General features: G+C 31.6%; 1 protein-coding gene and 1 long non-coding RNA gene across 2 annotated transcripts in view; one reads left to right on the plus strand and one right to left on the minus strand.

The window, feature by feature from the left end:
• Nucleotides 1-4,704, minus strand: part of LOC129218025 (uncharacterized) — a 9,669-nt gene extending 4,965 nt beyond the window's left edge. The window contains exon 1 of the long non-coding RNA XR_008580277.1: nucleotides 4,599-4,704. This is a non-coding gene — a long non-coding RNA (uncharacterized LOC129218025). The remainder of the gene's footprint in view (nucleotides 1-4,598) is intronic.
• Nucleotides 4,705-35,482: 30,778 nt separating this feature from the next.
• Nucleotides 35,483-164,017, plus strand: LOC129218948 (carbonic anhydrase-related protein 10-like). Its single transcript, XM_054853268.1, has 10 exons — nucleotides 35,483-35,528; nucleotides 35,878-36,014; nucleotides 64,217-64,405; nucleotides 69,163-69,258; nucleotides 81,008-81,074; nucleotides 87,057-87,211; nucleotides 124,217-124,348; nucleotides 152,921-152,994; nucleotides 154,140-154,261; nucleotides 163,932-164,017. Exons 1-10 carry the CDS (start codon nucleotides 35,483-35,485, stop codon nucleotides 164,015-164,017), a joined length of 1,104 nt encoding a protein of 367 aa, XP_054709243.1.
• Nucleotides 164,018-288,358: the final 124,341 nt, after the last annotated feature.

Raw genomic sequence — 288,358 nt, forward strand, 5'->3', positions numbered from 1 at the left:
ATGAAATTGTTTAAAAAATAACTCATTTTTTCAAGAAAATTATGAGTTTTTAATAGAGATGTACAAAGTACTTGGTCAATTCGCCAAATACTCATACTTGGGACAAATTTTGATGAGGTACTCAGCTCAGTATAATACATAGATTTCTTTGCTCCCCCCCCCCACGCTTCCGTATGTATTTTTAAAAATTTTAACATAGTGTTATTTTATTTTAGAGCGTGCACCCTCCCTTCGCGAGGATGCTATGTATGCTACTGACTCGGCCAATACCAAGAAGTTGTAAAAAATTAAATATTGTTCAATACACATTTTTCAATTAATAAAGAAGTACAAGTATTTGTAATGACAAAAAAGAAAAGGATGTCTACATCCATAAGCTTGCATTTTATGAATTGAAAAAGCATTCTTTGTAACGCCAAAACATGTGTCAGGAGTGCTCCTGAACATCTGTGTTTTTAACATTGTTTTATTGCTTAAAAACATTATTCATGTTTGGCGGATGATTAGAACTATAATAGATTCATATAATTCATATTAATTCCAACTTGATTAATCATATTTTTTATTTATTTATTTATTTTTAATTAAAAAAGAATTTTTTTGTTACGTTTTTGACATAAACATAATATTTTAAATAAAATTGAATTTTAGCTGGAACTTGTTTTGAAAACTATTACATGGAGATCTATATAGCTATTCAATATGAGTTCAAAATTTATCACATGTATGTCAATAGTTCATTTAAAGCATAATTAGTACTTGGCGGAGTACTTTGTACTCTACCAAAACGATATTTGGTACATCTTTATTTAATATTTCCTATGACTGTAAAACTTCAAAAATTAAAAATGCTGCAAAATTTAATTCATACTAAGTGTTTCCTTCCATATATTATTGATCACCTTTTCTATTATTTACGAAATGAAGATATGTTTTCGGGAGCATATTTTATAGACAAAATGAGCAGTTAAATCGACTTTTGAACACTTGATAGGATAATATGAACTTATATTTTTCTGGTTAATGTTTCATACTTAAATGAATTAGTTACAGTAGGGTTAATATATCAATGTGTTGTAAGACTAAAATCGAGTATTCAGTGCGTCCCTGGTTAAAAATCTATAATGATGCTAAAATTATATATATTCAGTTGATGTTGTTTCAACATTACATTACATGGCTTTTTCATAAATTTGAATATTAAAAAAAGCTAGCAAAGAACTTCAATGCAAAAAGGAATAATCAACACATGGCCTAATGGGGCTGGATATTAACCCCATAAAAATGTTTCCTTAACATTCTGAAAAAATATCACTGACAAATAGTAAATATTTTATAACAGTGGAATTGTTGGCTGAAATGGATCTTTTCTTAGTGTTTTAGCTACATTTTGATTTTTATTTAAAATGCTATATAACTTTATAATTAGTATTTCTATTCCAATTATCACTTCATTCGTTTACATAAACAATTATCGTTAATTTGAGCTTTCACCTACATATATGCATTATTCGTTTTACACGCAAATTTCTGAAACCAAGTTTTGAAACCAAAAATAATGCTAAATGAAATTTAATTCATTTGAACTGAATTCATTTCAGATTAATATCCTGTTTGATTTCCAACTGCAATTTTACTATGACAAGAAAAATCTTTAGTTGTTATTGAGGAAAAGATATTAAGTGTTGATGGCTTCTAGCTGCGAAAGCGCACCGAAACAAGAACTATATTAATTCTATCTTCCATGAAAAATTTAAAAAACAGAAAGTTTCTCTTGTTAAAGCCTTAATCACAAAACGGTAAAAAGACATTTGTATCAGCTATTCATTTTCAGCAAGTCTAGAAATATTATAGTTAAACACCCTCCCTTGAATTACCTTGCCTACCCTCGCTTGTTAAGGGAGGGGGGGGGGCAAATAAATAAATACAAAATAAATTATTAAAAACTGTGATCAAGTCTTTTAACAGTTCAATATATTTTTGCAATATTTTGGTACAAATGTGAGAAAAATTTAAAATCATCACATATTACTAAAGCACATAAGCAAGGAATGGGGTGGGGGCGGACTCAATGTAAAGTTATGAGACACAGGGCCGTAGATAGGGTGGGGACCGTCGGGACAAATCCTCCCGCGAAATTCTTGGATACATATTTTTTAGATTCTGAATTCCAACTATGCTGCCGTTTAAAAATTAGTCACTAAAACTTTCCTTTGCTTAAGTTTATTTTCCCCATTATGTTTTCGTCCTATACTTTTTATTATGTCTATACGTTTTTATCCTCACTTAAACATTTTCATCTATTCAAATACTCTCTTACTCAGCCTGAAAATAATTTTTAATTAGCCGCCTGTAAGGCGGCTGGAGCATCAAAGAAGTGGGAGATCAAAGCAGCTATTTTGTCTTTTTTTTTAAATCAAAGCATTCGACCTAAATAAAAGATGTCTATATCTGAACTATTTATTTATTTATTTATTTTTTGGATCATTTTTTAATTTTTTTTTTCAAAGAAGTCTTCATTTTTTTTACACCTTGGTCCATCACAGAATGTTAATGACTCTTATTACGAATAAGACTTAAAAGAGGGGAAAAGAAGGACATTTTTAAAACATCAACAAGAAACTTAACAAATTTACATGATCAAAACTCATTTTTAACCCAATAATACTTTTGATTAAATGCTTGATTTTAGTCGATTTTAATAAATTAACAAGTAAAGGATTTACGTTTTTTGATGCAAAAAATTTTACCTTCTAGTTGACGCATTTGTATCCTTTAAGTTTTTTTTTTTTTTGAGGTGTCAATTTTAGATTACTTTTTAATTGTGACTTCTTATTTTTTTTTGCCTGAAAGTTATTCTAAGAGGCCCCTTGCAAGCATTTGTAATAGCGAACATGTAATAAACACTGTATGATACATTATAGACCGTATATGTTTACATCCGTATAAGTCTTATTTTGTTGAGTTGGGCAGTCATCAGATAGTGGCCTGGCAGTGACAGAGATCTTATACAAAAATATCATTTTTATCTGATGAATAATTCTGGTGTAATATAAATTAATTATTAGACATTAATCAACTAAGTTGTTAATTAAAATAATTATTTGATAATATTTTTTTATTGAGCAATCAAAATTGCTAATTATTTTCATTTCACCGTCCGTGATGTTGTGGTTCCTTTTTCAACCCCACCGTCCTCTGCAGACGTAACTGGCCCCCGGTAAATGCTTCTCCTGATTGGTGGCGTCCATGTCCTAGACACACGCACGCTCATACACACACGCAAACATGCATACACACAGGTCTATACACACACACACAAGCCTACACATATTATACACACGTAACCGTCCAAGAGGAGGGACAGGCTTGGGGGGTCAGGAACCGTATCTAGAAGCAAGTGAGTGGGGTAGTAACCAATGAGTAGGGTCCTATCGCAACTCGTGATTGCGAAAAACATAATTTGAATTTAAAATTTCAGAATTCAAATTAATTTTATTTTAGTTTAATTTTTGCAAACAACATAATAAACATATTTTTTTAAAAGCTATTTTTCTCCTGTATTACATGTCTCGAACCAAATTTGCCCCCGACCATGTCCCTCCCCGAAAATATATCCTGGCTACGGCCTTGAGACTTGTTTCATTGCTGATATAACTTATTAGTAAAATGAGTTTCTAAAAATCAGGATAAAAACTCCACACAGCTACCCAGAAGCGTTTAAACACAAGTTAAAAACTTTTAAACAATAATAATAAATAAATAAAACATTGAAATAAATGAATTCAAAATTTAAGTAGAAACATTGAAGCAGTTAAAAACATAAAACAATCACTCTTTTAGGGGCGGGCAGAGCAACTTAGTGGGCGTTAAGGGGCCCGACTGATTTTTAGCAGGGGGACCCAAAATTTATAGAGCTGGAGCTGTGAATTTAAAATGAAAATAAGAATCAAATTCTATGATAACAGAATATTTTAAATTTCATAACACAAGCAAAATATTTTACATCGATAGAGAAATTTAAAAGGTTCGTTCAAATTACTTATTTATTAATTATTTCAAGTAATATAAACGAAGATTTATTCTTTCATACAGTTAAAGTTTCATAGTCCAGGTTAAAAAGAACATCACTCGACTAGCATACGAATTTGTATTATCATTTTCAACAAAAGCAACTTTGTATTAAAACGAAATTACACTGCTTAATTGAAATTTTTCAACAAAAACCTTTCTCAAGGCTTAATGGAAAGTTTACAAAATGAACATTGTCTCGCTACTGTAAAATCAATTTACGTAAATACTATAATATTAAAATATCGTTCTCTCAACCACAATTTGACATTCAAACAAGTCCCAAGGTTTATTTCTAACCTTTTTCAGTAAACTCAAATAAAAGTACATTTGTTGGCTTTGCATAAGCCCTGTTATGTTCCTGCTCAATATAAATGGAAGCCTTGTTTTGTATACAAATTTAAATATGGCGGCGTTTACTCATCTGCGAAATTAACTTTTTTTCTTTCAAGCTATATTACGTACTGCTTTCCAGTAAAAAGGAACAATACATATTTTTGGAATCAAACTCTAAAATAAGTACTCACCCAATAACTTATTCATATTGAAGGTACTTCTTGAGGTCACAGGCATTCACTTTCACACATGGCCGTTGTCAGGTCTTGGTTTTGGCGGGCAGTCGTCACGGCAAGCACAGCGGAAAGGTGTAGAATAGAATGGTAAAAATGTCTACTACGCAGGCGCGCGCCCATTTGACAGAAAGTTTTCGTTTCACTTGAAAACGATAATTTTTCGTCGAAAAATGAAGGAAAATGTAGCGTAAAAAGAAGGATTTTTTTGACAGTGTATGATTCTGCTGTATGAAAAACAAACCTTTTCGAGAATACTTTACGGTCTTGCTGTTATCTTTCGCTACAAGTTTCTAAAGACCATTAATGAAGGATCTTTCACAACAACAAATTGCCTCCTCCAAGCTTTGGGGGTGTTGATTTGGAAACTTTTCTGTGTGTGTAATAGATGTGGCAAATAGGGTCGCTAGTTTTCAATGCTATTAATATAAGTAATGGCAATTATATTTTACATCGCTGTTCTTTAGTTATAAATATGCTTAAATGTTTATGCATTCTTAAAATATAAATTTTAAAAAATCCTCGATTACTCTACAAAAAAATATACTCTAAAATATAAATTAAAAAAAAAAATATAGATCGGAATAATGTAAAAATCTATACTTTAAATTGTCTTCTTTTTCAGTACATAGTCCTGTATTATCATCAAATTCTTCTTGCAATTCACAAGATTTAGGAACCGAAATGTGTATCTATCCTAACCTATTGAACCTTATTCCTATATCTGGTATATCACAACGCAAAAAAGCTTGAAAACTGTTAATATCTGCTCGCATTTCATCAATGTTAGACAAATGCCATATTAGGGACAAAGATGATGTTCATGTATTAACAGCCTATGTAGATGCAGTAAATTTTAATCCAAATGATCTTATGAGCAATCGTACATTCCTTGAGAGAGCAAGAGAAAATCTTCGAGAGGAAAAATCAGACTTCATGAATTTAAATTTAGATTTTTTAGTTATTCACTGGGATACAAAGCTACATCCAGATGTAACTGGAAAAAAAAACGCTGATAGGCTTACCATGATAGCTTCAGGTCCCAATGTTGAAAAGCTACTCAGAATTTCTGAGATATTTCTGAGTTGTATATGGTATCATAGATGATTGCTCTTTATTGCTAACTGTTCAAGCTGTACTGTCTGATACAGCAGTTTACAATACCGGCCGCATAAATTGTGCATGTAATTTTTTAGAGCAAAAGCTGAACGGTGATATATTACATTTGGATTGCCGTCATCATGCACTTGAAATCGTACTGCAGAGTGTCTTTAAAGAAATTCTTGCCTTTTTCTAGTTCTATTCTCGATATTCCATTATTTAAGCGCTTCAAAATTTTGTGGTAAGATCTCTATCATTCAGAACGTATAACATTTTAATCAAGTACACATACCACTTAAATTCCAGAAGACGAAGTTGAAGACATATTATTGTTTGTGGAAAACGGAATTGAGAAATATTACAGAGAATTCTCATAATTTTTAATAATATTTCTTGGTGAAGTCGTCCCTCATACAAGGAATGTTTTCGGCAACCTGGAGCTTATGCCTGAGCCAGATGGGTGGTCAAAGGAATTTATTGTTTGAATATTTATACATTTAGGAAACACTTTTAATTAACCTTACATGAAGACAATGTCCATAAATGCTGTTTTACATATAATGTTATATGAAGATATAGTTTTTCGCAGTAACTCAATCTAGGCTCTTTAAAATAATGTGTCTAAAAAAGTAGCAGTGTACAAAATAATGACAAACATGCAACAAAAGCAGTGATTGGAAAATTCATAAATCGCTTGTGGTATTTAGGGGATGAACTAGTAGCTTTGTCCGCATTGGATGAAGGAATTAACTTTGAAGATAGGAAAAGACTACTCCAAAACAATGCTTGCTGAAAAGGAAGATGCGGCTGATGACTGTATCAAAAATTTCAGATAATAGTAGATGAATTCGAATACTTTCTTACTAAATATCTTTCTCTGAAAAAATCAATTACAAGTTGATAAGTTACAAACACCAAAAGATGTTTTCCTATTTGATGCTGATTCATGTCAAAATGAAGGAAGCTATTTAAAGGGAAGAGATAACGTTAAAATGGTGAAAGTTGTGAATGATACAACTGAAAGAGGAGCACAATTAATCGTACAGTTTTCCAATCAATTTAACAAATATGAATCACAAAAGCAATTGAGTATTTTACATACAGTCCAAGGCTATCGGGAAAAAATGCACACGATTGAGATACATTGAGAAAAAAAGACTAATTTTAGTGCTACCCGCGCTGTAAAAATATTTTGCAAACCTAGGAGAAACGATTTACGGGGTCAGAAGTAAAAATTCGAAGATTTGTGGGAAAATTATGTTAAAGTTATAAAAAAAATTATGTTACGTTAAAGTTTTATGTTAAAGTTCAACGTCCTAGGGGTACGTGTTATTATTAACCGATCGAGTTCAAATTTTGCTCCTATAACTTTTTATTATAGTGTCACAGAACTAGGGGGCGTCACTTGTTGAATTCCGAAAAAAAAATGCATACAAATAAGGACCACCCTATATATATATATATATATATATATATATATATATATATATATATATATATATATAGATGTAAACTAAAAAATACTTTTTATACTGGGAAAACCGATAATAGGACTTTTATAGATTGCTTATGAATATCAATCAGTTCATCTGTATAGTACGAGGCCCACACCCATAATCGAATTAGGCTATCTGAAGCAATTTTCGCTTTCAACGCCGCCTGCGCCGTGTAGTAAGAGATCAGGATTCCATCGCTGCTATATTGTTAAAGGTTTACTATTCGGTAATATTTCAAAGTGTGCTGGGATTTAAGATATAGGTTATTATTTTATCTAACTTACACATACCAGTAATTTGCTAGTTTAATTTGATTGTGCGTTTATGATTAAATTTCAACGAACAAACTCACTAAGAAAATATATGTACTATGTAATAATTAATAAATTTTTTTTCTTGCAAAGCAAATTAACAATATTCCTTTGTAATTATATCAAACACTATATTTTCTTCGGCTTCACTAGCTCAATGACTTTTTTACATGCTAAACTTTATAAAACAAAACAGTATTCAAAAAAATTTTTTTTTATCTCTGGCGTTTTTAACCGCCAATACGAAGTAGGTTTTCTTTATCATGTAACTTTCCATTGCGGTGCCAAATTTTAACTAATTATCATAATTAACTCGTTTTTAACGAACTACGGTTTCTTTGACTCAAGTAGACATACTAAGTAAATAATATAATGAATAACTGCTATTCGATTATCACGCCAAAATGCTTTATATCTCAGTCATACGACGTTGAAACAAAGTCATTTTCTTTGCAGAGCTTTTTAAACGATTCCAAGACGGAATTACTATCTGTATTTTAAACTCCAACTAGAACAGTAGAATTAGTAAACAGTAGATGTATGTTAAATAGAAATTCCTGTCTTTTTTTTTTTTGAGTAATATGGTTTTAACTGAACATTGCTATGAATTGAAATAAAATTCTATAGATAAATCAAAATGACACTATTTTTCTTCTAAGGTATAAACACAATGGTAATTTCGTTAAACAAATTTCTAGTCTTACTAATAAAACTGTTATAGACAAATATATACGGTATACAATATTCTTTAATGAATTGATTGTTTGAAATAAAATGCGCTTCCCCATATACATTGGCTCCCAAAAGAGTTCGTACACTTACGATTTTCTATGAAATAAGCCATTATCCATTCGTAAAAATTAATATTTTGGAATGGGTATTTAATTATAAGATCTATGATCTTTTTTCAACAAAACTACATGACAATTTTTAATAGCATAATTAAACTTGATTTTTAAAAAATCAATAATTAAAAAAGTGGCAGAAACTTCATCTCACAAAAGTCTTCGTACACTTTGAATAAATGTCAAAAAATTAGTAAATAATCTAACTTTTTACTAAGTTATTATTTAGTAGAATATTACGCAGTATCAACAGCTTTTAAAAATCTGGGAATAGATTTCATTGTTTTTTCTTTCTTTTTTTCTTGTGCAATGTCTGAGTAAGTGTTCAGCCGCGCTTCGAGTCTTACTGTTTCTAGTTCACTTTTCGTTTCAATGGTGTATTTTCGTAATCTGGCCACCAGATATCTCCAAATATGTTCCATTAAGTTTAAATCTAACGTTTGAAGAGGTATTTCTAAGCTTAAGGACAGTTTTTGAGGCACCAAACGCAAACGTGTGCTTCTTATCGTTATCTTGATTTAAAAAAAAAAAAAAAGGTGTTTCCGGTTACCAATTTTTGGGCTAATAGTTAAAATCGTTTTTTTTTTTTTTTTAATATTTAAATAAACAGCATGATTCATTAGTTCATCAATAAATTCCAAACTTTCAAGTCCTGATGCTGATATGCACCCTCACACAAGAACACCTTCACGGTCCTGATTAACTGATCCAACTAAGTTCTTAAGATAAAATTCCTCATGTTATCTTCTATTTACAATTATATAAAAATTTAACCAAAAATGTTGAATTTATTTTCATCTGTAAGTAAGACGTTATTCCAAAATGTTTTGAGCTTATTTATCATTGATTTTACGACGGAAAGCGTGAGCTTTCTGTTCAGCTAATCAGAGAACTTGGCGAAGACTTTTAGGTGAAAAAATTAAACGTAAAATGTTTCATTCAATTCTGTAGAAACTTTTTCAGCATCCAAATGTGCCTTTTTCAAAATTATTGTAACTATAAATCTCCGATCATTCTATGTTAACTTTGCCAGTTGACCTTTTCTTACCTTGTTTTCGATCCGATTCTTGTCTTCAAAGCATTTTATCAAGCACTTCACTATAGAATGGTATAAATTAACTAATTTAGAGACATTTCAAACCAATTTACGGCTACTATAAGAGGGGAAAAATTCAAATTTCGAATCGTGTTAGTTGTTTCTTACGCATACCTGATATTTTAAAATAATAAGCTGAATAGGGTAGACCGACCAGTGAGTAAACACCACCCAGTGAATGAACAGCGCGTCATTAAAAAAATAATAATAAATAAGCTTCCAATTTTTTTCTAAATAATTTCACTACAAAGGTGTTCTTTATTGATATTTTAAGCTATTTGACACCTGATTGGCTAATTTGGATGCGCATTTTTTTCCTTAAAAAATATGAAATTTTTACTGCCGTGAATCGTTCTTTTTCTCTTTCAAAATAATAAGGCTGGTTTCGTGCTATTAATCATTTTCATAAGTATTATTTTTATTAATGCATTTTATTTTTCAACTATGCAAAAGAAAAATTAGGTACACATATTTAGGCTAAGGATTTAAATTGTTTCAGTCAATGCAGAATGCGTAGATTTTCACGCAGAGGGGTGTTTAATCACTGGGTACGAAAAATTGCGAAAACCCAGTGAATGAACACTGGCAAAATTTCTTTTGATTTAAAAATAATTTTGAAGTTTCTTTGAGATATTTTCATTTTTGTGTCCTTTTTTGTAATGCAGATAGTTTTATGTGCTTATTTATTTCTGTATTTCATTATATATTTTATAATTTCTTTATTTTTGTCTTCGCAAACAATGCATTTTTTACTGAGTTTTATCTTTTATCTATCTATACTTCAATCTGTATATTACCCTACCTACCTACATATCTATCTATCTATCTACTTATAGTACAGTAAAAATAGGGGTCGGACCCAAACATCCAAAAAAAAAAAAAAGCTAAACCTGGTGCAAATTGTTTCTTACCCTCCCAATAAGAACAGGTAAAAAGTCCCACCCCATTGTGCGTCGGGTTTTGGAATGGGGGGCATCTAAAAATTGCTGTTTTGGGTATTTTTCAAGAATTTTTAGAGTAAATTTCAAGTGAGAATATTATGTTTTACTAAATTTAAAAGCATGAAATTAAAGGTGTTTGACCCCCAAGAGGGATGACATAACATACCAATGCTACAAAGCCCCCCTATCCCCGTAAAACGAAGCAGTACTCCCGAACCCCTCTCCATACATTTCATATGGAAACATTATTTTATGCTAAGTTAAAGTTAGAAATCGAGTGTGTCCATTTTCCAAGATCGATGATGCACCTCCTCTCAAAGCGACAGCACCCCCCCCCCCTTCCGCCAAATAAATGAAAACCTCACCCCCCCCCCCCTTTATTTCAAGTAGAAGTATTATTTCATGCAAATCAAATATGCATTAAATCAGGATTGTCCACCCCATAAGAACAGTAGCTCAGCTCCCAAAACGAAATTATATACTAAAATACTATCCTCCCCCCCACCACCTCTAATGGTGCACATTTGATTAAATGGCCAGAAAAATTACGCAGAACTGTTTTTTGCTTTCAAATGATTTCTCCTAAGCTTGTAACAAAAAGTCTTCGTTATCAAGATGTTTTTTGGAATCTAGATCCTCAGCAAAATCGTTATTGTTGCAGCTATGTCTAACACAGTTTGTGCATATAATTGAGCACTTCAGTCCACTTTCAGACTTTTCAAACATTCACTATATCCAATGAACTCCTCAGAGCAAGCACAAGATTTGAGACGCAGAAAGTCTTCTAGAACAGAAGGCTTGACTGTTGTAATAGGACGCAGATTATATTTCTGTGGTGCTTTCTTTGCACCCATCAAAAATGACACTAGCTTTCCTATACTTACAAATTACCTATACACTGCATTGCTGGCATATTTCCTTGAAGCTTACAGATCATTACCAAAAATATGATCAAGCAGGTATTTTCCATCTATTACATATGAGGCAGTGAGAAGCAAAGGGATGCAAGTGGCAAAATTAAAAATTTGGAGAGAACCAGTACAAATGGTTGGTGTACCTCTCCTCTATCTTGAGGCAAGAGATGGTACTAGTAGACCTGGTAGTTGCTTCTATACAGCATGATTTAGAAAAGAAAATCAATGAAAGCCTACCTAGGATCTTATCTTTAAACGCGTTTTATTCAAAACTTGAAAATGTCCACTTACATCCCTTCGCTTCTCACTGCCTTATATATGACGACAGCTGTTCGTTCTCTGATGGTGGATGAAACTTTTGCTTCAGATAATAGCACTTTAACGATACAAGATTTTTTTCCTTCTGAAACCAGATTCATTGAATACTGATGGAGGATCAGCGCATAACTCGTACCAGAAGTTTTTAGCAATTTGTTATTCCATTTTTACTGTTCATACCATCCGGTGTAAAAGATGGTTTGCGCTTACCCATCTTTACAGATAGTAACTACTCTCGTAACAGAAGCAAAGACATAACTGTTTACCTCCTTTACAAAGAAATGCCACAAAATTGTTTGCCTTCAATATCCTTTGAGCTACTACCCGAACATTAAAGGTCTCATCACAACTCACCTTATCATCAGCGAGCAATACCACTACCAACTTAAGAGGGAAGAAACTTTTGGGGGCTTTAGAAACGGATTGTGATTTCCAAACTGAGAGACAAAAAAGTGTAAATATTTAGCATTCTATTGTTGTGTTGCTCATTTCTCTCATCAAGACTTGTTCTATCGTTGAATCACTACAGGTTCTAGACCACCTGAATTTGTCACTGAGTTAGATCGTTGAATAGCTGATGTTTTAGCTGATGTTTGATGTGATCAAATTTTTTTTATCGCGCAATGTACTCAAAAGTTTGAGATAGTGTTGAAAGTATATGTCCGCATATTTAACATAATTCACATAACCAGCTACGTAAAAGAGAGGTAGCTCGGTGTTTGCAAATGAGAACCCCCACCGACTTTGAGGGTGCAGAATTGCAGCATTGCCCGTCTCACTATTGGCAATTTCGGTTTGTCCCCTTACGGTGATGGCAAAAGATTGTAGAATAGTTGAAGTTTGTTAATCAAGAAGAAGTAGGGAAACTTTGGTCAATTTGGACTTTTTTTATGCTGCACAGGAATATTGTTTTCCAGCGCTCTAAACAGTTGAATAACTCCAGTCACAAATAATTTGGTTACTGAGCTCGCTTAGATCTTTTAGAATTATCATTCTGACATTACTATATCATTGTGTGGCATTTTGTACTTCGGAAAAGTTTAAATCGGGGAACTTTTTTCGCGAACTTCACTGCAATAGTTAATTTTAGAATGTAAGTTCAGGGTCCCCCCCCCCAAAAAAAAGCGATGGCGCACCCCTTAAGTGTGACAAAGTATCCATCCAGAATAAAAGCCCTCAAAAAAGAAAGAAATACCCCTTGAAAAAAGTGCCTTAAAAATTCCAATGACGCAAAGCTGCTCCATGAATTCCCCCCCATTCTCCCCCCCCCCCCCGCCTGTGCACCCCTGTTAATTAGAATTTTTTTTTCTGTGAGAGTTCATTATTTTACTATTATAGAGTGGTTTCTGCGAGGTTTGAGAATTTTTTTTAAGTAATAGAAATTATTTTTATTTAAATAGAGGATTCTTTCGTCCCCCCCCCCTTTCCCCCAAAACCCGACGCGCAAAGTGCTGGGACTTTTTACCCCTTCTTGCTGGAAGGGTAAGAAGTAATTTGCAACAGGTTTCACCTTTTTTTTTGGATGTTTGGGTTTGGCCATTTTTTGGCCTAATTTTACTGTACTATTATCTATTTTATCGCTCTCGCTATCTATCTACCTATATATCTATCTGTCTGTCTGTCTAGATTTCTACCTATCTGCATGTACCTATCTACTTATCTATCAATCTAACTATATATCTACCTATCTACATCTATCTATCTATATCTTTATCTCCATTGATAGATAGGCAGGTAGATAGAGAGATAGAGAAATATAAATTTATATACAAAGAGAGAGAATAGATATGTAGATATGTATGTATGCTTGTATCTAGATATATAGATAAAAGATACAGAAAGATATAGAGATAGATATATTAAAAGTAAGAAGTAAATAGATATATATGTAGATAAATATAGAGATAGAATAGGTAGGTAGATAGATATATCGATAGATTTATTGATAGATAAATTGATAGGTAGTGGTTAATAGATAGATAGGTGGATCGGCATGTAGATAAGCAACTAGATAGATAGATAGGTAGATAGAGAGATAAATAGGTAGATAGATAGATAGGTAGATAGAAAGGTAAATAGATTGACAGGTAGATAATCAGGTAGATAGTTAGGTAGCTAGACAGATATATAAGTAGATAGATAAGTAGATAAGTGGAGAGATAAGTAGATAGATAGATATATAAGTACATAAATGGATAGAGAAATGGATATATAGATAATTAGATAGATACATAGATAAGTAGATAGATAAGTAGATATATAGATAGACCGATAAGTAGATATATAGATAGATAGATAAGTAGATAGATAGATGTATAGATGGATAGATGGATAGATAAATATATAGTGGCTAGATATAGATAAGTAGATAGATAGATAGAAAAATATGTTCTTAGATTAGCCGATAGATATGTCGATAGACAGATGGATAGAGATATAAAAAGATAGATATAGATAGATAGATATAGATAGTTATATAAATAAATAGATAGATAAATAGATATAGATAGTTAGATAGATAGATAGATTTCAAAGAAACTTAGTTTCTTTTTGAATCAAAATTTATCATATTCATTCACTGGACCAATTTGTGTTCATTTACTGGTTGGAGGTGTTCATTCACTGGGTCATTGTGCCATTTTTTCTTTAAACACATAAAAAAGTCGGAAGCGTTACCATTTAGGTTCCCGGAATTTTTTTGAGATATTTACACAGATCAATTAAAATGTTTTAACTATCACGATCTGAATAGTATAGAATTTAAAAATACTAGGATCTTTTAAAAATGAAATTGTGCTTAGCTGTTCATTCACTGGTCGGTCTACCCTATTAGGGAATAAAAAACAAAAAAAATAAAGCCAAATGACTTTAATGTGTCAACACAATGCAAAAATAATAATAAAAAAAAAACGACAAATGATAATTTTAATCACGAATTTATTCGAAAATATTTCAGTGTACAATGACTTTTTTGCGTATTTTTTCTCTGTCTCTTCGTTTTTTGACAAATTTCAAAAATAGAACCTGGCAATATTTTGAAAAAAACTACTGGGTTTTATTCAGAATGGCATAGGAATTCTGTGAAAAAAAATGAACTTCATATTTGAATTCGATTTTACATTATTTTGGTTTTACTACAAAATTTCAAGGTGTACGAACACTTTTGGGTGCCACTGTACGTACATCACACATTCAAAAATGTCGAGAACTGAAACATTTGCTGCAATATATTAGATACAAGATGACAGAGATCTGTTCGACGGAATCAGCAAAAAAAGAAATACTAATTATCTAAACACTCCTGACTTTGACAAAGCTTTGGCTCTAAGACATTTGTTGCTAATATTCCGAATAGGTATACAATATTTGATATATTATTGTGAGGTTTTTGCAGTAGTGTTCTATTTTACAACTCACATCTGGATCTCAAAAGAAAGTTTAAACGTCTTTAATGTCGTATTGTCTTTTAAAATTTAATAAAGACGACGTAAATATTCCGTGATAAAATATGTTTCGAACGGAAACGTCACTCTGTTGTTCTATTATGTGTTCATGTAGTATGAGCTGTTATTACACTATGAATTCTTACTGGCTGTTTGAAAGGAAAATAAATATATTTTTGTTAGATAAACAGCGTCACACATTATAAAGTTTTTACCTACAAGACCATGAATAAGTTTTATGTAACTAGACATCAAACACACTTGTATCACTGAATAATTTAAAAAAAAAAAACGTTCTAATACTTTGAAAATCATTTTTTTTACATGTATTCTATCGAACTCTCAAAAAATGCATTGATTCACCCTTTTGGCCTAAATATTCAAGTTCAAAGTGCAGTACTATAGCATAAGTAATATCAAAGTGTTAACTAAATTCTGCTTTTTATCAAATACAATACCTATATTGTGGATCCATATTATATAGATTTTGATTTCATTATCTAAATATTAGTTATAAACCCGGTTTTAAAGAGTTTTGGGTTTTTGGCCCACTATTACATATGCTTATTACAAAAGTTAATGCTACATTGAGAAGTCTAAAATAAAAAGAAGAAAAGCGCAAAATATATGTGAATTTAAGATTTGGGTATTGGCCAAGCAAAAATATAAATGAAGTTTTTTTCTGAGCTTACTTTTTTTGTAAGATATGTTTTTAAAGTAAAGACCAAACATTTTTTTTTTGTCCTTTCTAATAGTTTCTGGTAATTAAGGTTACTTTGCATTACATAGTGTGAAACAGTTTTATTGTTTTTAGTAACGAAAACTATACAGCGGCTCCCAAAAGTGTGTGAAATTTTTTAGTAAAACCAAAATAACGCGAAACTGAATTTGAATATGAAGTCCAATATTTTTTCACATCATTCCTATGTCATTCTAAATAAAACCCTGTAGTTTTTTTTCAAAATATTAACGGATCTCCTTTTTTAAATGGGTCAAAAACTGAAGAAACAGAGAAATAATACGCCACAATAGTCATCGTACACTCAAATATTTTCGAATAAATACATGATTAAAATTATCATATGTCGTTTTTTTATTAATTTTGCATTGTGTTGAAACTTAAAAGTCATTTGGCTTTAGTTTTTTTGTTTATTTATTCATTAATTTTGGGCTTATTACTTTAAAATGGCTGGTATTCGTAAAAAACCACAAACACCATTCGAAGGTTGAATTTTTTCCTCACAGTGGCGGTAAATTGGTTTGAAATATCTCTAAACTAGTTAATTTATTCTATTCTATAGTAAAGTGCTTGATAAAATGATTTAAAGAAAGGAATCGGATCGAAAACAAGGCAAGAAAAGGTCAACCGGCAAAGTTAACAAAGCGTGACCGGAGATTTACAGTAAAAAAAAATGAAAAATACACATTTGAGTGCCGTAAGAGTTGAATGAAAATTTTTACATTTAATTTTTACCTAAAATTGTTCGTTTAGTTCTCTGATTAGCTGGATTACACGAGACCTCTTCCCGCAGAAATTTTCTTGGCCGTGCGAAAAACAGAAAGTTTACGCTTTTCGTCGCAAAATCAATGATAAATAAACTCAAAACGTTTGGTCTTACTTACAAATAAAAATGAATTTAACATTTTTGGTTCAATGTTTGCATAATTATAAATAGAAGAAAAAATGAGGAACTTAAACTTAAGAACTTTAGTTGGACCAGTTAATCAGGGCGGTGAAGGTGTTCTTGTGTGAGGGTGCATATTAGTATCAGGACTTGATAGTTTGGAATTTTTTTGATGAAATAATGAATCATGCTGTTTATTTAAATATTTAAAAACCAATTTTAAACTCTTAACCAAAAATTTGGTTATCGGAAACAACTTTGTTTTTTATCAAGATAACGATAAGAAGCACACGGTTTTCAACGCTTGCGTCTAGTGTCTCAAAAATTGTACTAAAGTTTAGAAAATACCCCTTCAATCTCCAGGTTTGAACTTAATGAATACATTTAGAGTTATCTGGAGGCTAGATTACGAAAATAGAGCTAGAAACAGTAAGACTCGAAGTGTGGTTGAACACTTGCTCAGAAATTACGCAAAAAAAATAAAGAAAAAAGAATGAAATCTATTCCCAGACGTTAAAAGGTGTTGTTGATACTGCATGATATTTTACTAAATAATAACTTCATAAAAATTTAGATTATTCAATAATATATTGATATTTTTTAAAGCGTACGAAGACTTTTGTGAGATAAAATTTCCGGCACTTTAGTTTTTGATTTTTAAAAAATTGAATTTTATTATTTAAAAAAAAGAATCATGTAGTTTTTTTGAAAATTGATCATAGGTCTTATAATTAAATACTTTTTACGAAATATTAATTCTAACCATTGGATTAGGACGTATTTCATTACATTTTGAAAGTCGTATTTTTGACAATACGTATATAAATACGTATTTTTGAAAGTCGTAGGTATACGAACACTTTTGGGAGCCACTGTATATGCATGCATATTATTTTCTGAATACCGATTCTTTGGTAAAAACTAAATAGGCTTTAAACTATATTGGTATGAGATGCATGACTATTTATGGGCACTCAACCAGTAATGTTCAGGTTTGTCTTGTATTGTCAACATCAAGTAAGTAATTAATATTTCAAGAATACTATTAGTGGTTTCTTAAAATACTATTTTTCAAGAGCAACCCTCCAGATTTTTTTTTAAACATAAGCCTTAGCTATGTTTAAAAAAAAAATTCTTTGCATTAAGATTTTTTAAGAATTTCTTTCTTAAGAAAATTGCATTGCTGATTCTTATCAGATTGCAGTTTTATTGATACGTACTTTTACCATTAATTAAGGTATTTAAAATCCTTTCATGTTAATGCGCTCATAACTGAATCCTTAATTTTACTTGACTAGTTATGTACATAATTGACCATAAATGTTTTTTTCCGCCAATCTTTCTCAACATTATAATATTGAATTGATGATAAAACACAAACTTAGTTTTAGCAAACAATGAAAAAAAAAAAAAAAATGCAGCAGTAGAATAGTTCAAATTATTTTTGTATTTGTTAATCAGACACCTCTTTAAAAAGCGCTTTGTGATTTTTAAATTTTAATATAGCTGAATTGATTAGATGAAACTCAATTATATTTAAAAAATAGGTGTTTTAATATGGTTAAATAATTTCTGTGTATTTTCTTTTTTTTTTAAGATTGAATTCAGCTATTACGAACCTTTACTGGATTTTAGTATGATGCGAGTGTGACCATAACTGTTCAAACCAGTGCATTTCAAGTTATGTCAGAAAAAATAAATAAATCATAGCTGCGACTTAATGAAAATTTTCCAGATATAAAAGTGAAACTTCCAAGTTTTAACACCGTTAGAATTAGTTTTTTTCATGAACTAGAACACCATCATCACAGTTAAATAATAGGGTAGACTGGGGACACGTTAACGAAGATTTTTTTCAGTGAATTTTCTAAATTTTACGTTTGAACCTAGGAAATTTTAAACATTGTGGTTTTATAAAGCAGCTAATGAAGTCGAAATTTGTATTTTTAGTTCTTGCTCAGTTTGTACCCTTAACCGTAAAAAAAATGTTTTTGGAGTCCAAGTCGGTTGCGTAAACTTGCTTCGACCACGAGTCAAGTTTACGCTTCGAGTGGGGCACTTTTATGCATAATAAAAATGATACCAAGTAGTAAGTGAATCGATTTTTGCCGAAAAAGCATAAGTCCTTTTTTTTTTTTTTCAAAATTGAGTTAGCTGTGGTTTCCCGTATTTGTATGTACAGACATCGACTAGCGTAGCAGGGAAGTTAATCCTTGTACAACAAAGCACTTTTTTAGCGTCACATTTTTCGTTTAGTGCAGAAAGGGCATAAGTCCCGGACTTATGCCCTTTCTGCATTAAACGCGAAGGAGAAAAAAGTAAGACGCAATAGCAAGGTCATAGAAGAACTAGATTTTTTGACTTAATGAAGTAAAAGCAAATAACAACTCTGATCTAGCATAATTTCGGTAATGGTAGGTTCGTCAGTTCGGGGGGTTAGGAATAGGGGATGGATTCGAAATCACGGAATCAGAATGAAATTCTCTTCTCAAGGGTTTTATTAACATCACTCTAGGAACTGCGAAAAAACTGTATGCTTTCAGTGAGATAGATACGCTGGTCAAAATAAGAACAACACTGCAAGAGACTTTTTCTAGAAATACCTCTTAAGACATTTACTAAGATTGATGTCGACTTTTATCTGAGAGGACGTTTGTTTGTCCTTTGCAACCGCGATTTTGGGACAGTAAATCTTATGTTAAGCAAATATGACAGATTATTACCATGTGTAATCCAATCTCTTATAAGTGAAATTCTGAAATTACTTCAAGATTCACAGTCACATCTGTTAAAAACAATGAAATCTGTAACTGCTAAAACAGGTGCCCTTTATTTTTTAAGAGGACTTATCTCCCAAATTGAGATTTTGGAAAACGATTCAACAGGGCGACAAATGTTTTCAATTATCAACATTCATGATGTTTAAATATTCAACAGAACATTGAAGGAACGGTTTCAGGCTAACTATTTTATAGACGGTTTACAAGAGAATATTGCAAGGTAACGCTTGTCAGCTGATTTACCTTTGCCAATATTGAGTATGAAGGGAACATTTTCATGTTGTTGGAAGAAATAACAAATATCAAGATGATTATTCAGTGCAATTTTGAACATAGTCATACTAATATGTACATCGAACTTAGTACACAAAACTAGACAAGAGAAGTATTGAAAAAATGTATTTTCATGGAGGATGTATCTGGTGAATATAAATATAAATATAGTTTTTTACACATTGGGGAGGGGGACACTTCTGCTTTTTATCTCAGTTTGTTAGTTTTTGCGTTTTTTTTATATATTTATTTTATTTTTTTACACCTGACTTTATTTCACTATAACAAGACGAGAGAAAGAGGAAAATACACGATGTATTTTCTTAAGATAATGAATTTATGAATTTGGACTAATTTAATTATTTTTGTCACTTTGTTAAGTTATTTTTTATCATCATAAATTGGAAAAAAAAACATTAACACCAATTTAGCCTATCATATATGAAATTAATTTTTGGAAGATAAATATGACTTGGTTAATTATGTCCTTTCACGAGCATATATAAATATCGTGTCCACATATATTTTCATTAATATAGCATGCCATGTTTAAAATTGCTATGTATTACTCATAAGAAATTCTTAGACAGTGTCATTGTTTTTATTTGTGCTTCGCTAAGCGCAAAATTGTCTATTATCTTTGCATTGCACTAGTTAACATACCATAGCTTTCAGCTGCCAAACATAAATGAAGTTCTTCAGCAATGGAAGGAAAGAAATTGTCTTATGAGATAGTATCTAAAGAATCTCGTTCTATCTTAGTCACAGATCGTGCTTTTTTCGGTAATACCAAGTATATGAACGCTTGAAATACGCATTATATTGTTTATTTACTTCAAAGAGAATAATCTCTTTTGTCGTTTCCATGAAAATAAGCTGAACCAGAAATAAAGAGTTAACATACAGTTAGTAGGATACAATTTGTTTCATAAGAAATTGTTTACATGCTTCAGTTGTCAAAAAAAAAAAAAAAAAAAACTAAATAAATAAGTGACGTTGATAAAACCAGCACTGACACAATTGCAAAAAATGTCGGAGGGAAAAAAACGCAAATACCATTAACGCAATGAAAACTTATGCGCCTAAACACACACACACACACAAAAATAAAAAAAATAAAAAAAAAATGCTTAAAACTTTTAAAACATAAACGGTAACTATTTGTTCTGAAAAATATAAATTCACTTAACTCTACACAAACGAAAACTATTTTCATACCTTAATCGAAAAATTTGCTTACATTTGAATGTGCTTACATTTTAAATGTAGATGTGATGTTTATTTAAAAGGTTGTGCACAGCGAAAAAATCTTTCATCTTATATAATTTAATTTTTTTGAATAATAATTGCTTTCTCGCAAACAGAGTTTAATTGCAATATTGTAAAGCAGTAAGGCAAAAAACTATTTTTCATACTAAATGATGAAAAAAATCGTCATTATTGGTCATGAAACTAAATTTTACTCAGGGTCACCGTTTGTTTACTCAACATTATTAGTTAAAAGATTAATTTACGTTTTACAAGATTACTCAATTAAGTTGAATATGTGAGCTACTTTTATTTTTTGAGGGAAGTCGTACTTTTTGTTTTTGTTATATCATATTTTCTATTTTTCTCTGATTCAAATTATATATTGAGGGGAATGTTTGTTGAAATTAAGTTGAATGACATGTTTAAGGCCAATTGGCGTTTGAGAGAGTTAATGTATGATCGATTCTCTGTTAGGATTTTCATATTACCTAACAGTGTTATCTCTTATAAAACATACTTATTTTGTAATTGCAAAATTGTAAAACATGTTAACGATGAGCATTTTAAATATCTTACAGTCCAATCCATTAGTGAGAAAACTCCAGCTGGTGTTAGAAAAATAATTTGGTATTGATTGAAAAAAAAAAAACTTACAAATTAGATTTACGTAGTACGAGAAGAATTTCTCTGTTTCTTGAAAATTTGAGAATACCTATGCAGAGGAGATGGTAAAGCCAGCAGTAAAAATTACAACATATGTATTTATCAAGCTATATCTTGAACATTTTTCACATACAAACGTTGCCCAAAAGAGTAATAAAATTTAAAATATATTTTTCTGACGCAACAGTTCAGTTATCTGTAAAACTGAAGGCGGAAGTAAATTAAAGAATTATCTTTAAAAATACTTTTGTCACAACTGTCTTAGATTAAATAAGTACTGTTTTTCCTAAGAGTAAAATTAGAAACTCTAAATTTATACTTTTTTGAAAAGGATTCGAAATAGGTCAGCAAGTATGCTATCATTTGCATCCAAAAAGTATCGAATGGGCAATTGACAAAGGAATAAGTGATTGTAAAAAATGCTTGAACTTCAACTCCAACTACCATGTTAAACTTCTACCATTACAATATTATTTTATCGAACTACCATAAAACCTCTTGCAAAATCCCAGGGGTTTCGCAAACCACCAGTTGGAAGCCAATGTCTTAGAATATTCTTTTTGTTTAGGTAAGATAAAATATCAAGCATTCTAAAAAATTTAAATCAGAATAGTATGCTGTTTTCTGTCTTTGCCATCTTTCATTACATTCCTTAAAGTTAAGATTTCTCTGCGGAATTGATCACAACTATGGTATCTTCGCTTTTTCGTGCAGTTGACTATTCTAAAATATATCTTTACTCTAAATATATCAAATAATTTTTTACACCCTTGAAAAACAGCCTTAACTATATACTTAAACTAAGAATAAATTTCTCACAGCTCAAATACATTGCTTTTTTACAGTCAAAAGTTAAAATTATCTTTACTCAGCATCACATTTTTTGTCATATATATATATATATATATATATATATATATATATATATATATATATATATATATATATATATATATATATATATATATATATATATATATATATATTGTTACAATAAGCAAGAGATAATCATTAAATAAGGTTGTAATATATATATTGTAATTTAGGGACATATCAATATCTTAAGGGGAAAGGGTGAATAACTACACATTATCTGTGGACTTAATCTCTTGCTCGTCCAGAAATTATTTCTTCCTGCATTCTTGTACACATTGTAAAAAATTGGTTTCACGTAATAATATTGTAAGTTACATAAATACAAAAAAATAGTCAAATGTACAATTATCTCCTGCGAGAGACCTCGTCAGGTATATGCGGTGCAGAAAAAACGTTAGAGCACTATATTTTGTAAAAGCTATATGAACAATCCACTAGGATAAACCAAATAATGACGCGGAGTAAAAATACTTAAAATAAAAATAACTTACCGTAAAAATACTTACCCTTTCTTGATCTCAAAATATTCAAGAGTTTCGATTAACATCGATGCACATTATTCTTTGGTAACTCCAATACACTGGTTTGTATACTCTAAACTAAAGCGGGAATCCTTTTAAGTGGTTTTATTGAAAGTGTCGAGATGTACCTTACTTACAATGAGTTACTCAAAAAATCAGATGATATTGCCTAAAAGCTAGTTGATTCGGTTATATATATATATACTCAAAATATCAGATGATATTGTATAAAAGCTAGTTGATTTGGTTTATATATTTATTTCTACGATAAAGTAATTTTGATAAAAGAAACATTTTGAAAATATTTTTACTGCAAATGAAGACACTACAATAGGTGAGAAGAAAACGAGCAATGTTTTTCCAAAGAAAAAACAAATAAACAGTTTTTTGCTTCCCTTCCTCTCTCTCAAGAAAGAAAAAAAAAAAAAAAAAAAAAAAAAAACCACCACTCTCAGAAATTTTTGTTACATAGTCCATAAAATGAAATGAGTACCGGCTGAACGGGTGCACGGGCTCTCTGACACCATCAGAACTCCAAACCCCAACGCTATTTGCTCCATTTTCTGAACGGTGAATATACTTTTTCCATCGAATAATAATTCGCCTTATATACTTCAACATCTTGATGGACCCCCCCACCCCTTCTTGAGTTCAGTAGCTCCTTTCGTAACAAATATTTTTTATAAGGTGACATTGATAAGTTAGTTGTTTTAACCAAAATGAACAGTACTGATAAAATCACTGTTTTAGTTATGTAATATAATAATTACTGTAATAGCATATAATCAGTGTTAATACCGTAAAATGGTCCAACTATGGGCCAGTTTTTGATGTTTTCAATGAAAATTCGGTGTATCTCTTTGGTTTAGAAATTTAAGGATTTTAAGCAATGGTAGCTATACATCTTATCTTTCGAATGAAATGTTTTTTAAGAAAATCTAAGTTGGAAAGAAGAGGAAGAGGAATTTTTCCCCGTGGTCCATAGTTGTAACCCTACTGGGTACAACTATGTGCCACCTCATTTTAACCTAGAAAACACCGGGAAAACTTGATCTGGCCTATTGTTGTCTGTGACTACATGTTGTCCTCTGCTTGAAACTGTATAAAGATTTTTTAACTCCATTATTTACCTTGTATTTTTCATTTATTGAGACTTAATCATCACTTGTCGTTTTGAGTGATTAATCTTCATTATGGTAAACGTAGATAACGTTCTTTATTATCTACCTAGGTTTTGACATAGAAACATTTGAAAACTAGAAAAATCTCACCAGCTAAAGGCTAGGTACCTATACATAGGTCTCAGAAAATACGTAGGTCTGACAAATTTTAAACGAGATCAAAAAAAGAAAAAAAAATGAAATTCAAAACGTGAAATCACATTTCTTAATCCAAATCTCATCAAAATAAATATTTTTTAAAATTATCTCAGTTTGTATTTGGTCCGGCGTTGAGTCAACACCTTCTTCAAAAATTCCTAGTACGGACGATACGGCGATCCCCAAGCCTTCTTTCTTTTCTTGCCATTATTTACTATAAATAACACAATATATGACGAAAACATCCATACAGAGAATAAAATAAAGCTTTAAGCCACTAAAAAACCGTTAAAAATAGGTGGCCTATTGTTGTTCCCCAACATTCCCATTTTCGATAAATGTTGAGAGCTTGTGAGGGCTACGAAACATTTTTAAATCAACAAACGGCTTAATTCATAACTGACAAATTAGTAAAGCAAATCTGAACTTACCAGATCTTGGAAAACAGTTTTAGTGGTCTGCCCGAAGGAGGATTTTTGGCTCTTCTACAAGTGAGTCGAATCACGCACTAAGAACGACTAAATTATATGAGGCATATTAAAACAATGGCAATCTCTGATGAAACGTCTTTAACTACTTAAATGGTTACACTACCTGATATATTTTTTTTGGTAGCTCGTAAGTTCGAAAAGTAGGCCACTAGAGAGCAAAATCATCGCCATGGCCACATTGGCCCATTGTTGCCCCCCCCCTTGGCACAAAGTTGTACCGTTTTACAGTACGTCTTTTTAATAATAGGTTCTTTTTTTTTTTGCTCAGAAAATGAAAATTTGCTTGGGTTTTTATTTACAATATTTTTGGTTGATAAGACAAAACAACGCGTGAAATTATTTGTTTTCTTAAAACTGAAAGCATTTCTAATTTTTTCATCAATATCCTTCAGTAGTTTCATTTATTTCTTCAAATATGCAAAATAAATATACCAGTTGTTTAACAAGTTCCTTTTATGAATATTTATTAGCTTGAGACACGACTAGTTAAGCAAAATACAGTATTCTTTCACACCCTTTAATATGAATGTGAAACGTGAATAGGTTTAAAGTTCTGAAACAGTTCTTTGCTTATGAAAAAGTTACTTCAAAAACTATTACTAAAATTACGGTTAGAAATTATAATTTTATTACTTTTCCCCAAACAGTTTGCTTTTGATCTAGACAGAGCACAGCTTACAAGTAAGAAGAAATTGAATATTAAATTTATGCAAATACTGCACATTGGATTGTGTAAACTGTGGTAGAGAATAAACTCTTAGCTTGGAATAAATCGTTCAGATCTGATAATCTTCGGCTCTTGAGAAGATAATTGATGAATGCATCGTTTTCGGCCGGAATAGCTGTTTTGAATATTTTGTTGATTCAGCTCGACGAAAAATCAGGAAGCGAGAGTGATTTGCTCGGAAGAAGTTTTGTTGATTGTAGAAAGAGCTAATTTAACGCGCACAGTTTTAAAAATGATATTTCTGGCGACGGCTACTGGTTTCGCTTTTCTGAAGAATTGAATTATATGGAATTTGGAAATTAAAGGGTATGAAGCAAGTCTTTTGAAAATAAAATAATATAAGTTTCTGATTTTTGAGCTTTTTAAAGAAATTGCATACTAGCTAACGTGTAAGCACTTTTTACCAAAGCAAAAGGCATAAATATCTAATAAACTCAACATAATTACAAGCAAAACGTATTTAATGCATTAACATGATAAAAGTCGTTCATCCGATTTGATGGTGTTTTTGCTTTGTTTAAAGCAAAAACACCATTAAGAACATGTATAGGGGAAAATGCTGTTTTAATGTTTTTGTGAGCTGAACTGAGAATCATGGAATACCTTTTTATTGAAACTCGGTGTATTAGTAAAAAATAGCAAAGACTCTGAAGATTATTTTTAGTAAATTAATTTTATGTAAGCAAATGATAAAACGGGTGCACTTTTTTTCTTTAACTACTACTATTGAAATATGTACGCACACATGTTTTACAAAATGATATTTAAATGTTTTTTGTTACTTTCTTTCTGGTTTCATTTACACAGCAATATCGGGACATTTTTGTTGGTACTCCAAATGCATTGACACGATTACCTATTGTGATCATTACGAATACTTGAATAATGTATAGTTGACTCAAACACAATGGTTTGTCGTATCATGTAGTTTACCATGCTGAATTAGAAATATAACTGTCACAATAATCCAATCAAAATATATTTGTGTTGAATCAAATTTTTAGAAAAATCTAATGTAGAATATATAAAATAATTTCAACATCTTAAGAATTTTGAAATATATCGACAATCTTAAGAGACGAATTTCAATAATTCTCGGATAGGCGACAGATCGTACGGAATCGATCGCAAAACTGCAGCACTTGCCTGAAATTGTTCAGTGTGGTTGGTGAAAAAAAGCAGATAATTAGTGAACAAACCCTCATGGTTCATAGTGTTTCCCATGACCATTAAAAAATGTTAATTAAATAGCTGATATATTTTTAAACTTTTATGATATTTAACTGGACTTTTGATATAAATTGCTACTTTTACCTCTATCTTTTGCGCATGCACGGTGAAAAAAATTGATTTTAAATCATTATTTAATTTTCACTAGTCTTATTTGAAATTTTTATGTCATGTTTCTTTTGCTTTTATGTCACATTTTCTGAACATTCGATGAGGAGTAACTGAAAACCATGCATACTATGAGTCAAAACATTCAAATAAAACTAGCGGTTTTTTTTTTTTTTTTTAAAGAAATGATAATATCTTCTTGAACAAAATGATAATTTCACAAAAATATAAAAATTAATTTTCCATGACAAGTCAACTTATTTTAGAAATTTATATCTTAATAATAAATTTGTACGATGAAGGATAATAAAAAATATTTTTCTTATTTCATCCATTTGTTGCTGATTCCTAAAAGCATGGGTGATTAAATTTTTATTGGAAAATTGGAGATGAGGGATATCATTTATGTTACAAACTTGACAATACAATTAATCGCTTATTTCTCAAAAAATCCGTAAAAATGAATTTTTAAAAGTGTCCCAATACTTACGGGGCAATTTTAAATCAATACGAAAATAACGAAAGTTATGAATGTATTTAAAAATATTATATAGGTGGAAAAAAAGCGGTTTTTTTTATAAATTACCAAAGCTTTTTCTTTAATTAAAAAAAATTGATAAAATGCTTTAGATGATCTTTGCAATTCAACATAGCATGTTTTTCTTCAGACATTTATAGTTTCTTTATATATATATATATATATATATATATAATATATATATATATATATATATATATATATATACCCTTTTATTTCAACCAAAATTCCTGTAAGATTTTTTCAAATTAATATCGCCTAGCATATATATATATATATATATATATATAATGAATGGGTTGGGATTGGAAAGCCTTTCGGCTGTATTGCCTCTGTTTATATTTTGTTCTTTAGTTCTATTTTTCTTTCCTATCGAACTGACTTATCTTGTAAGTTCTATCCTTACATGTGTAAGAGATCCTTGGCCATGCGTGTAGAAGCAATTTCCCAAGAAGGAAAAAATATCTTTTGTTGGATAAAGTTAATCCCTGCGCTTGCTTATAATTAAGTTTATCAATGGCCCTTCCTTGAAACTTCTTAAGCCTTTCGGATGCATTAATAAAAAAGAGGCCAGTTCGGTAGAGAACAAAAACATAAAATGTGCTCTCGACGTTATTTTTACCAAAATTTTATTAAAATCTTTAATATATATATATATATATATATATATATTATATGTATATATATATATATATATATATATATATATATATATATATATATATATATATATATATATATATATATTAGGGTGGTCCTTATTTTTGAAGTTTTAGATATTTTACGCGACGCCCCCTCAATTTGTTCCATTATACAAATAAATGATCGTTTCAAAATTTTAAGTCAATCCATGAATATTAACCCGTGCTCCTAGGGAACCCTTTTTTGAGTTTCGAAGAAAAAATTGCGGATTTTCTCACTTTTATGTAAAAGTATTCTTACGTTTCCTATTTAAACAATTATAAACTTCAATAGATGCTACTACTTCCAGATCAACCACTCTCTCACTTTTATTCTGTTAAATTTCACAAAAAGGGTACATGTACATCAATGGCCTTCTGTCAGGCATACCGCTATTCTACGCTCGATTCAAACCAAGCGGCAAAAGGAACATTTCTTTCCACCAAGATTAACACAAGGGATTCTCAAGGTCATTAATGAATGATCTTTGACAACAATAAATTGCCTTCTCCAGGCTTTGGGGGTGTGGATTTACAAAATTTCATGTGTATATAATAGGAGTGACAAATAGGGTCGCTAGGTTTCATTACTATAAATATAAGTAATGCTAATTATATTTTAATTCGCTGTTCTTTAGTTATAAATATACTTAAGTATTTATTTAATTTTAGATTCTTAAAAAATAAATTTTTAAATATCCTCGATTACTCTAACATAAGAAACATACTGTATTTTCCATATCTAAAATATAAATTAAAAAAAAAAATCCAGATCGAAATAAAGTAAAAATCTATACTTTCAATTAATTTTCTTCTATTTCAGTACATAGTCCTTTATTATCATCAAATTTTTGTTGCAATTCACAAGATTTAGAAACCGAAATGGTTATCTATCCTAACCTATTGAACCTTTTTTCTATACCTGGTCTACCACATTGCAAAAAAGCTTGACAAATTTTGTTATCTGCTCGCTTTTCATCACCGTTAGACAAATGCCATATTAGGGACAAAGATGCTGTTCATGTATTAACAGCCTATGAAGATGCAGTAAATTTAAATCCAAATGATCTTATGAGCAATCGTACATCCCTTAAGAGAGCAAGAGAAAATCTTCGAGAGGAAAAATCAGACTTCATGCATTTAAATTTAGGTTTTTTAGTTATTCACTGGGATACAAAGCTACATCCAGATGTAACTAAAAAAAACGCTGATAGGCTTAGCATGATAGCTTCAGGTCCCAATGTTGAAAAGCTACTCAGAATTTCTGAGATATTTCTAAGTTGTATATGGTATCATAGATGATTGCTCTTTATTGCTAACTGTTCAAGCTGTACTGTTTGATACAACAGTTTACAATACCGGCCGCATAAATTGTGCATGTAATTTTTTAGAGCAAAAGCTGAACGGTGATATATTACATTTGGGTTGCCGTCATCATGCATTTGAAATCGTACTGCAGAGTATCTTTAAAGAAATTCTTGCCTTTATCAGTTCTAGACCCAATATTCCATTATTTAAGCGCTTCAAAATTTTTTGGAAAGATCTCCATTGTTCAAAACTTATAACATTTCAATCAAGTAAGCATACCACTTAAATTCTAAAAGACGAAGTTGATGACATATTATTGTTCGTTTGTTTGTTTCACGGTTAAGTACTGTATGAAGGTATGGTTTTTCGCAGCCACCCAATCTAGGCTCTTTTACTTAATAATACAGGGTGTCCCAAAAGTCCTTGACACATTTAAAAAATTCATAGAAAACCAACAAACTGTCGTATGAATTTGCGGTTAGCACCATAATACTTCACAGGTTGAAGAGTTTTTATGACATCGGAAAAAAAAAAATGAAAAAGGGAAAAAAATGGAGAAGAAAAAAGGCATTTTGCAGCCAGGGTGTCAGTATATGCTATGCTTGTAATTCTTCGTTTAGTAATTTTCATTCCTTTTTGCGTTTTCCCATGTCAACAGAAACGATTTAAAAGTTACTTTTAAATCGTTTTTGCTGATGTCTAGAATCATTTAAGAAGAAAAATCATAAAAAATAATAATAAATAATGGGCTGAATTTATGGATATTACACACAAAATTGTAATTCATATTGACCTGCAAAAATTATTTATATTATCATTTACCATTGAGTACAGTATTTTGGAGTTAATGAAAACACCTTTAATTAACTATCATAAACAGCAGGGCAGTTCTTAAGTTAAAGCATTTGGTCAACTTCCACATGACGAACAAGCTGAGACCAGTTACTTCTCCTTTGGTGACTTGTTGAGGAGGAAAATGTAAAAACGCTAAACTCATTAACAAGCAAATTTTCCTTCATCTTCAAATAAAGATGACGCCTATACTGTTATTTAGAAACACGCGTTATCTCAGAGTATCTTCTTTATGTTGCAAAGTCTTTACTCACTAACGATTAGTTTCAAAACTCTCTAAACGAGTGGTAATAGTTTGTTTCCATTTAACCCATGTTTCCTTTTCCCAGAACTGTGACCCTACTTTTCTCTTACAACTTTAATATACCGATTAAGGGGAAAAGGCGCTTTCAAAAAAGAAAAAAATGGTCAAACAATATATTTCTGAAAACTAGACCGTTAGCTGAACTGTTTAAAAAAAATGAATCGGTGAAAAACTGGTGAAATTATGACACTTTTTTCGGGAGCCACGCCCCTTTTCTTGCTAAAAAATGTATATAAAAATGCATATAAAATTCATGAGTAAAAAATGCATATAATGTTCTAATTTTTAATACTAATACCATTTCAAATGAATCATAAGACCTTATTTAAGGTGAATTTGTATAAAAAATTAAATTGTTTATTCAATGATGAAATTTGCAGTAGTAAAACAGGAAAAATTGATTTTCTCAAAACCTAATTTTCGGCATAATTAAAATATTCAAACTGTTCCTTGGAAACGAATTATTATTTAATTTGCAGAAAATTTTATGCCAAATATTTAAGTGGTTTGTTAACATTTTGTTGAGAACAAAATTTTTCTGTTAGGTTAGTTTTGTGGAGTATATTTGCTATATTTTATTAAAAAATGAACATATTTTACCGAAAACGTCTAGTTTTTGGCTTTTTTTCCTATTATTTATCTTTACCACAAAATTTTGAAAAAGTAATTCCAGCATTTTATTTTCGATTGTTTTATGTATTATATTTAGCTGGTATTTTATAATTTTGATGAAATTTCATTTGCTAGGAGTATTATGAAAAAAGCATTATGAAATCTAAATTTAAAAAGAAATTAATTTTAAAATAACTCAATGACATTTTATATTTGAGTTGGTATTAGTATCACGTAACTATGCTGAAAATTTCAAAGAAATTCACTGAAAATAACTTTTAAACGAGCTGATGTGTGCATCACATGACTTCCTTTTACTCCAATTTAATGATAACAGTGCCTCGGAGTAAGCAAAGAAACACTTTAAATGTTTTCACCCGAAGTTTGTTGCGATTTGAAGCAAAGAAAACGTTTTATACAGATAAATTTTCCCAATATTGGCTGTTTTAATGTGATTTAATGGATAACTCTCTAATCATGGCCAAATTGAATCCAGATGTTAAAAAAACCCGACAAATTTGTCTTCCAGTTGGCATCAAAACTTGGCGACTAAAAGCTTGGCGATATATTGCCAAGTGTTTGCCAAATTATATTAGCGCTTGAGTTGCATTGAAATTAACAATGTGTTTACCCCAAAAAGGTGTAAAAGACTCCCTTGGAAATATCTGAATGCAACTAAAAGGGGAGGTGCACAACTAGACCCCACTAGGAGTCTACGTACCAAGTTTCAACTTTCTAGGACATACCTTTTTTGAGCTATACGAGATACATACACACATTTACGTATATACACACATTCACACATATGCACATACATACGTACATACGGACGTCACGCGAAATCTCGTTGTAATCAACTCGGGGATCGTCAAAATTGTTACTTCGGGTGTCTAGGGGAAGGTCGTTTAGTATCGGACAGCGGGTAGTATCGGACAAGGGCTGTTTCTTAATTCCGCCGCCAGGGGCAGCACGTACTGGGTCAACATAGTGTGCCGTATTGGGGAAGAAAGCCACAGACGCCAATTGGTTCAAATCAACCGTTCATTCTAATGTGCAAAGCTAGTTGTTTGTTTGTTGAGAGAATTGTAGTGCACGAACTTAGCTTCTGGGACATATATTTACACATAGAGTAAGTTATATTGTTTCATTGTTATACCTTTAGACTGATAGTACATTAATCAAAGTATTATGAGCTATAAAAGTGTCTAGCATAAGTAATAACCTAGTTGTGGTTAAACAACTGTAGCTTTACAGTCGGGTTTTATCGGACAAACCAATTTCGGGTTGTATCGGACAAAGTTACTGGCACCAAAATAAAATACTGACGGTGTTTTTCTTTGTCCAACAGGTTGAAATGAAAAAATCATGACATAAATGGGATGAAATAATTATGAAAGAAGCCATTGAATGAGTTGGACTTAATAAAATGACAATTAGAGAAACTAGTGAAAGATATTTAGTCCCTATTTTGGGTGATCGAATCAAATCTTTTCATTTTTAGACTTGTATACTATTCTAAGTAACCAATTACTTTGTTCGTTTCATTTTTTTGCACATTAAAATGCTATTTCTGAACTATTTGTTTTTATTTCAACAATTTAATGTTTTGTCCGATACAACCCTCCAAAATTTAAAATTGGCCAAAAATAGAGTTTGACAAAAATTTGTTTAAAAAATACGACTCCGTGTTCTTTTAACCAAAGTTTACAATTTATGTTAGGTAACTTAGTACAGCATAATTTAGTGTAAAACCTGATTCTTTACAAATAAAACAAAAAGTGTTATGATTGAAATGGCTTAGGTGTCCGATACTACCCGACCTCCCCCTATACGTTCTTAGGCACATATATGCACGTGTGGTCGGGTTGAAAAAAAAAAACTCAATATTCATTCGGGGGTGAGCAAAATGGAAATTAAGACAGATTTTTGAGTGAAATTTTTCTTGCGAATACAATACTTCCTTTTTTGTAAAATGAAGTAAAAAATTAAAACCCCCGTATCGCCTTAAATCTTCCTTTTTTCACTTTTTGTTTTTTTTCCCACTCTTCTCTTAAAACTTGAATATACTGTTTTAATTCTTAACTTTTCCCATTCAATTCCTTTTTAAACTTCAAAGTGGGAAAACACTTCTTAACGAAGTCGTGTTTCAAAACAGAATAAAAATAAAACTAGGTGCTCCGATACTTCTATATTCAGAAATTCGCCTCTCGAACGCATATAAAATTATACAGGATAATTTGAGCATAGAAGAACCTCATAAATAATCCTTCCGTTGAAAAAAAATCTAAGTGGTTGGTTTTCCCGTATTTTCTCTTTTTATATACATAGGTATATATGTATTTAGACGCACACTGGTTGGTCAACTACTACAACAAGAAAGGTCTACGGAACTATTTTCATTGACTTTTTATTTTTTAACTCACGTGGGTATTTGAGTCGAAACCCTACTATTTAAAATAAATTATTTTGTATGAAATTCCAAAAAAAAATCTATAATAATAAATAAAAGAATATATATATATATATATATATATATATATATATATATATATATATATATATATATATATATATATATATATATATATATATATATATATATATATATATATATATATACAAATAAAAATTTATATATATTTGTTTTTAAATTTTTTAGAGTTGCTGCAAATTTGAGGCATATCAATCGCTTTGTTTACCACTTATTTATTATTTCGTTTTTAATAGTCGATTCTACGCAAAAATAATGCATAAATAATTTGTTTCCCGAGTAATATAATATACCTCTTTTATGACAAAATGTAATTATTTTATTTTGATGATTTATTTGCAGGAACTATAAAAAAAAGCATTACCTCAAAATGGTTAATTAAGGATCAAAATAGATGTTCATTAGTTTTTGCTATGCAAATTTTTCCTTTAATTACGAGGGCATAAGACTAATTAATCACTTTAGTTAGCTCGTCATTTTTCCATCGATGCAAATAACAACAAAACATAGTTTTAATATATATTGTCAAGATCATTAGATATGTTTGTACTATAGTGTAAATAAGTACGTACTTGCTACTATGTAAGATGTACGTAACTGTTTTAATGTTTATAAATCCGCTGTCTTTAAAAGAAAAATTTCAAAGTATCAATTAAAATGCAGCATTAGCATTGCATTCATTTTGAAGTAACGATGCTTTAAATTCCTAATTTATCTTAATTACAATGTAGAAAGTAAAGTAATCTTTGCTGTTAATTTTACTTAAGAAATGAAAGCCTCTGAGGTTAAAATTACGGAAAAGTGACTCGGTTCTGCATTGCTGGTCGGTACCCACTTTAGCTCGAAGTCTAAAAAAAGCCACTATTAGAAGAGTAATTTAGTTATTAACTCTGTTTAACCTGTTTTTCCCTTGTCTGCTTATCCAAACTAAAATAGTATGTATATCGGCATTGTATGAGATTCTTAAAATGTAATTTTGATGGCCAAAATATTTAGTAAGAACTTGAACTCTTTATTTCGAGTCTGACAAATTAACCTAGAAGTAGTGATGATACTTTGCTTAGTGTCTGCTGTAATTGAGAAATGAAATATGCAAATAAATACTGTAATCATGCTTTAGTAATCTATTTTAATAATTGTACATTAAGTAACACATTATTCCGTTTAAAATACCTAATATGTAACTGTTAAGTTAGTTGTATATATAACTGTAAAGTTCATTGTACATTACTAGTTAATTTACATCTTTCGTCTCATTTTGTACTTTAAGAAAAACGTTTCTCGAAGGAAAGACTTTCATATGGTTATTTTTTTTTTCAACAGAATGTAAGTAACAGGTAAAAGTTTAGGTACTACTGAAAATTATGTTCACCAGAACATGAGGTTTTTTTTTGGCTTTACCGGACTGTTAACTCCCATTCAATGATAACAAAATATTTAATTGTCTATGTATGATATGTCTTAAATATAATTAGAATATTGTTTGACTTTGGATGGTAAGAACTTGTTTGGAAAACGTGTGAGGAATTGCGATTTATGTACAGAAACACACATACACAAACGTGTGTGTATATACAATGTTATTAGTGTTAAATTGACCTGACTTTAACAAAAAATCATAAATTTATAACAACAAACCTATACACTGTCTTTTATATAATTACATTACGCTAATCCCTACACATTTTTCCAAAAATATTTCTGTTGAATATTAAACACTTTTTCAACATGAGTTGCTTAGGAGGAAGAGTTGACGTTATTAAACTGTCTGTCAGTTAGTTCCAATAAAATAAGTAGTTACAATTCAGTTTTTTAACTATAGGAGAATAGTGTACAGTATAATTTTTTTATACTATTTCCACTGAAATGCATGCCACTTACAACTAAAAAAAAGAAATTATGATTCAGAATTGTTTTTCTGCCCTTACCGCATTGAAATTAATTCAACTCATGCAATTCTTATGTATTTGTTTTGATGCTTTAAAAATACTTCTTGATTAAACGAAACTTGCTTAAGAAACAAAACCGTTTTCTTCAGGAGTATACTTCCCTTTTTTCACAAAATATGATTCACTTATGTTTTTGTCACATCTAAAATCCAAATGCCTGTTCTATTTTTCCAGGCCCGGACTACTGGGGTTTGCTGAACCCCGAATGGAAGCTCTGTAATAGAGGTCGCAGACAATCTCCAGTGGACATAGCTCCGACCATCTTGCTCTACGATCCAGGAATGGGAAGAGTGGAGGTGGACAAACAGAAGGTACGGTCTATTGCGCCCATGTGCGGATTCGATTCAGGCAGGGTCTTCTCGCTGTTTGTTCTCGTCTGCCGGCAAACTTTTCCCTCTGTAATGAGATGAAGACTTGTTCAAATAGTTTTCTCAGACAGGACATTTTATGTGCGGGGAACATTAAGGAGGAGTTTTACCAGAGGATATGTGTGAGGGGTTAAGAAAATGTGGGATTATTCAAGATAATTAAAGTTTTTTTTTATACTTTCTTTAGATTTACAGAGCATTTTTGTTTTAGCAATGCTAATGCAGAACAAAAGTCTTTATCTCGTGGGAAAAATGAAATACTTTTACTTTTTATAGCTTTCCTAAGAAGAGTTGGTACCGTATAATTTTTTAAAAAATGATTACTTTTTATTCCTTTCTTTTTAACCAGAAGCGTCTATTTCAGTTTTGTCAAATCAAGTTTCCTATTATTATTTTTTTTTATTTAACTGAAATTTGGGCTCGTTAACCCTTTTTTTTAGCTGATTTGTTTATTGATTACAATCTACGTTAATTTCTATCATTCTTGGTTTTAGAAAAAAAGGGGGAAATGTGGTTCTTAGGCAGGAAAAATAATGGAAAGAGTCTTAGCTGTTTGTATGAATGATGATATAGTGCTATGCTATAAACTTGGCTTACGATAACGGTGTAATAATGCTTCCTCTTCCAACACACACTAAGCATTTTTACAGTCCTTAGACGTAGCCTATTCGATGCCTCTGTCCACATATTTCAATCAAACCTGTGAAACGTAGATGCGAAAACATCTATAATGAAGTCCATTACCCAATATAAAATTAGAGAATTGTTAAGTGACTCTTATGAACAAATTGCAAGCTTGGCCAGTATTCTGTGAATGGATTCTCTAGAAAAGCACTTAGACCTGTTAGTACAATTGTGTTTAATGACAACGACTTTGCAGCAACCGAGTCAGAAGTTTGTAGTCCAGATGAGACTACCGAAGTAAACATGCTACATGTTCGGTGTCAGCTGTTCAAGATGAACAAGAACAATGTGCGGATAAAATTATACAAGTTGCGAGGAACCAGTGGTTAGTTCTCATCAAGTTATGATCGTCGGTTCTACTGATGATTTTGTTAAGGTAGCACACATATTAATTTTGCATGAAAAAATGGAAGGCGGAAGAAGGAAACCTACTTCGGCAAACGTTCTAACTTCATCGCCACAGAAAAAAGACACAGAGCAGAAAAAGTCGCAGCGGGTTCATCAACACTGCCCCAAGTTAGCCCAAAGGAAAAAAAAACTATGAAATCCTGTAAAAAGACTGTACAGTTCAAATGTAAGTTATTATATCATTTACTGTTACGGTCCAATTTAGGAAGCGTATGGTTCAATATAGGCGCGTGTATTCCGAAATTGGACTTTTGCAACTTTGTCAAAAATAATGTTTTTAAAAATTATCGTCATATTTACAGAAAACGTAAGTACCTATGGCGGTTTCTAATTAAATTTGGCTTCAGATGCCCTGTTTTTTATTTTTGTTTTACTTCCCATCTAGCGACACGGGACTCTTGTTCTTAGGGGTTCCAATATAAGCGTTCTTCCCTTAATTGTAATAAAACATATACGCATAGGTACCAGACAAGCGCAATAGCAGCTATCACCTAAACTGCACATAGTCTTTCTAGTTTCATCTACAATGATTGGCTTAAAAAATGAATGTAGAAGAGTTGAAAAAAACCTTCGGAGGGCTTAAAATATCAATTTGTATGCAATGATATGCTTATTTTGCAGTGTTATATTTTAAGCAATATCATGGATCTCACACATTCATGATGAAATTACATTTTATTCATGTCTCAAATGCAAAATATCTGATGTTTCGTGATTCATGACGACATGCACCTAAAATTGATATTTACGCTAAACTGATTCTTTGCATAGCTGTATGGACAGTTACACTATTTAAAAAAAATAATATTTCAAGCAAACGCTAATATTTTCGTAATAATTGTTTCAACTTTTTTTTGCCTGATAACTCTTGTGATGTAACTTTGACATACCTTTTCACTAGATATATTCCTACAACAAGAATTTGAGTTGAACCTTATTTATCGTTATGATAATAAATAAATAAAAAATTAAAAAAAGAAAAGCTTTTATATAAAAATAAATTATTTTTAAAGCAATAGAAAAGACAGAGTTATCCCATGTTACTAAATTTATTCAGTGTTTACACTAGCAATTTACAACTTACTAACAATTAACAAAGCTAGTGCACCCCCTCCCCCAACGACCAGTAACAATTCTTTCATGTGACACTACAATCTTCGGATGTCTCTATTAAGTGAAATATGACTCTCAGTTTTACCTCCAGGTGGAGGTAGCGGTGCTCTTGTCCATGCGAAACAGCACTATTTACTTAGTTTTGCCAAGAATATTCAAAGAAAAAGAAAAAAAATCTTTTACATGACTTATACTCACTCGACATGGGCGTTATCGATGTTTTGCATTTTGAAAATCTAACGTCTGGAGTCAGGTTGAAGCCTGTTTCTTTGACAAAGGAGATCAATGCCTAACCACTGCACCAACCTGTAAGCATTCAGTATTCTTAATACGTTTTAAATGACGCAAAAAGTGCATATTTTGGTGACGAACCGCGTTTCTGTCCTGCTCTAAGTTCTCTTTCTTCTAAGAATTGCATTAGACAAAACATTTAATCTACGTTGATTTTTTTTTTTAATTTAAAAATACATGGCAGTCGAATACGAATTTTGTTACGAATAATCCGCTGACTCTGCCAGTTATCATAATAGCAGTTCCAGTGTACTTTCCATATTACTTCATATTCTGAGACATTTTCAGCAAAGTATAACGAAAATATATATATATTTTTTTTAAATCACAGCCACAATAAATTTCAAAATTGAGTTTTCTGTTTCCTACAAACCATCCACAGGTTCGTCAATAAATATATATTTGGTGATTTTCATAGCAGAACATCTTATTTGCAGAACATGCATTTGCACACAGTCCAACTACAATATTTCCAAATCTATAAAGTTAAAATGAAAATTCAATGTATACCATTCAGTAACCGGGAAATTATGTCCCACATTAACTAATCTTTTGGACATTCTTACGCTAAGATACATTTAGCAATGCTAAAATCAAATCAAACCAGAATTTTATCTATCCAAAGAATCAATATATTTTACAAACAAAAGTGTCTAAAGATTGTTTTGTCAACGAACAAAGGTGCTAACATTTCATGTCGTAGGTGTTATGTGCATTATAAAGAAAAAAAAAAAGCTTTTATACATCAATTATAAAAACCAAGACAATATTTTTGTTCAAAAATCCAAACAAAAAAGAATGCTTGCAGCTTACAAAGTTTTATTCAAGCAATCAAATTTTCCGGAAAAAAAATTCAATTTGTGAACTCCATGTAACACAAACTCAAATTATACCGTTTTGCCCATAAACTCTCTCTAGCTGAAGGGTTAATAAAGATTACTTTGAATTCACGAAGTATTTTCTCCCGAAACCTCTGTAATAAACTTTTTAGATGATTTTTTTCAAGAAAACATATTTAGAAAAACGAAAGATAAAAAAAAGAAGCATTATGGTTTCAGAAAGACTGCTAAAGTAATTTTGCAAGTAAAGGAAAATAATTTGAGCAGCTTTTCAATGATAAATGTACTTTTTTCTCCTCTTTTCGTTAATCACTAAGTTTCCATGTATTTTGTTTCGCTTTTTGAAAAATATTTGGAAATAATTTCTAAACGCAGAATTTCATTGTTTTTACAAAAAAGTTTTTTTCTGGAAAAAAAAAAACATGAACTAGTTTGGGCTATTTTTTAATACTTATGTGTACATAAATGCATTTAAATTTGAGCATAGTGCTCCAAAGAAGCTTATGTGATGAAATCCCCTTTAAAATATCAAACTAGGTATCGGTAAACTATTTTTACTTATGAAGAAATAATAAAACGTTTAATTAAGCGAAAAAAAATACAAGAACATTAGGCAGTAAAAACTAAAGTAAATAGGGTCTGGTGGGGTAAAGTGGTCATAAAATCGTAGGTTTTCAACTTAGGTGGATAATAAATGCAACAAATTCTTTAAACACTTAAACTTTTTTTATTGTTATTTTACATTGCATTACTAAAGAACACGGTACATTGAATTTTAGGAAGAAAAATATTGATTTTAGTAGTTTTATAAAGCTTTCTTTTCCCTATGTTTTTATGACCACTTTACCCCATGGGGTGGGGGAAAGTGGTCATAGCATGGGGGAAAGTGGTCATACTTAAAAATAGATGCAAAACCATTATAAAGAACTCTAATACTTGTATATTTCAGTTATTTTTATAGTTACAAGTATATTTACGAGTACATGCTTGTATACACGAATATATACGTGTCGTGTTATACACGAGTAAACACGTTCCTATTGGAGTAGATACATGTATACATCAGATACATGCATGCACGTGCCTACTCAAGTATATACGTGTATATACGAGTATATAAGCATGTATACGTGATTACCTACAGGAGTGTATACGTGTCTACATGAGTACATACGTGTCACATGTATATATGTGTCACGTATATGTACGTGTCACATGTATATAAGAGTATATACGCTTATAAACGAATATCATATGCGCGTATGCACTTGTATCTCGAGAAAATACGTGCATACTTGAGTATATATGTGTATAGTAGACGTATATACGCATATATAAGTGTACATACATACATATACGAGTATACACGAGTTAATTCGTGGATACATCCAGTGCATCTTTGTACGTGTCTACTCATGTATATATAATATGGAAGCACGAGTATATACGTATGTACACGTGTAAACACGATTGTATACCTGTATAGACATGTACACGTACATTTATGCGTATACATCAGTACATGTATGTATACACGAGAAGGAATCATAGAATAAGGAATCATAAGGAAGTTATAATCACTGACGCGCTACATGCACAAAAACACAGAAACTGATGGATGCAAAGCAGGGCACAAATTTGTTGCACAAAGATGATTTTATCTAACATTTTAGTTTTTAAGAAATATTTAGAGCAGTTGTTGAAAGTTACGGTCTGTAGTAGCTCTAATACACGCATCGCAATAAAGGCGCAGCGACTGATGAAATTTTTTCAAAAGTTTCGTTATTGCAACAGAGAGGGATCTGTGAATGCGCCGCATGTATTACAGCTGAAGGCCACAAATTTCATTAATCGCTTTAAAACTTTCATGTTGTGTAATGTAATATATATATATATATATATATATATATATATATATATATATATAAATTTGTGATTTTTTTAGCATCCATCAATTTCTCACTTTGCGTGCATGTAGCGCGTCAGCATTGTGTTTGTGACCATATGTTCCTTATTGATTATTGCTTCTTATCCTCTCCTTAAACTCCTTTTAATAATTTGCTCAATAATGTAAACTCACCCTGTATACTTTTATATCATATGTTTGTATGTAAGTGTCTACTCGAGTTCGTACGCGTATATACGTGTCTACCTGAGTATATAAGTGTTCTTATATATTAGGACTCGACCGATGCATCGGCGCCGATGGTTCATTAATTTAGCCATCAGCATCGGCATCGGCGGCCGATGCTAACTTGCGGGAAACATCGGCCCATCGGTCTTAAAAAACATCGAAAACCGATGGAATTGGCCGATGTTTTTGAAAAAAAAAAGGACTTCTGCTCTATTACTTTTTAATACAAAGTAAATGGAGTTGTTGTTTTCATATCAAATTATTTACTTAAGTTTCTGTATGAATTTCTATTTTTAGTCATCCCTAGAAGAGTTTTTAATGCTACATTCAGGTACCAAACAAGTTAATTATTGCGTTGTTTCTTGCAGCAGGACGTACGTATGTATCTGTCATAAGTCATAACTCAAAAATAATAATCTGTAGAAGGTTAAAGTTTTTTATGTTGGGTCTGCGGACGTTCCAGTTGTGCACTTCCCTTTTTGTTTTCGACCGGGTGTTCTGAAAAGCCTGTTTACACATTTTTTGTGGCTATTAATTACTTATTTCAATGCAAAACTAATATAGCGTCTCAGACTGACGATCATTTGGTGATATATTGCCGAATTGGAGACTATGCAAACAAATATGAGATGGCTAAACATATTTTTGTGTCATTTTATTAGATTCCAGTTGAACCGACGGTAATTTTTAATTTTTCGATATTTGTAGTATGAATCACAGTAATGCAGTCTTTTCTATATCGCTTCGGCGGAGTTAGAAGTTTGAGACCCGTCGAAATACATTTTTGGGATCACAGAAGTTGTAAAACATTTATCATTCGCATTTTTGTAACTCCTTCGGTGGCCCTATGGTTATGGGCCTCTCGCGCAATTGCAACATTTGCTATATTTTAAATCCGCCATTGCACGTCAAAACAAACTCGGGTGCAAGTTTTGAAAGGGTTTCCTGCTCAATGTTTATGATTATTTTGAACTCTATTTTTACGACTATTTTTTTGAATTTCCGAGAACACTTGCGTGACCCTCCTCCCACTCCCTCAATTTCTGAAATAAACTCTAGTTGTACTTCTGAGTTGTTTAAAACTAACACCATTCATAAAATTGGAGATTTTTTTTTTCAAACTTTATCTATTGTTTAGAAACAATTTAGGGCATTAATGTAAGAAATTGATTGAAGACGTTTTGAATGGTGACATAATTCGGAAATCAAAGGGACTTTTGATTTATTTTTTTTTTTTCGGAAGTGCTGAAGTAGATTCAGAAACTCTCCCGAGGCGTTGGTGGTAGCTGTTCTGTACTAAAAAAATGAGGCAGAGGTTGGGGCCGAAGTGTGATCTACTCCAAAATCAGAGGGTGACCCCCCTAACCCTACCTCGTCGTTTCAAGCATTTCTTAAATATTTAGCGATTATTTATTTTAGTCAAGAAGTGTCATTTTGCGTATTTCTCATACTTGTTTCACCTATATTTCGTAAATTGCCATCTTTTTTGCATCATTAATAGCGATTGACTTTTTTTCTGTTGTAAGTAACTATTTTTATGTATTTATATAAAATCAATGAATAAGTTATTTTCGTTTTTTATAGAAAAATTTCAAGGATTTTCTATTATGCATTTTTTTAAATTTCAGAAAATTATTGTTACATTGAAAAATTTAATTTGAACTTGTTCGTAAAGCTTCATAAAAGATGAAACAATCAAATAGTTCAATACTATGTGTGCAAACATCAGATCAAGTAGTATATGTATTCAGTTATTAACTTGGTGTAAATATTGAGTTTGTTTATTGTACCTGCGTTTCAAGAACCTTGCTCTTTTCGTGGTTATTTTATTTATTTTTTTTTCAGAAAAATGTATGTCACTGTTATAGCTTTTATGAAAAATTCAAACTTTTCTATTTATAAATTTTAAATAAGTATAAAAATATTACTATTTTGATTTAATATTGTAATTTATCTGTTACCTTTTTTGTTTAATTTGATGACTAAAAAATGTCTACGTGCAATCTTTCACTTTAATTGCATAATTTGTTGATGGTTTCATAGTTCGATTCTTAATTTTTTTTTAATGATTAAACTACGTAATTTAATTTTTTTAAACTATGTTTAGTGTACTTAAATCCATGCATTATTGCAACATTGCTGAAATGTTAGTTATATGCTCAATTCCAAAAAAAAAAAAAATCAATTGGTTATTAAACAGTCTCTTTGTTTTTCTTCCTTCTTTTTTGGCTTTTGTTCTTTCTCTTTCATCATACAGCAGTCAAAAAAGGAGAAGCATAACTACACCCTATACAGATTGTACGTAGTACGATGCAAAAGTTCAGGGACAAGCTGTATAAAATCTTACCCAGAATAGTCCACATTACCGAAGCACATCCACCTTCAAAAGGTCGCCTTAAGGGAGTATTTACTTCTGCCAGTGTTCATATAACTTTTGGAAACACTCCTGGAAGCCATTTTTCGCTACCTTCTATGATGCCGCTTCATCTTCTCCTGACGGAAAAAAGCGGCGTCTATGCAATTTTTTTTTTGCTGGGAACAGGTAAAAGTCACACGGAGCTAAGTCCGACGAAACGTTATGTTATTTGTTTGTCATATCAGAGTATTGACCAATCGACCCGTGCATCTTCAACATGAAAGTCGCCTTCTTTCCCACGATGAAGTTAAAGCAGCAGCGCAAGAGGCCTTACAGGAATTTGCGAAAAATGTCTTCCAGGAGTGCTTCTAAAAGCTATACGAACGTTGACAGAAGTGCATAATCGTTCAAGGTGACTATTTTGCAGATAGATATATGTTTCGGTAATGTGAACTATTCAGGGTATTATCAGGGCGATAATTAACTGAGGAGGCGTTCGAAATGGATATTTGGTTATCTATATATTCTTAGGTACATATGTATGTACAGATGGGCCAAAAAAACTTATGAAGTATAAATTTGGTGATAGTAAAATAAAAATTTAGGTCGAAATCTGATTTTTTTTTTGGGGGGGGGATTACAATTCTTTATTCGTAGAAAGGAAGTAAAGTGAAATGAATCAATGATCCTTTAAATCCCTGACAATCTTATCAATTTATTTCTGTTTGATTTTTTTTTGCCATCGGCCAACGGCATCGGCCATCGGCCATCGGCAATCGGCCATTTGGAGAAAAACAATCGGCCATCGGCCATATTTGAACAATCGGCCAACAATCGGCATTGGCCCATCGGCCAAAAAATGCCATCGGTCGAGCCCTATTATATATACGAGTATAAGCGAGCATATACGTGTATAGTAGAATGTATAGCTGTATGGATAAAAAATACTTGCAGTTACCCATATACGTATTTATTGGCGCATTTATGTGAATACGTCTATGTAAATGTCTGCACGAGTATATATGCGTATATATACGCATATACTCGTATATTTAACCCCTTTTACTGTAAAAACAATACATATTAAGTAAAATTTATATTTAATTTGTATCTGCCTTATACCTAAAGATTAAGTGACATTAGAAGAACAATATTCGTTAAGCCTAATATTATGACCACTTTACCCCATCTTACTTAAATTGTTCTAAAAAATTATCTAAAATAGATTCAGCTAACTGCTAATGAGTAAGAGTTCTTGAGACATGTAGGAAGCTTCCTGTACAGTCAATCTGTTCGTAATTCTTACAAACAAAATTTTCCAAGAATGTTAAGATCGGTGTTTAGATTTTAAAACTTTTCATATTCACACAAAATATTTTTTTACCGAATAAAATTTTGCCAGTTATAAACTTTTATATTTAAAATGTAGTTTCAAACTGCCTTACTCTAAAATAAAATTTTCACATTCATTCGATCATTTATTTCCAAGCTATAGCCATTTATTTGACGTATGACCACTTTACACCCCCATTGACCAGTCCCCCCCCCCACCACCAGAACCTATATATTTTTTTAAAGCCTAAACTGTCGAGATGACTTCATGAGAAAAAACAGTTTAAATAATGATAGCAAAACAACGTGCAGTGTTAAAAACAATATAAAACAATGGAGCACTGAAAATAAATTTGTCACATTTGTGAAGATATTGTTTTCTCAACGTGGCAATTAGGTATTAGGCTATGGTGTTGTCAAACTTTTCACGGCGTAAAATTGTTAATGTGTTAGTTTTATCAGACTTAGAGTAAATGTACTTAAAAAGAAAACGAAGTAATCTTCTATAAAGCGTATCTTAACTCAAAGCTCTAAGAATTTAAGCTTTAATATTATTTTGACTTAAAGTTAGAGCTATTCCTCCTCAAAAGTGAAAAAACCGCATGCAATGGCGACCAATAAACTCAGTTATTTTCACTCAGCTATTGACAATGCAGTTACATATTTTACAATGCTGAACTACCTTTTTAGGAGAAAACAAATACCTAATTTTATCTTTTGCGATTGGTCTACCTTAAAAACACTGGTCACCTTTGGCTCACCTATCTTACATAGTTTTGAATGTGAAGCTTTTTTTCATTGAATTTAGATGCATAATTGCACTACTGTAATCAAGGTTGACGTCAGAAATGGTAGAGTTTATTTTGATTCATACCGTTAAACAAATTTTGGTGATTAAATACAAACTTCTAAGGTTTTGGTTCAAGTAAAAGCTTTACGGTTAAAATTGAACTACCTTTAATTTTCTAATAAACAAAAGCATACTACAAGTTTTTACAAATTTATTTATTTATTTATGTTTTATTTATGTTAGTAGTCACTATTTGCAGCAAAGACACAAATAACATAAATTGAGGAAGAAGTTTAAACATCGTAAAAACTGCATGTATCCCTTTTTGCACCACATGTGCTACTAATGATCGTTAGTTAGTGTACTACTATCCATTTGAGATCTACGGTTTTTTTTTCTCAAATAATTTGATCATATTGTCTACATAGGGGAGTACAAAGGGCAAAGTGAAGTGGTGAAATATGTACTATACTTTTAGTGCCACCTATCTGGTAATATTTTTGCTGCATATGCAGTCTATTCTAGCCAGAAAAAAAATACCGTGAAAGATTAAAGCAAAGGATAATGCAGGTAATTTTTAAAAAAATGATACTCAGATTGTAATATTTTATTAAAATTCAAAGATTATTTTTGTTATCATAAAATGATAAAGATATTGCTATTAAAACTTTAAATACTAATTGAGACCGTCTAGTATTCGGTGCAGTTATTTATTTAGTTAATATTAAGCTTACTTGTATTTTAAATATTTTGTACATTCGATCAAGTACATTGCGGGTAAAGTAGATAGGGCAAAGAAAAATGGTCTATTTTCGTTAATCACTCAGTCATATTCATTTATTAATTCATTTACATCTCTTCATTTAGTAATTCCGTTTTTCATTCATTCATTCGCTAATTTTCTCATTTATTTACTTTTACTCACTCATTTATTTTTCCTCATACATAAAATTATTTTTCTTAATTATTCATTTATTGTTTCAGTATATCTGCATTTATTCATTCAACCTTTTATTTACTAATTCATTTGTGTGCTACTTTTGTGCACTTATTTATGTACTAAATAATTTTCATAATCGAAGAGAAAATATTTCATTAGATAATGTTTTATTTTTCACTTCACCCCATGAAAAAAAACGGTAAAAAATTCCACTTCGTTTTTGAAGGTGCAAATTTACTGCCAAAAATATAAAATAGTATTTTAACAGAAATTCTTTTGTTAAATTAAACGTTCTATTTTATGAACCGTAATTTTCAAAACAAATTCCCAATTTGTTCCTTTTGAAAAAGCTTACTCATCTTAACTATTTCACTTTACCTCCACATTCCCCTACATATTAGCGCGTTTCCTGAAGTATATTTTTTTTTAGTTTTCTGCGGATCTCTCAATCGTAAGAGAGTTACGTGTGCTATGACTAGCTATTTTGCCTTTTTTCTTCTACCGCAATGGATCAATTAAGACGATTCAAAGGCATAAATGATCCTTTTCAGGGAATTTTCCCTTGACGCGAACACAAAAACATAACATAAAAATAAAAACGTAAAATTAACGTAACATAAAAAATACAAAAGTAAACACAAAACACTAGACCCTATTGGAAAAAAATCCTAAAACCAGTATCCAAATGATACCGGACCCAGTATGATTTGTACCGGAAAAAAGAAAATCATACCGGAAATTTAAATTCCGGTATGAAATCTTACTGGAAATTTTGAAACCGGTATCAATTTATACTGGAAATTTCAAAACCAGTATGAATTTAATCTGGATTTTTTTATACCGGTTTTCAAACATACTGGAAATTTTGAAACCGGTATCAATTTATACTGGAAATTTCGAAACCAGTATCAATTTAATCTGGATTTTTTATACCGGTTTTTAAGCATACTGGAAATTTTGAAACCGGTATCAATTTATACTGGAAATTTTGAAACCAGTATCAATTTAATCTGGATTTTTTAATACTGGTTTTTAACATACTGGAAATTTTGAAACCAGTATCAATTTAATCTGGATTTTTTAGTACCGGTTTTTAACATACTGGAAATTTTGAAACCAGTATCAATTTATTCTGGATTTTTTAATACCGGTTTTTAAACATACTGGAAATTTTGAAACCAGAATCAATTTAATCTGGATTTTTAATAGTGGTTTTTAAACGTACTAGAAATTTTGAAACCTGTAACTAACCACACTGGAAATTTAAATGCCAGTATGAAATCTTACGGGGGAATTTTGAAACGAGTATCAATTTAATCTAGATTTTTTAATACCATATTACCCCGAAAAGCGTGGTTGACCAGCATGCCGGAAATTTGAATTTTTCGGCATGCCAGATAATTTAAGGTTTATTTTGCAACAAAACTAAAGTTAATTTCCCCATACAGTTCCTATCAAAAAGCATACCATTGTTACGCTCGCTCACAGGTCACTAATACATTAGTCTAGTTTTATTAGTATTACAAAAAGGTTAGTGTTTTTTTATACGAATCTCATAACACTTATGATTTTCATACATTTAAAGGGGACAATTAATTTGACATGCAACTCCTGCATTAGATTATTATAAGCATAAGTTTGCAATTTCATTATCTTTTGAGAAAAGTATGTAAGGGAACATTTTTGTACTAAAATTACAATCATAATATAATCTTTGTTTCCTACATTTACTGAATGCAAAAGGAATAGTGAAAAAAACCATACAATGTTTACATACTGCAAAGACTAAGGCAGCTTAAAAACATTTCATGGTCATTAATTATACTATGTTCAGTGTCAAAATGTGTGTATATATTTTCTAAAATGCCTAACAGTTGCAAAGAGCAAGCAACTTCTGACATTCTCTAAAAGCAGTGATTTAGTAAAAAATGTTAGGATGAGTGTTTTAAGAGTCAAAAAACCAAACCCAGTGGCATGACATCTTATGAGGGCCAAGGCCTACTGTACCCATTTCACTCCTCCTAACCAAGGGCTCTGGGGAGCTAGCCAGATGTTCCTGTTAAGAGGTCAGCCTAATGCAAAACTCCCAGGGTTTAGTTCCCAAGCATGCTTCGTACTCATTTTATTGACGCACTGAAGGGATGAATGGCTATATATCAATTCGGATATATATCAATGTATCGGATATTTTCGAAAATATGATGATTTTTTTTTTTTTGAACCCTGATTAGGGGCCTCCACTCTTTCATTCCCCCGGGGCCTCCACATTTCCAAATATGGCCCTGGATGAAAAAACTAAAGTCAGATCGGTCAGAAATGCTGCTGATAGGCTAAGGTGCACAAATGCACAATGTGTACTTCAAATCGAGAGAATTCCACAAGTGTTTCCGAACACATTTACAGATTAATCATGCACTTTACTGGAGAAAAAGGGTTGACCTAAGACTGATAATTATAAAACTGAAGAAAAATATTATTGTAGCAAAAAAATTAATGATCATTATATAACACTAATTTTTATGTCATACCTCAGATACCACTTATTTCATTCCATAGTAATATGCCTTTTAAATTCAAACGTAAACAATTTCATGTTAGATTCGTCTTCCTAATGACTATAAATAAAGCAGGGTCAAAATGATTTTATGAAAACATATTAGCAGTAAAATCAGGTTTCATGATTCAATTTGTCGCTTTACTCTGTCACTGTGGTTCAGTTCTTAACATCAATGACATTGCAAAAGTATGTGAAATGTTTCGCTTTTCAGGTCTTCGTGATTCAATTTGTTTCTTTACTTTGTCATTGTTGTTCAGTTCTTAACTTCAATGCTTTGCAAAACTAAGTGACATGTTTTGCAATGAGAATTGTCCAATAAATTCATGGGTTTTCAGATACAAGACTTTGAATGACCTACAATGACATGTATATGACTGAAAAGTGGTTTTTTAAAATCTAAACAAATTTTATAAAAAGTTTGACTCTGTGCATTATTTATAGTTATTGGGAAGGCTAATCTAACAGGAAATTGTTCACGTTTGAATTAAAAGGCACGTTACTATCGGATAAAAAAAATGGCATTTCGAGGATAAGTATCAATGTTATTATTAGCATTTTTTTATACATTAATATTTTTCTCCAGTTTTATTACTGTCAGTGTTAGTTCAACTCTTTTCTCCAGTAAAGTGCATGATTACACCGGAAATATGTTTGGAAACACTTACAGAACTCACTCGGTTTGCAATTCACGGTTCACGGCGTGCGTTTGCGCGCCTAATCCTATTGGCAGCATTTCTGACCGATCTGCGTTTAAATCGTTCATCTAAAGACTCCCAAGTCCACTGCTCTCTTTTAAAATTATATTCAAGTGATTAAAAACACTCATTCTAAAATCAAATTCTAACGCTAGACATCTAACGCTAGAAGCGAGTCTGCAGAACGTAAACAAAGATCGTACGTAAATAAAGCGGGTTGTTGCCATCGGAGAGAGAGAAATAACCATTTGAAATTACTTTTGTATGAATCAAACCGTGGAATGGAATGTTTTACCTTTTTCTTTAGTATTGCTAATCACCGCAAGGTAGCGTACTCGAGCATTGGAGCTGCGAATAACTTTTGATTGCGCAATAGCTTTTCGGGTCAAGTAATCTACTGAAAAATCAACTCAACGTATGATGATGAAAATTGGCACAAAATTGATTTACATCCCAGCGGTTTGCCTAACGAAGTTTTTTTTAAATTTGTATTCGTCCTAGATTTTCTAATATTTAATAATTTATGAATCATTTTTCATATTTCTTTCACTCCTAACGAATCAGTTTCCGACTTAAAATGAAGTCAACTCAACCTAACACAGAGCCATGCGGTCGATTTGTTTACATTGTTGCTTCATGCTTTGCACGTTTTCCGTTTTCGCTAATTGATTCTTTTTTCTTTTTTTTTTTTTTTTTTTTAGTTCATTCAATTCAGTATGTCTCTTTCGAAAAATTATTATTATTTTTTTTCTTACTATTATTTCTAGCAATTTTTTTGTCGTGTAATTTCTTTACTAGTGTTGCGCTGTCCTTGTTTTATTCTTTAAGGTGCTAATATAAAGTTAATTTTTTTTAAATATTTGTTAATTTTAAGCTTTGTCCTTTTTAATTTTTGTCTGAGTTAATTCTAGCATATTAAATAAGTCCCCGAGAACTTAACCATATTAATTTTCGTCACTAGAAAACGGGAAAAAAAAATCTTACATTTCGCTCACAAGCAATTTTTGTTACGTTCCTTTTATATTTTTTAGGTAAAGCACCTTTTCTTTTATTTGTTTCATTCGGGTTTTTTTTTTTCACATTTATTTATTTTTGGGGGATATTTCTACGGTGTTTTTTGTATACAGTCAAGTAAAATTTATCACCAAACATTTTTGCATGATTTGCACAAAAATAAAACCACAGTTGAGTAGCAGTAACTTTTGTACAGAAGTAACTGTACCTAAAAGAAACAAGTTAAGCAGAATAAGGCTAAAAATTCAAATGTATAGAAATAAGAAAAATTACAAATTGGTCAATGTTCAACTACAGTAGACTCGGACAAATGAATTTCTTCCGAAAAGAAATGCTATTTTAATAAATTTTTGTATTTGAAATGGGGAAAAACTATTTTTAAATTCTTTATCAAATGAAAGTAGAGTGTTTTTACATGCTAAGTGTAGTAACATGTGCTGAACATTATGTCGGTAAGGATGTACTGTACTCTAAATGAAAATCATTGCTTGCTAAATATCTCTGTCAAAGTGACTAGTGTGAGCTAGTGTTTAACTAACTCACAGAGGGAAAAGCGCTTAGACAGATTATTTATTTTGCGAATCACTTCTACAAATATTTTGCATTAGTTTCTGTCTTAATTTTCTTTTTCTGGAAAAAATTTGGATAATAGTAGTTCTACTTACTGTACACATCAGTAAGGAAAATGAGATGTGTGTTACAAAAACAAATAGAAAATATCCATGACTTAATTTATAAGTAACTGGAAATAGGACATGTTAACAAATCAGAGAACTAGCTAAAACGTGCAAAGTAAATAGACAATTACACCATAGGTTGCGCAGTTTTCAGGCCACTGTTAGATTGTTGTGTGGACTCTGATTTTCGTCAATTCATTTTTTAAAAAAAGGTTTATTTTACTTATTTATTTTTTGTCTTGGGTTCTTCTCCCCATATAAGCAGAAAATTCTCTCAAGAATACTCTGGACTCTGCGGAATTCATACAGTTTTTCCATTCCAGAATCTTGGAATTCTGTTAAATGATTGTTCTGAATTATTGGTCATGATTTTTTAACGGGCATCCAAAGATAAATTTTTTGTCGATGCAGTATAAATGTATTGTTAATGGGTATTTATCAATAAGTCTGCTAGTAGAGGTTTTTTTGCCCTACTGAGCATGCATGAACGGATACAAGGGAAGCACTCTATAGGCAATTTTTCGACATTAAAGTTTCAAAAGTATTTTTTAGTTAATCTGCCAAAAATTTTATGGAACTTTTAATCAGAAGATTTTTGGAATAATTTCAAACTTGGTCTTAAAAATGCGATTTTAAATCATCTTTGGTAATGTTTAGGAGGAGGCTTTGGTGAGGGAATGAAGTTCAAGCTCTTTCCTCTGTTAATTTTTCAAAACTGCAGTCCCAAAAGGACTATTTTAAACGATACTGGATTATGGTGGTGGAGAGGAATCATAGGTTTGCCATTTTTCCAAAATTGAAGTTCTAAAGCGCAATTTTGTCCCTCGAAGGATTCCTGAATCCGTCCTCGCTGCTGAGGGTGTTTCTTAGATTCAGCCAGAATATCATTCAAGTGCCGGAACTCTACTGTCTGCGTTAGACAAAATGAATGCCTCCAAATGCACGCATATTGATTTTAAAAATTTGTTTTTGTCAATATATGTTTCTATAAAGATAATAATCGGAAACTGAGGCATGCGTCCTCAGAAGAATTATCATGACAATTTAAAAATTTAGATACAGTCAACTGAAATTTGATGACTTAAGTCCCAAGGCACCAGCTAAAACGTTCAAGTTACATGAAGTTTCCACAACAGTCTCAAAAGCTCGGGACCTGATGAAAACTTTGAGATAAAGAAATATTGGAGTTATGGAGGTTCGACTATGTCACTTAAAAATATAAATTTTCATTCCAATTTCCTTTCATCTTATTTATCCACTCTTGTTCCGTGTACGACAAGTTCTTAAAAAATTTCCCATTAGCAGAGAACTTTTACATTACAGGGTCAAGGTTTCAAATTTCTTAATGAAAATACACAATATTTTCCTTACAGGTATATTATGTTTTTATTAAGAGCACTCAGGCCTGTAGTGCTTTTGTGACTTCATTTTTTACGACCCCCGCAACTATCAATTTAATTGCTCTATCACGTAATCAGAAGAATTGTCATAATAATTAAAAAATTGAAATAAAATTTTTAATTTTCAACCTAATTAACTTTCATCTCATTTATCCACTCTATGTCAATAAACAAAGTTATTCAAAGATTTCCTATAAGAAGATATGACTTATATATTACAGGATCAAGAATTCAAATTAAATATACAAAACCCTGTATTTTCACTAAAGGTGTTACTGTATACTAAGTTCACATAGGCCTGTAGCATTTTTTAACTTCATTTTGTTATGGGTCTTTGCACTTAGCCCCAAATGATGCCAGCATCTACCAATTTAATAACTTTGTCAGACCATGTCAAGTGAGTTGCTGATATCCTTACAATTACAATATGCTGCTGAAGGAGAGAGAGGGTCTCCAATTCCCCTCACCCAAGGTAAGTGCTGGCAAGGGACTTATTGCATGACTTTCGGACCCACAAATTATTTTCTATTTCTGTGTACAGAGTAAGAAATATTAAACCTTTTCATAAGATAATGAAAATACTGTACATCCTATTCTGTTTTCTGTCTGACCGTTTGTAATGCCTGTTATCTTCTAAAAAATATACCTTGTTTATTCGAGATTTGTGATGTGTTGGTTTGCAGAAAATAATTCAAATGAAAGAGCCTTTTAGCTAGAGTAGTTTCCTCTGTAGAAACTACAAATATTGAGAAAATCAGATGTGACAGGGCTTAGTCAAGACAATTTGAGTTATTTATTGACCAGTTAAAGAAAAAAGTTAAATATATTTATTTAAAATCTTTGAAGTATTTTTTAATGCTATAAAGAGTTAAGAAATACCACTGAAGTTCAAAATTAGTTTTTTATGTACACTGTCTGTGATGAAGAACAAATAAAAAAAGTTTAAATTGTGAAAATATTTAATTTTTTTAAAAAAAACTTCTCAGAAAATTTTAAAAAACCGAAAAGTGGGCTAAATAATGGGTTTTTTAAATGGGTTATTTAAAAAAAAACTCATTGGGTCCAATCGGCCAACCCTGACTGGTATTGCTTTTTTTTTTTCCAGTTTCTAAAATTTATAATTTTGTAAAATTTGTTTACTGTTGTTGCGAAACCAACTCAATTAAATTTAATAAAATTTATTGTAAAACATTAATTTTAAATTACATATAAGCATTAAAACACATGTAAGCAATAATCAATAAAACTAAGCTAATATAACCTATGATTTTAAATCAGCTTTTCATGTATTAATATTACATAAAACATTATATTTGTGTATATGATACTGTGATTCTTTACAAGGCTTGTGTGTATATTTGTAATCAGTTTCATAGAGTATATAAATATTATAGTCAATAACCAAAATATAGTCAATATGAACTGTAGTTATGCTATATTTTATTCTTATATTAAATTATATTTCAAAATTGTAGATATCAGCTAGATTTAATACCATTTAAAGTGAATAAATTTTTACATTAAATACATGTTTATTTATATGCAAACCTGTTTTTGTGCAGTGTATGAAAATTATTTGTAAAACGAGTGTGAGGTAATATCTTCAAGTGAGGACATGGGCATCCTGATGGGAAGTCACTGACCTCCCAAAAATTTCCTTATTCAAGAAATTTTTCAGGAGTCTGCAAAATTATCTTCACTTGGTTTATTTTGATTTTGTTTAATTTTGGGGTTATTTTCTTTGTGAGACTTTTTTTATGCGTTCCCTATCCACCACATTTTTTTTTAACTGTGTTGCAAAAACAACCTTTTATAGCTACTTGTGAAGTTTCGAACAATATTTTTTTTAATGGGATTTTTTTTTTATGCGGTCCCCATCCACCACATAAAAACAGGTTTGGGTGTATAAGTAATGAAAGAAACATTAATTTTAAATCTATATACTATAAGAATAATGTAGGAAAATAAACAGCAACAATTTGACAATACATTTAATTATTTAAATTTGGAAATATCTGATAGATATCAAAATATATTTTCAAACCATGGAAACCAGTAACACGCTGTGAGTTATATAGATAACACACTATGTTTTTCTATGCCATACAGCAACAAAACTGACACGAACAGCTGAAAAATATTGGAGAATAAACATCTACACAATAGTAGTTTTAAGTGGTTTGAACTCGAATGTTACAATATTTGGAAAAAATTATAATGTGGCGCTTATTATTTACTTTTTGTTGTCTAAATTAATAATGCATACTGAATGTGAGAAATTTTTGCTTCTAAATTATGAAATTTTAATGCATCACCAGTGATTATATAGTTTTATATCGTAAGCATGCATAAGAAAACCTTTTGTGGCAAGAAAGAGCATTAAATTTGGGTTATAACACAGTGATCCAGATTTATTAATCCAGATTATGCCATAGACATTTTAAAGGGTTTATTGACCTCAACTTTGGGGTCTTGTTTGCTTGGGGGAGGGGGTTCATCATCATTCCTGGTAGGAAGGAAATTCTTGCCATACATGTTAGTAAGTTAAAATCTATATTTTGTTCAACTTTAACTTATTAATGTATTCAATAAAAAGTTATAACTGCAGTAACAGTTGTAACAACTGCTGCTGAATTTCAGGAGTAATAAACAGATTTTTGGTAACAAATATGATTTCCACTCCACGACAGGCTTTATTTTAGAATTTCTTATATTTCATCAAAAACTGAACAATACTTTTGATATGTTCTCCTAAATAAATTTATTGTTAATAAACATGCTAAAATTAAGAAATTTTAATTTTCAGTTTCTTTTTTTTCATTTTAAATATTGCGGACAAAAAGTAGTCTCTACACAATGAAAACATTATGTAAAAAGTGCACTAAGTCTGAGCATTGTGATGGCATATGAAAAGTATTGTACAATTTAGCTGTACAGAGTGTGCTGTTTGTACAGTGCACTTTTTGTGCACAAAACAGAGGTGCCAAACATGCTCAGATTTTGCGTATCATGCTCAGATTTATGCTTTGTTTTTGCATAATGTGGTGTAAATACGTGTGTGACCATTGAGTTTACGGTGTTAATGGAATTTGCCTAATTGCTATGGTTAATTTAGCAGTTGCTAACGATATTTCTTGTCGTAAATGAATCTCTATTTTCTCAAGAACTATTGTCATTTAAAGAATTTCTTGAAGTGACTGGACTCATAACAATATATTGCAATTAAACATTTTTGTTCTGACTAAATATATTTACTTTTTAATCATTTACTCGATAATGCACTACATATAGCTTTGATTAATATTGTAATTTTGCATCCCTTCTTTTAAGTTTTGGATATTGATAAGTCGCATTTTTAGTTGATTTAATTATGTTACATTAAAATATTGTGCTTCGTAACTATACCTAATGCAATGCTGGTATTCTAGTGACTTCAGTATGCTACTGGCACCATGCACCGTACCAGCTTATGCAATGCCAGTACACTTTAACATCAAAATGGACTGCACTAGTGTCTATTCCCGCATCATAAGTCAGTACAGACCATTCTGGAGAATCACCAGAATATACTACCGTGATAGGAAGTAACAAAATGTGCTGTACCAGTACCAGAAAGAAATATCGGTATACAACTGAAGTTGGAACAACAACTCTGGCTAAAACTACCGGGATTTGAAGAACCAAATAAATTCCAAAGTAGAACAACCGTTCGGAAATGGAGTGCCGGGATCTGAAGTACCAGCTTATGGAACACCGGTTCCAGTAGGAACTACCGAGATCTGAAGTATACCGGAACACAGGTTCCGGTATGGACTACTGGGATCTGAAGTATACTGGCTAATGGGACACCGGTTCTGGTATTGAGCCCCGGTCCCGGTATGGAATACCAGGATATGAAGTATACCGGTTTATGGAACACCGGTTCCAGTATGTAATACCGGTTCCGATATTGAGCCCCGGTCCCGGTATGGAATACCGGGATATGAAGTATACCGGCTTATGGAACACCGGTTCCAGTATGGAATACCGGTTCTGGTATGGAGTACTGGTTCCGGCATGGAATACCAGTTCCGGTATGGAAAACCGGTATTATTGGAATACCGGTTCCGGTATGGGATACTGGGATCTGAATTATACCGGCTTATGGAACACCGGTTCCGGTATGGAATACCGGTTCCGGTATGGGATACCGGGATCTGAATTATACCGGCTTTTGGAACACCGGTTCCGGTATGGAATACCGGTTCCGGTATGGGATACCGGGATCTGAATTATACCGGCTTATGGAACACCGGTTCCGGTATAAATACTGACATACCGGAAGTATGATACCGGTTCCGGTGTTTCATAAGCTGGTATATTTTTTTCCGGTATCATTTTTTTTTCCAATAGGGGACCAGCGTTTCCCAAAGTGTGTTCCGCGAAAACCTTGGGTTCCGCCGAAGCATAACAAGGGCTCCGCCACGTTTTAGCCGTTGCGTAATTTTTTTACCCATTAATTTTAAGAAAAATGAAATAATCAATATCAAGGATCAAGAATGTCGCTCCAGATTGAAAATGCAGTAGTCACAGTGTTTTGCATAGATATAATCAAGTAACTACGATATGACTTGAAGAAAGTTCTTGATGAAGCTTCAGAAATAGTTTATTTTGTTTAAATCTCGTTTTCTCCAGGAAAAACCATTTAGCAAAACTTATGAAGACATGGGTAGGCAGGACAAATCACTATTTTTTCATGTGAATTATGCTGGATATCCAAAACAAAAGTTTTTAGAATGTTGTATAAATTTCCAGATGAAATGAGGGTTTTTCAAGTGGAGCCGTTTTCAATGTTTTACCTGAAGAACGATGACTGATAAATAGTTGTTGACATTTTTGGTGAACTAAATGAAGTGGTTATTTTCACTCAATGGAAAACATAACCACATTTATTGTGAGCGACAAAATAACATAGTGGAAAAGCTGAATTTTTGTGTACCCTGCCTAAAAAGAACAGTTTTGAACAGAACATAATGTTTTGCTCTCTTAAGGGAATTTGTGCCAGAAACAATCTCTATGAAGAAAACGCTGCGAAACTATTTCGGGATAGTAAAACCATTACTATTCATTTGATTGCACTTTATAGTTCATCTGCTTGAAACCAATTTTCTGTTTCAGTTTCACTCAAAAAAGTTTGGTTTCATGTTGAAAAGGAATACTCGTCAACAAAGATGTATCTTAGAACGTCTTCCGCTCGTAACAGCTTTTCAATGCAAATCGAGCTTTCTAACCTATGCGTACCCCCCCCCCCCCCCAAAAAAAAAAAAAAAAAAAAACTCTTGGATTCTGCTTCAGCTGTACGAACTCAACATTCTGACATAAAACAAATATTTGCAGGGACAATTATAATTGTATCTGTTGCAAAATTTCATGAGAAGATTATATTTTCATAAACAGGTTTTATTGTTTCAAATTGAGGATAATATTTTTTATACTGCCTCACAATTTTTAAAAGATTTTTTTCGATACATAGTTGAATAGTACAGTAGCTGCTATACTTTGGGCCGAGGTAGCCCAATCAGTCAACCACTGATTTCGTGGGCTCGACACTGGCCGAAGGTTAAAGATCCACCCAAAGTGCACCTACAATCACTTGTGGTCGAAGTCTTCCAGGGTTCCAAGAACCTTTGCGATATGCGACATGATAAATCCGCCATTGCAAAGGACCTTGGACCCTGAATTGTGCAGTGACTACTAGATCGTTATTAGTGACTCCTAGATTCGAACATTTTGCCTTTTAGTCATAAACCAAAATATAGTTCCTTGAAGTAAAAAAAATCGCAAGCGTTCTGTGGCCTAAAAAAGTTTGGGAACTGCTGCACTAGACAAATCAAGACGCTATCCATATGAATGGTTGTTATTTTAATATTAACTGATGCAGTAAGACGAACTTTTCTTCCCGCTATCAAGATCACATTTTGAAATACCTATGCACTAAATTCCAGTATCATTTGTCTATATTGGTGCCAGCTAGAAATTTTCATACCCAGAATATTATTCTTCGTATTATTACGAAACAAATTAGTAACCCTTAAATACATAGTCTTCAGGCCACGATGCTTCACTAATAGTATTTTCATATTTACTACAGCGTTTTTTAGCCATCGAAATACGTTGACGCAGTCAATATACTTGTGGACAGTGGTGGTTGGAAACGAGAAAATTATTATAAATGGAAGAGCTTACAACATAAAACCATAAACTAAATCATAATCTAGAGCAGTGCCATAGGATATTTTCGCTTGTGTAAGCATGAAATACACAAATAGTTTCCTTTGAAATTCCTGTGGGATGTCTTCATGACTCATTTAGATGGAAACATAAATAGCGAGATAGAAATAGAAAGTCTTCCTCTTGATTAAGCAGAGCAGTTACACATCTAATCTAAGATGCTTTATTCAACTCGTTCACCAAACTGTACTAGAAAATTAAACCATTATGAAAGTTAAAATACCAGGAACAAACTTTTACATTTTAAGTGCTACCTTTTTATTTTTTACGTATATGTTTTTATTGTTTTGTTTTGGTTTTTAATTAAGAATCACTTTAGGAGTGTTTATCTAAAGACTGTTTCTGGTTCTTAATGTTGTGGAAATATTTTGCTGTTTAAGTTAATAGTTAAGAGGTGTTTTGACCTACTGCAGTAGAAAATATATATTCATATTTCAAAACTCATTTTATGCCATTAAATTTGAAAACTAAATCGTACTTCAAGAGACTTTTCTAGAGAATTTACCAAAAACTTCGTAAAACCAAGTGTTTTTGGGTAATTACGGGAGAGTTGGACTACGTTTTTTCTTCGTTCTCTAAAAGCTGTACATTTAGTACATATATTTTACTTTTCATTGTATATACAAATAGTGTATGATATTTCTTACAAAAATCCAAATGTAGAAAGTCATATCTTTAAAGGAATTTCTGTTATGATGTTTTAAAACTTTTGCTGTAAGGTCCATCTCACCCGAAGTAGCCCGGGTTAGATGGACCATTTGAATGGGAGAGACGGACCACAGTGAAATTATGAAATATCTGCGCATGTATTAAATTTATTAGTGTTTATTTTTATTACATTTTTTGACCAATCCAAAAATGTGTCAGAATTTACGTAAGCAGACTGTGGCAACATTTGAGTTTTTGCTCCAGGTGGCATTTCATCTAACTACTCATATTTTATCTTGTTTCCTTTCAAACTACAAAAGGAGGAAAAAAAGGTTCCTCGCCATTACAACATGCTCTGTTTTTAACCCAGATATAACTGATGCCACATTTTTAGATTCTTTAATGACCACTACTTCGCCGGGCTTATGATTCAACTGTGAAACAGTTTCATCCATATTAAAGATACGAAAGGGCTTTCCAAAATATTATATTCTTTAAGCAGGCCTTTGAGCATCTATATTCTTTTCTTTAACGACTTTATCGGCATTTTTCAAAGTAGCTACTGTCCATTCAACACGTGTTTACGAAACTTTTCTAATATAGGTAGTTGACACACTCTAAAAACAGAAAAATACTATTCTTTAGTATTTTAAATTCAGTACTTTGAAAATCAATATTTAAAAAAACATCAAGGTTGTATAGGGCCCATCTCTCCCAATTGTCTGAGTGCAAAGTACAATACCCCCTACCCTTTCACTGAGGATTTCACGTCGCCATTTTAGGTTATTAGGAAGCCGATATGTAACCAGACATTACAGCATCAAAAGCAGTTAGATTAAAATTCATAGAAATGCTTAGATTGTATTTTTATAACTACGTAAAAAACAATATTCGACTTACCAGAAGAAACAATGAATTTTAGGTAAAACAATATGTAGTTTTCTGAGAAGCAAACAGTCGCATGTCATACAAAATGTCTTTCCGCATTTGTCTGAGGTAGTTGTTTTATATATTGAGAGGCGTATTAAAGAAATTTATGACTGGTCCATCTCATACGATTGTCTATTTCCTCCAGAATCACTCTATACCTTTTGAAACGTTTGGGTATAATTATGCACAATTGTTTCACTTGGAAATGTTTAATGGATGCTCCACTTGCCAAATCGATTAACTCCATAAAACAAAAAGTCAAAAAAATTTTTGAAGAAGATACTGTTATCCTTAGGAGTGAATGTGTCCTCGTGTTACATTTTCTGCCATAGCAGGATCAAAAATGCGCTGAACCAAACGTTTAATATAAATCCACATTCTAAGCATTGATTAAGCACTATTAAAGCAAAAATGAGTTTTTTTTTTTCTTTTTTTAAGTGGAGTTAATCGATTTAGCAACTGAGGCATCCATGTAATGATTCTGAAATGAGGTCAGTTTTACAAAATTAACATGTATTTGATTTTTTGCTCTTTCTGCTTTATTATCAAATACATTTTTTTCTGAATTTACAGTCAAATATTGACAAAAACTGCAGAAATACGTCATTAGCTCCTTATAGTGATTATTTAACTAGCAGAACAATCTTAATAAAAACAAAAGCCATTTAAAATTTTTAAAAAATATCTTAATCTCTAACAAGCTCAATAATTACATGGCCTTATTTGTGACTCTGCATGAATCATGCAAATCCTAAATAAATATGTCATTTCTCAATATACTGCATATTGGGTGCTTCTTTTACATATTTTATTTGTAAAACGCTTACCTTTTTTCAGTATTTATCATTTAAGTATGGGACATTCATTCAAACCGCATCAAATCATAGAAGGATTACAAAATGGGACACATCTAGAACTTTGGGTTTGAAGAGAATAATAGAAACGATTTAAGTTACTTGTGTGGTAGCTAATGATCGACAATTGAATAGATGCCTGCTTTTGTACAAAAAAAAAAGCATGATAATAGAGGAGTTAAAAGAATGAAAAGCCCCGAAGAGAGCAGCAACAAATGTATTTTCCAAATGAAATGGGAAATTATTTACGGGGTGAGCTTAAAAGTATTTTTTTAATGCTGCATTTCTACATTTGCGAATGTGAATGAGTTCAGAAGTTCCAACATTGGTCTTGATGGAAATTTCTTATGTCCGAAACATTCTGCAGATGGCAGAATAAATTTATGTTCAAAGTTTTTTTTTTTAATTTTAGTTTATGTTGTTGTACTACGATTTAGGCAAAATGAAATACGTCTTCTCACTGTTTTGCATCTTGCAAGTATTTTGTTTCGTTTTACTCTTTGAGGTACAGAAAATAAAAATACTGAGCTGATACAGGCAAAGAACTGGTGCCCAACTCCATTTGACGCCACTGTGCCAATCTACTAAAAGTATTCAAATATCTGAAATCAAATCTACTATGCCTCCAAGAGAATTAAAAACCATCATTATACATCTATTAGAATCTGCAGCATGCCACAGCGTTGCGATACGTATACTTATAATACTCTGTGGTAACTGTAAGCGAATTAGACTTACTAAGGAGTCTAAGGTCCAAATCCTTTAACAACCGTAAAATTATACCTATACTTGTAGACAAAATTTTCTTAGGCACGGTTTTACTAAAGACAATTTTTAAGGCCGATACTTTTTTTTTCATATTATGAATACTTACTTGTCATGCACCTTAAGAAATATCTAGTTTCACCATACAATTTTTAAAACGACTTTTTTTGAGACGTTAAGTCTGTTAAATATGATTTTCTTTATATTTCATGTGCTATGCTTTACGATACTTTAGAAATCATCGAAAGTATGCGTCCAACACTAATACAGGGCGCGAAAATAGGGTTATTTCGGGTTAAACGGGGACGCGCTGTAAATGTGAGTGCGTATGTGGATCTGTGTGTGGTGACACGAGCACGAGAAATGGGTTTTAGTTGGAAACACCCAGACTTAACATCTATTTGATCCTCATTCTTTAAGTGTTAGAGTTAAAATGAATGAAACAATATTGCATACAATTTGAGGCAATTTTTAATCAAATAGCTCGATGTTTAATGATCCTTTGAAATGAGTTTTTTTTTTTTCCGCCAGTCTTATCTAGTGGTCAGAGGAGTCCGACTACGATGAGGTGTCCCAGGTTCGAATCCCGGATTGAGCAAGGATGTGCTTTCTCTCTCCTGTCCTTGTCATTTCTGTGTGTGAATGTGTTGCTGTGTTGTGAATGGTTGCCTACCCTATAAACGGGCCCATATGGAATGTGTGTACTGTGGAAGTCGGATTTCACACCAAATTACGGTAGAGTTGCAAAAGTGTAGCAGCGCACCACAAATTACCAGCCCAACTGGCGGAAGACAACAACAACATTTTTTTTGTCACATTGTATTTGCAAGGTTTATTTCTTAAGATCTTCAGCATAACAACTCTCTCCATTTTTAAAACTGAGGTATAAAGTATTTTAAATTAATCTCCTAGGATATTCTCTAACATGATCCTTTACTGATGGTCACACTTATGAAATATGGCAAATAGTGTGCAAAGCATCTGTTCTTTTGATAAGAGGCGAGATGCAGCGCCAGGAAAAAATCATGCTACTATTCTCTAGAGTAGCTGAGTGTTACTAACAGTTAAGTTTTAAGCTTTTAATTATAAAATTTTTTAGAATGCTATAAAATCAGTAACATTTTGCAAATGTTTTATATTGTAGTCGACATTTTTTAAAGTTATGAACATAAACCTTCAATTATGTCCCCCTAATGCCTTAAATAATTGTCCACTGCTTTCTTCCTTTTAGGGAAAGCACATTAAGACATAAAGCTTTACGGCTAAAATTACAAAACAATTACAGTAACTCTGACATTATTCTCGTGTAACCATCAATAAAACATTCATCTATACATGCCACGAAAATCGAACAAAGCGGGAGCTTAATGCGTTTCTTTTACATCAGAAGCTAATAAATCAAAATAGTTTTCTCCAGCACTACATAATGTTATTTTCTCCTATTCTAGGTGAACGGCACCCTCAAAAACACAGGACACAGCGTCAGGTTTCGTGTGGACACGGACAGCCCTATAGTATCTGTGAGCGGTGGTCCGTTATCATATAAGTATCGAGTCCATGAAATACTGCTACATTACGGAAGAACGGATGATAAGGGATCGGAACACACAATTTCCGGTCACGCATTTCCGGCTGAGGTAAGTGCTCTTTCGGATATTTTAGGATAGAGTGATTATGCTCTCGAGGTATTGAATTACGCTAAAAGCTTCATTTTTCCTTTTTATAAACTGGATGTTTTCTGAAAGAAGGCGTCTAATGGTGGCATTCTATTTTGTGGAAGGAAAATAGAAAATTAAGTAATGAGCTTTAAAAGCGTCAGAGATATAGACATAAACCAAAAATTCTTTCTAATGTAGGAAACACAAGTTCGATGATTGAAAAGATATGACACAGTGATGAAGTCGAGAAATAAACTCGAGTAGTTTTTATTTTCAAGTTAACTTTAAGTGCAGGAAATAATGCACTCTTTCAGTAATCGATTTTTTTTATTATTAAGAAACATTAAAAACGATACCGAAAATAACGATGACGTCACTGCAGAGCAGCTTTTAAAATGAACAGGAAAGTTTAATTTACTTTTTTATTTAGATAATTCACAATGTCTTTACAATGCAGCAATCAAACAATTTGTCTAATCATTATTTTCTTTCTTGAAAATGAAGGAAAATAATTGTTTAAATTACGCTAATATACATTTACGTTCTACGCTGATCCAGAAAGTTTAACCTAACCTTAAGTGAAAAGTTTCTTTTTACACATAATTTATGCGAAAATTGCATAATGGGGCGATTAATGGCTTTTTGGTGAATTGTTTACCTTTTAATAACGCAACATTACGTACACCCTTTTTCAGTTTAAATATGCTTGAAATAGACCCTTAGCGTCATTTCTACTACCCAGCATTGACTTCGATGCATTTGGTTTCATTTACCTTTTGTAATATATTTTATGCCGACAAGTGTAAATAATTTTTATTTAAGACTTCAAACATTATGCTAATATTAGTACTATACTACTTCGTTTATGGTTTTCAGCAATTGGAAAATAGTTAGTTAAAATGTTTTTTTTTTTTCTGTGTCATCAAAATACATAACGATTAAATACATAGTTTATACGAGTAAAAAAAAAGCTGATGGAATTGTGCACTAAAAATGCTTATAAATATAGACGAAATGAAACGCCTGCACAAATTGTACACAGATACTTTCATTATAAGTTATTATTTGCTAAAATATAGTTTAATGATTTTTTATTTGGATATACTTGTAGTTAACGATAAATGACTTTTAAAAGGCCACGTAAGTAGTGCTAGTTTTTTCCATAGTTTTAAAGTAATAGAAAACAAAAACATAAAGAAGTATAACATTTCAAAGCGTACTACTTCATTGAGTCGCTTAATTTAACCTCGTATTATCAAATATATCAGTCACTTTAGATAGTGCGCATCATTAATTCTTAATATACCTTTAAGCATTTTATTACACTTGAAAATATGATTACTTAATGAGTTTGAAAAATAGGACAGTAGTTTAATGAACATTTTTTTCCCATTTCAAATGAAAATTTTCCCCCTTTAAAAATCAACATTGTTGTCGTACACGTTTGATTATGTTCTAAATTACCAGAATTATTCTTCTTATTGAATACTCAAAATTAACCTATGCGAAAATAAACGACACCAATGTGATTTCAATGCAAATCTAAACAAAAAGGTAGATCCTTTCTATGTTAAAAAAAAAAAAAAAAAAAAAAAAAAAAAAAAAAAAACAGATAGTTATTTAATTTTCTGGATTACTCCTGCATTTTCATGCAAATTTTTCTTTACGCAACTAATGACGATGACCTAATTCGCATATTGGGTGAATAAGTTAATTTTAGTAATTAACTTTCTATTTGCTTAGTTTCGCACCCCACAAACCTTCTGTTTACTCTTCGAGTTAAAACTGCAACCCACCATCTGCCGATTTGAAGCGAAATGGTCTTTCTTAGGAAGCTATTGTAGGAAGTAGCAAAAGTGATTGTAGTTACAATTCTATGCGTAATTCAATGCCTTAATTTTAATGCGTATGGTACAATGCATTAAATGTTAGTTTAAAGTGGAAAATTAGTCTTTAACGTTTTTAATTTAGTCGGTAGAGAAATTAAGTGTTTTCTAGAATATCATGCTTGTTAGTAAGAAGTTTATCCAAAAAAAAAAAAAAAAAACGCAAAAGGTTTGAGCTAAGAAATTAAAAACAAAAAATCAGTTACGAACACAAATTAGAAAAAAAATCTAAACTCTAAAAATCAAAAGTGAATTAACAATATCGTAAAAAATCTCACAGATTTACCAAAAAAAAAACCTTAAAACAACCAGGCTTTTTTTTTTTTCTTGCAAATAAATTGTTGCATTTTATAGCGTTGTTTACTATGTTTTTAAAAAGCACATATTTTCAAGGAAATAATTTAATCATATATTTAAAGGCTACAGTGGAGACTTTTCCAACAATATAGAATATTGTTTACCACACAAGATTGTCGTCACTGAACAAGCGGTTGTGGAATTTAATATCTATTCAAAACGTTTTCTTGACAATTTGTGTTTTATTCGCATTGATTTTTCATTTTACGCATCATTAATCTTATTGTTTTGCTTAGCTCTACTATTTTTTCTTCTTGATTTGTAGAAGGAAGTTTTCGTACATTATGTATTTTACATCTCTTAATTTCCTTCCTATGTCAACAGCCAATTAATATTATACAATTCGGGTATCGCGTCTTTTTATTGAATTTATTTGGGAAGAAAATATAAAATGTGTTTGAATACTTTATCTGTGAAAAGAGTTCGGTCGGTCTAAGATCTCTATTTCTTAGAAACTTTTGCGAAATGTGTTTTTCCTCTAAGTTCTTTAATTTAAAAATTCAATTGAGGCATTTAGTATCAAAATAAGCTACATAAATTTTAAAAAAAATCACAGGAGGGACGAGAAACATTTCATAATCTGCTCACTTAATTTTTAAGCATTGTTGTCAAATTATTTACTTGTAATAATTAATTATATTACATGTTGTGCAAAAACCGATTTAATTGATGTGTTATCTCGATTTTAAGTCATGCCTGTTAAAATCAAAATTATGTGTTCAAAAAAAAGTGTGTATAATGTTGTTCACGCTTTCCGTGCTTTTTTATTTATTTATTTATTTTTTTTTATGGCTGTTCAGTACAAGCACGGACTGAACTGGTTTTGAGATAAAAGTGTTTTTGTCATCTATTTTTGTTCTGATTGATCGAGATTTGTTCCTAGTTGCTTTGCTGCTTAATAATGACCAAAAAGTAACAAATTAAGAAAGAAAAAACTTTTAAAATGCATGGACTCAGCCGGTACTGATTATAAAGTATCAACTAATTTATGCATTCCTGTTAGATGCTAATGGTGTAATAGAAATTAAACTAGAACTCTAAATGAACAATTTTAGTAAAATATGTTAAATAAATAAACTTGGGAAGTTTAGTGTGCAGTTTTATTACCAATTTTGTAGACTAGTATGTACTAGTGTGCAGACTTGTGAGAACAAGAGATTAAAATATTTAAACAAATATTATTATTTGTTAAACTAGTTTATGTATATCAGATTAGTTGTTAATGATGTTAAACATAATGTACTATTACCGATTCTGTAAAATATATGCAGACTTGTAACCAAAGGAGAATGAAATATTTGAACTAATATTATTATTTGAAATTTCAGTCAATTTAGCATATAAACAGAAGTTGAGAAACTGCAGTGCAACTTGCACTTTTGTGCAATGCAAAACAAATGCATAGTAGAATTATGATTTTTTATTAGACTAATTTAATATTCAGCATTTTCAGATGTTAAGTTGTGTTAGAGTAAGATAGCAAAAGTGTAAGATATATTATACATTTTCTTTAGTTTTAATTTAACTGCTTAAATAACAAAGATATGCAGTGACTTTTTCAGTTGAACAATTGGAAGTAAAAAATAACTGCTCAAAAATCATTCGTCAATAAACACAACATGAAAGTAAGTACACTTTTAAATTCGCTTTTACTAATTTAAAGGCGGAAGATTTTCCCATACCATGACATTAAATAAAGGTAAGTAAATAAAGTTAAAACTAAACACAAAAAATAATTACATACAGTGTAGTGGTTTAGCGCAATTAAAACATAATTCATTAATTTGAATTGCTTCATTCACATACATTACACCAAACTGAAAAAAAATAGTTAAATAAATGGTCAAAACTATTGCCACTGTAGGCGAAAGCGGAATATCTGAGCATAAAATCTAAAAATATTTATTCAAAAAAATACACATTGATTTTGTGTGAAGAGAGTAACTTAAGATCATTTTTGTGTTTTAGTATAGTAAGGATAAATAACGAGAAACGCGTTTATTTGTTAAAGCATATTACTAAATGTAAACACCAAAACTGTATAATGAGTGAATTAACTGGAACTAATTTGAAATTGAGCACTTTTATTAAAATAATAAAATAAATAGTACATGCATAACATTTGATATTTATTCAAGGCTAATTAAAACGCGGCTGGGAAGTTTCAATTAATTTTACGTGTTAAAACGAAAATTCAGTTTATGAGCTTTTAAAACGTAAGTTCCAAAGAAATCCGTGATATAATATATAGCTTCTAAAATCATAAGTCTGCATATTATTTTCAGGTTCGAATTTTAAAAAAAAAGGTAATGCTCGCTTTCTGGGGCATTTGTTTTCCTCTGTGAAACATGTTTTTTATCTTCATTCTAAACTTTACAGCCAAATAATTGTAAATTCATTATGTAATGTCATAAGTTTCAAAAATTTTAGGAATTAAACAAAATAAAATATTTAAAAAGCTCGTGATTTTAATGGCGATTATTTCTATTACAGTTGCAAGTTTTAAGTTACAATAATCAATTATACGACAACATGAGCGAAGCAATGCCCAAAACTCAAGGATTAGTGGGAGTAGCTGTGATGATTCAGGTTGGTAACATTTATTTTCATAATGACAAATGACCCTATATACTTTCTATTTTTGTAGTTTTGAGTATTCTTCCACCCCATAATTTTAGTAATTATACAAGGAAAATAATTCGAAATGTCTATATCTTCTGATGCCTTAAAAATGAAAAAATAAAAATTCAAAATATAATTGATCTAATTGTGCGCAAATACAAACTGTAAAAGAAAGTAAATAAAATCCAAAAATTAAAAGAGAAAACATCATCAACGTCACTTATATGAATAAAATTTTATTTTATATTTTTTTTCAAATATCATTTTTTTGTATGAAGATGATATTCTAGTAGTACATATAGTTTGAAATGCGATTTTCTTGATCCATATTTTTAGGCTTCACGAAAAAATAGTTTGAATTTCTTTACGTACAACAAAGTCTCCATTTGTAACTCTAAAAATACTACATAAGTTTTTCACAACTCAATAACACACAATACTGTTTGATATTGGACTTTACCGTTAGAGCATTCCCAGGCCTACTTTCAAGCCAAGCTTGCTTTTTTTTAGTCTTGCCTGATCGACCCATCTACTCTGTTCTTGTCTTGATACTTCTAATAGTTTTTACTATCAGTTTTTATCAATTGGCACAAAGAAATGATTTTTTTTTATAATTTAAAGTTTCAACTAATAAATGTACTACGTATTTATCTCTAAAAAAACCTTTAAAGTTAGTTTCATCTTGAAATTTAAAAGCGGTTTTAGTAACAATGCAAAACTAGGATAATAAACAATTCGCGGAATGGGTGAAACAAAAGTTACTTCTTTTGGGCGCAACAGCAAACATATTATTGAGTATTCCGCTGTGGGACAGTAGAGCGCAGTATGTGCAAACATTTTTTTTCGATTTTCTTGATCCGTATTTTTAGGCTTCACGAAAAAATAGTTTGAATTTCTTTACTTACAACAAAGTCCCCATTTGTAACTCTAAAAATACTACATAAGTTTTTCACAACTCAATAACACGCAATACTGTTTGGTATTGGACTTTACCGTTAGAGCACTCCCAGGCCTACTTTTAAGCCAAGCTTGCTTTTTTTTTAGTCTTGCCTGATCGACCCATCTACTCTGTTCTTGTCTTGATATTTCTAATAGGTTTTTACTATCAGTTTTTATTAAATGGCACAAAGAAATTATTTTTTTTTATAATTTAAAGTTTCAACTAGTAAATGTACTACGTATTTATCTCTAAAAAACCTTTAAAGTTAGTTTCATCTTGAAATTTAAAAGCGGTTTTAGTAACTATGCAAAACTAGGATACTAAACAATTCGCGGAATGGGTGAAACAAAAGTTACTTCTTTTGGGCGCAACAGCAAACATATTATTGATTATTCCGCTGTGGGACAGTAGAGCGCAGTATGTGCAAACATTTTTTTTTTCGATTTGATTTCCGCTCAAAAAAAGGGGGGGGGGGCAAAAGGGAAAATTCCAACTTTCCCTTGTTGGCTAGTACGGAATCCAAAACCTAATTTCTTAAATATCTCAGAAAATAATTTCTGCAGATGCTGCACTTTTCTTTCTCAGTGCAGTGTTATATCGCGAACGTATTTTGATAATATGGAGAAAAATCACCAATGTTTCAAAATATTAATATTTTATTGAAATAATGACATAACGTTTTTTTCACAAATATAGACCAGAGATAGGAGATGAATCGGATTATGTTTCACAAATAATTAAGTGAAATCTACAGCTTAGACCGTTTAAATGTTAAAACAAATTACAGTTATTTGTAAGAGGATGTATGGCGTAAATTATCTTTTAAAAATCATCAAAATATTATCTGAATTAAAGAGCATAAGTTCAAAAATTTAAATTTTCAAATTATTACTGCTTTGTATGCATAATCTTATTCCGCATCGAGTAACCATAAGGTAAATCTATAAAACAAATCCTTTGTAATTATTTACTAGCGTAAAAGAGTGCGGTCCTCATTCTTTGTATGCACCAAACGAAAGTTCTTTCGCTCTCTTGCAAAGTAGGAAAAAAATGGCTTAAGTTAGTCTGGTTCTGCGGTACAGATATTAACTAAATAGGAAATGCATCCCATCGTCTTACTCAGTATTAACAAATAGTCCAATATTTTATTAAGTATGAGCATAACAATGTGCATTTTTAGTTGTTCTAGAAATCCAGTTACTGAGGTTTGTTCATCAATCTGCATTAAAATGTGTTAGATTATGCAAATGATGAACATTTACAGCAATAAAATACTCCTAAGGAAGAAATTGTTAGGGCGCCCAAGGTCCAACAACCTAAATCCACTAGAAAAAAAGTTATAAGCGTTTTTAAGTTAGCGAAAATCAAAAATTTTAATTTTATCTCTTTTCCATTGTTAAAATTCATTGTTGGAAGCGTGAAACATTAAGTTTTAATTCATTTTTTAAATCGCTTTTTCTACACGAAAAATGCATTTTAATGCTTCGAGCTTGGTATGGTTGGAAAGCTCGTGCAAAATAATTTGAAACACGTTCTATCCGGTTTACCGAGCGAAAAGGCCAACCCGCTAGAAGCCCTAGAAAAAGCGCTAGAAGAAATTAAAAGTTGGTGACAATTCATTTTTATTTGCTTTTTCACGCGACATAGTTAACGTGAAGAAATTGCTGGATAATATCGTGGTGTTGCCATTTCTCGCTTGAGCATAAAGAAATGAAATACTTGCATTTGTTTTTATTTTTGAGGGTTTTTGGTTTACTACGGGCATTTTAAATATTTTCATTTTGATTATGTTTTCTCGATTTTAAGATTTAAATAAATCATTTTCCGGAATGAGGGAGGACTCTCAGTTTCAATAAAATCACCTTCAGGGGAAAAACACACACACACACACACACAAACACACAGCTCCCAATAATACCTGCAGTTGCTCTCACTACAAACAGATCTCAAGGTGAAACTTTTGATAAAATTGGCGTATTATTACTACTTCCAGTGCTTTTGCATGGACAATTATATATTGCTGCAAGTAGAATTCGTTTATTTCACTGTTGGAAATTTTATATTTCTAACGGCAACGGTCACACCTACTTTTACAAAAAATGTTGTTTGTAAAAAAGTTTTACGTATTAAAGGAGTTTCGCGGTATCATTTCATTCAGGAAGATTCCAAACTTGTTCGATTGGCAAACTTTATCTAGTGTTGTCACCAATGCCACGGCGAGAAATATATTTATTTTGCATTCGTAAAAAAATAGTAGAGAAATGTATATTTCAAGGAGCTGACTACGAATGAATTCCCCCCCCCTCCACTGTGACAAGGGGGAAGAAATAAATGACAAGAGGGACATCAAGCAATTTTTTTGATAAGATTGTTTATGAAAACAGTGTGACATGTGGTAATGAAAAGAGGGGGTAAGGTGAAGTGTGAAACTTTGTGACAAAGGGGAGAGGGATAAAAAATTTTGAAAAGTGCATTAGTCAGTTATCCCCTAAACCGTAAACAAATCACAAACACGATTTTTTTAAATAAAATTGCACTATTATTGCAACGTCCAGTGTTTTTGAATAGACAATTTTTAATGTAGCAAGTAGGATTCGTTCTCTTTATTGTTTGAAATTTTATTTTTTTAACGGCAGAGGTCAAGGCAACTTACTCAATAATATTAAACATTTAAAAATAAATATTGTTTTTCGTATAATCTGAGTTTTGCAGCATCATTTCATTCGGGAAGATTTTGGTAATTGGGAAATTGGCGCTCTTCAACTATAGGCGTCAATTTTTTGGCACCAATTGCAGCGCGAAGAATGTTTTTTCTTTGCATACGAAAACAAATGGTAAGGAAATGTATATTTGCTTACGGTTACCACAAAATAGGGGCAGTCCACGAATGAAGTCTTGCTTTAAGGTGCAGTTCACGAAATTATAATAGTTTGTGACAAGGGAGAGGAAAGAAATGACATGAGGAACATACAGTGGGGAGAATGTGACAACAAGCCTTTTTTTAATAGGAACGTTATGAAGAACAGCATGACATGTGAAAAAAGGAAGATGGGGTAGGGTGAAGTGCGAAACTTTGTGTCAAAAGGGGGAGAGTGTTGAAAATGTTGAAAAGTCTGACATCAATTTTGCACCGCCCTGAACCATAAACAAATCACAAAGACGACCTTTTTTAAAAAATGAACTATTATTGCGACGTCCAGTGTTTTCGAATGGACAGTTGCCACGAGTAGAGTTCGTTCATTTGTTACTTGGAAATTTATATTTCTAATGACAAAGAAGCAACTTACTCAATAATAGTGGACGTTTTATAAGTAATATTGTTCATACAGAAGTTTTACGTATAAACTGAGTTTTGATGCTTCATTTCATACGAGAAGATTTCGAAAATTGGATAATTGGCGATTTTTATCCATTGGCGTCAAATTTGTTGTTTCCAATGCCAGGGCGAAAATGTTTTTCCTTTGCATACGTAAACAAAGAGTAGAAAAATATGTATTTGAATAGGGTTAGCACAAGGCAACATGGTATCTAAAATAAAATTGTTCAAGCCAAGAATTTGACGACCACACAAATTTCTCAATGGGGTTGGTTCCTACAGTCAAAAATACTACTTTTAGTCACTTAAATTGATAGAATAAGCAAAAAAAAAAAAAAAAAAAAAAAAAACGTGGAGCCAGAAAAAACTTTTCACAACAGTTATTTTTTTATTAATTTTTCTTAAAAGTCCGATTCTGGAAATAAGGCGCTGTCTTTATGACGTTGCAAGTGATGTACTTTGGTGTGCTGCTCCATTGCCACTCTAAATGTTTACGCTTTGCTGTCAACCGCGTTTCCAGGTTATGATAATTTGCGATGTGCGCTAATGGCATCAGTGAATGGCATTTCATCGCTTTTAATGCAATATGCAGAAGCGTAAAAAATGAAGTTCAATCTGCGCACCAGTTAAAATATTAGTTAAAAAATATTTATTTTTTTTCAACCTATTTAAAAAATGGCTAAAACCAATGTGTTTAAGCATGCTCTTTCAAATAAAATACTTTTAAAATTTCAGAAATGACCCCATTACCGAAATATCCCCTTTCATCCATTTATTTTGAGATTAACAGACAAAAAGTAAAATTGGAATGAATTACTACAGTTTGGTATTGTATGTACATATAAAAATTGTACGTATCCCCCGTGATGCAGTAAACATGAGTAAGAGTAGAAATTAAAATGTTGGAAATAGTTAAATTCATTCAAGTTTTCTCAAATATTCATTTATGAATATGGTCGAGTTTCGACCACTGGGCGAACACTAGTCCATATAAGTTCACGTAGCAAAAGGAATTTCTTGCTCAAAAGTTTTCTATTATAACATACTATAATCCTTATACAGATCACATATATCCTTAAAATGTTTGTTCTGTATTTCTAGAAGCATGTTAAATCTATTATTCAAAAATATTGAAATGTTTTCTACAATATCACAAGCTAAAGCATTTTTTTTTTTTTTTTTTTGCAAAATAATTTTCAGTTTACTGCACATTCTAGCAGCAATTCATGTATGTTATTTTTCTCTAGTAACTAATAACAGGGTTTTCTGAGTTTGGGTTTTCAATGCAGATCTTCTGTTCCTGAGGTTGGACATTTTTTTAATTTTGTGCTTCAGTCATGAGAAAAACATATTTCTTGAATATTTTAACGATTAAATATAACATTTTCCCTAAAATTTAATTTTTTGGCAAGTAATTTAGAATGGAGGTGAAATGGTTTTTCATGCATAAGCTGTGACTACGTACAAATATTACGAAAAAGTCAACGTATAAAGATTATGATCTACTTCACAGTCATGTATTTTTACTCTTTGTACAATTGTGTGAAAATATTGACAAAATGTATTAATTCTTTTCAGCAGACGACTTTTACACACTGTTTTTAAAAACTACTCTAAAGAAATGTTTGTTGAGAAGTCAATTTTAACATTTAGAGTTGTTCATATTCGGTTAATTCATCGTTTATAAGATTAATAATCAACTAGCTGCAATACTAGTAGCGATTAATAAAAGAATATTTTAAGAGTATATTAGAGTTACGTGACCTTAGGTTTCTTACCTGAATCTTCATGCTATTATTCAACCAATCTTTTTTTTTTTCAAAAAATTCTAATGGCCGACATAAGTATAAAAGAAAACATCGTCGAGACATTCAGTGTATACAGCTCAACATCAAAATTCAATATTTCGTTTCTATACTAACCAAAAACACTAATATAAAAGTATATCTGTGTAATAGAGTTTTAGTAAATCTAACACTTTTGTAAGGCTATTCTATTTTCAGTGAATTTGTGTGAATGTTTATGTATCAAAACTAACTAGATGGTATATATATATAGAGATAGATAGATAGATAGATAGATAAATCAAAAATTTCGATTTCCACGAAGAACTTTCACCACCAAATGTAAAAAATATTGAGACAAATATTTCACAAACATAATTCCATTTTCAGCTAAAAAAGGTACTTTACAAGTTAGATAAGATTTCTTGTGTCTTTCTTCAAATATTTTAAAGACTTCTTCCTGATAATATGCAAATTGACTGCCTTGGCAAAATAAACTTTTTTGAAACTTAATCGAGGTCTTACGTATCTTTGTAAAAATTGCATCTCTCTCCTTCCTGCAGGAACAAAAAAATATTTCGTGCAAGTTCGAAAATATTTGTTTTTTTTTTTTTTACATCTATACAGATATAGAGCAAAAAAAAAAAAAAACTCATGGAACATCGCTTTAGTAATAATGAAAGTAAGTACATAAGTGATTTTACAATTACGCTTAGAACAATTTGCATACATAAGTAGTACGGAAATTTGCAATTACTAGGCAGAACATTTTTAATGTCTAACAAACAATTTTTTACGTCCTGCGTGAAATACTTGATTCGGAAAATCCAAAATGCCGAGAGATTCTTTTTTTTTTTTTTTTTTTTTGTAGTAAGAATCGTTAGTGTTAAAATATGTGATGTCACCGTCTCTTTTAGTTTATTTTCTTGTTTATAAAGCTTTTGCAAAATTATTTAAAATTGTACAAACTTTTTGAGTTTTTCTTACAGTTTATTGGTATTGAATATTTTTTTTCTTTATGTAATAAAGAGTCTTTTATGCAATCTTAAGACTGATAAGTACTTCTTACTTGAAATAACATATTAAATTAGCTACTGATATCTATAAAAAGAAAGGAGTTTCTACCCTCTAAGAGTAAGGGTCGTTCCATGTCAAGTGATCCAAAGTTTTGACCCTCCCTTTTTTGGATTTCTTTGAAATTTGGCTCATCAATTGTGCCCTTCAAGGTTATCAAAAGTGCAAATTTTGAGATTTTTATCTCTTTTATTTTTTTATTTATGAGATTGATTTTTAGAAAAACACTCTTTTTTTCATGGATGCTTGAACATAAAAGTGACGATAGCTCAGCACAAAATATAGATAGAAAGTATTGCTGCAAAGCATTTTAAAGTACATTAGTTGCTGTTTAAGATTATATGCAACATGACTAATTTTATAAAAGTTTTTATTTTTGAAAAATGAAATTTAAATTTAAAATTCTCAGAAAACGTATAACTCTTTTTAAAAAAAAAATCTCAAAAGTTTTGTGTGTTTGTCTTTGTTTTTGCAAAATTTCAATTTGGGATATCAATAGGATTATATTTATTTGAATTTTTGAATAAAATTTGACTGAAGAAATAATGAAATTTTTCAGATTCTATTTAGTTAAACATGGGGTTCTCTTTCGGGGGATTGTCTGGTGTAGCAGTAATGAATCATGGCCATGCTTGAAATCAGCTGACATGAATTTGTAGATTGGTAACCCTCCTCCCCCCGCCCCCCGCCACACCACCACTTTTTATCTTTCTTTTTCAAAACTGTATTGAAAAAAAAAAAAAAAAAAGCTGATACACAAGACTTAGCCTTCTAAATGGGAGGGGGTGGGGAGGGGCTTTTTACTTTAACAGAGATTTAACAGACAAAAAGAACCACGCTCATTTGCAGCTTTTTTTTTGGAAAGTGGGACGGTAGGGTGAGGAGAGAGGTCAATCTGGAATGAAGCTTAGCAACATGAGAGATTATGCTCAAACTAGCAAAATTTGTTTGATCTATAACTGCTTTGATAATATAAACAAATAGATATTTGCATTACTCTCCTTTACAACGTAAATTAAAATTAAAATAAGCAATAAAGAAAAAAAGAAAACAAAACAGTTTCACTCCAGATGTTAAAGAAAGAAAGTTTTATGTGGACATACATATGATCTGATATTTTGATATCTTTTTAGTTCAGTGTGAAAAGAATGAAAAAACACTGAAACAACACGGGGGGGAATGATTACTACTTTGCTATGATCTTGGGGCAAACTATTTCTGTATTCCCTCCAAAGTTGAAGGTGGGTGCAGGGTAGGGGATGAAATGAATCCTAACTTTTCTTATCAGATATAGAATTAATCAAGTACACTTTGTGAAGTTAGGTGCGAAAAAAAACACTTGGTCTTATAAAAAAAAAACATATGGGGTAAAAATAATCCTCAATTCAATCTCCAGGTGAGGCGTGATACTAATATAGTGTTAATCGTATGTTTAGGTGGGCGGAAGGGGGGGGGAGGAATGTACTTCGTCTTGCTGTAAAGAAGAACATTTACCATTTTTTAATAAGTTTACTATTCATGTTTTATTTTATTTATGTTTTTATCCACTTTTTATATTTTAAAATTAGTTGAACAGAAAAAAAGAAGCTTAAAAGTGGTGTTGCGGAGTGAGGGGGGGGGGCTTCGTCTTGCTTTAAAGAAGAACATTTACCAACTTTTAATAAGTTTACTATTCATTTTGTTTCATTTAATTTATTTATTTATTTATTTATTTTACATTTTAAAAACAGTTTTGAAAAAAAATAAATAAAAATGGTGGTGCGGGTGGTGGGGGGAGGGGAGGCCTTACGAATCTACAAGCTCACGCCAGCTAATTTCAAGCTCAGCCGTCTTTACTTACAACTCACTAGACCATCACTAGTAAGAAAACCACATATTTAACTAATTAGAAACTGAAAAATATTAGTATTTCTTAAGTCAAACTTTATTCAAAAAATCATAAAAATATGATTCCATTGAGATCCCAACTTGAACTTTTGCACAAACGAAGATAAAATACACACAAACTTTTAGGATTTTTTAAAAAAATTATTATACGTTTTCTGAGAAATTTAATTTTTAAATTTCACTTTTATAAAATCAGTCATGTTGCATATCATATTCAACAGCAACTAATGTACTTAAAACTTGCTTTTTTGTTGTGTTTTTCGGCTGTAAGGACGAAAGCAGTTTTAAACACTACTGTTTCGGGAGTGCAAGAAGCATAGCTATCAGCCTACATACAAACTAAGTAACACACTTTAACCTCACAATGATGTGGCAACAAAGGTACCCATTGCAGTAGCCCTCTTCTTCTTCGACCACTAATTTGCGTTACCTTTGCAGTAACCCTGGTGAACTTTAGGTCTGATGTCCCCCTCCCTTTGAATCATTTCAGAAGAAATTAAAGTGATTAGTTTTTGAATCAAAGACTTAGTACATTTTTTAGTTCGATTAATAACTGCATTTGTTTTTCAAAAAGGTACTAATTTTGGATAATTGTTAGTTAAGGGGACACTGGACCTTGAAAACAAACTTTTTTAATTATTGATGGATTTGCGTGAAATTTTAGCCATATACTTTAAACACTAATACAAGCTTAATTATAAAATTTCATTAAACAATTTCAATAAGAAGACCAATTATTTAAAAAAATGTAAATAACCTTAACGATAATTAACAAAACTTTGAAAAGTCCCTTGCGTAATTAATTTGATTTCACAAGACTGAAACTTATTTTAAGTCATTCTCTAAACTATAATAAATAAAACAAAACTCACAAAATTGTCCTCATATTCAAATAAATTCAAAAAATAAAAATTTCAAAAATTTGACAAAGATTTCTTCTTTTTGAACGTCCAGTGTCCCCCTAAAAGAATATGTACAATCAACATTATATTCACATTTACTAAACGAAAAAAATAATTATGAGTTTGATGGCCCGTTTATTTTTTTCAAGCACATGTATACGTACCGAGTGAGTGAGTGAATTCTCATTCTGGTTCAGGAGGGAGTTATAACTACATCTAAGTAAATATAAACTTAATATCAATATGAACCCAATCGGAAGGGTTACTTTCCCTCAAAAACACTCCAGACATCAACATTCTCCGGAGGTTCCAGCAACGAAATTTGAGATTATCCTCGAGCATATTTGGGAGAGAGAAATTCGGGGGTTCTTCCCGGATTTTTTCGAATTCGTATTTCTAGAAACGCAGTTTGAGACGGTGATGTTAGTGCTTATTGATGATGTTTGGAGAAGTCTTAACTTGGAAAAAAAATTTTAAATCAAAGTTTTAAAAACACAATTGTAGGCCATCTTTAGTAATGCTAAGGCGCTGGTAATTTTTCAAAAATCAAGATCTAAAAATGTTGTTGTGTCATCATTGATCATGTTAGGGTTGAGGAGTTTTGGTAGCTGACAATCAGTGTTTTCGTCACTGAAGCCGACATTTAAGATTATCTTTAATAATTTTAGTGAAAGAAGGAGCACGGACGCTCACCCGTCATTTTTTCGAAGTTGTAGTTTTAAAAACTCAGTTTCAGATGGTCTTTATCAAGGTTAATGAGGGGAATATTCTTTGCTTTCTAATCGCAATAGGAACTTTATTGTATATATTTATCGAATTTGAATGTTTTTCCCTTTGAGAATAAAAATGGTAACTTCTTCCTGAAAAAAAAAGGAATTATTTGGAGCGAAAGCTTTCCACTACTAGTATCGGATACACCACTGGTGTAAAGCATTAGACTGACGAAGAAAATCCACCATACATTCGAATTTCTTTATTTTTAAAAGAGGGATTGTTTTATTCTCCCTTCTAACAAAACTCTTACCTATTTTTCTACGAAAAGTCATAAAGCACTTTACTTAAGAATATTTTTTTATCAAAACAATATTGTAAAATTGTCTCCCCTCTTCATGTTGTACCCCCGGACGGAGTCACTCTCACCTTCCCCTAGGAACGCCACTGTTTTCTCCCCATATGAAAATAGACAGTTTCTATCTTATTATAAAGAAAACCGTACTGCCATGGGAAGGTAAAGAGCAGTATGAGGAGAAATATGTTTTTAATGCTTGAAGAAACTTGTTTTAAAATCAACGGAAATAGGAAAATGTTGAAATTTGGCGTTTCTTTCTTTCTTTCTTTTTTTTTTTTTTTTTTTTTTTGGTGCTTTAATTTCAGCGGAACGCAAGTAAGTAAGATTGTACAAAAGCTTTACAGCAAAAGTAAAAAATATGCCAAAAACAGGGAAAAAACGGAAACATTTACAGATAATGTCCTTTACTTTTCCACGGCAGTCTTTTTCTTTTGTTTTTCAAAACTTTTAATCGTGCAGTCAGATGAAAAGACCGCTTTTGTCCTTCCATACGAAAATATTTAAACTAAGTTTAATTTACAAAATATGCATAAAATAATACATATCCTTTATTTATTATGTCTGCTTTATTTCTTAATGTGATAAATTATTTTGCATACATACTTTTAACGATGCTTCTACTTATTCTGATACAGTAAGTTTAGTTTTTTGTTAACTATTTCATTTATGTGGAACCCAAAGATAAAGCACCTGAAACAAATCAATTTAACGAGCTTTATATGTGAAATTATTTCACTTTTCTAGATATCAAATGTGTCTAGTCCAGATCTCCGTTTGCTTACGTCACACTTGGACAAAATTATTCATAAAGGTAAGACTTAAAAATCAAGTATTATAAACTGTTTTGCGTCAATAAATCCATGTAGTAGAGAAAAGCATTTTGCATTGCATTTTCTCAACTTTTGTTGTAACAATCACGAACTGAAAAGAAGAAAAAAAATGGAGTTAATGCTATGAGAGGATCATAACTGTTAACAGCTTATGGCCTTTAGAAAATGTAGTGCCAAATAACAATGCGGCGAGGCATTTTTAAGTTGTTGAAAGGTAATCTGAATTGCAATCAAACCGAAAGTTATAACAACTGTTGAAGAACTGTTCTTTATATACATCTGCTGGATGCGCAGTTTTAATGCGCTGGAGATCCAACTATTCATTCATTGGACACCAAATTTTAATCATTTGCATATCTGGTCAAAACACTCATGCATACAAAATTCCAAAGCAATCGGATGATTGCTTTTTGGTGCGTCGATTTTTTTTTTTTTTTTTTGTTATAGAGTGTAAATAAAGCAATGCAAGATCCAATGTGTTATCTGTACCTGAATTTTATTTTTTCATCCTTTGGTCATACATAAAGTGACTCCCAAAAGTGTTCGTACACCTACGACTTTCAATGAATTAGGCCCCTATTCACTGGTTAGAATTAATATTTCGGAATAGGTATTTAATAATAAGATCTATGATCTATTTTTAACAAAACTACAAGAAACCTTTTTATAAAATATTAAAACTTATTTTTTTAAAAATCAAAAACCAAAAAGTGCCGGAAATTTTCTCTCACAAAAGTCTTCGTACACTTTGAAAAAATGTCAAAAATTAGTAAATAATCTAACTTTTTTCAAAATTATTATTTAGTAGAATATCATACAGTATCAACAATAGCTTTTAAACGTCTGGGAATAGATTTCATTGTTTTTTCTTTCTTTTTTTATGCGATTTCTGAATAAATGTTCAACCGCACTTCGAGTCTTACTGTTTCTAGTTCGCTTTTCGTTTCAATGGTGTATTCTCGTAATCTAGTCAAAAGATATCTCTAAATACGTTCCATTAAGTTTAAATCTTGCGATTGAGGAGATATTTCTAAGTTTAAGGACAATTTTTGAGACACCAAACGCAAACGTGTACTTCTTATCGTTATGTTGATAAAAAACAAAGTTGTTTCGGATTGCCAAATTTTGGGATAGTTTAAAATTAGTTTTAAAAATATTTAAATGAACAGCGTGATTCATTATTTCACCGAAAAATTCCAAATTCCGAAGTCCTGATGCTGTTACGCACCCTCACACAAGAACACTTTCACCGTCCTGATTAACTGATCCAGCTAAGTTCTTAAGACTAAATTCCTCATTTCTTCTTCTATTGACAATTATACAACAATTTAACCACAAAATATTAAATTTATTTTCATCTATAAGTAAGACGTTGTTTAAAAACGTTTTGATCTTATTTATCATTGATTTCATGCCAGAAAGCGTAAGTTTACTGTTTCTCGCACGAATAAGAAAATTTCTGCGGGAAGAGGTCCCCTTTAATCCAGCTAATCAGAGAACTTGGCGAACAATTTTAGCTGAAAAGTAAACGTTAAATGTTTCATTCAATTCTGCAGAAACTTTTTCAGCTCTCAAATGTGTATTTTCCATATTTTTTTTTTTTTAACTATAAACCTCCGACCACGCTTTGTTAACTTTGCCAGTTGACCTTTTCTTACTTTAATTTCGATCCTATTCTTGTCTTCTCAAACCAATTTATGACTACTGTGAGGGAAAAAAATCAAATTTCGAATCGTGTTTGTTGTTTTCTACGCATACCTGCCATTTTAAAATAATAAGCAGAATATTAGGGAATAAATAAACAAAAAACTGAAGGCAAATGACTTTACAGTGTCATTACAATGCAAAAAAAAAACCGCATATGAAAAATTTAATAATGAATTTATTCGAAAATATTTCAGTGTACGATAACTTTTGTGGCGTATTTTTTCTCTGTATCATCGTTTTTTGACAAATTTAAAAAATAAAATGTGGCAATATTTTGAAAAATACTAATGGGTTTTATTCAGAATGGCATAGGAATAGTGTGAAAAAAAATTGGACTTCATATTCGAATTAAGTTTTGTGTTATTTTGGTTTTACTAGAAAATTTCAAGGTGTACGAACACTTTTGGGAGCCACTGTATATACCTCCAGACACAGAAATGTCTCCAATTAAATATTAGTGCGCGTTATAAAAAATTGGATCTAGTTTCTAAAAAAATACAAAATTTTAACTGTGCAGATGCAATTAGGATACACTTTTTACTCGGCTGTATTAATAAATATAATAAATCGAAAACAAGCATAGTAAAAATTCACAAAAATATTTACTTTTTAAGTTTTATTCAAGTTTTGCTTTGGTTTCCAGGAAGATAATAGTCACACATAAAATAAAAAGCATATATTGAAATCAAAATTTTGCTTGTAATCCTTAAAAGTTCCAAGTAAAGTATTACGTTTAATATTTCGATCTAGTAAAATAGACAGAAAAATAAAACGTGTAGTATTCTAGTTTTTTTTTTTTTTTTTTTGAGCTGTAATTATTCTAGTTGTAAGAATTAGTTTTTCAGCATACCATAGCATAATAAGAACTGATTTATTTTTTATTTAATTTTATATTTTTATTAAAAAAATCAAAAAAGAAAAAAAAAATCATTATTGTTTATCATTTAGCACGAAGCTATGTAAAACGGTATACCAAAATAATGAATATTAGTTTTCTTCTACAAAAAATATTCAAGCAAACCAAATCTAAAATGCTTTTTTTTTTTTTTTCAATTTTACATTGCATTTGATTTAGAAATCTATTATAAAAATATTACATTAAAATACAGCGTTAATTGCTGAAATAGCAATATGAATTGAAAACATGGAGTAACAAGGAACCAATTTCACAGTGAAAACTGTTTCGCTATTTATAAATGTTTTTTGTGAGAAAGGTGTTTTATGGAAATTTGGTTTTACTTTTTAAATACAGTTTTGAAAAAATAACTGCAGTTAATGCGAAAAGTGTTTGAAGTCAAAAAGCAGGAGGACGCTGGTGGCTCGTTCTCTTTTACCTCATGACTATTTATTTCTACTTTTTATTTACGCCTCTAACTTTTATTTTAAATTTATATGTTTATCTGTTTCGTATGACATTAACATATGAAATATAATAACCAAATGAAATTTATAAATATTTACTGGAGATAAACATGTTACACTATGAGTCTAAATGAAAACCTGCTACAGTAGAAATGCTTTTGATTAAAATAAAAAATGTAACTGCTATTTAGGGGGGACGTTTTAATAAACGTGTGGACAAAATACATTTTCACTGTTGTTTCCAGATATAGCCTTCTTTTTAAAAATTGTTTTTACTTAAAAAAATATATAAAAAAAACACTTTAAGTTGACAATTCAAAGATTTTTTCCCATCTGTAACTTCTTCTGTTCCCATCAACAAAGCAAAATACAATATAAAGGTTTTTTAATCATATGAAAATACATTTTTTGATTGAATATTTTCATTAAAGAAAAAAATAGAATTTTGTGGTTAAAGACCTACTTAGCATTTTTACTTAACATTTAATTTAATTTTCTTCTAGCTGCATTTTGTTTTCATGCATGAAAATGTTGATTTATTGAACGTTAAAGGCTACATAGAGAAGTGTGTAATTCTTTTTATCCGTGGAGAATTTTCCGCTATTTAATGTTGCGTCTTAAAGCAAAATAAACTAAGCGTGCCGAAAACTTCATTTAAAGCAAAACAGAGCACAAAAGAAGAAAAAAAAAAAGATAAAAAAGACTGTTTATTTTTCAACTCTACCGATGTTGTTTCATAAAGTGTGAAAAGCAAAACACGCAAGTTTTCAAGTTTCCTTCCAGGAGAAGAAAAAGAAGCCGGCAAACAATGCCTTCCAAAAAACATAAGTGTGATTGAAGCTGCAATAATGATAAGAAAAGGGGGAAGCTGCAGCATAGCATGAACAGCTTCTTCCCATCCTCTTTTTCGGTTTTTTTTTTTCCGCATGGCATATTCTTCTTTTCATTTGCAGTTCTCTCAGAGAAAATCGCATTAAATCCAGCTCGATAAGCAAGTGCATTTAATTAAAAAGATTTCAGTTTATTTTTCAATATGCTATTTTTTATCTCAGATTTCATAAATGCTCAACTGTGTAAGGTTTGTGAAAAAACTAATTTCACTTCTTTCATTTACGTTTCCGAAGGAAAATCAGTGATAATTTGAATGTTGTCTGTATCGTTGTTTTGCTTTTTCGAAATTCGTCGCCGTATCTGATATGTATTAATAAAAAGAAAACACGAAACAAAGACATGAAACTATTTTGTCAAACAAATTGAATGTAAACTTACTTCCAAGAAAAAAACGTGCATTAATAATATATAAATTGAGTTTTTGCATTGAAAAATAATGATATTCTGAAATTTTTAAACGGAAAGTGAATATGTTTTTTTTTAAGCAAGTAACGAAATAGTAAATATTTGCAATTTAAGTTACTGATAAAAATGTATTTCGAATACATTCGAAAGAACAAAATAAAGTAGCAGAATAAGAAGTAAAAATTGCATCAGTAATAAGTTTTAAGTGATTTTAATTAAACATTAAACGTAAAAGTGTTAATTCGTAATTTATGAAAGCATAAAATGTAACTTCTGAGGGTATCAACAAAAATATCAAAGAGAAGCAAAAAGGAAATATAAAAACTGCATTTGATTTATTGCTCTTTTGTTCTTTCTTAAAAGATGCGATTGTTCTGATGACGCAACTAGCTATCATTCGTTCTTGGGAATATCACACATATAATACTTTTGAAAAAATCTCCATTGATTTCACACTACAATATGAAATACAACCTGATACGGAGTAAGTGTAGGAAATTACAAATATGACATAAATAGAGTTAAATTCTGCAAATAGCAGTGTGAAATCCAATGAAGCAAGCCTCTTAAGTGTACAATATGAAATGAGTTAACAACAGCTCGAAAACGAACAAGTGATCACAAAATGCAGGGGAAATGATTATACTACTTATAATCATTGGTAGCTGGAAACATGAGCAGTGACATCACTCGAAAAGCGGAAGCGACGCTATGCCAACTACACAGTTGACTGACCGTATTTCTTCAAGTTCAACATTGGGTAATTCTCAATTTAAAAAAAGGAACATCGAATAACATTACGAGCATACTATTTAAAAAGAAAAAAATAATAAGTAAAAACATTTATCTGTAGAGAACGTAACTCGCGTGGATTGCACTTGACCACACGTAATATGACTTCTAGGTGTAGGTAACACGTGTCCTTGCTTAAGGCTGTCAATTTTAGGATGTTCAAATTTTTGTTAAGTCATCAAAAAAAAAAAAAAAAAAATAGGGTAAGCTTACTACCTTCAGCAACATTATAGACACAACATCAAACAAAAAAGAGAGGAGCAAAAAATAAATAAATAACTCATCTTTTCCGACGAATTTAATGTTATACTACAGTGTTATGCTACACTCGTGGTATACTACATGTTAACAATTATTGATTAGTTAAATGAGAATGGGTGTGCGCTGATTGCTGTTTCAATCAGCGCTTGTTCCAAAGTCTGATTATGATGTATGACTACAAAAGATGATTTAAAACATAATGATCAATATATAGTTCCAAATATTTTAGCAACACTCAAGTCAATAAAAAAACCATAAATTAATGTGTACATTACCCGGAAAAGCATTAAAGTCCAGGATTTTTTATTTTTTTTTTTTGCCTAATCCGGCACGCAAGGTAAACCTAGAAAGAAGAGAAAAGTACTCACTTTTTAATTTGTATTCCTTAAATCTGTTGTTTACTTCAGTTAAGATTTTCTTTTAAGTGGTATTGTCAATACTTTGCAAGATATTATTATACATTTTTACTAAAGACTGTGTACTTTGAAGCAGTGCATTTCAAATAAATGCTTGTTTTTACATCTAATTAACTATTTTTTTTACAGGGCAGTCTACAAACATAACGCATATATCAGTTCAAGGTCTACTACCAGACACGAGCCAATTTATGACATATGAAGGTTCCATTACAATGCCAGGTTGTCACGAGACGGTGACATGGATTATACTAAATAAACCTATTTATATCACAAAAGCAGAGGTAAGTTTTGTGGGCAAAAATGTGCTGTTGGCAGAACGAAGTGTTCATAAAAATTGTGAGGTTTGTAGGATTTCTTGATTTGCCGCGATTGCGTGGAAGTTTCAACAAATGCTGTTGCTTGTCTTTGTAACAAATTACTTATTTTATTATATTTCCTATTTTCAATATTGCGAATGTACGTGAAAGGTTTTCCTTTGGTGGCCCTATATTTTTCAAAAAAAAAAAAAAAAAAAAAACAAGTCTACTAACGTAGCGCATTTACCACTACAGGTTTGACTGAATTTCAAAGACTGATAAAATACATCGCATTAGACTTTCTGGCCCATTCAAAGCGAAATTAATTGAATTCAAAAACCTAGTTTTGCTATCATTCAAGTATTTTCCTGTAACGTTGCATGGACATCTGAGATAGAAAATACTGAAAAGTCGAGAGCAGAACAAAAATATGTTGCGCAGCTGTTACGACTAAGACTTTTCCCTGTAATACTTCAAGATGGAAAATCAGGGTCTGTTATACAGTTAAGGTAGCTTTTAGACACAGTTGAGGTGTTTCGAACTTACGAATCAGCAATTTTTATTATGTTTAAATTTCAATCAAGTTAAAAAAAAAAAAAAACTAATGCGACAAATTAACTCAACGTTACATTTTCTTCTGTTAAGTAACAAATTTTTCTTAATTTTAGTTAAAATTTAATTACGGCAAGTAATAAAATATAATAAAACTATTTAACTTTACTAACTTATTCTAAAAGTTAATAAAACAATCATTTTATTCTATGACAATTGGATTCAATCACTGAAAGAAGTGAAGCAATTAATACTAAATTTTGGAAACGTATGAGCATTTTATAAACTAGTGTTATTTGTTGTTGGTATTTTAGACTTAAATTAGCATTCTTAACAGAATCAAATCGTCGTTTTTTTTAAAAAATAAATGTGTGTGCTTAACTTCTAAAACCTTAAATACTATAAAATTAAGGAAAATAACCTTAATTACTATAACACGATTTTTATACTCCAGTATTGATTTCACCGAAAGCATCTTTCGGTTATATCTTAAGAATAGGAAATGCTCGCATCACTTGTAGTAAATAAGATTACTAAATGATCAGTGATTTTTAGGCTTAAATAATTTTATGCTTATATTTGTTCTACGCTTCAAGTTAAAAAAGGGAATAGTTTCAGTACTAAATCTTTATCAGGTTCAAAAGGCATAAATTAAAACTACGTTTCAAATAAAAGTACTTTAATCATTAATTCCATTACATGATAGAAGCATATTTATTATTGAATGAAACTTATACGATTGGTAATACGAATTGGACAAAGTGAAATAGTTGAGATAATTTACCTTATCCAAGCCTTTTCCAACTATACAAATAGAAAATTTGTTGTGAAAATTAACGTTCATAAATAACAATGAAATTTATGTTAAATTTTGAACTATTTTTTTTCTTTTGCAAAAAAAAACCGTTTATTTTTTTTTGGGGAAAAATGAAAAAAAAAAGAAATATTTTCTATTGTATAACATAAATTATTATTCATTAAATTAAGAAATGAATAAACAAAAAAAGCGTTAAAAAGAATATAATAAAACAATTGACTAACAAATAAATAAATAAATTATTAATGAGAAAAAATAAATGAGGAAATAAAATAGCAAGTGAATACGAAAATAAGTAACTAATATAAAAATAAGTAAATGAATAAATATATGAGGGAATATACCTCATTGAGGAATGTACCTAAATGCATAAATTATTTGATGAATAAGTAAATCAATAAATAATTTGATCTATAAGTAAATGACTTCATAAATGAATAAGTAACTATTTCCCTTGTCCCACCTGGCAAACTATTTATAATATCAAAGCAAAACATTCCTAATATTAACTAAATACTTACAGCACTGGACCTCAGTAGATATCAATTATTATTTGAAATGTTAATTGCAATAACTTAATAATTTTATGATAGCAAAAATTGTGTTTCATAAACCAAGAAATATTACAATATAATTATTAAATTTTAAAAATAATTTGTAATATTATTTTAATTAATATGAGTTTTATTTTTTGACTCAAATCAACTTTATGTTTAGAAAATTAGTTAAATATTTTAAGATAGGTGACGCTGCAAGCAGAAAATATTTTATCATTTCACTTTGCCTCTCACATTTTCCTAAGTATCTTATTTTTATCATTTATAACATGCTTAATTAGAAGATTCTGTGCTTTAAAAGTTCATTAATTTTTAGTTTTGAGAAAAGGACAACTTTTTTTGTTTAAAACTTTACAAGATTTTATTATATGTAGGGAAATGCAAGACAAAATAAAATAGAAAGGGAAATTGAAGTGGTGAAATATTTTCTCTACTTTTAGTGTTAACTATGTAAAAGCATATGTACTCTATTCCCGTCAGAAAAAAATACCGTTGAAGATTTAAGCATATGATAATGCAGGGAATTTTCAAAAATCGATACTCATATTGCAATATTTTTTTGTAAGTGAAAAGTTATTTTTATTATTAGTATATGATAAAGATCTTGATATTTCAGTTTAAATATTAATTGAAACATTTTAATACTCACTTCAGTAATTATTTGGTTCATATTAAGTGTATTTGCATTTAAATATTTTACAGTAGTCAAGTACACTGTAAAAACGATTCAGAAACGTACCTGGAAAATAATGGGCAGCTGATGTGCCCAATACCTGCCAGTAACATATCTTGCAAATTCCAGGAACTTTTTCCGCTAAAATTCAGTAACCTTCCTGATATTATCCTGGAAGTCTCCTGAAAAATTCAGAAATCTTCCCGTTAAATACCAGTCGTGTCCGTGGAAATAATATCTTAGCATCATTCTGATTTATCAAGGAAGTTAAAAGAGCATTATTGCAAACATGGCCAAAGCTATGCCAGAATTGCAAGTAAGTAACGATAATTTTACTTGCTTGCAAATCTTGCAAAGCAATGCAGTCCACACTTTTTCGCTCCCTTTGGGAGTTTAATTAGCATGGACAGGCCGTACTTGAAGTACAGCCGATACAATTTATAAATACGCTCAATTAATCTTTAAACTGGGAGCTAAAAATATTTTTCACAAGAGTGAAAAGTCTGCATTCTTGCGACTTGTAGCAATTCAGGAAACTTTTTGTTAAAAATACTTTATTTTTCCAGGAAGTGGATAAAAACCATTAAAATCCCGAAACGTGACACGGAAATACACAGTAACGTTTCGGAATTTTTTTACAGTGTACATGCAGGGAAAAATGAGTTGGACAAAGTGAAATATTTTATTTTGTTTGCTCACTCAATCATTTACTAAATCAGTTAGGTATTTATTTATTAGTTAATTCATTTACAATTCCTCATTTAGTAATTCCCTTATTTAATCACTTTTTTTCTAAATCATTCACTCTGTTATTTTCCTTTACACAACAATTAATAAATTAAGTTAATTACTCATTTATTGTTTCATTATTTTTTCATTTACTTATTCAGCCTTTTATTTACTGATTTACTTGATCAAAAATTTTTTTATAATCGAATAGAAAACATTTCATTTCAAAAAAATTTTATTTTCCACTTTGCCCTGTGAAAAAAAAATAAAAATAAAATAAAATAAATTTGCCCCTTCAAACAAAATCCACTTTTTTTTTGGAATACGCAAAATCTATTAATACAAAAACTATAAAATATTATTTCAATATTTTATAGTTATTCTTTATGTACTGTAATTTTACAAAAATAAATCCAATTTGCTCATTTTTAAAAAAATCAGTCATTTTAACTATTTCGCTTTGCCTCACGTTTCCCTACTTCAATAGGTTATAAGCTAAACATAGCAAAGCAGTTTTTTAACACATACTTTCCCGCAGAATGGTGAAATATAGCAAGGTCAGTAAATTATACATTATATAGATACAATATATAATTAATACAATACATTGATGCTCAATTATACAAGAGTTGAGACTTAGTATTACATTGTTCGTCAACCAGCTAAAAGAACCATGATACATAAGGAGGGGCAATAGCATGCACTGAATATGCTTACTGAACCAATTTGAGGAATATACGTTGGCAGATTGCGCGCATTCCTGTCTACCCCTTTCGTGTAAGTCTCGTACTGTGTTTAATTGAGGTCTGATCAGTGCGGTGGGCAGAGAAGGAAAGTGAGGCGATTTCGCTGTTCTAAGAGCAACTTTGTACAATATATAACAACTTATTTGGTAAGTGATCGGTGAACTATCTGGGAGCATGATGTCGAGGCATTAAGGTAAGTTGCTGTGTTTAATGCGGCCAGTTACATGAAACTAATTAGATCGGGTCTACATAATGTTGAAATGTATTATCTTAAATTAACCAAAGGTGTGGCATGTCTTAGATCCTTGCAAATAAATGCACTGGAAATTGGAGGTTGTTGAAATTCAATGAACTAAATACATTGTTATTCTTCAGTTTATTTTTTTAAACGAGAGATAATAAAACGCAAAAAAACTTTTTTAAATAAATATACATGTGTGGGAATGTGCATACGTGTGTAAGTACATATACAGATGTGCGAATGTGCATACATATGTGTAAATAAATATACATGTGTGCGAACGTGTATACTTTTGTGTTAATAAATACACATGTGTGCGAAAGTGTATACATTACATATGTGTTAATAAATACACATGTGTGTGAATATTTATACGTATGTGTAAATAAAAAGGCATTCTATAGCGACAACAGTTTATATTAACTGCATTTATCATAATTAATTATATTATTTAACATATAAGTTTACTTAATATATAAAACACTAGTGTATAATAACAACGAACAAACTAAACATTTCAAACTATACGAAACTTTATACATTGTCAAAACCAATGAGCCATTTGCTCAAAAGTCCAACACTTAATGTCATTAAATCTACAAATTCGTTAACGAAATTGACCTTGGAGGGGATTGCATAGTAATTAAACGCATAGAGAAGTTATGAAAGTTGAATTAACTGAACACTGAAAGTTGTCTTTAATCAAAGGCAAATTACTGCAATACGCTTGTGCTTCCGAAATTAATTTCAAACTTATGATGCCGTTGAAAACTGTAATTAACACTGTACCAGAAACCTACGAAAGTTCACTCTTTCACCTGCATAATCTCGAATTGAATCGAGCTGAGCTTAATCTTTAGCTGCTTATCAGTTTGCTGGCTGTTCTCTTGGTCTGCAATCAGGAGCCTTAAGGGAAGTAACAGTGCACAAACGCATTTTCATTTGCCACATGCAGGTGATATCGACAGCATTCCTGTGGAGGCAATTATGCATAGGTACAAAATGTGAAATTGTTAGGAGAGAGGGTAAATGGTCCTACTAACAGTAGTGTTAATTTCATTAGTTTACTTGTTACACTCAAGACGATCTTACATCATTACCGAAATTAGAAACTTTGCCATTTAGGTACGACATTATTATCAAAATATGCAAATTCTTGTGTTTTCATTCATTAGCATGATGAATGTATTTCGTAATGTTTCATGATGGAATAAAAATGATATTTCTGCAGTGGAATGAATATAAAGTTCATCAACTTTGGAAAATGCGCTTTTATTTTATAAATATAGTTAGATGATCTAATTATTATTATTACTATAACTATTTTCAAAATTATTTTGTTTCTTGATAATACTATTTTCAGAAAATTAAAAAAAAAAAGTATCGAATAAGTAATGCTTCAGAAATATTAATAGAATCACACTTAAGAGAAGGATATGAGTGAAAAGAATAGTTTCTCAAAAATAACGCGAATAGTAATATTAATAATAAAAAAATTTTAGTAACAAGCTCCTCGAAAAGTCATTGTATACACATTATTTCCCTAGATGTTTCTTCGTGTAAAGTTTTTTTTAAAGGAAATTGGCCTATTGAATATTAGTTCCCCTAGTCCCCTCGCAGCCATTTTTTTTCATTAGTGTTGCTAATGTCACTGAAAAAAATTGAAGTCTCATTCACGAACTAAATGGAGTCTCCAAGACAAATTGAAGAAATAGAGGATTTGCGGCAGAAGAGATAGGCTGCTGAGAGAGTGAGGCCCTCACATTGGCCTGAAAATTTGACTCCAAACTCAATAGATCGCAGCATTGCTTCCACTATTTAAACATAGTTCTTAGTTAACGCTGGTAGTCTTTAACGACTCTGCAACCATAGTAACTGCTAGTAACTAACCACAGGACTTTCTCACCCACGGATTTAACGAGTACGTGTCCGCATGTAGGGGAAGGATGCCCATAGCGGGTAGGCATTCGTATGCCGCCGCATGGTGTGTAAGTATGCGTATGGCGTATTTATCCGAACAAACCTGAGTTTCAATCAGTCACAGCGAAGCAGCAGTGAAGTGGCATGGTGAACCCAGGCTTAAAATAAGAAAAATGATACATATCTATAAAAAGGTTTTTAACTTGTGATTAGTCGAAGACCAGTTTTATTTCTTAAATATCAATAATATTACGTTATTCGGACGCCATCCACCTACAAACTACAATGGTCATTTCGTTTGATTCTTTTTTAAGTTTAAGGTTATAATTACTGAAATAAAAATCGTGTCTTCGTGTACACCGGGTTGAAGATTAGATCATATATTTATTTATAATTTCTGACTTAGATTTTCTATTTTAATAGGATAAGTATAACTCGAAAAAGATATTTTTCTTAAGATAAAAGTTATTAAACGGAAGACATCTTTACCAAAATTTTCAAAACTATAATCTTAATGAAATTACGTTTATTATATTTTCAAAAATATTTTTTTTCTATATTACAACTGACGTATTTGAAAGCTACATGTTGTGTAATGTTTCATTTCTAACGTTTAACATATTAATTTATTTCAATAATACAACATTATAAAAATATTTTAAAATTCTCCAAAAAATATTTAATAAAATTTAAAAAAACCTATAACATGCAAAACAACTACATTCAAAACTAATTGAAATTGCTCGTTTTTCCTTTAACATGCTTTTCAAAGACATTTTAGGCCATTAATCTCAGATTACAGCTAAAGGGTTAATGAATTACTTAGCATTAATCTACGGTGTCAATGTATTAAACCTAAGGTTAATCGCACACGTCTTAAAATCACTTTATCAGAAATGTCCTCAAACTCAGGATTTCAATAATGTAAGCAATCAGATACAAGTCAGCCTCGATCAGAGTATATATCTCAAATAAGCACTGTAAACTAGACGCTGTATTATGAAGTTAAATTCAAACAAGTCAACATTTCAATTATTCGAGTGAAATACTCGACTGTAAACATAGCATCCAATGGTAAATAAATGTGTCGGTTCATGTACGACAAAACCAAATATAATCTTTGGTTTTAATTATTAGTTTTCAACACAAAATTATGTCTTTGTTTATGTTGCTATAATGGGAAATCTATATTATATTGAGTCAAGAGAGTGTAACTGAAAGATAAAATATATGAAAATCACAATACATGTTACACTGTCAAAAAATACTGGTTATGAAGTAAATAATAACGTGTGAGACTATAAAGATTATTAAGATTTAGTGCGCAAGTTTAAAAAAAAAGACTCTCGCTACTGTTTTTTAAATGCCAGCAGTTGGACAGTAAGTGCTTCCTGTCTTTAGTTAATTTTTGCTTTTAATTGGATTAATGTTGAATGCAAGCCTTGAATTTTCTGTTCCACTGTATAATGATTGCAGAAAAAATAGTTTATATCTTAAACCCTGTATGCGCGCGCGCAATTTATATTATAAGAGGATAAGGAGAAATGTTTTAAATGTAATGAATTTCAAGTTTTAATGAATTCTTATTTTGCCGCATTCGAATCAGTTTTCTCAAGCTTGTTAAAATAGTGAATTGATTCCTGGTCATCAAAAAAAAAAAAAAAAAAAAACATACGGTGCAGGTCTAAAAAAGTTTTTTTTTTGCAAGTATCATATGAAGGTGAAGTGAGAAATATCGGGCACAGTTATCTGTATTTGGAGTATTAGTTAAATAATGTGTTTTTTGTTTCTTTGTCAGACTTTGGGGTTTCAAATGGAGTTTGATAACTTATTCAAGTTTGTTGTACTGAGTTATAAAATAACATCCTAATCCCTAAAAAATGTAATATTGCACACTTTTTTTTTAATGCACCCAAGCTTTCGCACTCAACATATATTTCAAAATCCCAATTTTTAAGTAATGTTTTGAATTGTAGCAAAATGGGATTCTTTCTCTGATAGCAGTGAACAAATCGTAAAAATGGTCCCTTACTTTTAAAAACTGATGAAATGTTAAGGAAGTTATCGCGTACATACAATTATCAGGCTTGATAATAATATAATATGATACTATTTTTTACCATGTCAATATGCGTTCCCACAAAAAACAATTTTGAGACATAATACATAATATTTATTTATTTATGAAATGATACGGAGGCATTAATATTCTCAGGCATTCAAATAAAAAGGGGAAAACAAATGCTGCCGTGAGCAGGTTAATGGCAGTAGCTGCAATTTTTTTTATTTTTCATTTCCTCGCATTTTTTTCATCTATTATACGTTAGCTTTATTGAACAAGCTCGCTTATTTGGTATCCGCTGAAAAAAAAAAGTCAAATTCCAACATTTCCCTACGGTTAATATGAAATCCAAAACATGTTTCTTCAAAAGTCCCGAGACTCATTTTTGCAGATACTGCCGTTTACCTGCTCGCGACAGAATTCTTCTTTCATTTTAAATAGCATTTTTTATTAAAAAAAAATATATGTAATACAACTCAATTTGTGTCTTTTTTTGGAGGTAGCTGCATAGTTAATAGGGTGGGTCGAAAAATTTTTTTTTTTCTTTTTCGAAACGCTATACCGCGAAAAACTTGCCCCTAGGGTAGGTAAGTAAAATGCAGATTAAACAGAGAAAAAAAATGAGTCCCCAGCTAGCGCATGGTACTTGAAATTTCGATTTTTTTCGAAAATCAAGTCATTTTACAATTTTTTTTGTAGTACTTATCCGATAATATTTTTTAGTGCTATAGTGAAAATCTTTTACTAAAATGGTTGAAAAACACATAAAAAATGTTTTCTGGTCAATATCTTTCAATTTGAGGTATCGTAAAAGACTCCAAAATCTGTAAATTATTGCATTTCATACGCGCGGTAATTCTGGTCTGGCGCGTCGCCCTGCGTATAACAGCTATTACTGTTTCATTGTTCTGTTCACCTCTCCCCCTTTTAAGATATCAAGCTTTTCGCCACACTTCCCACAATGCATTGTGTGCACGCTGGCTGTACCATTCTGTGACCTCTCCGGCCGGGGGTCAGGTCAGTTTGAACTTTGACCCAGATAGTGACTGGTGTTTTAATGCGCTGTGGGTTTACTGTGCTTTCTTATTGCATTGTATGATGAATGTTTCAAAGAAGTTAACTCGAAGTGAGTTTGAGTGTCCTGTATTTGGTCCTCCGGAAGACTTGCCTTTGAATAAGTTTCCTTCGTATGAAGACGTTCTTCGGTGCTGTTTCAATGAACAATATAATATCGCCTTAGAGACTAATAAGACTGTTAGTTTTTCCAAAGTTGCGAATATTGTAGCTCCTAAAGTGAAAGCTTTATATAATAAAGCTTCAATACCGACTGTGACAACTTACAGAATTGTTCAATTAATAAATTCCTATCATGACAGTTACCGCAAATTAATGAAATCATTTAAACGAGATAAAGAGAAAGAATCCTTTAAAAAGCATGTTGATGAGTTCAAGAAAAAAGCACTGTTTCTCTTTGACATGGCCTCATGTAAGTGCGCAATGAAATACTCTTGCAACTGTCAAAAAGTTCCTGAGGTATGTAAATGTCCCACATTAATTTCCTGTGCATGTGAAAAAGCTAAAAAAATACCCACACTTTAGCTGAGGTTCATGTATTTTCAAAGAAATATTGGAAAAGGTAAAATCGGAGGTGTTGATGTTACAGAAACAAAGAAAATAACTAAAAGACATAAAAGAAAATTAACTGAACAAAGAAAATCCCAAATTCAGTTAACATTCCAGCCAGCATGCTCGTAGAGTGTTGATATTGAAATTAGTTCGTCCGAAGAAGCTGAATATGAAGTGGATAAAAACTATGAAGTATCTGAGTCGCATGCTGGAACTAAGAAACCTTGGCAGATGCGTATACAACTAAAAAATACTGCATTGACCTGTGATCGCTTCGGAATTTTGGACAGAGCAGCGGTTGCTGTTGCCTCAAGCGTGCTGAAAGGTGTTGGTATTGTTACTGATGAAGACCACTCCCACGTTGTTGACAAAAGTAAAATTAGAAGAGAAAAAAGAACAAAACGTAGCGAACTTCAAAACCAGAGCATGGAAGAACACAGTTCCCTCCAAGGACTTTATTTCGATGGAAGAAAAGATAACACCCTTGCAATTGAGAATGTCAACCAAAAACATTTTCGAAGAACTCTAAAAGAGGAACATTATTCCTTAATACAAGAACCTGGATCTATTTATGTTGGACACGTTGCACCCTCAAGTGGAACTGCTCAGAACATAGTTAATAGTATCATATCTTATTTGACTGACAGTGGTTTTTCTTTGGACGAACTAGATGTTTTAGGATGTGACGGGACAGTTACTAACACGGGTTGGAGAACAGGCGTTATACGTTTTTTTGAACATCAAGTTAAAAGGCCGCTACAGTGGGGGATTTGCCTTTTGCACTTCAACAAGTTGCCGTTCCGGCATTTGTTCCAAGCCTTAGATGGAGAAACGACTGGGCCAAAATCATTTAGTGGCCCAATTGGTATCCAGCTCAATAAGTGCAAGAAACTTCCTATAGTGGTTTTTGAAAGTATTGATTTCGAGCTTCCAGTCATTGATTTAAATACTTTAAGCAAAGATCAGCAATACCTACTGGACATAAGTTATGTTATAAAGTCAGGCAGCTGCCCTTTGGACTTATCTGTTCGTGAACCAGGCCCTCTTTACCACTCACGATGGCTGACAACAGCTAACAGAGTTTTAAGACTATATATAAGCGTAGACAATCCTTCAGATGAGCTCAAACTGTTAGTACATTTCATTCTTAAGTCATACATGCCTGTATGGTTTAAAATAAAGAAAAGTAAGTACATAACAGATGTTCCTGAACATATTTTTGAAGTAATAAAGTCCACAAGATTTCTACCAGAGAATTTGATTTGTATAATTGATCCCGTGATAGAAATAAATGCATTTTTTGCCCATCCAGAGCATTTGCTCCTTAGGATGATAGTAGATGAAAGAAAACATATCAGAGAGTTAGGCTTCAGAAGAATTATAAAAGCCAGAAAATTAGCCTCCGAAAGAGAATCAATAAGATGTTTTCAACCTCCCAAAAATTAACTTCCAGGCAACAGACTACACTGAAATAATTGATTGGAATACCACAACACTAACACCCCCTCCATTGTTACGAAGAGTATCTGATGATGAATGAATGATGATGAAGTTTGGGTAAAAATCACTGCTGGTGAAACTGCTGACGAATGGAACTTCGGTAAGTTTCCATGCCACACTCAAGCTGTAGAGCGCTGCGTGAAGTTACTAACTGAAACAGCTAAAAAAGTCGTCGGCACAAAGAATCGTGATGGTTTTATAAGATCCACTATAGTATACAGAGCATCGATGCCCAAGTTTTCTAGTAAGTGCAACTTCAACTTACCCACCCAAAAATTGTGAGACTTTTGGCAATGCAATACTTTCTTGTTCGTTTTTTTTTTTGTCTTTTTTTTGTATTTTTTAGTAAGTATGAAACTATAATAGAAATTAAAGATTAATATGATCTTTTAATATCCTTTCTATGGTCATTCTTTTACAATTAGATGTGTAAAGTTAAAAAAAAAAAAAGTAGCGGCCTTTTAACGCATAGAGCTCAAGATACCTGACTACACCTTCCTTTAACATGCTATTAAATGCAATAATTTACCGTTTTTTAAATTTTTTGCGCTGAAGTAATTTGAAAAAATTTGGCCAGTTAACATGTTTTTTTTGTTTTTCAACCTTTTTATCAAAGGATTTTCACTATAGCTGAATAAAATATTATTGGGTGAGTATAGCAAAAAAATTTGTAAAATGCCTTGATTTTCGAAAAAAATCGAAATTTCTAGTACCATGCGCTAGCTGGGGACTCGATTTTTTTTCTCTGTTTAATCTGCATCTTACTTACCTACCGTAGGGGCAAGTTTTCCACGGTATAGCGTTTTGAAACAGAAAGAAAATTTTTTTTCGACCCACCCTAATAGTTAAGCTCAAGCAATTATGTTTGCCTTAATATGCCGATTGTTCTTAGTATAAAACTAGCAGCGTATACTTAAATACTGCGTTGTGCCAAGACAAAAAAGAATAAAAAATATGTGAGGTCATTTGACAAAATATATCTAAAGTAATGAATAGAAATTTAGTTACAATTATTTTTACAATAAGGACAGCAAATACAAAAATCTTTTAATGAATTTGTACGTGTGGCATTTGACTTTTACGTGACATTTTTTATCTTGCTTTAATATAAAAGTCGAAAGAAAAGAAGACATCAAAAGCATCAATTGAGTATTTATGAACTATTGTTAAGCAACATTTACTTACAAGAGTAATTTTATTTCAATCATATGAAAAAAAAATACTCATAAGGATTTATTTGTCAAATTGACCTACGTATTTTGAAATAATAATTTAACCCTCACCATTCCCAGAATTTTGTCTCGAAATGTTTTCCATAGTTTGTCTACGTCAGGCCTGTAAATCAATTCTTAGGAAGACAGTGCACATGTCATATTTTATCTATTCGAAAAACTGGAGGTTACGGACTAAAACTTTAAGCATTCAGATAGCATACGTTTCTTTTGATAAGTTTGAAAGACTAAAATTGTATGTGCTCGATTTTTCAGTATATTTTTGAAATTAAAGTCAACTTGTCAATAATGTCAGCATTAGGTTTTATTTTCAGAGAATCACTACAAAACAAGTATTAATCTTAAAGCTTTTTCCACAATCGTATCAAACTTCTAGTTGCCGCTTTTAGTAAGCTTGTAGCTGACAGAAACCTAAGGAAGCTACCAGAATTAAAATCTTTGTTTCAAACAAATATTTTAATTTAATATTAAAATACTTGGTGCAGAATGATTCTATTTAGAATCTAAATTACAAGTTTCTATCATGTTGCTATTTAATCTTATCATTTTTGTGGAAATTAGTTGAGATAAATATTTATTTGTTGAGCATGTAAGCAGTTCGGTTTTAAATACTAGTAATAATTGATGTAAAGAATATGCATGAGAGGAATACAAGGACCAATTGAAAGTATATAAGATACCTGAATATGGATTCTTGTCTATATGAGAAACAACACTTGTTAAGTATTTCACAGACGTTTTTGCTTATTATTTGCGTTTAAAAACATTCTTCATTTTCTGAAAATTATGTTGTGTTTGTGTTTTTTTTTTTTTTTTCTGGTAAAGTTTAGCAGTTCAACTTTCAGAATTATAGTTACTCGTCTCCTTAGCTCTTAATTTTCATCATCAGAAGATCATTCAAGACATCATCTTATCCTATGTCAGCTTTCAAAAAACTTGCTCTTTCACGAGTTTTTTATAATACTAATAGGAAACCAAAATTATTTGTAAGTAAAAATAAATTTACTAGTGACTAACCCTAAATAAACGTAATATTGTTTCCATACTTTTAACTGAAGTATGTAATTGTATCTGAAACTAAGTAAGACTCCTAAATAAGGGAGAAATGTGCAAACTGTCAAAAGGCCGAAAATTTTCTGTGAATCACCGATGAACGTCCAGATTCTCCAATTTTGGTCTCTTCATGCAACACATATATAAAAGCTGTAGCAATTACTTTTACTTACATTATTATTTGAGCTATTCCAACACAAAATGCTATAAAATATCGTTAAATGTGCAAAAATCCCTTACAAGGAAACAAAAAATAAAGATGGTCAGTCTCAGCTCTTTTTCTCTAGCATTAAAAGAAAAAGGTTCTTGCATATATATGAGCATGTGCTGTGCATGAAATGTTTCCTGAGAGTGTGTTTGAGTGATAGTCTTGAGTGATATAATTGCACTTTTGCATAAGCAGAATTATTTTTGGTGGTTTTGTTTTGACCAAAAGTATAAAAGTGCGTCGTTTTTCTTTACGTAAAAATTAGTAATATTAAATAAAAATAATTTAGCAAAATAAATAAATTATAAAATTTTTTGTCAGGAAACATAAAATGAGAAATAATATTTTTCTGCGAAAAAATAATATTTGCAAATTATAAATCCAAATTGCTTAGCAAAAATAATGATAAAGTTAAATTGAATTTTAAAAATATGTATACCCTTGAATCTGACACCTGAAAAGATTATGTCAAACAATAAACAGTTCATGGCAGGGACAAACAGTTTACCCCAGGGAATGAGCATGTGCCACAGAGGGAAATCCGGAAAACGTCTCACACACACACACACACACACCTGTCAATCATTCCCCAAGCAAAAGAAGTAACTTACAAAGAACTGTAAAATTCTATACCCACTAGGTAACTTTGCAGATTTCTTCTCTTTGAGATACATTTCTACTAATTGACCATTCACCGTCTAATCTTCCTCTCATCGCCAAGCAGCATTGTTTCCAAAATGTCTCTAAAAACTCCTATAGAGCTTATCAGTTTCTCTCACCCATATCTTCATTGTGACATTTCACTGCTACACTATATTTTGCCATTGTACACAAGTAAGCAGTCTTCAGTGAACAATTTTTATCAGAATTCTATGAGAACTATATGTACATGAATCTAAAACAAGCCGCAAGCGTGCAGTTTGATGATAACCATTTTCTCGAAAATCTGGGAAAAAAGAATCTAAAGCAACCGCTGGAGACCCTGAAGGAAAAAAATGGTATTTAATAGAAAAAACATTGCATAACTCATTTACCATTATTGCTCAATGCTCATTGGAAAATTAAAACACATGCTTTCAATTATATTTTCATAAAGGCATGTATTTATGAAGGATTGGTTAAACTTTGTAAACCGCCACCCTCGACTTTTGCGCTTTCCATATGCATATAAATTAAAATAATTGCGGGATTCTGAATTACAGTTCTCTTGTTATTAAAATCAGGAAACAAAGCGTTAAGCTTAACATGGTAAATCTATGTACATTTTTGAAAAGAATTTCAACAAAATAAATACATTGATTTCGATTTATTTTGTCGCTTATTACGCATTGTTTGATTGTAGCAATCTGAGTGGAGGCCTAAGAATTCATTTGGTATATTTGTGCTAATAACTTGACATCATGAGATCGATAATACAGTTGACCAGATAATGTGCTTTCTAAATGACTAATTTTCCTTAACTGAATTCTGATTCTAATACCCATGAGTACTTTATAATATTCCCTCATGGAGGGCAGGATTACAAACCACAGTTGTGTTGTAACTTTAAAATCAGAAATTAAAACGTTTGTTTTAAATGGTAGCACACAGTATCTCAGCTACCTTTTCTCAAGGGTATTTTTTGTGCGTAAGCCGCAAGCACCGTTCTATTTCATTAAACTTAATGAGTGGGGCATCATTTTAAAGAATATCTCACCATATCAAAAAAAATAATAATAAATAAATAAATCATCAACTAAATATAATCATATATTTAAAAAAAAAGTTATAAGTTGTCCATGTTTAAAAAAAATACCAGGAAAATATATATTTGAACTCCTGCTGTCGAGTGTGAACGCTTTCCACGGATCTAGCAAGTTGTAATCACGATTAGTTTCTTCATAGACTCTTTTCGTGAACAACAATATGTTTAGCGCATTATTTGTGGTGAAAAATTCATAAGTTACAAAATAGAAATGCAGTTTTAGTCACACTTTCCTCTATGGTTTCCGTTTGACTATCAAGCATTATATGGTGAAGTTATATCCATAACTTTTCGTTAGAAAATATAATTATTGGCATGTTATCGATAATGTCTGCATGCATGTTCAAGATAAAAAAAAAAAAAACTTGTTTATATTTTTTCATTCACCTAATTCATGCTTATCTTTGTCGCTCTTAAAATAATTTCACTTTATTTGCGTGAACGACTTGAAATTTAATACAACCTCTAAAAGTATTGAAAAGAAAAACTCTTATTTTCTTGCTCATACAAATACACTCTCACGATTAAACTGAGCAGCGAAAAATCAGAATCATTCCTTTAAATAAACATACAAATTCTTTAAACCGTATCAAATTGGAGAAATTAATCTCCAATTGCATACAAGAGCTGTTCAAGTGCGCTCTTAAATTTCAATGAAATACCTTTTCACAAAGAATTTGAAATTGGAATGCAAATATATTCAACGAGAATTGTTTCTTTACCCTTAAGATTTTTCGCTCTAATAGTAAGAATGTGTAATCTTAACAATCGGAGAAATAAGCGCAAATTCCAAACACACTTATTCCTCCAGGCAATTGGAATCAATCATACAACTTATGGTCCATTTACAATAGTAAGAGAGAAAATTTTATATTGTGGTATTTTGTCATTCCAAGAAGGGCTTTTATTGAAGTCTGAAGGATATATTTTGCCCATTTCTCAGAGCTCCAGCAGGTCGGAATGAGTCTTCTCAAGTCGCAAATATTTTATTTCATGCTGTTTTCTCAGACAACTCTCTACCAGTTTTGTTTATTGAAGCAAACGTCAAAAAATCGGAACATTAGGTCTTGTGTGTTTTCAGAAGTAGTATGTTGTTTGCTATGAACACAAGAATATATAACTGCTTTACATAATCTCAACATAAAGTCTAAAGTAATCTAGAATTTAATTTAAAAAGCATTTAACTTTGGATAACTGAAAGAAATGTACATATATTTTTTAATATGCAATCGAAGCCGAAATACTCAGAAGATCTTCAAAATGAATTTTAAATAATCTCGTTTAGTTTTTCTTACGCGTTTTTATTTTATGTCCGATTGTTAGTTTAATAATTCATAATAGTAGAAACTTATAATTATACATAAATTGCAGATTTGGCTCAAACATTTTACGTTCTGAAAATAAATATTCAAAAAAAATTATAATTAAATAATATTCATATATAAAGAAAATGTAGACTCTCTTGATTGTATGATGGTAGTTTTTAAATTGGTAAAAAAACAATTTGTGTAAAAGTTCATGAGCACATATACATATATATCTTAAAAATTAATTATACTAAATACATACGTTTTAAAAATGTTAATGAAAATCTATAAGCAAATTATAATAAAAAATAATGATGATACTATATCATAACATACATATTTTGTCTATCCGTTTATTTTTATTGAAAATAGATTTTTTTTCCTTTATGAATCTCGTTATGTCTAAAAAAAAGCTAAAAGTTTAATTTTGTCTCAGGAAAGTTGAATATTAATGTTTAATTTTTTAATTTAACGTATGCTAAGATATAAATAAACTATTCAGACATCAAAAGAGGAGGAGGAAATAAATTTCATTAATCAAACTTACCCAAAAATATTACATTTTAGAACTAGAGACACCGCTGCTTTAAAAATATTGCTATTTCAAGTAGTTATTTGCAAAAATGAAAAAAAAAAACATTCATTTACTTCAATTTCTTCAGAAAGCCGCAAAGACGAAAAACAGCGTGAATGCAAATACTTTATAAATATATTTTATTGAAAAACTGGAGTATTTTAATGAGCTTTCATATCTTGTAATTTAGAAAGAGATTCGTTCATAATCAGGATGAAATTTAAGATTTTGTTTTTACGGAAAAAGTATATTCTCTTTTACAATAGCATGCTCTTCTTAATTCATTTTTACGGTCTAGTTCCACCGTTTATATTTTGAAATTTACGACGGTTTCTGTTAAAGGCACATAACTTTATTACCCTCCAATTTACGGAGCACCATCTCTCTTCATGTATGCCGCCACCGGCTGTTCCCAAATTTAGACTTTTTTTTTTCAAAACCCTACCTGCATTAACGACAGCTTTTATTAAGGATCCAGTGAATGAGTAGTTAGAGTTCAGTGAACGGTGGCTTTATATGGCTATAAAATATGAACTGCTCAGTAATCTAGCATCTTAACGTGATGAAATCTTATGATGAAGACTGACTCGCTCTCGAAAAAATATCAACTTATTCTCGCCGGAGTTTTGCCTATAAATGTTGAAAGGAATTTGCCATTGAAATAATTAACTCAGTTTTCTTTCTTCGCTTAAAATTCTATGAGGATCATATAACGAAGAAAAAATGATTGATCGAAAAATTCCACATCAGAGGAAGATGGAAGTTTTTCTTTTCATTGATTTATATTAATGATGCTTACGAGGGAAGTTGAAGCTAAATTACGGATTTAATGCGCAGATCCATATAGAGTATCATCTTGTGCTGTTATCATGATAACCATTATAAATCTTTTTTTTTTTTTTTCATTTTGTTGTACGGTATTTGCTGACTGCGCTTGATAATGATTTATGTGGTTTTCGGCGTGATTAACGGCAATGTGAAATGAAATAATGTATCGGTAAAAAAATGGCCAAACAAGTCAATGTTTTATATCTTGTTATCATTAGACAAGCTTGATTGGTCATGCTTTTCTTTTAGAATGTGAATGAATGAGCTGGGTAAATAAATTATGTTGGGATATGACGTGGAAGGAATTTCGAGTAACTTAAGGAATTTAGTTTCGTGTTATTTATCTCAGGTAAACGATCTTAATTTACAACTCAGTATAGGTATTTTAAGGAAGATAATTGAAAAATGTGTAATTTCAATAAAATCTGAAGATCGTTATATGTGTAGTGAATTTTCATTTGGTATGTACATGGCTACTTACTCTTGCATACTCAATTATATATATATATATATATATATATATATATATATATATATATATATATATATATATATATATATATATATATATATATATATATATAATATTTCTTTGGTAATTTTTAAACATATTTAATTCGTTTGATTGAATGTATTTCTTGCGTGAGGCTTACCTCTAATGCCATTGGAATTTTCTTTATTTTTAGCATCATGTATTTGTCGTGCAACAATAATTCACAAAAATGTGTTATATTGTTTGTCAGGCATATATATATATTAATTTTGTATTAAATACAATAATTTTCCAAAATACATGTTTTTAACTGTTTTTGTTATAACAAATAAAACTAGGGATAAATTAGTAAAGCCTTGCTAAATTTCAGTTCTAGTAAATCCGGTAAACGATAGGTCTAGAGCTTCCGCATAGGACATGAAATTACTTATCCGCAATATGTTTAACAAAGGGTTAGAAATAATATTTGCTTTGTTATTTATTGCCTTTTGTAACTATGTAGAAACATATAAAGATCTTTAGTATAACTTTGATGATATGCTTTATTTTAATGTATTACTTTATTTATTTATTTATTTATTTATTTATTTTTGAAATTAAATATTTATTTTAAAAAAATTTAAAAAAAAACCTTACTGTTAAAGAATCAGACTTTAACATTTTTATTTTTTGGGATTTTTACAATATTGGTATTTTGTACTGATAGAGGGCAGCACCAACACGAGCCAAAATTGTTCACCTAAATTTGAAAAAATAAGGGTGGAGTCTTATGCTGTCATTTTTTAAATGCAACAATGTGATTGGATATTGAGACACAGCGTCCTTGTGCCATTTCGTTTTTGTGATTCTGATTTATCTTCAAAAAAGTCCAGTGCAGTACTCCTCGTGAAGCAGCATCATGTGGGTGCGAAATCTGTGTGTATTGTTCCAGCCGCAGAAAAGGAAAAAAATACAAGTTTCTTCGATATCTGAAAACATCATGAGTAAGATATGGACTATAAGTATTTTAATGAATGTTCAATTATATTAATCAAGAAACTGTTTATTTAGAAGTAAAATTTTTGATCTTCGTCGCAAATCAACAAGTCAATACCCACTTGATGTTGCTGCAGAAATCATGGAACTTGCCAATTCTTTAATAGTCCAAGGAATTTATTAATTGCAAAACATCTTCAAGTTTTTTTTCAAGACGCCAATTACTACTTATAGTCGCAAAAATTAACAAGTTCAATATCACTTGATGTTGTTCCAGAAATAATGATCTTGCCGATTCATCAACATTCCAAGAAATTTATCGAGCACTCAACTATATATAGCCTATGAACGGTTCTACTTAATCCTGTCATCATCTTCAGTGGACCAACAATAGTTCTTCAAAAATGTGATCTTCAAACGTATTAATAGTGATAAAGCAGTACATAGCCAATTCATTCGATAAAAAAAACAAAGGAAATAGCCGTTAAAATATTGAATGCATTCAAATGAGCAAAGAAATCGTCGCATTTCGATGCTATCCAAAATATCAACTAAGTACATAGTGAATTATCCAATTTCAAGTATTGTTTAAGCATAGATCAAATTGAATATATATATATATATATATAGAATATTGATTGATATGGTTTTTTTTATTGTTGGTGATTTGGTTTAATATTTTTGATAAAAACATGATATCAAAATTCATAAAAAACAACAATTCAATTTTTGTGAAAACTTACCATCATTCTTTATAAAATGTTAAATTGGTTATAAAAATGATCATAGTAGACTGAATATAAAGGATCATTTTTTTTTATATTAATGATGAAACTAATATTTTAAAGCGTTGTGTAAGAATAAATGCAAAAATCCCATATATTTACGTATAGTGGAAAATTATAAATCAACAATAAATTCATAAAAAACAACAATTCAATTTTTGTGAAAACTTACCATCATTCTTTTTATTTTATTTTGATATCATGTTTTTATCAAAAATATTAAACCAAATCACCAACAATAAAAAAAACCATATCAATCAATATTCTATATATATATATATATATATATATTCAATTTGATCTATGCTTAAACAATACTTGAAATTGGATAATTCACTATGTACTTATTTGATATGTTGGATAGCATCGAAATGCGACGATTTCTTTGCTCATTTGAATGCATTCAATATTTTAACGGCTATTTCCTTTGTTTTTTTTATCGAATGAATTGGCTATGTACTGCTTTATCACTATTAATACGTTTGAAGATCACATTTTTGAAGAACTATTGTTGGTCCACTGAAGATGATGACAGGATTAAGTAGAACCGTTCATAGGCTATATATAGTTGAGTGCTCGATAAATTTCTTGGAATGTTGATGAATCGGCAAGATCATTATTTCTGGAACAACATCAAGTGATATTGAACTTGTTAATTTTTGCGACTATAAGTAGTAATTGGCGTCTTGAAAAAAAACTTGAAGATGTTTTGCAATTAATAAATTCCTTGGACTATTAAAGAATTGGCAAGTTCCATGATTTCTGCAGCAACATCAAGTGGGTATTGACTTGTTGATTTGCGACGAAGATCAAAAATTTTACTTCTAAATAAACAGTTTCTTGATTAATATAATTGAACATTCATTAAAATACTTATAGTCCATATTTTACTCATGATGTTTTCAGATATCGAAGAAACTTGTATTTTTTCCTTTTCTGCGGCTGGAACAATACACACAGATTTCGCACCCACATGATGCTGCTTCACGAGGAGTACTGCACTGGACTTTTTTGAAGATAAATCAGAATCACAAAAACGAAATGGCACAAGGACGCTGTGTCTCAATATCCAATCACATTGTTGCATTTAAAAAATGACAGCATAAGACTCCACCCTTATTTTTTCAAATTTAGGTGAACAATTTTGGCTCGTGTTGGTGCTGCCCTCTATCAGTACAAAATACCAATATTGTAAAAATCCCAAAAAATAAAAATGTTAAAGTCTGATTCTTTAACATTACTCCCCCCCAAAGGAAAAAAAAACATATGATATCACAATGAAATAGTTTCAAAAAAAATTTTGAAATGGTAAGTTCACAATGGTTTCAATGGAATTGAAAACAACTCTGGATTAGCATGAAAGAGTTATCAAGGGAAAAAAAAATTTTTGTGGTTCCTAATGCATATGAAAACATATTAAAACTGAAAAACTGTTCAACATTCAAATTGCAACAATTGTACATTTTCTGAAAATTTCCATGATAATTCACAATAAATATTGCTGTGTTAGTTACAACATTCTCCAAAGTAGCTAATTTTAGACAATGATCAACCATTATTGCAATCATATATCAGGTAGCTAATCTGATATTAATCATTAAAGTGATTACATAGATCTTATGACGAAACAATACAAATGCATACTACAATATATAAATGCCGAAACAAAAAAAAAATCATTTAAGTTGCAGGAAAAATTTTACTACAATGCAATTTAATGCTTTTATCATTTGTCTCCTGCGGCTTTAATAAATAATTGTCATTTCTAAAAATTCTTTCAATGGTAAATGGCCCTTTATATTTAGGCATCAAGGCACCAGGCTTGTTTAAAATTTTAATGAATACTTTATCATTAATTTGGAATTTGTGTATTTTTCTACCCTTGAGTTGATTTTCGTGTTGTTTAAAATATTTGTCTTCGTTCTGTGCCACGGCTTTTTTATTTTCATCAGCACATTTAGCCATTTCCTTAGCATATGCATCATAATGAGACACTAAATCAATATCAGAAAAAATTTGCATTGGAACATTGATGTTTCTACCCAAAAATAGTTCAGCAGGAGAAAAACCAGTAACACCATGTTTACTGGCGTTATAATGAAGTTTAAAAATTTGAAGTTTCTGAGACCATTCACATGTATTCTCAGATAAGGATGCGACGGATTCTTTTAAAATTCGATGGGTTCTTTCAATTGTTGAGTTCCCACGAGGATAGTATATTGAAGATTTTCTATGCTCAATGTTTAATCCCTTAAAAAATTGTTCAATCTCATCAGAAATTAAATTAGGACCATTATCAGTCAAAATTACCCTAGGAACTCCGTAAGATGAAAAATAAGTGTTCAAGCATTTAATTATACTAGTAGAAGAAGTATTTGATAAACTAAAAGTTTCCAAAAATCTGGAATAATGATCAACGATTGTAAGAATAAAAAACTTATTATCAACCGATCTACATAATTTACCTACCAAATCACAAGATAAAAATGAACCAGGGCTTAAGTCCTTTTTAGGAATGAATTCTGGTACAGTGTTATTGCGCTTGGTCTTATTGGCCAGACATTTTGCACAGGCTCGACAAAATTTTTTAACAGCAGTAAACATGGATGGAAAAAAATATAATTTTTGCAAAAAATTATACGTCTTTTGAGCAGCAAAATGTGGAGTATGGGCATTTTCAATAGCAGCATTTCTTAAAGTAGAAGGAACATAAATCCTTTTAAATTTTTGAATTTTATTCCTCTTCTTTACCTCAACAATCTTAAGTAAAATTTTATCATCTAAACAAAACGTTTCCAAAGTATTTTTATCATTGTTTTGCAATCTTTCAATAATTTCTAAAATTTCCCTATCCTTCTGCTGTTCCTGGAAAATAATGTCCTTCGACAAGTTATGTTTTGGTTGGAAAAGATTAATGTTATTAACTGTCATTTGATTTTCCTCATATACGCGGCTTAAGAAATCGCTTGGATTTTTTGCCCCAGGGATAAATTGTGGGTCGTATGAAAAGTCACTTAAAAATAAAATCCATCTGCATACCACGTCAGGTTGTTTTTCCATGTGTAGGAATTCCGTCAAAGCTTTTGCATCACAAAAAAGAGTAAATTTGACTCCATATAAAATTTCCCTAAAATGTTTAATAGAAGAATAAATAGCGAAAAATTCCCGCCTCACAGAAGAATACTTTGATTCAGAAGGTGACAATTGCTTAGAAAAAAATTCAATTGGAAAAAATTGGTTGTTGATTTTTTGCATAAGTATAGCTGAAATGGCAATTTTGCTAGCATCAGTAACCAAAAATAAAGGAGCATCCTTTACAAAATTTTTTAGTGTTGGCTTGTTTAAAATGGCATCCTGTAATTTTTCAAAGGCATCCTGACATTCGTTTGACCAAAAGAATGGTGTGTTTTTCTTAGTCAAATTAACTATAGGAGCGACAATTTCAGCATACTCAAAAACAAGATGTCTAAAGTAATTAGTCATACCCAAAAATGATTGAACCTGCTTGGTGTCCCTCGGGATAGGAAATTTATTTACTTTATTTATGTTATTCTCAGAAGGAGAATATCCATTATGGTCAATGTTGAAACCTAAGTATGTTATGGAGGGTTTACACAGTTGAAGTTTAGCTGGGTCGAGAGTCAAGTTAAAGAGTTTCAGTCGATCAAATACCTGCTGGAGAAGATTTGATAACTGGGCTATATCATCAGCAGCCAGAATTATATCATCAAGTAAAAATTGCAAGTTAGGACCCTTTAATCCCTTTAAACAATGAGTAATCAGAGAACAGAAGTAGCTCCCACTATTCCTTGCGCCAAAAGGAAGACGCTTGGGTTGAAAATTTCCCAATTCGGAGCAAAATGCTAACTTTTCCCTATCTTCGGGTTTTAATAAAATTTGGAAAAAGGCTGATTTTAAATCGAGTACACAATATATCTTTCTACCCGCAATATTTTGCACTATCTCTGAAATCTTTGGTAGACAGATTTTGAATGGCTCAGTAATAGCGTTTAAAAGGCGATAATCAACTACCATTCTAAAATTTGGTTTTGCATTGGGATCATTTGATTTTGATGGCTTTCTGACAAAAATGCAAGGGAATGAATAACTACTAGTGGAATGTTCAATAATTTCTGCCTCTAAAAGCTTATTAATCTCCTTTTCAGCAAATTGCTTAGCTATTCGAGGTAATGGATATGGTTTAGTTGACAGAGGAAAGTCATGAAAAAGTTTAAATTCAGGTACAATAAAATCCGTAGAGTCAAGTGTTAAATAATTTTTTGAAAAAACTTCATAGTTGTCCATTAATAATTTTGTCATTTTATTTTTGTCATCCTCATTAAGGTGATCTAAGCAAAAATCATCAGGTGAAAGTTCTTTCTTTCTCAATTCCTTAATTTCCTGAATTGTCAAATTGTTTACTTGAGCGGTCAGAGAATCAGAAGGTTGTTCGAAGTCATTTTCAGAAATTTCCTGAACAGTACCTAAACCTTGATTCTTTTGAATGATAAAATCGGTGTCAGAATTGTTGTCAACAATGATGTACATTCCCTCAGCATTTTTGGCAGAATGCAGAGAAAAATTAATGCTACATTTATCCTGAATTTTACCTGGTGAAAAAAGCAATAAATTGGAATTTTTAAGTTCTTTAGGAATACACATTTTTACAATTTCAAAAGAATTTGGAGGAATTTTAACATTAAGAGCAGATTTCACTTTGAAATAATTAGTTGAAAATTCCTGAACATCATTAACAATGGTATCATTGGTTGCAGAAATAGCATTAGCCTGCTTGATTTGCTCATTACGTGAAATAGTAATGAAGTCTAATTTAGTTTTGTCAGTTATTATTCTCTTATTTACAGTGTCGAGAATAATTTTGTTACGTTGAAAAAAATCATACCCCAAAATGAATTGATAATTAGCATTCCAAGAAAAATTTGTGGTGAAAAAAAGATTTGAAAACCACTTCCCCTGAATTTTGAATTTTAAATCCACAGCTGACCTACAATTTATGCTTTCATTATTTACGGTCTTAATTTTCACTCCCCTTGACACATAATTTAATTTTGAAACCTCCTTGATTTGTTCTAAAACAGAAAATTGACAAATTGAAATATTCGCACCAGTATCCATAAGTGCATAGCATTTAAAATCCCTAAAAGTAATTTCGATGATGGGTAAGGAATTTTCAGAATTAGTGCAGGACATTAGCACCCTATTATTTAAACTTTGTAATTCATTATCTTTTTGATGGTGATTATCAAAATTTTGTAAGGTTCCCATCTTCTGCACATTTTTCACATCATCCCTTGAAAAAATATCATTGATCTCATTTGACAAAAATTTATCTTGAAAAAAATTTGGATCCTGCCATCCTACAGTCTCATTGACATGATTATGGGGTTCCGAATTCTGATGGCTAGCATAACCTCGAATACCCCCTACTAGTTTAAATTACCCTGGTTGGAGGAGTTGGGGTGGTACGGTTTGAAATTTCTTCCCCTTTGCCTATTGTGGTAACCCCTATGACCTGAGCGGTTCCTCTGGGAAAAATTGTTTTGATTGTGACCCCTGGAATTACCTGGAAAGTACCAACATTTAGTGGTCCAGTGATTACGGCCACAAATATGACATTGAATATTTTCAAAATTGGTTTGATTTTGTGAAGTTGATGGACCCTGATTAAAATTTTTATCTTGAAAATTATTTGTTCTATTCACCTGAAGAGAATTTACATCATAATTAAAAGTTGCAGCATTCTCATTTATTCCCTTTGAACTTTTTAAATTGTTAACAGACTCTGTCAAAATGGAAATTTTTCGATTAGTTTCCTCCTGGCTTTGTAACAAAACATTAATTTCCAGTTGGGGGTTACAGAAATTCCCAGAACTGTTAAGGGCATTTTCAACATGCTTCGCAATTTTAAGTGCCTGTTTGAAAGTGTTGGGACCCTGCTTCTGAACCTCAATTCTGATGTCGGGCCTTAGAGCATCAATAAATTTGGAAAATTTTGATTTATCCACTAAATCCAAAAGATCCTTCTCTGCGTTGTTATTTGGGTTTAAAAATCTATCAGCGGCTTTAACAACACATTCACTTAAATCCGTTACGGATTGCCCCTGCTTTTGTGATATACCCCAGAAATCCTTTTGGGCAGATTCAAAAGAAATTGTGTAAGAATATTTTCTCTTTAACTCTTGAGAAAGCTCGGAAAATGTAGCATCGGCATTTCTTTTTAAGATTTCGGAAATAAATTCCTGTGCTTTGTCTCGTAATCTCAATTTTAAGATTATTATTTTCTTTGCAGCTGACCATTTTTCGAGTTCAGCAATTTCACAAATGTTATCCAGAAATGCATGCACATTCTCGGAGTTTTCTCCAGAAAATGTTGGGATGAGGGGTAACAATGAATTTGCCATGATACAAATTTTAGTACTTATTCAAAATATATATGCAACTCAAAAAAAAAATATATATATGCATTCATGAAAAAAATGACACAAATATTCAACCATAATAATATAAAATCATTTTGGCATTAAATTATCATATATAATCCAGAGTGGTTTTCAATCATTGATTAAAATAAGTAAAATAACCCCAGTTCGCTCACACGGCACCATAAAATGTTAAATTGGTTATAAAAATGATCATAGTAGACTGAATATAAAGGATCATTTTTTTTATATTAATGATGAAACTAATATTTTAAAGCGTTGTGTAAGAATAAATGCAAAAATCCCATATAATTACGTATAGTGGAAAATTATAAATCAACAATAAATTCATAAAAAACAACAATTCAATTTTTGTAAAAACTTACCATCATTCTTTTTATTTTATTTTGATATCATGTTTTTATCAAAAATATTAAACCAAATCACCAACAATAAAAAAAACCATATCAATCAATATTCTATATATATATATATATATTCAATTTGATCTATGCTTAAACAATACTTGAAATTGGATAATTCACTATGTAGGGTCTGGTGGGGTAAAGTGGTCATAAAATCGTAGGTTTTCAACTTAGGTGGATAATAAAAACAATAAAGTCTTTAAACACTTCATTTTTTTGTTGTTATTTTACATTACATTATTAAAGAACACGGCACATTGCATTTCAGGAAAAAAATATTAAATTTAAGTAGTTTTATAACACTTTCATTTCCCTTTGTATTTATGACCACTTTACCCCATGGGATGGGGGAAAGTGGTCATAGCATGGGGTAAAGTGGTCATAGTTTTAAAAAACTGCAAAACCGTTACAAATAACCATAATTTTTGTACATTTCGGTTATTTTTATAATTACAAGTATATGTACGAGTATATACGGGTATACACGAGTCTACTATACGTGTCGTGTAGACATGTTCATGTATGAATAGATACACGTATGCATCAGATGCATGCACATGCCTACTCAAGTATATACGTGTATACACGAGTGTATACACGTATATACTCACGCACGTATACGTGATTACCTATAGGAGTGTATACGTGTCTACACGAGTATATACGTATCACGTGTATATGCGAGTAAAGCGTAGAAAAGAACATCATATGCGTGTTTTGCGCTTGTATCTCGAGTATATGCGTGCATACCTGAGTATATACGTGTACAGTCGACGTATATACGCATATATAAGTGTACATACATACTTATACGAGTATACACGAGTTAATTTGTGGATATATCCAGTGCGTGTTTGTACGTGTCTACTCACGTAAATATATATGAAAGCAAGAGTATATTCGTATGTATACGTGTAAACACGATTATATACCTGTTAGACATACAGTGGCTCCCAAAAGTCTTCGTACACCTACGACTTTCAACGAAATAGGCCCTAAATCATTGGTTAGAATTAATATTTCGGAATAGGTATTTAATTATAAGATTTATGATCAATTTTTAACAAAACTGCATGAAAAGTTTTTAAAAAATATTAAAACTTAATTTAAAAAAAATCAAAACCCGAAAAGTGCCGGAAATTTTATCTCACAAAAGTCTTCGTACACTTTATTAAATGTCTATATATTATTAAATAATCCAACTTTTGATTAAGTTATTAATCAGTAGAATATCATACAGTATTAATAACACCTTTTAAACGTCTGGGAATAGATTTCATTCTTTTTCTTTCTTTTTTTAGCGTAATTTCTGAGTAAGTGTTCTACCACACTTCGAGTATTACTATTTCTAGCTCTATTTTCGTTTTAATGCCCTATTTTCGTAATCTGGCCTCCAGATATCTCTAAATACGTTACATTAAGTTACAATCTGGAGATTGAGGGGGTATTTTCTAAACTTTAGGACAATTTCCGAGTCACTAGACGCAAACGTTGAAAACCGTGAGCTTCTTATCGTTATCTTGATAAGAAAACAAAGTTGTTTCCAATAACCAAATTTTTGGCTAAGAGTTCAAAATTGGTTTTTAAAATATTTAAAGGAACAGCATGATTCATTATTTCATCAAAAAAATACAAACTACCAAGTCCTGATGCTGATATGCACCCTCACACTAAAACACCTTCACCGACCTGATTAACTGATCCAACTAAGTTCTTAAGATTAAGTTCCTAATTTTTTCTTCTACTTACAGTTATACAACAATTTAACCAAAAATGTTGAATTAATTTTTTTTTGTAAGTAAGACATGATTCTAAACTGTTTTTAGCTTATTTATTATTGATTTTGGGCCGAATAGCGTAAGCTTTCTGTTTTTCGCACGACCAAGAAAATTTCTGCAGGAAGAGGTCCCATTTAATCCAGCTAATCAAAGAACTTGGCGAACAATTTCAGGTGAAAATTAAATGTAAAATGTTTCATTTAACTCTGCAGAAACTTTTACAGTGCTCAAATGTGTATTTTTCATTAATTTTTTAACTTTAAATCTACGATCACGTTTTGTCAACTTTGCCGGTTGACCTTTTCTTACCTTGTTTTCGGTCCGATTTCTTTCTTTAAAGCATTTTATCAAGCAATTTACTATACAAACAAATAAATTAACTAATTTAGAGACATTTTAAATCAATTTACCACTACTATGGGAAAAAATTCAAATTTTGAATGGCGTTTGCGGTTTTTTACGAATACCAGCCATTTTACAGTAATAAGCAATATATTAAGGAATAAATAAACAAAAAATTAAAGCCAAATGACTTATAAGAGTCAACATAATGCAAAAATATTAATAAAACGGCATATGATAATTTTAATCATGAATTTATTCGAAAATATTTGAGTGTACGATGACTTTTGTGGCGTGTTATTTCTGTCTCTTCGTTTTCTGACCCATTTCAAAAAAAATATCCGCCAATATTTTGAAAAAAACCAATGGGTTATATTTAGAATGACATAGGAAGAATGTGAAAAAATATTGGACTTCATATTCGAATTCAGTTTTGAGTTATTTTGGTTTTACTAAAAAATTTCAAAGTGTACGAACACTTTTGGGAGCCACTGTATATACGTGCATTTACGTGTATACATCACCAGTACATGTATCCACGTATATCCACGAGTATATCCGCTAATATACATGTATGCTTACAGAATGAATCCAAGATTTTTTGCAAAATCTAAGTGGTGTGAATGGGGAGGATAAGAAGCAAAGAATCATAAGGAACTTATGGTCGCTGACGCGCTACATGCACAAAAGGTCAGAAACTGACGTTAGAAAAACAGGTCACAAATTTGTTACACAAAGATAATTTTACCCGATATTTTAGTTTTTAAGACATATTTAGAGCAGTTGTTAAAAGTTACAGCCTGTAGTAGTTCTAATACACGCATCGCGACGAAGATGCAGCGACTGATGAAAGTTTTTCAAAAGTCTCGTAATTGCAACAGAGTGATTGCGATGCATGTATTACAGCTGCCGGCCGCATATTTTATCAATAACTTTAAAATTTTCTTGAAACCTAAAATGTTGTGTAAAATTGTCTTTGTGTAATACATTTGTGACATGTTTTGCATCCATCAGTTTCTCGCTTTGCGTGAATGTAGCGAGTCAGCCTTGAGTTTGATTCTGGATGTTTCTTATGATTCTTGCTTCGTATCCTCCCGTCTAACACTTTTTAATAATTTGACCAAGAGTTTAGACTCACCCTGTATACATGTATATCATATGCTTGTATGCAAGTGTATACTCGAGTACGTACGCGTATATACGTGTCTCCCTGAGTATATAATTGTTCGTATATACACAAGCATATAAGCGGGAATATACGTGTATAGTCGAATGTATATCTGTATAGATAAAAAATACTTGCAGGTACCCAAAGACGTGTTTATTGGTGCATTTATGTGAATACGTATATATACGTGCCTACACGTGTATATGCGTATACATACGCATATATTCGTATATTTAACCCTGTTTATTGTAAAAACAATACATATTAAGTGAAATTAATATTTAATTTATATCTGCCTTATACTTAAAGATTTAGTGACTTTAGACGAACAATATTCGTTAAGCCTAATATTATGACCACTTTACCCCATCTTGCTTAAATTGTTCTAACAAATTATTCAAAATAGATTCAGCTAACTGCTAATGCGTAAGAGTTCTTGAGACATGTAGGAAGGTTCCTGTGCAGTCAATCCGTTCATAATTCTAACAAACAAAATTTCCCAAGGAAGTTAAAAAAGGTGTTCAGATTTTAAGAATTTTCATATTTACACAAAATATTTTTTTTTACCAAATAAAATTTTTCTAGTTGTAAAATTTTGTATTCAAAATATAGTTCATAAATGCACTACCCTAAAATAAAATTTTCACATTTATTCGAACATTAATTTCCCAGCTATAGCCATTTATTTGAATTATGACCACTTTACCCCATTGACCACTTTCCCCCACCAGACCCTACTTAGTTGATATTTTGGATAGCATCGAAATGCGACGATTTCTTTGCTCATTTGAATGCATTCAATATTTTAACGGCTATTTCCTTTGTTTTTTTTATCGAATGAATTGGCTATGTACTGCTTTATCACTATTAATACGTTTGAAGATCACATTTTTGAAGAACTATTGTTGGTCCACTGAAGATGATGACAGGATTAAGTAGAACCGTTCATAGGCTATATATAGTTGAGTGCTCGATAAATTTCTTGGAATGTTGATGAATCGGCAAGATCATTATTTCTGGAACAACATCAAGTGATATTGAACTTGTTAATTTTTGCGACTATAAGTAGTAATTGGCGTCTTGAAAAAAAACTTGAAGATGTTTTGCAATTAATAAATTCCTTGGACTATTAAAGAATTGGCAAGTTCCATGATTTCTGCAGCAACATCAAGTGGGTATTGACTTGTTGATTTGCGACGAAGATCAAAAATTTTACTTCTAAATAAACAGTTTCTTGATTAATATAATTGAACATTCATTAAAATACTTATAGTCCATATCTTACTCATGATGTTTTCAGATATCGAAGAAACTTGTATTTTTTCCTTTTCTGCGGCTGGAACAATACACACAGATTTCGCACCCACATGATGCTGCTTCACGAGGAGTACTGCACTGGACTTTTTTGAAGATAAATCAGAATCACAAAAACGAAATGGCACAAGGACGCTGTGTCTCAATATCCAATCACATTGCTGCATTTAAAAAATGACAGCATAAGACTCCACCCTTATTTTTTCAAATTTAGGTGAACAATTTTGGCTCGTGTTGGTGCTGCCCTCTATCAGTACAAAATACCAATATTGTAAAAATCCCAAAAAATAAAAATGTTAAAGTCTGATTCTTTAACACTTACGATTGACAATATTACTAGAACTTTGATATTAATTTCTTACTTGCACTGTTTTGCATCTTACCATTTGTACTTTTCAGCAAAGGAAGGAGAAGAGACAATATTGCTCTTAAAGTTATGCATTTTAGGTGGGTTACTAACTGAAAAAGAAAAGACGAAACCTCAGTTATAAACAATACACTTAGTTTAGACTTGGTAATACCTTATTGCACACATTTCAGCATTTAGCTACGTATTTATAATAATATTTTAAAAGAACACAAACTTGTCTGAGTTTTTGAAACAGATATCCAAACACGTTTGGAGCAACATTTCAGAAACTTGTCTAATTGTAAACTAAAGTATATCTTCAGATTTATATTTATTAAATATTGACGCTAGAGCAATATTTTTGGGCGTAGTTAAATATGAATTTTTAAAAAATTTAAACTCTTTCTTAGATGATATTTTTTACAAACTTCAAACGTATTAAATATCAAAATTTCCTGATAACTCCAAATTCACTAGTGTTAAAAAATTTTTGACGTAAAAAATTTACTAAAATCTACGCCTTTCACGAATTATTGAAGATTTTAATGGTAATCGAGAAGTTATATTACATGTACTTTAACTTATTTTACAAGCAAAAGTATTATTTTTTTGCGTTACATACTTAAGAAACACGTTAACATTGCACATACATAACAATGAATACATTACAACTTGTTACATTAGATATTCTATAACCCTGTTTTTTATGAACGACAAAAATAACTATTCTGGGGCATTTCAAGAATTGTTCTTATGTTTTACTGCTTATTATTAATACATACCACATCGAAATTGCACATAGTATATCTTCTTACTTTAAAAAACAATCCAATTAAAATAAAGAGTTTTATTGTTTCTCTTAAAACAATACGATTTATTGTGTAACTAAACCCTATCATTCAGAGAAACCCACTGAAATTTTACTACAATTTTACTATTATGTTTTAAGAACACGTGTTTATCGACAGTAAAAAAAAAAATCAAATTTGCATAAAGAAACATAGCAATAATTTCTAACAGACGTGAATAGCCATCTGGAAATGCATACATATAGAAAAATTATTCTCATGGGGGCAATAAAACTTCTACGAAACTGCTATTACAACTGAGTGAGAGGGTAGAATCGCTATTAAACGAAATGATTCAAACAACCTCAGTAGCTGCACGAAGAACTTCTTCCATGCGCCGTCTCAAAATTTAGAAAGAAAATAAAATTAAGTTAGTTATATATAGCTCACAAGTCGGTTGGTAGTCAAACTCGGTTTTTATCGATACCTTAGAAAATACGAGAACAAATCATCGGAAGAATGAGAGTTGACATTTTTCATCGCCTCGTCAGGACCCTTTCATATCTACTTCTCGCTCAGTATAAATGAGATTAGAATCATCTTCAAGACATATCCTATATCACTTGAGGGCTCATGACCGAAATAAATGACAAGGACATGTTTCTTGACCAGCACCATCGCCATCATCCATCAAACGAGTCGCCGCATACTTCTGTTACTATAATCAGTGCATTTAGTAAATGTCCAGACATTGTTTGTTTGTGAGGTGGCTAATTTCTCCATACATATATAATATTTTTATAAACTCTTCGGAAGCTGTAGGTTATATGAATGAAAAACTAGCGAATATATGTAAGATTTTAAATATTTTTCCCTAATTTATCTGTATATTTGTTGTGTTTCGTAGATAGTTTTAATACCATGTTGATCATTACTTGATTTTTTTATATTTAAATTTCAGAGTTAAGATATAGGTAAAAATGTGTGAACGTGTGAGTGATTGTGTCGGTATGTAGGTTAAACGCATGTGGAACTTGGGGGGGGGGGGGTAAGGGGGGTAAAGTGGAATATCGTGAAAAATTCAAATGGTAAAATAGTTTACTTTCTTGATGTGTCATCAGCTGAAAAAGCTTTAACTATGTTGTTAAATATGTTGATTAAAACAAAAAAAGGAATATTATCCTTGCAGTTTTCGGTGCATGAGAATACAAGCCATTTTTAAATAATGTACTGACATTGTAATACTGTCTTGTACATCAAAAATTATTTTTACTAAAAAACATGATATTGTCCTTGTTATTACCATTATGATGTTCAGTGTAGTACTTATTTATTTCATGTTAGGCATGTTTTGACTTCAATTGTGTAGTACAATGCAGGAAGTGAATACGAGGCAAAATGAATTTGGCATAAGTTATTTAAATATTCTCTCATTTCGTTTAAAAAATCATTTACATATTATGATTTATTCATTTACTAATAAATTTTTAAGCATTCGTTTTTTTCATCATTAACGTTTTCATTCCTACTTTATCAATACATTAACATATTTTTTTAAATTCATTAATTTATTTATGTTTCATTCATTTATTATTTATTTCAATAGTAAATAAATGTAATTGTATATTATGAATAAACTCGTAAAAATACATTCATTAGTAAAATATTCTAAGTATATAATATTTAACTTTTGTTTGAGGAAAAATTTATTGCCAAAAATTAAAACATTTTTATGCAAGTCAATCTTTAATTTCTAATGAATGTGTTTAGACATAGAAAATAAAAAGGTTTGCTTTCGAAATATTTTACCTGATTCTTTTTAAGTAATAAAAACGATTTTCCAGTGTCTTCTTTGTGTTTTAACTAACTTTGCTGTAAATGAATATACTTAATTTTTTTTCAACTTCCTTGCTTAAATATTTCCTTTTTTGAATAATGATTACTGACTCAAACGCAATGTATTATTCTCAATGTTTCATTATTTCTTAATGTGCAATATGAAAGTAAGGGTAAACCTTAAGACCAAAACCTCTAAAAAAAACTGTACTGATTTGCTGTTTGAAAAGTTTAGAACACTTATAAATTGAAATCGCCAATATAGTTTCGGGGAAAGCTAATAGGGAAGAATTTATGATAAACTTGTTAATTTATAATTTCTAAAATAAAAACAAATATATAAATTAATTTAAAAAAAGCAAGAAACTTTATGTGCCCATTATTTTTATAATTTATTCATGTGCCCGTTATTTTCATTTTTATAGAAGTTTAAGCTTATTATCAATAATTTTTATTGTTAAAGTAAAAAATCACCCTATGTAATTTAATTGCAAAAATTGATCTACTACATAAAGTTTTTGATATTCATAAAAATGTACAAGGTAATTGGCACAAGTAAGTAAAATAGGTAGGTCGCAGTTATTTCCTTTTCTTCAAAAATGTCATTAATTCCTTGGAAACTAATGTACGTATGAATCTGACAAATAAACCACTTACTTCTAAAACACTTACTAAAACACTTATGTGCGGACCGTGTAAGATTGATACAGATTTGACGTTTTGAGTTTTCTCATTTTTGTTGCTAATGTTGAGTACCAAAATAAAGTTTCATGCAATATTATTACTATATTCCTACCAAATAATGCTCTCAAAACGTCAGTCGATTTTTTTTCATACAATAAAAATATTTTTTTTTTCATCTGTATTTTTTTTCCCGAAATGCAAACATGAATCAAATAAAAAAAATATTTTGCTTATGTCAAAAGCAACGCAATTACGTTTTAAGAGTCTGTTTTACCAGTTGATACAGTTATAAGTATGGATACCTTTACCGCACTATGCTCTTTCATATACATGCATATTTCTAAAAGTTACAAAATTAATTTCGATAATAATATAGTCGAAATAATCTTTAGAATAATTTTGACTTGTAAAACATAAAATCCAGCTCTTTTCAAAACAAAAAATAAATAAAAAAAACTTACGATAAAGAGGATTTGTTTCTAATCATTGCAACTCCGAAATATGTCTTCGCAACTCGCACTGCACAGTTTAACTGTGATATTTAACGTTTCTGCGTTAAATTTAAACTTCATTCTGTATTTTTCTGGTGTAATATACGACGCTTCTTACTTCTTTTATACTTGATGAATTAATTTTCATATTTACGTCACAGTAGTCTAACATTTACACAAAGACTAATCTGAGCCCTTAACTAGTGAAACAGGATATATTACATCCTAAAAATCCCTGGGCAGTTGTTTTCAAACGTTTGGTTATGTTGATGGCCTGATATGTATATGCAGAACTGCCAACAGATAAGAATAAATCATAGTTTGTCCGAACAAAAGTATTAAGTTACGAGTCTTTTCTTCCATAAGTTCACTTTTTTTTGTATTGAAAAAGGATTTATTTCAACCTCAAAACACGTGAATGCAGTAATCTGTAATTATAGGTTGTTATTTTTTATTTTCACTAATTTAGATGTTCAAAAATTGGAAGCTATGTGTATATGTATGTTACTTACAGTAATATTGGATTTCTGTTTATATACATTAGTAAAGGAAAAATCATTCTAAATCGTCTTGTTTTGGTGTTCTGAAGAGCGCATAAGAAATACACAATTGGGGTACATAACCCCACTTACCACAAACATTACAAAAAATAATCTCTCTATATTTTAAATATTTCTTTTTAATGTATAAATGCTAAAAATGTATAAATAACTCCTACAATGCAGATTTTCATGAACTTTTCTCTTATTCCAGATATTTCTACTGCGGCGTTTAATGCAAGGGGACGAAGAACACCCTAAGACGATCCTTGCGAATAATTATCGTCCTCCACAGCCTCTCTACAACCGCTCCGTCCGAACAAATGTATTTAACCATGACATTGGGGTAAGTTACGCTCAAAATCGACTCTTAAGGAACCATTTTATGGGGGCCTTACGTCGGCTTGCTATTTTTATTGCTTTTAGCTATGATGTCGTGCTAAGGAAACCTCTAGAGAGAATAAAAGTCCCATGCGTTTGTTAGCAAAAGCTCTAGAATTGATCTAAGAAAAAGATCGTATTTTGCGCCTTTAACTCTGCTTAAGAGGAAATAATGAAACTATTTTAAGCGTACATTAAAACACTTCGTAAAAAAAATCCCCCTCTTTTCTTTTTCTTTAAGTTTTTTTTTTATTTTTCGCTTTCCTTCTGATAGTTAATCTTCACATAAACAATGTGATTACAGACAGAAGGTTGAAGTAAATAAAAATATATTTTTTCTACTCTGCACAAAATCATTTTTTATTTCCTTAGACTTTTTTTATTAATCTTATGTTGCAATTGTAGTCACGTCTCATGTTAAAATCATTTTTGTCATCACAAAGTTAAGAAAATAAATTAAAAAAATGAGATTGGTGAAAGTTTCACAAGAAAAAATAAATAAATTTGTAAATCGGCATTCACCTTAAGATGCCATTCAGATCCTAAAAAAATTCAAATTTAGAAAAGCGAGAAAAATACCAAGGCATTATTCATATGCTTTTTATAAATTGCTTCTGCCCAAATAACTGATTATCAATAATAATGTCAAAATAAGTGTTAAAAATCAATTTTTATCTTTCATATATATATATATATATATATATATATATATATATATATATATATATATATATAATGGTTTTTAAATAATAATTTTAATTAAATTTTAACATTAACTTCATATATTAAATTAAGTAAACATCTTGAACTACAAGATATACACAAGATTGATTTAACAGATTGTCAAATAACAAGTTTTAGTCCAAATTATGTTTTAAAACATCTATAAAACGAAATTACAAAATGCGAGATTAAAAAAAAAATTGCTTTCATTTAAATGTGTTACTTCAATCAGATATTATAAGTCACTAACTGTACTTGATCTGCCTATCAAAAAGTAGTAAACTAGTGTGTAACTCTGAAATTAGAAGTCATTGAATATACTTACAGAAATATAGATAAGTAACAAAAGTAAATTAACATAGAAGATAATAACCTTTACATGCAAATGCAAGTGCTACGTACGAATTACCACTGTAATTATTTGTCTGAAATCAGTGCTGTGTTTGTTAAAAACTAAATATTTTCTTAGGGAAAAACATACAATGGGCTAAGAAATTCAAAGCAACATTAAAAGCTGTTTTACACAAAGTTTGAAATGCTACCAAATGCAGGGTAGCATGCCGATGCAATCAATGAAATAATGTCACCTGCCTTACTTATGTATATATATTCAATTGTTTGTATTCTAAGTTTATTTGAATAGCGTACGACGTGCTTCTCAAATTTGTTTTCAAACTTATTTTTCAATCAAAAACGTTTTAAAAACATAACTTAGGTGTTTTAACTCTAAACATTTTTTGAACTCAGCTTGCATTTAATGATTAACCATTATTATAAAAAAGTAAGAATCTGACACCATATCACAAAACAGTTTATCTCGTAGATTGTCGACAAAATGGAAAATAATCATAATAATCATAGGTCATTCTCTAAGTTTTATCAAAAATCATAAAGTTTATATGCAAAATGATCAAATAAGCTTTGTAATGCAATATGTTCAAGGTGAAAAACAATGTAAATAAAGCTCTAATTCTCAAGATAGGGAGATTTCATTTTCTTGAGAATTCGTGCTTTATTTACGTTGTTTTTTTTCTTTAATGAAATTTGTCAAAAATTAAAACTTACACTGGAATAAAAACATTAAAACATTGCCTGTGAAAATCGTAGGAAACATTGCAAAAAAAAAAAAAAACATATATTCTATTTTTTTCCCCACTAAGTTTATATCGAAAGTAGATGAAATCGTATTATTATTCATTGCCTGTCCAGAATGTTCGTATTGTTTTTAATTAGATTATTTTTATCTTAATATAGCTGAAGACCAAACGGGTAATTTTATTGTTAGAAATAAAACATTTAAATATTTCCGACGTATTAAGCGTGGATGGGTTTTTTTTTACAGCCCCTGCCGGGTATACCACTAAACTAATTAGCACTGCTGGTCACCTGTTACTAGGCACCTGCTGCCCTTTGTGTCCTGAATTGGTCGGAATTCCCTGAAGACTGCACTGTCTCTAAATGAATGTTTTCTCGACTCTTTATCAGAAACGTCCGCAGGGACAGCTGAGCAGGAAATTCAGTTGCGTAATAGGATTTATTTCCCCCTCTCTATTTAAACTTCATCATAAAAAAGGTTGATGAAATGGTAATGTATTTCTTAGAAAGGGAGGGGGATAAAAACGGCATAAAAGTAATATGAAAGTAACGTGATATTCGTAAAGGTTAGAAAAATCGTACACTTGTTTTAAATGTGCTAAGCAAATGACCGAACATATTTTGACTACAATATATACAATCAAGCCCGCTTATTACAACATCGGTTAGAAGAATATCTCCCTTATTTGAATACTTTTTCGTGGAAAATTGGCTATTCAATTAAGCGGGCTCGATTACATATATACAATAGGTACCGCTTAATGGGATCACTTTGGGCCAAATACAGTTTCATAACAACAACCGATCGATAACAAAAACCAAAAAGAATCGAGGACCCAACAAATGATGTTTTTTTTTAATTAAGAAGCATACTTTATTTTTACTAATGCAAATTTAAGTTGCAATGATTGAACTAAACGAAGTTATAAATAATAAATTACCAAATCAGCAGAAAGGAAAAGCTGTTTTTTTTTTTACATCAATTAAACCATCCATCCGATGCTACGAAGCCGTTTTTACCCATTTACGTATAAAGCAGGGTTTTCTGCTTTTTGCTACATTACCGGGCCGTTTATTCGTGTATCCTTTTTTCTGACATTTGTAAACCAGTTTCATAGAACATTCAACTTCACCATTTTTCCGGCACTGTATCACTTGTTGTTTAAACCTTCGTTTAGCTTCGCTTTGTTTTTAATCGTGTTACGATTTTTTAGTAACTTATAAATAATGGCTGAGAAATTTTTAGCTGTGCTGCAGCATTTTTTTGATTCGTCATGGTTAAATTGTCAAAGCGTTTAATGTCATTTTTTCCCTTTAGAGTTAAATCATTCTATTTTTTCTCCATTGCTAGAATGTTTGACCGTTTGAATTAAAGTTTTTGGTGTAACTGGATAGGGAGAATAATTCTTCTGCTTTACTGGTAAGAAGAGAACTTGTCTTACCGGAAGCTACATTAAGGTTCCGTTCGCATAGCGTTACTGGTCGACCGGTGACTAACTGATGTGTAACTACAGCGTTCTAACTGAGCTACAGGTTAATAGGACCAGGGTTTAGTATACTTGACCGGTTGTAGCTCAAACGATTTTTTTTTTTTTGAAACTGCCGTTTAGAGATTTTGGGGGCAATTCAACTTTGAATGTTTCAAAGCTTGTAGCTCCCTGATAAATGTAACTATCTCAAAATAAATAAATAAATAAATAAATAAAAAATAATAAACAAAAGTTTTAAAAAAAAGTAATTTTATAGGGTTTTGTCAGCTTTTTTCAAATACGTTCTTATTTTGTGTGTAGATTTTCTATGAATTTCAGAAATCAGTCTCAATCTCAGATTTTTTTTTCTCATTTTACTTCCATCTACCGTAACTCCGTCATGGCTAAGAATTGGTCAAGATAATGGATGGTTTTATGCTCCCCTTGGGCTCTTCTAACATCCTTTTCCTTTGGCAAAATAGTTAAGATTCACCCTGTATACTGCATTAATGCAATTGTTTTAAAGTATTGACACCCGGCATTCCATATAATAACCGTTAAAGTAATTTGTTTCAGTTCTGCAGAAAACCATTTATTTGGTTTATTCTACGCATTGCAAGATTCCTGAAATGAAATGCTGGGGGCGAGATTTAATTACGTAAAAAAATAAAATATCTGAATGCAACATGTCAAAAAGGAAACTTGCTTTTAAATTAGAATACTTAAAACAATGTAAAAATTTCTTTTTTTTTCCTGCTTTGCAATGGCAGATCATTGATTCAGAAATTCACCCTAGAAAAAGTGGTTGGTATTGACACTTTAGTACTAATATTAAGACTGCATACAAATTAGTACACACAATACATTAAGCAGTTAAATGCATGTTATTCTGATCCTTAGAAAGTGATACATAAATATTTTTTTTTCTTTTTTAATGGAAAACACTTTTCTAAGTCTGATATAAACCTGGGACAGAATACGTAATTAATAAAATCAATATTAACTATGTTTAAAAAATATAAGATGCATTAAGAAGCGAAGGGATGTAAATCTACTTTTTTAAATTTTCGCGTAAAATGCGTTTTAAAATTAGATTCTAGGTAGGTTTTCATTGAAATTTCTTTCTAAATCATGATGTATAGCAGCGGCCATCAGAGCTACTAGTACCATCGGTTGACCTAAAGCAGAGAGGCTCTCCTTCAATTTGTACTGATTATTAGGGTGTCCCGAAAAAATTTTTTCCCGTTTTTCTTAATGCAAGACCTCTCAAAATTTGCGAAATCGATCGTAAATTACAAAAATAATTTAAAAAATAGAATAAAACTATATCTTCAGGGCTCTACCGATCGTCAAAGTTTTGAAAAATTGTCATTTTTATGGCAACTGAAAAAGAAGTACTGTGAATAAAGTTATAAATTTACTGTGAAATAAAAGCTCGACAGCTGAAATAAAAAGATCGTGATTCGTAATATCAACATGAACAGAAAAAAAAAACATATGGTGATTACTACTGTAAATGCCTATATGGGAATAACCCCCATTTCCGCAGTAGAATCGTCCACGAAGCTTGGCGCCACGTCTCGATTTGCATGCAACAATATGTTACTGACGACTTCGACTTTGTTTGGTTTCAACTTGCTAATTCCTTTTACTTGTTTCGATGGCTTTCTTGGCTTGACTCACGGGTGTTTTCTTCGTAGCCAAAGTAATTTTAATGCTATAAAAGTACAGTTGCAATTGTTAGTGTTATATGCCGATTCTGTTAGTTTTAAGTAATGAGTTCGAGACGTAGTGAGACTACTTGTGCTATACTGGGACCCTACAAGGAACTCGATGATCGGCAGCTACCTACTGTAAAATACATCATAAAATTTATTTTATTTGTCAGGAGCGAACAGAAATGTATGCATAATGGAAAGGACCCTTCCAGTTCAGATATATATACAATTGTTTCTGAAAAATCAACAGTATTTGGACAAAAGCTTCAATTCCAATCGTAACTAAGGAACGAGTAATTCAATTATTAAAATTCCATTTCGAAAAGTACGTCAATTTGAAACGATACCCCAGAAGCAAACGAAGTGATAGTTTTGAAAATAAACTGAAGTGCTTTTTAGAAACATCTGAGAAGCTCTTCGACGTTGCGGCTTGTAAGTGCCCTGTATTTGAGTCTTGTTCGTGTTTAAAACCTAAAAAAGTTCCCATCAATGAGAGAAGTTTCTTGTTGGATCAAAGAAATAACAGGAAAATGATAAGAGGTGTCGATAAGAAAGAAACAGCTAGATTAATGAAACAACAGCAGAGAAAACTTGAAAGGGCAGCAAAAAAGTCTTCTACTGAAAATAACGGTTCTGTCTCAGCAAATTTTGATGACGATTCGATGCGTGAATTTTCTCCAGAAACGTATCCCATCACAGAGACGAATACGGCCTCTGCAGGGACACCATCAACTTCAACGACAAATAGGAATACACTGAGCTTGCCAACAGTTGCTAAGGTCTGTGATAGATACAGTTTGTCGACGCGATCTGCTGCTGCTGTTGCTTCTGCAGTTTTAGCTGATGTCGGCTTGGTTTCAAAAGAAGATTTAACTCTAGTTGTTGATAAAAACAAAATCCACAGAGCTGTAGCTAAAGCTCGGAAAGAAGCTTCCAAAGATATTTGAAGTATTGTTATAAAAAGCATTTACTTTGATGGACGAAAAGACAAGACTCTGATAAATGAGAAAATAGGAGCTCGTTACCATCGGAAAGAAATTTTAGAAGAGCACATCTCAATTTTAGCAGAACCCGGATCAATTTATTTGGGACACGCAACGCCAAGTCGTGGCACTGCAAAGGCAATTCTAACTTCGATTACAACTCTACTAGAAGGTCAATGCTTGAATTTAGAAGACGTGATTTGCGTTGGATGTGACGGAACTGCAATAAACACCGGTTGGAAGGGTGGCGTGATTCAATATTTAGAGGAGTATTTGGAAAGACCATTGCAATGGTGTGTGTGTATGCTTCATGCCAACGAATTACCCCTTCGTCATTTATTCTTGATCTTAGATGGTTGCACTTTGGGTCCTAAAGAATATTCCGGACCTATTGGAAAACAGTTAGCTGGTTGTGAAAATAAAATGACATTGTCTTTTCGCGCGGTGGATGGTAATTTGCCTAATTTGCCGAAAAATGTGGTTGATGAACTAAGCACGGATCAAAAATATCTTTATGAGATTTGTCAAGCTGTATCAGCTGGTTTCTGTAGTCCTGAGCTGGCAAATCGCCAACCTGGAAAAATGGCGCACTCGAGATGGCTTACTTCTGCTAATCGTATACTCAGACTTTATGAAAGTACTCTTAATCCAACAGAAAATTTGCGATTACTTGTTAACTACGTGGTTAAAAAGTGTACGCTCCAGTTTGGTTCTTAATCAAGCAAAAGTCATCTTTTAAGGAAGCAGCCAAACATCTTTTTCAAATGATTGTGTACTCTCGATTTTTACCCGAAAACTTGAAATCTGTTGTGTATTCTGTTATCGAAAGAAATGCTTTTTTTGCGCTACCAGAAAACCTGCTGGTCAGTATGTTGTTTGATGACAGGGAGCACATTCGGGAGTTAGCATTACGAAGAATAAAAAAAGCTAGAGAGGCTGAAAGTAGCACTAAACGCAGAATATTTAAAACACCAAAAATTAACTTCTCTGCTAAAGATTATACGGAAATAATTGTCTGGCAAGAGTGTCAGGTTACAGCACCACTGGTTCTTCGACATATTTCTTACGAGAACCTTCGAATTATGGCAAAAGATAATAGCTTGGAAATCGTTGACTTTCCTTGCCACTCACAATCTGTGGAAAGATCTGTTAAACTAATATTACAGGCTTCACAAAGTGTTACTAACGCTACTTCTAGAGATGGCTTCGTTAGAACCAGGTTGCAATCTCGCGCAGAAATGCCAAATTTTGGACACAAAAATAAGTTTAAATTCTAAACTTTTGTCATTATTTATAAACTGTAGTTTGTTTATTTTGTTTTCTTGTGTTTTGTTTCATTAGTTTCTTAAATAAAATGCTTTCTAAACTTTATTTTTGTATTTTTTAAATCATATCGTTTAGGTCTGTCAAAAATGTAAAATATGCAAAACTTCAAAGAGCGGTAGAGCCCTTAAGATGACACGCAATTCCATTTTTTTTACCTTTTTCGTGATCTGTGAAAAATTTCGCAAATTTTGACATCTCTTGTGATAGTGTAGCTCAAATTTTTTTTTTCTCATATATGGACGGGACACCCTACTGATTATCTCAAAGATTTCAATTTTGGCACTTACATTCCTTTGCTTATCATTGCCTAATACGTTGAAATTCATTTAACTATAACCTGGCAGACTTTGTTCTGCCAAATTAATTATTTCTAGGATTAAAAAACTTTGTTGGATAATTTACAGCTTCGTCAGAACCGCAAACTGTATCGATCGATTTGTATGATACCAAGTCGCATGTCGTATCTCGAAGTTTATAAATCGTCAACCTTCACAATTTTTGCTGCCAAATATGGCTCTTTCTGCCAGCCACGCATGTTGCATGTATTTTGTGCGTACATCGCTGTCAGTGAGAACATTTTCTTAAACCAACGATGGTGCTGAAATTAGAGAGCAATTTTATGCATTCAAAATTTTCATGGACACCAAATTTTCATTCGTCGATATCTCACAATGGATCCGAGACTTAATCAGCAAATGGATCTTGTAGTATTTGGACTTACATGTTTTAGATGAGCCTTCTCAACATTACAATACAGTATCGAGGATTTCAAGTAAACTTTAATCTCACCAGCGACTTTTGAATGTAGAATGACGAAAATGTTTGTCTGTAAGCACTTGAAGAGAGTAACAGAGTGCCTCGTTACCTTTTGGTGTACACTGCGTCTGGGTGTGTTTGAATATTCAGTGGCAGTTTAAATGCTGAATGAGCTGTTTTGCATCCATACAGTTAAGTTACTCCAATGCCAAATGATGCAACGGATAATACGATGTCATTATTAGATCATATTTCGGCAAGAATTGGCAAAATGAGAATGTTTTGCTAGTTTCACATGGTGCATTCCCTTCTCCCTCGAAAAAAATGCACCTTGACAACCGAAACTGCCAGAGGTATAATCGGAATGCCACTATCCAGATTTTTTTTTTTTTTGAAAATTGGGAATCCAAAAATACCTATAACCCCAAAAATTCATCATTCCATACTTTAATAGGAATTTTCCAATTCTTTTACAGGGGTCATCAAAATACCCCTGTAAAAGAATCAAAGTGCGAAATTGAAAATAACTGCAAAAACCTTGCTTAAATTACTCAAACATGTTATTTGTTAACAAATAGCCGATGCCAATAAATACAATTTTTAAATCTTTGATAGTTTTTCGATGTTTTGCCAAAGCGTCGCGTCATTTTGACACTTGGTAGAAAAAAAAAAATTCTAGATAGAAGACACACTAATTACCTATTTGTATGATATATACATTACGACCTATTTTCATACCTGCCAAGTACACATAAAAAATTTCATCAAAAATGGTCGAGCCGTTTCGGAGGAGTTCAAACACAAACACCGTGACAAGACAGCAAAGAATCAATGAGCGAAACTGAAAACCATTACAAAAGCCTTGCTTAAATTAGTTTCAAACATTTCGTTTGTTACAAATGGAAAATGACAATAATTAAAATTTTAGATCATTGAGAGTTTCCGAAGCGCATCTAGTGGGGCCATGTTCCGATATTTTGCCGGAGCGTCGCAAAAGAAAAATAAATAAATAAATAAATAAATAAATAAATAAATAAATAAATAATAATAATAATAATAATAATAATAAATAAATAAATGAAAATCAAAATTCTACATAGGGACTTCATAATTACTTAGCGATATGAGATATACTTCATGTCCTATTCTCATACCTAACAATTAAACGTAAAAAAATCATAAAAATCAGGCGAGCCGTTTCAGAGGAGTTCAATAACTAAAACCATGACAAGAGATTTTAATATATTACATTCTCATACCTAACAAATAAACGTAAAAAAAAAGCTTAAAAATCGGTCGAGCCTTTTCGGAGGAGTTCAATAACTAAAACCATGATAGGAAATTTTTATATATTAGATTCACATTCCTAACAAATTAACATGAAAAATTCAGAAAAATCGGACGAGCCGTTTCAGAGGAGTTCAATAACTAACACCGTAACAGGAGATTTTTATATATTAGATTTAACGCAAGTTCATGAATCACATTTATATCTTAAGGTACTTATATCTCTAGTATCTAAAATCAAGAAATCTTATATGTTAGTTAAAAAAGTAAGTAAATGTGCAATGATTTCAACTGCGTAGGATAGTATTTTGGTTTAGGATCATTTTAAGACCATTTCGACGCATAACGTTTGCCCAAGAGAGGAGCGTTTTCCTGGATTAAAATAAAATATCAAATAAACAGCATAAAAACGTATGAAAGTAATAACGGAAAAAATAGGTAATTTGAACATTAACTATAAAAAAAGTGTAGACAACAGAAAAAAACTGGAAAACAGTGCGATCAACGAAAGAAAGTACTCTAATCAGCGGATTGATAATTTGTTTGTCCACGTAATTGTAATTTCAACATTATTTTCTTAGATTTTGCTTAAACCAAATCTGTTTTTGGGGAGAAATGTTGTTGTTGTCGTGTCTAATGACGTGCAGAGTGCGAAATGTTTAAATGCCTCCAAAAGTCTTGATAACAAGATCTGATAATTCTGGAGCCCGATGGCTGTACAGAATTTTTTAATTGGTGGTGCTCCAAGTTGGAGGAGGGAACGAATAATGGCATGACAATTAAAAACATGATCAAGGGTTGAGTTGTAAATGGGGACAGTGCTTGCAGATGGGATAGGATTTACTATTAGTTGGTAATATCTTCATGTCCTTGAAATGTCCAATGCGGTTCTATATAACTCCCTACCCCCAGGCATGTCTGGACAATGGAAATAAATGGCAAAGCCTTTAATCTTTTGAGCAGAAATTACATACAGGAAAATATAATATGCACAAAAATTTACAACAGGCATTGCAGAAAGGAGGGGAAGACCTTTTTTAAGGGGTGAGAGAAAAATTTGAGCGTCTCATCAAACTCCTGGTAGCGTGGTAGCGATAAGATTAAAAACCAGTCAAGCTATTCCACCAGTGACGGTGATGAAACTCACTCTAAATAAAATTACAAAACACAACACGCAAAAAAATATTCCAATTTAACAACTCGTCCTAATTGTGTGTGTCTCAAGATTTCGAAATGCTTCGGTTACCCGTTTAAAACATAGATGCATTCGCTTTTCATAAATACCTTTTTTTCCTTCGTATTTAATATGTATTTAAATACTGCAACTTCATACGTTTAAGAAATGCCCACGCATGGAGGAAAATATTAATACTGTCAGGGCTGAAAACGAAAAATAAAAAGCAAATTAGTTAATAAAAAAATCATAAAATCCTTTTCCTTTCAGTACTGGATGCATAGGTGGGTTTTTATGATTACCTGTACATCAATAATTGATGAAAGAAATTTTAAAACTAATTCGCCAGCTTTTAAAAAGAAAGTGAAAGATAAATTGAAAGTCAATAAATTTGCACTTGAGTTGGTTTCTGATTAATAAAAATAATCTGTGGTTTAACTCTAAGCAAAAATGTCTTATTGAGAGAAAGCTTAAAATCAGAAATTAATCGTCATCAGTTACGGTTTTATTCGCCCGGACTTTCGTTTACTGGAAATTTTCAATTAATTCATTTCCACCATTCTGAATAAGAAAGCCCCTTTAGGAGGAAAAGAAAAGGAAATGGCTGAAATGATATTACAGAAAATACAGAATTTTGTTCGTGTCTCCATTTCTCAAGACAAAATGAATCTTTTCCGACTGAAAGTCTTTCTTTGACGTTTGAACAGACTAATAGAAAATTAATTAATTTCTTTGATCACGTATTTTCTTTTTTTTCTTTTTTTTTAAAGTTTGAAAAAAAAATACATAAACATGAAATAATAGAAAGCATGATTCTATTTTCTAGATTTAGCGGTTTCCGCAGATGAAAACTATGTTCGTAAAATATATTTAGGAACGTTACTTTATATATCTCTAATTTTAATATAGACATGTATCAATACACATTTGTTTAGCTGTTACGGATCTGCGGTATTAAAATATTTATCAGCTCATTTATTATTTTAAAGTTTTTCCGTGTTTAGAGCAATAAATTAAGGGAGAGGGGAAAATTTCTATTCAGTAATAATTTTAATATACGATACCATAAAATCTATGCACGGAGATGGATTTTTACTCTCAATTGAGCAGCCTAAAATATACTAAAAACGGAGACAGTAAAGCGCCAAGTAAAGCTATTTTTAATTTTTAGTTTTGGTTCTTTTCTCGTCTGTGTTAACCAGTTATTTTTATTTTAAGTCATCATTTGAGGCAGTGAGAAGCAAAATGAATTAAGTTCCGAAATTAAAAATTTGGAGATAACCAGTACATATAGTAGGTGACCGTCTCCTTTGCCTTGGAGCATGAGATAGTAATAGCTGTCCTTATAGATACTGTTTTACAGCATGATTTACAAAAACATTTCGATGAAAGTCTACCTAGGACCGGAACTTTCAAACGCGTTTTACTCAAAACTTGGAACTGTCCACTTACATAACCTTTGTATTGCACTGCCTTGTTGTTTGCTTTGTGTTTTATGAACAACCAGTGTGATAAATATTTTAATTCATTTTACGTAGGCTGTTCAATAAGTAATAAGACTAATTTTACTGCAGCGAAACCACTCATCGGAATGTTAATTTCTCTGACAATGAAAAATGTCCTTGTCTGTATTAACAAAAGCTACCGATAGTTGTCGCGTACTGACTCATGGTCCTGAGTATCACGTGACTGAATTGAAGCCTGTTGGTGGGCGCCTACAAGACACAGCCAGTTGTCAAAATGGAAGTGTCGTTGGAACAAAGTTATGCTATTCAAGTTTGTTTTCGTCTGCAAAAATCAGCTTCGGATATCTTTGATATGATACGGAAAGTTTTCAACGATGAAGCAATCAATGTTTAGAGTCAGTACATTTTGCTGGAATGAAGCTTTTAAGGAAGGCAAGCAAAATATGGAAGATATTGAACTTGAGGGACAACCTTCAACGTCCCTCACAGAGACAATGATTAACACTGTTGCTATTATTATCAAGAGGAATCTCAGAATTATTTTACATCAGTGAGTTCCGGCTGTTCCCTCACCTTAAGAAACCATTACGAGGCAAACACTCTGAAAGCAACGAAGCATGTCTTAATTTTACGAAGGGCGGAAATAGCTCTCACAAACGTAACGTTCACAAGTTTTTACGAAGTGGACAGAACATTGCAATAAATGCATTGAGTCCCGCAGAAGTTATTTAAAAAAAAAACATGTAAATTATGATTGAAGTTTTTCTGTATTTTTTATAAATTTATTCTTGTTACTTTTTGAACAGCCCTCGTAGAGAAAACGAGACTGTTCTCTATGAAACTGGTTTCCAAACTGAATGCAATTATGTTTTAAATTATTTCCTTCGTCGTTCATAATTTAACATTACGGCAGTTAACGCAAGCGGTCTTACATTTAATGAGCACTAACATATTCTACAATAAACCTGATAATTAAAAGAACTGCTATTTAAAAAAAATGTTGTTACGTTTTTGCTTTATAACCTTTTCAAAAAAAAAAAAAAATCTAGCAATGAACAACTCATTTAAAGTGCAATTACTACAGAGTTGAATCATCATTATCATAAAAATAATGATACTGCTTGAGAATTTTTTTCTATTAATCATTGATTAATTTATGTTGAAAATAACTTTTCAAAGTATTTATACTAATTGCATCATTTAAATAATATTAATCACATTTAATGAAACATAGATAGGATTTGAAACAATTAAAAGTGCCGAAACTCGAAGCTTAGTGGGATTTTTTTACTTAAAATAGACAAGAGCTATGCAGTTTATTTGAGCCGAATGATTAAAGTCACCTCCTACGAAGTAAAACTCTTCAAAGAAAATGAAACGTTTTCCTTTCTTAAACTAAAAAGAATGTAAAAAAATTAATTACCACCATTTTTTCGAATGAAAGAAAGAAACACTTCCTTAAGCTTAGAAAATAAATATTGCTGTTTTCAACGCGTAAATATAATATCATTAATTAGAATTTTCCTTTGAATTTAACCGTTACGAACATTTAGTTCTTTAAATGCTTGAAACAAATAATGCAATTACTTTTAATTTGCTTTTTTTTCTACCTAGGACAACAAGTGTTTTGATTCGAGAAAACTGTTTTATAGAGGTAAGTAAAAAATCATTAACCTTTTTGTAAAGACATAATAAGAAATGAGAAGCAATTTTGGTTGTCAAAATTGTATCATTCTCAAAGATAATTGTGGTCGACTTTTTAAGTGGTTCGTGTTGAAAGAGTTACTTTTTAAATCCATTTTTTATACTTTCTTTATTTGTGTATTGGTTTTTTTGCTCAATGTTCATTATGAAAATACCTCAACTTAAAACATTAGGTATTTTATTTATTTATTTTTCTCTAAACTTAACGGAAGTATGTAAGAGGAGAGTAACATGGCGGTTCAAAGATTTTGAAACAATCAATATAGACCAGTTTGAAACAGTTCAGCATGTTTTGTACTTTTAAAATATGTTCAACGAACTTCTTTATCCCTCCTCCCCCCAAGAAAAAAAAGTTTTCACGTCAATCTTCATTATCTACGACATAATATGAGAAAAATAAAAGAAAAAATAAAATCGTATTGTTTGCGGACAAACTAAAATTTTCGGAATCAAGGACTGCAGCTTTGTTTTGACTTTTTTTGACGCTCTCTTTTCTGATTTCGATGTTTTATTTTTAATTTCTTAGTTTATTACTTTACATTTTTAAAAGCAAGATTTTTTTTTTTTTTTTTTTTGAAAATTCAGAATAGTTTCAACACATGTTTTTCACATTAAATAGCTTATGAAATGATAACTAATAAACCGGCATAAAAAGTACGCCATAATACATTACAGTCCGTACTACATATAACTCGCTCCCTTGGAAATTTTGCGAAATTGCCCCCTTGAAACGATATTTCAGACAAATTTGGATCAATGCTTTTGGAAATGGGTGGAGGAGGAGACTTCAAATGTGTAATTATTTGAAGAGATTTTTTAGACGGACTAGGAACTTTTTAAAAAAGGAAAAAAACTAAAAGAAATAAGAGGAGTTGGGCCCGTAACTATCTCACCAATATTCAGAAAATATTGAAAATGTTAGATGTAAAGATTTTTGTAGGAGAAACTAGGATTTTCCCCCAACATTTTCTGTTATTAAAATTACATCATTTTCTCAAGAAGCATTCTCAAAAAAAAAAAAAAAAAAAATCCTAATCAGCCTTTTAGGGAAGTTGGGAAATTTGGCCTTGTGCTTCCACTCTAGTTGCGCCACTGTTCTATAAACTACTCTATATATCCCTTTGCTGTTTAATATCATGCAAAATTGCTTCTTACGTGTTAACACTAAAAATTATAACTACATTCATCACTTAATTTTGCTATAAAAATTTATTAAACGGAATAATTAGTCATAGGATACTTGTAATTTAAATTAAGGTAACTTTTTTGATTTAGATGAGTATTGTTTTTATTTCATCTTGCTTTACATGAACTAGTTATAGCTGAAATACGTGGCTCGTATCTGAATTTCGCCTATACATGTTTAGATTTTTAATCATTTTTTTAATTTTAAAAATGTGTTCGTATATTTTACGTGCAACTATTTGCATGCAGCAAACTCTTCGTACAGTGAAACCTGGTGTAAGTTGACCACTTGCGGTGCACTACTTTAGTGGTCAACTTAAACAGATGGTCAACTTAGAGAGGTTGAATTTTATGATAAGATCTAATTCTGTGCCTGAAAATAGCGGTAATTTGGATGGTCAACTTATTAGGGTGGTCAACTTTACAGGTTTTACCGTATAACATTTTCTATTGAAACAGCTCTAAAGATTTCAACCATTAATGAACCTCGGTGTTTCACAGCTGAGTTCTTCCTCTGCACCTATGAAATCAACAAGTAGATGTTTGATAAAACTGAATACCTCCTTAGTAAACTTTACACAACTAAACAAAATCCATATTAGAACACAAATCATGTGTAAGCAGTCCTTAATTACTGAAATCGCCATGCACAGTCTAAATGATGCCGGCTTTTTATGTATAATGAGAATTAATGTGCGTTTTATCTTTCAGCATAGGCCGTGCTGACGGTCTATATGAGTTAAGCGGAATCTATAATTCAAGTTTACTTTTAGAATTCGCTATTGAATGATATCTTTTCTTAACTAATAATAAAGCTGAAAGTCTCTCTCTGTCTGGATCTCTGTCTATCAGGATCTCTGTGACGCACATAGCATCTAGACCATTCGGCCGATTTTCATGAAATTTGGCACATAATTAGTTTGTAGCATGGGTGTGTGCACCTGGAAGCGATTTTTCAAAAATTCGCTTTTGTTCTTTTTCAATTCCAATTGTAAGAAAATTTTACAGATCAAATTTTACAACTTGAACAAATAAATTACCAAGTTATCATAACGTGGAACCGTAACATGGGCCAGCCAATTGGTGAGAAATTCATCATAGATTACTTCAATATACAGGCGAACCAAAATATCTTTTAATCTTATACTACGGGCAAAGCCGTGCGGGTGCCACTAGTGTTAAATAAATCTCACATCATAGGTCCGCAAAAATGTAAATTCAGTAATTCCACTAATTTTTAGTTATTCAGCCAATATGTTATTTGACCGGCAAAATTGTTAATTTAATGGTTTCATTAGTTTTTAATAACTCATCTAATATGATATTTGACCCGCAAATATAATCAAAGCTTATATGAATCTTTATTTTTACAATTATCAGCAATGATATGTTTTTGAGCAAGGATGTTGTATTGAGAGTTACTGCAAATTTATATAAATTATGTTAAATTATTATTGATTATTGTATCAAAGTACCTACTCTATTTCAGGCAATGTTGGAATGGTTGTTGACTGGATAGAGTGACACCAGTGCAATGAGTGATAACTAATTGTCTCTCATAAACTGATTATAGATGTTTCATATCTGCATATCACCGCATCCTATGAAAGACCTCATAAACATGAACCACCAGAGTATTTCGAATAGGAGCTTTCTCGTTACAGAACGTACTTTAATATTCATAAAACAACAAACTGAGGATGGTTCTAGTACGAAGATATCTGAGCCTAGTCTATTGTCGTGGATCAATAGTGAATTTTTATTCATTTCAAACAATTTCTTTTTTTTAGCCTGGAAAAAATAACTAATGTATTATTACCGAATTGAAGACTTCCTTTCGAGTGAACTGCACAACAGTGGAAAGTATTACAATATTTTATGACAAGAATTTTTTTTTTCACTGTACATCTTTTCCAGGAATGCTCTGAGTGGATTGTAAATTTGGATGAATGTAGTTTCTAGTTTTGTTTAATTTTGTTACTATTACTTCGCCAGTTTCATATTTGGGAAACATACATCTGGATTATAAAGTGGTATTTCCGATTTTCTAGACGGAGAATGGTGAAAAATATTTTATGCAACTGCTTTATATAACGTTAAGTTTTCCTATAAAGACTATTTTGCATACATTTTCTCAATTTCAAGCTTCACACTTATCATTTATAGGTTACTAGTTATGAATGTTTAGCATAAAATTTTTGAGTAATTGTATTTTTTACAAAATACAATAGATCATGGTTTCGAAATCATATCTCTATTTTAATACCTTCTTGAAATTAAAACTTAAAAGAAATGACATAGTTCAGATTTTATTTGTTTGTCTGTTTTAAAAAACAAGTGCAAGTTTTACTTTTATAAAGAAAAAAAAAATCTAAACTATACTCAGTTAATTATTATACCTTTTAAGATGTGGCATATGTCTCGAAAATCCCCCGACCCCAACAGTCACATTTTCGACTTTATGTTTCAAACAATTAAAGGAATTTTAAGATAAGCAAGAGATGTAAGAGCTTGCATTTCAGCTCGAAATCTTTAATGTATCAGCTATATTTCTTAATTTAAAACCTATTAACTCTTATTTTTAAGCTTTCATCAATCATTTAAATATATTACGACGGAACCTTATGTGAACAAAATTATATTTTTGAAAAGGGAAGCTGGTAACGTGTATAACTAGAAAAAAAAAAGAGGAAATATGTTGCAAGCATGAAAAAATTAAAAAAGGCGAACTCAAACGGTAAAATATTTCCCACAGCTTCAAGAGCCCCAATATGTAAATGGTTTAACTTTGTTATTAGTATTACAGTAGACTTTAGTCAAAAAGTAATTACCGCTCAAGGGGTATAATAATACAAATTATTTTAAAATTTGATACTCATATTATTATAATATTTTATGTTAGTTGTAAATGATGAATTTCTTTAAGTAAAAATTTCTGACAATAACTGAGACATATTGCTGAATGTACGAGTCATTATTTATTATCATGCATGCTTTCTGTTTAAATGTTGAGAAAAATGTGTCGTGCATGTCGAGAAAATTGAATGGAGCAAAGTGAATATATTTATATCAATATGATTTTTAACCACTTTTTCATTACGCATTTATTTACTTACATTCATTTATTTGTTTACTTATTTATTCGTCCATTCATATTTTTATTGATTCACTCATTCATTTATTCCTTAATGAATGAATTTATAGTTTTCATTTATTTAGTTTTATTTATTTGTTTACTCATATTCATTTAAAGACAAAACAGTTCTATTAATCAAATCGAAAATGTTTTAATGGCAAACTGATAGTTTTATGCATTTATTTAAATGTACAATTGTATTGTTAAGAAAAGAAAATTATTACTATATAAATCCAAACTATATTGTAAAATATGTTTTCCTTTCTTTATGCACTGTTAAATTAAAAAATATATTTCTTATTTTTTCTTCTTTTTAAAAACTTCAAGCAACCTTAACATTTTTACATTGCCCGTCATTCCCCTACTTAAAAAAATGCATCATCGCCACATAATTACAGTATGATATCTTACTGATATTTTCAAAATATCTTTCTATTGCTCTGAGGGGACGATATGAGTCTGAAGTATTTTTACAAACGCATTACTTTTTTTTTGTAAAGTAGCACCAAAGTGATTCGAGTGAAGCTGTCAATCTTTTTGTCGCATGATAGGGAACTTGTACAATAAAAAAAAATGTAAAGCGTGGTTCAACTTTGCCTTTGTTGGAAGTATACTAATTTGTATTTAGTTAAACACAAAACGGTTACACCAAAATATAAAAAAATTACGCGCATAGGTTTTAATAAATAGCTTCTAGGCAAATGACTTATATTTAATCTGCTCGTGCAGATAAAATGTCACTTAAAGTATTAATTAGTTTCAATCAATACTAGAACTTTATATTAGGGAAAAAAGCAAAGTTCGAATATACAGAAAGTTACAGTTATACAGAAAGGAAAATTATTTTTTTATGAATCTTGTTTACTTGTGAATTAATCTGTATTCATCCTTATTTAGTGCACATCCAAAAAGTTTAGAAACAATATTACATTTTATATGTACTTATTTTTTCAGTGGTTAATGAAGAATCTAAAAAAAGGCAGATGTGATCCATAATAAAGCCATGTTCACTGTGTATGTTTATATTTATACTAAAATAAACAAACATCGATTATCGGATCGATATCGGAAAGGTATGAAAAAGTAACTGCTAATTATTAAAAAAAGTAATTAGTTAAATTATAGTTTTTTTTTTATTTTTTATTTTTAACACAAGAGATGTAATAAATTAATATTAAAAAACAATTCCTAAGAAATTACTTTTAGTCAATGAAAGCGAGAACTCTCTTATGATCACAAATAACCATAAGTTGAGGTAAGTAGTATTTAACATTTATATTACTGTCATTTATAGTAAATACTCTAGATGACTCCACGAAATGGCTTTTATTCAACGAAAAAACACTTTCATGAACACAGATCATTATAAATTGATGCAAGTATTACTAAACTTTTATGTTTGGAATAACAGTCATTTCGAGTAAATTTATACTATGTGAGTTAGGATTTCTTTTCTTTTCTTTTCTTTTTTTTTTTTTTTTTTTGCAAACTAATCCTATAATTTTGAAGTCACCAATTGACTGAGCTACTTTTTGGATCTGCTATCAAACTGTTGAAATTCCTCGTCCAACAAAGTAGCATTCGATACAATATGATGAATTATTATTTTATTTATTTATTTATTTATTTTTGAAGCTCTGCAACAGAAGTGAGAAAAATTCGAACATTAAGCCAGTTTTTTGTTTCAAAGTTACATTACTGTTGTTATTTTTTTTTTTTCATTTCTTTTTTGTATGGTTGAATTTAACTGGGAAGTATAATTTTCAATCAGTACATTTAAATATGCTTTTTTTTCTTCTTTTAGTGATCACTTTTTATTTTTTGATAACTACATTACTTCAATATATTTTCCTCGGTGTTATGCTAATGTATGCTATTAAAATATGAAATTTGTAGTCAAAGTTCACAAATGACTGTTGTCTCCTTTTTTTCTATTGTTTGTAACTTCTAGTTTGAATGATATGCATGTTTTACGTGAAAATGATCAACTACATGGAAACTTAAAGATACAATTGAAAGCAGAAGTTTGAAGCAGACATTACGTTCAGTTCGTATACAGAGCGTTAGCCTCTTAATAATTTAAAGATTGTATATTTTTTGTAAACAAGTACTATCTGCAAGCACTTTTGCATAATCACCATTCTCAAGCGTCCACGTTGTTTCGTGAATTAACATATGTACAGAAAAGATATGACTATGTTTTGTAAAAGGATTGAATGATGGTTTGGATTTTATTGAAAGTCTAAAAAAGCTGCTATGGATCATTCTTTCTTCTGTGGCTTCCTGCATGGATGGATCTTATTGCCAAAAATCACAATGTTGTGCTCTTGTACATGTATGCTTTGTATCAATCGTTTGTGTTCAGGCTAATAAAGTACTGTGTGCAGCAGTTTCCTTCTGATTGTCTTCCATTAATCTCACGCATGATCAATAAGTAACGACATGGTCAAAAGTCAACGAATTACTATATTGAAATGTATATTCAGATTAATTAGCTTACATAAACTAAGCATTTTTTAAAGCAAATTTGACGTTAGAACTACGCAAAAAATAAAATATTTCTGCCTTTTTAACAGCTTTTTACAGTGGGTAAAAGTACTTGAGGAACAAAATGTTTCAGAATGGAATCAATGCTTTCCTTAAAGACCAGCTATCAGATTCCTTCTTGTGGAACCTACTTAGTAAGGGAGCTCAAGTATTTCATTTTTGTTCGTAGTACAAATCCTGATGATAGGTGGCGCTGCAGCTTTATATGTATGTCGGGACCCGTAGTCTGAAAAGAAACTTTTGAGGTTGCTCGGTAAATTAAAATAAGTGTTGGCGCGAAAACACGGAATAAAAAAGATCCGCTAAAATATATCTGTTTTTTAAATCAAAAGACTATATCAATAAGCTTGGTTCGCACAAAAAGGTGTGAAATAAAATAAGTATATGCTTTCTTGGTTACAACACTCTATAATTGCAGTTAATCTTAAAATTTTCATATTAAGGTTAATTCTTAAGTAGCCAATAAAATTAAAATTAGAAATTGATCCATAAAGAAATGTAGGTACAGTAAACGCTATTCATACAAAGCTGTATAATACCGCATCTCGTGTAAAATTTGCTTCAGACGTACAAGTACCTGGCCTCTCTCCGAAATATACCTATTTACGTTTACTTTTTATAGATCATATATAATTTCAGTTTTTCAGGGGAATAATATTCAAAGTTCAAGGTTTTTTTAAAATAAACAGTAGAATTAACTTGGAGGCCGAGGCGGTCACCCGAGGCGGATCTCCCCCTCTCAAAAAAGGTTTTTTGACTTTACAAAAAAGGTTTTTTTTTTCTCTCAATTTAGTTTTCAAAAGTTGAAAGCACACGATTTTATCAACATCTGTTTGTTTAACATTAAAGGGGAGCAAAAAATCCTTTTGAATTAAGTAAAAAAGGATTCTTAAGTAATTTCACTTTTAAAATCGTAACTATTGGAAAATTTGAATTTCAAATTGAATTTCTAACGTTGTATACATCTTAAGTTTACAATAAAACAAAACGCGAAAACTTCATAAAAATGAATTAATATTTTAATCTCTGTTTAGAGGTTTTCCCTCTCTTCCCATAAGGCGGGGCGGGGGGAATGGAAAAATAATATAAAATAAGCAGATAAAAAAAACCCGGAATTGGAGTCGAAGTCGGAGTTGTACGTTTCAAAATCCACGAATCGGAATTGGCCATTTTCCTTCTGACTCCGCAGCTCCGATTTAAACTTTACTATTTCGTTCAAGCTGTTCTGATGGAAGAGACCATTTTGTGTTACATCATGATAATTACTTACTTAAAAATGCATCTTAAATTAGTTTGATGCTTAAAATAATATATGAAGAACATGATACTATGCTTAAAACCTCTCAAATCAAAGTTTTAAGTTTCCCATAACAAGGATATTTATAGAAACTAATTTGTGTTAAGTAATTTCGTTCATAGATACGTTTCTAGAAGAGCAGTATAAAAATTTATTCTAAAAGTAACAGACCGGTTTAAGTTAGTTTCAAAAAACGTTTATCGTTTAATAACTCGTTCCTTTAAAGTCATTTTTAAATGTCGGTCATGATAAAACATATTTCATAAATTTTAATGTTTTCATCTCTGGGATTTCTTCACTTTTTCAAGGTTCAAATCCTATTTGAAAGGTAATCGAATCAAGAAATATTTTAAGTGATTGAATCCGAACATGAAGCTGTTTAAATATCAAATATTCAAAAAAACAGAAAACTTATATGACGTAAATCATGTTTTAACCACGATTTGAAAAATATTATCTGAGAGCTTGTTGACACAGTTTGCGACGTTTGGGACTTTTTCCCCTTTTTTACGAAATCTAAAATATTTTCTCTCCATCTTTTAAGTGGAAAAATAAAGTATTTTTACCAGCTAAGGGAAATTTAATCCTTAAGAGATGTTACGGAAAAAAGCACGCAAATATCATAAGAAGTGCCAGCGTAATTCGTTGAAAATTTCAGCAAAAATAATGCGTCACTCAATTTACCAATTTCGTAGATATTTGTAGTGTTATAGGACTACGTTTAAAATCTCAATAATCCATTAGCTGGTAAATTCTTTGATTATGGAATGCTTATAAATTGTGATGTTTATTTATTATAAATAGAACAAATACACTTACATTGAAATGCTACAATGTTAATAAAATAATAAATTTTCCACCATAAATAAAATAGCATTACGTGGGAAAGGAAATTAATCTTTAAATACGTCTGAGTGACGCAGATCCTAATCAAAAGCCTTCACAATGTGAATTGTGTTTAATATGAAACCCTTCATTATATTCTTTTTACTATAGGTGACAACTTCAACTGCAATTTAAACTTCAAAATTTTTTTTGCTGATTTCTTCACCCAAACTCGTAAAAATAAGCCCCACTGACTCTGATGTAATTATGTTTTTAACGATTCTATAAAAATAAAAGACATTATATATTTGTACATAAATTTGTAAAAAAATTAATTCAAACGGTATTTGATTTCATAAAAAAAAAAAAACTTAAATACATTTGCTGATGATTTATTTTCTGTAACATTATCAGAACACATTATTGTAAAACAAAATAAAAAAAAAAAAAAAAAACTTGACGACCGAGAAACGAACATGCTGAGCTGAAAAAAAAAATAATAAAAATAAGAAAATACGAGAAATACCATAGAACTTTTCAGTGTTAAAAAAGTAAGAGCAATGCATTTTAAGTTTAGTATGGTCCAGATGTAGCATTAGAAGTGCAGGACATAATATTATTTAGAAATAATAAGATACGTCTTAAGAAATAGAGACAGAGAAAGAGAGAGAGAGAAAGCGCACAATTTGGAAGATGGCACATATCATTAAAAAACGCAAAAACAGCAGCAGGGGTAGATACTTACTAGTGACATTCCACTTATTATGGACACTTGATAAAACAATCCTCTGGAGGTAACGGGAAATGTCAATCTTGGTACCATTTTAAAACCCGATCAATCAGCCATCGATTCCTGTCATGATCAAAGTATTTTTTGGGTGATCAAGTTAACGAAAAAAATAGATGTATTTTAGTCTGGTTGTCAGTTCCTGGTGTACTTCGATAAGTAACGCGAGTCAAAATTATAACTCTTTTTTCTCTCTACCCATTGTAGTTTTGAGCAGCATTTTTTTTTTCCAATTTGATGATACTTCCTGATGATGTATCATTTTTGAATGTCACTTTCAATTAACACATCCAGCTTTACGCTTGTCACACGTTTGGCCTTTAAAATAATGAGTTTTACCAATGATACGAATTGTCAATAACTGAGCACCTTAATAAACTTTTGTTTACATAATCAGTGTGGATATTGTTTATTTTAACCAGAACGAAGATTTTACAGTCAAAATATATATATATATATATATGTCGACCTCTTGACAAGTCTGTCAATAATAGCTTTGTGGTGATGTTAAAACTCAGAAAGAACGGTCTAAGAGCTTGAATTTCCCGACACGAAAACTTGTCAATTATGAAATAATTAGAAATATAGAAGTACTACTACAGATTTTTTTCACGTAAACGCCTATATTTCAAAAAAACACCCACAAGTGAAATCTGTAAAAGAAAATCAAACTTTAAGAGGTAAAAGATTACACGTAAACGAATCTGAATAATAAAGCCTTGCAGGATCAAATGCATTCTTTATGTGTTGTATGGCATTTTTCGGGAGTTAAGTAACATTCGGGGTGTGCAAGTACGGATATAGTTTTTTTAATAATAAAACTAGCGTTATTTAGTAAAAGTTGAACAATCTTCTGCGTACTCATGTTTGGAGTCCCAATTCACACCTTTTTTCCACAGAAAAACCTACTTGTAGAACCTCCCTACTACTTGGTTTTAGTAGTAAGTAGAAAAAACTACCTACTACTAAAACCAAGATTTAAAAAAATTACATTGGATATGCGAGAGGGGTATATTTTTTGCCACCGCTGTGCATCATTTAAAAGAATTCCTTAATTATCTAAACTATCCAGGACTTCTCTTTGTGCTTTTGAAATTAAAGGCAATATCCCAATAATTTTATTGCACAACTTTAATTTGCCTACCCTACGCAATGGAGTTCAACCTCAAATAAAATCACTACAGAATAATATGATTTAGACTAGAGTTTTGTTTTTACATCACATCAGCAGATCAGTTGGATTATGTTTGATCAGTGGGAATTATGTGTTGGTCTTACTTGATTAGGAAATGAGGTAAACCAATTTGTTTCAAACCTTATTAAAACGAAACAAAAATGTTGCTTACTAACTAATTTTAAATTAAAAGTACTTGCATTATTTTGTTTAAAGGAAGATCGCTTTTTAACATGAACAAGGTCGGGACGGGCTGCTAGTGTTGAATAAAAACAAAGTAAAATGCATAAACATTTTTTGATAAAGAAATACCGCCGTAAAAAATAATGAATTATAATGTCCCTATAATTACTTGACTTCAAATGCAATCTAGGTAAGATTAGTTAACAATTAATTAAGTTATCATTTTGAAATTTACTCAGTTTTCAAAGCTGAATATATTTCCAGCAAAAAATCAGCTTGTTTAGTCTACTTTATATATATATATATATATATATATATATATATATATATATATATATATATATATATATATATATATATATATATATATATATATATATATATATATATATATATATATATATATAGCCTGAGTAAAAACTTTAAGGCCACTAGTATTTTTAAAAAACTGCAAGCACGTATACTGTAATATAAATGTCACCTCAGTTAACAAGATTGTGGAAACCCTTTAACTTGCAGTTTTGTGATTAATTTCTTCAAAGTTTTTGTCCTACTTGTGACGATATCGTAAGGTAAAAAGTTAACTGTTCAAGAAAGAGGGCAGATTGAAGCTTTTTCTTCAACAAGGATAAGTAGGCGTACTATTGCGGAAAAATAGGAAGATCGAGGATTGAAGTCAACATTTTTGTTTGATTTAAACACAATTAGTGTAAGAAAACCCGGGAAAACTTAAAGCTTTGTCCTCGCGTCATGGAGGAAGAGTTTGGAAATTATTACATTACCTGAAAAGTACTCAACCAGGAAACTTATTCAGTCGATAGGTTTAAATGTTCGTCAAAAACGATATGTAACACAATTAGAAGGGGTGGAAATTTTATTAATGTGCAAAAATGCTTAAACCTCATTTATTGAAAATGCACAATATAGAGCGTTTCAACTTTAGCTAGGAAATCATGACCTGGGATAACCAATGAATACAAATAACTTTTTCTAACGAAAAGAAGTGGAGTATGGATGGGTCAAACGGACGAAAGTACTATTGGCAAGATTTATGAAAAGAAAAAGAAATATTCTACAAGCGCCAATTAGATGGAGGCTCTGTCAGAACTTGTGAGTGCTTTGCTTACAATGGTTGTGTGCTCAGTTGCGTTTGTTTCAGGTAAAATAAACTCACAAGCATATTAAAATGTCCTCCCAAGTACTCTTTTACCAAATGCTGAATTTATTACTGGAGAAAATTTAAAATATCAGCAAAACAATGCATCTATCCATCCGAGTAACAATGCAAAAAATAGGCTCCAATAAACAATGTTGAAACTTTGAAAAGACCAACTAAGTCCTCCAGATCTTAACCCAATAGAGAACTTATTGGGTGACTTAGCAAGAAGAGTTTATGCTTAGGAGAGACATTTTACTTTATCAATAGAGCTGAAATTTACCATCGAAGATGAATGGTAAAAAATACATCCCGGACTGGATTTTGTTTAAAACTGGAACATTTTAACCTGTTTAAAAATTCCTTTGAAAAAGTAAAGTTATTTTTTGCACATGTTGCACATCGAAAGCTCTTTTTATAAAAAAATTTTCAAATCAAATGTGCCCTTCAGTTCGAGGTTTATTTACACTTTAAATTTCCCCGAAATAATTTAACGTTAGTGTATTTCACCGTTTAATAATGACCAAAAAGTAAATCTAAATAAAGCAGAGATTCGTATAAAAATATGGCGCTGTCTAACAGAAGAATGTTATTCAACATGGATTGTTCATTCAAAATTTACATGAAAACATATTTTTTTTTCTTTTCTCTATTTTTTGTTTTGTTTATAGCTACATTTTTATTATACATGAAATCTAATTTACATAACTGTATATAATTTCCTTTTTAAATTAAGTTATAATGAAAAAAAATTTGTAAAACGCAAACAAACAGCTTAACTTTTGGAATAACCCTATTTATTGTCAACTAAATGTGAGGAAACTCTTAAAACTTGAAAGAATCGACTTTGAATTGAAATAAATTCAAGTTCGATGGCTGTATACTTTAACAGATCATCAATCACAGGCACCCTGCGGTTGGATGAAAAGTTTGAAAATTGTCAGAGAAACTTAACTTAAATAGCAGTTTTCCCTTTCGGGCTAAAAGTTCGACCAACACCTTTTTCTTCAGCAAACTTGACGTTGTTATAAAATAGTCGATATGCAGGTAAATTTGTACAGAAATATTGCTAATACATTGTTTTCGAGTGTAAATATTTTGTGGTAAAGTATTGCAAAGTCAAAAGCGCTTATTTTTAAAGAAAAAATTAGCTGAAATAAAAAATTAGCAGTCCAAGTGATGAATGAAATTAAATAAACATTTTCATAAATTGAACTACACAGGGTTGTATCAGTATTATTGGGAAAAAATGTTTACACAAGAATAAGTTAAAAAATCATAAATTGTAAACTAATGCATGACTTTCACCAATTTACTCTAATTTTCATAAAAAGGAATATGAAATTTTCATCCGTTTAATCTGCATTAAACAAACAGTCGGAGCTGCTTTAATGATTTCTATTTAAGGAAAAGATAAAACTTTCAGTTTAATATTTCCACTACAAATTTTGAGGATTAATGGTCAACACTGTAAGGGGATAATCATTTGAAGAAAAACTTACTTAAATAATAATTTATGATACCAGTAAAATACTGCACAATGTTAGAACCACAAACTAGTACAGTCGTTGTTAATCAGGATTTAAAGAAATTTCCGTTACGAAATTTCCGCCCAAAAAGGATCACAAAAAGAAAAAAATAAATTGTAGTAATCCAAAACAAGAAAACTAACAGTAAACGGAGCGTTTTAGAGAAAAACTTTTACTTGACTTCAAAAAAAAAAAAAAATAAATAAATAAATAAATACATAAAAATAAAATAAAATAAAACAATAAAAAATTTTAAAAAAATTTAAAAAAAAATGTGTTTATATATATATTATATATATATATATATATATATATATATATATATATATATATATATATATATATATATATACAGATGGGGGACAAGATAATATGAACACCTATGAAAAAGTATGCCGTATTTCACACCTATAGTACAGCCACGCCACCTGCAACAGAAGTCTGCCACCTGGTGAGCGTGAAGACGAACCTATCAGTGTCTCAACAGTAGTGACAAATACTGTGTGCTTGGTTCTAAATTTCTGTAATAAGTTGAGATGTTAGACCTTACAGAGTTCCAAAGAGGAATGATTGTTGGGGCACGTTTAAGTGGAGCATCGGTTACGGAAACAGCAAAGCTTTTGGGGTGTGCAAGAGGTACGGTGGTTAGAGGTTATGACAGCATACACCAAAGAAGGTAAGACGACGTCTTCAAAGCACCACAGTGGCCGAAAGTCAAAGCTTGCTGATAGGGATAGAAGAGCTTTGAAGCGCATAGTAGCCCGAAAGCGCAAGCAATCCTTATCCGAAATAACATCTGAAATGAACAGCCATCTCCAGAACCCCGTTTCAACAAAAACTGTCAAAAGGGAACTTCATGCTGAGAACATTTATGGCAGAGTGGCAATTCGAAAACCTTTGGTGACAGCAACTAATGCTTTCAAGCGACGCCAATGTTGCAGAGACCACAAAGTTTGGTCCTCACAGATGTGGCAACAGGTAATATGGTCAGATGAATCATCATTTACTCTATTTCAGACTGCCGGGCGCATTTATGTCTGGCGAACGCCCTCAGAAGCCTTTAATCCTGAATGCCTCTTGCCGACTGTGAAGTATGGGGGTAGCTCAATTATGTATGGGGTGCGATATCTTGGCGTGGTCTTGGGCCACTTGTTATTCTGCATGGACGTGTCAAATCTAATCATTATTTAAGCATTCTAGAGGAATGTTGTCCATCCGTTTGTCCAGACTGTGTTCCCTGAAGAGCGACCGATCTTTCAAGACAACAAAGCCCCCATACATACTGCCAGATGTGTCCAAGAATGGTTCGAAGAGCATGACAGTGAAGTTGAACATCTCGCCTGGCCCCCTCAGTCTCCGGACTTAAATATTATTGAACATTTATGGGGATATTTAGAGTCCAAACTTCGTTCCCGATTTCCACCTCCATCCGGACTTTCGGAATTAGAGACCATTCTGCAGGAGGAATGGCTTAATATTCCTTTAAATGTTGTCCATGACCATTTATGCATCTATCCCCCCGTCGCATTCAATCTGTTCTTCAATCAAAGGGTGGTCCAATCCCCTATTAATAAAGATTTTTCTTTATTTCACAGGTGTTCACATTATTTTGTCTCCCATCTGTACATGGTCAACTTTTATGTATAGTTAATGCTGTGGTCGTCGTAATTTGTGTTTGTGAATGTGAAAAGATTCAAAACCGTTTCAAAATTACTTCAATGCATAGCATCTCGAAAAAATGAGCCAATGGCTTAGCGGGTTAAAGCGTCGTACTAAATGATGCGAAAATTGTAAGTTCTAATCCGGATATGCTGAAAAGTATCTGTTAAATGACTTATTTTGTTCACCACACTTTGCCCTCCACCCCCCCTTCCAAGAAAAACATGAATATCTATATACTCTGCACTCATCGCAGGATTTTGAGCTGCAGCTCTTTTAGTATTAAAATCAGGATATAGTTTTAATTTGGTAAATTGCAGCAGATTTATTTAAGAATAGAGTCATTTATTTCATACATTACGCTTTGCTTTAGTGTCATGGACTCGGTCCTTCCATATGCTAGAAAACATTGCGTTTGAGTAACTAACTTTCCTCAGCAAGAATTCCAATTCAAATTTTCCTTATCTCAATGGGACAGGATTCTGAACCGCAATTGCGCTGTTGATTGAAATCAGAAAAAAAAAAACGTTTATTTTAATTATGTAAATATCAATATCATATTTATTATTCCTCATAGGTGTGTTTATGGATACGCCATAACTCAATTTAATGCTCCAAAAACTTCAACACCTAGTGGTAATTCTAAAGATTTGGTCATTGCTGTCGGTGGAAAAGACACAAGCATAGTTCACAATCCCAGTTTTTCTATCATTAAAAATACTTTAAACACACACACACACACACACACACATATATATATATATATATATATATATATATATATATATATATATATATATATATATATATATATACAGTCTGAGTAAAAACTTTAAGTCCAGTGCACTTTTTTGAGAAATTGGACACACCTTAATCTTAGGATCAAAAAGTCATATGAGTGATAATTATTAACCTTAAATACAAGTAAAAAAGACAAAAAAATTTAATTGTAAGTGTTTCATTATCAGAAAATATTACAGATCAATATTTGAACCTGAGTAAAATCTTTAAGGCCAACATAGAAAAAAAGCATACGAGGACAAAAATTCAAATATTTATACGCTCGTGTGGGAGCCATTCCTTCAAACTACTTCAAATATTCTTGTTTTCACGAATGAAACTAGTTTTTAACAAAATTCGGAATGTATTTTTTACCATTCATCTTCGATGGTACATTTCAGCTCTATTGATGAAGTAAAATGTCCCTCCTTTGCATAAACTCTTCTTGTTAAGTCACCCAATAAGTTCTCTATTGGGTTAAGATCTGGAGACTTATTTGGTCATTTCAAAGTTTCAACATTGTTTACTTGGAGCCTATTTTTTGCACTGTTACTCGGATGGATAGATGCATTGTTTTGCTGATATTTTCAATTTTTCTCCAGCAATAAATTCAGCATTTGGTAAAAGATGACTTGGAAGGACATTTTGATATGCTTGCCGGTTCATTTTACCTGAAACAAACGCAACTGAGCGCACACCATTGTAAGCAAAGCACTCTCAAGTTCTGACAGAGCCTCCATCGAATTGGCGCTTGTAGAATATTTCTTTTTCTTTTCGTAAATCATGCCAATGGTACTTCCGTCCGTTTGGTCCATCCAAACTCCACTTCTTTTCGTTAGAAAAAGTTATTTGTATTCATTGGTTATCCCAGGTCATGATTTCCTAGCTAAAGTTGATACGTTCTATATTGTGCATTTTCAGTAAATGAGGTTTAAGCAATTTTGCAGCATTAATAAAATTTCCACATCTTCTAATTGTGTTATATATCGTTTTTGACAAACTTTTAAACCTATCGTCTTAATAAGTTTTACTGGTTGAGTACTTTTCAGGTAATGTAATAATTTCCAAACTCTTCTTCCATGACGCGAGGACAAAGCTTCAAATTTTCCCGGGTTTTCTTTTTACCCTAATTGTGTTTAAATGAAACAAAAATGTTGACCTCAGTCTTCGATCTTCCTATTTTTTCGCAATAGTACGCCTACTTATCCTTGTTGAAGAAAAAGCTTCAATCTGCCCTCTTTCTTGAACAATTAAACTTTTTACCTTACGATATCGTCGCAAGTAGGACAAAAACTTTGAATAAATTAATCACAAAACTGCAAGTTGAAGGGTTTCTACAATCTTGTTAACTGAGGTGACATTTATATTACAGTATAAGTACTTGCAGTTTTTTAAAAATACTAGTGGCCTTAAAGTTTTTTACTCAATCTGAAATGCTAACTTTAAATAAACCACTGCTTTCCTCGTTATTGCATCCTTTACAAATCCTGTCTGTTGCGTAATTTCTTACCAATGAACATTAATAATTAATAATACAATAATATTAAAATCCTTTTTAATTTCATTTTCCTTTTTTCAAAGAAAATTATACTGACCTTAAAGTCTTTATTCAGGCTGTATATATATATACGGTATTATGAAAATACTTTTTTTGTTTAAACCGAATAAAATATCGAAATGAAAATTTTAGTGTATCAAAAACGTTGATGTGAAATCTTAAAAAATACATTAAGAAAGAGTGAACTTTGAGATGAAAGCAGAATCTAAAAGCTTTGACTAGATGCTTAAAATGGACCATCAATCATGAATACCCTGCGGTTGGACGAAAACTTCGGAAAATTGTAAGAGTGACGGTTCAGGCATAAAGTTAAAACTGTGCTTTCCCTTCCGGCTTTAAACTAGAAGTAACTTCATTTTTACTCGAACTTCTTTCTACAACGTAAGGGTTTTGAATTTGTTTCTATTTTCAAAGACATGCAGTCTTAGGATTTGAGCGATTTTGTAACTCCTTTCTGAGTGGTAGGGAATTGAATTCATTTATAATAAAGAACTTTATGTACAAGCTAAATCTTTCTTTGTAGACAAGCTAATTACGCCAGTTTTATTTATTTATTTATTTATTTATTTTTTAACTTTGGTTTGAGTCTTCACCTATTTCTGCTTTAACAAGTACAGTAGATACTCATTTTACGCGGGTTTCTTTTATGCAGAACGGATAATACGTGGTTTAAGATTTGACACCTTTGTTTTATTTTACGAGGATGAGCTTTGATTTTACACAGATACGACATTGCAAACAAATAAAATTTTTCCCTCTTTCAAAATGAGAACTCCTGAGTCGCAGATAACACGTAATAAACTACTTTTTTGCCATGCTAATAAGCAAACTCGAGCCACTGGAGACATTTTTTGCGATGGAAGAAGAGCACTTAGAAGTGAAAAAGGAAAACGAAACCAACGAGGATACTGACATCGATGACACACAACCAGAAGCTTTTACATTTGAAATTTTGAGCTGTTCCTTGAAAATCCTAAATTTGGGAGAGATCTCCCCTCCCCCGAAACAGAAGTAAGAATTAGTGAATCATATTTTGAAACTGAAGGAAAACTTTTTCAATTTCTTTCAGAGATTTGCGGGAATCGATCATTTCTGAAGTTTTGTGACTGAGAGAAAAAATATGTCCCACATATTCAATAAAGACAAAAAAGTTTCCCCTAAAAAAAAACCCTGAAACTAGTCTCGAACTATCAGAGAATACTAAAAACGATCGAGTCTCTGGTTTCAATAAGCAAATGATGATATGTTTTAGAGAGCCTTCTTGTTAAGCACAGTATTGATGGATCAATACTTATCATTTTGGATGAAACAGGACTCCCATTAGTTCAGAAGAAACCCCAAAAGATTTTACCTTAGTCGAGTAAGTCACATTTTGGTAAATCTCAAATGGTGGGACGAGGTGTGGTTAAATTAGTTGTGTTGGTGTGAGTGCAGGCTTTCTGTTTTTTGCTCTTTCTGTGCTAAAAGACAAATTTAAATTTTTTTTTTCTTTTTTGAATAACTTACTTTTATTTATAGCGCTTATTAATCTCTTGTAACAATTATTTGAAATTTACGGATTGATTATGCGTCTTGAGAACATGGTACATCGATGAAAACTCAATGGCATACCATAGCAATGAATGGGTCACATGCTAAATTATTTCGTTTCAATTTTGATTATTTATTGAATATAATTTTCATTGAAGTGAATATTCTTATTAAAAGAGAAAAATACACAGTAATTATTACTATTGTCGAAGTAAAGTTTTAGTCTGAAGTAATTTTCTAAAATAAATCATAACTGTTTTGTGGTCTATTGACGGCAGCCCTCCCCTAACGATCGCCCTACTTTTTTGGCATACTTAAAAGAATCTTTACGCCATCATGTGTCACATATATACACTCTGAAATGCTTTTAACACTGTGCAAGATGTTTTCCATCGTTTTACGACTGTAATTTGCAATGGTGTCAAACACATCCTGTATTGACTAAACAATTTTTTTATACTAACCACAAATCATTCATTTTTCTAAGCATTTATTGCTTACCACATCGTTTTATCGTAATTAACCATTTTATACCATTTTAAAAAGTATGTTGACAGCCTGTCGCCGTTTAACCTGCAAGACCTCTTAATTTCTTAATCGTTAGACCTAGATACCTTACACTGCAAAAACGGTCAACATAAGATGAAGCAATAAGATATTAAAACTGCGAAGTAAAAAAAAAATACATAATCTAAAATTTTATGTGGCTCACAAATCCCAAAAGTAAATTTTAAGAAGAACAAAATCATACAAAAAAAAACTCAAACACAAAAAAATGACACTAGTATAACCAAAATTCACTAAGATATGAAAAAAATAAACATTTGAGACCTATACCTCTTTGCACTTACGGCTTTCAGGGGCCACATAGAAGCTTAATCTATATATTTTTTCCCGATTGCTATCCTGACATGTTGGGCGGAAAAGGCAGGTTTAACACGAAGTGAAGCCTACTATTCGTAGTGGACTCTGGATTTTTAACTGAATTACGAGAGAAAAAATGCACAGGCACATATATTGCGAAAAATGGATCTGCTACAGTCTCATGTTGACTGATTTCTTTTTCTTTCTTTTTTTACTTCTCTCTTTTTTTTCCCTATTTCTTTTTTTTTTCTTCTTTTTTTTCAACTCACGGTAAACTTTTTTGGCGTTCCCTTACGTGGTAAAGTTGTGCTACACTTTAATATTCCCCGTAACTAGTACGCCAAAGTTGAAACTCGACTCGTTAAGAATGTTTTTTTTTTTCTTTAGAGTACATTACTTTAAATTTTTTCATAAAATTAATGTAGATGGTCAAAATTTTAAATTTGTTGGGAAAAGTTTTCTTGTAATAATTACTTATAACGACATATTAGTGTACGATCTGTATCTCTTAGAATAACTCGACTACTTGATATAAATGCTCCTCTATCCATTTTATTTCTTTCTTTTTTTTTAAGTTTGTTGCTTTTAACATATTCTAAACCATCTTAGTAAAGAAAAACATCAATTGTTGGTGCCAAAAAATAATTACATATTTACATATAAATGCATAGTAGCTTGACCTCGAGTTTAAACCAGGGCTGTGGAGTCGGAATCGGACCGATTTTGGGGTAAAGGAGTCGGAGTCGAAGTTGTTAGAAAACATGCCGACTCCGACTCTGACCCCGGGCTTCTTTTTTTCTTTCCTTTTCACTGATTCACCTTGCATTTTTTAAAAACTGACTACCAATTAGTTCGATTACATGTATAAAAAGATACTAATGAGAAAATAACTGCCATTATGGCAATCAGCTAGCGTGAGTGCTTACCGAACTTTCTGTAGTCATCCCCTAGTTTGCTTGCTTTTTAACTTAACTAATAGCAACTGTCAGCAAACAGTTTTTTTGCCTAATATTTTCAAGTAATCACTTTCAAATAAAAATAGAAATATAGTGTTTTGTTCGATCTCAATTATAAAATAGTAAAAGAAACGTAAAAATTAGTAAGTCGAGGCCCGTAGCTAAGGTTGAAACGTTTAAGGGTGATCGGCAAATTCAAAAAAGTTCTGGCGCGAAAGCACGAATCCAAAAGATCCAAAGAAATAACTTAATGTTTTTTGTTTATTAAGACTATTTCTATAAGTTTGGCTCCCACGAAAAAGTATGGAACAAAATAAGTGTAAATGATTACAACACTCAATAATTGCGGTTAATTTTAAAATCTTCGTATTAAGGTTAATTCTAAAACAGCCAATAAAATGTAGATTAAAAATTTAACGAAGAAGAAATATGGTTATGGTAAAAGCTATTTGTACAAATTTGTATACCGCCGCATTTTGTGTAAAATTAGCTCCTGACGTATATGTGCCCTATTTTCGTTGAAATGTTATTCGTGAAAAATAATTTAAAATATATTTGCGAAAATTTTCAGACTTAAAGTATTTATATTTCTTATAAACTCTGAAATTAACTTTGGGTGTACTCTACCAGATGGGTGTCACCCGGGGCAAACCACCCCTTCTCAAGAACTTCGATTTAGAAAAAAAAAAAAGCTTTTTTTTCTCTCAAGTTACAGCTTTCAAAAATTGAAAGCACACGATTTGATCAATACCTATTTGTTAAACATTAAAGGGGAGCAAATTACAGATAATCCTTTTCAAATTTCTTAAAAGGGGTTTTTAAGGGTCACTTTTTAACTCGTAACTATTGGAAAATTTGATTTTTAAATTGAATTTCTAACGTTGTATGCGTCTTGGGTTTACAATAAAAAACAAGATGCGAAATTTTCATAAAAAGGAATTAATATTTCAATCTCTGTTTAGAGGTTTCCCCTTTCCCCTGACAAGAGAGAGGGAGTTGAAAAAATACAAATAAAAAAATATAAAAAAAATCCGGAGTCGGAGTCGGGGTCGGAGTCGGCCATTTTTCTTCCGACTCTGCAGCCCTGGTCTAAACTTTCTAACAACATGTTATCATGACAGATAAGCCCTGAAGTACTATAACATTATCTCGGTGGAAGAATATGGGGAAAATAAACCTTAATCTCTTCAATAAACATTTCAATCTGCTCACATAAGTTAAACTAGAGCTCTGAAGCACGTTTTACAGGTTTTGATTGCGGTTGCAAAAAATAAACTTAGCTGAAAAAGTCATTACGAAACCAGACAGACTGAAAGACAAATGAAAATAAATATTCCTGTTCTCCAAATAAGCGCAATACACCAATATTTATTATAATTAATTGTTCTGTACTCCTCTACGAGACACTAACGTTATGCATTCCTTCCGTTTTTTTTTTTTTTTTTTGTTTGCTGAATGTTCAGAGTGGCAACACAGTTAAGGGTGGCAAATATCAGAGGTCTCCCTTTTTTTTTCGCGTTTTTTTACGTTATTTGAGTGTTATATATTTTGTCAAAACTAGTTAGGATTCCTCCGAAGCCGTAAATGCTATTTTAATCGATATTAGGGCAATGTAATTTTTATTGGTAAAAATATTTCTAATATACATTAAAAATTAGAATTTTATTTAAATGCACGAACTTAATATAAAATAAAGCATAGTCGCAGATAACAATATTTTCTCTAAAATGAGGGGGTTATGCCTTTTTATTAAAAACAAGCTCTGGTTATTCAAATGCTGAGTTTTAAAGAGAAAAAAAATCAATCGTTTTTGAGCTCTTAGAATCGCATCAATTCTAGTTTTGAAAAGAATCTGTACACACATTTGTATGCAGTTTTGCTGTTCATTGTTGAATAAAAAATAATGAATGAATCGCTGATTAAGCTGATTTAAACAGAAAATGAAGCTCAAGAAGTATTGAAAAGACGGAGAAGGAAACTAAAGTACAGAAAACAGAAGCAAATTACTCTTATTATGTACTTTTTGCACTAAAGAAACAGCGTTAAATGCTAGAAAAGAACAAAAACTCATAAACTCCATTAAATAAAATAAAATTCCCATCTCTGCTCATAGTTTCTTACAAATGCAGGAGAAAATACATTAAATGCAAACTAACCTAGGATTCTCTCTTTCGTGACAATTGTACATCAGAGTAAGCATCACGTAAGTTATTTAAAATTTCCTAGTCTGTGCGTGATACAAACGATTTCATTCGTCATTTTTTACAGAGAAAATGTGATAATGTCTTTTAATGTAGTGAAGACAGGTTTCCTCATTAGTATATTAAATGTACTAATATACAAAGCATAAAACAGATGTCTCCTACTTTTGGTCTAAAGCATTAGGACAAAGTTGGCAATTACCATGTAAAATGAAACGAACAAGACTGATTAAGTAGTCATTGTTTCACTTCTATTTCAATGTACAATCATTCATATATATATATATATATATATATATATATATATATATATATATATATATATATATATATATACGAAGGGGCATAGGCGGTTAGCAAGGGCGGAGGGAGGAGGGCAAGTTAGGTGACTGCCCCCCCACCCCCACCCCATATTTCGAAAGTCGAGGGGCCTTGCCACTTCCTTTTAGCTAGTAAATAGCGATCGATTGAAAAATTATTTTCCACTCGACGAATCTGTTTAGTTCAGGAACATGAAACAAAAAATTCCAAATAAATGGACTTTTTGCATGAAATTTCGAAAAAAAAATGGCAATTTGAACTCCAAGGTAGAGAGTCTACAGCGGCCTTCCGACCCGAATTTTGACGCCAAATTTCAGTTTTTAGAAATCATTTAATCAGCAATGTGAAACAACAACAAAAAAGCATTACCTTGCTTCAAAAAAGTGAGAAAATTTAAAAAAAAACTAGATTCGTGGTCCCTCTCACAAGCCCCCACATCTTGTTTGACCCCCACGTTTTTTTTTGTTCACCAGCCGCCCAAGCAAAGGGGTTTCAAAACTTAAGGCAACAAGCCCATGCAACATAACAATTTGTTTAGGACTTACAAAAATAGTCGCTGTACTTAGGGTCGCTGTACTAGGAATTTTTCCAGCGATACACCAAACTACTAAGGTCGGCAAGGAAAAAGAAGCCGGCATCGGCATACAAAAGTTGTATCTGCATTTTTTTTTAAATTAAAATTCAGTTATTGTCACGAGGTGGTTCTTACTGTACCTATATAGATTATTTTCTGAGTTTTTTTTTATATGAAAAAGGGAAATATGCGTTATTTATCTGTACCTCTGAGCCAGACTAACGTAAGTCACATAATCGCTACTTTACTGGAGAGCGAAAAAATGGTCGCTTGTTTTATGCAAAGGATTGGACTCACGCGTTTTTAACTGAGGAAAAGTATTACGAAGGATTTTGTTTTTCGGATTACGTACGTATACTTTGATGTAGAATAGGAGTCTACATAACATGCACTAATAAACAGAAAATCACTATTTTTGGATTTACGTTAGTCTGAGTCTGAGTTACAGATATATGGAGGCGTAAAACTTTAAAGAGCAGATTCTAATTTTGAGCTCATGTACTTTTACGATTTTTGTGCTTAGCAGTACAATATACAATGCAGTAACTTTGCTATCGCTTAAAAAAACTACTTTTAAAGAACTTAATACTTTTAAAGAAGTAATTAATTTTTGCAAACCGATTCATAAAATGTGGCATAATTTATAAATTTGTATGTACTATATATTTTTATTCCATGTTTTGAAAATTGAGACAGAGTGACGCAAAGATGAATATTGTTACATAAAAAGAAAAAAAAATCAATATCAATAGTTTAGAGCAGAGGTTAGAAACTGTTGCTCTATGTGTGCTAAATGTTCTTCACAACCGAAATCAGAAAAATTTAAAACCTTATTTTTTCCCTATAGATAATAAGCAATACAGTAATGTGTTTTACAAATATTGAATACAAACTTTATGCCATGTGCGATCTCACTTCTGCTGTTTTTTTGTTTTTTTTTTGCTTCTACGTCGTCCCTAATTGTTACAAATTAAAAAAAAAAAATGTTTAGGAAAATGCTTAGAACATAAATATTAAAAAATCGAAGAAAAGTCATTTCATATTTTTCTTCAAACGTGTACAATATATTATGTGTAAGAAATTATTTTCTAAATTTTCAGAATACGAATGCACTAAATTAGTACTATTTTTAGCAGTTTTTTAGCTTTGAGAAATGTTTAAATAAGAAAAGACAAATATTAGATAAAATAACAGCTGGGCTGTATTATGCCTACGTAATATAGCCTTAAAAATCCAAACTAGGTATTATATAGGCTAGGTCAACAAAGATTATACTAAATATATGGCGGTGGCATTTATTTGTATAAATTAATGATAAAACTGAATTGTTTTATTTTTTAAATGTAATTTATACTTTCTCATTTTATTTTACAATATTTCACGGTAAATTTTCACTTTTGTCTATGTATTTGGTAAAAATTTTCTAAATAAAAACAGTAATTTTGAATTTAAAAAGGCCCATATATGTCTTTAAAAAAATTATTGAGGAATATTTCAAGCAATATCTATTTTACGAGGTTTGTAATTTACATTGTAGGCAAGTTTAACCATGAGCTAAACTGATTACATCTTAAATATTTCACAGCAGCTGCACAGAACAGTAGGATAGCCAATTTGATCTACCAGTTGCATCGCAGGCCCTGTGGAACCAGAGACCAAACGGTCACTTAACTTATTTAATGATTACGGATTCCGGAGGAGTTTCTACGGTATTAAACTTGGAATTCGATTTATGCAGTCTGGTTTCGAGATTCTGTAAACTTTCCCGTTGGCGACTTTAATGCCAGCAAAAGCATCGCAAAGTTCCGATCCACGTTTTGAGATTTCAAAATATTTTGAAGTAAGTTTACTAGCTACCAGCTGCTGCAGGAATTTCCTCGATATTTCTAACGGTCCATGAAAAAGCTGCTTAAAATATTTGTGCCATCTTTATTTCATTTTTGTGCATTTTGGAGAATTGATGTGCAAATTAATTACAAGCATAAACCTAGACACCCACTTCCCATTTACAAGTGTCTATACATTTGTAAATGTAATCTAATAAGGTATATATATTTCTTTTTTCGATGCATTTTTAGAATTAGAAACACCATGAAAATTTCCTTAAAATCAAATAGCAGAACTCCACTTTGATACTGGCTTTCGTCTAGTTATTTAGAACGAGGTTTGTTCCCTCTTAAGAACTAGAGGCCAGTGTCGCTGTATGTGGATTGACACATAAATAAAAAAAAGGCGTCATAAACCAAATTTTAAAACCAACAGATTTAAGTAGACATAATTTCTGTAAATATGAAAATATTTTTTTGAGTAAAGTATTCTACACCAAGTTACAAACGTCTAAATCCGGAATATACACAGTGCGTCCAATAGAAAAGGTGACTGATTTTAAATAAGGTACAAGACATAATTTTTTTCTGGTTTACAAGATGATTTATTCAAAATATACACCTTGTTAGTCAATACAATGCTGGAAGCGATCGTGAAATTTTTTGAAGCACTCTTCAAACCCATCTTTTGGAATTGCCCCAATGTCGCCGTCGTAGCTGCCTGAATATCTGAAACTGTGGCAAAACGTTTGCCTTTCATTGCCAATTTCAATTTGGGGAACAACCAGAAATCCGCTGGAGCCAAATCAGGGGAATAAGGAGCGTGATCAAGCACCACAATACTTTTTTTGGCCAGGAAGTTACGTACCATCAAGCTTTTGTGTGCTGGCGCATTGTCATGCAAAAAAGACCATGTCCCTTGGTTTTGGTATTCACGTCTAACTCGATGAATTCTCGCCCATAAACGCTTCAAAACACTCAAGTAGTAAGCAGCATTAACTGATTCACCTTCTGGCATGAATTCCTTATGGATGATACCCTTCGAATCAAAGAAAACTGTGAGGAGAGTCTTGATTCGGCTTTTTTCCATGCGCACATTTTTTGGTTTGGCATCTTCTGGGCTCTTCCACTCTGAGCTCTGACGTTTTGTGAGTGGTTCATACTTGAAACACCAGGTTTCATCACCAGTTAAAATGTTTGCCATGAAGTTTGGATCCCTAGTGACCGCTTGTTGCATGTCTCTGCAGTGTTCCACTCTGCAATGTTTTTGGTCGTCAGTCAATGTGTGTGGTACAAAGCGAGCACAGACTTTCCTTTTTCCTAAATTTTCAGTTAAAATGAGATGGACAGTGGATTTAGGTATGCCAGTAACCTCTTCGATGAGTCGAGTAGAGACACAACGATCATTTCGTAGGATTTCTGCCACTTTTTCAATGTTCTCATCATTTCGAACTGTTACTGAATGACCTGGTCTTGGATCATCTTCTAAGCTGTCTCTACCATCACGAAATCTTGCATACCACTTAAAAACATTCTTACGACTCAGTACTTCACTACCATAAACAGTTTTCATCAATTCAAATGTTTCTGTTGCACTTTTACCCAATTTAAAACAGAATTTAATGTTATCGCGCTGCTCCATTTTTTTTTTCTACCGATGCCACGCGACATCTTCTAGAACTTTCGTTATCACGTTTCAAACGATGTTGCCAACACTTTGAAATTAATCCAGATAATAATTGAAATGTACGTGCATTTAATGCAATCATTCTTTCATAGATAGCGATAATAGTTCCGCAAATATTAAATCAGTCACCGTTTCTATTGGACGCACTGTGTATGCCCCTAAAATGGACTATTCACTTCTTAAATTGGACGGACTTGGGAACTGTCAGAAAACTTAACTAATTAAACTCTACAGCTATTTTAAAAGATTAGAGCCAACTGCTAACTTTTGTTAACACCATAATGAAGAGCATTTAATATACAAGAAGTAGGGTAGAAAGGATTAGAGTGCTATGAAAAATACAAGTCAGGTTACAGATAAACAGGGAAAAAGGAAAAGAAATGTTTAAATGAAACAAAATTAAGAAATAAAATTAATTGAATAAGTTCATTTATATCGTTACAAATCGATCATTTTATATTATATTTAAATTAATGATTCATTCATATGCTATTAACTAAAAAATTATAAATCGTAAAATTTGCAAAGCATAAAGATGCTTGATTAGGTAATGTATGCACAGTCGAGTCCCGACTTATGCGACGGGTCTTGGAACGCATCTCTCGCGAAAGTCGAAATTTCGCGTTGTGAAAAAGACGATGTGTTAAAACTTTTATAAGCGTACACAATTATTTTAGACACACAATTATTTTTGTAAGCACCCCCTCAACTGTTAAAAATCATTTCTTAACTATACAATGCTGTTTATTACATAAAGAACTGAATGTTTACTTATATTTAAAAAAAATGTGTTATTCAACATTAAATACTGCTCAGGTGCACAAAATCAATGATTAATGGGGAAAAAGACAAAAAAATGAACCAGTATGCGGTGCGTACTGTATACAGTAAGAAAAGCAAATGCACTACAGTTGTACTGTACAGTAGATCCAGTAATGATATTTGTAACTTAGTAAGGATGGGATGAGAATGATTTTAGCTGCGTGATCAAATCGTTATTCTAAAGTATTTTTAAACAGTTGCTTCACTAATTCTTTTATAATGTTTCCATCTATGGCAACACCCCTCTTCCTGGTTTCTTTAATTTACAATACAGGAACAGCTTCCATTTTCATAAATTTTTGCATTTTACTAAGATATTACTCGGTATACTTTTACGGGTTTCCTTTTCTTGACTTTTAATTGTATGTATGGAATATGGAAGATTCACTCATACCTAATTATCGTGTTACCCTCAACGGTTTTTTTTGGTTGAGATTCAGCTTTTCAAGACCATGGGTGGATTTAATAGGGAATGCCCCCCCCACACTTGGAATTACTTTTTACATAGTAAAAATACACATCCCAAAATCTTAGAAGAAAAAATCATGATTTTTTTTTCCTTTTTTTCTTTTTAATAGTTCAGAAATGAAAATGAAGAGAAAAGTAGTAAAGCTGTTACTGGGTTGTTGAAAATGTGTTAAAAACGACTATTTTCAGCAACCCAGTGACTATACTTTCCCTAATCAAATTCACTGAAAATGATTAGGGCAAGTATATAAGTGAAAGTGTCGACTGATCTAAGTATGTGTTCAGCTGTAATAATTAAAAAGAATCGACGGTTATTTCAACAAATTAAAATAATAAAACAGAGATTTAAAAAATCAGATTTATCTATAAACTAAACAAGCTATAGCTTAGGCCACCCACTTTGTTGAAGGAACTCAACTCCGAAAAATTTCATAATTTGTTCCCCCAGAAAAAGGAAATTTCTTGAAAAAATAAATTGAAAGTAGGATAAGTGTGGATACAAATCATAAGTTTTTTTTTAATTTATAAAAAATGGGTGGGGTGGAGGTGGAGAAATGCCAGAATGCACGGTTGTCAACCTTGGAGAAACAATTTGAGGAGCATGTGTGCTGATTTTGAGAAGCTATTTAAAAATTCTGCTGAGCAGTTCGGAATTTTGCATAAAAATCAATAAAAATAACAAAAACCACTTTTTCGATTTTTTTAGAGCTTTAATAATCATTTTAAGCACTAGTATGAAAATAATTATTTCTAAATTAATAAAACAGCATTAAACACTTCTTCAATCTTTGAGTATAGGCATCTTTCATTTCCCATATTTAAATGTTTGTTCTGATGAAACAGCAAAATTTAAGCTTAAAAAGTTCGGCAGGGAAAAGCAGCAAAAAAGAACTTCTTTGCGGAGAAACGGAGTTTCGCCATTTTTGCGGAGCAACTCCGCAAAATGCGGAGCAGTTGGCAACCCTGCAAAATGTGTCAAATTCAGCTCCTTGCCACATCCAGCAGCAAAAATGTAAAAATCATGGTTCTTACGTTTCCTGTAACTTGTTATTTGACATATTTTTTTGAGACTCACATGTTTCATATCTTGCTGTTTCTTTAATCCTGAATTTTGGTATTTTGGAAATTATTTTGTATTGCTTGTTTTTAGCTTACTTTTTCTGCATATTGTTAATATGTTTAGCTCAAAAGAAAATAAACTACTTCTATTCCTTTTCAGTTTCTGCACTATTCGTAATTGAAAAAATAGTTGTAGTATTGGGAAATGTATAGTTTTTTTTTCTTTTAAACTTAAAATAGTTGCTCTTACAAAGTTCGAATTATACTGTAAATCTGTACAATCTAGTACTGAATTTCAGAGACTGGAGAGGGCAAATGAAGTGCCTTAAATTATTTGAATTGTTCTCAGGAGCTTGAAAAGAATTAGATCAGTCTTTGAAATTCCTAAGCAAAGTGTACTTCAATTTTATTTCTCATCAAGTGTATAAATTAGGAATTGTCCAAATGGGCAGCATGTTACTCTCTTGTTACCTATTTTCGAAATTTGTACACCATTTCTTTTAAAGCATTTTTACTATTGATCAATTTGTATTTAATTCATTGTTGTATTTGGGGTGGATTGGAGGCGTGACTAAGAACTAATTGAATTGAACAGACAGCCGATGTAAGCAAATAACAACGCATAATTATCTGTTCCCCCTTGCTTTTTCTCTCTGAGTACTGCTACCATTGATTTGTCGGCCCAAAAACAATTTTTCATGTGCATTATCGTAATTTGCAAACGAGTATGTTTGCCACTTTTTTATCGAGTATTTTGTAAGTTCCAATTACCCCTTACAAGACTTCAAAATGCAGAATTTTAAATCTATTTTACAAAAACTCTTTCGAGGAAGAAACCCCTGGACCCCCTAAAATTGGAGATATTCTATACCCCACTTAAAAGGGATACCATTTTCCCTCTTAAGTTCAATTCAAAAAGACAGCAAGCAACACAAAAAAGGGTAAGGCATGACCTTATGTATCACAGGAAAAGAAAACAACAACGTAGAGGGAGGGGGGGGCGGCTTTATATAATGACCTTTTTCACCACCGACAGAAAAGTAGTTTGGACTACGAAAGAGACCAAAAACCTGAAATAACTTTGGGCCATTTTAAGTCTAAATCCAATCTTAATTATAACTAATATTACTCAAAAAAAAAAAAAAAAAAATCCTGCACCCCAGGAACTCAGTCCTAAATCCGCCTATGTTCAAGACGCTTTAGCATCGAGAAGCTTTAGCTTTCCTTTAATTGTCAGAAACTTTCTCTTTTTCTTTCTATCTTCACAAACTTTAGATGAAACAGCGCTCTTAGGTGTCATTATATTTCATCAACTTTCTCATTTAGAAATGAAAAAAATAAATGAAAAATTAGGAGTAGTTATTTGTATAAGCGATGTTCAGACTAGTACGGTGTGGGAACTTCCGCTTTCAGTGATGCGAAAGGGATGAAGGTCTATTCACGAAAAAGAATTATAGTAGCCAATTACAAAGCCAATATTTACACACCACGATTCAATTTTGAAAAATTTCGGGTTGCGGATCGTGAATTAGCGTTAGGCTTAAAATTCTTTATTGGTGAAAAAAATTGCGTAATAGCCATTTCGCGTAAGTCGGGTCACGTTGTAGCGGGAGTCGATTGTATTGCAATTTACAATTACTCATTTATCTAAAATTTAAAATCTTATTACAATAAATTAAATTAAAAAAAAAAATTAAGTTGAAATTGGTAACAGTTAAATTTATGAATAAAATTAAACCTATAAAATTTTTATACCTTTAAAAATACCATATTTCTGTAATGAAATTTTTTTTAAATGCGAGCTATAACATTACTGCCATTTACATTTGCCGACAAGAGGAAACAAGCAGAAATAGTCGTATGCTTTCAGGAAAATCGAAAGAGAATTCAGAAACGAGAAAAAGCTGAATCGGAATGCATCTCTAAGATAACTTCAATTCCCTTTTGCAACACTAAGCAAGCACATTAGCGTGAACAGCAAGGCTCTGTAACACGTCAGTACTCCAAGTCAAAGCTCTGGTTATAAGTCTTCGAAAAAGTCTCTTGAGATGGCTCGCTTGGGAACTATTGTCTTCAATCAAATGGTTATAACTTACTTCGCAAAGTCCTTCAGGGCAGTTTAACCTTAGCCCTTACATGAAAAATCTTTACTAAAGACATTCGCGCAAGAGGATCAAATGGAGAAGTCATCCAATGCAAAAGTATAGTAATTGTGGTACTCTGCGTAATGTGGGTTTGTAGTAAATCTAAATTAGTGTATCGGAGGCCATCTTGGGAGTTGGGGTAGCATTGCACCTGATTAGTGGAGAGAGTTAAAGCTTTCATTTGTGTGTTATGCTAGAAGTAATAACTACAGAATAATCACTTATCCTTCCTTGAGACAATAATTCGGGATATTTTTATAAAATGCGTAGATCTTTAGTTTCACTATTTTTATTGTAAAAATTATCTGGTTTTGTTTATTTTTAAACGTTTGCATGAAAAAGTCGATTTCAGAAAAATAAAATGTAGCATTTTTTTTTTGGTTTAGTGATTATGTTTTAGTTTTGTAATATTTTAACATTTCTTATACGGAAAAAAGATTTCATGTTTCAAGTATAATTTTTATAATATGTTTGTATGTATTACAATGTTTCTTTTTATAAGTTCATAAATATTCTTTCATATTATTTTTAAATATATTGTATTAACTTATGCTGTATAGCATTTAAAATTATGTGTTTAATATTTTAATAAATTTTCGAGTGTAATACATATGTACGAATTTGTTACATTAATCTTGCACCATATAAGACGAGGATACAGAAAAACTGTTGTTATAAATAAGCATATTGATCTTGGAAAAACTTTTTTTTTCTCTTTTCAAAAAGCTACTCTATCCCTTATCAAATAAACATATATACACTCATGAAAAGAAAAAAAAAGAAAAACTAATTTGAATTTTGACATTTTGAATTCAAATTATGTTTTTCGCAATCACGAGTGTGTGTGTGTGTGTGTATAGGCGTGTGTGTGTATATAGGCGTGTGTGCTTGTATGTGTATATATGTGTGTGTAGGTGTGTGTGTGTAGATGTCTGCGTGTGTAGGTGTCTGTGTGCAGGCATGAGCGTGTGGGTATGTGTGTGTAGGTGTGTGTGTGTAGATGTGTGTATGTGTGCGTTTGTGTGTAGGATAGGGACGCAACCTGGTGACGGTTTTCGCTAGAGGTGCAGCATCGGGAGAGGCCGGTCGACGGCGGTGCTGCAGAGGGAGGCGGGAGTAAAATAAAATCATAGGACGCCAAAAACAGTTAAGTGAGAACAATAAGCAATGTGATTGCTCAAAAAAGAAACACAACTTCGTGTTTGCACACTACTTACACTAGAGACCCATTAATTATGTTATTTCTTTTTAAAAGAATGTACTATATTTAATTCCATTACTAAATTTACGTAAATGGGTGTTGATGGCAAAACACTTTTTTCTTACATACTTGAAATCATAAATGTCATTCAACTTTGAAAAAAAGAGCTTCAGCCATAACTATAAGAAATACATAAACATCTTTTTGATAATTTTGGGTATAAAATCTAATAATAACTAAACTACCTTAGGAACAGAAAGTATTACATTTTTTCATCCAAGTAATAGCAAACTTGATAATGAATGATATAGTTTTGCGATCTCATAGAGAAAAATTCAGTTTTTTCCATAAATAATGAAATTAACTTTTAATGTCAAACTATATTATGTTTTTATAGACATTATCTAGAAAAGCTTTTATGCGAATATACAAGCTACAACATGCACAATATGTTCTATTGTTTTTAGGCTATGCTGGGCAATTAATTTGACTGTTGTTTCATGGACCGTATAGCTGTGCAAATGAAACAACGGAAGTTGAACTTGACGTCAAGAAGGAGAAAAAGTTGGCAGCATTACAATATACCAAATACCAAATTAAGCATATTGTTCCGCAATTCCAAGCTAATGTTCTCCTTTTTATCATAAAATACAGAAATATTTTTACAAAAATCTAAAAATTCCATAACACAAAGAAAGGCTATTCTGAACTGGGAACGTTTTTACTCCGAGAAATTTATTTTTAAATATCGAAATAAATATGTTCATATGGGCTTCCCTTCCCCTATGTATATATATATATATATATATATATATATATATATATATATATATATATATATATATATATATATATATATATATATATACAGTCTGAGTTGGACACACCTTAATCTTAGGATCAAAAAGTCAAATGAGTGATAATTATTAAACCTAAATACAAGTAAAAAGCAAAAAAATAAAATAATTGTAAGTGTTTCATAATCAGAAAATATTACAGATCAGTATTTGAACCTGAGTAAAATCTTTAAGGCCAACATAGAAAAAATCATATGAGGACAAAAACTCAAATATTTATAAGCTTTTGGGGGAGCCATTCCTTCAACTTACTTCAAATATTCTTGTTTTCATGAATGAAACTAGTTTTTGACAAAATTCGGGATGTATTTTTTACCATTTATCTTCGATGGTAGATTTCAGCTCGATTGATGTAATAAAATGTCTCTCCTTTGCATAAACTCTTCTTGCTAAGTGTCCCAATAAGTTCTCTATTGGGTTAAGATCTGGAGACTTAGTTGGTGATTTCAAAGTTTCAACATTGTTTACTTGGAGCCTATTTTTTGCACTGTTACACGGATGGATAGATGCATTTTTTTGCTGATATTTTCAATTTTCTCCAGCAATAAATTCAGCACTTGGTAAAAGATGACCTGGGAGGACTTTTGATATGCTTGTGAGTTCATTTTACCTGAAATAAACGCAAATGAGCACACACCATTGTAAGCAAAGCATTCTCAAGTTCGGACAGAGCCTCCATCTGATTGGCGCTTGTAAAATATTTCTTTTTCTTTTCTAAATCATGCCAATAGTACTTCTGTCCGTTTGGTCCATCCAAACTCCACTTCTTTTCGTTAGAAAAAATTATTTGTATTCATTGGTTATCCCAGGTCATGATTTCCTAGCTAAAGTTGAAACGCTCTATATTGTGCATTTTCAATAAATGAGGTTTAAGCAATTTTACAGCATTAATAAAATTTCCACACCTTCTAATTGTGTTATATTTCGTTTTTGACAAACATTTAAACCTATCGTCTGAATAAGTTTCCTAGTTGAGTACTTTTCAGGCACTGTAATAATTTCCAAACTCTTCTTCGATGACGCGAGGACAAAGCAATAAGTTTTCCCGGATTTTGTTTTTACCCTTATTATGTTTAAATCAAACAAAAATGTTGACTTAAGTCTTTAATCGTCCTATTTTTCCGCAATAGTACGCCTACTTATCCTTGTCGAAGAAAAAGCTTCAATCTACCCTCTTGCTTGAACAGTTAATTTTTTACCTTACGATATCGTCATAAGTAGGAGAAAAACTTTGAAGAAATTAATCACAAAACTGCAAGTTGAAGGGTTCATACAATCTTGTTAACTGAGGTGACATTAATTAAAGTATAAGTACTTGCAGTTTTTTAAAAATTCTAATGGCCTTAAAGTTTTTACTCATGCTGTATATATATATATATATATATATATATATATATATATATATATATATATGTGTGTGTGTGTGTGTGTATGTATATGTGGTGTGTGTGTGTGTGTGTTTTCCCCAAACGCTGAAACATCTTGAGAAACAATGCAAATCTTTTCCGATAAATATTGTATCCAAATATTAACGTTACGAATTCCCATCGACAGCTCTAGCAACTAATACTCAGAATTGATACAATTTGCGCAAAAGAGAGTAGGAAATGCTACATTGCCACTGAATCTTCGTATTATCTTAAAGGATTCATTAGAGGTATTCAGAAAACTCATCAGAAAGATAAATCATAGGCTATCGTGATTTCAAAATGCGCAATCACGTCTCGGAATCATATCGTTTTAGGAAAGAAAAATCTTGGCGGTAACTGCTTTTGGTAATGGGTTGGGCACGGAATGGTTGCCAGAGAAATATGAGGAATCTCTATGTGCCATCTGTGATAATTAAGGATGATGATTGTCAAAAGTGGAACAATTTAGAGCAATCAATAAAAGCCAAACTATTTCTCATACATACGTTCAAATATAAGAGTTCTTTGTTACCGTTAATTTTACAATATGTTGCAGTTACAAAACATGAGAGACCAAAGCAATTTTTCCGAACTCAATAGTTCATTCATTTTTATTATTCATTTTCATTTATTTTGAGGCAGACAAGATAACGTTGTTTTTTCCTAAAACTTTTCCTTGAAACTAGAAATAACAAATAAAAAGAAATAAGAAAAATAACTTTTGACAGTAAATGTTGAAATCTGTAGCATGTTAAGTTGAAAAATATACCACGAATGCGGACCCTAATTTTCGGCATGCGGAAAATCAACAAGGGGAAATTTTCCAACTTCACTTCAAATGGTATCACACGGAAATTAAATCTTGCCTTTTGCCTAATAGTATCTTATTGTAAACTGAAAAGCATAAGATAATTAAGTAAAAGAGGTTGGATGAAAAAATTGCCTCTTAGGGACTTTTCAATGTCACTGTCCGAGTCACAAAAATCAAACGAAAAATGTGGCATCCCCTTTAGTGATTATGTTTATGCGCCAGTTTTTCGTATTTTGTGCACCGCACATATTTTCTATTCCTTTAGATTTCGCGTAAAGTTCAGAAAAATAAAATCATAAACACTATTAAAGTACATTATCACTTGACTTTTTTTTGAGCAATCACGTTGCTCAAGTTGATGCTTATTGTTCTCATTTGACCGTTTTTGATGTGCTATGATTTTATCCCCCCCCCATGCCTCCCTCTGCAGCACCACCGTCGACCGGCCTCACGATGCTGCCCTTCTAGCGAAAACCGTCTCCAGGTTCTCCAGGTGTGTGTCCATATCCCACACACACACGTATACGTACACATGCGCCTGCGCACACACACACACCACACACTCACGCCTGCACACAGAGACAAACACGCACGCAAATATACACACACGCACTCATGCATGCATACATACATACATACGCAGACATACACACGCATACATACATACATACACAGAAATACACACACAGACACACATACACACACACCCATACACTCATGCCTGCACACAGACACAAACACACACACACATATTCCCGCACTCATGCCTGGGTACAAACACACACGCCTACATGCACATGCACACTCGTGATTGCGGAAAACATAATTTTAATTCAAGATGTCAAAATTCAAATTAATTATTTAAATTGATTTTTAATGCCTTTTACAATTGAATACACAGGTCCAATCATTTCTAGCCAAGATTTTATTTATCACCTCCCCACTTTTATATAACTCCTATGTTCCCTGTTATTAGATTCTTCTTTTTTTTTATTTCAGTTGAGCTTTTTTTTTTAATTTCAGCTGAGCTTTTTTTAAAGTTCAGCTTAACTATTAGTGTAACTGACTTCCTAAATGTCACTTTTTCTACAGGTTTAACTTCTTGTGGATCTATTATAATCCAACTCCCACTGAAGAAGAAAAAGCATAGAAAAAGAAAATGGAAGAAACAGTGATATCATCTGATGAGAAACATGAGTCTGGTGATTCTTGCCTCTTTAGTTTAGGCATATGTGTAATGTCAAAGGGCAGAGAGGTTTGTATTTGAAGAATTTGTTTCAAAAAATTCGTTTTTGATGGAAAGAATAAGTAGAATATGTCTAGCAATGTATTTACAATAATTTAAGGTTCCAAGCATAGTTTAATCGTATATAAAACAGGGGATGAAACTCATATTTTTTCCCGAAATAAACTAATTTAGAAGTAAGCTTTGTATTATTAGGGATTAAGTCAAGTTGAACTAATTGCAGCTTGGAGTGAGATTACGTAGTTTGTCTCAAGTGGAGCGCACGGGTAAAATTCTCGTTTGAGCCCCTTCTGAAATTAAGCCTTAAAACAACATAAAAGAACAAAACAATTAAAAAAAAAACATTTGAAACTGCCTTGAAATTTTAGATATCGGCAAACTACATGAATAGTTTTATATTAATAAGCGGTCCTGAAAAGAAACATCTAGCGCTAACCTAAGTAAAAAAATGATAGCGATGATGATATGGAATTAGTAAATTAAGACTCGGGGTGATTACTTTTTGAAATTGTGAATCTAGAACTTATGCTGTTTTTACGTAAACAAAAAAAATATTATAAAAATAAATATTCGGACTAGTTTTAAATAAAAAAAGTCATTTTATTTTTTCATTTTTGTGCTAAAAAGGTGATATCATGTAGTTTCTTTCATTATTGTGTTGAAACGGTTACTCTGTTAAACTGTCTAAGTGTCAACCATAAATATGAAAAAAAGAATAATGCTTGTAAATTGGAAAAAAAAAATGCGACAGAATGAATGAGAAGAAATTGAAAGGATAATTGAAAGGAAAAGTTAATGTATTAAAATGCATTTATCCTTGTAAGCTGATTTGTGTGTGAATATATGGTATATGGAAATATATATGTGCAATTAACTGGAACTTATGACTGGAACTTCGTGAATGGAACTTATAACGAATAAAATATATAAACGATATTCACCAAACGAAATTACAAATGGATAAATGAGAAAATTGGATAGTATAACGGCTTTGAAGATTTAAACTAGGAAAAGAAACCAATTTTAAATGTTCACTGGTGTCAAAAACCAACATAGAGTTGTGCATCCGATTTGTGTTTATTCTTTTATTAAACACATCCATTATTTCAAAATGCAGTCAAATCATTAAAAAAATATATATATAAATAAAAAATAAATAAATAAAAACATACTTTTAGAGAACATTTCTTACAACTGTTGAATAAAAAGTTCACTTCAATGTTTATATTGTTTAGGAAACTACAAAAGAAAGTATCAGGTGATTTTGACACAATGACAGATGCGAAATACTTAAAATCTAAATTTATATCTTCTTTAGATGCTTTGTGGATTCGTCTTATAAATAATGGATTGATCCGGAAACCTGTGTTTTCTCCTACTACCCATATCAGCTATTTAAAGAACGACTAAACACTCAAAATGCTTTTCAGAATTTAGCCCTGGAAGAAGTTTGAGAAAAAGTAAAGGAAAACATGTCAACAAATGACACTTGCTATGAGATGCAAAAATGCAGAAATAAATTGTATATTTTATTAATGCTTCAGCTGTAAACGTTTTGTTTCACGTGCATCCGTTTCGTCATGGATATACGTATATATGTGGTTTTTACGGGTTTTTAAAAGAAAGCAAAGCATTACATATCATTTGCAACATGCTAAACTAACAAATGTGAAAAAATGGCATTTTTCACATTCGATGTTTGCCATAGTACTCAAAAAAGGCTACTGGTTATAACTACTTCAATTTATAGTCGATGTTTTTTTCCTAAAGTTACTTATTAAAAAATAAAACATTGAAAATAACTAACCGCGCCAGGTGAGGAAAATATATGTTCAGTGTTTTGGTTCTCCTGAAAAGTCCCAGTTTTTACATTCGTTAGCTTGGTGCCGACGATAGACAATATCTTCCTAAAAAAGCGCTGAACTATATTTTAACTGCTATGGTACTTCATAGAAATGTGTTTTAAACTTGTCTGCAGATTGACTGTTTATATTTCAACCAGCTTGAGGATAATTTAACTGTATTTGCTCAAATATTTTATTAATTCAAACTAAATGCCTTCACATACTTCTCTTAGAAACAGCATCGTTTGCAAAACTAACTCCGTTGTCACGTACGGTTTGTCTTTATAGCACTTTTTACGCAAGCATTTTACGTATTACACCTAAGGCGTTAAAATTTAAGCATCTAGAATGATCTTCAGTTTTTGAAATCATGCAAGGTGTTAATTTTTACGTATGGTTTTTGTGCAAGGTATTTTTTCAGAAAGGCTACAAATTTCATGAGCAAATGCTTTCGAAGGGTCAGGCTAGTATGATTTAGATAAAGTTTTCAACAGAAGCCATTGAACATATTATTATTTTTTATTTAAAAGATTCACAAAAAACACCTTATGCTCCACACAGTATATTATGAGGGTAAAATATGTAAGTGATAAACAGCAAATGCAACATTGAAAAAGCAAAAGTTTAGAAGATGACTAAAGTAGAAATAAACATTTTACAAATTTAAGTTACGACAAACCTGCAAAAAATAGTTTTACAGTTTTTAAATGTCTCCAACAGTAAATGGTGGTCGTACCAGCGCACATAATAATTTGTGTTCGAAATGTTTTCAGCTTGAATAAGTTAAGATATTTGTTATTTTCAGAGTAAAATGAAAAACTGAATGTACATTTACTTGTATTCGTTTTAATATTACATGTTTGCTAAAAATAACACACAAATGGAATGACGCTCAAAACTTAAATTGTACTTCTAATTCTAGATAACATTTTTATATGGTACAGTACATTTCATGCTCATGACAACCTGCTTTATGCTTTTTTTTTAAATTATGTTTAGCACCAAAAGTAATTTCGCTCAAATCATTTCAGTCCTAAACTGCTCTCATTGAAATAGGATTTCTTTTTTATCAAATAAACCTTTCCAAAATCACCAGTTTTACTAATCCTTAACGAAAAAGAAAAGAAAGCAAGAAAACTATCATTGACTTTTGGAAAGAAACTTTAATATCTTATCATACAGAGAAAAGATCATTCTTCACTCTTAATTGGAGAACTGTTTGCAATAGACTCTTTCGCTCTCATTTATAGCTCTCCGCAACAACGATTATCATCAGTCTTATAATTGATCAAAGGAAAGCTTTCTTTCAAGATAGTTTGGAAGTTTTTCCTTTTCCACTTGTTAAGGAAGTTTTTTTTCTCGTAATTTATATTTGAGATTTTCACGGATTAAAACCTACCAAATCAATACATTTTGTGAGTTTTATCAATGCACTTTATCTGTCGAAATCATAAAATGTTCGTGTTAGAATTTGATTATGTTATTGCTATAAAAAAATGTTTTTCCTGAATATTAAGTATCCTTCTTGAAGTTGGAATAATGAAAACATAACTTCAAAATAAACTAATTATTTAACTTTAAAAATAGTCTGCACTTTTTGAATAAAATATGTTCTGAATAGAATCTAGATTTATCTTGAAATTTTAACAGAAGAAATTGCTAATTATGAATGAGATTTTGGCTAAGAAATCGGAAATAGAATTTAGTTTGTGAATCAAGACTAATATGTAAAACTGATAATAATAAAATTTAACTATGCATTTCTACCGTTTGGCAGAAAAATGTATTTTATGTGGCTTTTCAGAGAACTTTATTGCTTAACGGTTTTCTCTCGGAAGGAATTATGCAATAAATTTCGGCTCCAAGTTCCATCGTGTCTTGCTTGTTTTTGCTAATTGCTATTTTGCTATTTAAGCTATTTGTTGTTTTATTTCGCTGCTTTTACCGGATGTATTTACAACCAAAAACTCATAACTTTGAGTTGAAAAACGGGATCCTGGAAACCCCGAAACACGTGTATTCAGTAATTTGTTTATTTGTGCTAAACCACCGTTGGGTAGATCCTGTTCTTTCTTCTTAGCATAACTCAAAAATTTAACTTGAAGTTTAAAGATCTAAAAGGAACCGCTACCAAGATAACTATCGATTTTTTTCTGGGGTAAAGTAAATTAAAATACTTTAAATGCAATTCATATTTTTCACATAAGAACCGTTGACAATATCGGATGTTTTGGAACTATCAATGAAGTAGTAAACATATTTTTTTCTCACATAACCTAGAATTTCAAATTTATGATCACAGTTAGAATAATATTTGATTTATCAGGTAATTCAACTGAAAGGAACTTAAAGCTCACAGATGGTTTAAAATAAATGGTTTATTAAACTTATGATACGTATGTTGTTGATAAATTTGTTTTATTTTTAGAACCTGTCCCAAAGGAATAAAAAGATTAAGGCAAAAAAGTTTATTTTACATACAGTAAACTTCCGATTATTCGTCGAATTTCGTGACACGTTAACTGCGGATAAGCGAATATCACAAATAATGCTCATAATATGTTAGAAACTATACTTGTGTATACAAGAGCTAAAAAATCAGTTACAATTACGCATACGTTTAAACTCTCGCCAAAAACAATAACAATGTAAAAATTAAATTTGCACTTATTGAAATGGGCACATATTTCTTCATTCATTAAGTCATCACTGCAGGAAAAAATAATATAAAAACCACGCATAATCCATTCGGATAAACCACGAATAGCATTAAGCAGTAAGTTAACTCCATTAAGCCAGTGCTAAGACAGAAGTAAAAGCACTGACACCCCAGTTATGACGTCCAGACACTGCAGTTTCGTCCTTGTTATGGGACTCATCAGTCGGGAATAATGAATAATATATAAATAAAATTTATTTCAGTCCGCAGATATAGTGCGGTTAAACTCTTAAATTTAAGGCAAAGTTGGGTATTGAGCAGTAAGTTACTGACCCTAAGCCAAAGCTAGGCAGAACTACATGCACTATGTCGACAGCCCGGTTATCACATCCAGAGACTGCAGTTTCTTCCAAACAAACTTTAGACACTTGAATATAGCTGAAAATTTCGACAAAAGACGAAAAGTTGTTCCTGGAAGAAAAAAGCTTATAACTCTCTAATAAGAGACGAAAAGGTTTAAGTATCCTGGCATTTAACTACCTAAGATGATTCTAAATTTCAACCGTTTTGAACGTTTTCACAACGGGAAGATTTTTTAATACTTGTTGAAAAGAAACATGGTGTTGTTAATTATAATTTAACTTAATAATTCGTAATGTTATTTTACTTATCTCCATTAAGCGCGTGAAAAGAAAAATACCTAAGAGTTGTAGTTCTTGTCATGCTACAACCGATGTAGGAAAAAACGTCGCCATCTGTTTAATATGGGTTGAAAATGGAACATCTCTTAACATTCATGCAAAGCTCAGGGTTGCCAACCTTGGAGAAACAATTTGAGGAGCATCTGCACTGATTTTGAGGAGCAATTTAAAATTTTGTGGAGCAGTTCATAATTTTGATTAAAAGTCAATACAAACAACTAAAGCCACGTATCTAAAATTGTTTTACAGCTTTAGTAATCATTTTAAGCACTAGTATAAAAACAATTATTTTTACATTAAAAAAACAGCTTTAAACATTATTTTAATCTTTGAGTATAAGCATTAATTTCCCATATTTACATGTTTGTTATGATACAAGCAAAGATTCAATTAAAACTTTAAAAATTCCCCGACTGAGTAGCAATAGAGCCGCTATATAAATATATGGGATATATAGGAGCCTTAAGTCACAACAGTAGAGTCAAGAGGGAAAATTGAAAATAATTTCAAAAGCCTTTTATTATTTAAAATCAATGTCAAGTATTTCATTTGCTATTAAATAGAAACTTGCAACAGATAAAAATTTAAATGATTGCATTTTATTTCCTTGTCGACCAACAATGAATTCGGTTATCAATCGCATTAATAAAGGTTAAGCTGTTATTAAAATCTGCTTTAAAAATCGTTATAATTCGAATTCTATGAAACACCAAAAACATTCTATTAGACACAGAAAAAAATTCTCTTTATTTTTGTATTAAAGTTTAAAAATTTTAACTATGTTTTCACTGCAAAAATCACGAAAAACCTTTTACAGGTTTTTAATTAATATCTTCTTTAATTGATGTCATCCAAAGATGCAACCTAGCTAAGAACACTCTCGATCAACTCTCCTTTCGAACATTCGAACATTTTTTTTTTTCAAAATTGGTACATCCGTTTTGGCGCTATAGTGCCACAGACAGACACGCAGATATGCAGATACACAGAAACGTCAAACTTATAACCCCCCTTTTCTTTGTGCGCCGGCGGTTAAAAATAGCAAAATTTAAGCTTGAAAGCGTTCGGCCGGGAAATGCGGAGCAAAAGATATTCTTTGTGGAGCCGCAGAGTTTCGCCATTTTTGCAGAGCTACTCGGAAAAATGCGGAGCAGTTGGCAACCCTGAAAGCTGATAAATAACTCATCAGTAGATCAGAGAATTCAGAGCTAAAACTAAATTTCACTTAATGTATATATACACACACCACTCAGTTTGTGTCCAATATGTTTTTTCAAACATTTTCTGTAAAGTTTTAGAACGGATTGTATCAATTCTCAAGTTTGATTTTCGGCTTTGGTATGAATCGACACCACAGATGAAGCTCAACTTCTGAACTTCTTTCGCATGCACACGAATTTTACTGGCCAGCTAACATCTGTAGTACATCATTCAGAACATATTTGAGCCAGCCCGGATAACTTAATGCCACCTCGTATTTTCTTTTTTATTTGACTTTGAAAAAAAAAGTATCAGTGCAGCATTCTTGCTTGTAAAATCATACAATTAGTTGTTTGTTCTTTAAAATTTAAAATATATAAGTGTTGCCCAAATGAAAAGTGGACAAGTGCAATAACATCAGAATGAATGATTCAATTATAGCTTTAATAAACAAGTATATAAAGGGTAGTATGTGGTATGCATCTCAAATGACGTTCAGTGGTTAAAACCTGTTTGCAGTAAAGGAAATTGTACAAAAAGAAAGTCGTGCTATCCATGGATGCGTCCAGATCGGAAAGCGCGGTAGTATGGTTAAGGGCGGCTAACGACATCAGATTTGCCGAGACCGGGCCAAGCAAACATCGCAATCACCAATGATTCCATTGCCTTCGTCAACTTCGTCCGAGCTAATCAAAAGATTACACCAGCGAAATCAGTGCCGAACTCAGTCTGAATAAAGGAACGGTTCACACTATCATCCACAAAGATCATCTCAGGAAACCCAGACGACCCTAAACAAATTTTCCGTTGGGAAGTTTTGGAGCATCAACATATAATCCGAACTTGTCACTCTTTGGGCCACTTAAGAGAGCATTAGAGAGGAAACGTTTCCATTCGGACGATAAAATGAAAGGAAACATGCAGGACTTCTTTAGGAATCAGCCCCGATCTTTCTACAGCGAATGCGTCGATTTACTGCTGCAATGCTGGGACCCGTGCTTCAACGCCCATGACGATTTCTTTTGATTCACATTAAACGTACTATTTTTATTCAACTTGTCCACTTTTCATTTGGGCAACACTTATACTATATATCACTAATCATGAGGTGGCGCAAAGTTATTCGGACTGGTTCAAAGGTACCCTAAACGGCTGTAATTGCAACAGCAAGTCAACCTTTCTCACACAATCAATACTAGAAATATTTTTAAACACTTCGCTAAAAACATTTTTCTTTTTTTTTTTTTTTTTGAAAAATTGACTCCTGACGAATAAATTTGCTTAAAAAAATAGTGTGCTGTTCCTGTTAGTATTTTAAACTGATTGTAACAATGTGTTCAGTAAAAATAAACTACGTAAAAGCTTATTAAACAAACTAAAATTAACAGTTATACTGCCAATAAAATTTTGCTTCCGTACGTTCAATTTCCCAAAAAACTTTTTGCTTTGAGAAGAATAAACAAAAAATAATCTTTTTTTTTTAAATTCACATTTCCTGTGTTTTGTATCGCTTTGCAAACCTTTAAAACACAGTGCCTGAATTTTGGCTCACCTTGGATTACAGAAAATATACTTTTTTTGTCTTATATATTTCATCTATAACCTCATATCTTTGAAATCAGTTTCTTTTAACCCAGAAATACCTATGTTATTTTATTTCTGTTTGTGCCATTAATTCAGTGTTTTCAATTGTAAATATTAGTGTAATAATCCATATCTGTCATTTTGTAAACGGGTTAAACATCTAACATAAAACTCAAAGACTGAAACGAATTAGTTTTACTATCCTTTCTACGCACAACGGTCTTTAATTAGGCTTATTGCTAAAATACATGTCTTCAAATAGCTGCAAGCAAATGATCTACTTCAAAGGACAGGATTTGAAAGATTATTCAAAAAAGAATCTTATATTATAGTATCTAGCAATGAATTATATGTTATTCATGCTGTGATATAATAGTTTTTAAATAAGAAAAATAAAAACATAATAATAAAATAATAAACTGCTTTCAGATATTATAGCTGAAAAAAGGAAACATGATGTTAAAAATACTTTTATCACATGACAGTAAATAAACCGCGTAAGGGAAAAAGAATAAGCTTAAAAACATTTTCAGTAAACTAAAAGCACTTTCTACACTGTAAAATAATCTCAAAGGACTGCCTTTACACAGGCTTTTACTTTTTTTTACTCTGACTTCCCTTCTCTTGGAAATGGTAGTACCAACAAGAGCTCGAAAAAAAAAACAGGAACTATACACTTTTTTAAAAGTACCTATTCGAAATAAGTCATTTGCATGAAAATATTTTTACAAGAAATACACGTTAACTAACATTATAGTTTTTATGTACGGTATCCAGAAAGTGTGTAGTTACTTTCGTTGGCAATTAGTACAGTTCCAAAGTTTATGTTAAAATACATATGTTGCATTTTTTTTTTCGTGACTAGGAGTTCTAAATTTTTCATTTTTTAATAAGTTTGTTTAAAAGGTTTCTTCCTTGAAATTATTCACAAAATCCCGCATTTTTCAAGTACATTAGAGAAATAGGAATAATATATTAATGTTTATAAATTAATCGCATTGAGACTAAAAAAAGGAAAACGTATGGAGCACGCTTCTGATTGATTGTGTAAACATTTGAACATGGCACGACACTTCAAAGTAATTACCTAGTAAAATGTTGTACAAAAGGAAAACATACAGACTAAGAATAAATAATATTATTATGGAGAAATTATGCTGAACTGAATTTACAAATACTGTTCCAAAAGTTATATTTTGAAACATCCTTCAATCTTTACAGTGTTAAAGTAAACTTTACTTATTCAACAAGAATTATTTATTTTATCGAAGTTGTAGCTTTTCTTCTTTAATATTTATCACATCTTAATGAATATTAAATAAATACGTTCATTTCGATCAAAATATTGTAAATTGATTAAAAAGTATGAAGGAAATATCCAGTAATATTGACTCAGCGAAAACAACCCTGTTGTAAAAATTTCCCCGCCAAGAAAATCTTTAACTCTTCCCCACAAAAAAGAAAGCCTTCATGCTAAACCAAAAAAAAAAAAAACTTCAGCTTAAAAAAGTCATGATATCTAGTTTGCCCGCCAAGTATCTGCCAAAATATCATCCTCCCTGTTTTCCTCTTTCATCACACCTACTTCAGTTAGATCCTCCTCCCACCTTCAACTCCTCAGAAATATGGATAGATCCTTTAAATTGTTTATCTTGTTTGGCGGGAAGTTTTTCTAGTTGAGGTGGTTGCTTGGTGAGTATTTCAAGTCATAAATATTCAATTGAAACAACGTTGTTTTTTGTTTTTAAGGAACAATAATGGCAAGCTTAATTTTATGTCATGTTATTTTCTGACCAGTAAGATTCTATGTTCGTTTGCAGAGAATTGTGCCGTTTAAACATTTTTGCAATTCCTGTATCATCTCTGCTGCAAAGAAAACTGCTTGGATTATAAAATACTATGTATTTAATTATATTGTTTTCAAGTATTTTAGAAGTTCGTCATAAATTCTATTACTGTTTTTTTTTATTTGGAGGATTATTCAACTTTTTCATGAAGTTTTTTTTTTTTTTTTTAAATGTTTTAGAACTTGCTGTTCATATCAATCTAGCTTTTATTTAATGATTTCGTTTCTTAAATCGCGGATTATTTTACGTTTTATGGGATAATTTTAATTGTTGGGTAATTTATCTTTCTTTTGATGGGACTCTTTGTCTTGTTTAATACCTAGTTTTGTTTAAAAGTTCACTAAAAAGACAAAATAACGTATGTTATGACCAAGCAAAAAAAAAAAAAAAAAAAACAAGTCTTTAAACATTTTAAATTTGAATGAATCAGAAGATGTATGCAACTGTACTCTACGTCAAATCGCGGATATCACAAATTTGCCACAGCGACTGCGTATGCGCGTGGACTTAGCTCATTTCAAAAGTCTTGCTTAAATTAATTGCAAAAATTTTGTCTGATAACAAATTACTGCAAAACACGAATATCCACACACATATATCATGTATTTCAATTCATAATGTGTTATGTTTGTGAAAAACGCATTAATTTAGAAAATAAGCAAACCAATAAATAAGTGCTATTCTTCGCTCTCAATTATAAAGTTAGATGTATCATATACATATGCGTAGAGTTACATATAATATGTCACGCAAAATATTTTCATGATTTAACCCCACTTTCGCCGACATTTAAAATTTCTACCCCCTTAAATATATCAAAACTGAAAAACAGTAAGAAAAGAAATTTCGTGTCGGCGAAATTGGGGTTGGGGGGAGGGACTGTATTTTAATCTTATTCTTTAATGTTTCTCTGCTTAAATATAAATAAACTGCATAGAATCTTAAAACAGAAAGCCCAATGATCTAAGTCTGCGCTCATGCGCAGTCGCTGTGACAAATTTGTGATATCCGCGATTTAACGTCTAGGAAGGTCTGTTGGATGTTATATTAGTCCATTTACAAAGACAACTTTTGAATAATCGTTAGATCTTAGAACTGTTCTAGCCTTGCAATTGCAGTCAGAGATGAACAAACCCTATAAGCTGAGAGTAAGTACATATGAATTTAGGGGAAATTAGTGATTTTCAAACTTTAACTACTCCGGCCCATGATTTTCCTGGGGTTCGAATTTTGTATATGTCCTCAATGCCCCCCAAAGAATATGTATACAAAAAATCATTGCCATAGCCCTCCTGGGGGTTGCTGCAGAACCCCGGGATGGTACGATTTGTGGGGTAAAAACGATTGGGGAGGGGGGTCAAATGGCACAAAAGGCACATCAGTAGGGCACAAGGAACGTGTGTGCGAAATTTCAGCTTGATTCCTTTTTTCGTTTGGGCTGTAGCCGTGTCAAAGAAAGCGAAAACTTTTTTGAACAGTGATTTTATAACTTTAATATATCCTCCCCCTGATGGTCCAGAGGATTGTATTTCGGTTTATGGCGTCAGGGGCCACTAGAGATTGAGTGTACCGAAAATCAACTCCGGGGGTCTTCATGGGGCTGAGACCAGAGAGGTGAAAACCCAAAAAACCTCAACTTGTTCTGTCGTATAAACTTGTTCTTGGTCGCTTTTATTTTCTTTCGTCTTTGGCGGTGGATTTGCTTCTGTTGGCTGCTGCCGATTGGTTTCCTTGGCGGGGTGGGACGCTCCCGCGTCCCGTGATTCCTCCAAATCATTTATTTCTACGCAAACTACAAACCAAAACTTTCCAAGATACATATATATATATATATATATATATATATATATATATATATATATATATATATTAGGGGGCCGGAAAATTAATATTTTCGATAAGCGTTGTGCATTGGTATCCTAAATTTGAAAAAAAAAATGTTTAAAAACTAAATATTTCTGACCTTAGCTTGCAAATGAGCTTAAGTGCTTGAAGAAAATGCAATTAAAATAGATTTTCTATTGTCTAAAAATAAAAGAGAATATTTAAAATTTTTGTTCTAATCTTGATCAAATGCTTAACTTCAGAACACCTTTTGTGTGTATTTAAAATTATTTACATACCTTTAGTTTTTGGATCATGCAGAAGTCATTCAACAAACATTCCACATGTTTTGGTTTTTTCCATGTTGTTGTATTTATTTTTTATACTCTAGTTTCACATTTTTTCGCGCAATATGCATTGGCTGAAAATTTTACGTGCCACAATATTTTAGCAAGAATTTACAAAAAAAAAAAAAAAAGTTCAACACACACAATAGAAATAATGTAAACACAGAATTTAAGTTTTTCATTTGTTATGAAATTGTTTCCATATTTTGTCTTCAAAATTTTATTGCATTTAACTTTTATATCACAAAATTATTGCACTTTTACAACTTCATTTTTCTCACCTTCAATCCAACACCTGCATAAAACTACGTGTATGATAATTAAAAACAATCGAAGCACAAGATTCATTCGCATTTTACATGTTTACTAATATCAGAAGGCAATTAGAAATCTGGGTTTTTTCCTTTGTTCTTATCGTTTACTCAGCACGTGCTTAAATTACAAAAAAATAAAACAATAGGAAATATTAGTTCCATCTACGTAAGTTAAAATTAAGTTAATGTGTAATTAAACTAATACTGCTAAGTATGATCTCTAGTACATCGGCTTACACAATTTTGATGCACTTGGAGTAAAGTGATAAAGAGTGTTTTAACATTTGTCACATCAAAAATGCCACTTTATATTATTCTGAATTTCAAAACATCGACAACGCAGTGACATAAAATCATAAAGCTATCTTTTAGGGTTTTTGATTTAAAAATCAACAAATTCCAAAACAATATTTTTTATGAACCCATTGAATGCACCTTTGCTCTTGGGGGTAGGGGTAACGTGAACTCAACGTACCCCCCGGGTTTTTGTCTTTTACAGATGCGAAAACAATGCAATAGCATATAATATATCCACCTTCCTTAATAGTTCCTTAATAGCTGCGTGTATCATTTTTATGGGTTCTATTTCACCATTACTGAGCTAGAAAGAGAAATCTAAATACTGTTTCTTTGCTAAAGATTTTAATGTATTGCAGTTTACCAGCAGCTTTCTAATACAGGACACAACTAGAGCTTCTGCGAAATGCGATTCCGACAAAGAAAAGGCGATATCATCGACTTTAATTGATCATGATATAGTTTAATTTTACTTAATTTGGCAAATCTTTGTGATTTGTCCTACGTCATAAGATGAAAATAGTTTGACAATACTAAGGCGCCATACTATAAGGTATGTAGTAGTATAGCTGTGTACTCTAGGTGCTTCGTGAGTTACAAAATGTTATACTAAAACTAATATCGCAAAAATAATGAGTACAGTTTAAAACATCAATCGGTACGTTAAAGCAAACTGGTCAATGTAACTTAATAATAAAAAAAAACAAGTAACGTATAATATAATAAAAATAAAATCAAAAAGAAATGTCCAAAGAAGATATATAATTGAAAAATATTGCTTTGTGATAATAATATACCTAAAGCGAATGAAAATTATTTGTAATTTCGAGAAAATAATGGAGTTAAAAATATCTCCTCAAAAACGTATTTTTAGTACGTATCTTAAAATCATAAGATATATTTTACAGAATCTCAAACTTTTTTGACAAATATTTCGATCTGCTCTAATTTGTATTGAACATAAAAGCAATAAAGCTTTCGCTTTTTTCCAACACAGCTAAAAGTAAAATGTTCTACGTCAATCTTATAAGAGAAAAAAGAAAACCTTAAAATAAATAAATAAATCGATTGAGAAGATGAAGACAATCAAAGGGAACTTCAAATGTTTGGGGTATAAAATTGAAACTTTTTCGTTCTTAAAAATATAGAAAAAATGAAAACAAACATGGAATTCTCCACAAAACGACAATACGATTTGAAACAATTTTAATTCTTTATGCTTCTGATGTTTCACTAATTTGTTCAGAAATGCAGTTACAGTATTTGAATAAGATTAAAGTGATGGTTTAGTGAGAATAAAAGAATGCTGTATCGGAATGAGCACAAAATGATTCTTGAAAAAATTTGTAAAGCCCGGTTTTTCTTAATGATTTTCAATGCCTTAACAATACGCTGTTAAAATAAAATGAATAATAATAAAACAAAAATACTTCCTGAGTTTTTAACCAGATTTTAAGTCTTTCAAATAATAACTAATTTGTTTGGTAACTGAAAATGCTTAATAATTTCAGTTTCAGGTCATCCATACAAATCGGTTCCAAAACTATCATAACACGTTGGAGTGTGTCAGAATCAAGTCCTTGATGTAACCTTATGAAAAGAAATCACACAGATTTAGGTTCGAACTGCATGGTGGGCACTCTATCCCATGTCCCATGAATTGTCCCATTAAATGCAATTACATGCTCACCAAACTTCATTTAAAAGACGTCGGCATTTCTATGGGGACGAATCCCTTCTTGTATATCCAATACTGGTGTATTATGTTTAGCCCAAATGCTTCAGGGTCAAAGAGAGACGCTCAAAATACTTTTGACGCTTCACTCCTATGACCATACCGTCATTGATTCGATGGTATGGTACACCACGTCATTAACCAACTGTGGGTGCATTGGTGGGAGACTATTTTGCTTACTTAGGATAACTTTTAAAGCATTTGATTTAAAAAGGTAATTGATTATTGAAAAGTATTTTCTTCCATAAAGCATTATATGTTCCTTTTGCTACGAATATTCAGTGCAAAAACAATTCAGAAACGTTCCTGAAAAATAATGGACTAATTTCTGAAAGTAACGTATCTTGCAAAACACAGAGATTTTTTCTGCTGAAACTCAGTAAACTTCCTGACATTTTCCAGGAACCTTTCTAAAGACCTCAGTAATCCTCCCGGTTAAAGCCAATCGTATCTGTGGAATCTTAAAAGAAAACTTAGGTAAGTTTAATATAATAACTTTGCAAATTTCTTTTTTCCAAGAAAGCTCCAATAGTATTATTTAATCATTGTCAAAACTAAGCCGAACTTGCAAGCAAGTTCCAAGAATATAACTCCTCTTAAATTCTTGCAAAGCTTGCAAGAACCCAGAGACGCATTCGCTCTCATTGGGAGCGTAGTCATTCTATTCAGGCGTAATCGAGCTGAAGCCGATACACTAACCAAATACGCTCAGTTATATTTTTACTGGTAGCTAAAATATTTTCCACAACAGTGAGAAGAATGTATTCGTGCAACTTGTATCATTTCAGGAAATATTTTGACAAAGTTACTTAATACAGGTAAAAACCTGTGAAACATCGAAACGTTCCACGGAATTAATCAGTGACGTTTCGGATTTTTTTTTTTTTCAGAGCGGAAACGAATTAACACAGTAGATCTAAAGATTTTGGCAGATTTATCATGATTTCTGCTTTATATTGCAAAAAACAAAAAACGTGTGATCTCGAACAATTGATGACAAGAAAAAAATACCGGAACACTTGCTGCTTACTCCTTCTGTTCTTTGTTCAGAGAATTATTCCCAAACTGTTTTGAAAATGACTATGTCTGACATCACCTCCTCCTGCTTGTGATGGCTGGTTCTTTAACGAATAATAATTACAGAGTTACACAATCTACCTTATACATCTACAGTGAACTCCCGATTTTCCGCGAGTCAATCACAATAAGGAACATGTGCTTTCGTAGCAAATAAGCAAATACCGATAGCTGTTTATACTCAAAAAATTGCAAATTTAAACTCAGTTGGTTTTGTTTTATTTATTTATTTATTTTTTGTGCTTTCTTCATCCTATATATACTTGTTCTATGTATTGATAATTAGTTCTGTTATGCAAAAATAAAAAAACATTTTTATTGTACTGCATATATTTTCATTGTTTGTAGAAAGTATTATGCATCAATACACTTAAGTGTTTAAGAAAGACAATTTTTTTTCCTTATTTCTCAATCATTTTAGTTTTTACGGTTTATCCGCGATTTTTATTATCCGCGGCACTTGTGGCACCCAGTTCCGCGGATAATCGGGAGTTTACTGTATTTACATCATGAGCTGCATGAGTAAATAAATATGTAATACTCAGCAACGTGAGGTTGATTGTTGGTAGAGTTGACCATTGGTACATTGCGTTTTGAGGATTGAGACACTGACAAAAAGTTAAGAAATGAAATTATAAATTATTAGAAATATTCATTCATAAATTTTTGAACAACTGCAGCAACTGTATATTTTTCTTTTATATCTGAATCCATACCAGGAAAAAAGAAACAGTGTTGCCAATTCTAACTTGCATTCTGGTATACTAAACAAAAATCTGAAGAATTGCGGTTTTTATTTACTTTATTTGCCACTTTTTTGCTCGAATTGCTTCGCTACGAAATTTTGTAGAAAATCTTAAGATTAATGCAAAGGATAACCGCATTATGGTTCTAACGGCCACATAAGATTTGTGTCACCAGAAATCTATATTGCAACCATTTTATGAATAATTCATAGAAAAAAAAATCATTATTTTTCGTTTCACTCTCGCGGAATATCTATTCATTCTTCAGATAGTCTTTCCTACTGAGTGTACTGCCATATGCTAACAAGGAATATCAATGTAAGAGAAACGGTTTTCTTTTTTTCTCAATTCCAGTTTATCATTTTTTGAATAGTGTCTTATCTGCAGCTTCGAAGTGCTCAAGTTTATGTATTAGATATGGCATTTCCTTTTCGAAAAAAAAATTAAAATTGTATCTTAGACAATGAATGAATGATTTAAAAATTCCTTTGTGAGTTTTACAATTTTTTAAACATCTCTTTTATATTTTGACAGCTAGAATATATTACTCATTGTATTGTGAAGGTAAGAAGAAATTCATTCATATTTGTTACAATAGTTTTGATAAATATCCATTTTTATGTCTCATCTGTCTAGAAACCTAAGTTCTCGAAACTATTCATGTATTATGATTTACTTATTCGGATATATCGTCATCGCGACGTAATTCCGCTTAAAGTACAGACGATGACAAATTTAGAAATGGGTGTTGTTTAATTTAGGTTAGGAAATGGGCTGTGCGACATAGGTGCATAAATGGCTATTCTGTTTACATTAATTCTAAAGCTGAAATTCTTACAAATATTTTTCATTCTGCACTGTAAAAACGATTCAGAAACGTCAACCTGGACAAGTCGTAAGCAATCTTAGGCCGATACACTTAATAAACAAGCTAATTCAATCTTTAAACTGGTTGCTAAAATAATTTTCCACAACAGTGAAAAGTCTGCACGCGTGCAACTTGTAGCGATTCAAGAAACTTTTTTTGTGAAGATACTTGTTTTTACGGGGAAATAGGTGAAAACGTGTGAAATCCCGAAACGTTCCACGGAAATAACCAGTAACGTTTCGGAATTTTTTTACAGTGTGTACTAAACAAACTTTCTCTACCTCAAATTCTTTATTAGGATTTCCCTTGTCAGTTGTTTGTCTACGAGCAGCGTTTCTTAACTTCTATGATAAATGGAACGCTTTTTAATTTCCACATTTTCAGTTGAACCCTTGGGTTTTTTTTTTTTTTTTATTAATAGCATAGCCTGAATGAAAACATTATTTAATTGGGTTATTTGCAAGAAAAAAAGAAAAAAAAGTATGAAATTCAATTCGTATTCAAGTAAGTTTAAAGAAAAGTTTCATAACAAAATTCAAAAAACTAGATTTAAATTAGATAAGTGGTATATTTTTCATTATTGCAGATACAGGTAAAGTGGAACGCCGAAAATCCGAATGTCAAAAATCTGATACGTTGAGAATCCGAAAGTCAAAATTCAAACGCTTTCTTATGAAGTTTTGAGAAACCGGGTTCTTTACAAAATTATTTTCAAAAATTAATTAACTTTTATAAGAAACATATGACAATACAATTACACTGTTTTAAACAAGTTACCATTGGATTAGTGAAGGTAAAATTAGATCATCACTTTACGTGTGTATGATTTGGAATATATCTCTATCAAGCTACTATATTAATCATTCAAAAAAATATAACTTCTTTTTAAAAGTTATAAATCAGCAGTATTTAAATAAAATGCAAAATCATTCCTCAAAATTTCAATCTCACTATTATAAGAAACATATGAAAATACAGTTACACTGTTTTAAACAAGTTACCATTGGATTAGTGAAGGTAAAATTAGATCGTCACTTTACGTGTGTACGATTTGGAATATATCTCTATCAAGCTACTACATTAATCATTCAAAAAAAGTATAACTTCTTTTTAAAAGTTATAAATCAGCAGTATTCAACGAAAATGCAAAATCATTCCTCAAAATTTCTCAATGTTTCAAGTCTAAAACCTGAATTCTTCGATATTTTTTACTTCTTACAGCTCTTTTAATATAAGGTCTCTGAATGGAAAAGATGAAAGAGAAAACTGCTTAAAATATTTGCAAAACAAATATTTTAAACAATATTGAATTTACATCCATTTATTATAAATATCATTTCTTGCTGAAATACATTAGATTATATTGAATACTTGTTTATTTACTTAAATATTTATAAATTGGTAGTTCAACTAGGTTAAAAAAAATTCTAGCGTACTAAAATGAGTTAAATATTACTAAATTATACATTGAGATAAAATTAAAAAAAATCTAATTTCAATGAAATAAAGAAATTATTAAAATTGAATAGTTTGAAAAATAAAAGTAAATTTGCATTTAAAAACAACACGCAAGAAATTATTCCTATTTTAGTAAAATGTGCTTTGCTTTAAAAAATAATGCAAATTTGAACATGACACACACATGCTGTGCAGTTTTCTCGTCGGTTATCAGTGATACCTTGTTCTAAAACTTTTAGCAACGAGTGCAGCAGTACAAAATTTATCCGCTCAGTCCATTAATTTTCCTTTCCTCCAGAAAACAAAGACCGCCTTCAAACATCCCCTCTTATCATTTAACGCACCAAAATTATTACAAAGTTACATTTCTACATTAGCATTAAAAGTAAAAATAATTTTATTCCGAAAAATAAAGCAAAGAATTTCGCATAAAGAACATGCCAATGTTGGCGTCAACTGCCAAATATGATGCATGGTTGCTATTGTGCGAACATCAAAAGGCTTAGACTTCGATAGCTATTGCACCATTTTTGGTACAGCTATTATCTCTCTAGAGTGGAAAAATGAGGTTTTTCTTCGGCTCTTCGATAATATATTTTTTTCGAGATGAAAGTGAGAATGACACTTAAAAGATGGTGTGAGTAATTGCTAATGATGGCGCTGAATAATAATGAGTAAAATTGGAATTATGGTGCTCAAAGAGATTTTACTTCTTATAACGGGGAGGACGAAATGCGTAGAGATAGTTTTACAATATTTCAACGCACTATTTTAGTAATAATTATTTTAAAATTTGAAATTTAAGATAAGTTCTACGATCATGATCTTTGAACTGTTTGAATGACTGTATATGGCCTTTATTAAATAAAGCTACATTTTTGAAAGTAATAACAACTGAGAAACGCGTTTTAGAAATACGGGGTCTTTTAGGGATTTTCTATATTATTTGACAATTTTAATGGAACGCAAAGTAGTTTTCATAGTTGTCATCGTACGATTTAAATTAAGAAGTATATAATGTAATTTGTAGCAAATTATGTAAGTAGCATTTACAATTTTTCTGCATTGTACAAAAGTGCCGCAAGTTTTGCAGAAATTTAGATGTATTTTCTAATCACCGCACATAGAGGTGTTTGAGCCCAAAAGATGGCCAAAAGTCGAAATGTCAACTTTACTGAATGGTGTCGGCCTTAACTCTCAAAACAGGTGGATAAGCATGCCATTTTGTGGAAGTGTTCTTTTTTCATTGAAACTATCCAAAAAAAAAAATGCCAGCAGTCGGAACTTTGATGATTCGGTTGTCTTTGTTTACGACATTCGAGATTTTTAATAAACCTTCAACGTCTAATTTTTCGAGTTAAAATTATATTAGAAGAAAAAAATATTACGAATGGTCATGGGAAATGTTTGTACTCTATCATTTATCAATTTTTACTTTTTAAGACAGTATTTTTTTAATGCAATTCTTGAACCCTCACTGAAAATACCATGAGATTTTTTTTTTAATGTAACTGAATGTTTTTAAACACTGTGTACTAGTTTATACTACTTCTAAGTTATACCTTATGTTACTTCAGAATGTCTACTTTGGTAATCTGCAGCAAAAAATTTGCCCGAGTTTTCCCGAAACAATAATAAAGCTATAAATAGAGCGCATTATTATCTTCATAATTTTAGCATTTTCGATTACATTTAGGTTCTGTTGCTTCAGTCATGAGTACAACTCAAAAGTAACTACACAATATTATAAAAGACAGTACATAAAGGCTATTTGATGCAAGGTTCAAGCATATAGAAATGTTACTAGTTGAAATAATGGATTTCTCTTGAAAATATCGAAATTGAAAAATGTTTCTCATTTTTATTCCTGGGTCTGACTTTGAAGTCAGTCAGTAGCATCGGATTGTCTTTCCACGGTCTAATTTATTATATCCTGTAGTTGTTTTCAATTTATGCACCTGATTGAAATTTGTGAACCCAAAAATAATCGAAAAAAAGAAAATTTATGAAATTAATAGTGTGCTTTATTTATAGCTTTATTATTTTTCTGTACAAACTCGTGCAAACTTTTTCTGCAGATTGTCAAAATAAGGTATTATAGGAAAACTTGAAAATAGTACAAATGAGAGCAGAATGTCTGAAAAACATACTTTTATAAGAAAAAAAAGAGGGGGATGCGTTTTCGTGAGGTTTGAAGAAAGGCATTAAAAGAAATAATAAAAATATATACATTGATGAATATTAGAGTACAAACCTTGTTCGAGCCCATTCATAATAAATGTTTCGTCCAGTATTACTTTTAACGTAAAAAATAAAAGAATGAAGGTTTCTTGAAAAACTTGAATGTCCCAAACAAAGACAACAGAATCATAAAAGTGTTCAGTTCTGACTGCTGGTAAATTTTTATGGTTAGTTTCAATGAAAAAAGAACGCTTTCACATACTGAGAAGTTTATTTACCTGTTTTGATACACAGGACCGACAATAACCAGAAAAGTTGACAACTTCGATTTGTGGCCAGCTTTTTGGCTCAAATACCCGTCTGTGCACCGTAGCTGTAACCTTATCTGAAAGCTCTTCGTCATGTAAAATTGGAAATTCGTTCATTATTTCAGCAGTGCACCTATTAGAAAAAGCTCTGTCAAATTTCTGAAAAGTCAAGTAGAAACAGCAAGACGTACTTAAGTAGGTACTGATGGCTTCATTGAGGATTGATAGGCCTTAGTGTCCAAGTTTTCTGAGGGATGTCTTAATAGAGTTTAGATTGTAGGTTCAACTCTTACTTAGCTCCGAATGAGCTTTCCTTACTCTGGTCTGTAAATTATTTCCTGCACATTTGTATCAATAACATTGATTGATATTACCTTCTGCAACTAATAAATTTTTCTTCTTGGTTTTTATTGACCTTGGTTTTTGTTGATTTGTAATTAGCAGCTAGTCACGGGGTCAGGACTTTTGCATGAAAAAAACATGTCATTGTCTTTTTCTTTCTTTTTTTTTTCTTTTTTCACAGTGTAAATTATATGAGCTCAAAATTATCTTTCACCAAAGCAAAAAATAAATAAATAAATAAATAAATAAATAAAAAGAGAAACTGTCATATATATTGTAAAAAATATTTATAAGCGCTGAAATGTATTTCGCCGTAAACTTCTTGATGGTGAAATATATAAATTGATTAATTCAAACTGAAATAAACACCAAAGCTTAAAATCTTTTATGTTTCAATTTTCTTTATCTACATTTATAAAAACATTACTACTATAGTAATAATAATGCTAGGAATAACAGTAATAAAAATAATAATTAATAGTATTAATATCGTAATAAGAATGTTATATCTACAGGGTGGTAAAAAAAAACGTGAGGTGATCAGAGCCCTCTAGCAAGTGAAGCATTGGACGAAGCATTGCCAAATTTCATGGACGTACATAGCAGGCCATGGGATTTTGATTTCTACATCAAAAAATAGTACAAAAAGTCACTGCCAGAGGGAATTTTGGTGCTGCAAAAGTGTATTACTTGCGAAATAAAAGTCAAAAAATGCAGCACAGATCAAGTTTTTTACTAGAAATGTTCGTTGCGTACAAATAGGTTTCAATAAAACCAACAAGAAATTCCAATTTGTAACAAGAGAAGAATAATACCAAGGGTCGGCAGAAAAAGAATTCGACGCGACAGCACGGCTTCCTTTCTTGATAATATTCATGTAAGATGGTGCACCACCCCTCGTTGGGCTTTATAGGTACTGAGTGAATGACGGCAACATTTCTTGGATAGCAGTTTTATTACTCATGCATTTCCTACAGTATGGCCACCGATCTTTCACCTTGTGACGCTTGGCCATGGGGATTTCTTAACGATGTTGTGTTTCTACGGCATGTTCCCGATACCTCAAATTTAAAAACTCGAATTACATTACAGAAAGGGAAATTACCCCCCCCCCCTGCCTGCAAGTGTGAAAAATATTGTGCATTGTATGCAATACCTGGGAAGTATATCGATGTTGGTCATTTTGACCTCATTTGTTAAAAAAAATCATATTTTGTGAATAAAATTGATGCATGCTTTGTCAGAGTTTAATCCTTCAATATTCCCAGTAATACATATTTCAACGCTAAAATTTCAACTGGTGACGATTTTTTTTTATTTTTTTTCAGAAATCGAAATCCCATGGTCTACTTTGTACATCCATGAAATTTGGCAATGTTTCGTCCAATACTTAACTCGCTAGAGGGCTCTGAACACCTCAAGTTATTTTATATCTACCCTTTATTTTTCCCGTAACAAAATTATATTTAATGAATATTTGGAAACGGATTATTTTCAGAAATTATTCGTCTAAATAAAATAATTCCAGGCATTTTTGTGTTGGATTATTCAACTTGTTATGAATGATCAACTACCTTTATAAGCAATTAATTTGCATTTGTGAGTTATAAACGTGACGTATCAACATTGATTCAGCGATCTTAAATTAGAAGGGCTATGCATTATTCATTTAGCTTTCCCATAACGGGTGGTTCCTCAACGCACTGTTTAAATTGGCAGTGACATACCTGCCAAGTGTTTAGCGCGTGTTAATTTGTGATTGAATTGACGAAGCAAATGTTTTGGAAGTTATTAAGATAATCCAGATCAAGATAAACGTTAAATCTTGTAAATTATACTTAACTTTCATTCAGCTTGGTAACACTGAATTCATATGCTTATATTCGAGAATTTTATTATTGGTATCAGTAACTTTCCCGATTGTTTCTTTCGGAAGAAATGGATACTTTTATCTTTTTCTTGTTAATAATGAATGTTGTTTATTTTGGTGAAAAGTTTACTAGTATCTACATTTTTGTCTTCTTGACAGTAAAAATAAAATTTTGAAGCAAAAAGCAAAAAAGAAAGTTAATGAACCATTTAAATACCTCAAAAAATAAGCCAAAAATGAATTAAGTAAATATTAAAAAGGGAAAAAATGTTTAGAGTTGTCTGCGATCTCGCAAAACGTGCCTGTAAGTGTTACTTGATATTTTGATTAGATAAATTTGTAATTTTATTGCAACCTACACTTCCATTGCATGTTTTATATAATTTTCTTTGAACTTAAAAAAAAACCCCTCATAAATTATCAATGCCTTTTCTATAATTTTTTATTGAAAGGGTTACTTCGAGGAAAGAATTTATTGTAATGTCATGTACAGGAAGAATTCGACACGATTCGTTTACAGAAGTCAATAATTAAGTTTTTTTTTTTTTTTTTTTACATCATCGTGCCACAAATAGTTACAGTTTTTTAAAGCTGTCCAGCATTATGCTTACAATTCCACAAGTATGTCCTAGCACCCTAAAAAATCCACGTTTGGTAAATTCATAGCAGACGTATGTTTGCACTTCCTTTTCAGAGAATATCGTTTTTAAGCATATCAACGCCATTAATGAAATAAAGTTCTAGATATTTGTTTCCGAATGGCAAATGAAGTACTGAAATGTATTGTTTCATAATATCACACGTTGTTGATATTTTAAACTTTCATCACGATACCTGACACGGATATCGTTAAGGAAAAAAATGAAATGAGTTGAATTCAGTTTTGAACAGGCAGTTATCAATATGCGAGACCAGGTAGAAAAGTGAACGAAACGCTGGGCATTCTTCACACAGCAGTCAGCTCATCAGTCACACTAGGCACATAGTCGCAACTTGTCCCGATTAACTGATCGGGACAAGCGTTCGCTCTACGGACAGTAAACTTGTTGATTCAACTCGGTTTCCGTTTTAATAGCGTCATGCCGGCTAGAAAATATTCGGTTCGTTAGAAGAAAAGTGGATTCAACTAAGTTGCCTCGTGTGAAAAAACAAAAAGAGCCAGTCAACGAATGACAGGCAATTTTTCGAAAAGTTGAACCAGCTAACCACCTCGTGTGTAGAAGTCCTAAGTATCCGTTGTCGCAGAACATGACCGTTATTGAGAAACTCTGGTAACATAATTTAAATAATTTCATTCATCATTTTGCCATGCCTTACAACTTGCTTCGGTAACGCTGTTCATTATAAAGGTTTACATATTAATCATACATCTTTAAAAAAAAATCTTAAAGATCCGTCTACATCGTAAAATATATGTGCTGCTTACTTTAGTGCATTTGTATATGATGTTCTGGCTCTAAAAAAGATTTATTTGTATTTTAAGTCCTAACTTAAGATGCAGTCATAATACATGTACTTTTATTTCTTTCGCATTATACCTTTCAACTCTAATTTTAAGTCAAATAATTAGAAAAAAAAGAAACATTTAATACTAGTAAAACATATTTATGAGGTAATGTTATGCAGCTTTTCCATTTCTTTTTATCCGACGGAAGTTGTTCAATTTCAAAAAGAAATGTATCATAGAGCATGTTTGAAAGTGTGTAAACAATTTATGTTTTACATAAATTTAATTTCAATATTTTTCCATGTTGAAAAAGAAATATTTAAACGAATTCAAAGCAGTTTTTTTAATTACTTCTTTTGTTTACATGCAAGGAAAAATTCTCTATGTTCAGGAAATATCCTGAAACTACACTAATTTAGAAATTGATGTACACTTAAAACATTTTTTTAATCCAAGCTAAAAACTTACAAGCCTTTTATCACCTATAATCACAATTTTTTCCCACTTATATTTGTCCAAAAATGGCATTTATAAAGTCTTTAAAAATTACATCCACGCCATAGGTTTTTAACAGTTTCGTTTTTATAAAAAGTAAAAATAGCGTATATTGTTCATCGCTATTGGTTTCATTACTGAGTTTTATTCAAAAGCGTTTCTCAGAAAAATACCAATAATGGGAAATCAATAAAGAAAATCGCACTTTCTATTCTCTTAAGACATTATATGCAAAACAGAGTCTTCAGTACTTAGGTTTCCTAAGAACTTAGACAGACAAACCAGTACATTTAAATTTTCCTTATTGTTGCTATGGGTATTGGTCCACAGAATTCATTATGTTTGAATTGCATTAAAATTTAAATCTGTAATAATTTAAACTAGTTTGCTTTTTTGACATTTTTAAAAAAGTAATTTTAGATATCGTTTCAAATGAGTTTCTATGGTACAGAATTGCTTTAAAGTAGATGTAGTTGACATATTACTACATTTTCTGCTCGATGTGAAAAAATCTAATAAATGCAAAAGATTCTATCAGTTAAAGTTATCGTAAATATTAACAGTTGAAATTAAATTTCTTCATATTTAATTTTTTGCAAATACCACCGGTGCTCTTCCACCAGTGCAGTATTTCCCCCTTCGAATTAAAGCCTGCATTTTGTATTAGAATTAACTTTCGTGAAATAATTTTGACTAGTTACTTTTGACTTTCAGAACTTGCATTTGTACAAAAAACAGTACGGACAACCGAAATATCCCTTTCATTATTTCTGGATTATTTACTACGAGTTCTCTTTTGAAGTCTGAATATAAAGATGTATTTACGTACGTGTCTTGTATAATTTGGGCAACAAAGTTAATTTCTTTTGAGGTGCCCTATACAGTGTCAGTGTACCAATATTTAGCAATAATCCATAGAACCTGCCTTAAACACTGACGATATGAATCTCTGTAAAAATTGATTTACTTAAATATTATTTTTAAGTGCACTTTTTAGTGAAAGTGACTTTATTTATCAGTATTTTTAAATAATTTAAAATGTTTAAGTTTTCATTAAAAAAACCAAAAAAAAAAAAAAAACATTTTAAGGGTGCGACTTCAAACGTGGATATATGGATATATCATTCAAATGTGTGTGTGTGTGTGTGCTTAAGTCATTTAAAAAATAATTAGTTAACAGGCGAGCGAGGAAGTCGTGCAGTGTCCATATCAGACTTTTTTTTGCTGCGCTTCATACTGTATTAGAGTTTCCGTATGAATAATTCCCAATATATGAAGGACGTTCTAACAATCTAGAAGCTTCTTTCAAAAGGCATGTAAGTTGCTTCGCAATTAATATACAGTTGATACAAGTGTGTTTCCGTTAGTAATGTCTGACGTGCAGAACATTTTATAAAGAAAAAAATTAAATGTAATTTTTTCGTGTTACGCAGTATCCTGTCATTGTTGAAACCCGGAGAAAAAAAAAAGAAAATTAATTTGAATTCTGAAATTTTGAATTCAAATTATGTTTTTCGCAATCACGAACTGAGACAGAATCCTACTCATTGGAGTTATTGTTTCTAGAAACAGCTCCTGCCCCCCCCCCCCAAACCTGCCTCTCCTCCTGGGCGGTTACGTGTGCATAGTTGTGTGTGTAAATGTGTAGGCTTGTGTGTGTGTATGCACGTAGGCGTGTGTGAGTGTGTGAGCGTGCTTGTGTGTAGGACATGGACGCCTCCGAACAGGAGAAGCGGATAACTCAGGACCGGAGCAGCAGCGCCGCGCCGCCTGCAGAGGACGGTGGGCGGTGGTGCTGCAGAGGCTTCTGGTTCAAGCGGAAAAAGGCACGGACCTCAAAAACGGTCAACTGAGAACAATAAGCAATCGTGATTGCTCAAAAACATAAAATTGTCATTTTTTTTTTTTTTTTTTTTTGTTAGCTGCCGTTTAATTGCGAAAGAGAAATACATTTAGCAGATAGAAAATCTATGTTAGGAGACAGGAAAATAGGGGCCTATTTAGTTTTAGACAAACGTTTTCTAAATAATCAGCTGATTTAAAGATACAGTAACCACAATAAAATTGATTTCATGAAAAACGCGTGATCTGTACCGAGGGGAAGTGTTAGTGCTTTCTTTGTAGATACCTTCCTACCCGAGGAAGAGCCCAAGTCTTGATCCCCTGCTAACTCGCTCAAAATTTATCCAGCCTAATTTTTAAGGGATTTTGTGCACATCAACAGTAAAAGAAAATTTGTGTACAGGAAATCTCACTATGTTTTATTTTTTCGCTTAAACATTCATATTTTAGTGCCATTTATTTTTTTTTTTCGGAACAGCACGTTTTAACAGTGAAGTCTCTGATATTTCCGTCAATTATATTTCTCGTAAATACATAGCCACAAATAATATTAATATTTTGCTCATTGCATTAAGAAGAAGTAACTAGACTAATGAATTTATTTTAATAAAGTTTTGATTATTAATTGATTTGGGGTCTCAATTATAAATGAAATTCAACTTAGTTCATCCACGATCTCTCGTAAACTTCCTCTTTGTTCGCAGATGCATATATAATACTTTTCGTTACTCTAGATAGAGAACTATTCTGAATTATGTCTGGTTTAGAATTTCAAAGCATACATCACGTACAATATGCTCCAACTAAGATAGTAACGTGATGTATTTATTCATAAAACTAATAGATAAGTCAAATGGGAAACTTTGATAAACTGTCCTTGCCGTGGAGTAGAGCTTGTGAAAAATGGTCCCTTTTGGATCGATCTTTTAAAGGGAAAGAAGTGCCACCGTACTCGACGTTCGTCATCTAGCAAGATAATTAACGATTCATGCCGAGTGTAAAGAAAGGTAAAGTGTGAAAAATCTCGAAATCAATGAATCTCTTACTGTTTTTCAGAGACGCATTCCATTTCTTTGCAGAAAATATCAAAGTATTATAAGTACAAAAGATATAAATAAACAGATGAGATAAGGAAAACATTAGAATATGTACAGAGCAAATTAAAAACTTGAATGTTAACAAATCAAACTGTATTTTAGCAATCTACCAGCAGTTCCAAAAACACCAAGCATCTTATAAGTAAAACTATCAACTTCTAATAACACAAAAATATAAGTTTTAAAATGTTTCAACTAAGAGTGTTTGTGTAGATAATATTAGCCAAAATGATATTAATGCTCTTTAATATACACAGCAAAACTTTATTCTAGGTAACTTATATTGCATGCAATCAACATTTTTTCTGTTTACTGTAGGCTACATTTTCTGAACAACTCTGTTCAATTTCTCTCGACCGGTTTTTAAACCCTTCAAAAGTATTATGAAATTGACAAACCTGTAATGCATATATAACTGAATATTATATCTATTAGAGAAAAACGTGCAGAACACCCATTAGGTCGAGCCCTTTACCATGGTCAATCGTCAACAAAAACGGACAGAATGCCAACTCTAATTCAGCTCATGATTTAAATAGCGAATGGTACTGTTAAAATGTACAAAAGGATTGGCATGGGTTTAGATGTTCTAATTTTATTACGAAAACTCCTTTCTATTAATTTATGAATACTCTTTTTTCTATTACGTTTCACGTTCAGCATTATACACTGGTGTGCAAAAATTAAGGACGAAGTCGAAAAATTAGCATATCAGCTGAACGAAGAGGCAGAGCGGACAGAAAGACCAATCAGGAGATTAAGTAAGGTGATGTACGGTAGCACATGCGCAGATATGCAGGCAGACGTAATGCGGTAGTGTCTGAGTAGTATAAAGCATGTTGTCGGTGTAAGATCAGTATTTCTGTTAAAGAGATTGCACGCCGTATAGCAGTTAAAATCACACCGAGTTACTGCCTCAGCAAAAAATGGCAAATAATCAATATGTTAGACGACATCTGGATGCTTTTACCCGAGGTCGAATCATTGGGAAGTGGGAGGAAGGCCGAAGTGTGACAAGTGTGGTTGCAGAGTTCGGAATTGCTCACAGCATCGTTTCACGAATTTGGAGACAATTTCAAACTACAGGAACAGCTATCCGGGGGTTCAGTAGTGGTCGTCCACTAGGAACCACACCCGCATATGACCGGTATATTGTCTTAAAGGCCAGAAGAAATAGGCGGCAGACAGCGGGAGAAATCGCTAGACACACGACACAGGCGACTGGACGACCGATATCGCGTTTTACCGTGGCCAAAAGACTGCAAGGTTGTGGTCTGTTTGCACGACGCCCTATACGGTGTGTATCTTTAACGCCTGCCCATCGGAGAAGGCGTTCTCTGTGGTGCCGGGAACACCGGAATTGGAGAGACAATGAATGGGGACGAGTACTCTTTACAGATGAGAGCAGATTCAGTCTGAGTAGCGATTCTCATCGCATACTCATCTGGAGAGAGCGGGGAAGCCGCAATCATCCCTCGAACATCATTGAAAGGGACAGGTATGGAGGTCGCGGTGTTCTCGTTTGGGGATGCATCATGATTGGTGGTCGTACATACCTTCACATCTTCGACGCAGGTTCAGTCAACGGGACCCGTTATTGTAACGAGATTCTTCTTCCATATGTGCGTCTTTTTAGAGGCGCTACGGGTCCGCAGTTCCTTTTCATGGACGAAAATGGACCCTGTCATCGCACAGTAGCTGTTGAACAGCTCTTAGAGAGTGAGGATATTGAACGTATGTATGGATTGGCCGGCACGATCTCCGGATCTCAATCCCATCGAGCATGTATGGGAATTTCGAGGCAGACGCTTGGCAGCTCGTACCTTACCACCAGTAACGATTCGGGAGCATCGATTGACGCTGCAAAACGAACGGGCAGCAATGCGTCAACAACTCATTGACACCCTCATTTTGAGCATTGGCAGACGCTGTGAAACCTGCCTAGCAGTCGGGGGAGATCATATATCCTATTAAAGACCGGATGTTTCTTGCTGGACACCCATCACATGGATGTTTCGGCCTTCAGTCGTATTGCGCTCCATGCTACTTTTTCAATAAAGCTTCTTTTTATCCCTCTGACTTCTCTTTTAGTAAGTGTTGCTTACATTACACATATCCTTACGTATTGGGGATCTTACGGTATTAAATGTGTTGATTTGGAAAGCTTTTGTACAAAGTTATATTGAAAAAACCGTCTCGTCCTTAATTTTTGCACACCATTGTAATGATCAGACATACCTTTCTAAAAGTTTAAATGTTTGGACTTACTTCATGTCAACTGCAAAAGTACTGGAGGACCGTTCCATAAAACAAAACCGCCATTTTGTCCCGTAAGTGAAAGCAGATTCTTTTAATTGGAAATAAATTATTTTTAAGGGAATCTTTTGCTTAAGAACAAACATAACTTCGCTAATTCTTCCCGTTTTTCCAGGAAATGGTGTTATATCTCGTTTGATTTTGGACTTTGAGTTCCCCTGAAAAAAATGCCACTTAAAAACGGTGGCAAGTTCAAGCAGAAAAAAAAGAAAAAGAAAAAAAAAACGCATTTCCTTTAATCCTAAATATGTCCTCAATAAAATCTGAATGTCAGATCTGAGTAAATACGTGTTTCCATCTTATTAGAGCTCGGCACTAGACATTTCTACAAGTATACTTTCCCCTATAAAGCAGTGAGAAGGAAAGGTATGTAAGTGGACAGTTTGAAGTTTTGAATAAAACGCGTTTAAAGCTCGGGTCCTAGGTAGGCTTTCATCCTGAAGTATGACAGCACCTACCAGGGCTACTTTTTTTATCTCTTGCCACAAAACAGGGGAGAGGTTTGCCTACCATTTCTAATTATCTCCAAATTTTTATTTTGGCACTTACATCCTTGTGCTTCTCACTGCCTCATATGTCAACATAAATTTTCTAACAGCAGCCATATATTTTTCTCGATTGTCGTTGGCTTCAATGTACATTAGGTTGGGCCGAAAAACTCATTTTTTATTTCGAAGTTGTAATAGTGCGGAAAATTTGCGAATTATAAAGACAAATAAAGGAAAAAAAGCATTATGGAAATCGATTGACATCTTCCGTTCGCGCATAAGGCCTAAAATTTGACAAAATATGAAAAAAAAACATCATTTTTTTAATTGATGTTTTCTTTATGTAATAGTTTGCAACGTCTTTATACAGAGCCTCAAAACATTGTGTTTAAATATGGTTTCGATCAGCTAATATCATTTGGTCGCGTATGGGCCTCAAAATGTTCTAAAATAATGAAAAAGTTACATTTTTATGGGTTTTCGGTACTTGATGAATAACTGGTATTCAAATATAATAGACGAAGTATTTTTTCAGTCGAACTGCAAATGAAATAGAAAAAAAAAACTATCAGGTTCAGTCAATGTTTTCCAGTAGCGCAAAGCCTTAGAAACTCTTGTGCGCAGACGTCGGGCAGCAATCCAGACAACGTCAATCGCCTGGATGGGGGCGCTCTCCTCCACGCCATCCCCACCTTCCTAGAACCTCGTTAGCTATCTCCCAGCATTGTTTTTTCAGTCTGCATATGTCAGTAGTGATCTCAGTAAACTATTATTTAGTTCGATCTAGTTGTTTTAGTTCTGCAACTCTTGCAGTTTTCTGTCATGATATACGCGATGGACAGTTTGTATCTTCCATTTCAATGAGTTGCCATTTCGCCACAAGTTTAGGCTCTTGGATGGCAAGACAACGGAGCTCAGTACATATAACGGGCAAATTGGTCTTGGTGACAAGTTTGTTGGCTGTCTGGAACATTACTTTCAAGGTGCACACGCATACTATTGAACGCTACGTAAAGCTCGTTGCGGTACTCTCAGGAAAATTTGAGGAGCTGAATCTCGAGACAGATTTATAAGAACCACCCACTGTCCACATCCATGCCTAACTTCACCAGCAAATAGGTCTTCAAAGTTAGGGATTAATTCACTGACGATGTTTGATTCGATGTCGTCGTCGTCACTGATTTGTACTAAGCATGGGGAAGAAGATAATTCACAGTACATCTAGTTGACCATTTCTGAGAATTCTTGCACTAGAACATTCACGTAAAAGTCAACTTCTAACTGTTTTCCTTCTTGGATCTATCTGTTTGACTTCAGAATTCTTCGAACCCCGAACATTTATGTATTTATTGTCATCTTGAGTCATGGCTAAACAGAAACAAAGGTTTTTGCAAGTACCTGATATATTGTATTGCTTGGTAAACAAGTTTTGGGCCGTCTTAAGATGGTTTAATAGAAAACTACATTGGTATGAAAGATTTCAATATAAACTATACTAGTTCTCGAAGTTCAGATGCGAGGCTTTCATACACATTCTGAGAGTTCTATCTGCCTTTGTCAACCACCTCGAACGTGATAAACGCCGAGGATTTCGTACAGCTAAATCTTGTTTACAGGTTCCTGATTCAATTGCCTTTGAAATGTCGAATTAATGACGCTGATTTTTGCTGAACGCGTTTTGGTCCATCTCTGGGACTAGGCAATCAATACTCTGAAAGTTAATTACCGGAAGATTCTGGCAGTCAACTTAGTTTTCCCCAATTGACCCTTTAGAGGTACTAGACCCCGTTGTCTTGCCATCCAAGAACTGAAACATATGGGGGAATGGCAACTCATTGAAATGGAAGAGAAAAACTGCTCATTGCACAGTCATATATCATGACAGAAAACTACTAGAGTTACAGAACTAAAACAGCTAGATTGAACTAAATAATAGTTTACTGAGATAACTACTGACAGATGTAGACTGAAAAACCAATATAGGGAGACAGCTACCGTGGTTCTAGGATGGCGGTGATGGCCATGGAGGGGAGTGCCCCCTGCCAGGCGAGTGACGTTGTCTGGATTGCTGTCTGACGTCTGCGCAGGAGATTTTCTAAGCCTTTGCGCTACCGGAAAACATTGACTGAACCTGATTTTTTTTTCCAATCTCATTTTCAGTTTAACTGAACAAATACTTCGTCTATTATATTTAAATTCTGATTATTCATCAAATACCGAAAACCCATAAAAATGTAACTTTTTCATTATTTGGAAAATTTTGGAGCCCATGCGCGACCAAAAGTTGATCGAAACCAAATTTAAACACAATGTTTTGAGACTCTGTTTAAAGACGTTGCAAACGATTACATTAAGAAAACATCTAATGAAAAAAAAATTAAAAAATCTCAAAAATGTTTTCTTCATATTTTGTCACACTCTAGGCCTTATGCGCAAACAGAAGATGTCAATCGATTTCCAAAATTATTTTTTTACTTTGTTTCTCTTTATAATTCTCAATTTTTCCGTGCTATTACAACTTCGAAATAAAAAAATAAGTTTTTCGTCCCGCCCTAATGTACATACACCTCAATATTACCCTAAGTACTTTTGAGAAACAAAGATATTTTTGAGGTCAAAGTATGATTTTTGTAAAAATAAATATTCAAGTAATTTATTTTAAAAACAGAATCAAATTCATTCTGCTAAACTTTTAGGCATTAGGTTTTTATAAATTACAACTCTTTATTTCTGCAAACAGCAATATTTGCCCCTCTATATTGAATTGGACCGAATTAATAGAGGTAAACTATAAATACAATAAAAGTTTCAGCCAAAATAAAGTTTCCAATTTTATTAAGTCGACAAACATATTACTCGTAAAACAGAACTATTTCCGTGTAATACATTATCAAGAATATATATATATATATATATATATATATATAAGATAAGAAGGAATATTTTTTACCAAATATTTATTTTATTTTTAGCTAGTTTTTTCTCAAAACCAATTTTTACTCTTACATTATAATCATTTTCGGGGTAAAATATGAATATTAGTTGGTGTTTTTGCAAAAAATAAAGATTTTAAGCATATCTAATCATCTGTATAAAAAGTTAATTGTGTGCACTTTTTTAGCGCTCTGAATTTGCTTCACATCGATACAATTAATCAATCTCTTAGTTTTTCCAATATTGTGAGAGCAAGAAACTATATTTTTAATTTTATTTTTGAAATGTTTCCTACTTCTTAAAGAGAAAACGAAGCAAGCATTCAGAATATTTTTTTTTCTTTTTCTTTTAAAAATGTTTTGGTACTAAAAAAATGTTTTGACTTGTTTGATCCTATTAGAAAACTTGTGTTTTTCTAACAGATAATGTTTTAGTTTCTCTTCTTGATGTCAAATTAACAAATAGGGACTGCAAAAAATACTCCTTATGCATCCAGATCAAAAAAATATTTTGCACTAGTTCAAGAGCTTAATGTGTCCAAGTTTCCTCAAATCATATCCACCTTTTAGTGGAGAGCTTTTTTGTGGCTGAAATTTTCAGGTTGGTTATGAAGCAAGTTTTTTAACTGTTTAAAACTGAACGTGATTTCAACTTACGGGACATGTCCTATCCGAGTTGGTTAAAAAAAAAGAAAAAACCTTTATTTGAATCGAAATATTTCTGTAATATATTTTAGGGTAGCAATGTTTTAGTGCTGCAGGCAGACAAAGATACAGACCGACAAATTTCTTGCTCTCAAAATCCTTGTTTTATTCTTTGTTTCTTCATTTAATAAGTATGAGCCATATTTTTTATTTTATTGTGTTGAGCAATATTTTACGATAAATATCACTTCCGTTCATGTTGTTTTCTTTTCTTTTTTTTTAAACAAATATCATATCTTTTTTAATGGAAAGTAGGTAAAAAAGAGGGACCTTAATCGACGTGTATAAAGCACAAAATAAGAATAAAATAGAGATAATATTTATTTCAATGCTGAAATGAAATCCCTTATTCATACAAGAGCACTCAACGCCAAACAGAGAGGCTTTAGTGAACATGACATTTTTATTCGGTTGCCTCTTAATCTGAACGTTTTCACCTTAATACCTTTTTCTTCTTTGTTGTTGTCGTGTTATCTAACGAATCTGCAACTGTGTGAGCGCTTTTTCACTGATGAAAGAGCTCTACAGTTGTCTTGAAATAGCAATTTACACTACATTCTACATCATTTGTGCTTTGTTTGCGTTGGTTATTGATTTTACTTCTTATTTAGCGCAGAAAATGTTTCATCCTGCTTTATTAACCTTTGTAATCTCAAATATTCTCTCAAGGTTGCTGAATTTACCCAAGATCCATCGTATGTGATAACAATGTTTTTAAAATATGACCCTGAAAATACATTTGCCATTATAAATGCCTTTAAAACTGAAATAAATAAATAATCAGAAATCGACCTTAATTTCCATTTTGCTCACCCCCGAATGAATGTTAAGTTTTTTTTTTCAATTCGACCACACGTGGAAAAGTGCCTAAGAACGTATAGACACGCGAAAATATCCATTTTGACGATTCCTGAGTTAGTTACAACGAGTTTTCTCATGACGTCTGTATGTATGTATGTGCGTATGTGCTCATGTGCGGGAGTGCGTATGTGCGGATGTATGTCGCATAACTCAAGAACAGTATGTCCTAGAAAGTTGAAATTTGGTACGTAGACTCCCAGTGCGGTCTAGTTGTGCACCTCAACTTTTGGTTGCATTCGGGTGTTTCTAAGGGCGTCTTTTGCACCTTTATGGAGGGAAATCATTGTTAATTTCGATGTAAACTCAAGTGGTGTTACAATTTGGCAGACACTTGGCGATATATCGCCAGTATTTTGGTCGCCAACTTTGTGACAAATTTGGCGATTTTTTTTTTAAATCTGGTTTCAATTTGGCTACTGTCGATGATATTTAGAGAGTAAACTATTAAATCACATTAAAATTGCCAATAATGGAAAATGACATTAAATTGGAGTAAAAGGAAGTCATGTGAGGCACACATTAACTCGTGTTTTCTAATAATGAGTTAGTCAAACCAACTTTAAACTCTTGTATTGGTCAAGCATGGTTTCTTAATATTCCTTCTTACTGTGTCGTGCAAAGTTTTCTAGCATAAAAAACAGCTTTATCTATATATTTCATATAACTGAATTTAAATTTGCTATAACTGTTCTGTAAGGAAGAAAAGAACATAGGTAAAAAAATTTGTAATTTTAAGATTTGTACCTGAGGAGGAAACAAATAGTGTATTTGTTGTGAAGTTAAGCGATAAATGCAAAACCAAATAAAGTATCATAGTAATATGAACAGCAAATAGTTCAGGAACCGAATCATTTACTTATTTAATGCAATAGTTTTGAAAAAAAAGTAAGTTAAAGAATGAAGCTGTAAAAGCATTCATATCCTTATTCTGGTATTTTAAGAATGGCAAATAATAACAATTTCAACTTTCTTCCCTTATGAAAATAACAAAAACAAATTTTTCGAACGATACAATGTTCACCACTATGAATGTCTTCATAAATTTCTCTCAAAAATCCGATACGGAATACCTTGTAAAATATTTTCAGATAACTGTCAACACTGTATTCGCAATAATAAAAGAAACCTGATTTTTCAGCTTATAGACTTGAATATAACCCTTCTTCAATTTCTTACTGCTCCTAGAAACATAAAGTCGTACTACATTTTTAATCTTATCTCAAAAAACAGATTCAAAAGAAAACACATAAAAGACAGTAAGAAAATACCATATGTTTGACCTATTTTATGAGAAAAAACTGCATCATCAAATGAACTTCTTCTACAGAAAAAAGCAAAAAGTTACAAATTAAAAAAATATTAATGTATTTATATTTTTAATTCGTGCGTTCTCTCAGGTTCTTTGATTTTTGAATACGTAATGTAAAAATAGTTTCACTTCCAAATAGTGTAATGATAACTTCAAAGTTCGAAGTACTACTCACTAGTGTATAAAAAAATCATAAAAATGCGACTAAATAATGATCATTTTTAAAAACCGGTAGCGATTTAAGCACTGAAATGTGTTACAAATTTATTTATTTATTTATTTATTAATGTAAGCAAAATTATACAATTTTGCCATTCTTTGATGATGAATTATCAACTAGATCTTTTCTTTTTCAGAATCAAAATCAAAAGTAGTATATGTCTTGAAAATCATGTTTCTTGGCAAGAAATGCACTTATATCTGTCCTATTGTTTTTTCGTGAGACAGAGAGAGGGGGAAAAAAGCGTTAAAAATGTGTCAAATTCAATTTTTGTTCTAATTGAAATGAAATATAATGTACTTTGTGGAACTACAAAATTATTCGGCATCAAAAGTAATTACTTTTATTTAAATTAAAGAAACCCATGTTGAAAAGTAATTCCAATATAAATTAAAAAACACTTAGTAGGAAAACAAAACTATCAAAAATATATTTCCAACGCATTGGCAGTTCATCTTCAAAATCATATTTGATTTTTAATTCTTAGGAATGTATGTGTATAAGAAATCATAAAAGACGCGACTTAACATTTTGAAATCTTCAATTATATTTTAGGTACAACCTAAGTTTTGTCTATAGATATATTTGATGAAAATGATACTTACGTTTTGTGTGTGTGTGTGTCTGTCATCTTATAATAAAGTCTCCCTCTCATCAGCTGCTACCAAATATGAAAATATGTGACTTTACAAAGCTCCACTTTAATAACGATTAAAAAATATATTTATTTCTCCAATATCCTTATGCTCGAACACAGATAAATTATGTTATGAAATGGGCAGGATAGGCTTACGCGAATTGTGTAGCTTCCGAAACTGTAAAAATAATTTTTTTTCTAAGGAGCATGCTTAAAAACATAGGATTTAACCATTTTTTAAATAATTTGTCAAAGTTTTATAATTAAAAAAAATATTTTAACCTGTGCGCAGATTTAATTTCCTTTTTCACACTTCTGCTGATGACATCACAAGTGATGAAATGCCATTCACTGATGCCATTAGCGTAGAACGCAATATTTTGGCATTATTAGATAAAGACAAAAACATTACAGCGCAATCATAGTTATGAAGTACTTCTTTGCTTCTTGTGAAAATCCTTCATTCAAAATTGTCATTATGATTGCTATTAATGTTACTGCGTAATGGCAACCTTTTTTTTCCCCTTTAAATAATGAAAACATCCAGTCCAAAATAAGCGCCAAAGTACATAACTTGCTACGACATAAAGACCACGCTTTATGTCCAAATAAGACATTAAAAAAATTAAATAAAAAATATATTTTTGGAAAATAAGATTTTTTTTTTTGGCTCCATGTTATTCTTTTTGCTCATTCTATCGATTTCAGTGACTAAAAGTAGTACTTTTGATTAAAGGAAACAACCCCATTGGTGTTCGTTTCAATCCAATACTTGTGATATCACAGAATACGTTTTAACGAGTCAAGCTGAAGTAACTGTAAACGAGAAACTACTGAAAAGACGACAGTAAATATACAGCCCAGGTAATTGTCAAATGCTACGATACAAGAGGAAAAAATATTCCTATTTTAAGTTAAACGTTACAAAACATTTTCTTAAGACCATGTCATGACTACAATAAAGTGACAATAAACGCATATGAAAAATGCCTTTAAAGTGGATACTGGTTACTATTACTCTTAAAAAGATGAAAAAAAAAAAAAAAAAAAATGCGGTTTATAAATCTTTTTTCACTCAAAATTAATGCTTGCTTAAATTTATGTTTGTAGCATTTTACCATTAATTTGCGAGAGTGAAAAAAATAATTTCAGAATTTTGTACTGTAATCATGATTATATCATTAGAAGAAATGCATGCTTAATATTAAGAGCAAATTACGTTGCTGGACTATTTATTATCCATTTTCTACATCAAGCAGTTTCAAGCATCATTCATTTTGGGGGTAAAAAACTTTTATGAATTCCTTCATTATTCACGAGGTTCACTTTTAAATTATGACTTTATTAACTTCGTTTTTTTAATATATTAACAATCGAGAAATTATCAAAAAGAGTAGAAGCAATAATTTTTGTTTTTTACAGCTAAAGATTTAAAAAGAAAATATTTTGATTATGTTTGACACGAGGAGGAAATAAAGTAGCAATATTTAAGTTAAATTTAGTTAATAGCAACTAGAAATACTAATGCTAATAGCAACACTAATGCTTGTGTAATGTTAGTAGTAACAACTACTAGCTTTTAGTTCCGAAAATGTTCTTAATATTAAATTTTGTCAATTAAAACCATTACATTAAAACAGTTTAAGGACATATTTTTAGTTTAAAGAATACGATGGGTCACAGTAAAAGCAAAATCAAAATCAATCATTAACAAACATATTAATTATAACATGGCAAAGTCCAAATGTCGAGAATTTTAATTTGAAATGCATATTTTTTGAGCAAAGTGTTCTGATAGGTAAATGAAAAAAAAAAGGGAAAAAATAAAATAAAGGTTTAAATACGATAATGTAAATGTCCCAGCATAGTGTTTTAATGTGTATATGCACACGTAGACGCACGAAAATAAAATATATACTGATTGAAAAGATAAATAAATCACAAACTTTTAATTGTATTGAGTAAAATAAAGACTAAAATAGGAACAATATAGATTTTTTTTTTACATTTACTGACATTTCAGTTATTTTTACGACATGAAGCATTTTTTAAACGTGGGAACAGGAAGTTGAAACTAAGTAAATTGCTACAGGGCAAAAAATTCTATATTTCACCCCTTTAATTTGAAACGAGTTTGACTTAAACCTTACATTTACAAAATCACTGAATAAGCATATTTGTAAGCCGGACGTTATTTTTTATGTATAAGTTCATTAGGAGGCAATTCCTCGATTCATTAAAGTCATATAAAATCCATTTTGCACCTTTAGAACGTACGAATATATTGTTCTAAAGTGTTCAATTAATGAGAACTACAAAAGAGCTAAAGTTAAATCCCATTTTAAAAGGAAAAGACATTCTTCGAAACTAATTCAGGAAGGAGGGAGTGAAGTAGAAAGCAAAATTATTAGGAGGCAAATATTTAGAGATTCGACGTGCTTTAAGTACAAAAATGAAAAAAATATCTTTTAAAATATGTATCAAAATACTTTTGTCTTCTCTTTTAGCGATAATTTAGGGTGATGTCTTGTTTGATGCTTTTATTAAATTAATATATTTTTTTGAATATTAATGATATTTTTCTTGCGGAAAAATGAAACCACACATGCTGTCTCTCTCACACTCAGAAATTTTAACTAATTGATTAAAAATCACACATACACGCGTGCGTGCGCGATTAAAGTATACTTTATTAAGTTTACACAAAAAGCCTACCAATATGACTGTACATTTTAATACGAAGTACATACATGTATGAGAAAGTGAGAAGCTAAGGGATGTAAGTGAATTTTTTAATATTTTGAGTAAAACGTGTTTACTGACTCATATGGTGTGTTATACAAGACTAGCAGTACCCAAACGACCAAACGACTATGCCGTGCTAAGAATTTAAAGAAAGTCCGTTGAATTACCCCCCCCCCCCCCCTTCCGATGTGAAATGATTATTTTTCTGCAACAAAAATGCGTACATGCACTGTTAAAAAACTTTCCTGAAAATAACGGATAAAGTACCGGCAGCAAAGTTGCCGTAAATATTACGTTTCCGTTCAATTATTTTCCGTGACTTAACAGAAGTTCCATTTCTCATTTCTCCGTTTAGTTCTGTTCTTCCGTTTATATTTTCCCGGTGATTTAACGAAAATTCCATCTCTCCTCTTTCCGTTGATCTATTTTTCCGTTTTTAAATTTTCCGTTCATCTATTTTTCCGTTATTAAATTTTCTGTATCTTTACAGAACTTTCGGTTCTTGATTTTTCGTTGCGCTATTTTTTCGTTTCTCATTTTCACGTATTTTACTGAAATTTCATTCTCGTTTTTTTTTATACTATCTTTAAAATGATATATAATAGAAAAATAGATAACCATTCAAAAACTATATATATTTTTTAATTTGTATTTATTAGTGAAATACATTTTAAGTGAAAATTTTGTTTGATAACTTACCTGCCATACAGCTCTTTTTCAAGCATCAATCACGAAATTCAGATGAATCAAATTAATCAAATAGTTCCAGCAGAAAAGTTGATGGATTTGAATATAACACCAATTATCCCTGCTGATACTGTTCGATATCCCTTCGTCGTACATTATCTGGGGTGTCATGGAAAAGCATATATGAAAAATAGAATATTTTTATTTGCAGAATGAGTCAAATAAAATACCATTAAAAACCGGTTGACTTTATCATGGAATAATATACCTGATTGGAGAGTATACCAATTAACTGTGTTTAAAAGAAGAATCATTGACATACACGTGAATAATTTTTGGCTCAGATGATGTATACCCCTCCCCCACCCCGGTGATTTCCGCATTTTTCACTCATTGGAATAACAACATAGGTTTTTAATGCATTATCATTATACTTAGGCTAAACATATCAATCAGTTTGTTTTACCCGAAATGTTTTTACAAGAAACTTGCAATAATCTCAAATAAGTTGTTGGATGAGATCCTAATAAAATAAATTAAGTAATTTATATTTATTATTATGAATGAAATCCCGAAAGGAGTAATGAATGTTTCCAGATTTCTAAATAGTCAAGAAAACTTATTCTTGTCAAAATTGTAATTGTATTTTCAAAGATTAACAATCTACTGTGCCTTTTCGCAAAAAAATATAACAACAAGAAATACTTTTATTTAGAGGCTTAAAATGTTTATTTTCAATCTGTCAAAAAAAAAAAAAAAAAAAAAAAAACGAGTGATTTTTTTTTTGTCTTGCTCGCACACCATGGTAAAATCCGGTTGATACGAAACGTTGGCATTTAACGTTTTAATGACTTTCAAGAATACAATGCGTTAGAGCAAAAACAATAACTTTATAATAGAATATAAATTCTAAATCAGCTACTACCGGAATTCTATCAAATGCATATTAACAAGAAAAATACATTGTATACATGTACAAAGATATTCAACAGTACTTACATGTGACCAGCGGTGCTAAATTTAAGTATCTCCATTGCATCTAGATACAAGTAATCCAATAAATAGCTTTTGTTTTAAATGGATAACACGAGATCCTAAAACTATTCTCACCGCTAGAACACACAATATGACTAACGAATAGAATTGTTCGAAGTATTGAGCAAAATAATACACCGCAATAATATTCTAATACTGACTAAGTAAATCCCACAACAAATCACCTGTGGGATCAAAACACATCTGCCTGTCTGAAAATGGCGCGAATATTTTTCCCAACATACAAAGCCAAAGGCGTAAAAACAATTTCGACATACGAGTATATTACTCTTCAGACATGAAATGGCAGGCTATCTATTTTGTCTACAGCATCTGAGTTGTTATTCTAAATAAGCTTTTAATTAACAACATGTAACAGTGCGACTTAATAAGCACTATCAAAAAGTTATATTTATCATAACTTGAAGGCTAATCAGAATACTAAGAAAGAACAGCACAGCGGCAACCCTAGAAATGGAAAAATTCCGTTTTCGTTACTTCATTTCGTGATATTTCTGTTGTTCTAAGGAAAAAATACGTTTTGAAGCCATTACGGAACTATTCTGTTAAAATCAGTCAGAAAACTACCTGAACTTTCAGGTTTTTTTTAACAGTGTACATTTCAGGGCCTATACATACCATTTTCTGCCCTTTAGCGAGTGAAGCGCTTTTTTTCCGCAATGTAACATGTTTCGCCAAACAAACACTATAATAAAACGTTATAATAAACAATCACAATTGAATAATACGACAAATTGAATTACGGTATACATTCGATATCACAAAGTCAAAGGGACGTTGAAAGTTCGAGATATCGAGTTTTTGAGATAACAAGGTTATAATCATAATAAAATGTTATGCGAAAACTTAGTCACGTTGTAGTTAAAAATATGTGGAAACAATTAATGATAGTTGAAAAAAAGTCTTAATACAATAACAAAAATTTTAATTTTTAAAATGACCCAAAAAATAATTACAGTTGATAGAAAAGAATGATCAAAATGAAAGACAGTGATCTTATGTTGTTTAAACTTCATAAAAAAAGTCCCGTATTGTGGTTTGGTGACGTCTTTTTTCACACTGCTCTTCAACCAGTTTCTCTATTTGAAAAGTAGCTGTAAAATCAGCACTTCCCACGTTTTCCGAACATTAAATGAACCGTCGTAGAATTTAGACAGCATCCTTAGCTTGAGATGAATTATCTGCAAGTGCTGTTTCGGAAACTTCTACTTCTTCCTCATCATCAGACGGTGGAGAAGAAATTGATTGGAAAATAATCTCATAATCGGTCCACAACCCACAGACTTCAACGTCAGCATCTAACTCAGCAAAATATTCAAATGCATAGATTCAGAAAGATTGAAGGATTTTGAAATTTGTCTTCATCTTTCGCAGTGAATTTCAGTATTAGGTCCAGTATTGGTTTCCTGTTCCTCATCTAACTCGATTTCATTTTCCTCTTCTTTCACATAGCCGGCTTTCCTGAAACAATTTATTATAGTCTTTTGCGTTAAATGCTTCCAAGCACGTTCAGTCATCTTCATGCAATCCAGGAGGTGCAATGGCATAATTTCCGCTTCCCTATCAATTGCATCTACGATCTTCTTCACAATCTCTTTCCTGTGTATCCAACTTTAAAACTTCTAATTATCCCTTGATCACGGGGTTGCAGCTTAGAAGTAGTGTTGGGCGGGAGGAAAAATACTTTCACTGCCTTTCCTGGTTTTTCTGGAATCTTGCCATGAGCCCTACAATGGTCGATGAAGAGAATTATTTTCTTTTTTCTTTTGTGCATGTCCTTATTTAATTGTTTAAGCCAGTCAGCAAAAAATGCAGTGGACATCCTAGCTTTTTTAGTTGCCTTATAATGAAGAGGAAAGGACTTTATCCCTTTGATACAAACACCTTGGGCTTCTTGACTTCCCAATCATTAATGGCGTCAACTTTTAAGTCCCGCTCATGTTTGCTGCTAGCAATAATGTCACTCTATCTTTACTTTGCTTTCTGCCGTTTCATGTGTCGCATTTGAAAACAGCAGTTTTGTCAGGCAGTGCTTTGTAAAAGACTCCCGTCTTGTCGGCATTGAAGATGTCATCTGGGGAGTAATCGAAAGGTCGGAAATATTATTAATCCAATCGGAGCAAAGTTCATCGATCACTGATTGCCTTTCGCCGCACAATTTTCGAAAATCAATATTGTTTTCTATCCACCCATTGCTGTTCTAGAAGTCTTTGTGCCCCAATTTTTCTGCAAGCTGTTCGGCCTTTTCTTTCAAGATATTGCCTCCAAGAGGGACATTACGATCCCTGCACTGTTTGAACCATTTTAAAAGACATTCTACTAAATCGGGGTATCCGGCCATTCGAATCTTCTTCGAGGCTCCAATTTTGTGCTCAAAAACGTTCTCAACTTTGTCTCTATTTTGTAGTGTTGATAAAGTGGATGCTTGAATTTTGAAGTTCTTAGTGATTTCTCCTTTTTTTTCCTCCTCTATCTACAGCCTCCAAAATCTCTTTCTTTTTTTCGATTGTTAAAACATTCAGTTTTCACTTAAAATACACTGTTTTCTTTTCCTCCGAACTTTCCATTTTTTGGGAAAGTGGCGACTTTTTACTCCTAATAGACCAAGAGCTGACCCCCCAAAACGCGATTTATCTCTTTTATATGGCTTGTGGCCGGTTAAAATAATAAAAAAAATGCAATTCAAAACTTTGGCCCGAATCCCCCCCTCTAATTTTGGGTCACACGGCTGCGTGGGTGGATGAAAGGTCAAAAAAAAAAAAAAAAATGTTAAAGTGATGAGTTAAATGGCTAAAAATTATATAATAACATTAAATTAATAAGAAAAAACACGTAGCGAATTTCTCCCCCAGCTATGTTGGGGCGAACGTGGTGGCCCCCATGGGTAAAGTATCGATTATAAAACTAAAAAAAAATGATCACTTTCGTGGGGGGGAATTTTACAGGGTATTAGTTTCATTAATTTGTTTGCCAAAAAAAATTCGCCCCCCGTAACTATGGGTCAATTTATCAAAAAAATTTTTTTTTGTTCCTCTTTATTTGGTCCACGTCGAGTATTATTCGAACTTACGCATGACTGTTTAAATTGCAGAAAAAAAAAAAAAAACAAAGTTTGAACGTTTATTCGATAAAAAAAATTCGTAGCAATCCCCCCTCCACACCTATGGAGGGGGGTTGCTACTTGGTGCGCGGTTTTACAACGTGGTGCCCCCCCTCCCAAGGGTGAATTATCGATTGATTAAATTAAAAATAAATGATCACTTTCGTGGAGGGAATTTTACAGAGCATACATCTAACTGTTTTAATTGCAAAACAAAATCGGGCGCAAAACAAAATTCGGGCGCAAAACAAACTCCTCCCCAGCAATTATGAGTCTACTAGCTGCATTGCCAGGCGTTGCACGGTCTACCTCAAAAATGTACGTGTATTCGGCGTTCCAAGCATTTTATACAATTATATAAATTTTCCCGTTTTCATTACATTTCTTATTGCGGCTCCACTCCTATTAGTCAAAGCGCAATGTTATATAGCCTATAGCCTTCTCAATAAATGGACTATTCAACAGAAAATGAATTTTTCAGTTCGAACCCGTCGTCCCTGTAGACCAAGAGCTGAGCCCTCAAAACACGGTATATCTGTTTTATGGCGGGTGGCCGTTTAAAATAATAAAAAAATGTAATTAAAAATTTTGGCTCTAATCCCCCCCCCCTCCGCCCACTATTTTTGGGTCACACGCTGCATGGGTGGATGAAAGGTCAAAATAAAAGAAAAATATTAACATGATAAGTGAAATAGCTAAAAATTATATAATAACATTAAATTAATAAAAAAACCACGTAGCAAATCCCCCCTCCAGCTCAAAAAATCTCTCCCCCCAACAGTAACTATGGGTCAATTTGTCAAAAAAAAAAAAGTTTTTTGTTTCGCTTTATTTGGTCCGAGTCGAGTACTATTCGAACTTTCCCATGACCTCTTAAATTGTAAAAAACAATTGCAATTATTTATTCGGTAAAAAAAACACGTAGAAAATCCCCCCCCAGCTATATTAGGGCGAACTTGTTGCCCCCCAGGAGTGAATTATCGATTGATTAAATAAAAAAAAAAAGATTACTTTCGTAGAGAGGGGGGATTTTCTCAGAGTTTACATTTGATTGCAGCAGGAAAAAAATCCTCCCCCCAAAAAAATGTTTTTAATTTAAATTAGAAATTTTGAAATATTTTTCAAAATGAAAGGAAGCAATTCAGCGTCCGTACATCTGCTTTTTAACCGACGAAAAAACGGAGGAGGTTCTCAATTCGACACGTATTTTTTTTTTTTTTTTTTAAATGTATGACCACGCATAACTTTTTACAGAACAGTCTGATTTTGATAATTCTTTTTTTATTCGAAAGGTTATACCCTGAAGTTGGTCTCATATAAATTTGGAGAAAAAATTCCTACCCTAAGGGTGGGAAAAGGGGGAGATTTGTTGTTCACTCACAGATTTTTTTTATATATGACCACACATAACTTTTTACAGAATAATCCGATTTAGAATATTCTTTTTTTTTTATTGGAAAGGGTATAGCCTGAAGTTGTTCCTATATAAATTTGAGGGAAAAAATCCTACCCAAAGGGTGCGGAAAGGGGGGCGATTAGTAGTTCACTCTAAGATTTGTTGATGCTGAATTGGGTATAACAAAAAAAAAAAAAAAAAAAAAAAAAAACCTCACGATGAATGAGATGCAGACTTGTATGTCTCTCGTGTGTACTGTCTTGAGCAGGTAAACGACAGTAGCTGCAGAAATGAGTTTTCGAGATATTTGAAGAATTGTGCGCTGGATTCAGTACTATCAACTGGGAAATGTTGGAATTATATTTTTTTTAGCGGAAACCAAATAAGTTAATTTGTACAACAAAGCTAACGTACAAACAATGATGACAAAATGCAAAAAAAAAAAAAAAAAAAAAAAAGATAAAATTCCAGTTATAGCCCTTTACCTGCACACGGCAGTGTAGACCTCTCAATCTCTGGTACTTGTGATTAGGGTTAGTTTTCAGTGCCAGTCGTCAAACATTTTTTATATTCAGGATTTGTATGAAAAAATAGGGCGAACTTTAGTGATGGTGACATACTATTTTTAACCGACGAAAAAACGGAGGAGGTTCTCAAGTCGACACGTATATATATATATATTTTTTTTAATGTATGACCACACATAACTTTTTACAGAATAGTCCGATTTTGAATATTCTTTTTTTATTAGAAAGGGTATAGCCTGAAGTAATTCCCCGATAAATTTGAGGGAAAAATTCCTACCCTAAGGGGGGGAGAGGGGGTGATTAGTTGTTCACTCCAAGATTTTTTGATTCTGAGTTGGGTATTACAAAAAAAAAAAAAAAAAGCTCACAATGAATGAACTTCAGACCTTTATGTCTCTTGTGTGTACTGCCGTGGGCAGGTAAAGGGCAGTATCTGCAGAAATGAGTTTTCAAGATATTTGAAGAAATGTGTGTTGGATTCAGTAGTACTAACAATAAGAAAATGTTGGAGTTATATATTTTTTTCAGCGGAAACCAAATAAGTTAGTTTGTACAACAAAGCTAACGTACAATAGATGACAAAATGCAAATTCGTCAGCAATTTGTGTTATCGTAGAAATATCGATCACAGTAGGAAAATGCACACGAACATCTTTATACAGTGCATTATTCTTTAGGAGCCACTGCAATGCCACTTGAAGTTTACCTATATCAATTTGAAACTCCCTAGAATGTTCTAAATTTTCACGACTTTCTACTACGAGCACTAATTCAGTTTGATTAGGTTCAAGCGGAAGTTGTTCCGCCAGCTCGACCACATCCTGAGCAAAAAGGATTGCCTGCCCTTTGCACCAGTCTTGGCTCAAACGATTTTGAACTTTTATTATTTTAAGAAATGGCACTACTCTGCAAATAAAACGTTTCTCAATTTCCGATAACTCATCAATTTCTGTAGGTATTGCAGCTACCGAAATTTTGTTCCAATAGGCCTGGGGTGGAGTTTTATGTTTTTTAATATTGTTTGTGAGCATCGTGAACAAGTAATTATATTACCTAAAGCTACCAGTTCGTTAGGCAAAATAGAGCCTAAATTTTTAGTTTGCAATTTCCTACGTTGCTGAGGATACAATTTTTTTTTGCATATTGAACACGACAAGTCAGCATAAACATTAATTGATTTCTTAAAGTTTTCTGCGTTACACTGGTTTCTTCGCTCGCGAGCTGCTTGTCGCATGGCGCTCAGACGATTAGTTCTCTCCTCGAAAGATTCGTGAAGTACCACTATTGCTGAACGGTTACGAGCAGCATCCAAACGCAGCATACTTTCGTCCTCAATTTCATTTGAAACTCGCTCTCTTATCAGATCTAAACGATGAGCGCGTTGCTCTTCACTCTCATTTGAAAGTCGCTCTCTTATCAGATCTAAACGATGAGCACGTTGCTCTTCACTCTCATTTGAAAGTCGCTCTCTTATCATATCTAAATGACGAGCGCGCTGCTTATCACCTTCTTGCAATAACCTATCGTTATTGTAGCTTCTCATTCTCGACAGTCTTTCCTCGCGCTGACCTAAACTCTCCTGTGAACGTGGTTATGTAATTCTCTTTCTGTTTGCTTCCAACCTTTTTTCTTTCTCATTAATAGATTCTTCTAAACATCTTTTCCTCATCCGAGCAGCATTTTTTGTAGGCCTACCTATGTTAGTATATAAAGCCTGCTTTTTTAAAATTATTTTTGTAACACAACAGATAATTGTTAAAATACGATTATATATAAATATATATATATATATATATATATATATATATATATATATATATATATATATATATATATATATATATATATATATATATATATATATATATATGTTAATAGCTAAAGTAAGGTAGGTAGCTATTTTAAAAGTAATCAAAAATATAAGCATACAGATTATAGCCACATTAGTAGCTTATAGCCACAAAAAATGATAAAATAAAAACTTTTTAACAAATAAATTGAACCGCCGAAAAAACTGAAAAGCAAAAAATAATAAACCATTTTAATTAAACCTTAATAACTAAGTTCTTAAACTGATGTAAGTATACCTAAGTATATATTTTTGTAATAATTTAGAGTTTTTATTAACCTTAATAACTCAGTTCTTAAATTAATGTAAGTATACCTAAGTAGTTTTGAGTCGGTGCCAAACAATAAATAAACAAAGATCCCTAAATTACCTAAATTTAAAGAAATAACTAAATAAAATTAGCAATGTAATGCGAAATCTCCGGCGATAAACATAAATGTTTCAAAAAATGCTCCCTCCACACGCCATCATTAAATCATGAATACTAGTAGATCGTATACAACAAAAAGTACCTCTCGTTGGAGCTTTGAAACCTTTGGGACCTCGCACGAGAGAGGCAAACAACCAGTGAGAAAAATCTTCAGGATCATGTATGCAACTAACGGCTACAGTTGTTATGCCATACTTACGCTGAATAATAATATGACCCACAAAACCATTTATTTGAGCTTTTAACAAGATGAGAAATCCTTCTTCAGTATGATGAACAATGATATAAACATTTTGACTGTTGTATATGAGGCAAAAGCTCAGTAGCAGCCAAATACTCGACACGTGCTTCTTCGAGACCACTCAACGACGTTCGGGTTTAACTTCGTGAACGCTCGGCATTTTCCGGCGAAGGGGCGTGTCGCCATACGCCACCGCTGCGCCTCACGCTTTACAAAAATAATTAACTTGCTTGTTTGGCACCGACTCAAAACTACTTAGGTATACTTACATTAATTTAAGAACTGAGTTATTAAGGTTAATTAAAAACTCTAAATTATTACAAAAATATATACTTAGGTATACTTACATCAGTTTAAGAACTTAGTTATTAAGGTTTAATTAAAATGGTTTATTATTTTTTGCTTTTCAGTTTTTTCGGCGGTTCAATTTTTTTGTTAAAAAGTTTTTATACCATTGTGTGCTCAGCATGAAAAGAAGGAAGGGCTAAGTACACGCCTGTGATGATTTATTCTTGCTGTTTCGAGGGCAGTTTCGTCAGTGATCAACTGTAGCCAACACAGTGAAGTCGTTATAGCTGTTGGTTTTTCTTTTCGGAGCACGCGGTACCGCATCCTTAAACTGAAAACGTAAAAAAATCCTTTTTTCAAAAATATATTTTGATGTTTTTATATTATGAGTGTTTTAAAGGGTAATTTTAAGTGTAGCCAGCCATCAGATAAAAGATAATGTTTTGACAGAAACTTTATTTGAAGAAATAAAAGTTTCAAAGATTCGAAAACACTGAAAACTGAAATTCCGTGATTTAGATTTTTCCGAGTTCTTAACAGAAGCAGATTTATATCATCGAGATTGCAGGAACATTTTTATCAAACTAGATAGACACTATCACAGCCAATATGCCGAAGGTAAATAAATCTATATGAATTTCCAAATTATTATTTTAAATATTCATTTAACGCATCGGATTAACGCATTAACATTTACAAGTAAAAAAAAATCGTTATTTCAGTTTTAACATAAAATCACTCTTGTTTGTGAAATAAACTCATAATTACTGGAGAAGGGGGAGATTTTTTTTTTTTTGCAATTAAAGCAATTAAATGTATACTCTGTAAAATTTCCTCACGACAGTTATTTGTTTTTTATTTAATCAATCGATAGTTCACCCCTGGGGGGCACCACATTGTGAAACCGCGCACCGCGTAGCCCCCCCCCCCACAAATAGATGGGGGGAATTTGCTACGAGTTTTTTTAACGAATAAACATTCAAACTTTGTTTTTTGCAATTTGAGCAGTCAGGCTAAAGTGCGAATAGTACTCGACTCGGACCAAGTAAAGAGGAACAAAAAAAAAATTTTTTTTTGACAAATTGCTCCATAGTTACTGAAGGGGGGGGGGGAGATTTTTTTTTCCAATTAAAACAATTAAATGTATGCTCTGTAAAATTCCCTCCACGAAAGTGATCATTTATTTTTAATTTAATCAATCGATAATTCACCCCTGGGGGAGGGGGGCACCACGTAGTAAAACCGCGCACCGCGTAGCAACCCCTCCAAAGGTGTGGAGGGGGTATGGCTACGATTTTTTTTTATCGAATAAACGTTCAAACTTTGGGTTTTTTTTTTTTTTTTTTGCAATTTAAACAGTCATGCGTAAGTTCGAATAATACTCGACGTGGACCAAATAAAGAGGAACAAAAAAAATTTTTTTGACAAATTGACCCATAGTTACTGGGGGCGATTTTTTTTTCAATCAAAATAATGAAACTAATACCCTGTAAAATTCCCCCTCACGAAAGTGATCATTTTTTTTTTAAGTTTTATAATCGATCCTTTACCCCTGGGGGCCACCACGTTCGCCCCAACATAGCTGGGGGAGAAATTCGCTACGTGTTTTTTCTTATTAATTTAATGTTATTATATAATTTTTAGCCATTTAACTCATCACTTTAATATTTTTCTTTTTTTTTTTTTGACCTTTCATCCACCCACGCAGCCGTGTGACTCAAAATTATTGGGGGGGGGGATTAGAGCCAAAGTTTTGAATTGCATTTTTTTATTATTTTAACCAGCCACCAGCCATAAAAGAGATAAATCGCATTTTGGGGGCTCAGCTCTTGGTCTATAAGCAGAAAACATGTATGACTGGCGAGAGCGAGACAAAACGGTCACTATCCGACCATCGCGAAGGCAATCTCTAACATTCAAGTGCGCACGCGCGGATTTAAGGCCAGACACGTTGTGAAGCCAGCAGTGGACGAGTAGATAGAAAAGAACAAAAAGGAACGCTGCACATGCGGGTATTTGATCAATCTACGCGGCCAAAAGTCAATTTTACAGAATGTTAAATGGTTACAAAAAAATTATTTGAGTCTCTAGAGGACAGGTGTGAAAACATAACCCCGCCCCTCCCTCCTCTTGTCTATGCGCCATTCAGTCGAAATTTGATCGTCGCAATCGGTACATGAGTCAGTCATCGGCATTGTTCCATGACAAACGCCAACTTTGTCAACGATTATTTATTACTTTACCAACTTTTCACAAATAAGTGTGATGTATTCTCATACAGCAAGTAATTATTGTTAAGATTGATTTGGGTTTCCTTTATTTTTGATAACTATTAAGCTGAAATTAAGTATTGCAAGAGTTACACTTTTTTTTTGCTATTATTTTTGTTTAATTAGACATTTCAAACACGAATAAAGTTAGATCATGTTATAAATCGTTATTAGTTCAAAAATTTAAAGGTCTTAGTAACAAATAATCAAACAATTAGCCGCGGAAAAGCGCGGATAAGGATTGTATACATATTTTGAATGTTTTTGCTCAAAATAACCAAAAATACTTATTTATATTTAAAGCAATTTTCAAGACTGTATTTTGGTTGTAGGTTCCCAAGGCATCTCAGGGGTGAGAATTGTAACCCGTAAATACTTATACGATCGCATTCAAAAACTAAATTTGCCTAATTTTGAACAAAAAATAAATTTTCTAAGAGAAGAACGTCTTTTGGGTGAAAATTATACAGAAGACCACACTGAGAGCTTGAAACGCAATTTTGCGGCATTTAAATCACAAATCAAACAACGGTGGTCAAAAGTTCATAAAAAGGAAGACATATTTCTAAAATACAATTATTCATGGCTAGAAGGAACGTTTGAAATTCCTGTGCTTACACAAAGTCGACCAGGCGGACCACAAAAGTTATTTCAAAAGTCAAGTGAAAGGACCAAAAGGAGGAAGACTCAGGATGTTAGGTCTACTGTGGAAAGAGACATTATCATACATGCTGCCCAAGTTAAGTTGCGAAAAAGTGATAAAAGAGATGCTTCTGATATACTCAAAGAGATCACAAGCACTGCAACACGAGCAACAGAGGACAAAAGATCATTTTCTGAATCAAGAAATGAGAAAAAGTCTCCTCTTACGCCATTAGAAGCATTGTCAATGTTTGTTGAAGCCGATTTAACTCGTCAACAATATGAAGTTATAAGAAATGCTAATAAGAAGCTTTTTCCTTGTTACACCCTTTTACAGAAAGCGAAAAAAGAATGTTACCCACCTACAGAATCGTGTAAAATAACATCCACCAGTGCCGAATGCGATTTACAACCTTTGATTGATCATACTGTTACGTTTTTTGTAACAGTTTGGAAGAAATTTTAACAAGATTGAATGAACACGAGCGAGAAAGTCTAAAAATTATTCGTAAATGGGGATGTGATGGCTCCCACCAGTCCCAATTTAAACAAAAATTTGAAATTTATGATGACTCAGACGCGAATATATTTCAGAACTGCTTCGTTCCCTTGCGGCTAGTTTGTGGCAAGGAACGCGAAAGGATATTATGGCAAAATCCAACACCTTCTTCTCCACGTTTATGTCGTCCTATAAGATTTCGCTTCGTCAAAGTGACCATTGATCTTACGGAAGAAGAAATTAGTTACATAGAAAATTCAAAAAAGTCACTATATGCAACAGAAGTAAACTTGAATGAGAAGAAATTTTTAGTGAGTCATGTCTTCATCATATCCATGGTAGATGGCAAGGTGTGTAACGCTGCAACTGGCACAAAATCCACAAGTCGATGCTACATATGCAACGACACTTCAACCGAATTCAATCGATTGGATGTTACGAAACAAATTAGCTCTGAGGCTACAGAGTTTGGGCTTTCAGTATTACATGCTAGAATTCGGATTTTCGAAAGTATTCTCCACCTCGCGTATAAGTTGCAAGGTAAAAAGTACCGTCAGAGGAAAATCGAAGCGGAAAAAGAGATGGAAAAAGATAGAAAATTGGAAATACAGGCCAAGTTTCGAAAAGAAACTGGTTTGTTAGTGGACGTACTAAAGGCAAATTTCGGAAATACCAATGACGGGAACACGAGCAGGAGATTCTTTGAAGACCCTAAATTGGCTTCAGAAATAACGGGTATCAGTTATGATTTAATATACAGATTAAAGGTCATCCTAGAAACTATCGAAACTATCTCGAGCGGGAATTTAATTGACTCTGAAAAATACGACATTTATGCTTTAGAAACTGCTCGCTTATACGTCAAATTATATCCTTGGCATCCAATGACACCAACGATGCATGAAATTCTTATCCATGGGGCAGTTGTGATAAAAAAAAACGCATTGTTGCCGATAGGGCAACTTTCGGAAGAGGCCGCGGAGGCCCGAAATAAACATTTCAGGGCGTACAGGCAAGACTTTGCACGAAAATTTTCTAGAGAAGAATGCAATAGAGACATTTTTAATCGTCTTCTTCTTACTTCAGGCCCTCTTCTAAGCAGCATGAGAATGGTAAAAAGAAGAAAACTGAACAGTTTTCTGCCATAAATATTAGCTTTGCTAATGTCTGCGACGATGCCTGATTCCGAGTCCTCGGAGACCGAGGAATGATAAAAAATATAAATTACTAATTTTATAGTTATACTAATGTAACATTAACTATTTTTTTAATCATACTAATGTAACATTAATTAATTTTGTAATTATACTATAATTATTTCAATAATAAAATGACTAAAAGATAATCATATTGTTTTAAAATTCTATTTTTATCGTGTTCTTCTAGTGTAACTTGGATATTTCAACAGTAATATATAGTTATGAATGAGACATCTTTTTTTTTTCATTTAGAGTTGATATAAGTCATAAAATAATTTTGGCCGCGTAGATTGATCAAATACCCGTATGTGCGCTGTATAAACTAAGTTTTTTCCGGAAAAATTATATTTGGCTTCAAAAAATATTCGACATAACAAGGTTTTGGTTGAAAACTCTTTGATATAAAAATAGAAAATAACATTAGATAAATATGCGAAATAAAGGAAATTTTTTTTCGTCATTTTAAGGTTTTCGAGATATCGAAGACCGAGATATCGAGAGTATACTGTATTTACTCAAATAAGTGACTATTTAACACGAAAAGAGTTTTTCTATTCGAACCAGTAACTCCTGAGATTAGCGCGTTCAAACTAACTCTTCAGCGCTATATTATTAATATAGATTTTGATATTTGCGAAAAATTTTGAAATTTACAGTGCTGGTCAATGATAAGAACGAGGGACAAATTGCCATATCTTGTCGTGTTTAAACTATGGTATTTTATTTAGATTAGCAGAACATAAGACGAAATATCGTTCATTTGTTAATTGTTAGTTTTATGAATGAGTTATTTTTTGAATTCATTATTTTTGCGTCCTATTGATATAGGGTTACCGAATATAGTGCTACTTGTTAGTACAGGGTACATATGTTTTTTTTTTTTTTTTAAATTATTATTCTTTTATACATGCGATATTACGGATAATGTTGGAACTTGCTGTCCAAGATAGCTAGATAGGTAGAAGAAATGGATACATATAGCTGTATATAGAAAATATAGCTGTATTAAGTGTCCACGTAGTGACAATTTAAAAGAAAAGTTGTGGAATCAGTATCACATTTCTTCACCTGTGAGACTTTACCTCATTTTCCACAAAGCAGCATACCTGTATCACATTATCATTTTTTTTTTGTCGTTTATGTTTAATATCTGTCCTCCTATATTTTTTAGTTAGAAGTTGAAACCAATGGTTACGTACCACTAAAGTAAGCACGTTTGAAAGAAAAAGAAAAGCTATAAAGTATAACAATAATAAAAATTAATTTTCTTATGCCGAAATGGTTCCTAATTAATATCGAACATATTTGTTACCTCAATAACGCTTCCCTTATTATCTCATTCAAATCTCATCTTATTCAGACCAATGTTTAAACACCCTTTTCTCGAAGAGACGATGAAAATAGCTTTGGTCTGTGTAATTGGAATGATGCCATAAAGTATGATTTATGAGCTCTATGGAATGTATTAGATTGTAATGCGTTACAAAGACTAGCTTGAATGTTTATAATTGTTAGAAACCTATATGCATTTAAATATTGCTGTAATGCATGAAATTAGTGTAATAATGGCATTGTTGTGGTTTGATGCACACATTTTATGCATAATTCCTAAATTATCATAGAACCTATAGCGGAATAAATTCCAATAAACAACCCTTTAACTTCATCTTCATCAAAACTTTTCAACTCCAAAAAGACTGTCAGATTGCTTGAATAATATGAGTAATTGTCAAAATTGTTTTCTTTTAAATTCATATATTCATTTTAAGCTTAAAAATGACACATGCATATTTATAATTAGAGCAATAAATGCTTAGATTTCAGAATATTGCTTTTTAGAACGTAATTTTACTATATTTATATGTATATATATTATGAAAAGAAATTTGAAACATCTCTAATGGAAAATGGGCAGCTATTGCGCTTAATTTTTGCCAATAACATGTCTGGCAGAATTTCGAAACATTTCCCTTTAAAAACAACCTTTCTGAAATTAACATTAAATCTTTCTGATAAGTTTAGAAACGTTTCCAATAAGATCCAAACTTGTTCCTGAATTGAATCTTCACAAAAACTTGGATAAGTTTCAATTCATATATTCCTGATTTGCCAAGAAAAATCATTAAAAAAAACATTGACGAAGATTTAGGGCAGATTTTACCAAACACCTCATTTGCCTGAAATTCACTCTCAAAGCTACAATATCCAGACACTGCATTTCGCACTTTTTTGGGGCTCAGTCAGTTTGTCCAGGTGTCTATATGTGTCGGAGGACCGTACCTGAACAGAAGGCTACACATTTTAAAAGGGAGCTGAATATATTCTCACGCTGATGGTTAAATATATTGGTTTTCATTACTAAGAAGTTTGCATTCTGAAAACTTACAGCGATTCGGGAAACAATTTAGCAAAAATACTGGTTCTTCACAGGACACCGTCGAAAACCAGGGAAATCCCGGAAAGATACCCAGAAATAATCTTGGTCGTTTCGATTTTTTTTTACAATATACATATTAATATTTTCCAGGCTTCTATGATTTAACATTTATCCGGTTTCTGTATGTGTACACACACACACACACACATATATATATATATATATATATATATATATATATATATATATATATATATATATATATATATTGGAAATGCAGAACGGAAAATGTAAGGATTAGCACGGAAGGTTGTTTTTTTTTTTTTTTTTTTAGATATGTTATAAAAAGCTCAGTACAAAATGTGACGAAATTAAGCATCACTTTTGAAATAACTCGTAAAAAATGAATAAAGACCTAAAAAAAAGCTTTTAAAATAAAAAAAAAGACAAATATAATATCTAATATATATTTTTATGTTAAAATACATTACTTTTGTTAAGTATGTTTGATATGGTATGAAAGACTCCACAACAACGTATTACCATATTACCACATAATAGAAATGTTAACTTAACATTTGTTCCTTCTATTAATCACGAATCAAGTGACACAAATCCGGAAATCAATCAAACTACCGCGTTTAATAGAGGTTGGCCTTGCTCAATGACCATTAAAAGCTTTTACGATCTGGGCTTGGTAAGACACAGTTAATTCACAGGAATGTTACTTGCGTCCCAACACAAATTGCCCGTATTCGTGGAAGTGCTATCATTAATTTTGAGTGCAATAGACCATCTGCTGCGCAAAACAACTGAGAAACAGAGATATACTATATTTGGCCGCTGTTGTTAATGGAGTTAAATAGGTACAGGGAATAGCAATTACATGTGACAACGTCTGAGGTTGAGCACTACTTACTAACGAAAAAAATTTACATCGTTTAGCAGAGCAGGTTGCGAGCAAAATTACTCTACGCCGATGTGAATGTAAGGAAAACTGGTTAAATACTCTACTTTGCTGCTGCGTTGGATTTTGTCTTATTATGGAATTAATTTATAACAAATATTATTTTCCAAAAACGTATCTATAGTTTTTTTTACTATTTAAAAATAATTTACTTCTTTTTTAAGGGTATTCAGACGATGTACAAATTGTTATAACTTGAAGATTTCCAATATGATATATTATAGATTTTTATTTATATTTTACAGATTTTTTGCAAACATGTATATTAATTTAAAAATGTTTCGATACTTTAAGCGATGTGATTCGTTTCAGATCTAAATTGTACATGGGTGTGCATATATGTCTTTAAAGGTATCGTGATAAGTTTCTACATAAAAAAATCTGAATTGTTTGCAAACTTTTCTGTTTGCACTTTATAATCATACTTCACTGTTAGTTTTATTTACATGATATACGTATATTTCTTAAAAATTATTATTGACGTTTTTGATTACATTTTTAGTACTGCTTTTCTGAAACAAAATGAAATGAAAAACAAAATTTAGTAAGAAATATCAATCCGATTTACGTATCCGGAGAAAAGCTGTTCATTTCGTTTCTATATCTTTCTGAGCTAAAATGTAGAAAGCCAAAACAAGTCTAAAATGTACTGCGCTAAGAATGTCATGCATTTACATTCAAAAATGTGCTACTTGTTTCCTATTATGTTTTTCTATGACCGCAATACACACATATACAATTTGACGAAAGGACATATTTTTCACGTGGCTATTTGTTGTACATGATGTTTGATGCTGAAGAATAAAACAAGTGTCACTGGACTTATGAAAAACCATATTGTATCTACGATACGAAATTATAATTATATAAAAAAAAATATTTTATTAAAACCCTTTGACTCAAAGAAATATTTAAACAAAAAACACTAATATATATATATATATATATATATATATATATATATATATATATATATATATATATATATATATATATATATATATATATATATATATATATATATATATATATATATATATATATATATATATATATATATATATATATATATATATTATATATATATATATAATTCAAATAAATATATATATATATATATATATATATATATATATATATATATATATATATATATATATATATATATATATATATATATATATATATATATATATATATATATATATATATATATATATATATATATATATATATATATATATATATATATTTGAATTTTTGGCATCTTGAATTCAAATTATGTTTTTCGCAATTACGAGCGTGTGTGTGTATGAATGCGCGTGTATATTTGTGTACGCGCATGTGTGTGTGTATATATGCATGTGTGTGCGTGGTGTGTAGGCGTGTGTGTGTGTGTGTGTATGCGTGTTTGTGTAGGATTGGTGGGAAAATAAAATGATAGCACGCCAAAAACAGTCAAATGAGAACAATAAGCAATCGTGATTGCTCAAAAAAAAAACTCTCAATCATACCACCTTTTAAGAAATAAATTTAAAAGTAAAAATCGGTTCAATCGCATAGGAGTTTCGATAGCGCAAACAATTAATAAGATATACAAAGGAACAGATAGACAGAATTAACTTATAACCCCCCATCTCCTCTCCCACATTTTTTTCTGTCGTGAATAAAAATAAAACTTAAAGAATGCGTTGCAAGACATCTGAGGACAATAAATGCATATATAAATGCAAAGTGCGATTAATCTTAATCATTGTTCAGGGGAATTTAAAAAGTGGTTTCAAATTAGGGTAATTTACGCTTGAGTGATATGAGGCTTTTATTTGACCTTTTTATGCGAAAAACAAGAATGAGTTATACTCAATAAATACATGTCTTGTATCAAAATAATACTTAATAATAATAATAAGGTACAGGGTGTCCTGAAAAAGACTGACTGTTTTTAAAATTTTATAACAAGAGAACGGTAAATGATGAAAAAATATTTTTTGCAGATAATTCACGTGGTGGGTCGTAAATTTTTTACCCCCGAGTTCCAAATTTTATTTGAAATATTTTCCAATAGATGGCGCTGCAGATAGTTAGCTCGTAAATCAAAAACATATATAGAAAACTACATAATTTTTCGAAAATAACGAGTAAAAGAACAAAACAATATTTTCAATTAATCGTCGGCTGTAATCCCATGTCGCAATCGGAGAAAAATTCGGTGAATTTCAATTCTTCTTGCTTTACCGGCCTACTATGAACAGCGCCATCTATTGAAACATTTTTAACTAAAATTTGGAACTTTGAGGGAAAAAAATTAGGGCCCACCACAGGAGTTTTCTGCAAGAATTTGTTTTTTATCATTAACCGTTATCCTCTTATAAATTTTTGAAAACAGTCAGTCTTTTTCAGGACAACCTGTTGGTGAGCAAAAGATGCCCAGCACATCTGAGATATTCTTTACTCCTCCCCCCCCCCCCAAAAAAAAAGGGAAAAGTACATTTCATTTTTAATTGTAAAACAGTCCTTATATGCTGAAAAGCTTGTATCCGCTCTTCACATGGCTGAATTTTAAGAGATCACCCTGATTCCCCAAAATTGCATGCAGTGATTATGCGTCCGAAGAATAGTCGTTTAAGATTCCTGATGAAATGTGTATTTTAAATTATATTAGTTTTAATTCTTTATTTTTTCAGCTGTAATACTTTTTTAAACGCTTTTTCTTCTCCTTAACCAAATTTTCTTTGATTCTAATACCTTTATTAATTGCACAAACTTATTCGAGTTAACCGTAGTAGTCACGTCGCGTCGTGCATACGACTACTATATGTTTGCTGCTTAGGTGGCCAGACAAAGCAAGAGTTCGTTTATAAAAGATTGAAAAAGTTATGGGTAAACGAGTGTATAATCATTGCTTGAAAGTGCATAAAGAGTGTTATTTACGAGAAATCCAAAAACGTCACCTACACTTTCTGCATAGAATACGATGAAAGTTTTCGGAAAAATATTTGTTATAAGTTTCCTTTGTATTTATTTTTGCTTAAAAGCTCACGTGTCACTAAACATTATTCTGCCAAAGTCGCTCTTTCGAGTCGTACCTGCTATTAGTTCGCACGTTGACACAGAAAAGTCGTTCAAGATAAATCAATGGAAAAAGGCTTTCTTTCAGAAAATGATACGTTGCAGTAAACACGATTACGAAGAATACTCCTTTGTTCTAATACTTCTACCAGCGACGAAGGATCCATTGCTCTTTATCATTAATTAATCTTTCGTTGGGAGCTGCACGTAACATATCAACATTGATTAGGGGATCTTAAATTAAGGTGCCCATGCATTATGTTTGTAACACGCCCATAACGGGTGTTGTCCCACTGCACTGTTTTAATTGACAGTGACATAATTGCCAGGTGATTACTAAGTGTTCTTTTATGATTGCACTAGCGAACTAAAAGTTCTGGGAGTTACCTTCAGATCAGAAAATTTTTTAATTGTCAAAAAAGAACTGAAGTAAACATTTGCTTAAGTGCAGTTCCTTAAATGCTTTCGATTATCTTACGTGATTAGAAAAACCCTACGTATATTTTATGCTTCGTTTTAAATTAGAACTATTTCAAATACTTTAATCATTTTACTCCCTAAAAAGGTTTGTGAATTGACTTTCAAAATTATTACACTCCCTTTCATAAATTCTCAAAAATCCTAAAAACGCGACTTACTAGATGGAAAAAACTTCATTTCAACATATTGTGTGTTTTTTTTTCAGTTTAATGTTTTTTAACTTCCTCACACATGTCATCAAAATCTTTCACGTTTCAGACAGCTCCCAATTTAAAACTAACCTAGAAAGAATCTGTATGTATAATTATAAAAATGCTTGTAGATATATATTTCATTTCGGCTTTCTTGCACTACTTTAGAAAGCAATATAAAAAACCATTTTAATGAGCGATCGAGAGAAATGTTTACACAAGCAAAAAGTATTTAAAATTACTTACCGAAATTTTCGACAAGAACTTACACTTAGAAAACAAGAGCTATGATAACTATAGATTAATAATTTTCTTAAGTTGTGGAATGGTTCTAAAAACCTAACATTAACGGACATGCGACTGCTAAATAACATTAACGAGATCATTTTTAATTTTCAGTATGATTCCCAAATTTCGTAATTAACATTGAAATGGAATAAAGAAAGTATTTTCATGAATGCAGTTACCCATCAGAGGAATGTAACTTTAATTCTATAAGCGATAGTAGCGATCTTTGGCCTGTAATTTCGAAAAAAAAAAAGATAACTTACTCAAACAATGTTAATAATATTTCTACATGTCATGGGTTTGGTTATTGTAGTAATAGTGTTTGCAGTATTTGAGCTTTCGTGGTATGGTAGTTTATATAAAACCATTGAATAATTAAATCGACACACACGAGAAGAAATGTGACAATGGTTTTCAGACTCTTATATTCGCAAATTAGTTTTAGACATATTTTTTCCCCTCGTCTCCTTCCTTATCGTTATCCTAAAATAACTGCATAAATACTTATTTGTTTTGAACATAATGTTGCTAAAAAAATATCAATTATAGCCCTAACAAAAAAATTTGCACTTGAACTATACTGCCGTGCTAAACTCAAAAGTCGCAGCTGAGTTCAAACTGAGAAACTGCTCTTTTTACAGTTTTACGCCTCCATATATTTCATTTAGATTCCACTGTTTAGAACCCTCGTTCTCATACATATAATAGCGAATTCACTGATCGAGTAACGCTCCTGACGTCACCAACAGTGAAACTCGCCCCACGGCGTGATAATTTGACAATACTTTTGGTAATGTTTGACATGCAGGGAAATGCTTCAATTTGACAAGGCTGAACTGGATCCGGTAACCCAAATGATTTACGTAAACCAAGGCAAATTGAGCTTCCGGGGGCTACTTAAACCACGGAGAAAAAGTGCTTAAAATCCGCCCTGGTTCTATAAAACTCAATGTATAGACTTAGTTGATCTTTTTTCTGACAGGTAGCAATATTAGGCACAGGCTGGTGCATTAAACAAAGTTTCTGCTATTCCCGCCTTTTACTGATTGAGATTATGATTGCAAGTTGTTTAAACAGTTGTTTTTAGTGTCTGCAAACTTTGTAAGTTCATGGAAACATCAGATATCATCAAAGTAAATATAGTTTTATGTTTGCATCCTATTTCCTAATGAAATAACAGTGTTTTTAGGTATATAGATATGTAATTAATTTAGTAACTAATATAAGTTAGTAAACGTGCACTGGTTGCCTTTAAATGGGGCTACTTGAACCGGGGCTCAAAAAGCCCCCGACCACATTTCATCACTAAATTATGTTAAGTAAGGTTTGTAATATTTTCAAATAAAGTGGGTTAGTTACTATTTATACCCGTTCATTTGCAAATCTGGCAATAAAAAGGGTCCGAAAGTAAAAGAGAATCCCTGGAAGTAGGAAATATGCGGACTATTCAGAGGAAAAATTACAATTGTGTCTAGATTCAATTTACTCCAGAGAAATGTCTCAGCGAGTGGCATCAGCCCATTTTGCGTTAAGTATATTAACTCTAAAAAGGAAATTCAAAAGATCGTTCACAGCACAAGCCTGAGCATCCTGTAGTATTTGGTGGCTATTTAGTGGCAAGGAAGAATAGGCATTAAATAATATCAGAGAAAATAAATCCACCCAAACTATTAAAAACAGGAGTTTTCATTTTTTCTAATGTTTAAAAAATGAGAATTTCAACTGGTTTTAGATGTAGTTTGATTATATTCATATTGAAGAAATTATTTTTGACTAACAATATATTTTATGTAAACGTTGATTTTATATTAATTTATATAAATAGCTTTCTCACTAGAATGTACGTTGTGAGTTTTCTTTCAAAATCATTCGACCTTCTTGATCCCACCACCTGTTTTACAGCCTTTCCTATTGAATTTGCTGAGTTAGACCAAAGAGGCCCATAACATATATATATATATATATATATATATATATATATATATATATATATATATATATATATATATATATATATATATATATATATATATATTTATATAAAGGGTTAAAATTGTTTTTTGAAAAAGGCTGAAGGTGGTAGCACAACGTCTGAAAAGTAGTAAAAACAAGGTTATCTGTGCACATTATGGGTTTAATCAACAATTCAGTATAAATCTCGCAAAAACTGGAAATTTCAGTTTACGGTATCCGAAACATGAAATTGGTTTAGTCAAGTGTGAGCAAAATATGACGGATACAATTTAATTAGTTAAACAAACATCAATACTAAATAAAAAGTTAGAAAGTGAAATATCTTCTCTGTTAGAAAAATAATTATTTGCATTAAAAAAAAATCAATTAAGACATCAAAGTTGACTTTTTAAGCCCAAGAAAAATAAGACTACCTAATGCTATTCTCTTTATTGTAACTTTAGTTCCAAAATGTTTCTTTGAAAAAAAAATCCAATAATGGGAAATCGATAAAGAGGAACGATCTTTCCATTCTTTTAAGGTATTTTATGGTAAGGAAACAATATCTTTAGTTCTTATGTTCTCTAAGCAATTACTGAATGTTTGTTTGTTTTCTCAATAAGAATTTACTGACCGGTAGTTTCAAAGAGATCATCCGTTTGGGACTAGGATTCCGATTTTTATTTATAAAGTAAACTTAAAAAACGGAAAAGACCTCGGTGAAATAGTTTTCAAATGCATAATTTTTTTTGTTTAAACCGCCCACATAGCTACAATTTGCACCTTCAATTCATATCAATCCGATCTGGATGCATTGATAAAGCAATAAATTAAAGAATTTTTTTTTTAAGGCATTTTAAACTAGTGAATTCTATTAAAGCATATTAATTTTACTATCGCTCAAGTAAATACTAGCATAGGTTTTCTGTTCAAAAAGTCATTCCCAAAAGTAAATTGTAGATTGTACTGCTGAATGATGTTCAAAACATAAGCTTTCTTTAATCTTCATTATTTTTGCAGCATAAAAGTAACATCTTGTAAGGTCTTAAACTTGAAATAACGCTAAAATAACTTCATGTACCAAATTATTTCTTTTTTTTTCCTTGTATGAGTTCAGCTTTTAAGTTCAAAGAACGATGTGCTTTTTTTCAGTCAAAAACACCTCTTTTCTGCTCCCCCCCCCACAGTTATTTCATGTTGTTAAAGTATAAAGACAACAATATGCATTCAAGAAATCAACACCCTAAAGAGCGGTCTTCTCCTGAGATCCGGTACTTCCGTTATAAATTCCTTTAGTTAGCAATCTTCATGTATCTTTAAGAATCATTAACTATCTGATTCAAGCAATATAAAGAACACAGTACAAGTATCATTTTCACGTAGTTCTCAGAAATACACACACGAAGAATTACAGATTTGTACGTTACAAAAACCCTGCTGGCGATTTATTAAGCGTTTCAATACCGCAGGGTCAGATTAATAAAGAAATTAATACCAGCATAATGGTCATCAGACTGTTTGAAAGAAAATATGAAGCTGACTATGACCTTATGTCTAGAACTAAACACAAATCCACTTTTCTGCACAACAATTTTATTTTTATAACAATGGATAACATTATCCCGCAGTTGACTTAATCTACTAATATATATATATGTAATATTAATTTTAAAAAATTCAAACTTAGCTTTTAATACAATATTTGCCTTTTTTTTAAAGGAAGCTATTTAAAATCACACCATTTTTCCAATCATTTTAAGAATGCCAGCATTAAAAGGAAGTAGTTTAGAACTCAATTATCAAAAAAAAAAAAAAAAAGACTCGCAATATAAAAAAAAAACTTTGTTTAATAATAGTTTCTTTAGTTGATGCAAAGAAAAAGAAACAAGAAGTATACTTTAATACGCATAGACTGCCCTCAGAAGGTAAAAAAAAAAAAAAAAAAAACAATTGTAGCATATTTATCGTCTTTCTCCTTTTTGCATTTTTTTCACACATTTTACTTTAGCTTCATATTGTATAAACTCGTTCTATTGGTTTCCGCTAAAAATAAAGCACAACAGAACGTCACATTCCAACAGTTTGCTGGCTTTTGCTGGAAAATCAAAAAAGCGTGTTTCTTCGAATATCGCAAAATCTAATGCTTGCGGACACTGCCGTGTGTCCGCAATGCATTGTCCGCTAAGTAATTTCACACAATCCACCCCTCTCTTTTTTTTCAAAACCCCTCTCTTCCAACAAGATGTATGCAAGGAAATAAGCTATAGCATTGTATATACATAGTATTTAGTTAAAAAACACATTTCATTACATACTTAAGCATAAACTGCAGTAGGAAGATAAAGCGCAGTATCTGCAGAAATGAAGTTTAGATATGCCTCAAGAAACGCGACTTAGATTCTAGTACTAAAAGAAAAATTCTGAAACTTTTCGTACTTTATTTCTATTGAAAACCAAATAAGGAAGCTTATAAAGTTTAACTGCAATATATGACAAGAATGCCAAAAAAAAGAAAAGAAAAGACAAATGCGCTTTACCTTGTCACAACTGTAAACAAACAAATTGTTCTTTAAATATTCTCTTTACTCATCATCAGTTTCGTTTTAAAGATTACCGCATAGTGGTAATAAAATGTTTAAGATTACATAATGTTTCCCATCACTCCATCTGATCATAATCCGTACCCAACACTTTTGCGCATTCAATTTTCAAACATACACTATAAGTTTTTGCAATAAATCAAGGAGGATTTTAAATGGATGTTTTGGATTCCGTTTCGACTGATAATGTCAATGCTGACCTAATCTCGGCTTGTTGTCGTTCTTCTTTTTCCATCCTAGTTTTTCATATGTTCCAGATTTTTTTTCCAAAAACTTTTTCCTCCTACGTAATTATTGAGGGATGGGGGGGGGGGGTATATTGAATAAATTTGGTCAATTCCAAGAGAGAGTGAAGATACTATTTCTTTTTTACTAAAGTTGTCGTGAAATGTATCTGATGGATATAAAATAAAATTTGAAGTTGGTTTTTTACAGTGTTTTGCTTTAACCAGCCCATTGTTTAACCCAGTCAGCTAAGTTTAAGAGCAGCAGTTTCATCCTGGGGCCTTTGAAGAAATATATACTTTAAATAACCAATTAATATACTTTAAAATATTTGGCATTGTCTAAGAACGCAATCGTGATAAATAGTTATTTTATTTAGCAGTGGATATGGTTGAAAAAGACTTTAAAAAATCCTGTAGTTCATAATTACTTATCTACTGACAAAACATTAAAAGTGTAGCAAAGCATCTAAACAGTGTAGTAGTGCAGGGTCATTCCATAGAAATCGCAGCCTCAACCTCAGAATTTTTTTTTCCACAAAGCCTTAATTGTGACCTATCATTTCATTCAGCATACTTTCTAGTACATAAATCCAATAACAGTTAGCAAAAATTTCATTCGGTGTTTTTCTTCTGGCTCAAAACGTGCGAGGTTGTAGAAAAGGATTAGCATGGGCAAAAAACATGCGTCTACGTTTTCTTGTGTAATGTAAAAAAAATTTCAAATTTTTAATAGAACTATGTTTATTCTAAATGAATAGATGTTGGCCCAATAAAATTGACTGTTCTTTTTGCATGCATTATAAGATAAGTCTTTTAATTAGTTTGGTTATTTCACTGAAAATATTTACGTTACGTTAGTCACGAAAATGTTCTATTTTCTGCTTAAAAACTAAACCAGATGATTGAACCAAACAGCACTTTTTATTTTCTTACTTCTGTGCCATATCTACTTAAAAAGTGCAAAATATTCATTTTAGTATCAGTAGATGTAAAATAATTAGTGTGACTAACCTAACATTTGAGCTGTGATTAACGTAACGGTTTGCATGCGACTAACGTAACATTTTAAAAATGACTGCTAATATTTAAAATTTATTTAATTTAATGTAAATTTTCATGAACAATTTTGAATATGTAGGCATTCTATATTGATTTAAAAAATAAAGGGTGAAAAATACCAGTAATATTACATTGTAGACCTTCTGTTTACTTAGAAAAATACTTTTTTAAAGGTCTTTATGAAGATACTTCCAATTTAAAGAATTATTAAAAAAGAAAAAAAGTGAGTAAAGCAAAATGAGTACTCTGCTAATTGTGCATTCAACACAAGAATCCAAGCTTAAGAATTAAGATAATAGAAATACAGTCTTAACAAAGAAGAACGTCTCTATTTTTTAGAAAATACATCTCCACCTATTATTAAAATGAAGTAACGACTGCTAGTTGGAAAACATTTGAAGATGTTACATGATACAGTGACAATAAGCATTGCTGTCATATATTTCAGAAAATGCAAGAATGATCATTTAGAAATTCAAACATTTGCGGTAATATCTGGAATTAAAATGCATTCTGATAAAACGTTCGAATATTTTTTTTTCAATATTACATTTTAATTCAAAAGGATGCACAACACTATTCGTTCGATGAATCAGTAAACCTTAAAAAATAATTTGCCATTGAAAAGTACTACGGAGTTTCTTATAACGATAACTAGTATATCAGCAGAATACTAGAATTCAGTGAAACTACCAACTTGCAAAAAGTTAATTTTTTAAAAGAGAGATATTTAGGATTTAATTAGACCAAGAATGATGTTATTCAGTTTGTAAAAGCAGTTTTTTTTATTTGTTTTTTTTTTTTTCGCACATTCAAATTGAGTTAATTGAACTAAATCCTTCCATTCAATTTCTTACACTAATACAGAAAAAAAGTAAAGAAAAAACCATAATAAAACACAAAGAAGGTTCCTTAAAAGTGTAAAAGTAATATAAGAGCAAGAAATTAATTATAAAAAGTTTTTTATATGCATTCATTGCTTGTTATTCGATGGTTACGTTAGTCACGTTACGTTAGTCACACACAATTTTTCGGAAAAGTACCATTTAGGGCCAAAAAAGATTCGTCTGTAACAAATCTGTAGTACGATTTTAAAAATAGATTGTTTACCTCTTACAAATATATCGGCCAACTTTAATTGTCTGCGTAAGTTTCAGAAAAAATTAGCTCGTAACATAAGCATTGTTTCTCAGTGTTGAAAAATGTTACGCTAGTCACGATGCCTTTTTTGGTGAAAAAACACCTGCTAGCGTTTATTTTGCTTCAAATTCTTGGTAGAAATAAAAAATAGTCACCTTGTAAATTTTAGATCTGCATATTAAAGCAAAACACATTTATTTTTACTCCCAGTGTAAGTAAAAAGAGTTTGAAAATCAGCTGTGAATGTTACGTTAGTCACTATGGAATAGGGTGGTTCGAAAAAAACGTTTTTTCGAATTTGGTATCCGATTACCCCTCAAAAGTTGCAGTTTTGTACCCTGAATTCGGGAAAAATAATAAAAAAATTCTAAATTATCATCTATAGTTCGCGCATGTCGCCTAAAGTTACGAAAAAAATCAATTTTTTTAAAAAATTTTCATAATGTTGAAAAAAAATTCTAATTATGTTTTTTTTATCCAACACCAAAAAACAACAGTATGTAACATATATTTGATTTTAAAAATGGTTTTATTGCTGTTTTAAAATAATTTTGGTTCGCAAAAAAAGTTATAAAATGGTAATAAATCGGTGAATTCGGACATTTTTGACTATATTTAAATCACATCGTTGTACCAAAATTAATAATTAAAAGGTTTTAACTACACTTAAAAATGAAAGTGTGATCGATGCATGTATGTTTCTATAAAAGTCAAAAATAAACTAAATTATTCGCCAAGGTCGTGATCCACGCACTAAGCCACCGCGGCACGGCGCCTACTTGTCTCGACATGCAGCACACTGGCCGAGCTTGTGCTGACATATGAAACCATACCGCACCCGTTCCTCACCTCACAGTCGGTCAGTCAGTCCTAAACAATAAACATGGCGTCTACCAAAACTTCCAAGCGTTTGAGTCTTTGTCCAATTCTTGGTAAGTCAAAACCTTTTAGTGAAAGTGTTTTACCCACACATAAAGATGTTTTGTTAGCATGCATTGAGGAAACATCAAATTCTGCAAAAAATGTACCCTTTTCCGAGATATCTCATTGTGTTGGTAATCAAATAGAAAAAATTTACAGTAAAGCTTCTATACCAACTGTAAGTCATCAACGTGTTGTAAAATTAATTAAAGATTTGCATGACAAGTATTTTACTTTGAAAAAATCATTCAATCGTGATAAACAAAAACCTAACTTTAAGAAAAAGCTTAACGAGTTTGTCAGTGAAGCCAATAACAAACTTTTTGACATTGCTTTCTGCAAATGTGTTATGCATCTTAGGTGTTCATGTGGTAAGAGGCCAAACTCTTGTAATTGTAAAATAGTTATGGATTGTAGGTGTGATAAGGAAAAGAAAATCCCTATTATTGAGAGAGAATTTATCTATGACCAACGAAATATGAGGTTAAGGTATATTGGTTCCTTGGACAGAGTAGAGACAAATAAGTTAATTAAAAGAGATCAACGATTACAAATCTGTAAGAAACCTAAAATTGATGAACCTGATGTTAATGCCAGTAAAACAGATATTACAATTAAACCTTTACATGACATTCTAATCGAGAATTGCGGAGATGACAGTGACAGTTTACCATCGACCACTCAAATGCGAATTAAACTTCCTGGGACTGCATTGATGAGTGATAGATACGGGATATCAGATAGAGCCACTGCCGCTATCGCTTCAAGTGTTTTACAAGACATCGGCTTAATCAATGAAGGAGATTTATCGCTTGTAATAGACAAGAGCAAGATCAGACGTGAAAAACATAAAGTTCGAGAGTCCTTACAAACCGAAAATAACAGTGCTAAGCAGTGGCGGATTGGTTGAAAAAATCAGCCCTGGCATTAGGAGATGTAGCGGCCCCATAGCTCTTATAGATATTAAATTTTACCTAACGATTGGGATATCACTTAAATATGAGAAAATTATGCTTAACAACTAAATATGTTTTATTAACAACAAAGACAACAGTTAAACAAAATTTAACAGATATAGGAACACTTCTGCGCTTTAATGGTGAGCAAATTGATACAGTATTAGGTAAACCTTATTTTGGGGGGAAACTGTGATTGTAATTTTCCATTTAAGTATTTTTATAATGCCCGGAGCTTGATTGAATATTTCCATAATGATAACACTGCTTGGCTAGTATATCCTTTTCTGTAGTCATAACAAGTAACTTAATTGCCCTGTTATATAAAAATGATCTAGCGATATTCATGGGTGAAAGTGCCGTCTTAGAACGTGATGGATCCCTCGACACAAACATACATTACCGGGCCCTGTCATAAACATTTCCTTTTTTATACTGTCATACCCTGACGACACCCAGACTCGATGCGAGGTCAAAAACCTGGTGGGAGGGGTCGGGTACGAGTTTGACGGCCCCTTAATTTTTTTTCAAACGCATGCATCAATACAAATTAGCAATATAAACTTAATGGAAAGATTAACATCGAGTGATAGGGGGGTTCGGGGGGGGGGGGGCTCTCTCCGGAAATTTTTCGAAACTGTAGTCTTAAAAACTCAATTTTAGACAATATTTGGTGATGTTAGGGGAGCGTAGGTTCAGGGTTTTTCCTGCTACAATTTTTCGGAAGTGGAAATCCAAAAACAGCATTTTAAATTATCTTCGAGTATATGGTATGAAGAGCTGTTCAGAGGGGCTCTCCTCTGAAATTTTAAAAAATATATTAGCTCTGAAAACGCCGCTTAAGAAGTTCTTTGGTGAGTTTAAGTCGATATAGATTCCGAGACCATCCACCAGAAAATTTTCAAATTGAAGTCTTAAACGCCTTTTTTTGGTAAAGACTGGCAATTACTCGAAAGTTAAGTTCCAAAAACGAAATTTTTGCTGAACTTCACTGATTTTAGGAAAAAGAATTTTCAGGAGGCTCACCCCAGAAAAGTTTCGAAATTGAAGCACTAAAAACGAGATTTAAAACGTTCTTCATTGATGATGCCGAAAGACAGGACGGGACACTTTCCCAAAAAATTTTTTGATACTGTTAATTTCAAAACACAGTTTTAGACCATCTTTGGGAATGTTAAAAAAATGGGAGAGGTTCGAGTACTTTCCTCCAGCAAATTTTCGAAACTGGAATTCCATGTTATGGCGGGAGTGGATTCGGCTGTTCTCTTATGAAGTTATTCAAAATTAAAGCCCAAAAATTTAAAAATGACACTATCTTCGATGATCTTAGGAGGGGGGAGGTTCTGGACCACAGGAATTTTTTCGACATTGGTTTTTATCAATTTATTTTCTTTTTAAAATGAGGGGACCGAAACCGTGAGTTTGTACAGCGTACAGAATACTTTATGTTTCGTCAAAAACTGTTTGAAACTCACATTTCGGCGGTCTTGGGCTTTTGATTTGATAATCTTAATAATGTAGAGTCTTTCATGCTCCTCAGTGGTATTTTAAGATTGAATTTTTTAAAATAATTTTACGGGAAAAATATTTTGTCACTTTTATTCCAATTGTTATAAACAGGGTCGCCGAGAGCAAAAGCGGATCCAGGAAAAAAAATGACGTAAGTCAATTTTTTTTCACAGGCCCCCTTCTACACCTTTCACCATTAGAATATTTTACCCTCTGCGCGAGTTCAATTCCAAGCCGGGCCCCTATTCTCCAACTAAGCTGACATGACCTCACGTGGGCCCTTGTTGTAAGTTGCATTTTATAGCAATTGTGAATTGTCGTTTATAAATAAAAGCGTCAAAGAGACCAAAAGTATTTTAACTTAGTACGACCGCTAGTTTCCCTGTTTTTTTTTTTTTTATTTTTTCATTTATTTTTTATTATAGCACTAAAAATATATTGGCAGCCCCAGGGCCCGACTAACTAAAAGTGAGGCCCTAGGCCCACATTAATTTGGGGGCCCCGTGAAGACTATGCAGTGTTTGGTTTACATTTTTAAAGCACGAATGTACTTTTGGAGGCCTCTTTGTCTAATCACACAAATGTATAAATCACTTATGTGCATTTATGAATCCTCTTTGGGTCTCCTCATAATCGTGGCCAAGTAAATTCGTTAATGGCAACATGATTAAAAATTCCCCTTTAAAGAAGTTTTTTCCAATTAATAAGTCTTTTTTTTTTAATATATGTATTTTTCATATCGTTGCAATGCTATGCAAAAATGTGGGGCACCCTAAGGACATGGGGCCTCAGGCCTAGGCCTAGTCAGCCTGTGTGGTAATCAGGCCCTGGGCAGCCCCATTTCAGAAATTCTCCTCCCCTTTCTTGGTGACGGTCCTGCCTCCCTCCACCCGCAAGCTTTAACCCATGCTTAAAGAGGAGCTGAGGCTGTATTTTGCGAATTTGCGTTATTCTAAACACATGCGTGCAAAATTTACATTTTGCTGTTAGTTGACAGGCCTGAAGACTTTGCTTTTAGTCGATCGGCCCGAAGTATGACCGGCCCACCGGGCAAATGCCCGGTCGCCCGCCGGCTGTATCCGCTACTGGTGCTAAGATATATGGGGTATATTTTGATGGGAGGAAGGACAATGTTTATTTCCAAGAAAAAATTGGTAATAAAATGTATTTGAGACTGAAGAAGGAAGAGCACATAAGTTTAGTACAAGAGCCTGGTGGAAAGTACATAGGCCATTTGACACCAGTAAGTGACACAGGAAGCGAAATTGCATCAACCATTTTGAGTTTTTTAGAAAGTAAGGAATTTGACCATAATGAGCTTGTTGCTGTTGGATGTGACGGCACAGCAACAAATACAGGTTGGAAAAACGGTGCAATACGTAATCTTGAGATTAAACTTGCCCGCCCAGTGCAATGGTTCATATGCTTGCTTCATTTCAATGAACTGCCGCTGAGACATTTGTTTGAAAGTGTAGATGGTGAGACTTCAGGGCCAACAAGTTTCTCGGGAACAATTGGCAGACTTTTATTGAACTGTGAAAAACGCCCGGTTGTTAATTTTGAAACAATCATTGGTGAAGATATAAACATAACAAAAAAAATTTTTAACAAAAAAATTGAACCGCCGAAAAAACTGAAAAGCAAAAAATAATAAACCATTTTAATTAAACCTTAATAACTAAGTTCTTAAACTGATGTAAGTATACCTAAGTATATATTTTTGTAATAATTTAGATTTTTTAATTAACCTTAATAACTCAGTTCTTAAATTAATGTAAGTATACCTAAGTAGTTTTGAGTCAGTGCCAAACAAGCAAATTAATTATTTTTGTAAAGCGTGAGGCGCAGCGGTGGCGCCTGGCGACACGCCCCTTCGCCGAAAAATGCCGAGCGTTCACGAAGTTAAACCCGAACGTCGTCGAGTGGTCTCGAAGAAGCACGTGTCGAGTATTTGGCTGCTACTGAGCTTTTGCCTCATATACAACAGTCAAAATGTTTATATCATTGTTCATCATACTGAAGAAGGATTTCTCATCTTGTTAAAAGCTCAAATAAATGGTTTTGTGGGTCATAGTATTATTCAGCGTAAGTATGGCATAACAACTGTAGCCGTTAATTGCATACATGATCCTGAAGATTTTTCTCACTGGTTGTTTGCCTCTCTCGTGCGAGGTCCCAAAGGTTTCAAAGCTCCAACGAGAGCTACTTTTTGTTGTATACGATCTACTAGTATTCATGATTTAATGATGGCGTGTGGAGGGAGCATTTTTTGAAACATTTATGTTTATCGCCGGACATTTCACATTACATTGCTAATTTTATTTGGTTATTTCTTTAAATTTAGGTAATTTAGGGATCTTTGTTTATTTATTGTTTGGCACCGACTCAAAACTACTTAGGTATACTTACATTAATTTAAGAACTGAGTTATTAAGGTTAATTAAAAACTCTAAATTATTACAAAAATATATACTTAGGTATACTTACATCAGTTTAAGAACTTAGTTATTAAGGTTTAATTAAAATGGTTTATTATTTTTTGCTTTTCAGTTTTTTCGGCGGTTCAATTTTTTTGTTAAAAAGTTTTTATTTTATAATTTTTTGTGGCTATAATCTGTATGCTTATATTTTTGATTACTTTTAAAATAGCTACCTACCTTACTTTAGCTATTAACATATATATATATATATATATATATATATATATATATTAATAATTATTAATCAATGAGTTAATTTTAGTAGAATTACTTGACATGAATTTTAAAAGTGGTTGCTTTTTTATCAATTTTACATTGAATAACTCAATTGGTTAAGTTATGTTTATAATTTGCTTTTGAACTGAAATTTGATTCCTGAGGCAAATTTAAGAACTTTCATTATGATCATTAGTAAATAAAAATATAAGAATTATTTGAAACGAAACCGTATTAATAAAATCATAAACATTATCAACATAAGATGAATACGATTACTTGAAACTCAACGTTTTAAAATAGTTCAAAATTAGTTACTCGAACATAATTGGTTAGTTTTATCTTCAATGCCAATTGAGGCAGGGTGGCAAACGGTTATAAGTGCCAAAAACCAAAATTTCGAATTAAATAGTACAAATGGTAGGAGATCCTCTCCTCTGCGTTATTGCAAGGGATAGTACTCGTAGCTCTGGTAGGTTCTGCTGTACAGCATGATTTAGGAAATAGTCAATGAAAACCTAGCTAAGATGTAAATTTCTAATGCATTTTTCTCGAAACTTAAAACAGCACACTTACATCTCTTTGGTTATCGCTGCCACAGTTGGTAGTTGTTTTTGAATGAAACAATTTAAAATTCAAATAAAAATCCCTCTAATGCTGTTTATTGTACAATGGAATATTATTTAAAATTGTTTATAATGTATCAATAACACATTAAAAAATAAATATGGTACTCGTTAAGTTTGAAAAGGATTTAAACACAAGAGATTTATTAAAATGATATATTAAACACAATATCAATACAGTTTAAAAAAATCTTATACATTTCTTGCTTACAAGAAAAAAAATATGCTGCTGCAATTTTTAATTGCGAAAAAAATATTTAAAAGTACTCTTTACTTTCAAGTTTTATTTTTTAATGGTAAGAAACCATGTTATACGCAGAATTAGTGTTCTACACATTTTGTGTGATGTCAGCACATTGTGCTTCACCCGTAGTAGCATATTATGAGAACAACAACGTAGTATCACATAATCAGACTATTTGCTTAGCATCCGGTCATTCCTTTAATCACGAATCAAGTGACACAAGCCCGGAAATCAATCAAACTACCGTGTTTAATAGACGTCGGCCTTGCTCAATGACCATTAAAGCCTTTACGAGCTGGGCTTGGTAAGACAGAGTTAACTTATAAGAATGTTACTTGTATCCCATCACAAATTACCCGTATTCGAGTAAGTGCTGTCATTAATTGTGAGTGCAATAAACCATCTACTGCGCAAAACAACTGAGAAACAGAGATGTTATGTTTGGCCGTGGCTGCTAATGACGGTAAATGGGTACTGGGAATGGCAATTACAAGTGACAATGGCTAGAGTTTAGCCACCATTTATTTGCAACAAAAAAAAAACACAGTTTTCAGCATCACAGGTTGAGCAGAATGTAATTATGCATTATGTTTTCTGCAAAACGAACATCTTTATCATACAGTTCGGAAGTTTATAATAGACTATTCACAAAAGGTGACTACATCAGCTTTTGAAAATGTGGACACTATGTTTGCAATGATTTTTCTACATTTAAAATATTTTTTTTTTTAAATTAGTTACGTGCACAGAAGTTAAAGCATTAAAAATCAGTTAAAAAGAATTATACAGTTTAAAATATAATGAACAACATACACTTGAATACGTGTCATTTTATAGTACTGCAGATAAAAGATACATGTTTATCACAAAATATTGTAACACGTATTTGAAATACAGACGTGGAATTGTGTCAAAACAAGGACCTCTATTTTTTTACTTTATAAAATTTTGCTTTTAGTCTAATTATATACAGTGTCTCCCAAAAGTGTTCGTACACCTACCAATTTCAATGAAATAGGAGCTAATCCATTGGTTAGAATTAATATTTCGGAATAGGTATTTAATTATAAAATCTATGATCAATTTTCAACAAAACTACACGAAATTTAAAAAAAAATATTAAAACTCAAATTTTTAAAAATCAAAAACCAAAAAGTGCCGGAAACTTGATTTCACAAAAGTCCTCGTACACTTTAAGAAAGATCTATATATTATTGAACAGTCTAACTTTTTATTACGTTATTATTTAGTAGAATATCATACAGTATCTACAACACCTTTTAAACGTCCAGGAACAGATTTCTTCTTTTTGCGTAATTTCTAAGTAAGTGTTCAATCACACTTCAAGTCTTAATATTTCTAACTCTATTTTCGTTTCAAAGCCGTATTTTCGTAATCTAGCCTCCAGATATCTCTAAATATGTTACATTAAGTTCGAATATGGAGATTGAAGGAATATTTTCTAAATTTTAGGACATTTTTTGAGGCACTAGACGCGAACATTGAAAACCGTGTGCCTCTTATCATTATCTTGATAAAAAACAAAGTTGTTTCCGATAACCAAGTTTTTGGCTAAGAGCTTATAATTGGTTTTTAAAATATTTAAATGAACATCATGATTCATTATTTCATCAAAAAATTCCAAACTACGATTTCCTGATGCTGATATGCACCCTCACACAAGAACACGTTCACTGTCCTGATTAACTGGTCCAACTAAGTTCTTACGATTAAGTTCCTAATTTTTTCTTCTATTTCCAACTATACAACAATTTAACAAAAAATGTTGAATTCATTTTTATCTGTAAGTAAGACGTAATTCCAAAACGTTTTGAGCTTATTTATCATTGATTTAGCGACGAAAAGCGTGAGCTTTCTATTTTTCGCACGGCCAAGAATTTTTTTCGGGAAGAGGTCCCATTTAATCCAGCTAATCAGAGAACTTGGCGAACAATTTTAGGGGAAAATTAAATGTAAAAATTTTAATTTGACTCTGCAGAACTTTTACAGCACTCAAATGTGTATTTTTCACAAGTTTTTTTTAACTCTAAATCTCAGATCACGCTTTGTCAACTTTGCCGGTTGACCTTTTTTTACCTTGTTTTCTGTTCGATTCTTTTCTTTAAAGCATTTTATCAAGCAGTTCACTATAGAATGGAATAAATTAACTAATTTAGAGACATTTCAAACCAATTTACAGCTACTGTGAGGAAAAAATTCAAATTTCGAATGGTGTTTGTGGTTTTTTACGAAAACCAGCCATTATAAAGTTATAAACACAATATTAAGGAATAAATAAACAAAAAATTAAAACTAAATGACTTTTAAGGGTCAACACAATGCAAAAATGATAAAAAAATGACATATGATAATTTTAATCATGAATTTATTCGAAAATATTTGAGTGTACGATGACCTTTGTGGCGTATTATTTCTCTGTCTCTTCGTGTTTTGATCCATTTCAAAAAGAAGATCCGTCAATATTTTGAAAGAACTACAGGGTTTTATTTAGAATGACATAGGAATGATATGAAAACATATTGGACGTCATATTCGAATTCAGTTTTGCGTTATGCCACTAAAAAATTTCAAAGTGTACGAACACTTTTGGGAGCCACTGTATATAAATTTGAAAAGGAACAATATAAATAGTATTCGAAAATCATTTATTTTCCTGCCACTAAAAATTTAATTATTCTTGATTTGTAAGCAAAAAATAAAAAGAAAAAAAACAATCTAATACACTTTTCAGTCTTGAAAATTGTGAGTGAAACATCAAGTAGTGGAAAGACATAAGGGCATTAATTTTAAAAATGTGGCGCAATTTTTATCATAAATTTGCATATATTCTTTGTTCTCATTCTTATATTTTCTGTGATAACAAGTTAAAACTTTTTACAATTCTTTCATCAGTATATACAAAAAGATATACATATTACGCTAGTAATTCTTAGACATGATTTGTCATAACAAAAAGGGTACGCAGCACTGTAAATATTTAACAGTAATCAGAAAATTGAAAAAAAAAAGTGAGCAGTAGCTATTTTTCTGTTTTCATCACGGATAGAACAATAAGTATGCTGAAAACCAATCACAAAAATCAAAAACAACCTTTTTGTATTTTTCGAAAATTGTATTCATGCGAAATATGTTTTTTTTTACAAATATGAATAGCAATGAACAAAGACATCATTCGCATTCTAAATTTGCTCTGTCAAATTTTGAATTGCAATATTAGTCTAATTATCTACACGAAAAAAATTACTATAGACAGCTCAGAAAATATATTTCCTTTTTAAAAACGATACATTTCAGAAAAAGGTCTTTCGAATAACATATTTTGTCTATGCAATTGTTTCTTTACTATCGTTTAGACCTGGAAATGATCATTTGTGATCGATTATTAGGTATTATTATAATCGAATGTGCAGGTAACATGAAAATGTGTTAGAATTTTTTTAATTTGATTGTTTTTCGTACGTACATTTGAAAGCACATTTGCATATTTTATTATATATTTTTAAAGTGAAAAGTATCACTGCAAACCGTGAACTGAATTATGCAAATGTTCTGTCCTTATAAGTTAAGGAAACAAGATGTTTTTGCTTTTAGAAGGTTATGCCGTTAATTTGGTTAGCAACAAAGATCGTTGATATGAAATCCATGTATGTTATAATATCTTCAATAAAAGATTTGCTTTTAAATAAGTGTCTTCTGATCTCAACAGACGGAAATTGTTATTTTCATGGTGGATGTAAGTTATAAACGCTATTAGCGGTAATATATTCTACATTGGTTATGGGGCCTTAAAAACCCTGATAAATAACTATAGACTTTTCGTCATATTGCTGGACTTGATATATCAGAAAAGAATGGAGAACAGCCTAGAAGAAAATTACAGTAGTATCAACTTTCCAAAGCTGAATGCGTTCAGCTATAGTTCATGGAAGTGTGATGTAAAAGTTGTTCTAATTGACAGAGGATGTTGGGAATTCATCGTCGGGGAACCAAAACAACCAGCAGAAACATCCCCGGAAGCACTGATAAGAAATTTCGAGCAGAGGAAAGCCAGAGCTTACACAACAATTTACACAAGTGTTGAACGGCAATATTTAAAATTGATTCAGTGTACCGAAGATGGAAAAGAAGCTTGGACTATTTTAAATGAAAACTTCGAACCTTGTTCCCGTGCTCGTATAGCAACTTTAATCGATGAATTTTATGAACTGAGATATTATCCAGATGAAGAAACAGTTGGAATCTTCTGCCAAAGAGTAGAGGAAAAGCAACTTCAAATCAAAGATGCTGGATTTGAAATACCTGAACTGTTAGTAACATTTCAGTTAATTAGAAGACTACCTAAAGAGTTTGAAAACCTTGTTCAAATATTATATCGCCTGGATGATAATGAATTCACTTACAACAATGTGGAAAAGCAGTTAATAAGCGAATCGGGGAGAATTCAGTTAAAGATGAAAGACGAGGGATATCTACCCGTAGATAACGCACACATTTCCAAATTGGAAGACTGTTCGAACTTGAATACAACCCCTAAATGGAAGAAAAGTCGGTTCTCAAGCGTTAACAGTGGAAGCAAGCTGAGGCAAACATCGCATGAAAGACGAAATCTTCTGGGGCCGTGCACATTTTGTGGAAAGAACAATCATTTATCTAAAAACTGTTATTTCAAGAACAGAAGAAAACCGGATGTCAAAAGTAAATCGTCTCAACCAGACAGCCGCATTTTTTACACGGAACATATGGAAGTGCAGAATTCGTCAGTCTCAAGTAATGAAGATACGGTAGAACTCGGGGAATTTTTGATAGACAGTGCAGCAACAGGAAATTTTTGCAACAACAAAGAATGGTTTGAATTCATTTATCCTGTATCTAAACGTGAAGTTTTAATTGGGGATAAAAATTGCACTAGTGAAATAAAGGGCATAGGTGATATAGTGTTTTATGTAAAAGATAATGGAAATTTTGTGAAATTAATTCTTAAAAATGTTTATTATACACCTAATATGCGTAGGAATTTAATTGGAGGTGCAAATATTGATTTAAGAGGGTACAAAATAATTTGGTGTAATAATAAAATGAGAATTTTTACTAAAGATGATGAATATTTTTTAACAGCTCATAGAGTAGGGAAATTGTATGTTATTTACGGTATACCTAACTATAGGAAATCTGAAATATTTAATGTGAATGCATATAATGTTTCCATTAACATAAATGATCTGCATAAAAGATTTGGTCATGTTAATGCTAATTTACTAAAAAATATGAGTGTTAACAATAGTGTCAAAGGTATTGAAAACGTAACGGGAAATTTCGATTCTTGTGTGACTTGTAAAATTGCTAAATCTACTAGAGTTTCTTTAAACAGAAATTATGGAACATTAACTAATAATGTGTTGGATAAATGTTATATGGATTTGTGGGGTCCCGCTCCAGTTCGTTCGCTGGGAGGTAGTTTGTATTTTTTATCGATAATAGACGACTATTCTAGAAAAGTAGATGTATTTACGATAAAAAACAAAAGTGAAGTATTTGATTGTTTTAAATCCTATCTAGCCAGATCTGAACGTACATTAAATTGTAAATTAAAATCAGTTAGAACTGATAATGGCTTAGAGTTTTGCCATAAGCAATTCGAAAAATTTCTAAATGAACGTGGGATAAAAATTGAACGATCTTCTGTTTATACACCTCAACAAGTAGGCGTAGCAGAAAGATTTAACCGTACAGCTTTAGATGGAGTTAGAGCATTATTGCATGAAAGTGGATTGCAAGAAAGGTTTTGGGCTGAAGCCCTGCATACTTTCGTTCACATTTACAATCGTTGTGAGCATAAACTTACAAAAGGTAAAACACCAATTGAAATTTGGAGTGGTCATAAACCTTCAGTACAACATTTCAGATTATTTGGATCGCTAGCATATGTACATATTCCTAAAGTTAAAAGGCATAAATTAAACGACAGAGCTAAAATTGGCATACTTGTCGGATATGCAACAAATAGAAAAGGGTATAGAATTTGGTTACCGAAAGAAAAAACTATAGAAGAAACTATTCATGTTAGTATAGACGAGCGTAAAAACGGGGTAGAAAGTCTTTTCGGTGAAAGTCGTAAAAATGAGTACGCAAACTTTAAAATTGGTACGCTAAATTGGCCGATTGAAGAGGAACATGAAATTATTGAGGAACAAAAATCTGACGCTGATAGAAAACTAAAACCTTTAAACATTTCTGAGTGGGAAAGAAAAGAACGACCGCGAAAAAAGAGCAATAGAGTTGACGTCTATTACTATCCACCTGAGGGAAAACCTAGGTTAAGATCTTTAAAAAAAGTAAAAGAATATTGTGAGGAGCAACAAATTGAATTTAAACCTGATGCATTTTTGTTTAAGCCGAAAAATGATCAAACACCGGAGTCAGAAAATAAAAATAGTGACGAGTCTAATTCGGAGAACGAAAATAATTTTACTTGTGACGAAATAGATTTCGCTTTATTTCAGGACGAAGTAAATAACGTAGAATTACCTAGAACCTTCCAGGAAAGTCAAAATGTTCCAGAAAAACTTGAATGGGATCGAGCGATGAATGAAGAATTAAAAATATTCAAAGAAAGAAAAGTATTTACTTTAGTTGAACCCCCCAAAAATTCTAGAATCATAGGAAACCGTTGGGTATATAGCATAAAAAAGGATGATAAGAATAAAATTAAAAAATTCCGTGCAAGATTAGTGGCTCTTGGTTGGAAACAGCGGGCAAACATTGATTACAATTTGGTGTTCTCGCCAGTCATTTGTTTTTCAATTGTTCGATTGTTTTTCATTTTATTTGTATCCGTGCTATGTTGGTCTCATGTACATTTAGACATAAAATCTGCCTATTTGTATGGAAGTCTAAATGAGAAGGTATACATGACCCAACCTGTTGGACATGAAGTTAAAGGTGAAGAACATAAGGTTTGGTTGCTTAATAAAGCACTGTATGGGCTTCATCAAAGCGGAAGACAATGGAATTTGGAGTTAGACTCTAATTTACTCAAACTTGGGTTTGAAAAAATGAAATGGTGTAATTGTACTTATAAACTTAAAGATGAAATAGTTTTGTTGGTTTACGTAGATGATTTAATATTATTTGGAAAAAGTAAAAGTAAAATTGATGAAATTATAGCATTACTAAAAAGTAAGTTTGACGTCGTAAATTTGGGGGAAATTAAATTTTTACTGGGTGTAAATTTTGAAAAGATTGGCAATAAAATTTATTTGCATCAAGAAACTTATATAAATAAACTAATGGAAAAATTTAAAGATTTGCCAAGAAATCATGTTAATTTACCTTTCAAAAACAGTGTTGAATTACCTCAAAGGGTTAACGAGAAAGAAGTTGTGGAAAATGATGTAATGAAAAAATACCCGTATAGAACTTTGATTGGGTGTTTATCATTTCTAGCTGCGAGAAGCAGACCAGATATTTCTTTTGCAGTAAATGTCATGTCTCAATTTTGCAATGGTTATTTATTTAAACATTGGACTGTTACTGTAGATATCATGAATTATGTGTTTAATACTAAAAGTTTAAAAATTAATTTGTCGAATGTTAACAATTCTAGTTTAATTGCGTATTCTGATGCAAACTGGGGTTATAAGTTAACGAATAGGTATTCTACAAGTGGGCATATTGTTTATTTTGCCGGTATTCCATTTAACTGGAAATCGAATAAACAGAAATCAATCGCTCTTAGTTCAATGGAATCTGAATTTGTATCTCTAAAAGAAAGTGTTAAAGAACTTGTATGGTTTTCGAGAGTATTAAAAGAAATTAATGTCGTTAAAAACTTAAATATTCCTATACAATTTTGTGATAATCAATCTGCTATATATTTTTCTAAAAATTCACCAGAAAATGTTAAAACTAAGCATATAGATATAAAATATCAATTCATAAGAGATCTGATCAAAGAAAACTTATTTAGTTTAAGTTATATCAGTAGTAAAAATAATTTAGCAGATTTCTTAACAAAACCTTTATCAAAGGAAAAACTTCAGTATATTGTAAATATTATTTTTGAACTAAGAAAGAATGAATGTACGCCCGATGGGGCCGATTGTTAGAATTTTTTTAATTTGATTGTTTTTCGTACGTACATTTGAAAGCACATTTGCATATTTTATTATATATTTTTAAAGTGAAAAGTATCACTGCAAACCGTGAACTGAATTATGCAAATGTTCTGTCCTTATAAGTTAAGGAAACAAGATGTTTTTGCTTTTAGAAGGTTATGCCGTTAATTTGGTTAGCAACAAAGATCGTTGATATGAAATCCATGTATGTTATAATATCTTCAATAAAAGATTTGCTTTTAAATAAGTGTCTTCTGATCTCAACAGACGGAAATTGTTATTTTCATGGTGGATGTAAGTTATAAACGCTATTAGCGGTAATATATTCTACAAAATGTAAGTTGGGAAATTTTTAAATATGGTGTAAAAATTGAAATTAAAATACTTAAAACACTTACATGTAAGGAATAATTGGGTCTTACAAAGTCTATTTATCTTGAAACATTTCTGTTAAATAACATAATCAATTGCCAAAGTAGCTTAAAATTTTAAGTCTTTAGCCTAATATGTTACCAAACTATCAAAAACGGAATGATAAATTACAATATATATCATTTGAAACTACAAATGATTTAAGTTATTGTATATCGGAGTTTTTAAACAATTATTACAATATTTGCAGCAGCATGGTATAGCAGCTTGACGGCTGTGGCTTATTCTACCTTCGGCTTTCTACATTGCTCTTACCGATGCGGGCAAGCACGGGTGAAACCATCGTGATGTTGTAAACGAAGCCAGGATTTGTCTAAAGACATGACGTCACGCCGTTCTTGTTTTTCCGTTGATTACACCATTGAAGTCACTTCTGTCTGTGATGCACCCTCAAAGACAGCCGAAGTTATAGCCGTCAAGTTAACATTTCAAGTTGGTGTAAATACTGTAAAAATGTCCGTGCAGATTCTTGTTGTCCTGCAAATGATCCATTTGTTAACTCATTGCTCGTGACCTGGTTGTACCATCCTTTAAAACCCCATGGGCAAGATATCAGTCATCTCAGTTATAAGTAACAACGAACCTCTGAAGTACAGTAAGGTTTTTCTTATGATCCTCCTGAACCTGACGATTTTATATTTGTCAGTAGTCAAAGGATCTCGACCGACTCCAGCATTAAAACTGTGATACAAAAAACCGTTTATTAGACAACAGTTCAACCTTTATCAAAGTAAAAATGTAGTAGTAAGAATTTGTCCTTAATACACGAGGTAGAGCATCAACTTTTTCCTATGTAAACAATGTTTAAATGCAGTTTCTGTGTGAGAAATTTCTGTTAAATTTATTTAAACAAATGCATGGCAGAAGGCGTAACAACCGCTTCTAGTACATGAATACGTTGAAAATCTTATCATTTGCATACCACAGCATCTTCATCAGTGTGTAGCATGTCGCTTTCTTGGTGTAGCAAATTTAATGACCAGTAGGACATTTTCTATACGATGTACAACAGTAGATTACTTTTCACACTGTAGAGTCATTAAACCATAAACAAGAACAGAAACGGTTAATTTCAAAATGAAACTTTTAGACCATATAAACTCAAACTATATTTAAAATACATCGTCTTAAAAATTTTCCTAATTAAGAAATTATTCTTTCTAACTTGAACAAGCCATTTAAAGTGCAATCCAACCCAAATATACTGGCTTCCTTGCAAAGTTTAGTAGCGAAATGTTTCTTTTAAAAAAATACCAATAATGGGAAATCGATAAAGAGAAACGATCTTTCTATTCTATGCTAAGCAAAACAGCTTCCTCTGTCTTTATTTTTTGTAAGCATTTACCGAGACTTACCTAACGGTTTATTTACTTATATGTCACTTTTCTTCAAAGTATAAAAAATTACTCATCATTGGATTTCGGTCTGAGTTATGGTATGTAACTTACAAATAATGTAACCTTTTGATTGTTTTCTGAAGAAAAATGTCTATCTTTTATTTTTCAAATACCAACCATAACATAACTTTCTTAACTGCAGAAGTGTGAGAAGAGAAACGTAAGTATGAAGTCTTTTAAAATCATTTTCCTACCATGAGCAATAATATGAACATTTGCATGTTTTCTCTTCGTTGTACTTAATCATAGCTTATCGCTACCTGTTGCTATCGTTTATTACGGTCAGAGTAACAAAAGCCTCGAAACATATAATTGAGATTTTACGTAATAATTCATAAAATTATGGGGGGGGGGTGCTTTTTTAAAACATTAGGTCCAATAATGGTTTTATATCCTTTGGAAGTGAATTGAACATTAAATAGTCACCCATCTTCAAAAATAGGAACTATATTCGTCAAATTGAAAAATAAATAAAATATGTAGTCTTAGGGTAGATTTGTATGCAATTTATCGGAATAAATATCTTTTACAGGGTAAGGATAACGCTGTTGAAAAAGCTGCTGATCCATAACAAATTTGAAATTCCTGGATTTTAATTTATCTCAGAAAATTTCACATGAATACTTGAATGACTTTTTTAGATGTTATTGCTGTAGTGGATCATTTTTTCAAAAATATCATTCTTCAGAACACGCTTTGAAATGCAACTTCCGGTCTGGAATTGCGTTTAAGACTGTTCAATAATACAGCTAAAACTTCAGTTGTAGTTCACGTAGAGAAAAAAGTCAGACGTTTTTGGAAAGCCAATGAACCAGACTACAAAACAAATTTTTAATTTTTTTAACAAAAGTTTCATCGAAAATGCCGACATTAATGTAGTTGGATACCTTAAAAAAATGCATGAGAGAGCATACATATGAGACTTAAAGTATTGAAAAAGGTGCCAAGAGAAAACAACGAAACGAGCTATTTACTAATGCTAAGTATTATTAAATGTATACGAAAATTTAATTAAAACATATTTAACATTTTTTGTTTGTAACGTTTTTGTAACGACTGTTTTTTGAGTAGAATTTCATATTTTTTTAAAAAATTAATTTTATAGTATTGTAAGTCGAAAAGGACAACTTGCCAGTTCTGGGGGCTAATTGTTCCGAGGGTGTTGCAAGTTGTCCCGATATTAATCCGAGGAGGTTTACGATGATGATTTCGAAAAGAACATCGTTTCGAGATAGGTAGTTTGTTAAATGTATAATTTGTGATAAAAAAAAAATGTTGATTATAAACAAGTGTTTATCTAAAGAAAAATAAGCAATATCGTCCAATTAATCAGATGTTTGTCGTAAATGTAAAACAAATAGGACTCGACCGATGCATCGGCCTGTCCGATGCATCGGCGCCGATGGTTCAACAATTTAGCCATCGGCATCGGCATCGGCGGCCGATGCTAACATGCAGGAAACATCGGCCCATCGGCCTTGAAAAACATCGAAAAGCCGATGGAATTGGCCGATGTTTTTGAAAAAGAAAGGACCTTTGCTGTTTTATTTTTTAGTACAAAGTAAAGGGAGTTATTGTTATTATATAAAATTGTTTACTTAAATTTCAGTATGAATTTCTATTTTAGTCACCCCTAAAAGAGTTTTTTATACTGCATTCAGGTACCAAACAAGTTAATTATTGCGTTGTTTCTTGCAGCTGGATGTACGTATGCATCTCTCCTAAGTCATAACTCAAAAATGGTAAGCTGTAGAAGGATAAATTTTCGCATGTGGGGTGTGCGTATGTTCCAGTTGTGCACTTCCCTTTTTGTTTTCGCTCGGGTGTTCTGAAAAGCCTGTTTACTCATTTTTTTGTGGCTATTTATTACTTATTTCAATGCAAAACTAATATAGCATCTCAGACCATGGAAACAAATATGAGATGGCGAAACCGGTTTTTGTGTCATTTTATTAGAGTCCCTTTGAACCGACGGCAATTTGTAATTTTTCGGTATTTGTTATATGAATCACAGTTATGCAGTCTTTTCTGTATCGCTTCGGCGGAGTTACAAGTTTGGGGCCCGTCGAAATACATTTTGGGGCCCTATTTCTCTATCACAGAAGTTTTAAAACATTTATCACAAGCATTTTTGTAACTCCTACGGTGCTCCTATGGTTATGGGGCCTCTCGCGCAATTGCAACATTTGCTATATTTTAATTCCGCCACTGCACGTCAAAACAAACTCGGGTGCAAGTTTTGAAAGGGTTTATCTGCTGAATGTTTATGATTATTATAAACTCTATTTTTTACGACTATTTTTTGAATTTCCGAGAACATTTGCGTGCCCCTCCTTCCACTCCCTATATTTCTGAAATTAAACTCTAGTTGTACTTCTGAGTTGTTTAAAACTAACACCGTTCATAAAATTAAAGATTTTTTTTTTCAAACTTTATCTATTGTTTAGAAAGAATTTAAAGCATTAATGTAAGAAATTGATTAAAGACGTTTTCAATGGTGACATAATTCGAAATCAAAGGGACTTCTGAATTTTTTCTTCGGAAGTGCTGAAGTAGATTCAGAAACTCTTCCGAGGCGTTGGGGGTAGCGGCTCTGTACTAAAATAATGAGGCCGAGGTTGGGGCCGAAGTGTGAGTTACTCCAAAATCAGAGAGTGAACCCCTAACCCTATCTCGTCGTTTCAAACATTTTTTAAATATTTAGCGATTATTTATTTTGGTCAAGGAGTGCCGTTTTGCGTATTTCTCATACTTGTTTCACTTATATTTCGGAATGCGCCGTCTTTTTTGCATCATTAATAGCAATCGATTTTTTTCTGTTGTAACTATTTTTATGTATTTATATAAAATCAATGAATAAGTTATTTTAGTTTTTTTATTAAAAGTTTCAAGGATTTTCTATTATGCAATTTTTTTAAATTTCAGAAAATTATTGTTAAATTGAAAAAATTAATTTGAACTTGTTTGTAAAGCTGCATAAAAGATTAAACAGTCCAACTGCTCAATATTGTGCAAACATCAGATCACGTAGTATATGTATTCAGTTATTAACTTGGTGTAAATATTGAGTTTTTTTTATTGTAGTTGCATTTTAAGAATCTCGCTCTTTTCATGGCTACTTCTTTTTCCAGCAAAATTTATGTCACTGTTATAGGTTTTTTTGAAAAATGCAAACTTTTCTATTCATAAATTTTAAATAAGTATAAAAATATTCCTGTTTCATAGTTTTATTCTTAATTTTTTTTGAATGATTAAACAACATAATTTAATGTTTTTTAATTATGTTTAATGTACCTAAATCCATACATTATTACAATATTACTGAAATCTTAGCTATATGTTCAATTTAAAAAAAAGACAAATCAATTGGTTATTAAACACTCTCTCTCTTTTTTTTGCTGTTATTCTTTTTTTTTAATCACAGCAGACAAAAAAGGAGAAGCACAACTACACCCTATACAGATGGTACGTAGTACGATCCAAAAGTTCGAGGACCAGCTGTATAAAACCTTACCCAGAATAGTTCACGTTACCGAAGCACATCCACCTTCAAAAGGTCGTCTTATGACTGTGTACTTCTGCCAGTGTTCATATAACTTTTGGAAACACTCCTGGAAACATTTTTCGCTACCTTCTATGATGCATCTTTATCTTCTCCTCACGGAAGAAAGCGGGGCGCATTTTTTTTTTTTTTGCTGGGAACAGGTAAAATTCACACGGAACTAAGTCCGACGAAACGTTATGTTATTTGTTTGTCATATCAGATTATTGACCAATCGAAACGTGCATCCTCAACATGAAAGTCGCCTTCTTCCCCACGATGAAGTTAAAAGCAGCAGCGCAAGAGGCCTTACAGGAGGTTACGAAAAATGTCTTCCAGGAGTGCTTCTAAAAGCTATACGAACGTTGGCAGAAGTGCATAGTCGTTCAAGGTGACTATTTTGTAGATAGATGTGCATCAGCAATGTGAACTATTCAGGGTAAGGTTTTCTAGAATTTGTCCTCGAACTTTTAAATCATACTACCTACATACGTATGAGTTTTCAACTTACTATTTCATAACGTTTTTGAGGGACGCAAGTTTACGCGCTTGAAGACATCACAAGAGTATATGTATAAATATGGTGATCGTAAAATCGAAATTTAAGTCGAAATCTATTTTTTTTTTGTGTTTACAATTCCCTATTCGTAAAAAGGAAGTAAAGTGAAATGAATCAATGATACTTTAAATCCCTGACAATCTCATCAATTTATTTCTGTTTGATTTCTTTTTCTTTTTCTTGCCATCGGCCAACGGCATCGGCCATCGGCCATCGGCAATCGGCCATTTGGAGGAAAACAATCGGCCAACAATCGGCATCGGCCCATCGGCCAAAAAATGCCATTGGTCAAGCCCTAAAAACAAATGAAACTCATTTTACATTTTAGTATTGATAGTTTGTATTTAAAGGTTAAATTATTATCCTTGAAGTACATATACATAGGGGAGGGTAGCCCGAAGCGGGTAGGTTTTCGGGAACGCTCGAAAATTGTAGTTTTTGGATTTTTATCGCAACAAATTCGGTTTTATTTCCTAGCAGGGTTCTCGAACTTCAAAATAAAAAGCGATTTTTGTATTATTTCAAACCCAATATTTTGTTATTATCAATTTTTACTAACATTTGAAAAACCCGCTTTGCCCTACCAGGGAGCCCAAAGCGGGCAAGCTTAACTAATTGTGATTTGGTACATTTGCCAATCAAATATGAAGTTACAAATGATTAAAATAGTTGACTAGCTACCTGCCATTATACAGAAAAATATAAAACAGTTGTACTTATCCAATTTAAAGTTAGCACATTTGTTTATAAAACATAAAGAAATAACCGATTAAATTAATAGATTAATTAAATGCCATCCCAAAATTTTTTTTTTAAAGTTATAGTTATTCAATTAAAATAGAAAATCTAAGTCAGCATACGAGTCAAAAAATTATAAATAAATATATTATTCAATCCTCTACATGCTTTGCCCGACCCGCTTTGCCCAAAGGCAGTTTTTTATTTCAATAAATAAAATTTAAATTAAAATATATATATATTGGGGCATATGTTTCATCTGAGGGAGGTACAAATGGGCAATTCCACGGTGTCGGACGTAGAATTTGCACGAAATTTACGAATAAAGGTTCATATTTTTCAGAGTTAAAATGGATGAACTGAGCCATTTTTTTTTCTCAATACTTATATATGTAGGAACAATATAAAAACTTATAGAATTTCTGAAAAAAATTCAAACTATAAATATTAAAAAACTTTTTAACAAAAAAATTGAACCGCAGAAAAAAATGAAAAGCAAAAAATAATAAACCATTTTAATTAAACCTTAATAACTAAGTTCTTAAACTGATGTAAGTATACCTAAGTATATATTTTTGTAATAATTTAGAGTTTTTAATTAACCTTAATAACTCAGTTCTTAAATTAATGTAAGTATACCTAAGTAGTTTTGAGTCGGTGCCAAACAAGCAAATTAATTATTTTTGTAAAGCGTGAGGCGCAGCGGTGGCGTATGGCGACACGCCCCTTCGCCGGAAAATGCCGAGCGTTCACGAAGTTAAACCCGAACGTCGTCGAGTGGTCTCGAAGAAGCACGTGTCGAGTATTTGGCTGCTACTGAGCTTTTGCCTCATATACAACAGTCAAAATGTTTATATCATTGTTCATCATACTGAAGAAGGATTTCTCATCTTGTTAAAAGCTCAAATAAATGGTTTTGTGGGTCATAGTATTATTCAGCGTAAGTATGGCATAACAACTGTAGCCGTTAATTGCATACATGATCCTGAAGATTTTTCTCACTGGTTGTTTGCCTCTCTCGTGCGAGGTCCCAAAGGTTTCAAAGCTCCAACGAGAGCTACTTTTTGTTGTATACGATCTACTAGTATTCATGATTTAATGATGGCGTGTGGAGGGAGCATTTTTTGAAACATTTATGTTTATCGCCGGACATTTCACATTACATTGCTAATTTTATTTGGTTATTTCTTTAAATTTAGGTAATTTAGGGATCTTTGTTTATTTATTGTTTGGCACCGACTCAAAACTACTTAGGTATACTTACATTAATTTATGAACTGAGTTATTAAGGTTAATTAAAAAATCTAAATTATTACAAAAATATATACTTAGGTATACTTACATCAGTTTAAGAACTTAGTTATTAAGGTTTAATTGAAATGGTTTATTATTTTTTGCTTTTCAGTTTTTTCGGCGGTTCAATTTTTTTGTTAAAAAGTTTTTATTTTATCATTTTTTGTGGCTATAAGCTACTAATGTGGCTATAATCTGTATGCTTATATTTTTGATTACTTTTAAAATAGCTACCTACCTTACTTTAGCTATTAACACATATATATATATATATATATATATATATATATATATATATATATATATATATATATATATATATATATATATATATATATATATATAATCGTATTTTAACAATTATCTGTTGTGTTACATAAATAATTTTAAAAAAGCAGGCTTTATATACTAACATAGGTAGGCCTACAAAAAATGCTGCTCGGATGAGGAAAAGATGTATAGAAGAATCTATTAATGAGAAAGAAAAAAGGTTGGAAGCAAACAGAAAGAGAATTACATTAACACGTTCACAGGAGAGTTTAGGTCAGCGCGAGGAAAGACTGTCCAGAATGAGAAGCTACAATAACGATAGGTTATTGCAAGAAAGTGATAAGCAGCGCGCTCGTCGTTTAGATATGATAAGAGAGCGACTTTCAAATGAGAGTGAAGAGCAACGCGCTCATCGTTTAGATCTGATAAGAGAGCGAGTTTCAAATGAAATTAGGGACGAACGTATGCTGCGTTTGGATGCTGCTCGTAACCGTTCAGCAATGGTGGTACTTCACGAATCTTCCGAGGAGAGAACTAATCGTCTGAGCGCCATGCGACAAGCAGCTCGCGATCGAAGAAACCAGTGTAACGCAGAAAACTTTAAGAAATCAATTAATGTTTATGCTGACTTGTCGTGTTCAATATGCAAAAAAAAATTTGTATCCTCAGCAACGTAGGAAATTGCAAACTAAAAATTTAGGCTCTATTTTGCCTAACGAACTGGTAGCTTTAGGTAATATAATTACTTGTTCACGATGCTCAAACAATATTAAAAAACATAAAACTCCACCCCAGGCCTATTGGAACAAAATGTCGGTAGCTGCAATACCTACAGAAATTGATGAGTTATCGGAAATTGAGAAACGTTTTATTTGCAGAGTAGTGCCATTTCTTAAAATAATAAAAGTTCAAAATCGTTTGAGCCAAGACTGGTGCAAAGGGCAGGCAATCCTTTTTGCTCAGGATGTGGTCGAGCTGGCGGAACAACTTCCACTTGAACCTAATCAAACTGGATTAGTGCTCGTAGTAGAAAGTCATGAAAATTTAGAACATTCTAGGGAGTTTCAAATTGATATAGGTAAACTTCAAGTGGCATTGCAGTGGCTCCTAAAGAATAATGCACTGTATAAAGATGTTCGTGTGCATTTTCCTACTGTGATCGATATTTCTACGATAACACAAATTGCTGACGAATTCGCATTTTGTCATCTATTGTACGTTAGCTTTGTTGTACAAACTAACTTATTTGGTTTCCGCTGAAAAAAAAATATAACTAGAACATTTTCTTATTGTTAGTACTACTGAATCCAACACACATTTCTTCAAATATCTCGAAAACTCATTTCTGCAGATAGTGCCGCTTACCTGCCCACGGCAGTACACACGAGAGACATACAGGTCTGAAGCTCATTCATTGTGAGCTTTTTTTTTTTTTTTTTTGTAATACCCAACTCAGAATCAAAAAATCTTGGAGTAAACAACTAATCACCCCCTCTCCCCCCCTTAGGGTAGGAATTTTTCCCTCAAATTTATAGGGGAATTACTTCAGGCTATACCCTTTCTAATAAAAAAAGAATATTCAAAATCGGACTATTCTGTAAAAAGTTATGTGTGGTCATACATTAAAAAAGAAAAAAAAAAAAAATACATGTCGACTTGAGAACCTCCTCCGTTTTTTCGTCGGTTAAAAATAGTATGTCACCATCACTAAACTTCGCCCTATTTTTTCATACAAATCCTGAATATAAAAAATGTTTGACGACTGGCACTGAAAACTAACCCTAAACACAAGTACCAGAGATTGAGAGGTCTACACTGCCGTGTGCAGGTAAAGGGCTATAACTGCAATTTTATCTTTTTTTTTTTGCATTTTGTCATCATTGTTTGTACGTTAGCTTTGTTGTACAAATTAACTTATTTGGTTTCCGCTAAAAAAAATATAATTCCAACATTTCCCAGTTGATAGTACTGAATCCAGCGCACAATAGGGAAGTATTCGATTTTCTAATTTTATTTTTATTTGATAGAGTAACATACATGAACATCATCTGAGAAAAAATTTTTACGATACGACTAATACTTTTTTTTAAATAATTTTTTAAAGTTCACGCGCGAGTGACGTCATTTGCTTGTAAGTCCTTTGACTGACGTCACTGCCGCGCTGCGAGGCGGCGGGGTTGGCTAGGACAAAGAAGTGCTTGGCGATCTTTGGGGGAAGGCGCGGGAAAACAAGAGCCTTCTAACAGCAGCGCGCATAAAAGGCTAGTGAAAATCTTTTGCTGTCTGTAGGGTTTAATGCATTCTGCGATTGTTTTTAATTTGATTTTCTTTGTCATGGCTAGTAGAATCAATTACAAGTATTGCTTCGTTCCTGGATGCGTATCTACATCTAAAAAAACTCCTCACAAGCGATTTGTTATTGTTCCGTCCCAGCAGGATCTTCGAAAGAAGTGTTTTCAAGTTTGTTTATTAATTAAAATTTGAAAATGAAAATTTGCACTTCATTTTAATTAAAAACTATGTCAAGTGAGAAATACAGTTTGAAATATATGTTCACAACTGTTCATAAATAAATGTTTAATAAGCATATGAGATATTTTTAAAAAAAATGCAAGTAAACAAAGGAATTTAAACCCTGCACAATAAACTTAAATAGAAAGTAATAGATGCATTACTATTTCCATTTTAATAACAATGCAAAAACTATTAATACTTTCTTTTTAACATTCAAACTATCTTCAAATTTTAACTATTACAAATTGATAATTTAAAAATACATTTTCAGTTTATCACCAGAAGTGTTTCTATATATACAAGACCTTTCTCACCTGCAAAAAGGTACTTATTTTATGAAATGAACACCATTTTCAAATTTATTATTTTTATCAAAAGAGCAAAAAAATATATTTTTCCTTTTTTTGCTAAGTTGCACAAAAACTCAAGGATAATTAACATGTATTAGTGGATTTAAAACAATTTTCCACAAAAAAAAGCAGATCAACTTTTATTGCCAACAAAGCGAAAAATTTTCATGCAAAAACTGCTCTAAAACTTAGTACTGGAATCACTTGCAGTAGGGTTGTTACAAAATGCGCGCCTCATTAAATGCCGCCAAGTAAGAACTGGAATAGCGCTCTTACATTGTAATTTATATATTCAGATAAAAAAACCATCGACACACAAATGGAAATGATCAATCTTGATAAGGGAAACTAATGCGAATAATATGAACTGCAAACATAGACGGATATGCACATACAATTTTAAAGAATAACAATGGTGAAACTTTGTTGTCTCACTCCCCGTGCTTCTAGGACATTAAACCTCTCGTCCTTTCGAAAAAAGTCAAACACCATGAATGACTTTACTTGAGGAAGGTTATTGGATTGACCTTTCGTGAATCCTAGCCCCATGATGGAAAAAATGCTGGTTAAATGCTTTAAAAAGGCTGAAAAAGACAGTGCTATTCACCTCCTGGTAGGCGCAACATGGCATGGAAATGGAGCTCTGATCGGAACAGGGAAATGACGTCAGCTGCTGACGTTTTAGGCCACACCTCTTTTTTGCGCATCGCTCTTTAAAAAATTCATAAAAAATCAATCGTTGGTTTTAAAAATCCGGCCATGGTGAATTTTTGTGTTTTGTAAGCCTGTCAACATTGTGCAATAGTTAAAATTGGAATATTTGATAGGTTGATACTTCCCTATTCTTCAACTATCTCGAAAACTCATTTCTGCAGATACTGTCGTTTACCTGCTCAAGAGAGTACACACGAGAGACATACAAGTCTGCATCTCATTCATCGTGAGGTTTTTTTTTTTTTGTTATACCCAATTCAGCATCAAAAAATCTTAGAGTGAACTACTAATCGCCCCCCTTTCCCCACCCTTAGGGAAGGATTTTTTCCCTCAAATTTATATAGGAACAACTTCAGGCTATACCCTTTCCAATAAAAAAAAGAATATTCTAAATCGGACTATTCTGTAAAAAGTTATGTGTGGTCATATATAAAAAAAGCTGTGAGTGAACAACAAATCTCCCCCTTTTCCCACCCTTAGGGTGGGAATTTTTTCTCCAAATTTATATGAGACCAACTTCAGGGTATAACCTTTCCAATAAAAAAAGAATTATCAAAATCGGACTATTTTGTAAAAAGTTATGTGTGGTCATACATTAAAAATCTGTGAGTGAACAACAAATCAACCCCCTTTTCCCACCCTTAGGGTAGGAATTTTTTTTCAAACTTTTTATGGGACCACCTTCGGGGTATACCCTTTCCAATAAAAAAAGAATTATCAAAATCAGACTGTTCTGTAAAAAGTTATGCGTGGTTATACATTAAAAAAATATATATATATACGTGTCGAATTGAGAACCTCCTCCGTTTTTTCGTCGGTTAAAAATAAAAAACCTCATGGTGTCGGACGTAGATGAAAGGGGAACTGAAAATTGACGTACGTTGAAAAAACCCAAGTTTCAGCTTAATGAACTGTTTTCAGATTTTTTTACTACTTGAATGTTGAAAAGTAAAGCTGAAATATGAATAATTTATCCTTTTTCACCTAATTAGTTTACGGATAAATAGCACAATTTTTTTTTCCCTTGGTGTTGGACGTAGAATAGTTGGTGTCGGACGTAGAATATGCAAAGCAGACAACATCCGACGTGAAATAAACATCTTAAAAAGCTGTTTAACTCTTAATTTGTGTATGGAATTATATATTATGGCATTTTAAAGCATAAAAAAGGGGAAAATATGCATAACAGGGGTCTGTGCGGAATTTTCCCAGGGCTCCATTTTTTGTGAAAAATCAAATAATTTTGTGAAAATTGAAATAATTTGAAACTAAAAATTTTATGCAAAAAGAATGTAGGGAGGGGGGGGGTCATGGCCCAATTATGTCATAGAACTTGTTTACAAGGAATGTTTTTCAAGACATTTCTTTGTTTTTCTGACAAAATATTCTTCTTCTGGGTGTTCTTGAGGGATTTGGGGGGGGGGCAGGGGGATCTCATTGCTTTTGGGGAGATGGACACCCCTAATGTATCAATAACTGTATACCATTCCAGGAAATTTGTATTTTAAGTCTTCACTCATAAAATAAGGAAAATACTATAACGAGAACAAGAGAGATTAGACGCATTTTGTCAAGTTTTTTTTTTTTTTTACAATCTCTATGTCAACAACAAAAAACTCAATCTCTAGGGTGAAAAGAAATGAAGATTGATTTGTAGAATTTTAATGAAGAAAAATCTAACTTATTAACAAATAATAAGAAATTTGGATGTTGGTTACAAATTGTTGAAAACGAAACTGAGCATTTCTAGGCACAAACAGGGGTTGTTGTGAGTTCACCAAAAATACCTGAGAGTTTTTAAGTGAAAACTGGAGGAGTGTTATTTTTGAACTGAGAACCCTAATGCTTCTTAAATATTCATAATTTTATACATAACTACTTTAATCGCTATTGATAAAAAGATTATTTTAAAATTCTGTCACCTTTTCCCCTTTTCTGTGGAATTGCCCAAATAATGATAAAATTATAAGAATTAAAAAAGCTTAATGCACCTTTAAATCTTTATATAAATAATGGAGATCTAACAACATACACATAAAACTCAAAATACAAATTTTCAATTTAACAGTTAGAGCAGTCCTACTCTATGGCAGCAATACATGAAAGCTAACTAGATAGCAAGAAAAAGAGCTTGATGCCTTTCAAACTAAAATAAACTTCGATTCACGTAACGAAATATATCGTGTACACTAGACAAAAACTTAACAGCATTTTTTCTGAATTAAAAATGATAAACCTTTTTTTTTCCTCTTATTTTTGGCCTGTCTTTCTTGTGCTTTGTGTCATTACTATCGCTTCTGGAAAGCGTTTACGACCATGCATTGGTATATGATTATCCATCGTCTAGGTGTCCTCTATCTGCATCTGAAAGTCTGTAAACGCTGTACTGATGCATCCTGTAGATAGTAGGGGCAAGGCATTCCTTGAAGCTAGTTGTTCTTAGGAACAGCTTGCCCCACAAAAAAGGAACAATCAGCCCAACAAGCACATTTTCTTGAAAAATTAAGTTATAGGTAAGATAATGAAACGTAAATTGTTTCAGCGTAGTATTTTAGGATGCACAATCGATATTTGTATGAAAGCACCAAAGAACTTAACAATATCATTTAGGGTCTGGTGGAGGAAAGTAGTCAATGGGGAAAAGTGGTCATATGTCAAATAAATGGCTATAGCTCGGAAACAAATGTTCGAATAAATGTGAAAATTTCATTTTAGAGTAGGGCAATTAGAAACTACATTTTGAAAACAAAATTTTACAGCTGGTAAAATTTTAATTCGGTAAAAAAGAAAATATTTTGTGTGAATATGAAAAATTTAAAGATCTAAACACATCTTCTAACTTCCTTGGGAAATTTCGTTGGAATTATGAATAGATTGACTGCACAGGATGCTTCCTACATATCTCAAGAACTCTTACTCTTTAGCAGTTATCTGAATCTATTTTAGATAATATTTAGAACACTTTAAGTAAAATGGGGTAAAGTGGTCATAATATTAGGCTTAAACGAATATTGTTCTTCTAATGTAACTTAATCTTTAAGTATAAGGCAAATATAAATTAAATAATAATTTCACTTACTATGTATTGCTTTTACAGTAAACGGGGTTAAATATACGAGTATATGCGTATGTATACGCATATATACTCGTGCAGACACGCATATAGACGTATTCACATAAATGCACCAATAAATACGTATATGGATATCTGCAAGTATTTTTTATCTATGCAGATATACATTCGACTATACACGTATGTGTTCGCTTATACTCGTAAAGATACGAGCACTTATATACTCAGGTAGACACGTATATACGCGTACGTACTCGAGTTGACACTTACATACAAGCATATGATATAAAAGTATACAGGGTGAGTTTAAACTCTTGAGCAAATTATTAAAAGGTGTTTTAGGGGAGGATAAGAAGGAAGAATCACATAAGGAACATATGGTCACAAACACAATGCTGACACACTACATGCACGCAAAGCCAGAAACTGATGGATGCAAAAAAAGTCACAAATTTGCTACGCAAAGACAATTTTACACAACAATTTAGGTCTTAAGAAAGTTTTAAATCGATTGATGAAATTTGTGGCCTCCAGCTATTTTTTACATGCGTCGCAATCACAAATCATTCTCTGTTGCAATAATGTGACTTTTTAAAAACTTTCATCAGTCGCTTCGACTTTGTTGCGATGCGTGTATTAGAGCTACAACTTTTAACAACTGCTCTAAATATTTCTTAAAAACTAAAATGTTGCGTAAAATCATCGATGTGCAACAAATTTGTGACCTGTTTAGCATCCATCAGTTTCTGGCTTTGTGTGCCTGTAGCGTGTCAGCGACCATAAAATTCTTATGATTCTTTATTTCTTATCCTCCCCTCTCACACCCTTTAGATTTTTGCCCAAGAGCTTGGATTCACTCTGTAGGCATACATGTATGTAACGGTATATACTTGTGTATACATACATGTACTGGTGTATGCGCGTAAATATACGTATATGCGTCTATACAGGTATATTATCGTGTTTACACGTATACATGGGTATGGACTTGTGCTTCCGCTTCCATATATATGTACGTGTGTAGACACGTACGCAGACGCACTGGATGCATTCACGAATTAACTAGTGTATACCCGTATATGTATGCATGTACACTTATATTTGCGCATATACGTCTACTATACACGTATATACTCAAGTATTCACGTGTAAACCAGAGATACAAGTGAATACGCGCATATGATGTTCGTTTATACGCGTATATACTCGTATATACACGTGACACGTATGTACTCGTGTAGACACGTATACACTTCTGCAGGTAATCACGAATTCATGCGCATATACTCGTGTATACACATATATACTTGAGTAGGCACGTGCATGCATGTACACATGTATCCACTCATATACAACCGTGTTGACTCATGTTTACATGACACATATATACTCGTGTATACACACGCATACTTTTGCATATACTTGTAACTATACAAATAACCGAAGACCACTTTACCCCACCAGAAGCTAACGTTTGTGAAAAAGACCAAAAAGTTCAAAAACGAAAATATTTACCAAAGTAGTTCAGTGATGCACGTACTCAGCTTTTAATATACCGACGCCACTGGTGTGGCTAAAATGGCTGCCATCGGTGCGCAGCAACAATCCATTTAACCAAGTACATACAAAATACATTTATATTTTTTCTCCATTGATCTATTTCAAAGGGAACAACTTACCTGCGGAACTTTTAGCCCCGCTCTCCCCTGCTTAGAAAAATTGCATTTCTTGAAAGTTATTTAAATTTTAAAAGATATTTTTAAAAGTTGCATTTCATCGCCTAAAAATGATAGAGAACTTCGACAAAATTAGACTTTAGATAGTTGTTACTAGAAAGTTATTTTTCAAAAAACCACAGTGAGACACATGCAAAGAGAAACTTTTTTCAGACAAATTTGGGTCTTTCCTTTGTCAAAATTCAACAAGAAATTTTTATTCTATTGAAATGAGAACAGCAAAGCTGGTTATTATGGCACTGGGTTAGATCATTTTGAACGGCCGTTTTAGCTTCAAAAAAAGAATTGTGAGCAAAGCAACTGGAGTCAAAGCCGCATAATGAAAATAAAAACACAATAAAACTAATTTTTAGCTAGATAAAAAAAAGTCTTGATGAAGTAAAAATGTTTCTTATTAAAAACCTGATTGCAATTTATGACGCGTTGCCATTGACGGAAAAATTTTCTTAATATTACTCAACATAAAGTAAATTTATTTATTTTCATTATTATTATTTCTTTTAAATATTATTGTAATAATCGGAATTCATCATACTCAAAACAAAGCTTCCCGAGTGTTATGTGGTATTTACTTCCAACTGATGATTCTAGAATTCTTACGTTCTCCTTAGTTAGAAATATAGGTCAATGTTAACGAGGGGAAAATCTAGATTGCTTTGGGAGAACGTGTTTTATTTATCGAGATTTACTAAGGATTTTAGAAAGATTTAAAAAAGCTATATATATATATATATATATTAAGATTGAACCTTATCATTAATAATATTTTTTTAAGGTCGTGCTTCATATAATTTTTTGCAATCATTCTCAACATTTTTTCCAGTAAATATTTCATTCAATTTTCCGCCTTATACATTCTTGTGGCATTCAATTGCATGTAACACATTTCGCAATGTTCTAGAAAATGAAAGATTCCGAATTTAGTCCTGTTTGACATTTCAAGACATAGATCATATACGATATGCTCAAGCTAAGATAATGTGATGTATTTATTCATAAAACTAATAGATAAGCCAGGAAGGAAGCTTTGATAATCTGTCCTTGCCGTGAAGTAGAGTTTATGAAAAATGGTCCCTGCTGGATCGATCTTTTAAAGGGAAAGAAGTGCCACCGTACCCGACGTTCTTCATCTAACAAGATAATTAACGATTCATGGATTGAGTAAGGAAAGGTAAAGTGTGGAAATCTCAAAAGCTATGAAAGTACTCATTTCTCTTGTTTAGTGTTGTTACATTATCTAATAGGTAATCTGTACATATTGAAGTTATCCGTTATATTGTAACGTATCTTTTACTATCCGTGTATAAATATTATAAATATAGATTAGTTACATCAGCTCGAAGTTATTTAGTGAAATAAATGGATAATGTAGTATTTTCCTTACATTTCTTGCAATATTTTTATAATCAATAGAATTCTGAAACTAATTCTCATTAGGAGGAGAAAAACATTTAACAATAAACGACAAAAAGGCGAAAGCTTAAAAAACTTATCGTTATAGTATGATTGCAATTATTTTTTAAATATCATAATGCATTGATTTCATATTAAACTTGTTTATTTCAAAACAACAGTGTGATAGATATCCATGCTTCTTTACTTTTTAATCAAAAAATACAAGTATCTCTCATTTTTTTCTTTGGGTATTTCTGTTCAGGACTGGCATTTCGCCAAAATTGCCAATTTTTCACCTTTAATTTTGCTTTTCTGTTATTTTTCTTATAAGACTCGAAGCTAGTTTGTTGTGTATTGCGTAGCGAAATTATGTGCAACGTTGCCAATGATTCGATTGTTATACCAGTAAAAGTAATGTGGATCTCAAAGTTATTGCGAGAGTGTGTTTCTGAAATTAATGTTGGGTGTAGCCTTATGTGAGGAGTCTTGAGAGTTTGGTGAATATATGTGATTCCTAAACAAAGTATTGACAATTTTTAAAAAACGAATTTCTGCCTATTTTATATCCATAAAAATATTGATTGATTTATTTTTTTTAGTCAAAATGTCTTAAAATTGGTTTCGAGTTATTTTTTGACGGATGTATTTTAATCCTTTTTTTCGTCTCTAATCGATGATTTTTTTCCCTCTCGTACGCCATATCAATGTTGATGCTTATTTGTTTAAGGAGTTATTAACTTTCACATGTCTTAGATTATCAGGGTCAAGGATTCTAAAGCCCAATACCATCTTTAACGCATAAATCGATCAACTTTGTATAATTTTAATTAGCTTTAAAAAAGCGACATTTTGATCATAGTATATTATCGATGGTTTTAGTAATGTGTCTTTTTAACTCAGATACATTTAAAAGCCTACTTAATGGAAGATAACAAATTATAGAGTTGAAATGAATATGCTTATTTTTGAAGTATTTCTAGCTCGTTGTTTTTTTACTGGATAAGATTTAACATTTTTGTCAGAAGCTTACTTTTACGCAACACAAATGATAATTTATTCGTATAGCAAAAGTATAGTATTCGTCTGTTGACAGACAAAATATTTATTGATGACGTTTCGGCTTCTCTCAAAGGAAATTAAAGAGTAAGGAAATTTTTTGACAGCTCAAATTTTTCTGTGGACAGTACCGGTCCGCCGCACCATTAATAAATATGCTTGTTTGTAAATTGATAACCTTTACAAGGAGTTAATCGGCAACAATAAGACTGTTAACGTATAAATGAAAGTATCCTTATTTCGTGATGTTTTCAGGTAGTTATTTTTACTGAACTAATACATGACGCTGTTTACGTACTCTTAATCTAATTACAGATTTTATAATTTACTCTACACAATGAAACATGCTTTAAATGCTCCAACCGCGTGCCTGTAAAGACAGGTAATTTCATAGGAAGCAAATGCGGTATCATATATTTCCGAAGTTAGTTACAACGGTTGTACTTCCAAGAATCTAATCATAATATCCCAGACTAGCACTGCCGCCTACACCTTACTCACATACTTGGTTTCCGAGTTACGTAAGTATCCATATCCGTGCCAGACAAGTATTACAATCAAATATCTCCTACAGGACTCATAAATTTCAAGACGTGACGCACTTCCAATTACGTTGACCGAGCTTCAGTTTGAACTGCTGGTAAATCTGTGTACATACACTTGATTGTCTGCATCAAATAATTTTCTGAAATTGCGTGATACATTTATTCATAAGATAATCTTTCAAATGCAATGTGAATTTTATTGCATTAATTGAACCTTATTTATGATAGCTTTCGGAAATGTAACGCTTAACTATATAATTTTTTTAACTCATAGATTAATTCAGAGGAATCATGGCAACAAAAAAGAAAGGGAGGGGGGAATAACGTAGAGAGAAAAACTTGACTCACCATTGTAGCATTTATTTTCGATTTGTAAGGTGGGTTTTTTGTCTGTATTGAGGGATGTTTATACAAGTGATTTATGCCAAATTATTTTAGACTATTTTTATCATTCTTTTAAATTAATGCCGTACATGTATAGTTGATATTGCATTGCTCAAATACAATTTGCGTCAAGTTCACTGATCAATTAAAAATAAATAACAGTTTCTAAAGATGAATTTAACATCAGTTCCGTCAACAGAATGCACTTGTTGGTCCGTAAAGAAAAAACCACAAGGGGTTTGTCCAAATTATAATTTGTCATACTCACTCGTGATAGAAACGTATAAAATAAAATTGTAATATTTACTGAAATACCTTTGGTAGCAATTATTTTACTTAAAATTATTTTCATCTTTCTACTACCTAAATTTTGTAGATGCATATTCAGGATGTAAAATAGAACGCACTTTATTATTTACATATTTTGATTTTAAGCAGTTGTAGCAACTCCTTCGCAAGCATAACTCTAACATGCTGTTATCTTTAAGTTCAATGTATATCTACACGTTTAAAGTAGAAATTTTCAAGTTTCAAAAGTTGTTTAATACCTCAGACAAAGTCTACTTTTAAATCAATCTACATAAATGTTTTTCATAAAGAATTGAATCAAATGAAACATTTGAGAGTTTAATGACTAAACTTGTAAATTACAAGAGCAATAAACATTTAAAAAATGTAGGCCCAATAATTCCTCAATGATGGAAGAACAATGTACTTTCCCCTTTTTTATCTTTAAGATTTTAGTTAAATGTTCAATTTCTTTTGTGCTTTTTGTAGTTTTTTTTTTTCTAGAAAGATGAAGATAATCCTAATATAATACAAATTTTCGTATTCACAGAGAGACACAATTGTTCAAATAGGTATTTGAATATTGTTTGTCAAAATAAAATTAGATAAGGTAAGGTGCTTAATTATGTTTTTGTGCTCAAATGTAGTTGATTCATGTTATCAGTAAAATGATAAAATAACAAACATGATAGATTCATTAGTGCATAAAAAGAGAAAAGTAATTTACACGTTTAATTTATTTACGCGTTTTTTCACTCAACTATAATAGACGAGCTATATACCTCCTATTAATGGAAACTTTTGTTTTCAATGACATTCTCTGCAATATTTCACTTGTAGGCAGATGTATTTCAGCGAACTATACAAATCATTTTTTAAAAAAATAAAGCGGCCAAATTTGTGTGTTTTTTTTAAGTAGGGTAACTAGTAGGCAACTATTTGTGGCAACTATTGTGGTGACACACTTCGTTTCATAAACGTTTTAAATGGCTCTCAATGTAGTGACAACCACTTGTCAATCACTCATGAAACGTCAAAACGTAGCAGGGCGGGCACTATCTGACGATCAAACGTTCTTTGTATTTTATTAGTTGACTAGAAAATCGCCCGTCGTGTTTTGGCGGGTGCAAATGTTTAACATTGATTGGGAAGAAAAAAATCATCATTGCCATAATGGCTTGAAATTGATGTGAACAGCCAAGTTGTTTTTGTTCAATTTCTTACCAGCAAAGCAGTTGCTTATTGGATCTAGTTTGCCCTGTTTAAACAATCAATCTTGCTTTTGAAACGCTGCAAAAAAATATTACCTAATTTTAAATAAAGTAACTGAATTTAAAGTGATACAACAATCAAAGAATGCCGTCTCGTAAGCTATAACGCAAGTTTCATTGTTGGTGACGTCAGAGTGTTACTCGATCAGTGATTTTGGCTAGTATATATATTATGATATGATGGTCAATGACTCGACTAATGTGATTACTTCTCAGGACCCACATTGTTTGTCTTTAGTTGCACTGCTGACTCTATCCGAGTGTCAATCCCCGACGGGAATATAACTTTGCTTATCGATCAAACCCTTAAAAATATTGAACCGTGTTTTTTTTTTTTTTTTTTTTTTTAACTTTATTTTTTTTTAATTTATTTTTGTTATCGGCAATAAGCAATTTCAAAGGCGTGAGAATTTACCCTTAATATTGAGATGTATGAGAGTGCAATACAGTCTTATTTTAAGGTTTAGCGAAAAAAATTCAAGTAGTGATTAAAAATTTGAAAAAAAAACTAAACAAACTAATGTTGGCGCTTTTTAGGATTTCTTCTGAAAATAAAACTTATAGCAATAAATCATTCTGCGCAATCAATTCCTTCCAGTGAATGGAAAATAATACATTACTTGAAACTTTAAGGAACAAAGTCATTTATTCTTTATTCATAGCAACCTTAACAGTAATAAATGTTTTATTACTATCTATTTATTGTGTGTTTATGGTAATTAGGGGAAGGTCGTTTAGTATCGGACAAGGGCTGCTTCTTAATTCTGCCGCCCGGGGCAGCACGTACTGGGTCAACATAGTGTGCCGTATAGGGGAAGAAAGCCACAGACGCCATATTGGTTCAAATCAACCGTTCGTTCTGGTGTGCAAAGCTAGTTGTTTGTTTGTTGAGAGAATTGCAGTGCACGAACTTAACTTTTGGGGCATATATTTACACATAGAGTAAGTTATATTGTTTCACCTTTAGACTGATAGTATATTAATCTAAGTATTAATAAGCTATAAAAGTGTCTAGCTTAAGTAATAACCTAGTGGTGGTTAAACAAATGTAGCTTTACAGTCGGGTTGTATCGGACAAACCAAATTCGGGTTGTATCGGACAAAGTTACTGACTCCAAAATAAAATACCGACGGTGTTTTTCTTTGTCTAACAGGTTGAAATGGAAAAATCACGACATAAATGGGATGAGAGAAACAAATATGAAAAAGCCATTGAAAAAGTTGGGTCCAACCATAGGCTATATTTTTCAACTTTTATAAAAAATTATAACATATTTTCATTTTTAGACTTGTATACTATTGTAAGTAACCAACTACTTTGTTCGTTTCATTTTTTTTCTTTTTTTGCACATTAAAATGTTATTTCTGAACCATTTGTTTTTATTTCAACACTTTAATGTTTTGTCCGATACAACCCTCCAAAATTTAAAATTGGTCAAAAATAGAGTTTAACAAAAACTTGTTTAAAAAATACGACTCCATGTTTATTTAACCAAAGTTTACAATTTATGTTAGGTAACTTAGTATAGCATAATTTAGTGTAAAAACTTATTCTTTACAAATAAAACAAAAAGTGTTATGATTGAAATGGCTTAGGTGTCCGATACTACCCTACCTTCCCCTATCACAGTAAATAATATTCTGTTGTATCGAATTATCCTTTATTCATGTAAGTTGTTCATTTGCAATAATGTAAGAAGCTATGAAGAAATTGAAATAAACTAAAATAATTTACATTTTTTTTTAAACTTTATAACTCATCTTAAAATCACTAAATGCAACTTACTGGTAAATTTTTCATGCAAACGGTTCAATTACTACAAACAATAGATATGAAAATTCATGAGAGCGTGCAGACGCCATCTTTGATGATATCATAACTGGATAATATACCAGTTGCTGGATGTAAACAAAAGCCCAAACTGATTTCTAGAACACCATCTACACATTGTTTTAAAGAAAATATCCCTACTCAAATTTTCTTACAGAAGTGTTGTCAGATACAGAACTATGAGGTAGTTAGATTAATTTTCATGGGAAGTGGTTGATCGTAAGGAATGTGTTACCATAAAAATATTATTTTCAGGAAAATCATGAAACACGTCACCTTTAGTTTGTTTATTTTTTTCGAATTTTCAATCATTATTTAAATTTTTATAGTTCAAGCTCGAAGGAAATTAATTTATATCCTCCTGTAATATCCCAATATTCCTATATTTAAGGGTAAATTTCACCCCGTTAAAAGTATCTTTTGGCGATTAAAAAACGCGAGTCCATTTTTTTTTGTTTATTGGTATCTGGGAGTGATACTTCTGTGTGTTCACTGGTGTGAAAGTCGTTCCGTGTAGATGGAGTGTAGTGTTAAATAAAAAAAAATGTGTCGTAAATCTGAAAATAAATATTAAGTTACGTATTTTATGAAACAATTGCATAGTAATGTAACTGTGTTATAGTATTCATATCTATTAAATACATTGCCGATATATTTGGTAACAAACATAAGAAACCATAACATTAAGGTTTGATGTATGTCTGCGGGTTAACCGCAGAATGTATTGTCACTGATTGTCTATCGGGGATTCGTTCAGGCCTATCAGTCCAGTCGTATAAGCGCTATGATGGTTGTTCCTGTAGAATCTACTTGAAAAAGTTCAAGAGGAATTACCAGAGCAGGATGTACAATAGGATGTAGAACAATAAGGACAAACAAAAAAGGATAGAAAAAAGTCCCGGTGACATTTCTAAACATAAAAGATAACGATGTGAAATGTGGTGAGTCATATAAAGATGGTTGATATGGGCAAGTTGGAGTTAATCCTAATATTATATACCGTGGTACAACTAATCGTGTCAACATTTTTCAAACTGCAAAATGAAAAAAAAAAAAAAAAGGTTCAGTTTTTGAAACATAAACGTTCCAATTAGGTGGTCATCCGAAGAGCGAACCCCCGTGTTTAGTATCTAAGCACACTTAGTGCTATTTTTATTGATCCACGGAAGGGATGAGCTGAGTCGGCCATAACCAACCCGGGAGTAGAACCTGGGTCTGTGACGAGAAACAGCGAAGCACTACCACTTAGCCATCAAGCACCGCACTGACTGACAGTTTCCTCGAACATGAGTGCCTAATTATGTTTTAATTAGTTTCACAAATATTCTAGAAAATAATAATGATAATTACGTTGCATTAGTCCTCCTTCTGTCGAGCTTTTGTCTCAAAGAAATAAAACGATCCACAATTAGATCCTGGAAGTAGTAGTAGATCACCTTACAAATAATATCATGAAGAACAACAAAGTCTACTGTGCTTTTTTTTACAATGTTAATGTTTCAATCTAAGTATTATGTTGAGTTATCTTCAACTAGTACCCAGGTCATAAATGCGAATACTGATTTACACGTTGTTTATGATCGAAAAATCAGCATTTATTTATCTTGAAATTGAACAGGTATAATATTAGAGCCGAATAATGCAATGGATGTATTCAGAACATAAACTATTTCTACTTCTTCCCCGTTTTTAAATATTTACATACATATATCCAGGACTAGATCCCTCCAGATAAGTAATTTTTTAAATGTTTGTTTAATGAATAATACGCAAATGATGCTTTTTTAAATTTTAAAATATTTTCGTTGAGGGGGGGGGGGGTTATGTGGTCAAATGTATTATTGTAAGCATGCGTACGATAATTCCTCCATTTCTACAACAAAAAAAAAAACTAATTTAGGAAACGTGATTGTGATAAAGGAAAAGGAAACTATCTTCATACTTTAATAAATACTTAATGCAAAATTGAAGTCCAAAATGGTGTTTATCGATAATCGGTGTTCTTTCTTATTTTATGACATTTTTCCAATAAGTGTTGCATCGATTTTAACATGTTAGCAACTTTCAGGCTCACTTTATTATGCAATTTACTATCGCAAATTTAAAATATATCGTATTTTTACTGGTGTTTATTTCGGCAATAACAAATGTAATTTGGCAATACATCCTACTCAAAGGGCATCAGACATTAATGAGGACGTACAAATAACAGCAAAAAATAGATGATGGTTTAAAAAATACTAAATATTCTTCCTGGAGATAATTTTCACGAGAATAAAATACGACGCGTTTTGTTTTTTAAAACGTTATTTTGTAGCAATAAAAAAAAAAAAAAACAATTGTTTATTTCTTCTTCTTTTAGAAGAAAAATGAAATTCATTGCGCCACCAATTTAATCAGATTCCTTACGTAAAGTAATAAGTCGCTAACACAGGTGATTTTTTCCCTTTTATTAGTTAATTTTTCTAGCAAAGGCTAAAATTATTTCTGTCACGATCTTGCAGTTATTGCTCGGGAAAAAGATATTAATGAAATAAACCTGAGTAGCATAACGACAGCAGTGAGGAATTTTATCTCTCAATCTTTGGAAAATAAGACCAAAAAAAAAAAACTTTCAATAGTAAAGTGCAAAGTATTAGCCATTCCCGTTAGGGGGAATTAATATTAGTGTATGACAATGAGGAGCAGTTCCCCTTTCCAAAAGAAGCTGCAATATTGTTATTATTGCTTTGCTATTGTTATGACTTTTAAACTTCAATAGCAAGAGGATTTGCAAGCACGCATGTGTACGTATTTAGGAACTGTAAACTTAAAAACTGGGCATATTAATCACACGTATTTTGGAGAGGGTACTGTTTGAGTTGTGGTGGAGTTACTGTGGTTGCAGAACCGACAGGTATCAATTAGTACATTTGCAGTAGTAGCAATGGCAAGGTGCTGCAACCATAGTCATTTGTTGTGGAGAAGCACATTCGAAATGATATTTTTTTATTACTAGTCCGCAAAAGAATTTTACGATCAGTTCCAAATTAGTCAACAAGATCATCTAACAGATCGAAAAAAATAATGCTTGTGTTTAACTTAAGAGCCACGGGTACTGCACTGAAAACAACCACCCGGCCGACCTCTCATTATTACAACACCGACAAACGTCCGTCAGTAGTTAGAGAAGTATAACTGCGACAGGGGAGGTCCCGGATTAATTTCCGGCTCGGACATGGATGTACCTTGTCATTTCTTCGTGTTGATGTGTTGTTGTGCTGTGAATGTTTGCTTATCCTAAAACGGGTCCTTATGGAATGTGTGTACTGTGGAAGTCGGTCTTCACATAAAATTACGGTATAGTTGAAAGAGTGAAGTAACGCATCTCAAAATGCAAGCCACAAAACAATTGGCACAAAACAACAAAAACATACAAATGTGGCAACATAAGAGTATCCATCCCAGAATCTCCAGAGCTTTAGTGTATTTAAATACAAGATGCCCAGCGGTTTTCTGATAGGAATATAGGAATAATTCTGGACCGTGGTCTTCACAGCAAGAGTAGTTTTTTTTAAACACTTTTTAAAAAGATTTAACTATTAAAAATTGTGGAATACATTTCATTAATTTTCATATTGTTTTCAACAGAAACTTAATAAACCCCTACCCCTGTCAAAGCTTCTCCCAATAAAACTAGATCACCACTAAAAACGTATTCTGAATTTGCGGATTCTCCTGATGTCGAACGAGCAGTTTCACTACACAGGTATTTACCAATTTACAAGGAGGTTTTTGAAATCTAAAAAAAAAATATTTTTAGATTATTCCTCCCCCCGGGAACTCGTCTTTGGGGATTCCATCCTTATTCAAGAAGATGAAAACGAATCGGGATGGACTTATTACAGTTTTATACTTTTTAAATATATATTTCTATCACCTTTAATATACTTCTTTCTTGTTTCAAAATGTTTTCTTTTTCATTTTTATTTTGGAAGTAAGCAGCCCGGTTCCTGTATGTGCTTATGTTGCTCTATATAACTTACGTGTTCGATTATGCAGCTTTGCTTTTTCAGAAACTTTAGTTTTTCACAAACAGATCTTTACTATTTTAGTGTATTAATGATATTACACGCAATACGTAAAACACAGTCATTTGCATTATTTTTTTTTAGAGTATTAATAGCATGGATGAGTTTTTCTTTCTTTTTTTTTTGTTAGCAGGCAAAATCAAACTTTATATTTGTTAACGTGAAAAATTTTAAACTATCGTTTGTTTACTGGTAAAAATTTGAAAGATTAAAAACAAAAATTATAAAAACACACAACGCATTTCGTTGTTAATTTAGGTTATATAAATTCTCTACACGGTTTGTTATCGCTCATGCTAAATTTTATTTACCAATTTATCTCACCAAGGCGGGGAAGGAATGGATTAGCTTCCTCCAACACCGGACCAATATTTTAGGAAGATTGGGACAGCTTTATGTGACCCAACTTGCTACAACTATATAGCGATTTCATATTAAAATTAATGTAATATGATCTTTATGAAATGTTTGTCACCTTTTATTTGCAAATCATCTCAAGTGTGCTTTTAAATTACGACGTTTTAAATTTTTAATTAGCACATATTTCATCATATCTTACAAAAAAAAAAAAAGGTTCTTAGATCTAAAACAGATTTTTCAGATTTTCAAAACATCCGCATTTATTTATAGATTGACATTTAAAGACGTTAATAAACATCAAGGGTTTATGGGAGCTGATAGAACATCAATTTATGCGACTTTAAATATTTTTATCGAAACGCTTATCATCAAGTTACAAGAAAATATAAATATTTCGTGTTATTTGAGATGCTTGGAAATAAACTTTTAATGCTTTGAATGTAGATAATTTTACACAAATTGGATGAGCAGATGTATTAAACTTAGTGCATTGTAACTAATCCTACGACCCCTGAAAATAACTATAATTGAAAAAGTTGATTCTGGAACTATTTGATAACAAGCTAATCTATGTTTTAAATTACGTCAAGCGTTTCTTTCTCCCACAAGGGACTAATGATTATTAAAAAACTGTATCCTGCGCTATACGGTTTAAGTAGGTAAAAACTCGTGACTTATACACTCAGCTAGGAACTTAAGTAACAATGCAAAATGTAAGACTCATACGACTTCCAAATGAAGCAAAA

The sequence above is a fragment of the Uloborus diversus genome, chromosome 3 (assembly GCF_026930045.1).
Source record: "Uloborus diversus isolate 005 chromosome 3, Udiv.v.3.1, whole genome shotgun sequence".
Classification (NCBI taxonomy): Eukaryota; Metazoa; Arthropoda; class Arachnida; order Araneae; family Uloboridae; genus Uloborus; species Uloborus diversus.

What these genes read in the sequence shown, in the direction of transcription:
- LOC129218948 (XM_054853268.1), top strand. Translation starts at nt 35,483, where the DNA reads ATGAGTTGCTTAGGAGGAAGAGTTGACGTTATTAAACTGTCTGTCA. An exon ending in GGACAAAATTATTCATAAAG is followed by an intron (nt 81,075 to 87,056) that starts GTAAGACTTAAA and finishes TTTTTTTTACAG; the next exon opens with GGCAGTCTACAAACATAACG. An exon ending in TTTATATCACAAAAGCAGAG is followed by an intron (nt 87,212 to 124,216) that starts GTAAGTTTTGTG and finishes CTCTTATTCCAG; the next exon opens with ATATTTCTACTGCGGCGTTT.